Source organism: Diadema antillarum, unplaced genomic scaffold (genome assembly GCF_040938485.1).
Source record: "Diadema antillarum isolate AM-2024a unplaced genomic scaffold, OU_Dant_1.0 seq00000590_RagTag, whole genome shotgun sequence".
NCBI lineage: Eukaryota > Metazoa > Echinodermata > Echinoidea > Diadematoida > Diadematidae > Diadema > Diadema antillarum.
The window spans coordinates 118,891-352,933 of NW_027271522.1; the positions used below are offsets into that span (position 1 = coordinate 118,891).

Sequence of the window (234,043 nt, forward strand, 5' to 3'; positions counted from 1 at the left end):
ATCATCCCCTTTGATAGCCTTTTTTGGTGCATCTGTATGATTGTCAAACTGGCCAATCTGTATATACACGATAAAGCTTTTCATCAGAAATATCACTCGGCATAACGCAGAATTCCCCCACTCCCACGAATGGAATATTCCACGGTCGGGTATCTTCATGTGACACGCTGGGCTATCAGTTCTCAACAGAGACGATCATGTCGCTTTGTCACCAAATAATACTATATTTCTGTCAAAGGATCGCATTCTATTTCGCGAAGGATAAAAAGCTCATCTTAAACACAATGTTGTCAGATGGTGATCTCTGCCATCTAAGGTTTCAGAAAAAAAAATGTGTGATTCTTTAAAAATCTTCGAAAGAAATATTGAAACTTGTTGCCAGCCCAAAGTTTGGTGATTTCTGGTGATATGTATCCGTTTATATTCCGAGACTATAGTATTACCGAAAAAGAGACGAAACAACATACAGGTATGCGCATTCAATTCATAATCTTAGAACACTCCCAAATATTTGGGCTTTTTAAACTTAAAACAAATGAATTTCCTACCTGCTCTACTATCATAATCATGTTTAATGCATATAAATGAATCTAATATCCCCCTTAAATTTCCCCTTTTGAGCACTTGCCAATAAATCAAATTGAAATGAGAAACATGCTTAGCTGGAATAAGCCTGTACTGGCAGCAATATATATCACCAGTTTGGTGAAAACAGGTTGAAATTGACGATTTGTCACATATAATATTACTCTGCAGATATTCCACTTCAATTTCGATCATATAAAAAAACACCAGTGAAAAATACAGCTCTTAAAAGACTCAAATATAACTTTTTGATGACAACACACATTGAATTATACGAATCAAATTTTTAGTACGTAAATGTGGAAATGTGAAGGGGGCATTTGAATCAATTCATGCGAAATGTAGACCCTCAAAGGAAGTCTTGTCAAAATGTTTATCCGTACAGGCGTGATATAGCTCTATACCGCTTTATAAAACACAAATGTTCATTTCTCAATTTACTGATTTCGTGACATTATCTGTATATGCGATCATTTCATTGTATTCCGTATTATTTTGTGGGAAATGAAATAAATCAACTTGAAAATTGAAACTTGAAATGTTAAGGTTAATCGGGAATGTCATTTCACATCATGAACATCCACTTTCACGAGTGGAATATTCCGTACCACAACTCTGAATGTCAGAACTTCGGGAGAAGTTTTTCATTCATGAAATCTCTGTCCCTAATTCACATCACTCCGGGGTTTGTGACCGACTTTTCAATTCCCGCAGTTTCGGTGGAATGGTGTCTTCGAGACCCCATGCAGTGATCGGCTATTTGACCAAAGAGAGTCACATTTCCAGCAAAAACGCACACAAGTTTTCTTTCAACTTCCATAATCTGTGATTTGTGATTTTGTATACCACCACATATCACGAAGGCCTCTTTTCAAGGGAGTATGACAGGCTTCTCCGGTGGTATACCCAGTGGGTACCTGAGCAGTTGATATTAACCTATGGTGCACTTGAAGGACATTGCTTGAAGATAAAGGAGGAATAATGATTATAGAAAAAAAACGACGGAGATATTAATGTAAAACAAGGTTATACCCGTCGCCCCTCAACCAAATTTCTCAAAACAATTCCGGTCGTTTACTTCCTGACCACGTAAATAGTCACCCGCTGACAATGTAATAGCCTTTTTTTTTCTCCTTTGCTATCGTTTACGCAAAGATATGATTTCAAACGTCATCAATATTCCACTTTCCTTTAAGATGTCCTTGCTGAAAGTTTTTAAAAGAAACCAATACCCACGTCCAAAGTTCTTTATTTCAAAATGGAGTTATTGACAGCTTTACAATAGAACGATCGCAGCGTCCATCGTGGTTGCGCACATTTTGTACCACTCAGCAAGCAATTCAAAAAGAAAATCTGAATGTACTCCTTTCCTAAAATCATTCTGTAGCAAATGAAATTATCTAATATATTTTTGGATAAATTGACCAAAATTTAATGTTTGCCTGATTTAGATTAAATTCTTAATTCCAACAGAACGTTCTTATTGTCGGACGACAGCTTTCAAAAAGTAAGATGAAAATAGAATGGACCCTAGGTTGCATGAAATCGAGTAGATCCTGATTAGTTTTCTTCCACTGAGAATATATAAGTACAATTCCATCCATGTACGTTCGCGTTGGCTTTAATAGTTAAGATAAAATGAAACATTCAGATTGATAGAGATTTCCTTAATTTCGGACTCACGAGTGATGCTCTTTTTTTCCCCGAAGATTCGCTAATCGGAAAATGAAATGGGGTTTCTTATTCCGAAGGTTCGTTATTCCGAAACACACAAATTCCGATTACTTAATACAGATGTTTGTGGCGTTATACCGAGGATTCGTCATTCCGAAGGTTAGTTAACCCGAAACATGAAATAAGGTTCATTATCCCGAAAATGATATTAACAAAAGATAAAAAAAGTTCTTATTTACGAGCTTGCGGAATAACAAACCTTCAGAATGACGAAACTTTGGAGTTATTATTCGTCATTCCGAAGGTTAGTTAAGAAACATTGCGGAATAAAAACACGAGCCTAATTTCATCATCGGAATAATGAACTTTCGGAATAACAAACCTTCAGAATGACGAAACTTTGGAGTAACGAAATTTCTTCTACACTGTACACTTTCGAGTAAGAACCTTCTTGATATAATCATGACAAACCCTCTGAATAACAAACTGTACCCGGACGCGCAAGTCAGTCACTGTTATACCTGTCTTCATGAAACAGTGAGATAAGTCTCAACCACACTCGTATTCCAATCAGATGGATGATCACGTCACTGCCTCAAAAACTCGCAAAAATAATCATTATATTTCTCTTCACAAAAATATGAAATGAACAAAGTAATAAAAAATAAAGCCTTCTCGCCCATTAAGTAGAAATAGCTGAGCGATGATGACATCTTTTTTAAAAAGAAATGGGTCGTAATAGTTTGTTTGACATAAAACATATGACTTTTATAGCAATAATATTTCGTATACAAACCACGGGAAAGTTGCTGTAGTAGTTGTTGCAGATGGTGTATGTTTGTGTTTTCGACCACTATCACTGTAGAAAAAAACCTAAACAAACAAACATTGAATTCAACATTTAAGTCCGATTTGTATGAACCTCCAGTACACTACACTGCTTATTTGCTTTTACTCTTTGTTATGTCAACTATAACACATGCAGTGGACTTACATTTAAAGTAAAATACAGGAATGTTTTCTTATGTGTTTGGACTTTAACTTTGTTTTCACAAGCCCCTAGAAACAAGATATTAAAACATATTCCCATGTAGCAATATTTGGATATAATTTCCATGCAACATTAAACAGGGGAAATAATTCATTATTATACTACATATCATAATATCAATACATCTGTTGAGTTTTTATCTCTTAAATATAATCTATAAGAATCATTTCCACTGACACTTGGCGCGCCTTGAAATAGAAGAGTATTTTCTTGGGTATTTTTTCTTCTACCTGACTACTGATGACATCTTAACAGAAACTCCCTCCCTCCTACGTGCTCATTTTCTGTAACACATTGCTAACTTCCATCTCAAAACGAATATTAAGTTATTATTTCATTATTTCATTTTTTCTTAGAATTTAAACACCTTCCCCTCACCCCCACACACATATTATAAAATAATGATTTAGAATCATCACTTTGATAATCATTAATGTGAGTTATGGGGCATTCGATGACATCATGAGCATCACTGAACCATTGTGACGTCATTTCTATCCTTTTACTACATACCATGTAGCATTTTTTCTCCACTATCGATGTGATTTCGTGAAGAGGATGCGGTCACTAAAATTATTTGTTTATGCCATTTTTCAGAATCGGTACCTCTTTTTCTCCGAAAAACGCCCATTACCAATATTGGGCAATCGTTCATCATGTAGCGATAATAGCTCAGACTCGAGGAGCGATCACATGAACTTGTGGGATAGGTCGTAAATCGCCTTGTCGTTCACATTCCTTGTGAGTTTAAAGATCAACTACATTCAACGCACCCTTCAAGTTGACTCTAAAGTGAAAGTGAAGCAACAAACGAATGATTTTGATATGATTACTCAGTGAGGTAAGATAATTGTGTGAAGTGAGAATGTCCGTATCTCACACCTTTTCCATTGGTTTGTATGTTAGAAATTAATGTAGACGTAAAATATCCATACAGAAAAACGGGGAAAATTACGCTGCATCACTGCTGCTTCAAAATGGATTTCATACATATGAGGGAAACAATTTTTACTCTTGTAAATGCATTTCTTATTTTTGGCAAGATGAAAGAGAAAATTTAGTAATGATTTGTGTCCTCGAGAGACTCAGTGATGCGACGGTATATACTTTATTATCTATGACATGAATTTTTTTGTGAATGTGATCATTGAACGTTATCATTCTTTCACGCCACCACGTGCGGGCTTCAAAACTCCATATTTTGTACATTTTGTCTCTTATCTTTTCAGGACAATAATACCGCTATTCTATTGTTTGCTTTCACTCTCCTTCCCAAAGTTAAAAATTTGCTCACGTCTTACAGTTTCCGCCGCATACCCTATTTGCTTTATGGCAACGGGAGTGACATGTCATGAAGCTATCTCGGAGACAACGCCTTAATTTCATCGTTTCTCACAGACAGCAATGTGCAGTGGGTAGCTACGAGATGATCATGTTGTCATTATCTACTTTTCCCCTTTATGACCATACTTTGAAGCTGATTCCATGCATTTTTTGTTACTGCGCTGATTTTTCTTGTCCTGTCACTTTTTGTAGGAGATCTCTTATAACCTTCCGTCTGTGAAGATAGTTTGGGGATCACCTCATCATCACATGACGGAGAATGGGCCCAATATTAAGTGAAAGGCCGGGTTAGTGTCAAAATCTGCAGTCGAAATTGAGACCCCCCCCCCCCCTTCATATTACCCCTCCCCCTTCACCAGCACGTTCAACACACACAAAATAAACACATACACACACACACACACACACACACACACACACACAAACGGACCAGAGCTCAGTACATCCCAGGCTCATCCAATGGGCTCATCACGTCTGAGCCTCGGTAGGCCAACATCCTTGACATTCGGCAATACGACCCGCTCATCCGTGCGTCGCTGCAGATGGAGTACGTGCGCCGTTGAAGAGGTCAGAGTTCACGCCATGCGACTCTGTCTCTGTGGGGTCGAGGGTAATGCTGCATGCATGCCGCATCAAAAAAAAAAATGATGAATAGGATAATATACATAGGCATTCCATGGAAACCAGACCGTAGCGGAGGCAGTTCGCCGGAAAATCTCGGGGGCGAATAGTACTGCTCGTCATTTGAAAAGTGACTGTCATCAGATCAAGTCAATTCGCAATCGATGACAGTATCACAGACAAGTGGACTCCATGCCATGTCGTTGCTTCCTGTGTCATCACCATATTTTTATTATGTCCAATTATCATCTGTTTTACCACTTGGAATTCACAAAATTTACCAAACACTAGTTCACCATGGTTATCGTCTTCAGGAGACGTCATTTGCAGGGGAACTCTGACATCGGTGCGATTCCGGCGTTAAACGAGGAAGGAAGTAAAATGGACGCCGTTGGTGTTGGATGCAGAGAGGTGATTAGGGAAGATGGAGTGCAGAGATCGAGAAAGAACACCCTAAACTCCCTGGCGGGGGATAGGAGTCCTTCAAGGAAGATATCTGATGGATGTCTGCCTTCTTTGCCGCATTGGAGTTCACATCAGAGCGGGTTAGGACGATCTCGACGCGTGTATCTCCGCCGGGCAAGCGAGGACTTCCCGCGAGTCAGAAAGAGCTCCCTGGCCGATAATAAGCAAGTGGAGCTTCCGGGAATCGGTACGAACTGGCGACGGAAGAGTAACGGGAAAATTTGTGTGCATGACAGTGAGGCTCTTGGTACACTTACAAAAGGTAAAATTAGAGATACCGGCGAGTACAGTCCTTTCGGCGGGAACAGCAGTAGTGAAACAGGCAGTGAATCTTGGACCAGCGGGAACGGCAGTACTTCGCCACGACGGAGGATACGAGTCCCGACACCAGTGGCTTCATCGCCGTCGGGACAGGAGCAGTCTGTTCCCGAGTCTGTTGTGTGTTTTCTGCCACGGCCACCCAGCTTTCCACGAAAAGTGGCTACGCCAAGCACATCGGTTTCCTGCAACGACCAAGAGGAAGGAGACGAAGAGGTTTTCGATGGCGAAATTTGTGATCTAGAAGAAAACGAAGAACCTCTCATCCGGCCCAAAACGCCGGCCTTACGAAAATCAGTCCATTTTGAATTGACCCTGCAAAATATCCAAGAGCATTGTTTGGCCGAAGACTCCGACGATTCGGATCGGGAATACGGCGAGAGGTCAAACAGAGTTTTCACATCCACGGAGTCAACGAAGAGGCGGTGTTCTCTAGGGAATATGAACGAAAATGGCACAAGCAACCATGACGGGACTGACAGAGGAGCGGTCCCGGTCAGGCGGTCGTCGATGCCAGTAAACCTACACGAACTAAGAAAGCGAGGAGGCGTGCAATTCGTCAATGTGCGGGAATTGCCGCGGGAATGCATCCAACAGCTGCTCTCCCGACGGGAAACGCGCAACGGGGCAGAAGTGGCGAGTAACGAAAAGAGACAGAGAATGTGTTTATCTTGGCTACAGTCTTTGGAACAATCAGGGTAGCTACAACCAATAGTCATTTTGCTATTTAAAGTACGTAACTTCCACTGTCCATTGAAGAACGCGCAATATGAAACTACATGTCGTACGATTGTACATGATTGAACTGATTTTTGTTTTTCCCCTGATAACTCATTTTCGCAGATCTGCAGAGTGATTTTTGTGCTTGTGCAGAGACCATGGCTCCTGGTGAATATTTTACAGCCAGAAGAGGAGACTGTTGTGTGAAAAAGTACAGCATAATATTAGGCTAGATACAGCCAAATTCAGTTAGATACACTCCCTGTTATAAGGAACACGGCTAAAACGAAAATTTCGATATGACGAAGTGAAAATTCAGGTTCCAAAATTACCATAATTATGTTTTTATATAGTTACTTTTCGGGTGTAGCGAAATTTCGATGCAAAGAAAGAAAACTGCCGGTTCCGGGGACTTCGTTGTAACGAGAATCGCTTGTCGTAACAAAGGGATCGGCTTGAAGAGATAGTGTTTATAATAGGAAAGTATTGAAAAGATCACGAGTATAGGGGATGTCTCAAAGAGATGAACAGAATGAATGAAAGCAGTAAAGAAGATCGATAACCTTACTAAGAAAGGGGTATAAAATACCCTTCAGAAAAGAAGGATTTAAACAAAGATATATTTGAATAATAAATATTAGTATTGTAAAAGATATGTACGCCTATTTGAGAGGAATCGAACACATTTCGCTGCGACCACGAGACCCATTATATAATATTGCATCAACTGAATTTACTTCATCAAACGCGATGGGTCGGTCAATGTAAATGTCTTGCTCCATGGCACTCCTTATTTCTCTTGAAGACACATTGCTCTACACTAAACTTTTCCCTAATTGGTATGCAAGGGGAAGGGTATAACCCTCACAGAAACATGTAGAAAATTATTCTTCATGTAGTAAATGTTATCATATTGTGTAATACTTTCCTCACACCGGAATGGAGAATAATGTGTGACGCCGTGGTCACGTGAGGGCTTGCCATGATCACGAAGGGTTATGCATTGATTTAATATGCCTATACAGGAGAAAAATGATCTAGGTATGCAGCCATCATTCAAAGCCAACAGCACGATGTGTGTTCTTGATACTTTTCTGACGTCACTTGAATGTAGTCTAGTGCAACGTGTGTAAAACGTGCTGCCATTTACACATGAACAGTCCTGTGTAGCCGAATGTTCTTTTTTTTTATAGATATTGATCTATGTCGATATGACTTATGAAATACGTGTTAAGTTTGATGTTCATTCGTTAATATAATCCAGCTGCCGTGTACTTTCGCAATGTCATTCATTCATTCATTCATTCAAGCGAATGGCACACTGTGCCCGTAAGTTTATCTCGTTCTTCGCTTTTTGAACATGGAGATTTCAATCAGTATTTCCATTCAACAAACTTTTGTTGCTAATTAGGAGAGTGATATCAGCATGATCACTTTCTAACATGTACAATTATTTTCAGTACGAACTATTTAGTGTGATATTGTCGTTTGCTGAGGGTGTCGAGAATTCCTTATGAACCTATGGATTGATCTATCAATGACTAAATAATAATCATATTATTTCATTCCGTTGTTCTTGTTTTAGTGAGTATAGCACCTTTTGTTTGGCTATATATATATAGAGTACAGGGTGTCTAATTCATTAAATGAAATTATTGCAAATCTAGACAATAATACTGCAAAAGGAAAAGCGGCTGGGTCCAAGAACAAGGCTTCAATGTACGTAACATCACCGTACTCTCATTTTAGCTGTGGTCAGAGATAGACTTATACAATCTGCGAGATACAGATTAAGTAAAGGTGATACCTTTTACCCCTAAAAACTCGCTACGTGACAATCTGCAGGTACAGAATGGCGCTGCACAAATGCTGTTTGTCCCCTGGTATCAATCGCCCGGAAAAAATATTACAAAGATTTGGGGTGATGCCCCTCGAGGCGATAAAATTGACAATAACCATCACCAAAAAGCGCAAAGTGGACAATCGAAGAGCAGTTATTGCTACACACAATGGGCGCCATCCCGCAACCTTTATTATAAAGATTTGTCAAATTTTCTTTTAGTTGGGCTCAGCGATGCATGTATCTTAAAGTCTCCCCCACGTCGTTATCACGTTTTGTGATGCCACGTGATAGAGGCGGATAGTGTTTTACCCCTTGTATACCTACAGTGTGCATGTGTGTCATGTTCAAGGCTGAAATAAAATGCTGCTGGACTGATTCCTTCAAAGAAAAGATGGAATCCTATATATTCACTAATGATGCTGCTAAATCATTGTCTTTTATAGTTTGTTACTCATCTACTTCCTATAATAGGCGGGTCATGGTGTGTGTGTGTGTGTGTGTGTGTGTGTGTGTGTGTGTGTGTGTATGTGTGTATTGATACATGTATTATGTATATGCATGCATGTATATACATAATATAAACGTAGCGGAGGAGTGTATATGTTTCAATGTTGTTCTCGCAAGTCACAAAGTAGGATTACGAATAAAAGCAATAATGTGATTTTTCCAAAGATTCCGCCTCACTTCATGATGCGCTAAAAACAGGGCGCAAATTCATTGGATGAGGTAAACTGGCAAACGGGCAAATAATTTTCATTCTTTATTCATTCTATTATTTTGGGTTGGTTGGTTTTTGTTTTTTGCATTTCAAACATTAACGTATAAATATTTTAAAGAAAGTGAATACATAAATACCATCATAATGCATAATAGAATAATAATATTGAAAGTATACGAACATGCTGGAAATGGGGAGGAATGCTATAAAAGCAGTGCTTGTAGGGTGCATTTTCCCCCACATGTAAGATGACCTATAACAAATCTATGATTGATATACATATACTGTTATACATAAGAAGCGGAATTACAAAAGAAACTTCAATATGGAAACCTAATTTAATCCGAAACATACACCCTGGACAAATCCCGACACTAATTCATGAAACCAAATCTACACTGAATCATTAAAACCTCAAAATTCAAGGGAATCTGAATACTTATCAACATTATATTCATACATGTTTTTGATATGCATATAGAGTTCGTAATAGTGAGTGTATCACATGCGTGCGTGTGTTGGCGTACGGCCTATGTTTGTATGATTCATGTGTGTAAACAAAGTATGCAGTCGTATGTAACTGAATATGTTTATGTTTTTGAAATATTCACAAAGGTGGGTATCATTTGCTGACAAAAATGGCTGGTATAAAACCATTACAACAGAATACCCTCCTCCCACATACACACATACAAACACAAAAAGACAACTGTACTTTGTCTGTGTTAGGCTTTTTAAACTGTTCTAATTTTCAGATACATCTGTATTGGTAATCGAATTATGTAATGAGATGAATGTATGTAATGAATCTTCAAAGTTAGTGTACATCATATACTTCAGCAAGGTCAAATACACGTCGCACACACCTGTTGTGTAGTTCATATTGTTATTTGTATATGAACGTGCTCTTCAAGAAGGGGGTAAATAGATCACTATGTTATACATGTATATATTTTGCAAAAGAGTATCGGGGGAAAAACACCTTTAACCTGTATACAAGCGGCACAAAATGTCAAATGGTGTGTTTAATGACAGTTTAAATGCTTCGGAAGCTCGTATAAGTGCTAAGAAGACAATATTCTTCCCCCACCTTCTCTACGTTTCGATTCCGAGAAGGCGAGATTTGAGATTTTGTCTTCGTGCCTTCTCGGACCCGAAATATCGAGAAGACGAGAGCCTACAACTCGCCCTCTCTCCCTGTCTCGGACCCCAGGAAGTAGGGGGGGGGGGGGGAGGAAAAAAGAGAGATTGAGAGAGATCAAAATCTAGACCTCTCGGACTCGAGAAGTCGTGTAGACGAGGTCTTGGATCTGAACTTCTCGAGAAATTAAAGGGGCATTCCAGACGATTTTCATAATTTCACATCATGTAGTACATAAATCCACAGCTCCATGTATAGATTTGTGGAATTTATTGTGGTCCGTGAGCAGAGAAACCAATACTGTGAGAAATCTTAAACAAATTATACACTGAACAATGTCGATGACATAGGAGTCTCACATATTTCAGAAATGTAGCAGTGTAGTTCCATTACAATACCGCTTGCTAAACAAGTTCATGCACCTTTTTAGAATCTAGGCATGCTTCTTCTTTTGTTCTGCTTCCTTGAGCCCCAACTCATGCATTCTTATGGTGATGCTGCTACATCATCATCCTTGTTCATTGCAATTTGTTATAAATTTTGAAAACATTCTTATTCCTCATCCCAATCACTATAAATTCTGAACCCTGTACTCAGTATAACTAATTCATAGTTGTTCAATACAGGGCCGGCGGAGCGTTTTCAAAAGTGTGGGGGCCCACTTCCTGGTTTCATGTGCTAACAAGCAACAACAAAAAAAAAAAACAAACAAACAAAAAAAAAAACAAACAAAAAAAGTTCCCCAGCTCTCCCCTTACATTTCCGGGTTTCTTCAGCTGACAAGCAAAAAAATAAAAAATAAAAAAAAATAAAAAAAGTTCCCCAGCTCTCCCCTTCCATTTCCAGGTTTGTTTGTTTTTTTCAGCTGGCAAAAAAAAGGTCTTCAGTGGAAGAATATGACCTTACCGCGCTCACATTTCAAGATTTCCATCTATTCCTGTTTAGTGCCAGTTACGTACTTCCGGGTTAAAAAAAAAAAAAAAAAAAAACGTGTGGGGGCCCAAAGTGATGACACCTTATGTATTCCTTTGTATGATGCACAAAAAGTGTGGGGCCCCGAGCCCCCACAGCCCCCACGGTTCCGCCGGCCATGCAATAATGTTAAAGTCTGAAAAATCATCCGGAGGTCTCCTTTAACCCGTCTTCTCTCATCGGGGCACTTATTAATACGCTTCCGTCGAATGCAGAGATAGCCCTCCAGATGCCTTGAAATTAATACATTTTATTTGCTCGTGAGCGTCGCTGCACAAGAACCAAACTGAGGCTTTTTGACCTTCTCATGCACTTTGTCCTCTGAAATCACTAATCAGCACTGTCACTAATCGAATACTAGCGCCCTCTCTGCCAGCTCACGAGCAAGATGACTGGTGTACATCAACGGCGTAGCCAGGATTTCATCTTGGGGGGGGGGGGGGGGGCGGTTAGTCTGCGAGGGAGCGAAGCGACCGAGCCCGAGCGAGCGGAGCTAGCGAGGGGGGGGGGGGGGAGGGTGTGGGAGGGGGGTGTCCCCACTCCCACGGTAAGAACTTTTTGCATTTGGATGTTGTAAATGGTGCAATTTGATGCATGTTTTTGCGCGTTTTATCGACGTGAAACAGTCCCACTTGTTTATAGTGGCAGTTCATTTTGATGTAGATTATCATTGAACAATTTGCCTATAAAATGGTATATATTTTAGATTCACTTCTTGCATTAATTCTTTTCACTGAATATCATGAACGCAACTGAACCCGAGCGAGCGGAGCGAGCGAGGGGGAGGGGAGGGTGTGGGAGGGGGTGTCCCCCCTCCCACAGTAAGAACTTTTTGCATTTTGATGTTGCAAATGGTGCAATTTGATGCATGGTTTTGCGCGTTTTATCGACGTGAAACAGTCCCACTTGTTTATAGTAGCAGTTTATTTTGATGTAGATTATTATTGAACAATTTGCCTATAAAATGTTATAATTTAGATTCACTTCTTGTATCAATTCTTTTCACTGAATATTATGAACGCGACTGAATCCGAGCGAGCGGAGCGAGCGAGGGGGAGGGGAGGGTGTGGGAGGGGGTTGTCCCCCCTCCCACAGTAAGAACTTTTTGCATTTTGATGTTGCAAATGGTGCAATTTGATGCATGTTTTTGCGCGTTTTATCGACGTGAAACAGTCCCACTTGTTTAAGGTAGCAGTATATTTTAGTGTAGATTATTATTGAACAATTTGCCTATAAAATGGTATAATTTAAATACACTTCTTGCATTAATTCTGTTCACTGAATATCATGAACGTGACTGAACCCGAGCGAGCGGAGCGAGTGAGGGGGGAGGGGAGGGTGTGGGAGGGGGGTGTCCCCCTCCCACGGTAAGAACTTTTTGCATTTTGATGTTGCAAATGGTGCACTTTGATGCATGTTTTTGCGCGTTTTATCGACGTGAAACAGTCCCACTTGTTTAAGGTAGCAGTATATTTTAGTGTAGATTATTATTGAACAATTTGCCTATAAAATGGTATAATTCAAATACACTTCTTGTATCAATTCTTTTCATTGAATATCATGAACGCGACTGAACCCGAGCGAGGGGGGAGGGGAGGGTGTGGGAGGGGGGTGTCCCCCCTCCCACAGTAAGAACTTTTTGCATTTTGATGTTGCAAATGGTGCAATTTGATGCATGTTTTTGCGCGTTTTATCGACGTGAAACAGTCCCACTTGTTTAAGGTAGCAGTATATTTTAGTGTAGATTATTATTGAACAATTTGCCTATAAAATGGTATAATTTAAATACACTTCTTGCATTAATTCTGTTCACTGAATATCATGAACGTGACTGAACCCGAGCGAGCGGAGCGAGTGAGGGGGGAGGGGAGGGTGTGGGAGGGGGGGTGTCCCCCCTCCCACGGTGAGAACTTTTTGCATTTTGATGTTGCAAATGGTGCAATTTGATGCATGTTTTTGCGTGTTTTATCGACGTGAAACAGTCCCACTTGTTTAAGGTAGCAGTATATTTTAGTGTAGATTATTATTGAACAATTTGCCTATAAAATGGTATAATTCAAATACACTTCTTGTATCAATTCTTTTCATTGAATATCATGAACGCGACTGAACCCGGGGGAGGGGGAGGGGGAGGGGAGGGTGTGGGAGGGGGGTGTCCCCCCTCCCACGGTGAGAACTTTTTGCATTTTGATGTTACAAATGGTGCAATTTGATGCATGTTTTTGCGTGTTTTAACGAGTTGAAACAGTCCCACTTGTTTAAGGTTGCAGTATATTTTAGTGTAGATTATTATTGAACAATTTTCCTATAAAATGGTATAATTTAGATACACTTCTTGTATTAATTCTTTTCACTGAATATCATGAACACGACTACACCCGAGCGAGCGGAGCGGGCGAGGGGGTAGGGGAGGGTGTGGGAGGGGGTGTCCCCCTCCCACGGTGAGAACTTTTTGCATTTTGATGTTGCAAATGGTGCTATTTGATGCATGTTTTTGCGTGTTTTAACGAGTTGAAACAGTCCCACTTGTTTAAGGTTGCAGTATATTTTAGTGTAGATTATTATTGAACAATTTGCCTATGAAATAGTATAATATGAATACACTAGTCTTCTTGTATTAATTCTTACACTGAATATCATGAACGCTGTCTGTTCAGCAATCAAACAGAAGAAGCATGCACACGAGGGTGTAGATAGGGGCATATCCCCTCCCACACGAAGGTGATTTTGCGTTTTCAGACCTGAAATTCCGCGATCTGGTGCAAATTTTTGGTGCGATACTTTTTCATCGAAGTGTTAAAATCACGGAATTTAGCTCTTATTCCGAATGTGCACCATCTGTGCGTATGTATAAAGTCTAGTGAGGTAGAGCTTAGGGGAAGGGGGATTTCCCCTCCCGCTCGCGGAGCTTTTGCGTTTTTAGAATGGAAATAAAGCGATCTGGGTATAGCCACAGTCTACTTCTTTGCATGGCGGGGGGCGAGCAGGGAGAAGGCGTGGGCGAGTGTTATCTCCACCCTTCCCTTCCCATGGAGCTTTTATCTTTTTAAGGTTGAAATTGAGATATCTCGTATACGCATATTTGATGGAATCAACATTTGGGAAATCACCAAAAAAAAAAAAAAAAAAAAAAACCTGATTTGGGGGGGGGGGGGCTGAGGGAGGAAAGGGTCGATTAAAAGGGGAAATTCCCCTTATACATGAGGGAACCTTCAGTTTTCGGAATATAAGTGATACGTCTTGTGCACTCAGAATTATTCAGAATTTTTTGTAAATCTAAAAAGTGTACTTAGCTAGGGAAAGAGGCACAGAGGGGGGGGGGTTTGGGAGGGGGATACCCCCTCCGAAGCACGAGAGATTTTGCATATTTTGAATTGAAATTCAACGATCTGGTGCACACTTTGAGTGAAATGTATGTGCATGCATACAGTATACACGCATTTTTTTTTCCCGCCTCTCAAATCCCCGGTCCAAATCTTAGGGGGGGGGGGGGGGGGCGACCGCCCCCATCGCCCCCCCCCCCCTGGCTACGCCAGTGGTGTACATGCACTATGTTTTTTTTTTTTTCCAACGATGTTTTTGGTGGCCGTTCTCTGAACTCTTCTTGGCTGCCTCAAGAGAGACGTTGGAGAACACACGTATCCCAGCTATCTTCTCCATACGATGATTGATTCTCCAAGGCCGGTCGATTAACCATCCCATCTCGGGCTGTCGGGGATGAACGACCGCATCACAAGAGTCACGCACATGAAGATCAGAAAGAAAAAAAAAACCGAAACAAAATGAAATAGCGCACCATAAAAGTCACGCACATGAATCTAAACAAAAGTTGTTGGGTACCGTTCCCATATGGTGAAAACATGTCTAAGAACTTGGGCGTGGCACGCTGCAGCTCCTGACTAACTAATATCGAGTATCTTGCGGTGTGTTTTTGCCGTTGTTTTTGTATCGGTGCCTCACTAGGTAGAGGGGATGTGGAGAACACTTTATTCCCACAATTTCATGAGCTAAGCAATGAGAGATTGTAATCCCACGTAGCTTTAGAGAATTATCCTTAAAGCCAAATCTGGTCAAACTTCAGAGAATTACCTTTTCTTTCGCAGTGCCTTTCCATGTTGCCCCAAGTTTATCTTAAAATTCCCCATTTTATGTCAGAACATTGACTGAAAGAAGTATATTCTGCGTAGATATAAGACGTGATCATAATGCGTGTGTGTCCTGTGACATCTGATTCAAGAAAATTGAAAAGAAAAGTGGTGTCTGGTAAAGATGTAAATTTTTTTTTCAAAATTCGAAACTTTGATTCATTTATAATTGTGGATTGGCCAATTTTGTGAAAGTGATTCTTGACCACCTCTAAACTTTTCTCAAAACGGTCCAGGTAGCTACTATATTGGTTGGTTTATGTTTAATATGTGACGTACCCCCTGCTGCAAAGAACACAGTGTCCCACAATGTGTTCAAACTGTGTTCACATAGTCGACTATGTGAAAACTCTCGAATTTAACAGTGTGAAGATTATTTCACACTGTGGGGTGGTTTTTCACAGGGTACTTACATATAGTAATGTTCTGTTTCACACTTGGAATTGATGATTCCCAAATGCGTTCACACTGTTAAAACACTCGAATTTAACAGTGAGAAGAGATTTCACAATCTGTTCACAATGTGTTCACATTGTGTTTCACATTGTAATTCACATCTGTGAGACACTGTGTTCTTTCCAGCAGGGATATTCACCTCAATGGAAAGCTATACGGTCTTGAGATGGTGATAATATTTGGGGTAAACCAAATTCGTTATTACATTTGTTTACAAACTTGGCAGGTACTATAGGGTGTGTAATAGAATATACAAAATTGACGTCATTCAATTCAATTCAAATCCAGTTTTTCATTTCTCGACAAAACGTAATTACAAACACTTCTCTCTTCTTCTTTTTTGGAACAAAAGGATGATGTATGATAGACAACACATAGCGAGGAAAACAGAGTATACAACAAAAGCGAATCGTAGTAACGAAATATTGGAATACATTATGAAGGCGAACAATAACGTAATGTATGAAAAATGGAGAGACTCATTAAAAAGACAATGTTTATATATTGTGTAGGCCACTCTGAATAAGAAAATCAGAACAATAATAGGTTCGGAAGCTCACCAAAGAGTCAAGACTGACATACATTACAATAGGACAATATGAGACAATTGAGTCTGACATGAGAACGCGTCCACAGAAGAGACAGCCAGATGCAACAGGGACAGCGACCTGCAGAAGTACATGTATATCGAAAGGTACTGTAGATGTGCAGCGTGAATAGGCAATCAATCAATCAATCACTCAATCGATCGATCGATCAGTCAATCAATCAATAATGGTTTAATTTCAATTGCATTGCAGTCGGTGACTGAATTGCACGATGTTACAATGAAAGATGATGTTGCGGAAGTGAAGTGATATAAAACAAAACAACTGTAAAACAAACAAAGAAACTGGCAATGCTCGGCTATGAAGATTTGACTAAAATAACGCTAAGGCGAGTTAAAGATAGGGTGGTGATTAAAGAACAGTTCGAACGTTCGCAGTGACTAGAAAGTATGAAAGTTCGAGCAGCTGCTTTCCCCGTATAGCACTTGCGATGGCTTCAATACGAGCCTAGAGCCAGCACAGTGCGATCAATGGTGGGGACACAGCAGCTTTACCATTGCAGGTGAACATTTTATACCTTTTGATTTTTCATACACTGTTTCATGGATTTACAAGAGCTCACTGTTTATTTTTTTGATACATTTGTAGTATATTATAAAGATAATAATGGAGTCCTTTAATGCGCCATGTCTGTCACGCAGTGGCACTCCTGGCGCAGAAAGGCAAGACCTCCTCTCACATTACTTCATCCAGGAAAAGACCACAATTTAAAGAAAGCACACAGTTACTGGAACAAAAAGGTTTTGAGTTCTTTCTTGAACAGAGAAAAGGAGGTCTACATTCTCAGTTCCAAAGGCAATGAGTTCCAGAGAAAAGAGCCAGATTGGGTGAAAGCTCTGCTGCCCCATGAATGATAGTATGAAATGTCATCATGGCAGTGAAAAGACCGTAGCAGGGTCAAAATGAACTAGTCATGATCTCGCTACTCATCTCCCCCACACCCGACCGAAAAAAACTTTTAACAGAGTGCCTTTTTCAGCTATTTTTCGGTGCTGGTCATTTACAATTCGATTGGATTTGGGGCAAACTGAACACTGCCATCGCGTACGAAATCCAAATAAGGGACGACTGTGCCAATGAAATAGTTACGAGAGATTCTCAAACTGCTTGTCCTAACGAAGAAAAATCGCCAGAAAACTAAAGATATCCCTCAGGTTAACCTCTTGACCTCACGACGCAGTCTATCATAGTCGTCCCATTCGCTGTTCGCGTGAGCCAAGTCACGGTCTTTAATTAACTGAAAGACGTTCTTGTTGATCTTGGATCTTGGATACTCGGAAGAAAATTTCCGGAGAGCTTCTTGGTCCCGATTCCCTGTGGATTTCTTGTCTTTGCAAATCTTTTTCTTATTCCCCCCAGGAACAGTAACAGAGCAGTACACCATGAAATGATCGCTCAAGGAAACCCGAATGACGCCCGACTTGACTTTGGCATTGCCATCGGTGTAGATTAAGTCAATGGTGGTTTCACTCACGTTTTCTTTTCCCCTGCTTTCATACTTCCTACGCGCCGTTCTCGTTGGATCCTTGATCAGCTGCTTGAGATGACAGCTGTCTTCTATCTCTTTGAGAGTTCGTAGTTTTGCTTCTACAGTGGATATCTGCTTCGCGGCCGCGTCAGCATCCTGAATGTTGCAATTGAAATCTCCTAGTATAACATAGTGTGCCTTACAATGACATTTTTGTCCTTTCGAAGAACCCCCTCTGCCTTCGGTGGTACCGCCAGCTCCCTTGCCTGAGCGACATTTTGTCCCCTTGTCTTCTGGAACATCTGCAGGGGTGCCTTGCTCACGTAGTAATGGCCTGCACTGTGCTTGTTCTTTTAAATCACTAATGTCACTGTGTAACTTCTTGAGAGCCGAAATCTGGTCACGTGTTCCAGGAGGGATGTACACGTCAAGAATTCGAAGTACGGTCCGTTTTTGGCATCTTTCAGGTTGCTTTGCAGCTGCTGACGCTCTGCCTCTGCCTTTGCAGGTAGTTTGTCCACTCTGTTTGGTACTCTTTCTGTGCTTTGTCGGTTGATCAAAATCTAATTCGACACATACCACCTCCAGGCTAGTGTCATACATGTACTCGCGAGCATGAATTCCTCTCTCTTCTAACTCCCCCTTGACGTACACCATAACTCCTCCTCGAGGGCGCTGGGTATACATCGACTTTTCGGGTCCATCTCTCCTCGCGACTATCCTGTAACCAGCCACGGCAAGACTATCATTCTTGATGCTTCTCTTTAGCCACGTCTCGCTTAGCGTCATCACATCTACGTTGGTTCTGAATAGCAGCAACCGAAGTTCGTCGATTTTTGGAGATAGAGATTGGCAGTTGAGATGGCCTATAGTCATCCCGTCGCACTCCCAGAGACGTGTTAGGTCTTGTTGAATGACATCTGGAGGCTGTTGATCATAAGGAGTACATGATTTGAGTGTTTACATGAGCTTGTGTGTGGTTTTTGGATAATGACATTGAAATAGCCAGAGAATCAGAATAAGCACAACCATAGCCAAATATACTCATTACTTTTATTCAGAATTAACATTCGTCCTCAAAATATTGTTTTTGCTTTCATCTATACTTGAATTATAAGATTCGATCAAAGCATCAAATGAATCAAACGGCCCTGAATCAGCCACCACATTGGACAAGAAAGCAGCGGACGTCAAAAGTCATACAGACATACATACACCCCCTCCCCCACACACACACACACATAAAGAGTGCAAAACTCAAACATCAGAACTGTACACAATTAGAACAACCCTTGGGAAAAAAAAGTAAGGCTACTTTTACGTAGAATGGAATGCATCGTATTATCGGAGGCATCCCACGAGACCGACACCCACGAGTCATACGGTCCACGAGACCGACATCAATTATAGGTCCATGAGTCATACAACCCACGAGTTATACGGCTCAGGAGTCATACAGCCCATGAGTTCGACACTACGCACAAAAGGCTCATGAGACCGACAGTAAGCAAACAAAGCCCACGAGACCGACACTACACTTAAAAGGTCCACGAGACCGACGCTACGCATACAAGGCTCACGAGACCGACATGACGCAAAAGAGGTTCACGAGACCGCCACTAAGCAAAGAAAGCCCACGAGACCGACAGGATGAACAACGCCACCTATAGACCAATAAATTGTATAGGGTGTCCTGATAATAGCATAGGAAGATATGAGAGAGGGAAAAGAAGAGTTGCCATCTCCGGCAGGGTGTTGCCCCATCAGTTGCAGGATCTTTAATTGTGTTTGCATGGGTGTGTGTTTGTGAAAAAAAAAATGAACAAAGTACAGTAAAAGTGTGTAACAGATCTTTCCACAATAAACCTGCGAGGGTGTTGATTTAGTATTAATAAAAAATAAACAATAACGGAATCGTCTATTAAGGTAGCGTTAGGGTTCGGAAAAAAAACAGATGCATCCATGAAAACAGCTATTGTATTTCATGATAGAATGTACTGTTCGGAGGAGAATAACGCAAGCCACAAAATTGAGGTGAATCCCTGCGATATAAAACGTTTTAATCAGTAGAATTACATTATAGTTACAGAGAAAATTACAAATAGATCTTAATGCAAAACTTCAAAGCAGGAGGGTAGAATATCTAGAATAGAATAAGCAACTAGTGAATCAGGAAAGAGAAGAGGTAAAACTTATAGCTTGTCCATCTTCTAGCTAAAAACTGGGAAAACCTATCAAAAATAGCACGATGGCATTATCAAAGCTGTAAAATTAATCCATACATCGTTATTGTCCTCTTTTAGATTCATTTGTGGTTTTTTCTCTCTTTCTTGGGGGATGAAGAATACTAATTCTTCTATTTTTTTGGGGGGGGGGGGGCGGGGGCATGAAGAATACAATTCAATTTTTCTACTTGATAACAATGTCGCTCCCTGACACACTGCCCCCCTCCCCAGAAGTATTTAGAAATACATATTTGATGACGTTCATAATTATGTATGGTCACCATCTTTCAATTGATAGCGTGACGAAATTACACCCGCCAGTATGTTGTTATTTTTCCGTTCATGGAACATCCTGTACAGGTGATTGAGATATAGATGGCGCTGTTTATCCTGTCGGTCTCGTGGGCCTTCTTTGCCTACTGTCGGTCTCGTGGGCTTTCTTTGCTTAGTGTCGGTCTCGTGAGCCTTTTTAGCTTAGTGTCGGTCTCGTGGGCCTTTTTTGCCTACTGTCGGTCTCGTGGGCTTTCTTTGCTTAGTGTCGGTCTCATGAGCCTTTATTGCTTAGTGTCGGTCTCGTGGGCTATGTTTGCTTAGTGTCGGTCTCATGAGCCTTTTGTGCGTAGTGTCGAACTCATGGGCTGTATGACTCATGGACCTAATATTGATGTCGGTCTCGTGGACCGTATGACTCGTGGGTGTCGGTCTCGTGGGATGCCTCCGATGAATTGGGGTTACCTACCCTGGACAGTAGTACCAAGACGCCACTACCATGCATGGCCTCAAGTTCGGCCACGGTCTGAAGAGGCAGAAAGCGATGCACGCTGATTTGTTTGGAACTCGCTTCTAGCTTGGCGAAGATAATTCCGGTGACTCGTAGCGCATCGGCATGTCGTGAGTATTTACTAATGATATTCTCCTCCAATTCTTCACAGGTCCAGGTGCGGTCAAGTCCGCTTTCGAAGGAGCAAGTTCCTACAAACAGTATAAGTATATTATGTGTAAACTCTGAGTTTGGAAATCTGAGTTTGATCAAACTTGTCATTTATTACTTTACTTTACTTTTCGGGAACGATGCTGTTAGGTCAGAGCCTGTTCATCAATCAGGATTGTATCCTATCCTCGGCTGCTCTTGATCCTTCCAATTAATATAGCCTGGGCTAACCTCATTCAAACATGTATCTTAAAATTTAAAAAAAAAAAATCTATGGGACCTATACACATGGTAGGGAGGTTGAAAACTGCTTGAGACCAAGGACATATATACGAAGTAGTTACTACAATTTGTAGTAATCAAATACACAATTTCAATAGAATTCTGAAGTTAACAATCAAACGCACAAAGTGGTGCCATGCCAAGCAAGGTTGATAGCTCATAATTGTATTCGATTGTTCATCATACCACGTGTAAGCGATGTTCAAAAGGCCCATACCATCAAAACCAACAGACGTGTATAGATTCTATATACAACCCGAAAAGATGTAGGAGAAATTTTGCTTTGACACTATTCAACCTTTGCCCATTGAATACATTACTATTTATACTTTGTCGCTCTATCGCTTTGATACAGGATGTAATATATGAGATTACATTCAAGAATTCAGCTAGATACAACTATGCATCATCAGCACAAAACATCTTTGGGACATCGAGTTCGGAAAGGAGAAGTGTACAATGAAACAATATTCCCAATAGGTCTATAATTTGTCTAATCCTCAGGATCATTTATTGGCGTATGTAAACTGCAAAGGAACACAACCAATCTCAAATGATTCATTAATTACACATTTTTTCGGGTACTAGTATGTCTTTTCTTCATTGGATGCAGGACAGCAGGTTATCTGCCCCTGCCTCTCCCTCTCTCTTTCTGTCTGTCCTGAGCTGGGAATCCCCCCTGCCCCGTGGCGTAATCGATTTTGGTATCACCACGGGGCTAGGTGTACCCAGGGAGGTCCCACCTCCCTGGTGTACCTTACTGTAATCACTTCTCAGGGAAATGCCCGGCGCGCGACTTGCAAATAGTGCAGCAATGTCAGAACGACTTACCCAGTCTGTTTATTCACGACGTAAAGGCACTAATTAATTTTCAAATACATCGTCATGTTACTATCAGAAGCGACATAAATAAGTTATTTGTACTGCATGGGTGCCTCACGAAAGAGGGAGGGGGGGGTGCACAAACACAAGAATGATCATGACTGAAAGACTGATATTTTTTTATGAGTCAACATAGTTTCTTTATCAACTAATTGTACTCAAGTGGAAATGTTGTTGACTTACCGTATCGTTTTCTTTCCAGTTCTGCGCGCTTCTTCTCGTTCGGGTACGCGTCCCCATTGCGATATATAGGGGGGAGAAGAAAAATTCCAGATTTCACCCTCCAAAATCCACTATTCTGTGATCTCGGCATATTTTTGGTTCTGCGAGTTTTGCACAATATGCATACGTTTGCGTGTGTTGTTGTCGTATGTTGATGAATCATGACCGTACCACTGCGTTACAGGGTTTACCAGAGTTAGCAATCGGAGGGACTTCTCCCCTGTGGAGATCGTGGCTTCAGTATTTGGTTACGCCATGTTTGACAATATAATCGTTGAGGAGTGAAAAGAGGCGGGATATGCATGTAATCCTCAGACATCCGTTTTGCATCAGATGGTGTATTTTATACACTTTTTTATATGTGAACGCGTACTTGAGCCTATACTTTAATATGTACACAATCCATCCCTTTTTGATGTGTAAACCAACTGCAAACATTTGCTGAAAGTTCTGTTGAACAACAATGTTGGATCGTACGTCATTCTTGTTGTAGTGTAGACAGTTTGTGGTGGAATAAAACACTTCATCCCCTTAAATCACATGCGTCTTTGCATGATCACGTAAAAACGTGAACTGAACTGATCACGTAAAAACATGATCACGTAAAAACTGAACTGAACTGAACTGAACGTAGGCTTTGATAAATCAAGCAAAATCACACAAACAGCGCTGCAGCAGTACATCAAAATCGGAATTAGCAAAGAAAAGTGAAAGGGAGAAGAAGATGCAAACTCTAGAAGCCAATTCCCAATATGTTTAGCAACAGAAAACTTGGAGTTAAAGGGATGGTATAGTTTTGGTTGAGCTGGAGCTTCAGGTTTCCAATCTTTTTTTGTGAAGATAATGAGAAACTTCTTTAAAATATGAAAGAGCATACAAAGAATACTTCTTTACGAGGAATTCGACGTTTATTTGATGAAAATCAGTATTAAAATGGTTAAGATATCCAAAAACACAGATGTCCTAATAAGAGGTGCTATCCCTCTTTTGTAAGGTTCACTTTATTTTACTTGTTAAAATCTCATCCATTTCAAAGAGGATATTTATCAAATAAACTTTGAAATTGTATGCTTTTTAATGTTTTATAAGTGATTTCTAATTATATATAGCACAAAGTTAAAATCTGAACCCCCTAACTAAACCAAAAATATATACTATTACTCTTTAAAGGACAAGTTCACCTTCATAAACATAAGGATTGAGAGAATGCAACAATATTAGTAGAACACGTCAGTGAAAGTTTGAGGAAAATTGGACAATCGATGCAAAAGTTATGAATTTTTAAAATTTTTGTGTTGGAACCGCTGGATGAGGAGACTACTACAGCTTGTGAGTCATATGCGTACAACAGTATAAAGAAAATGTAAAAGAAAATTCAACATATTTTCACTTTTTTCGCATAATAAAAGAGCTCTTGACTTGCCTCTTTCTAAAGTCAGGGGGAATAATATTGCCCATAACATTTGTCGGTAACGAGTCAGGGGAATAAGATTGTGTACTTTTTTCAAAAGATGGAATTTTGTGAAATTCTCTTTATATTTTCCTTATATTGTTGTACGCAAGTTATTCTTACACTGCAGTAGTCTTCTCATCCAGCGGTTGCTGCACAAAAATTTTAAAAATTCATAACTTTTGAACGGATTGTCTGATTTTCCTCAAACTTTCAATGATGTGTTCTACTAATATTGCTACATTCTCTCAATCCTTATGTTTATAAAGGTGAACTTGTCCTTTAAGCACCACCGTATGACCGTGTAAAGGCCTACGACTGTGATTACCTAAATTGAAGGAATGGTATAGTATTGGTGAGCATGAGAATTTGGCTTTTAACCTTTTGTGAGAAACCAAGAAACCACTGATGAAATACTACAATACAAACCATTTTAAAAGGAATTCAAAGTTTATTTGACGAAAATCGGTTTCGGAATGGCCAAGACATCCAAAAACAAATTAAACAAAACAAAGCGATCGTATATAATAAAAGATGGGTTCCGCCTTTTTATTCTCTGTTTTGGGTGTCTCAGCCATTTCAAAACCAATTTTCATCAAATTAACTTTGAATTCCTCTTGGAAATACATGCTCTTTCATATTTCATAAGCGGTTTCTCATTCCCTCACCCAAAAGTGTTAGAAACCCGAAGTTAGGTCTCAACCAAAACTATACGATCCTTTTAATGTTTCATGTCTTCAAGAAGAAAAAAACAGAAACACTTTGTAATTTCAGCTTTAAAGTTTTTCTTTTCCGTGTTACATTTTCCTTCTGATGAACGTCATGATATTGCAGATGAAGAAATTAAGAAATAAGATGATACAATGAAATAAGATATCACAATATTACAGCTGAAGGAAACTTTTTTTTATTCAACATGTTCTTTTTTAAAATCCTTTTCACTAGTTCATATACATTTATCAAAAGCATTGATTTGACGTGAACTTAATGATGCAACATTGGAGCGAAAGAAATGCTGAAAATTGTACTGTGTTGAAACACTCCACTGAAATGATGGCATGATCAAAACGATCACTTCTTCACACTCTAATTCTTCCACTATTTCACATCGAATTACTACACGTTTATATACTGTGAAAGATAAAATATATTAATTTACAGAAGAAAGCCACTCATGCATAATCATGGAGATGAATATCGAGAACACAAAGATCCATTGTTTGCTTAACAGAAATGTTTGAAGATTCACACACGTTTAAGCATCCTGGGAAATGCGCAGCAGTACGTAGGTATTATTCAAGCATTTTCTCCACTTCGACGTAAAAAATCATGTTATCACTGTTGAACTGAACAGATCACTGCACTGACACTTTACTAGCTTAGCAAGAATTTTTTACCAAATGCTATATCTAATCCGCGTACGGTATATACTTGTTCATAAATTCACGCGACACGTACAAAGACCCTGTAAATGGAATGATATTTTCTTTCCTATGAGGACATCTATCAGTACTGTAAAAGATAGCTATAAGCCACTTCGTATCAGGGAGGTTTTCGTCTCACCTCCCTGTTCGTATACTATATAGTATATGTTATACACACTGCGCATGAGCAGAAAAAGTAATTTGTGATATCAGGCATGTTGTTTTTCAAATTCGCTGAGACAAGCATCTGTGATGTAATAATTTTCTATGACGTATAATGGAGCTTACCAGCGCGTCCATGCTGTGAGCAATAAGTGTTCACTAAAGGCTAGTATTTTACAATCTTGATAATAACAGTATCTATAATGATAATGATGATGATAATAATAATAACATTGACAATGATAACAATGATAATAATAATGATTATAATATTAATGATAATAATAATAACAACAATACTAATAATGATGATAATAACAATGATATTGATAATAATAATAATAATAATAATAATAATAATAATAATAATGATAATAATTTATTAGCACTGTATCCACAGAAGCTAGTACTTATACATATAGGGAACAATGTACAACAGACAAACAATATGAAATAAAATAAACAACTTATATGCAAATTCTAAGAGAAGGTTTGTTAATGCATTCAATGCAAAACAATGAAATGGACGCGTCCCCAAGCGTAAATTGATGAGCCATCTAGTCACCTGGTCTGCACGGGTTAATTCTTTGTTTGAATATTTGATAACATATTACGTCGGGCAAGGTTATACACAGGGCCAGCGGAACCGGGCTATGTCGCTTCGAAAACAAGCAAAGTGCCGACCCAGCTGAGAAAAACAAAAGGGACATTTCGTCCGTATATTCTAAATGCGAACTGGATTATTCGTGTATGTAAGGAGCTGCATATCGGGATTATTCGGGAATACACAATTCAGTTGTGATTAACCTCTACCAAGGTGTATCCTGTGACTTTTTAATGATGGTCGATGATTTGTACATTTCTTTTGAACTCAGGAGCGATGCTCGATTTTCCAAGTATACAAATTATCAATAACGTGATAAAACGCAATAGGCCAATTTTCTTCTCTTTCTCTTCTCCTCAGTGTCATTCATTATCCTCGCGAAAAGTAATTAATCTTATGTAATACAGATAATGTACTTATATACAACGTATACCATACATTTTCCACACTAAACTTTTTGGTTCTTGAAAGTTTAATTCCTTTAGGATCATTCCACCACATCACTTCTCGATTAATCTTTCTTCTTCATCAATCTCCTAAATCTCCATAAAAATCAACATCGTCCTCCTTAATTCATAACAATTAAAAAATCAACCTGTTCTGAACGTTGCTAGCTCGGTCTCAAGTCTCGCTATTTCACAGAAGTACCTTCTGACCATCAAGGCTAATTGATTTTCAAAGGGATTTTTTTTTTCGCCGTACATTTAAAAGACATTCCACGCACATTGGTAGTCGTAAACAGACAAAGTAAATATGACATTGCATGAATACAAAAAAGAAATCAACACACGAAATAAAAGCAGAATTAATGTCAAAATAAAACTATTTGATTACGCGATCATTTTTATGCAAATAGAATTGAATACCACTCGAAAAAAATATATAAACCTGAGATGTTTCAATTCTCCTGCAACAATAAAAGCACCATGACCATGATGACACTGTCAGACTGTAGCAAAGTATGAACAGTAAGAGAAGCAATAGGCACACAACATTGTACTCTTCCCTAAGCTCTTGAGTCACCTTCACGTTGTTTGTACTGTTGTTGTTGTTGTTGTTGTTGTTGTTGTTGTTTTCGAGCAGAGGTGAACTTTTACCCACAGTGATATGTATTTCTTCTCTATCCCGTAATAACCTAATGCGCTGTTCCACCCTTGAAGGGATGTGCACGGACATTATAACCACACGGTAATTGCATTCGAGGCGTTCTGTTTTGCACCGTACTGCGGGAGCAGACAACAATGCTCAATATGATTTATTTTCTCCCATGACAAAGTTATGTCATTCGCACGTGGACACCTAGCGGTGGCTGATTTGCTTCACAGTTGTTGTTTTTTTTTTCAGTACACATGTACTTAAAATGGCATGTCTTACTGTTTTACAGATTTGTAGGCAACCAGAGGAAGACTATTTGCATAGTTCAGGTAGTGCTGATACAGGTAACTTTCATGGTTACAGTTCGATACACTAGACATTCGCTAATCCCCAAAATGAAAGAAGGTTTGTTATTCCGAAAGTTTGTCAATCAGAAAAGGAAATAAGGCTTATTGTTCCGAAGGTTCGTTAATCCGAAAATGAAAAAAAAAAGGATCGTAATTCCGAAAGTTTGTTTTAAAAAATTAAGTAGGCCTAACGTTTGTAATTCCGAAGGTTCGTCGGTACGCTCCTGCTTTTCATTTTCAGATCAGCGAAGCTTGGGAATAATTAACCTTATTTCATCTTCGGAATTACGAACTTTGAAAACAACGAACCTTCGGAATAACACCACGAATGTACGTATTAACGAACCCTCTTTTTTCTTTTTTCCGGATTAACGAACTTTTGGAATAAAGAGTATCACGTTGTAGCCACTCTTATGGTACTCGTAGAGGTAGGATAATACAGCAAACAACCCGTTTGATTTGTCAACACACTGTGAATATGTACTGAATGTTCTTGTAATGCTAGATCTTAAAGTCAGCTTTATAGTAGGTTTGTAGGAGCTTGTGCCACATATTAACTTAAAAGTACATGTTTTAAATTCACGAATTTCATGTGACACTCACCATGTGACACTCACCATGTGTCATACAGCCCATGGGTTATACAGCCTGCGAGTTCTACAGCCTACGAATCATAGAGCCGAGTTCGACACTCAGCAAACAAAGCCTACGAGACCGACACATTAGGCCCCGTGTTGTAATGTCGAACTCATGGGCCTTATTTGCCTATAGTGTCGAACTCATGTGCTGGACTCGTGGGCTGTATGACTAATGGGCCTTTTTTCAATGTCGAACTCGTGGGCTGTATGACTCGTGGTTCTTCTTGTACACACTGACTTTGAAGACTAGACCTTTCTGCAACACACCCAACATGGGAGAAATAACATTTAGGCCTGCATGTGTAACTCTCGCTTCCAAACGAATATATGTTTTACTAAGGTCTATTGATAATGTTTTTTTACCATGACAAAAAAGGACAATTCGAGTGAGGCATGTTTCAGTAAATAATATGGAATGTAAACAACTTTGAGATGTTGTTATTGAAAGATTCGAATGACCAGGGGATGGCAAACTCCGTTATTCTTATGATTGTCCACCAAATAAGCAATGACCTACCGCGATCTCTAAGGAGATTTCTATTACAACTTGACTCTTTCCTGCTTCATAATCACTCAGGTCAACCTCTTTACCTCATGACGTAATCTATCATACTCGTCCCATTGTTTAATTGTTCGCGTGGGCCAAGTCGCGATCTTTAATCAACTGAAAGACATTTTTGTTAATCTTGGATCTTGGATACTGGGAAGAAAATTTCCGGAGAGCTTCTTGGTCCCGATTCCCGACGGGTGCCCCACCTGTACAGTTCTTCTTAGGGACAGTCAGCGAGCAATACACCATGAAATGATCACTGAGGGAGACACGAACGATGCCCGACTTGACTTTGGTATGGTCGTCGGTGTAAATCAAGTCGATGATGCTTTCAGTCACATTGTCTTCACCCCTACTTGAATATCTCCTGCGTTCCGTTCTCGTTGGATCCTTGATCAGCTGCTTTAGCTGGCAGCTCTCCTCCATCCCTTTTAGAGTGCGTAGTTTTGATTCTACCGTGGATCTTTGCGCCGCTGCTGCGTCAGCAATCTTCATGTCAAAATTGAAATCTCCGAGTACAACATAGTTTGTCTTACATCGGCACGTTTTTCCCTTGGTGGAAGCACTGCTGTCTTTGGTAGTACCGCCAGCATCTTTGCTGGCAATAGACTTTGTCCCCTTTCTCTTCACAACATCTGCGGATGCGTCTCGCTTGTTCAAGAGTCTACATTGCTCGTGGGCTTTTAGCTCGTGAATGTTACTTACTAACTTCTCGAAAGCCGTAATCTGGTCGCGTGTTCCAGGAGGGATGTAAACGTCGAGGATTCGAAGTGCTTTGCGCTGCTCACACTTATCAGTTTGCCTCGCAGCTGCGCCTGCCGCTGCTGCTGAGGCTCTGCCTTTGCCGGCGGTCTGCTTCGCAGGTTGACCAAGGTCTAATTCAACACATACCATCTCAAGGCTAGGGTCACAGTTCAGGCACTTGCATCTCTCTGCCAGCTCTGCCTTGACGTACACCATGACCCCTCCACGTGGACGGTTTTCGGAGTTGGGCTTCCCATCTCGCCGCTCGATTATTTCGTAACCAGCCACCTCGAAGTCTGCCTCCCTGTTGCCGTTCCTTAGCCACGTCTCACTTAGCGTCATTATGTCTACGTTAGTCCTGAATAGCAGCAACCGAAGTTCGTCAATTTTTGGAGGCAGAGATTGGCAGTTGAGATGGCCTATAGTAATGCCGTCGCATTCCCAGAGACGCGCAAGGTCTTGTTGAACGACATCTGGAGGCTGTTGATGAGAAGACGTAAAGGTATGTGTATTGTAAAAACTAGTACAAAACGTTTTGTGTGTTGCTAATCAAGCATTGACGCAACGGAGACTAATAAAACAGTGATGGCATCAATCGACGAGAAATAAACATTGCATATTTTTTATTCAAGTCTAATTAGTGAAAACAAAAAGTGTGTTATGCATTCATCTACAGAAGAATGACAGGGCGATTCATCTGATTGCAATATTATGTAGAGGTTCATTTTTTCACCAATCAGTCAAAAAATTAGTCTTGTGACGAGACTTTCGCCTGCAACGGATCTGCAAGCTGCATCCGATCTTGATTGCAGGAATGAGGTTCTTCCGCTAACCGACGTAGCTGGCGCCCGTTGAGAGTCCGAGACAGGCATGACAGGAAGAGCTCCGGCCGGTGTGAGGGAACGACTTTCTATATTATTAACGATACCAAAAGTATAGCATCTCTACTGCAATGAAACCACGTAACAAACTCCTGAACTTCTTGGTTCATGGCAAAGACAAGAGATCTACTGATGACCAAAATGGCTCGATTATCGAGTCCCGTGTGATGGCTGCAAGAGCTGTGACATCGGAGAGACAGCAAGAAGACTGTGGAACCAGGAAAAAAAGAACACCAACATCAGGAAGTCGACGCCAGCGAATCCTCGTACTTCACAAGAGGAAAAAAGAAAGGCAGGGCCACCGGAACTGGAAGGGGGAGGGGGTGGGGGTGCCGAGGGAGCTCGCCCCACCCCCACCCCTTTTCACAATTATATACATAGGAATACATAGTGTGTACCCCTTCGGGCCTCACCCACTTTCTTTTTCTTTTCTTTTTTTGACCCAGGAAGGGACTCCTGAAAACATTGCCGATGCATTCTCTTTTGGGGAGTGTGGATAAGGCCTGCGCTGAAGGCTTTTTTTTTTCTCCGCACTGGAAAAAGAGCTCCATCCCTGCATGTGACTCAACCAAACCCACACGGGGGGTAAGGAGGCCTTCTACTTTCGGAAGTAACAAGGGCAAACAAAAGAACAGGGACGTGGGCAATACCGTCTACGGGCATTTCACACTCTTTTTCACCATACTATAAGACTATCCCAGTCTCTCGGACGAGCGGACTCTCAACGAGCGCCAGCTACGTTGGCTAGCGAGAGAACTTCGTTCACACACAGTAAGATCTGGGGGGCATTTCCTGAAGCATTTTGTCAGACAAGTTTGTCGGACAAATTTGCTATCAGCCAATCAGATGCAAAGATTTCAGTAGCTTGTAAAAGTTTGTAAGAAAAATATCCGACCAAAACGCTTCATGAAATGCCCCCCTGATGAAGCTTGCAGGTCCTCAACAGGTTAAAGTCTCAACACATGGTACATTTTTGACTGACTGTGAAAAAAAATAAAAATGAACCTTCACATAAATGATAGGATGGCATCTACCTCAGGGTCCCTTTGGTAGGAAAGCAAATAAAACTAGTGAATTGATAAAGAACTAATGAAGAGATGAATGGTCAAGTAGATTAATCGAAGATTCCACCCAAAGTTACTATAAAAATATGTGAAATTTAAAAAAAAAATCCATGGCAGATTTCTTTGTTTATCTGTTGTTAGTTTGAATTACATGAAGGTTGGTTTTTCTCTGTGTTTTGACAGAGCGGTAATTCCCCCCCCCCCCCATCACCTCAATTTCCTATTGATGATATGCCATCGATGCCACTGGGAATCATAAAATTGGCCAAAAAAGAGAGGGCACTTTGAATGGCTAGGTTAGAATTACTCCAAAGCATGTTTGCAATACTTGTTGACCATTTTCTTTATGTCACTCGCCATTGAATCTTTATTAACTCAGCATCTGGCATCAGCTGGGCTCATTTTGAAAAGAAAATTGTAGTGATCAGCCTACTAACAAATCATCTTACTTGTTTTCCAATACACTAGATTTGCGTCTGCTGAAAACTAAGCGAATGGACACACACAAAAAAAAAAACCGAGACGCAACAAATGAATACAGTAAAAACAAACACAACAATACTCAGAATATAACACATCCCCATTCGCTTACACAAGAGACATCCCGTGAAAATGCTATTCTATTTCAAATTACAGTAAAACGCATTATGTTTAAATGGCGAAAGCATTGGTCCAGGCCTACCCTAGGTAGGAGCACCAAGACTCCACTCCCGTGCATAGTCTCCAGGTCTGCCACGGTCTGGCAGGGCGAGAAGCGGTGTACGCCGATCTTCTTGGAACTTGAGGCCAGTTTGGCGAAGAGTATCCCGGTGGATCGTAGGAGTTTTGCATGTCGCGGATATTTGGCGATGATTTTCTGCTCCAATTCGTCGCGGGTCCAGGCGCGGTCAAGTCCTTTCTCAAAGGAGCAAGTTCCTGCGAACATCATGAAAAAAAGAACTTATAGTTAAAGGGAAAGTTTGGGCGAATTTCATAATTTCACATCATGAAGTACATAAATCGACAGATCCATGTTTAGATTTGTGGAAGTAATGGTCCTTGAGCAGAGAAACCAATACTCTGAAAAACTCAAAACAAACACTGAATAAGGATGCCGACATAGCAGCTTCACCGTAAGAATGCATGAGTGGGGGGCTCACCATAAGAATGCTTGAGTAGGAGGCTCGCATCATTTTAGAAATGTAGCAATGTAACCCATTACAATACCGCTTGCTTAACTTAAGGTCACGTGTAGAATTTATGCATGCAAAGTTCTTCTTTTGTTCTGCTTACCTGAGCATCCACTTATGCATTCTCATGGTGAAGCTGCTATGCCATCATCCTGGTTCATTGTGATTTGTTATGAATAATTTTGAAAATATTTTTGTTCCTTATCCCAATCACTACAAATTCTGAAACTCTGCACCCAGTACAACCGATTTATAGTTGTTCAAATGTAAAAGTCTGAAAATCAGCCGGAATCTCCTTTAATTAAGCAGCCTCTTTCTGATAGGGATTGAAGAACAGCGATTGAACAACCTGTATGAAGAATCGACCAAAGGCAATATAGTGAGTCGTAGAAAAGAGGTTACAGAAAACCAAGGTCTTTGCGAAACTAAACGAAACCTGACAAAGAAATGATAGAGTTATGTAATCTTCATTCGACTTTGTGCGTACGCCTCATAGGCCTACAGTTATCCTGAATGCTGCAAAGGAGTTTACACAACGATCTTACTTTGTCTTTCATTATGACAAGGAGACGTATGCATTTTTTTTTTCATTCACATCCTGACAAAAATCGTGACTACAGCCTGAAAAGGGGAAGGGAGAGAAAGAAGAAGAAGAAGAAGAAGAAGAAGAAGAAAGACGACCATGATGAAGCAGTCAAGGAACTGAGCCACAATTTTGGTGAATGATGAACGTGTTCGTAGTTCGAGCTTGATAATAATAACAATCATGTATGGACGGATGAATAGCTATCACGTCCAATATGGTGTCACAAGTGTAAAAGAAATGACTTACCACTAGTAGCACTATCAATAATCTTCTGATACGTAAGTAAATATTTGATACTCATACCATATATAGGTATCCACTTACTCTAGACATGAGTTTACGACCATTTTATCAGTGTTCCCCACGCCTTTTCACAGATCAACTTCATCCCAGCAAAACACACATCTCACTTCGCTGCACCCCTCCGCACGACTGCTACACATCACACAGTGAGTATATAGCAAAATTTATAATGCGCTTTATTTCACGCTGCTCCGTAATATGTTTACTCTGCATGTTTGTTTACGTATCGATGTGTTAAATATTGTGTATATCAATCTTGATCGTTTCTTTGTTTTCATTTTCCATTTGACAAGATGGCTGGATAGCCCATAATTCAGCTGCGCCAGCTGGTCTTCCATGGGATGCAGTTGCTTATACTTATAGGGCGGATCACTTCACCTGATTATACACCCTGCTTTGCGCGATGAATGAATGAAGCGGCATCTTTTGATATAGTACGATGACCAGTGGGTTGTGACTCTCACACACACGGGGCATCCATTCCATGTCCTTTTCGGGGGACAATCCGGGGGACACTCTTCTGTGTAATCTTCTATACATGTATAATTTTCCAGACACTTCGTCGAATATTGTTACTTTGCATTGATAACGGAGGGGCGGAGGGAAGAAAAATCTTCACAAATAATATTCTGGATAGGAAGTAGGCCTACACTAATCCTTGCTGTCAGTTGTTGAGTTAATAAGGGTCTAAACAGGGTCTTTATTTATGTGCAGATACATGAGTACATACTCTCATTCATGGCATCTCAGAGTGATGGAACACTTTACAAGCAGGTAGATTTTTTAATTGATTTGAATCGAATTGAAATTATTCTCATATATTTCACCAAAAACAAAAACCCAAATACAATGCATATCACTCGACAAAAGACATCAAAATCATCAGATTACAATTGAATACATAAAAGACATAAGTATTGCCATAAAACTAAATGCAATGATATCAGGGCGAATCAAAACGGAACCAAAGCTTAGGTCCGTTACGAAATATAGAATATGATGATTTTTAGTCGACCACCACCAACACACACACACACACACACACACACGCAGAAACACAGGCCTAACCTTTCCAACCTTGGCAAGTTGGTTTATTGGATAACCTAACGAAATATGTTGAATCTTTCAATGTAATATACATGTGTTTGTATACTGATTTATGTATAGAGATACAGTATACACGCGACTCCGTATGATATTGACCAAAGTATTTTCATGTACGCAGCAACAATGGCATTGTACGTATAGTAGACGACGAGCAGGTAACGCCACCGAGTAGCCTGGTCCGCCTGCTCCAGATGCGGGGAATCCCCGGCGTTCTATACGGACAATGCTGCAAAAATTAACTACCAGAACCAAACTATATTATGTTCGCATATCACAGGTGCATGATACAAATGTAGGCCTATATGGAAATCGAAAGAGAAAGAGACGTGAAAGGTACACAGAGAAAGATATGGAGGGGGGGGGGGACTTACAAAAGGAGAAGGAACAAACACACGCACATAAAGCGTCCATTGTATGATAAAAATGGGAAAAATTTGGCAGAAATCTCAGGCAGAAATCCTAGTTTCTACCCCGTGGAGTTGTGCACCATCATTGTAAATCAACTTATTCATGCAGTGCAGATCTGGTGTCTGATTTGATTTGATTTGATTTATTCTCTGTATGGCATCATTTACATTTTTTTTGGCAGTACAATCAAACATGATATTCACTATGAATAGTTTTTACAATTTCAACAATTTCCGTTACACATAAATCTGTGACATAATTACAGTGCATGTGTTATGAATTACCATACAGAACGGTTGTCAATAATAAGCTATAAGCTTGACCCTTTGGCAACCGATGATACAATACGTTAATGCAATACGAGAAGGGGTCCAACATAATGCTCGTGGAAAAGAGGGATAATCAAAAAAGAGACAGAAAGAGTAAGATTCTGAATTGATATTGACGGAGTCGCAGCCCACCAACGAGATACAAAATAATGAACATTGTGCCGGTGACTGTGAAACTCTGATTACACCGATCAGAAATTAAGAATCGCCTCCATTGTTCTAAACTTGCCGAATCCTTTGGTTTGCAGTTTATCACGCATCTCTGGGTTCGGGTATATGTTCTCATCGCGATATGATGGAGGAAGAAGAAATATTCCAGATTTCACACTCCAAAATCCACTTTTCTGTGCTCCCGGCATATTTCGCTTTTCTTTTTTTCCCCTCGCTCTCGCTCTCGCTCCTCCACACGTGTAATCGTATATAGTCATTAAAAAATGAATTCAGTACGCCTCGTCCACTTCGTGATTGGAACGTTGAATACTGTACCAGCAAACAGTCTTGTATTGATAAAAAATAATGTTCGCAAACTACGACTATACCACTGCGGATGAGGGTGTACTAGACTTATCAATTCGGAGGGACTTCGCAGCTTCTTTTTTCCCCTTGGTTGCACTTCCGTGGGTTTCGATAGACAGAAATGCTTGCAGTTCACCGGTCGGGACATCCGTTTGTGTCACTTGCCAATCTTTCTGCTCAAGTCTGTCAGATTTTTGGCAATTAACAAAAGCTTCCGGATAGATATCAGTCGGGCATTAACAGTGTTGACATCTTTTCATCCTGTTCTGTGGATTCCGCACAACTAAATTACAGCATGGATAAGTAACTATACAATGTATAGCTTCAAAGTGGGAAGTTTCCCCAAAAGCGAATGCAGAAAGATATTAGTGACACACTGTGAACATTAGGAGGGAAAATGGAAAATACGTTTAGAAATTATGCACTATTTAAATCTTGTTTCCTGTCGGCCCTTCCCGAGATGAAATCCCTACACAATTGATATTATTACAATCCTATTTGCAACCACAGATATGATAATATGTAATTTAGTTCAATTAGATGTCAAATGTTCAGTTAAATGTCAAATCAATTCAAAGTTTATTTCATATTTCAACACACCACAAATTACCAATGTATGCAAATGAAAATGATGATACAGTGAAATCAATTGGCAAATATCATTTTTTTTAAACAAATATGTTTCCCATCAATAAAATGTAAGATAACGACATGGATTAACCCACTAAAAAGCAGTGATTGTAATGTACGGGTCTCTCAAAGAAAATACAAATAAATGGATATGGACTATTTTGCCTTCTCAAGGAATAGGATGAAAAGCGCTTTCAGTGTCCTAGAATATGGTCTCTTTTTGGTGTAAAATGTACTTACTGATTTCTTCTCACTGTTCTATACTTTCGTGCCATCACGATATTTATGACATGCTGGGTTTTTGTTTTTGTTTTTTTAATATATCGAAGCCAAATGTTGTCTTTAATGATTTTTTTATGGACAATCTATTCACAGAGTGATTGTACAGGATTTCCTATTTATCATAGAGAGGGCGGCATATGGATTGAACCAAACCTTCAGTGGTAAAAAAAGCCATTATGGGTATTTTACCAATTTGTAAAATTTTCTTCACACACAGTGTTTCACCAGTCTTGCTGCCTTTTCTTGATCCATTATCAAACTGTTTGGGGCAAGCTTCCCATGTAAGAGAAATGCAAATTTGAGCCCTTCAGTAATTATACTTAAGGATTGTCTGAATTAATCATGTTTCATGCACTCAGCTTGGTCAGGTATACTACTTTCTGCTGGTCGAGCTATTTTCTTCCTTGTTTCCAATAGCGTCACAGGTGTCTGTTAATGCGTTCACTTTGTGAGACATTTAAACCTACCGTTACAAAATAACCATTGGCGTGGATGTTAAATCTATCAACCCCTTCGTTTTGGGGCTTTGTGGGGAAAAAATATACAGCCCGTAGGGAAACAACAACAACAACTATATCACGCATTGAAAAAGATACATAATGGAAAGAAAATGTGCATGGCATCCCCACAGAGCAGACAGATATGATTTGGCAAGGATAGCAGGGAGAGTGAGACGGCCTAGTCAAAATGAAAATAACAAAAGAGTTGTACGCCAACATGAAAGAAGTGTAAGCTGAATAAAAAAAGAAAAAGAAAAAGAAAAGAATACTTTGTGTCGCTTGGGTTCGTCAAACAAAGCTCGATTAGACTTTGGACATCACCTCCAAAAGTGTGAGAATAAATAGTTTGTTGTTGTTGTAGTTTTTTTTTATTGAATTACTGAATGAGGAATGTAGCTGAAGGTCGAGTGTGTAACACGTGGCGTTGCCAATCAATATCATTTACCGTAGTGGATCAAGATTTAGGTGCTTGTGTTGATAACAAGCTTTCATGGAAATGTCATGTTGATAGGGTTTGCAAAATTATTTCACGTAATATAGGTGAAATGAAGAGGTTAAAATACTGGCTTCCTATATCTGCATTGATGATGTTATAGTCAAGTTTGATTTGATTTGATTTCATTTCATTTTTATTTCATTTCCGGCCAAAGCATATAATATGACAATTGCATATAAACAAATTAAGTACAATATAACTTTTACATTTCCAAATGAAATTCAGATACAGGTCATTTGTTTACATGTATCAATAAACATACTTTAGTTGAAGAAATACATGGACAAAATGTGACTGAATCATAACAAAGAAAAGGTCGGAAATGAAGGGGACTGCTAAAAAGCCAAGCTTGTAGAATGCAGTCCCCTCGTGACTCGTGAAAATTATAGTAATAATGCAACGAGACAATTTGACATAATCCTCGGGAAAAAGAACATAAAACGAGTACGCACACAAACGCACACACAGACAGAAACAAAGCTGCTCTCTTACATACGCGTGGAAAGAATAAACAGGAGGTCAAAGGCCAGACGGGGACAGGATATTGATATTATTGTAGGCCTATTTAATATCTGAAATTCCGGAATATCAGCTTGGGACAATACCTACCAGACATTACGAGATAAGCTGTTGTACGTATTGAGTAATGTTATTTTTGAGTAATGTAGATTATTGTAGAGTTTGTAGTTATGTTGAATAATATGTAAGATCATGTTTTGGTATAATTAGGATACATGTAAGACGCTTAGAAACTGTGTAATAAGCGCGGTAAAATGTTGCTTATTATTATTATTATTATTATTATTATTATTATTCTTATTATTATTATCATTATTATTATTATTATCATTATTATTATTATTATCGTTATTATTATTATTATTATTATTATTATTGCAAAAGAAGACCCTCAGAACTGTTTAAACCTTCACCCACAAACCCATATTGATACTTTGTTGAAATCTTGAAAATAAAGGATTTGTACGCATTTATACTTGGTCAGTTTGATTATAATCAGTAATCATTCCCCAAAATATCCCACGATTTATTTCATCGAAATTTCATCGAAATAGTCACGTTCGTAAATTCCTGGACGACAATCTCCACTTATTCGGAGCTGTGTACTGTATATCCAAAATACGTTCGTTTATCAGCTGTAGTCGTTTATAAGATATACTGGACCCAAACTCTGGAATAACCTTGACAACAGGTTAAAAGAATCTTGTAAACTTATTACATGTACTAGATATAAACTAAGATTTTTTTTAAATTATCATTTGCCTTTGGCATACAATTATGTATATATATATATATATATATATATATATATATATATATATATATATATTTTTTTTTTTTTTTTTTTAAAGAAATAACATTCATGCTTTCACCTGTTCTGACAATGGAGTGGGATATTCTATTGGACAGATCTCTTTACATTCTACTCTGCTCCGTTTGCCTCCTTCTGTTCTCTATGTTCTTGTACTTCGCTGTTTTGTAATGCCATTGTGATGTCTCCCTTGTACGATGTCGCGTCTTTTGTCAGTGTATTTATCTGCCCGTTCTCCTTTTTTTTTTTTTTGTTTACGTGTGTCTGTGTGTAAATGCATGCCCATGTGTGTAGGTATCTACCATTGTGACTTTTTTTCTTTTCACCATTCTTTTGTTGGGTACACACGACTCAGCGAGTAGTGCCTGAAGGTTGAACACGGGTTTGAACATTGTTAGATTAGTCTGAGTTTGCATTTTCTTTTTTTTTTTTTTGTACGTTGAAAAGATTACTGTTTAAAATGATGATTTAATGTTACTCGTATGTTTTTAAGTGATCCACGTATTACAAGCCTTTCTTTTTAGTGGACCATTCATTTCCATACTTACTTTTCTGTCAACTTTCAAAGGATGCGTTTGTGTTCTTCATTAATCTTCTAAATTGTACATTATCATATCTTATCATACACTCTACGATCCACATTTCGTTATGTATTTTTCTTTTTCAAATATGATAAAACAATTTGATTGTGCGATGCATGCTTTGTATTTTGTTTTTGACTCTTTGTTGTATGGAAAAATAACAACTGAATGGAATGGAATTGAATGGAATTGGATTGAATATTTTGACTACTGCGATGCGGCACTGCTGCAATTCAACCATTGGCGCCCTCTTACGGCCAGATACTGCGTAACTAAAAGTGAGTACGAGGCATTCAGTCTGTTTTGTGAGCGGAGATTTGAAGACGCAATGCTCGTGTAAGGGGCTGTCAAAGAATTACATTATGTATCATGGGATAAAGGGACCGGAGAGAACGATGCAAATCCAACAATAGAGAGGCCTTTCATTTGCAAAGTGATGGGGAGGGTGGGGGGGGGGGGGTGGGGAGGTCCCAGTAAAGTGCGATTTTGGATTATATCTCTACTTCACAAGTTGATAGTATCAAATGAGTGTATTCATCCTTTTACCGTTATACCAGGTTGTTGCTTTTTTCTGCTATATACGTCATGATTCATAGGGTTGCAGAAAATGACGAATGAGATGAAATATTCTAACTAGAATTCTGAGGGGAAGAGAAAGAAATGATGTTAAAAATATTAAGTTATATGTAACTAAAGAAGAATATGGCATACACCACTAGTGCCTACGTATCATTGAACTGTCAGGTAGTGTAAACCTAATAGGCCTTCGCTTAATACATTAATTTTTTTTTTTGGGGGGGGAGTTACTTAAACGATTTTCATGACTGGGCTTCTCGTATATAACATAAGGAGATTATTCCATAATTTGGGTGCAATAACATCGAATGAGCGTTCTCCATAGCGCGTCTTGATGCGGGGTTTTGTTTCGGTTTTTTTTTCTTCTTCTTTTTCGTTATTCTATAGAATGTTGTCAGTGTTGTTACAATTCTTTTTCTCTGCGGAAATCGTTCATTTCAAACATCGGTGCACAGAAACTGCAACTTCCGAAATTCTCGTAACATCATTAATTGAATCTCGCCTTTCTCGAGAAAACGATGACGTCATGACCTTCGCGGCGAATTGGAGATTGCAGGAAATTCCGAGTACCCGCTTGTAATCAAGCTCTGCTAGGTAAACAGGAGCTTTCAGACGTTGATAGTGCGTCAGAGATGGGGGGGGGGGGGGGGAGAAAAGAATTGCACTGACAACAGTTTTGTTCCATGTCTCTTTTTTTTTTACTTTAATTATTGTATACACAAAATGAAGCATAACCACTTTCATGAAATTTACGAACTTATGCCTGATTCTGGACCTGTTAAACGTAATAGTCTGAAAAAAAACGACCCAACAAAATATGACATATAGACACAACGGTACAGTAATGGAGTTTAAAAGATTCATTATTTCTTCTTCTTCTTTTTCAAACAGTTGGTATGAATATGGAAATTAGTGAGGGAGCACATGATGATATCACCACACAAGTTCTCATATAATCTTGTCCCACACGTAATAATTCTGCCGTAAAAGAGTTAAACATAATGTTATTCCTGACTGAATAACTTCAACATTACGATTAATCAGTCAGACCTATAGTATAATAGGAATTGAGACTGGGCGCAACTGCGCTTGAGAAAAACAAAAACAAAAACAAAACAGGAACTTTCAAAAATTTTATGCACAAACTGCATGCCGAGCTATGAGGGGAGGACCGGGGGATGACATTAACAGCTCACCATTTGCATTTTCACATTACTGCATATGGCTGTTCAAGAAAAACAAAAATATAATATATGTCTTTTTTTTATCGAAGAGGAAGCGAAAAAACTGTTGTTCTTGAAATTTGATCTTACAAGGGTCACCTAGAGCTATACAGTATATTCCTTACAATGATTGTTTCACCATGACCAGATATTCTCATTTGGTAGATTCCGCGAAACGTCCAGTCAGCGTCGCCCTTAATTTTGGCAGGAAAGGCTATCTGAGTCATCAAAGTGTGTCCACAAGTTGAAAACACAACAACACAAAAACCCCATGTGCTCTTATGCTCGAACAAGCATGATTTTTCTCGGCGTTAACATACGCAGTTGTACATATATTATATTATAGGACACATACATAAAATTATGTTTTGTACTTATAACACACACATGCGTACACACATTATACATACACGTACATAGGCCTACATAATGTTATAGGTTACATGGGCATACGTAATGGGTACATAAATTCATTTTGCTTTCTCACTGTAAAATCAAGGATTTTTTTTTTTTAATTTACGGTATTCGGGGTGAGGACATCACTTTTAGAAGCAAAAACACATATATATTCTTTTGTGTGTATTCTACGCAATATACCTGCTATGAATTTTCTCATTATTCGTGACTTTTAAGTTATAGCATGACATTTTCAAATCTATTATCTTACAAAAGTGTGTTATTTTTCCTTTAAAACTACTATTGAATAAAATTGAGTAAAATTGAGTTTGTGTATTCTTTTTTTATTTATCAGGAATATTATATTCGTGCAAAAAAAAAACACGAGTCGACACCACTTAGAACTCGAAAATCGATGATATCGTGGTGACAGTTTCAGATCTATTCCTAGACGATAAGGAGATACTGTTTTTTTTTTCAAGTATGGGTTCTTGCCAATTAACTCATGTTCAAAGTTAACATCTTAAGCTTCTACGAACCAGCCAATGAGATATGGGACTTCAGAATATGTAATACATCCATTAGGCATAAATGTGGATTTGAATATAAAACAGGTGATATAAGATTCATAATACGTACATTGGAAGGGAGATGATTACCCTGCAATTTGTGTATGTATTGTGAAATAATTCCCATGATCAAAGGAAAAGCAAACCTAGCAATAAACTTAGAAATAGTAAAGAAACTGCAACGTAATATCTCCAACATCAATCAAAACAAAGGTCAAGAAATGCGGTTGAGAAAAATCATGTCAGAAACAACGTCAGGCATCATTGGCTTCAGACCTGTAGACAATGAATGTGGTTGGTTATTGTGTATCTTATCTTAAGATGCACCTCATTACGGACGCTTGACACCTTTTCTTTTAAATGTGTATGTGTGTGTGTGTGTGTGTGTGTGTGTGTGTGTGTGTGTGTGTGTGTGGGAAGGGGGGGGGGAACTATTTCATTTTCTTTTCGTCGTAGATTCAGAAAACAGACGATTTTTTTTTTGAGTGGTGAAACCGAAGCGCAACTTGAGCTGAGAAACCCCCTTGCATAATTTTAAGACTGGAACGAAACAAATTGGTCTACATAGACATGAAACGCGAAAGTAATTGCATCTTTTGTGTATTTCATACATTTTTTTTTTCATTTTAACAGGCGTCTCTATGGAGAACTATTTTCTTAATGTCAGAAATATTCGGCCCACAAGGAGTAGCCAAAAACACGGCGAAGGGCGTCAGGAGATCAGTATTACAGCAACTCACCGCAGAGGGCAGCAGCAGCAGTCAGCCCATGGCAAACACGCTCTCGAGTTCGTCGAACTTCAACGGCCTTTCCGTCTCTTCACATACATATCTCGCAGTACAGGGCAGGCAGGCTGTACGTGTCTACTCACTACACACGGAAACCGTCGTCAGGGCAGGACAAACAGCGCGGGTCCTGTAAACGGATATAGGTTTTTAGAGTGGGTGGTATGGAATGTAATTACAGGAAATACACAACAATTATGATATCGGAAAGTTTGACGGAATCGGGGAAATGACGTTTACGCGTTTTCCTTCCCACCCCCGGCCCACTCCTCGCTAGCCTTATTTTCGAAGAAAGTGGAAACGGTCGAACCCGCATGGCTACAAACCTGTCTGGTGTCATGCTCAGCCAACTTGAGGGGGATGTAATGTGTTTATTTCTTCCCTTGCGTCTAGACAGAACGCTGGTTTGAAATTTAGTTCGTTTATTTTTGCATCTTGGTTGTTTTTGGACTTTTGCAAATCGAGCCATTTCCTTTTGGGAAGAGCAAAATGTATGCCAGTATCCCCCCTGTCCTCAATGAATACTTGTGTAAATCCAAGGAAGAAGACAAATTGCTACTCAAACATTCTAAACACCCGTGAAAGTATGTCAGTCATCGAATGGCAGCAAGATAAACAAACAGCAAGTTCTTCCGCTATCCTTATAAAACTTACAAATCATACATGTTTTGTGACCGTCTTGAACCTTGATATCGTAAGATTGCTGACAATCTTGGTGAAAGAAGACAGTCGAATTCGTCATAGGATGAACTATTTATTTTCAATTCAAATGAGCCTGCATTCCACAAAATAGATGTTCAGCTGTTTTGGGTGTCACATGCAATAAGAGAAATACGTAGCATCTATCATTTTCTTCCTGACTCCTAAAGTCTTGCGAATGCATTTCAAGTTCAGTCCATTCTGTTGATCATCTCAACAGATGAGATATGAATTGCAACAAACTTGTATGATGAGAAACCAAGCTATTTTATTTCAGGTAGTTATGTAGAAAGCTGAATATTATCATTATAATAGTAGTTAAAAAAAAGAGAAAAGTTTTCTTTTTTTGTGGAGGGGGGGGGAGGGAATGCGAGGGTAGGGTTGAGTAATCGAACCCGATAAGTGGCGGATGTTACTTGTCAACCAGTCGCATGGTGCCATTAGTGTCGTATTTTTATTGGGTATCATTTTGGAGAGTGTGAGATGGAATGTTATTGCTTCTAGAGGCCAAGTGAGATCGAGAAGAATGTCTCCCATCCGGGTCTTCAAGGGCGAAACATGAAAGGTGTACGATGTAAAGAATCGTTAGCTGTCAACAAACACCGAAAACCATAAATTCCGTCGATTTGATGTGTCCAAAACATGAGGAGAAACATGCAGGCTATAGTCATGGCGTCATTCTCTCGCATTCTACGCAGTTCGAAATTGTCTGTAATGGATAGCGTACAAGTCATGTAAGCGGAAAGGTAAAACGTATCGTTGGATAATCTGACCAAGAAGGTATTACTATTAGGCAAGCTAGTACCGCCTTGATCTGACACTGAGGTCATCTAAGTATGCTTATGTTATGATAGAAATGGTGGGAAGGGAGTCAAAGCTGTTAAATCATCTACCAAATACATGGTCGAAATTTTACGTTCTAGTGTACAAACAATGAAAGAGTAACAGAATGAGGACATCTTCACTTTATCTCTATGTGGTTGCGACCACTTACACTGCTCAGCGGAAACATGACATTGTGAAACTTAGCACTCAAACGTCTAACCTTTGTCATTTCACTGTCTGCTCCTGAGGAAACTTCTCCCGTGGGGTTCGTTTAATTCTATGCTTGTGCAATTAGTGTGTAACTGGAAGTGGATTGGAATTGCTCCTTAAGGTGATGTGCAACGGGTCTGGCCAGGAAAAGAAAAGTTGCATACAAAATGATATATGATTTTAATAACATCATTACACAGGGATAGAGTCACTTTGAAGTCTAAACGCATTCCCTGTTCAAGATAACGCATTTGAAGATATTGTAGTGTAAAGTCACATATGAAATGAAATGAAATGAAATTTATTTACCAAACAAACATCGTCAACATAGTCAAAACAGTCAATAGTTAAAGAACAGATTTGGCAAAAAAGAACTGGCAATAGCGTGCAGGCTAGTCTAGACCAGTCCTTTCAATGATATAGATTATGTAACATATTTACAACATTCACAGAAGCAATGTTACATGTACATATTTACAGGTTTTCATAGGGGATCATTTATACATTATTTGACAAGAGATACTTTCGTATAAAGATAACAGTACAAGTGTTAGTATCACCAATATTCACTCATAAATATATATCATTATTAGGTAAAAGAAATATATTCCTTGGTTTTTTTTTTCCATGGTCCTCTTATAGCATTCCCTTGCTTTGTCACGACATGATTTTCATAGCATATTGTATGATGATGATGATAATATATTTCCTGTATTTTTAACATAATGGCGTAAGTGTATGTTTATCATAATTCTTATCACAAATATTTTTGTCTTATTCAATAATATTTGTTTGAATAACTATATTCAATAAAGTCACGCACTTAGTGGCTTTTCACTGCAAACAAAACTGATGTTGGTCAAACGGATGCTACTTGGACAAAACAAATAATTAGCATCAGAAGCAGTGACTTAACTAGACACACACATCGTCTCTGTGGCTCTTTGATTTTCCTGCCTTTTATCTTCTTTCGTAAAGGCATAGTACAGTTTCGGTTGAGGTGAGTCTTCAGGTTTCCAACGTTTTTCGGTGATACTCTTTTGAGATCATTAGAAACCTCTCATGAAATATGAAAGAGCATAAGAGGAATTCAATGTTTATTCGATGAAAATTGGTTTTGAAATGACAGAGATATCCACAATTAGGCAATCCCAAATGAAAGGTGGGGCACATTGTTTATTAGGATTGCTTCGTTTTGCTTTGTTTTGGGATATCTCAGCCAATAAATCAAAACCGATTTTCATCGAATAAACTTTGAATTCCTCTTAGAATTTCATGCATGCTCTTTAACATTTCATGGGATGGTTTTTAAGTTTCTCGCAAAAGTTACAAGCTGAATCATCACCTCAACCAATACTATACCATCCCTTTAACAACAATATCCACACTGAATGAAGTGACCCTTTGACAGACTCTCTGCAGAGGACACGGATTATGTCTTCTATAAGGCCGATCGTCTGCTGACATCCCGCGTATAATAATATCGATGGCCTTCTCCGAACGCTGTGATGTAAGCGGCTTTAAAATTGTATATCTTTTCCCAATTGTCTTCCCCTTTCACATACATGTATTTTTCAATCTCTGCCGATCTCTTATACTATACTCCCTCCTGCTTGTGAAGTGATTTGTCATTGTATTGAAAAGGAGAATACCGTTGCATATTGGTTTTAGCGGCAGTCATACCATCTTATGTACAGATTAGCAGAGATTGCGCTGTGACGTAGGACAAGTATTACTGATACTATTCCAGTTGCGCAAGTAAATTTAAATTTGTTGCACTGAATAGTACATGATGAGAGAATATAGAGGTAGAAATGTGGATAGTAGCGTGGACTGTAGAAAGAAAGAGAAAAGAGAAGAAGGTGGTGGAGGGAGAAAAAGAGAGAAAGAGGGAAACTTTAATCAGAGAATTATCATTTAGTTGACGAAGACGACTGCAATTCAATTCCCTTCTGAATAAGCACAGCAATTTTACCCACTGTAGAATAGCCCTTTTGATTATAGGTCTATACATGTCATCCTTTCCTTGGTGGCTGACCTACCACATGAGAGTTGAGAAAAACGGCGTGACAAATGACGGAAAACGACAGTTACGTAATATAGAATTAGTGATGAGCGGTGTCGTCTGCACCGTTATTCGCATAAACCCTTCCCGCGCGCGCACTCTCTTCGCCCTCTCTGTCAAAAACTTTCTCGGGACACACAAAAGATGTCACCCGATGCGGATTCCTGTGACATCCCGTAGTGTTTTATAGCGAGAGAGATCTCTCCAAAATAATTAATCCATAAGGATTTGTCAGAGAGTACGTCCCAAGATTTGTGAATGTTGTTTTTGCGTTCATTTACCACTCTCGTTCGTCAGTGTGGGAGGCGACCGATTCACAAACGAACATGCACGCGCCGCAGGTCCCCTGCGTTCCTGCGAATGTCAGCTCCAACATGACTCGCCGAGACTGTGCCAGGAGTTCGAAGAACAGCATCAGACTCTAGCTGTGCGTCCAACTTCCTCTCGTGGAATCAGTCTCAGCTGGGCCCATGCATGTTATTCGTTCGAATAAGAATTGGTGTGTGCACGCATGTGTATGCAGAAGTGTGTGTGTGTGCTTGTGCTTGTGCTTGTGTGCACGTGACCGGGTTGAAAGAGTCTCGGATAACCTAAATGTGATGTACACTTCACTATTCGGCATTCATCGCTCCGCAGTCTGTCGGTGAAGGGAACAACCCTGTCTCTAGACTCTTGCTGAAAGTTGTCAAAAGTTCAACTTTTCTTTTTAATCATCTTCAACTAGAGCCAGCTGGTTTTCAATGAAGGCAAAATTTCCAGATGAAACAGTACCGTTGTGGGAGTTTTTAGAAATTGTAAACAACCAATCACAGGATTATCAGTTGTGGAAATTTGCCTCGAATTCGAATGCCATCGTGTCTTTGGTGTTTCCACATCTGACTGTGACAGATGATTAGTCAAACTATAGCTCGGATGTACACGTCAATTAGAATCTAGCGGGATTGAGACAGAATTTCTCTGGCGGAGACTCGTTTTGGGAGGTGCTCTCTCTCCGCCCTCGCACGATCCGATCGCAGACCAGGTCACCCCGATCCTGTCGCCTCGTTGAGCCCGAGACCGACTGATACGCTCTCTCGAGGTGCGTTCACTAGCTCGCGGCGGTTAGGGCTTACACTCGGATTATAATCATTTGCATCGGTCTCCTCTTCTTCATCGACACGTTATCATCGACATCTGTCGGATCGGTCATCCAACTCCCCTCGCGTATTGTGTCCTCCAATCACTTGATCTCCGGGCTCCGTCCGTCCCCATCCCCCGTGGAGAGCTAGCGGAGGGCTGCTTCTTGCTCTTCAGTGGATAATTCTGCCGATATGTTGCTTCGGTGCGTGTGGGCCGTTGTCGCCCTCATGTGTGGATCTCTCCCCCACGCCTCCCCGACGAGATATCGAACCTCCACGTCGTCAAGACAGGTCTACAGCTACGTCTATCCAAACAGGGTGATCACTGGGTAAGTCAGCTGAATGTTTACCGATTCATATTATCCAAAAACTTTGAAAAAAAAAGAAGTGATATCTCGTTTGTTAACGTCAAATTTTGCTTCGTCAACAACATCAAAAAAGTCATCGTAATGAAAGTAGGCAAGTACAGGATGACAATGTAAAGTCGGTAGGCCCATGATCTTGGGAATTAAGAAAGTGACGTTTCTTCATCATCCGGACTGAAAGAGAATGCCGAGCCGAGTTCAGCAACAAGAAAGGGGGAGGTGGAGAGGGATCATAAAATAAAGGTTCATACCAAAAGATTACCACAACGGAAGAGAGATGAGTACTACTACGCTGAGAGTGTATTTAAAGAGCAGACAAGAAAGAGTAAGGAAGTGGAAGCCCGCGCAGAGATGAAGAGGAAATGTAGGCCCTATGAAAGTGATGAACAGGCTGATGCGATGAATGAAATGAAAGCACCAACTTTGGGAACCATTTCTATTATTCATGGTATAGATGACCGGAGTACCGAAGTAAGGACTCTCATTCATTGCGGACGGCTTCCTCTTCCTATGTTACATCATGCATCAGGGAGGTGCTCACCTCCCTGGTTACATGAATGCAAATCCGCGTGTTTATCCCCTTCGATATTCGGACAGAGAACTGTTCATTTTTTATCGTGTTCTCAAACAAGAACACGCCTTGTCACCACGGCGAAGCTGTATGTGGCGACACTAAACCGTTTCCCAGACGTCTTCTCCACCCCTCCCTCCCCCAACTCGCTCTTGTGAATATACAGGGCCGGGTACACTTACGGGCTGTCTCGTGGGTCAGCCTTGCTCTAATAATTTTACGGGATGTCTCGGGCAGCGCACACGAATGGCACCCGTCCGTGTATCAAGGAGAGCGAGCGCAGACGATCCTACCATAATAGCACATAACACATTTAGAAGTTCACATCATGTCCGCACAACCAGGGCATATCTCTTGAGGGAGTTCTGGTGCCTTGAATCATGCTTGTATTCTTTGCACATCGTTAATTCTTGAACACCTCTCTGTGCGACCCTCTCGCAGACGCAGACTGTGTCTTACCACATACTAGTACCATCCCCACCCCTTTAAAATCTTCGCTTTTCCCATGCTGATGGTATGGGGGAGTTCTACGAAACGGCGAATAAGGCATAACAATTATTACGTAATATCTTGCACATACTCCCGGCGTTGACAAACGACACTGGCACTCGCGCGCGCTTTGACACGGCGGTAAAAGGGCGATCGAATAAACAGATGTCTAGGAGCATAAACTGGATGAATGTTTGCATGATCGGCCGCGTAAGGCGGATTGATGGTTTTACCACTGTGTGGAGGAGAGACACCACACCCCTGATAGCGGCGAGTCTATTATTTATGTTCGTTCCCCATCTTAGTGGAATTTCTGTGCGACATGTAATAGTTTACTAATTGGAGCGCCCAGGATTTCAATTTCAGATAATCAAGTATAGTGTTCATACTCAAAGATCACGTTGACAGATGTTGATAGATGTGTGTGTATGTATGTTTGTGTGTGTGTGTGTGTGTGTGTGTGTGTGTGTGTGTGTGTGTGTGTATGTGTGTGTGTGTGTGTGTGTGTGTTTGGGCTTTTGCCGGTTTCAGACTGAATATGTTGGGTGGTGAAGTTCACGGTTAGGTATTCCGTGCGTTGCCGGGTCCTCTTTTATTCATTTTTTTTTCATGTTGAAATTAAAAAAGCTCGTTAATGCCTCTATTTTGCCCATTTAATTGCCAGCCAGTCACACGAGACAATGTTGTGGAGTCTAGCTAGAAGTAGAATTGAGACCATTGAGGAAGAGAAAGAGAGGGAGGGAGACAAGAGGGAAAGAAAAAAAATCAATAACAACAACAACAACAATCAAACCAGTGTTCAAGTTCTATCCATATTATTACATTCTGGAACACTGTTGTGATAAAAAGGGAACAAAAATGAGCCTCGCAGAGAGGTTGCATGATAGAAATCTGTTTGATGCCCGTCTGAATGAATGATGATGATTTACGCTGGACTCAATAATGGACAATCTAGGGCAAGAAAATGGCACAATTATCCGCAACGACTGAATACGAGGTGAAGTGAACCCGTAAATTGCAGGGAACATTTTTGTACACGTGTAGGCATTGATTGATGGGGTGTTGCTACTGCAGTGTCGCTCTGAATACAGGAGTTGTCTGCGAGGAACCAACGGTGAGCGCGAACCCTGTACGTGACATAATTATCGCCTATAGTTCGTCTGCCGGGTTACTGAAAACAGAGTCGCAAAAATCGTCAATCACGCCTGAGCGAAAAGAAGAAAAAGAAGAAGAAAAAGGGAAAGACAAGCAAGAACACAAACACAAACACAATCACATGACTTTTCTGACAATATCAAAATAACACTTGCGGGACAAGATCTGCATTAAATTTATGAATGTTTGAAGTAGGGACAAAATAGCACCGAAGTTGAACCTGAAGCTCTGTGTAAACTCCTCGTGAACATCTCGAAGAAAAAGCATATTTTCTTTACAGCCTACTTACTGACATCTTGCATGGTAAACTGAACATCAACGCTAAGTTTCTCCATGGAGCACACACTTTGAATGTATAGTTTTGGTTCAGACCCAACTTCAGGTTTCTAAAATTTTTTGTTGAGATAATGAGAAACCTCTTATGAAATGTGAAAGAGGATGTAATTCCAAAATGAATTCAACATTTATTTGATGAAAATTGGTTTTTGAAATGGCTAAGATATCTAAAATGGAGGAATCCTAATAAAAGGTAGGACCACCTTTTATTACGATCGCCTTGTTTTACTTTGTTTTTGGATGTCCCAGCCAATCCAAAACCGATTTTCATCAAATAAACTTTGAATTCCTCTTAGAATAGTATGCTATGTACTATTTCACCGGGGGTTTCTAGGTATATCTTAAAGGGAAGCAGTCCTGAGATTTTCACTGTACTGATAATTAAGAAGAGTAAAAAATATAACCTTTCACCAATTTATACGCGTGGACATAAAAAATTGTCTCCGTACGCGATTTTTAAAAAATAATTCCTGCAAGCGATCGTGTAAGAGCCTGCCAAAAGGTGCAACGTCATTGATGCCCTACTCTCAAGTTGACAGCCGTGCCTCAGAAAACCAATTTAAGTGTTCAAAATGATCATATCTGATTTTTTCATAAAATGTGACAATATGTGGTTTTATTATTTCAAACAAAATATTTCAAGCTTATTCATATATACAATTAGTATAAAAATAAATAGTAAACATGTATTTATAAATAACTAGGGAGCGTACGCATGACGAGCAGAACACCGCCGGAAAGAGTTGTGCATCGATGACGTATGACTCTCCGCCAAGACTTGCTCATTAGCATATTCACCATGCAGAGTCACACTTTTTCAACCAAAATGTACGAGCTTATTTGGTGATTTGAAAGTTTGTTTTTGGTGAAAGTAGTTCATTGGAGGTACCAACAACAACATATTTTTTTAAGTTTCGTGAGGACTGCGTCCCTTTAAAAAGGTAGGCCCTAAAGCCCAATCCTCATCTCCACCAATCTAACTATACCACCTTTTTAACTCCGAGATTCTAGGCAAATGCAAGACTACCTACCATGCACCAATAGTAAAGATATTCAGAAGCAACGCTGTGGTCACTACATGCAGATCGAGAAAAGGAAATCAGACGAATGATAGGAAGGTGACCGTCACGTGATGAGTACTCCGTATGTACGGACTGATGATTTTAATGATGGCGTTATTCATGTCCACGGTAGCCTCTTCCATGTTTAGACACTACTCTCTCGGAGGACCCTAACATGCTGATTACCCCAAGATTGTCAGGTACCAATTCATTTGTGTACGATGGATACGAGAACAACAACAACAACAACTTCAACAACAACAACAACAACAACAACAACAACAACAACAATAATAATAATAGAAACATTATTATTAGTATTATTATTATTATTATTATTATTATTATTATTATTATGATTATCATTATTACTTCATTTATGTATTTATTTGGCATTTCAACATAAAATACAAATAGAAAATCATATTACATTCATGATATAAAATAATGTGGTGATTCTAGGTGCATACCGCTGGTTGCCAGGGGAGGAACACCGAGGCTCGAGGCTTTCCTCCCCGACCAGTGTGGGCAACCAGAATCAGCTATATCAATGTAAAACAATTACACACAATGTCAAATAATACATTTATACACACACGAAAAAAACAAACAACAACAAATAAATACAAATGAAAATAAGCCTAAGAAAAAAATCAATCACTTAAAATTATAATAACAAAAATGATAATGGTAGTAATCATCGTCATCTTCATTGTCGTCGTCATCATCATCATCATCACCATCGTCATCATCGTCGTCGTCGTCATCATGGTCATAATTGTCGTCGTCGTCGTTATGCACTCAAGGTAGCCTCTCCTGATACACTGCCACTATAGTTCTTCGATAGAGAATTGTCATGAACCCACGTTGGGTCAAGAGGGACAGTTTGTCCAAGCAGAGATATTGTATCGTCCAGGATTGAAAGTCAAGACAACCTTTTTGAAACAAAATGCCTTTTCCCTCTAGTCTGTATCGAGTCTTTCTTGTTTGTTTTAATCAAATTGATTTTGTAATTGTTCCACTTGCTTGGATGTCGGTTACAATGAATTACTGCAAGGAAATCGTGCTGAATTCTACCAGCTAGCGATTGTGGTGAGTCTCTCACAAATTAATCAGAACTCCGCATCATAACAACTGACGTTTCATTGTCGCAACTAGCCTTAATAATTTAAAATACCTACCTCACAAGTCCATGTTTACATGAATGGGGTGTACTGTAACATGGTATAAACTCTGTAAGGAACTACACTCCCCTGAAAGCAGCGGGGTTAACTTCTCGCAGTGGTTAAATGGTAAAGAATACGATTATCTTGTGGTAAGCGTTCGTGTTTAGTTGAATGTGGACAGGGCTTGCGCAGGATGTTGAATTTTTCCCCCTTTGCTGAGAATGAGATAAGAAATTTGTCAGAAAATTCTTCGCTCAAAGACGCAGGAATAAAGCAGAGCCTGAAGGTCAGACCATTGTGACACACAAAATGTGCTCGACAGAAGAATGGTCCTGAGCCCCCCGAAGCATGTTGAGGTGAGAGAGGAGGTTCTTGCTGCTAATGCACCCAGAATGTTAATGTGCAAACTTCAGGCCACACACGACCAACCCCTATCTGGAAATCGTTGAGATCGCTTTTATTTTCTCGGGTTTTTTTTTTCTACTATATTTTAGATATGCTACCCCTCAGCTCCTACGCCACCTCGAACATCATGCGTTAGGCTTATCCAAAGAAAGAGAGATGACATACAATGCTTTGATAACAAATAAACTGAACCCCCCCCCCACACACACTGGCACACACACCAAAAAAAGCATACAGACGAAAAATGAAAATGGCCCTCTAAGGCTATTTTTGACAAGGGGTTGTTACTAGATAAAGGCATCTGAATGTGATTGCCCAAAGGCTTCATACTACAGTAGTCTCCTTGAAAGTATTTGAAGGAAAAAAATGTCAGAAGATGAAAGGAGCGCGGGACTTCCTGGGAAAATCGGATTACGGTTGGCGTTTTTTGCTTATAGAGAAACTGAAAAGGGCCGTGATACCTACTGTTTATGTAGGGTTGAGTACTTGTTATCGATGCTAATTGATTTGCCTGAAGTGGCCAAGCTTACAATGAGCAGGCATCGGCTATGCGGAGTTTAATTTTTTTAAAATATAATAAAGTATTTCATATGAAATCAGCAAGTCGACCAATCGCCGCGATTTTCAAAACATTCCTGCATACGCATGATGGATTGCTCCGATCAATGTAAGAACTTTTTGCGCTATATACATACGGATAAAATTGTTTAGAAAGTGTCTTTTTATGCTAATAATCCATCCGCGTTTTCGATAGCCTAATCAAATTGAGCTGATTGCCTGAAAGACAACTTTTCACAATGGCTTCAGTTAAAAACAAAAACAAAAGAAAAACAAACAAACAATAAATACTTGTAGTGCCGTAAAAACAGCGCCTGTCATTTACCCCCAAACCCGTAATTATATTATGTGAATCTATAGTGAATGTAGATAGAGAGTGTAACATATCACTGAGGGAAGTTGAGAAAATTTTACATTAATATTTATTTACTAAAGCGTTTTCATATCTTAAAGTGTTGGTCAAATCAATGTGTTCTCATCGCTGGATAAGAAGACACTAAATGATTTTCATGATGTCACATTTGAACAACGATGTAAAGGAAATATCAAGAGAATTCAACATATTTTCTGTTTTTCATAACAAGAGCACTTAAGTTGCCTCTTTCAGAAGGCAGGGGAATAATGTTACCCTTAACTTCATTGTGTCAGCAACAAGTTGATAATGACATTTTGTGGAATTTTCTCTGTATTTTCTTTATATCGCCGTCTGACTGTGACACTTTGTCATCACAGATTGCTCTCCAAATCTTTATGTCCGGCAATGGCGACACCGAAACCTTGAATATAATATAATTATACATTGAACATGTCTTTGGAACGTATAGTGATATTTTCCTCAAACGTCACAGTTGCGTTCTACTAATGCTGTCGCATTCGCTCTATCCACAATTTGCTGTTAATTTCCCTTTTTACGTTGGATTATTTGCATGAAGCTGACAATCTATGAATATGACTTAAGGGATCGTATAGTTTTGGTTGAGACCTAATTTCAGGTTTTTAACATCTTTGGTGAGATAATGAGAAACATCTTATGAAATATGAAAGGGCATGTAATTCCATGAGGAATTCAACCTTTATTTGATGAAAATTGGTTTTGAAATGGCTGAGATATCCAAAACAGAGCGATTCTAATAAAGTGTGGGACCCACCTTTTATTACGATCGCTTTGTTTTACTTTGTAAGTCATTCCAAACCCGATTTTCATCAAATAAACTTTGAATTCCTCTTAAAGTGGTATGCTTTGTACTATTTCATAAGTCCAAGTGTTTTCTTGGTATCTCGTAAAAAGTTAAAAGCCCAATTCTCATCTCTACCAATACTGTACCATCCCTTCTTCCACCTCCCTGACCAGAGTATTCTGTCGTGCTCCTCTCGTTTTCTCCATTCTCCCTCGTTTCTACCAACCACCACACCCCCGCAATGCACACTGCTTGTATCCTAGGACCATGGAGCTGGTAGCTCCATGCTAGGACCATGGAGCTGCTCCATGCTAGGACTGAACCTAAGAACAAGGAGATGGTGAAAAAAAAAAAGAAGTTGTCAGTGATTCAGTTGTAGATGTAACGCGACAGTTGGATCATGATAAGCAAAGTTTTGAATGACACTGTTTCTGAACACTGTAACAACACATTTTGTTTTTGTTTTGTTTTGCTTTGTTTTTCCCCCTCTTTTTTTTCCCTCAATTTTATTGGGTTGACCACCATTCATGTCGGGTGAGGTAGGCTTTATCCCCTCTCTTGTCTGTCTGTTAGCGACAGTAATTCGTCCCTACAAAGAATGACTGCAACAAGCCAGCAGAGGCGAAAACACCCTCGTTAGTGCTGTTTCAGGGATTTATGTCCAAATCGCTTACGTGGAAGATGCTCGCAATCTTGCTGTCATGGCCGTTTTGTGGGTCCTTATACTGAAACAGGCGTTCTTTTCGAACATATCAGAATGAACGGACGAGGGAACAGTTGCTCAGCAATCCTGCCAGACGACTGCATGTTGCCATGGCGACGATAAGTGTTTTTTTTTTTCTTCGCCGAGATAACTGGCAGAGAACCAAAATCCGAAACAGTGGTTTTATGATGACGAATACTGAAATCGCTTGTGGGGTGTTTTGTTAAGACCATCAAAATGAACTCATCGTGTGTCTTTTCTCATAAATCTATTGTAGTTTGAAGACACGTAAATGACAGTTTCTTGTCGGTGCAATTGGAGCTCTTAGTTGATCCTTTTGCTGCTATTATACTGGTTATTGTTTGACATACAAAGCGATTGGTAACCACTGAGGGATGCATTCGTAGAGAGGTGGTTCAAAAAAAATTCAAACAAAATGCCGAAGTTTATACTCCCCTCCGTGTGGGAAGAGCGAAGATCTTTGAAACAGTTAAACTGTGGTTTCTTCTCGTCCTGTTATGTAGGTGTGTAAAAGATAGTAATCTCTTCATAGACCGATATTCGTGTAGCATTACTGAACAGATTCTGGTCGCTTATACCTTCATTTCATGTGCACCATGTAGGTAATGACGCGCTTGAAATCTGAGAAATGACACATCTTAATGAGGAGTCAGATGGCAGCATTTGCGACATTTACCATGACCAGACCTCCCAACCATTCTGAATTTGGAAGAAAGAATCTGAATGTTGACCATTCCCAGCTCATGTTTCAAGAGGAGTTCCCTAGTTTTCTTGATAATTTTACTATACGCTCCTATTGGAACTGCTCTGTGACTTTCATTCCTACTTTTGAGCCAAATCATCCCTATTTTTCAGTCAGAAAGGTTGGGAGGTCTTCATGACCAACAATCCGTTGACTTTTAGATGTTAACGAAATCAAAACTCTTTGGAGACAGACTAACTCAGATGATTTTTTTTTTAATTCATCATTTCTTTTTCCAGATAGAAAGGGTGAAATGCAATGTGAGGGCCTCGCGGGGACATAGGCCTATTGTCGTTTGAAACCTGTCAAGATGATCGAAGAGATCAATGCGTCACTATCAACTATTCAAGGTCGTAATGGGATACTTAGCAGACAAATTAAACTCGTTTACCCAGAGGCGATTGTAAGGCACCCTGGAAAAATTTACCGCTGTACTCGGCAACGGATGTGACATACATGTTTTTCATGTCTTAGAACTAGTCGCAGTGTGTTCATGGCGTACTCCATTCAAGTATGATTCAAGTGAATGAAATTAATCTACAGTATATCGTACTTAAAATCAGCGGACGGGATTGTAAGAATAACAACGTGATGAACCATCGCCTCCCCTAATCTCCCAGGGTCAGTATTGCTAATTGCTTCCTACTTTGGTTAAGCAAGGAGATATCACACATATGTGATTACGTCCCATAATGCTTTCCATTACATATTTGACAGACCTTACATCGGTGTAAATAATTAATATTTATGACAGCAGATACATAAAGTGCTGAATTTACTAGATCAATCTTTGGATACCCCTAGACTGAAGTTCAAGACATTCTATGTTTTCTCATGAACTCAGTCATGGGTACTCCATGTGTTGATCTGTTACCGACATTTTATAGTAATGCTGGAAATACAGTAGGCCTGCAGAATATAAATTACGCATACTAAGTATACTGAAGATATAAAGTCGGGAAATACAGTAGGCCTGCAGAATATAAATTACGCATACTAAGTATACTGATGATATAAAGTCGGGAAATATATATAGAGGGCGCTACAGTCAGATGCCTTTCTCCATTGTACTGAGCGCACTTTTTGAGCGTTTTTTTTCCCCATTAAAATTGCAAATTCGCGTCGAAAAGACACAGTGTATCATGTTAAAAATAAGAAACTGACAAAAAAGTCCCAAAGCACACACACACAAACGCACACAAGAACTCAATCCATGCAGCAACCACGTTTGCCAATAAGGATTTAAATTCCTTTCTTTTTTTCATTTTATATCACTGTAATGCTCAGTGGTTGCTCATTTCACCGTGCCAAGAATGATAAACACGTAGGCTATTGGCCACAATGTCCACGCGTGATCAAATATTGTAGAATCTATTGAAATGCTCGGAGATGCTTAGCCAGGACTTAGAGTTTTTCCCCCTGCATTGGAAAAGAAGGAGAAAAAAATATGAGCAAATTCCGTTAATACTTTATCAGTTGGATGCCTATCAACAACAGTATACACATTGCTTGCTAATGCATCAGGCCTTCTCGGTTAATTTATGCACTTTCGCTCAAATTAACTCCACGGCTAATGCGGGGCTACTTTAACTGAAAGGGACACTGACTTTATTATGTTATCAAATCCAATATTATCGTGATGAATCCATGGACATGGAGACAAATACGGAGATATAATGGAATTTAGGAAGATATAGATATATTGGTATATATACAGATCAGAGGGACACGTACAATGGTGACAGATATAGTTATGGAAATGCTGCGTGATAGGACTTGGTTGTGTGGTTAATTAAGAAAAAATAATGTGAAGATTTGTTGAGAAATTTGTTGCAAACTTGTCCCCACTGTTAATGTTGCAATCGACAAAGACGTTTGGTAATTTGATAAATGAAAACATACAAATTTAAAGAAATAAAATAAAGAAATTGATTAATGGTTGTAATACTAGCATTTTCTGGGAATAAGAAGGTGATGCAAGCCAACATTTCTGATGTTTTTTAATCCTTTCTTAGGTGTAACTTCTGGCAATTGCTTGTCGGACGTGACTGGATCAGAAGTCATGACTAATGATAAAAGAGGAACAAAGCAGGGTGCTCTCACAAGCAATGAATGACAACTCGTACGTGTTGATAAAGCGTGTCATTGGCACTGTGTTCATCAGCAGACAGAGTGCGAGTGGCCTACACAAACTCGCTTGTCATCCAGGTTCACGGGCCAAATTTTGATTCGCGCTTGGCTCGAGCAAGGCCACGAGGCATCATAATCGAAATGATATTATTACTAACGAGCGCCGCGTGAGGTAGGAGACAACGGCTGGCGCGACCTGGCTACCGGAGCGAACTACATCTCTGTACTACCAGGGAGGTGGGAACCCTGGTACTACAGTTCAATAAAAAACAAACAAACAAACAAACAAACAAACAGCAAAACAAAAACAAAAACAGAAACTTGAAAGCCTCTTCACCCCAGGCTTTGCTCTGTCTTTTTTTTTCCCTTCAAAAATGAATATTACCCTTTGCCGCTTTTACAGTTTTTAGCGTATTATGAAGAATAGGAGTTGTATGCCTTGTTGGTTCTTGAATCTATGTTGAGATTGGATTCTATTTCATGAATATTATAATGATTAAAAAAATGATCCGTTTTGTCACAGCTTCTATACCCCTTTGACAAAGTCTACAATGTCAAGGAGGTATTCACTGGACTTTAGAAGAGTTAGTTCTCCCGCTAATCTCCTCGCAGCCGGCTAGCCACGCTCATCCTGTCCGCTAGACTGCATGCTCTAAAATCTCGTTGTTAATTTCCACATAATAATACTTGCTCTTTAATTTTGGGGGCTATCGGCATGCCATATCGATGTGTGACTGATTGCGTCACCTGCCGTGTTAAATTGTGGAAGCCTCAGTCACGCCGCATTATGGCAGTCCCAACACACGCCATATCTCCCCCCCCCCCTTCCATTCTCCCTCTACGTTTTCTTGCGCCCCCTCCCTCTCCCTCCCACATACCCCTCCCCTCCCATCCCCCCCCCCCCCGATCTCCCTGATATCTCTCTGCTCGTCCTTACCACTGTCTCGTTTGCACGGTTTGGTACCCCTTGTAATGAACTCAGATGCTTTTTTTTTTGGTGGTTGTTAAAGGGATCGTACAGTTTTGGTTAAGACCTAATTTCAGGTTTCTAACATTTTTTGGTGAGATAATGAGAAACCTCTTATGAAATATGAAAGAGCATGTAATTCTATGAGGAATTCAACGTTTATTTGATGAAAATTGGTTTTGAAATGGCTGAGATATCCAAAAAAGAGTGATTTGATAAAGTGTGGGACCCACACTGTATTACTATCGCTTTGTCTTACTGTGTTTTTGGATGTTTCAGTCATTCCAAACCAGATTTTCATCAACTAAACTTTAAATTCCTCTTAAAATGGTGTGCTCTGTACTATATCATTAGTGTTTTCTTGGTATCTCACAAAAAGTTAAAATCCAAATTCTCATCTCCACCAATACTGCACTATCCCTTTAAGGGTATGAACCTCTCTCTGATCCTCTTCTATGTAACAGCATTCAATTTCCATTCATTTATTTCCATTTTCATTTCCAAAACAGTAGCAGATATATTGCAACGATGAAATAATAGTATACATTCCATTAAAATATGATAGAAATACGTCTGTTGCGGTTTACCGCAAGACCTCCATTTTTTTTTCTCTCAAGGCAATCGCAAGATTTCCCAATAATCACAGGAATGAAAAGCAGTTTTAAGAGGCAATATGAGGATCGCCAGAGCCCTTGTTGCGACTTGAAGTCTGGCACGAGTTATTCCAATTACCAAATCGAACTACAAAACGGGGGGGGGGGGGGGTGGGAAGAGGATTAAAGATATAAATATACGTATGCAAGACGGTTGAGTTTGTCTGTTATACGTATGCAAGACGGTTGAGTTTGTCTGTAAAATTGTCTAACTAATTATGTTGCATGCTGCTCTTTTAGTGGCCGGTAAGCCATGATTATTAAGTGTACATACTAGATTTGCGTGTGAGGTGAGAAACATGCTTTTCATGCCAGCTACAAGAGTAGCCCCTATGTAACGAATTGAGATCAGGCGGCGTAAGCACGTCTATTGCTCTTTGGTGGAGAGATACGTATTCCAAATACTTATATCGCTCAGTAGAATAACGCCCTTACTTCGCAATCAATGGGGGCTTGAAACCATGGAGCTATTGAACCACAATCCATTCACGAAGTACGTAAAAGTTCTGTTTCTGTTTCAAACGTCTCACACTCCCCCCCCCCCCCCCCAAAAAAAAAAAAAAAAAAAAAAAACACTAAAGAAACCTAACCCCAACAAAATGTATCTAGTATAAGTAGGCCAATATAACTACAACAGACCCGTTCAAACTAACAGACAATCCCGGGTAAACCGTTGCTATAGACCACGTTGCCAAAAGTTAATTAGAGAAAATGCAACAATGCTTAGCAACCACCTTTTACGACGGAATATGAAAGCAACAACACACAACAAAAATGTTATAGAGAGTGGCTGAAAACAAAAACAAAATATCGTGCGAGTCATCCAAATGTCTGCCCCTTGCGTGACATGAAAACAGATATGATAAGGAGATAGCATGCCTACATTATCCATAAGTATGCTCATCATATACACACACGCACACATACACGCACTCTCAACTGCGACATCAATAACAACAACAACCGAAGTAATGTAAAATTGCTTCTCACCCACCTGACGCTACCTAGCAAGTGTGTCAAGTTGTTGTTTTCTTTTTCTTTTTCCCCCTTTTTGTCACTGGCACGTGACACCTGTACTACACTCCATTAGTTCTAGTTTGTTTTGTGTTTAACCTTACGAAATTAAATCTGACAGACGGTCATTATCCACACTCCGAGCTGTTGACCCAGATAAGGCACGAATGCTGATCACACAAATTTGTTTTATTGGCAGCTCATTAACTGGGATACATAGTAAATCGCAATACACCCAATTGACATAAGTAGATAGCTGCGATAGTTGGTATCCATCACCCTAACTTGAAAGGGGAGGGTGCGTGATTAACGTCAAGGTATAGGCCTACAGTATTAACCCGTCACGAGCAAATATTCACAATTTAGATTTGTTTTATGCTACCTTCTCATTGTATAGTCTACTTTAAAGGCATAATTTACCATTTGCAGATGAAACAAAAACCTAGCTTTCGTTCTGTAGAATATTTCTAAAATGTGAGTTATATAGGGATAGAAACAACCACTATAAAAAACTTGAATCCATGATATTCAATACCAAGTATATTGAAATACACAAAATGCGAACAATAGTTATAATGAAAATGTTTCAAGACTAAACCGTCTACAGTTATGGTTTAATGAGAAAATACTGATATCTCCTAATATTTTAGGCTTCATTGTGAACATTTTACTTGGCCGCAGGATGTTTTGTGATACAACAGACCTGCACATATGCATTGGATGTGATATCTTGAACATTTTTTTTAAATTACTGCTCCCAAAGGTAAACAGGACCTTTAACAAAACGTGCTTATTTTTTTCTCTAAAGCCCTAGTTTGATTGTATGCCATCATGTTGTCGTTTTTGTTCGTTTGCAGAACACACACACACACACACACAAATGGAATTTCAAGATTTGCGTGCAAACTATACATGCTGTACATGGCAAGTTTACTCCTTACTATTATATTAGTCCTACTTCTATTGAGACTATTAGTCAGTTCAAAGTTAAACTTTGAACTGGTCCAGAATCTCTCTTTAAAGTTGTTTATTTTTCTGTATTTGTGTAAATTTAATGAATACCATCAATGCCATCTAGTCTCTCTCCAGGACGTTTACGCAATGAAAATTCATGACTGAATTCAGAATTCAGATAATGCGGACAAGCTGATGATTCCTGGAGCTAATAGTCACCCCAGGACTTGACTTGTTAAATCTACATAGGACTACAGCACGCACACTTGTCACTTTTGCATTGAGTGTGGTATTAATCACTCTACTATAAGGACGTGTTGACTCTTTACAGGCACACTTAAAGAGGGCATTTTAATATCAAGAGGGCCATTGTACAGGTACGAAACAAGCTGGATTCGTGGTTAAATGCTGGGAATTTCCCCCTATATGTGGATTCAGTGAACGCATGTGTATTTGATAAAGGAACACAGTGGCATGGAGCTGCTAGCTCCATGACATTGGTAAGGGTTGAGGAAAAGTAGACAATCCGTCCGACCAGGCACCTCCCTGGTCCGACAGATAGATTCTTATAATTTCGACTCAAGTAATGTGACTTCAACGCTGGATAAGAAGACTGCAACAGTTGTTGGTGATGCCACATTGAACTTAAAGGCCTTTAGGTTAAGGTTCGAAATCCTAGATTGTTTCTATTTTTCCTCGGTATGTATGTATGTATGTATTCAATTCAATTCAATGTTTTATTTCATTTTTCGACAAGAACATATAAACATCACTTCTTCTTCTTTTTTTTTGGTAACAGAAAATCAGGTGCGTAAAACTATGTAGGATGAAAAGAATATACAATAATATTTGTAGCACCTTGCAATAATTACACATTATAATAAAACACAAGTGATTTGAAGTAAGTAAACATTGTGGATAATTCGAAAAATGGAGGGACCCACTAAAAAATGTATGTATGTATGTATGTATGCGTGTATGCATATAAGATTATGTGATGTAAACATATATAATTCACACATAGGCCTATATGTGTGATTGAGGTTGTGCATTAACATGAAAAAATTGTGAGTATTATTCATTCTACATCAAGTTTTGTGGTTTTGACAAGGTCTTATCATCTAATGTGCCGTTACGACTAATAGCATGAAATTCAAATATAAAAAAAAAACATTTGAAAGACTTCGAGAATGCTCCTATTGCGTCTAATTTGATGTAGCTTCTACCGTTCGATTCGTTTGATTTGGCTATCTTTATTAAAATTCGCAATAATTTAGGTTGGATGATGCACTTTAACTGGTAAGACGCGCTCGCCGCGCAGATATTTGTCGACAATTCTGTCGTATAAACATGGTTTATCAGTACGTCTTTTTAACATACCAAAATGTCTGCCGGTCTCACGGCAACGCCAGAAAGACGCCGGTTTGCATTCAGGTTGACATCTTTAGTTAACAAAGAGGAGGAAATTGAACATGTTCATGATTGTCGACCTCGAAATGTCGCTTAGTGGTGGTCAAAAGGTGGGTGGAATGTTACCAACTTGCCGAAATACCAACATTCTCAGCATAAAAGTGGTCTCGAGTGTCAGGCGATGTTTGCGTGACGCGTTGACACGAGCAAGAGTTGTTGGTGGGGACGATATTTTGTGGCAGTGAATTGAAGCCGAACTACACTGAAAAAGCCCCGTTCTTTCTACGCCTCTTTTTTTTTCGATTATTTTCAATATACGCCAATAACACTGAAGAAACGCACTGCAGCGAACTACGCTCAAAAGGGAGCTAGCGCTATCCTTTTGTTTTTCGTGTTCTTCAAGAAAAGAAGAAGAGTTTTGTAAAACTGACGATGAACAAGAATACTTATTTGTCTAATAGGAACGATGATTTAGTTTGACGTCATTGTCACCCGAAAAATAACTTTGTTTGTATGATAGTTTCTTTGTTCATTTTACTCTATCCGTATTGAGTGAGCCATTTCAGAACTGATAAGCAGTGGTATTATGTTAAGGAACACGCATGATTACGTATTGTTGTGTTTAATCATCCGTCTGAATGTTAAATGGAAATCTTGTCCTTCATTTTGGTCTTTGGATTTGGATTGTGACACTTCAGAGTAGATTAATATTCTCTCGCTATCTTCCTGTACATGATCAATAATAAAGAGCCATTTCTTCTTCTTTTTTTTTTTTTAACAGATAAACTTTTTTTTTTGGGGGGGGGGTTGTCATAATATTACCTGCCTTTCCTACCGAGTTTTTGAGTGAGGATCAGAATAATGATAAAAAGACAAACAAACATTTGATCAATTTATTTCCGTCCATTGACAACCGTCGATTGTAATTTGTTTGTTTACCAGAAAACCACTACACACAGTGGCGCTCTCGTCTTTTTTGCCTACTATACTCTGTATTCGAAGTATGTGTCTGACGTGTGTGTGCGTTTTTGTGTGCTAATGCTATGTTTGTCCTTGTATTTTGTGTGTGTGTGTGTGTGTGTGTGTGTGTGTGTGTGTGTGTGTGTGTGTGTGTGTGTGTGTGTGTGCGTGCGTGTGTTGTGCGTCTTGTAGTAATTGTTATAGGTTTTTCTGGGAAGACACGGGTAGGACATCGTTATCATCAGCACACATATTCGATTATCCCACGTACTAGTAGTTATCACGACGTTGTGGATGTCATTTTGGCAGCGGTGATTTTTTTCTTTTTTTTTTGGGGGGGGGGTAAATTTTTTTAGGCAGACTATGTTGTTATAAAAAAAGTGATTGGGAGCAAAGGCACAACATACCAAGGAGGCACCTCATCATCATACGCGGAAAGACTAAAGTGCCGTGGCGTCACAGATTCATATGCCCTCCGTACATTTCCAAGACCATGTGCTTTTTCCAACTGCTCTCACTCAGTGTCAGTGATCTGTGTGCCCTTGAGGATACTGAAGGTCCCTTTGGAACGAGTCAGATAATCATTTATAATTTTTTTTTTGGCGTTAGATATAATCATGATTCAATCGCCCATCCTGTCCGTGCCTAGTAATTCAGAAGGACTTCGGTGAAAACTCGTATATTTCGTGATCGAGGGTCATTTCGTGATCGAGTGTCATTTCGCTATCGAGGGTCAGTCAGTTCATGGAGCGATTGTGTGTCTCCGACGCAACGTGACTGGTCCTCTCAACTCCCTGGGTCAGATAAAGTGATCGTTTTATGATATACACAGAGAATTGTTAGCGGTAGAGGCGCGGGTATTGTCTGATGAAGATCTGATGTATACTACAGTAACTCTGAAAATGGATGTATGGGACAGGTGACAAGAGGCAAGGGACTTGTTCTTTTTTTAACCTATTCCTCCCGCTTTTTCATTAGGAGTGCAGACAAGACGAAACTGAAGGAAGGGGGGAGGGAGGGAGATAGATAGATAGAGAGAGGGTGGGGGAGGGGAGGGGGAGGGGAGGGAGAAAACCCCCCAAACGTCACGACAGAAGGCATGTGACGCATCAGTCTGTCCATGGTCTGTCCACTGCAGATGCAAGGAAATGAAATCACCCGCGACCACGCAGAAGGCAAGGAGCGAAATGAGAACACGAACTAGATGTTGAGAATGAGAACCGACTTTCTGAGCACCAGCCACGATAAAGTAGGTTAAACAGATGGAAGCCCACAAGAGTAAAGAACAAAAGAGGCAACGAATGAGAGAGGAAAAGTGAGGGGGGGGGGTTGGAGGGGACGATTGGTCCACAATTTGAGATTTACCTCTCGCTAGGGAGAACGACTGGGGATGATGACTTGCAGACGGACGTTTCTATGGTTACCGACGACGTTGATACGCCGGTCATGGATCGCTTGACCGTGATCGGCAGGAGTGTGACCAATAATCTTGCAAAGCAAGGTGCAAGTTCGCTAACGTTTTCCGGTCCATGAAGAAAGAAAAGTGCAATCGGTCGTTACCTCAACACCGTCAGATCGACTTGTATTTCCATCACAAGTTTGGACCAACACAACTAGACCGCTTCCAAACGTACCTATTCTATGTACACTTTATACAAACCGGGCAAATTTCCCATTTCTCAATAGTACATTGAAACTAACTCCAGGTTTGCAAGTTCATTACCAGTTCCTCGAGTAAAGTGGATGCATCACAACGGCCTTTTCATATACTTTAGGCAATCAGAGCCTTCGTATAGTAAGGTAGAAATGCAACATCATTCATAGGCTGTTCATTTGGCTGTTTCAAAACAATCTATGTACCACAGTATGTGAAACTGACTTATCACCTCCTTCATAGGCCCGCACAGCCGTCATAGTATAATTGCAGAAATTGTCTCTGAGTGAGTGGTCGGACACACTCTTGGCCGAAATCCGGCTTTGTGTGATTAAAAAAAGCGTAATACACTCGCTTGTCAACGAGGTGTAATTAAAGGTGTCAACGGAAAGCTGAGTCGTGAATCTAACGTGCCGTTATCTGTCGTAGACGCGCTAATTAATCTAATAATTAGTCAGTACGAGTGACTCCAGAGACAAACAGGGGAGGCTACGTCGTTGGCATCCCGTACCGGAGGCTGAAAATGTCGGGAATAATTTTTCAGAGACAGGGAGGGAGGTGAAGCTGTAGAGATATAAAGCAGGTGCCTAGTTTGTACAACATAACGACGATTTGATTTTATGATGTGTGAGCATCAGGAAGAAATTACCACGCCCGTATGTGATGATTGCTATCTTTCTCTGTATCATGTATTTTGAGAACGTGATTCTGCAGGGGTGAAGCTCGTTATTCCGAAGGTTCGTTAATTGAAAATGAAAGAAAAAGATTCGTCCCTCCCACGGTTCGTTATTCCGAAACACATAAATATTATAGTTCCGTGTAGCATTAGATGTTCGTTAGTCCGAAAATGTAAATAGGGTTCGTTAATCCGAGCATTATTTTGTGGCGTTATTCCGAAGGTTTGTTATTCCGAAGCTTCGTTATTCCGAAGGTCCGTTTATCCGAAAATGAAATGAAATAAATTAACAAACCTTTTGGAAGACATCCCCCCTTTTTTTCCCCTTTTCTTTTTATTTTCGGACTACCAGTATTTCGAAGTATTTCGATGCCTATTTCACTTTCGGATTAACAAACCTTCGCAATAACGAACCATAACCATTCTGCAGATTGGGTATGTACAGGAGATGAGTTTGAAATCCCAATATTTCTTTTTTTTTTGATTTTTTAAGTGATACGCTCAGCTATCATTTTTCATCTTTTTTTTTTCCTTTTGCGTTCCAGGAACGATGACATGAACTGTGTGCGTCGAAAGATGTACCGGGCTACAGAAATTACGTAGTGTCAAGTGAAATACGCCATTTTAATGTGTCTGATGTTGGCCAAAGCTTCTTCGATTCTTCTACAATGCCCTTAGGGCAGTGTTGTGACTGTGATATTACAAAGCGGGAGAAATATGATGGGACCTACTTAATAGCATGCTTGTTGAGTCGTGGCCGCAATAGAAAATTGTTAAGTTTTGATGGTCTTTCGTTTGTTTGTTTGTTTGTTTGTTTGTTTTTTTTTTTCCTAATTTTGAACAAAAAAAGCACGAACTGCTCACGAGGTTAAATGCTCAAACATTCAGAGGGAATTCGCATATTATCTGTGTGTGTGTATGTGTGTATGTCTCTGCGTCTCTGTGTGTATGTATGTGGGGGGGGGGGCACCCCTGATTCCACCATGAACAAACCTGAAACTACAGTCATCAATGGATATAGTATTAACTATGCTTTTGTAAGAAGATAAAGGCTTCAAACGGAAATTTAGAATTCTTTGCATGGTGCTTGGCGGCGCAAACCGCGGCGATGGTGGGAATATGTTTCACGTGACAGCGATTGACACGCAGTTATGAATGTTACGTAATTAGCCGTCAGTCACAAGCAAGGTACCATCTCGTTCTCTTGTTGTTTTCTATCGCTTCTATTATTATCGTTACTCGATCACTTTATCCTCGACATTCTGCTCTTGGGTCCCAAATGTTATCAAACCGCGATTATCGTGGACCAATATTTGAGTCCCTATCATTACTGTCAGCTTGCCCACCGATTCTCGGACATGGTGATGACAATTAAAGGGAAGGATGGAATAATTTTGGTTGAGATGGGGATTTGGATTCTAACTTTTGCGAGATGTTTAGAAACCACTTACGAAATATGAAAGAGCATACAACTCAAAGTAAGAGAAAGTTGTTTTAATAAAATGTGGGTCCCACTTTTTTTTATGAGAACCTCTTTGCTTTTAGATATCTCAGCCATTTCTAGATCAATTTTCATCAAAAACTTTGAATCCCTCTTAGAATCGCATACTTTTTCATATTTCATAAGAGGTTTCTCATTATCTCGTAAAAAGGGGAAACCTGAAGTCCCATCTCAGCCGAAAATATACACCATCCCTTTAACTGTTCTTGTACATGATTCAGTTCAGTTCTCTCTCTCTCTCTCGATCTGAACGTTCAGACAAAATTCAATGAGATGATGGCAGCTGGTGAAAAATAAATACAATGTTCCACAATCCATGATACGCTCCCCCCCCCCCAACCGCCACGTGTGGCAGTTGGCTGTCGATATATCCCCAAACAGTTAAACGATTTTGCCTTGATCGCCTATCCCTTGTAGGAAACGTCATCATTTAGTTATCAACTGCAGTAAGCAACAAAAAAAAGTCAAACAATTAGAAAGTTTCACTAAGCTAATCTGACCCCCCCCCCCAAAAAAAAAAGAAGAAGAAGAAGAAGAAAATCAATGAATGACAAAGTTTCATAATACGTTCTAACACACATTGGTATTAGTTGCAATGGCATCATGTAAATTAGGTGAAGTGCTAATGTTAGCCCATCAGAGTTGTCCCATTGATTTGGTTTACATTATTATCATAAATATCTATTTTTAAATGAAATGAACAGTTGCAGAGCAAACCCTCCTCTTACAAGCCATGATCACTATACATCATCGCAACTGCAGCAATGATACCAATGATATAAAATATCTTTCTTTAAATGAATTTCTTGCAATTGGAGGATTTTATTGAATGTTTGCATGCAGGTCAAAAGCAGACCTCATATGAAGTGATGACGACGTCGCTGAACCTAATTTGCATATCTACTTATGGTTGTGACTGATATACTGTTACACGAATACATAGGCCGAAGACAACATTTTGCTTCAATATTTGTTTCCTTTGTATCGGTATTAGTGAAATTTTAATTGATTTGTTTATTTGATTCAACTTCAATCACTGAAATCAACTTTAACGTAGAGCTTCACGTTGAGTTGTCTTCTCCGTGTTTCCTCCGAAATGCGGCGTGAAGCATGAAATCAAATGCCTCGCTGTGCTTTTTTAATGTTGAGTTATACAAAGTAGATTAAAAGTGCTTTATTATTCATGCTTATTCATCACTTTCCAGTTCCTGTCCACCTGTATAGTTTTTTCGAGGTGATTCTTTAACCCATTATTTGAGACAAGCAGTGTGTGGAAAGCATGACAAGTAATTGCCACAAAAAAAAAATCATCAACAACAACAACGACAACAAAAGCAACAACAACAACAACAACTAGTGTGCACTTCGAAATCATATCAGTGCCAGTCTAAAGTTATGGAGGGCTCCTCAGTTTTCCTGCTCTTTGACATTTATGTGTTTCTATTAAACAGTAGCAATGAATGACTGGAAATCGCAATAGCGGTAAACAGCAATTGACCGCCTCGTATCTTGATGACAAGGTAGTGGTCAGCCGCTAGGTCAAGGAGATTACTTCGAAATGCGTCGTGTTTAGATTCCTCTGACTTGGTTCCTGCGTTGGACTCCGCATATCAATCACTATCAACATTGAATGCCTGTCAATCAATCAATCAGATATTGAGAGATCCATCACTGAGTGACACTATATACCGAAAACCTGAATACTATATCTGTAGGTCGGGTCTCGTTCTTGTTCCGTGATTGACATTATTGTCTCGATGATTGGCATTTCTAGATTAGCCTGCTCAGATTCAAGTTACTGACGACGTAATTTGCGATCAACAGCAACGGGATTGCATTCAGTATAGCTATTATGTGGCATGTGATTCTAGTCACCACTACAAACTTGTGTATCAGATCCAAGGTATTAGGCCTAGGATATACTGGCTGACTGCAATTAAGTTAAAGATAATATAAAGTTTTGGTACCTCAAAAGTTTCCCTGAGTTTCCTTGTCTTAGTTTGTGTTTCAGGTTAAAGCACCTTTCATATAACTAACACTGTGAGACTTACTCGCCCCAAAGTGCTCTCATGTCTTAGTAATGATGCAATAGTGGTTTCGTACAATACTTAGTTAGTACTTGTACATTGATTGTCGCGGTACCGCGTCGAGTCAAACTAACGGCTCGTTCGAATTTCTCAGAGCCCGCTCTGCTCTGGTAGAAAGCTTAGATCCTCACCTTCAACTCCACTACCGAATAACCCGAAGTTTTGCACGTGTTAGGATCTATGTTAATTACTACATCAAAGCTGTGGAATATTCTCCCCTTGATCATTAGGCAATTTTTACATATCAATTGTGAAATCTATTGTAGATCCACTCTGTCACTCTACACAGGCATTTTGCCAACATGAAAATACTCTGTGATGTCCAAATGATAGATCGACGCTTGCTCAAAATTCTTTACTCTTCATTAGTCTGAATTGTACCCATTAATTTTCTATTTCTGTAAACTGATGTTTTAAGTGCTCCGAGGGAGAAGAGCGTATTTTAGTATCATAGTTTGTGCCGACACTCTTGGATTAAAATGACAATTACAGGCGTCTGAGATCCAGACTACATTGAGTGACGGGGGAGGGGCATGGTCCCTGACGATGACAAAAAGACGTTCCACACTTGTCATTCAGGAGTTTGTCGAGTTCAATTTAGCAAGATGGATCCATTTATCCAGCCATGATCCTGTATACTAATGATAGCTGAAACCTGATATCTGGTAACTTTCATGTCATCGGTGCCATGCGCAGATGTAGAGGGACATGGCACCTGTTCTGAACTACAGAATCGGAATGTACCGCTCTTGTGCACGCCAGTGTTAATAGCTGTACGTACCGATCTTCCAACGAGGTTCATTACTCCTTGTCAGATTCAAGCAGGGATTTGGGAAAAATCTGCAAAGCGGGCAAGAAGAACTTTGACATGCACTTGATTGTTTTCGATAGCGGGATGAATGACTCATCCTCGGCATTCTTTGGAAACTAAAATCGTGACTCACTTTTCTTTTTGTTCTGACTTGAAACAATGTAGACCTGCTGAAAAAGGGGAAAAACACCCAAAGTGCAAGAAGCTGTTTATCATCTTGAAAGAAACCCACGGACATTTTGTATTACCCTAAAATATCCGAAGCGTAGGAGGAGAAACCCTAAAGTAAATGTGTTAAAGTCGTGAAGATGTGACGCATTCAACTTGACGTTTGCATGCCCTGTTGACCTGTAATTGTCGCCAAATTCGTACATTACTGGGAAGGCAAAAGCGAACGAAGTGTCAGGAATAGAAGAAATGGAACCAGGAAGGAGTCTTTTTTTGTGCTCTAAAACTAGTTTAGTGATACATCTTTGCTGTATGTGTTTTTTTACTGCTCTTCGATAGTTGACCTGGCATTTACATTGTGAATCAGAAGAATGTGTTCATAAAAAGAAAGATTGTTTGCAACAAACAAGCAAACAAACAAACTGCACTGTTTTCAATTGCATTCTTGCGATGTTAAAGTGCCAGTTTTCCTTTGGTTGCAGTGATTTCATCAGCGTTTGAATTACGACATTTGATGTGTATGTATGGTTTCATTGTATCACAAAACACACTATCATACCGAAATTGCGCCGTAAAACTCTCAAAATTTGAAATAATCACGATGTTCCTGGTCAATTGCAAGAGTACGATCGTCATTTGTTCGGTATTGTACAGTACTTCCTTGGTTTTGTCCGTCTATTTCGAAAAAAACGTGTGCAAGTACACATACGACAGAAAATTCCAGTCAAAGGAATGATGGGAAAAGATCCACCTCGCCTCGCTCGAGATCAAATACTCCAGAATGGAAGATCGTAAGTTACCATGAGCTTACCGTAAACAAATACAAACGAAATACCTGCGAGTTACGGTTGACGAGAAACGGGCATCGCTGGCCTACGGGCACGAAAATCATTGCAGACACATGGCATCGACTATGTAAAGATCTTTCAACGTTATAATAGTCTGACTTTCAGACATTTTTATTTGTCTGTTCAAGTGGTTTATATGACACGTTCGTCAAATAATTTTAGTCTGTAGATAGGTGCTCGACTGCGTTGAATCATCAAGTTGAGTGATCGGGATAGAATCAAAACATGGCCGTAAAACTGAAAATGCGTTTATCAATTACTTGATTGCACATGAGAGACGTCGATAACTAAGCTGAGTTGAACAGTCGCAAGCGCATCAATATCCTTTCTAAAAGCAATCATATATATTTGATATATTTGATACAATCAGATCATTTGTAGCATTTGATACAATCATATCATTGTATTTTATACATTTGAAACATTGGTGGGTGCGTAGCCATTTCTGCCAATTCAGTCATCACCATTGCTATCATCGATCATCATTACCATCTTCATTCTCTTCGTCTTCGTCTTCATCTTCAAGTATCCTCGCCAACAGCATTTATATCATCATCATCATCATCATCATCATCATCATCATCATCATCATCATCATCATCATCACGTCATCATCATCGTCATCATCACCCAACCACCACCACCACCACGAATGCCAATCTAATAACTCGTCAGTGTCCTGATTTGTATCGACCTAATTATTGTCATTATGATCGTCATTGGTGAGTTAGCGTCTTCTGAGTTCGAGAATTCGAGAGTTCGACAATCATGATCCCTATGCACTGTGGCTGAGTGTGGGTCACATAATTTGTGGCTGACTTGGTTAAACTGTCATCGCCACTTCTGTCTTGGTGTATATTACACCTCGCAAGTATTTTTGGAAGGGGAAAACATGAGAAAAATTGAATATTGGTCCACGCCACCAGTTTATCCTTTCGATCTTGCCACGCTCGTTATATTCCTGGTCCTTTCAGCGTGTTGATCGGTGCCTGACTCTCTCTCGACCTTTGCCGCCGGTGCTTTGTTAACCTCTGCTACCTATGTGCTCATTCGGATTAGATCATTTCATGCTCGGATAATCATGTTCTAGCTGTGACATCAATTGCTTAAGTTCTGTGACAACGATTGACAGTGTGGAGGGGGCGTCATAAGTGTGTGTGTGTGTGTGTGTGTGTGTGTGTGTGTGTGTGTGTGTGTGTGTGTGTGAGCGAGAGAGAGAGGGGGAGAGAAAGGGGGGAGTTGCGTAGATTACCACGAATATGATTATGTTATTGACTATTCTCGTCAACTTAACTTTCTTTGTTTGCTGCTGCGACGCGGAAAGAACACAAATTGTAATGTCCTTCTTCATGCTGATTGCTTATCATTGCATGTGTTGTAAAAATAAAAGGTCCGTTTGTGAATATGAGATGAATATATATATCTATATATTTTTATATTCATATATTTCTATGTTTATATATGTATGTATTTATATATTTATAAGTTCATTTAATACCCGTTTCTGTGCAACACATGTTGAAGTGAAATTCCATTTGATTCTCAGGTTGACTTTAATGAATAAAAAAGAGTGAAACTGATGGCAGAGATAAAATGAAACGGGACCTAGGGTAAGAAAGTTTGTGATTTTAAAGTCTCAAATGCTTTCACCTTGTAGATGTATAGTGGCACTGTTTTATTCGGTTCGTCTGATCAAGGACGTGTGTAATATCTCCTTAGTCTGATATTACTCCGCTCATTAGAGTCAATTGGTCATGGTGTGGAATCGCACTTGACTACTTGAAATCCTGCTTGTCTGCTTGTGTTTCTTGTTGTTCATGCTCGTCTTTGGTAACCTTTCTTGATTTCGGGCAAGGCAACGTCAATGTTCGATGTCAGGGGAGCCAGGTCTTAAGATCAGGCAAAATATCGTCAAGAAGATGATAACACGACTGCAGCAGAACTGGTTTTAGGCTTGGCCTTGCTAGCAAAATGAATTTCAGCTCCAAACAAGCACATGTCTATCTGGATACGATACCAACACCATGAAGAAACACAACATTTTTGTCTTTTTTTTAAAAGGAATATAAGGACTATCACAAAATAATGAGAGATAGACAAGAAACATAACTAGATGCGGAAAAAATTGATCCAGTTAGTGAAGTGAAGGAAATGTTGACTGTACGGTGGACCTATTCCGATTTTTTCTCGTTCCCTGTCACAGTGTGCGTGAAATATTTGCCTTAGGGATGGATGGAGAGAAATCGTGCAGGAATTTTGGTCAGCTCACAGTTCTCTTTCTCTTCCACTGTTGCATATACATATACAGTGCGTATCAAAAAAAGGTAATCCAACTTTGGAGGGCTACCATTTCTTAATTGTCAGCTATGGAGAGCACAATATTAGTTGTGAGGAAAGAGGAACTCTTCCTCTTTCCATTTGTACCTAATTATGTTGACAAATGTCATGCATGACTGAGCACATGAACTTTAAAGACAACAATGACAAATTGTCATTTTTCCAAGTTTGAGTGTCACATGAAGGAACAATGAATGTCTCATTGAAGGGATGAGATCTGTCACTGAAAGTGTCCAAATTAATAGGCCAGCCTGAACGAATGCACGTTTGTGTTGAAGTCTGTATTCAGGGTTTCTCCTAACATTTTATAGTCAATATTAAACCTGCAACATGGCCACCTGTCCGATAACTTGGTTACTCCCACAAGGCCAACCCACACACTCCATTTTCTCTGCTCATATTCAACACATAGCGACAAACCATGTTCTGAAAATGAAGGGAGAAAATGAATAATGGGTTAACCTCTGTGGGAGTGACCAAGTTATCAACAATATTGCCATGTTGAAGGGTATGGACCATAAAAGGTTAGAAGAAATCATAGACACAAACCTGCAGTCGTGCAAGCTGGCCTATTTATTTGGTCACTTTAATTGACAGTTCTCATCCATCCAGTGAGACATTCATTGTTCCTTCATGTGACACTCAAACTTGGAAAAAAGGCAATTTGTCATTGTTGTCTTTAAAGTTCATGTGCTCAGTCATGCATGACAGCTGTCAACATAATTAGGTACCAATGGAAAGAGGAAGAGTTCTTCTTTTCTGACAACCAACATTGAGCTCTCCATAGCTGACAATTAAGAAATGGTAGCTCTCCAAAGTTGAATTACCTTTGTTTTGATACGCACTGTATAGGGCTCGACACTAACTTTTTGTTTTTATATCTTTGAATTTGAAATTTTGGTGACCCGAAAAATAAATGTAGTGGCCCGAAATAAAAGAATGTAAAACAATTAATTTCAAATTTTACCTGCCCGATCGACCACCAAAAGATAGCCTTTTTGAAAATGTTGTGGCCCGACATCAATTTTTAGTGGCATTGGGCCACTAGGCCACTGGGCCACCACTAATGTCGAGTGTGTGTGTTTGTGTGTTTGGAGGTGTTGGTCTGTGTGTGAGGGCGTGTGACTGTGTGTTTGAATCCCAATATTATGTTCTCTATTTCATTTCTGTCAGTCTCTCGAACTCCTTGTCCCTGTACCCCTCCCTCTCCCCCATCTCTTCCCCTCCCCCTCTCTTCCTCCTCCCCCTCCCTTTCTGTCATGTGTGTCTCTCTCCAGCTCAGAGTCATTATCCCAGTGTCTAACTAAATGTGTCAAGTGTGTTTTTTTTTCTATCTAAATTGAAATAGCTAACGAGATATTTCCCGGAACTATCGGAAATTTTCCCAACGTGAAATTCTGCTGTACCGTCTTTGGGACAGCCGGGTTCGCAATGACGTTACGAAATGTCATTGCCAATCGTGACGCATGAAAAAAAAAAAAGTTTACGCTTTACGTGATGATGTGGTGTTGGTCAGAAGAAAGTAAATGTCGATAGGGAAACACAGAAGATATTGAATTCACGACAAGAGAAAAGAAAATTAAAGGCAGTATTTACCATTTGCAGATGAAACAAAAACACAGCTTTAGTGCTTCAAAATGCTTCTAAATTGTAAGTCGGGGATAGAAGGTAAAATTTGAATTAGTGTAATCAATTAAGTATTGTTAAATGTACAAAATGTAAACCAACAAGTATAATAAAAATGTTTCTAGACTAAACCGTCTACAGTTATGGTTTAATAATGAGAAAAATAGTGATATCTTCTTACATTTTAGGCTTCACTGCAAAATTGTTCTATGGTAGGATGTTTTGTGATGCAACTGACCTACACATATGCATGAAATGCGATATCTTGAACGTTTTTTAAATCACTGCTCCCAAAGGTAAACTGTACCTTTAAAATGGCAGTCTCACTTCAGACCAATTCAAGTCAAAACGTATTTATTCAACCTGCAATTATCCAAGCCGTAGTTGTATTTTCCTAATTTGCTCTTTGAGTACTCCTCAATTCCTGTGTATCATGTCATATTGTAAAACTGGTAGGGGATTGTTTGTATCAAAGCGCCATGAGCGTCGAAAGGCGAATCGGTGCGCTTTAACGACCAGCCACCTGTGACGACGATGATGATGGTGATTATTATAATTTGAATAAATGAATAAATAGATAAATAAGTAACTAAATAGATAATAGTAATTATAATAATAATAATAATAATGATAATAATACATTGTAATAATAATAACAATAACAACAGCAATAATGGTTTTTATTACAATCATCATTTTTAACATTATCATCACTAGCATTTTATTATTATTATTTTATGATTTCATTATTAATATAAATAATTATGGGTGGACGTCCCATCATGGTAATAGCGACGGATTTGCATATTCTTTTCATATTTCAGAATGTATATATGTAATGGACAAGTGTGTGTGTGTGTGTGTGTGTGTGTGTGTGTGTGTGTGTGTGTGTGTGTGTGTGTGTGTGTGTGTGTGTGTGTGTGTGTGTGTGTGTGATAACAGTGTCTGTGATGAGTAACTCCTGTCAGAAGCCCGTCTGCAGCGAAGCAGAAACTCTCCCCTCAAGGGCAAGCTGCTATTCCGGCCTCGTTCAACCGTCTCCTCCCCACCACACCAGCAGGTGTCTTCCGATGCGCATGACCTCATGTGGCTAGACCCACTCTCAGGATCAAAACAAGTCGGTGTATATCAATCCAATCATATTTATTATATTTTAAGGTGTCAATTTATCATACATACTCATTATGAATATGCTTAATTAGACTTTATTTAATTTTCTATCAAAACATGTAATGACAGTATAGGAAGGGCTCAGATAATACACTGTAATTCAATACTTTGACAACACAATTATATATAACACACAGACATACACACACACGCGCGCACACACACTCAGAAGTATATTGATATGTATAATAATATCATACTAGGCTACATAGAACATCCATGATATTGAATACTGAAATACATACCATGCGCGGCAAATGCATATCATAGGCCTACTGGGTATATTTACCTACCAAACGATAGGCCTATGTGATCAATTTCAAGTTTGTCTGAAGTTCATGTATAGGGCTTGAACAACGATGTTACATACATTTGACTTATCCTGTATTCCTACAGTACACACACGAAATACGAGTCATGGGAGGACATACGTAACAAACGGATGAACAGGATAGACGTATTAATGTAGAAAGACACAGAAGACGGAATTATCTGTCGAACTGTAAAACCGTTCTCTAGCAGCTGCAGTTTTAAGTTATTCTTACAGAATGTCCATGTATCAGAACGCCAGTGAATCATGTTAATGTTGTGCCCATTGTTTTACCTCGTCTTCCTCCCGGTATAAATGTCTGAGGTCCCTCCAAGGCTAGTGGACAGGGAGGGGGGACTGAAGGGTGGAAATAAGTTCAGGATGCATGTGCATCACGCTTCCTTCAATGCGATTTGTGCCAAGGCACCGCGGAAAGGCCGGTTAACTGTGGCCATCACAGTTATTACTTTCTATCATGCGATCCAGTCCGGTGCCGGTAATAATTACTAGGGCGTGACACCGAACAGTGAGTGCTCATTATGCTCTTGTCAGACACATCGGATCAAAAAAATTGGCATGTATATGAGTGAGGACACTCGATACACGCACACCTGCAGTCCAAACATGGAGAGTCACACCAACTCGTCTTCTTTCACGGAATGTCATTTTGTCCACTCATGATGCCAGTATCGTAGCACTAAGGAAGTACATGTACTAGCACCAGTACTTACTTGGTAGCACCACAGTAGCGCAGAAAATGAAAGTTTAACGGAGCACACCTGCACAGTAGTTCAAAACTGGCCCTTGTATTTTGTACACTCAATATGCTGTCTTCAAAAGTCTTACTGACTGGTATGATATCATACACCTTCAATCAATACTTACTTGGACTTTGTGATTTAACTGAAAAGAGACTAAACGGGATGGTTTGGACATCATCTGTAGGCCTACACATTTTCGTTCTTTTCTGGACGTTGTCATGGCGACAGGTGTAATCGCCACATTCGTGTATCCGCCGTTGTCACGGGTGCTGTTCGTTATTCCGAAGGTTCGTTAATCCGAAACACACAATTTCCCTATACCTAGAGATTCGTTAATCCGAACATTTGTGGCGTTATTCCGAAGGTTCGTTATTCCAAAGGTTCGTTTATCCGAAAAATGAAATAGGGTTCGTCATTCCGAAGGTTCGTTTATCCAAAAATGAAATAGGGTTCTTTATTCCGAAGGTTCGCTTATCCGAAAATGAAACAGGGTTCGTTGTTCCGAAGGTTCGTTGATCCGAAATGAAATAGGGTCCGTAACGAACCTTCGGAATAACGAGCTTTGTGTCATTTTCGGATTAACAAACCTTCGGAATAACGAACCTTATTTCATTTTCGGATTAATGAACCTTGGGAATAACAAACCTTATTACATTTTCGGATTAACGAACCATCGGAATAACAAACCATCGGAATAACGAACCTTCGGAATAACGAACCTTCGGACTAAAGAACCTTCGGAATAACGAGCCTTTGGAATAACGAACTGTAACCGTTGTCACGTGGGGTGAAACGGCAGTGGCAGAAACTTGAACCAGGGAGGTCGCTTGAACACCCTATGCAGTAGTCACGTATCACAGCACTCTTTGGCATGATGGCATTTTTGAAATGAGTGCGTTTGTTACATTTTCCTCTCCTTTACGTCTTGGCTTTTGTGAAAGTATTCAAACACCAGTGTAATTTAAATAACGATACTGCGTTTCAAATTCCTTTCCCGTATAAGCGACCTAGAATTCAGTGTCAGACTGCGAGAAAAGGAATATCCAGCTCGTTTATACCAGTGAAGTAAGCCACGAAAATTGACAAGTTGGACTGATGATGATGATGATGATGATGATAATGATGATGATGATGAGTCATATTATTTATTATCGTTATCTTCATTATTGTCATTTTTTTAAATTACATTTATACTTTTATCGAGTCGTGAATTAATCGCATCGTTTTCTTTGTCCTAAGTGTGGGAAAAGGATATGGATTATGATCAAGTTGATATATCAAACTGTCCACTTGAAGCGATAAAATCGTGTAAACTTTAACAAATCCTATTCTGACTGTATGATGTCTTCATTATTATTTTTCTCGAGGGAAACAAAGTGTAGAATGCAATGAATCTATCTGTCTGTCTGTCTATCTGTCTGTCTGTCTGTCTGTCTGTCTGTCTGTCTGTCTGTCTCCTGGCATAGTCCCAAAAGTATCAAAGACATGGTGGATTCTGTGCGGCAAACCCTCTCCACTCTTCCACGAAAATTCATTAGTATACTATTAGTAGATGGCAGTGGGAGACGTGTACAACGTGCCAAGTTATAAATGAAGGGACTGCAGGTCTGGCTACTGAAAGGGAAACGTCAACTCTTTACCTACATTACACAGGTTTCCCCTTGTTACTTTGTTTCGTTGTATTTGTAACACAATGCAAGTGTGAATGAATGGTTTACCCATTGTGGTTAAGCCATGTGACCACGCATTCACAGTTTTCCAGTCTTTCCGCTAATTTTCTTATCGCAGTCCTTAGAAGGGAGAGGAAGGGTTAGGGGAGAACAGAAGTCTATAACATGAGTTTGACAATCGAAGCCTTCAGCCGACTCATCGTCATACTTCCTGAAAGGTATCAGTGGTTATCAAACAAGTTATATGATGAAGAATAAAAAGGACTCCTTCCTGTCAAAGAAACAAAAATCGTGTAGTAAGAAGATCACAGGGCAGTGGAAAGGACATGACGTTTGTGTTTGAGATTTACTGCTGGCTGTATCTACTTCCTAATAGGTGTTCAGACAAGTTCCCGTGATCAGGTTATAGTCGAAGAGTATATTATATCAAACGTAATTCTTGCCACCTAGATTGAATAAAGAGTCCCGTCTTATTTCCTGGGGCTGTGATGACTGCAATAAGGAGCTCGGAGCCTCTTGATGGTATCACAGCAGTAATGCATTTCCCAAACTGATCTTATTCTGATTCAAAAGATGAAGTGGGTAATGGCACACAGTAGAGAGCTCGTTAACAGAACAGTCCCGTATGCGTTTTGTAGACAGGCGCGGGTTGTCTTGAAAACACAGAGCATGAGCTGTGCTGAATTGCTTCAGAATTAAAGCGTAAACTCGAGAATCATGCCCTAAATCAATCTTGATCACTCCGCTGAGCAAAGCTACTTATTTCAGCGTCAGGCTAACTCGTGGAGACTTGTGGCACGCAATGTTATTGCCGAGTTAAGAGTTGATGAAGCTTTTGGCTTGTTGTCAAAAGAAAAGGAAAAGGAGAGAAAAGAATTGATAATGCACCTATGAATTTGCAAAAAAAAAAAAAGGTTCGTGACTGTTTTATCCGCAATTGACAACGTCGAAAAATAACTATTGTATACAGCACGTAAGTAATCAAAAACGGAAATAACCATAAAGATATGATCAGCAACGCAGCCGAGAGAAATAAAAACAAAGTTCGAGAGAAAGCGTGGAAGAATGCGTTCAAAAAGAGCTGATTGATCTTGAAATCCAAACTCAATTACACACATCTGCCAAAAATATTCAGCTGGCAGACCGAAATTTAGCCTTGAATTATCAAGAAGGGCATGTCCAATAATCTGCGAGTCATGACGTCACAATAGACGAAACATCACAGTTGCGTGCGATCTTTGCGCATCGACATTTCGCATTTCGGTCCGGTGTCAACCACTTGCGAGGCTTGTTGTACACAGGGAGGTGAGACTTCACCTCCCTGTTGTACATCAGGGAGGTGGAAATCCCACCTCCCTGCTCTGTAGAAAGGGTTGCACTTCTAGAGTTAGTTTTGCAAGTTGTAGAATTGTATAGATGATTTCGATGATGCTTGGCTGTCGCAATATAGTGATTGCGCTGGTGCTGTATGTTGCAAATGTTGTAGCGTGCTGATCGTAATACAGCCCAGATTTGTTAGCGAGTGCGCAGAGAATGTCTAAACGATCCCTTTCCCTCGAGTACGAAGATGATTACAACACTCTTTCAAAAACTCTCTCTCTCATTCGGATGGATGTGATAACATGCTCATCTGCTTTTTATTTCGACTTGATACATGTATTCGTCGGTTGTGACAGATAGCCGGGAGTTACGTCAGAAGCTCACTTTAGATAGCTGTGTCTTCTTTTAAGCCCTGTAATATCTAGACCATGCACCGTGCGTATTTCCTTTTATTTCTGTTCATACCTCAGGTCTGTCTAACCTGTTCTGTGATTTCCAGGTTAGCGCAAGTCACTCGAAGTGAACCACTAGGGAACCAGTATCTGCAACTAATTTTTAAACTCTTTTTCGCTGACCTACGTCATGCGTTTCCCCCCTGCTAATTGTGAGAACCTATAGAGAGTTCAACTTGTGAACATTTTTGGGTTAGCAGCTCTATAACACACACGTTTTTATGCAGAGTTCAAGGCTAAAGTGTATAGTCGAGGAAAGTGTTAGAAAAGAAAAGACGTTCTGTGTTCAGTAAAAACATAAAAATAAATCAGTTGTCAAGTTCTTTAAAGTTTGAGAATATGACATTCTGTTGTGGAAAAAGTTACGTAAGAAAAACAAGCCGCCGTAACGAGAAGCAGTTTACTTGTAATCATGTCTATGCTCGACACATTCTTTCTTCATTTATATCAGTTTTGATAATTATTAAGAGATTCTAGCCCTAAGCATCACTTTGTAATGCTTTATGATATTAATTACGTCATTGAAAGATCAAAGACAAGAGGATTTTGAACGTTACATATAGCCATCACTTTAATTTCTCATCGTGATGTAAAAGAGTGCAAACGAAGAGATTGCAAGTCTTCATGGAACAAACTAGATGCAGCCATTGCGGAAGGCCCTTCCGCTGCATAGAACCCTATACAGTCATGTAGGCTACTGCTTTTCTTAGCCGGTGTCTCACCGATTCCGTGCCTCAAAGTTAAATTGCAGCCAGCTTACTACTCTGTTGCGATACTGTCACGAACGAATTTCGTAAATTGGGTAATTGACTGTCAAATTACATGTGTGGTCTGTAGGGAAAAAAAAAAACAAGAATAGAAAGATGAAGTCTCTCTTCCGCTTTGTATCTCCTTTTTATTAGGGGCTGTGAAACGAAACAAGAGCGTTACGAGCCAATTGCAGAATATTACAATATCGTGCATTTCTGTTTTGACAGGGTATTAGCCGCCCGTGATTCATGTGACTGTTACGCTTCGTTTGAAGCCGCAAAAGATTTATCCGCCAGAGGTTAAGGACGCCGACTTGGTGCTCATGGTCCCATTATGGGGCAGCCTTCGTGCTGGTGTGCCTCCATTACCGCGGCGACGATGAAATGGCCGGATAGATGCGGAGGGCGGAAAGAGATCTAGATTAAGCACAAAACGACTTCGCTAACTGTCAGTCCCTATTTTCAAAATGTGCACGTGACAGTAAGCGAGCTGTCAGTGACGTACTAGCCCAATAATTTACCTATTATCGAGCTTTTAAAGTTCAGAAAAAGAGGCCTGAATGTATAGTGCGTGTTTGTGTGTGTGTGTGTGTATTAATTCATTTATTTAGGCCTACTATATGTCATAACACTCAAAAGTATTCTTCAAAGCGCACGTATAACTTCAAAATCATTCTAAACGAAGACAGCGTATGACTTTATTAATCTTTCTTTCCGTTTCAAATTTTCTGTTGCAAAACATTTTTATCAGCAAAAAGTCCTGCTTAGAGTTGTGGAGCGCATTATACCGAAATTTTGTGAACCAAAATACTGCCCTCCTTTTTGGGTCGTAGAAATCATTATTATTTGTTGCATAAAGCGAAAGCTTCACCTTGCATCTGACCTTATCCAGTGATAACGTGTCAGTTGGAAGTGTTCAGAGTTCAGCCTATTCATCGCTTAGTTTAATTTCATTGATGTTTCGTTGGTGACCCTCAGATCCTGATCAAAATATATTCTTTGTAATAGATAACAAAGTATAAACGAAACAAGTTTCTTGCTACATGCGATTGTAATGTATATACGCCGACGCGATTCAACTTGGCCTAAAAACTGCAGCTCAGGCCAAATTACATACATTTTCCATCTAGATACAGTACCTGTTTACCAACACTTTTGTTTTAAAGAGAAATGAACAATTTTTTATTTCTCTTTAAGATAGCTATGACACCTTTGTGGTATTCATTACGCTTCGTTTTCGTTATAATCATTTTACTTGGGTCAGATGCGAGGTGACATGAAGATGACTAAAAAATGCTCAAGGGCGCAATTATTTCACTATAATTCAGAGCTTAGAGAATGTTCAAAGAAGACTCCGTTCCACAATAAAGTATAACTTTCTATTCTTTGGCATCCGATGTGGCGTGTGCCGTGCATTTCTGCCTAATGCCAGTGTTTGCGTGCATTGTATCATGACCAGCAATGCCGTTTGAACGTTATCTTCAGTAACCACAGAGCTAAATCAAAATAATCAAAGCATTTGAATTGTCACTCTAATCAGAAATTAGTGAAATAACGAATTTGACAGAAGTTGCGAAATATGAACATCCGTCTCACATAAGATATGTCTTTAGCGCGCATTAATTGGCGGTAGTTCAAAGAAACGTGCATGCACCATATCACTTTTTATTAATGCACACTTTTTGATGTGATTAATCTCACCGTGTGTGTAAACTATTAATTTCGTTCATCCCTTTTCAGTCTCCATCTCGACCTATGCTTTTTCCATCTTGTTCTTCTCTTCTTCATCCTTCCTTTCTTCATCTTTCTCTCCTCCTCCACGCTCTCATCCATGTCCTTTCCATCCTTAAATCCGTTTCGCTTGATTTTCCTCTCGGTGATTATCCTGTCCAATGTCTGATGTCATTTCTGTATATAGGGCATGCCATATACGGCTCGGAAAATGATGCCTTTTGATATTTCATTGTCATATTAGAGATTTGTAGGAAATACACAGTGACAAAACGAAAAACAAAACACACAAGAGAGAGAATGTGTGTGTGTGTGTGTGCGTGTGTGTTTATATATGTTTGTGTATGTTTTTGTTTTTGTGTGAGAGAGAGAGAGAGGAGGTGGGGGAGCACAGAACCCCACCTCAGAACCAAATGAATGAATTAATAGAATAAAGAATGGTTGTGCCGCGTGGTTTCTCTTTTTTTTTAATCTGCGGTCACGCTGCTAGTTGACATTTACAGCCTCCGTAAGAAGTGAATAAGATGAAGAAGCTCACTTCTCAAGAGATCGTTATAGTTCCTGTATGCGCAAGGGTTCGCAGTACTTCATTGATGGATTCTCAAGCACCAGAACTTTTTGAGATGGCACATACTACAGGAGGACTCTTGAAGTCGCCTTGATCCGGATTATGCTATGGATGATAACGAAGAAAACGAAAAATGACCTTGCATGAAGGAAAAATATTATGCCCCTGTTAAGTGCACTTACACTCTTGCGCGCGCGCACACACACACACACACACACACACACACACACACACATTGTCACTGTGATGTGATGTGATTGATTGATTGATTGATTGTTTTATTTGGTACAATGCGAATGTGGAAATGCGCCTTCCACCAGCGTTACATACAAAAGATACAAACAGATAAGAATTGTTCGTTGAACAACATATACGTCACAGATTACGAATAACATGAAACATAAATGTTTTGCAATACTTGTTGTAGAAAAATAAAAATAATAACCATTATATTCATAACACATATTACATACATCTCATTCAATTCATTCATTTGAATAAATTATATAATGATGTGATGTGATGCGATGCAATGGGGGGGGGGGGGGGAGAAACACGAACCTCAATGTACAATAAGTTCGATTAATTAAAGAATTCGACGAGGACTCACTTCTTCTTCTTCTTCTTCTCCTTCTTCTTCTTCTTCTTCTTTTTCAAGCCTAGTACAGACCGCCATTGGCGTATTATCATACTTGAGCTTGTTAAGTGCCCAGATGAAAAGTGCATGTAAAAAGATCATGTAAAAAAGAGCGTGTAAAAAATGCTATGTGCTGCTTAAAAAGACAATGCTAGTATATTACAGTGAACACGATAACAACAAATCTAGTATCAGTTTATATGTAAACCTAATAATATTCATTGAAGTAAACATGATCCCCTCTTATATCGCGTTAATGTAGATCACTGATAGACGTGCTCGATTGTTTGGTATACAAAATGTATGTCAAGGTGCGCTCTCTATACCCATCGTTAAACCATGGAGCTACAACACATTGTAGTCCCATGTGTTGTACTTGACGGGAGTATGACCTGAATGTGAGATGTGTTGGTCCGGTGAAGACGAGACCTCGCTAGGAATCGTTTAGTTTTGGTCGAGACCTAACTTCAGGTTTCTACATTTTTTGGTGCGATAATGATAAAGCTTTTATGAAATATAAAAGAGCATGTAATTCCACGAGGAATTCAACATTTATTTGTTGAAAATTGGTTTTGAAATGGTTGAGATATCCAAAACAGAGTGTCCATAATAAAAAAAGTGATACCCACCTTATATTACGCTTTGTTTTGTTATGTTTTTGGATGTCTCAGCCATTTCAAAACCAATTTTCAACAAATAAACTTGACTTCCTCTGAGAATTATGTGTTGAAATTGAAGTTGAAAGCTGAATCATAACCTCAACCGATACTATACCATCCCTTTAAAGGAACTCCACCACTGTTCAAGCTATACGTAAATCAATACATGACGTCACAACCTCATCGAATTTACCACATGTGACAATCATTTACATCACCGTTTCGTGAAAACGAGTGAAAATTCAGAGTCCCGTGACGCTTTCATTTCATGCCCGATTTATACGAAACTTCTAAATTTACAAACTATTCTAAAGTTTACACGATGTGTTAAAGCCACTTTAAACCGGGAATTAAACTTAACCTGGAAGGTAGCGCGCCGCCTTGGAACATTATTGTGGAAACTAAGGGCTTGTTTCGTGAAGAGTTGCGATTGATCTTACGCTCGATTTATTGAGTGTAACTCGTTGAATCGAACGTCATTTCAATATTGAGCATAGGTGCTGTTTCACAAAGACTCTTACGCTTGATTTCAAGAAAAAACAAACAAACGTAACTTTCAGTAGATTGAGCGTTACTTGCGATCAATCGCAAAGTTGTTTATGAAACGCAATGTGCTATCTGTTCTTCCACCTCCCTGGTGCTATTGATTGCAACTTACACTCAATCTTTATGAAACAGGCACTAGAGTTGATATAGCAACCCATAGTCGAATTCACTCTTCCCACTTATCTCTATAGGAAGTATCAAAGAAAGCAGTGACTCTTCCTCATGAGTTTCTATTTTTTTTTTAAATAATTTGATATGTAGGCCATTTTTTTTTCCTGCAGGCGAATCGTCATATTGAGGAAGCTTTCTGCTGTTATCTTTTCTGCATGGTTTTTCTACTGTTTCTTGTCTATATAGCGGTACCGTGCTTCTGCCACGCCACCTTTGAAGTCAGTGTTGAATTCGCGTCTCACACGGCATGGTCCTGGTAGGTCTCACAAGGCCGCGTCAGGCAAAACTTCTACTCACTGGCAGATCATCTACAGACGATAGTTTTGTTGAATTTAACCGAGGTTCATTATTATATAATGGGACCGCCCCGAAAATTTGCGATTAGAAAATAGAGATCTCTTCAAATAGCTTAATGTTCTTTTCTGTTTTATGTTTTAACATCTCCTACAAAATTTTATAGTCGCTTTTAAGTATTATAACTGTTAATGACAGTAATTCTGGAGTTGATGTATTGGAGCATATCATGTATTGGAACATACTGCATGAGCTACGATTAAACACCAACTGTTTTCTTGATGGGAGACTAACCTCCGCTCAAGTTACCCTCAGTACTCACTGTGTTATTTTTTTTTTTTTTTTGGTACTAATAGGCCTAAATGTGGTCATCTAGTTTTGTTGTTTTTTAAAAAAATCATATTATCTTCTGTATGAGACAACAGTAAGTCCCTGGTGCAAGGCAGATTCGTTAACTTTATTGTGCGTGGCTGAATCCTTGTCTTCGACATTACAGTAGTTAATTAAGCGTTTCACCTTGACGAATCTTTATTCAATTTGACGAGGAGATTCCCTTGGTTTGAAAACGGGAACGCGTCAATGTTCCACGCCAGCCAGGCAGCAAGAGGAGCCGAGAAGCCCTTGCAAGCTTTCTTTTTTTTCTTTTTTTGTTGTTGAATGATATAAGATTCAAATGAGGATGTGCTGAGATATTGCTGACAGTTTGATTTGGCGCCATTTGGAAATCAGTCGAAAACGCCGCAGGCTGAGGTTTCGAATGAATGACAAAATGAAAACAGACGTAAACAGAACAACAAAAAGAAGAAAATGAAACGGCACCTGCAATATGACCACAACCATTAGATTTGTTATAAATTGCACTATTAGTCGATTTTTTTTTGGTTAATTTGATTTTTACCAGTGTCCCCGTTATTAATGCCCGCGAAAGTATTGAAACCTTGCACTTATAGTTGGAGTGATCAAGTTGTATGGTCGAGGTATCATGGGCCTTATGTTGTCAGTTTAGATGGTTTACTGTGATACTGTATTCACATTCTATGCATACCATTCTAACATCGACCACAAGACCTGCCTGATGCTTGCCCAGCGTAGCAACGGCTAATTCAAGCGATCTTGATTTTGAATCAAGTGCGGGCTAATGAAATGACTTGCAGAAAAGCTATACACTGTATATTGTAAATTTTGGGAAAATCACGTATGAAATATCCAGCACTACTAAGGGTCTTGTCAATAATGGTTATAATGATAATGATAATGATAATGATAATGATAATGATAATGATAATGATAATGATAATGATAACGATGACAACACTGTCTTTGTAATATTCTATTTGTATTACATGTTGAAATCATTAAGATAATAATAATGACAATAATGATAGTTACACCAATAGTCAAGGTAATGCTTGTAATGATAATAAGATCATAAACGATACCACTCACAAGTAATTTAGACATACAGGCACATGATCAAATGTTTTCACGAATGATATTTACCTAACAATGACTTTGAAATTCATGCCAAGTATGTAGTTACTATCATTTTTAATTTTATTTTTTTTGTCATGACGAAAGTAACAACAGTGAAAGTGTTCATATTTCCGATTTCTGCATGTCTATACGTCTTCATAATGTCGGAGGTGTCCACAAGAGAGCCCCACATCCCAAACACCAATAAATAGTAAACAAAACAAGGAAATTCCGTGAGCGTTCGTCCTGGGAGTACGACAGAACGTGCTTGCGCGTACCTTTTTACATCTTTATCTAAAACCAGGGAGGTTGGAAATATATATCTATGTCGTATGAATAACACGTCGGCAGCGATGGAAATCTTCAATATTGCTATTGTCGTGACACTCAGATCCGCATGTTTCAATTAACCCCGAGCCCCTGACTTTCGCCGCTTGCGACAGTAATCCCGGTTCATGTTTACTGCCATGTTTGGAAACACATTAGCATCGATCCGGGCCGATTTATGGCCGGGGAAATCGAGGCTACCGTGACGCGCTAATTGTCAACACGAGGCGGGGTTCCAGCGTAAATGTTTGCGTTCGTCGAGGGGTCAGTGACACAGGGCAATGATGATGGCTTGGAAATGTGGCGGGCAGGGCGGAGGCGCCGCTTTTGAAAATCGCGGCAGTGAGAGAACTGAACGTGCAGGAATGAAGTCGTCGTTTGTCTCTGCCCAATTGTCTGTCTGCGCCTGTCTGTCTGTCTGACTGTCTTTCTGTCTGTGTGCTTGTCTCTGTTTGTTAGTCTCTTATTGTCTATGTTTGTTTGTCTTTTTCTCTTTCTCTTTAGGGCCTGCTACTCTTTTTCCTTGATTTTTTTTTCTCCTAGAGATTTGCTCTTTACTAGCTTGTTTTCTCTTTTGCCATAAAAAATAGCACCCAATCGAGGTTAACTCGTAATCGACGTATGAAAGACGTGTACTAAGATTAAAAATCATAATGGTTCACAATACAGTATCAATAGACGAATGACAACGAATGGAGAAGAGCGTAAAGTATCATACTGACTGCAGAAAGTACTTTCCCGTACGTAACAAGCTCATCAATGGTATCCGATATTCCTGACAGGAATTTCACACGCTTTCAAAGGATCGACAGCAGGATTGTAGGCACGCGGGAACTCTATAGATCTTGATAAGAACAGTTTATGATACTAGTATCTTCACCCCACTCAACAGCTTTGATGACAGAGTGATGTCAACTGTATGAAAACAATATAGATATGTGTGCATGCTTGAGCGTCCATGGGGACAAATGGCCCAAACTGTGCACTTTCAGTTCTAAGATGTTTTCCCGAAGGCGAATCTCGGGATGTCCGCCGCAGTTGAGAACTACTTAGTTCGACACTAATTAATCATTGCGACGCGCCTTTATTACCAAATCTCTCTGTTAATGAATACCAGTATGGAAAGGATACACTGGCTGTCTTTACCTTACAAAGGATTAGAACATTATATCTACGTTTTTTTTTTATTTATCATAAATTTTCTGGCATAGTTTGCTGCATGATTTTTTTCCCTGTGCCAATCATAGAATCGTCAAGCATAATTGATCGAAGAGAATTTCAACAAAATCAAATGTTGTTGTAGTCTGTGTTCTTTCAAAATCACTCAACTATCCATCCAGGATATCTAAAAGGTTCCATTTTTAATATTGCGGTGGGTTTGCATATGTGTTTGTGTTAATATTCTATTTTGATCGCACCTGCAGATCAAACACGTTCGCTAGTCGTATTTTGTTTTGTTTTGTTTTCGTTTGTTGCTATTTTTTAAAGCGAGGAAACAGGCTTTGTTTTGAGGGACGTCGGGTATACTACGTTGTTCGTTTTTGGCTGAATCACGAGAAAATTGATAAGCTTGAAGAATATGAAAAAGAAGGAATTCCTTTTAACTAATATACATTTTTTTTTCAAACGGCAGATGAATTATTATAATTGAGACTATCATGCTTGCTATGGATTCTACCCAGATTTATAGGCATGGTAGGAAGAGCTATATCCGCAACGAAAATAAAACAGAACGAAATACCAAGCTTTTTCTTTAAACGTTTCCGATCCGAGAGTGCCTAAGTCCAACCCCCTCGGTGCCACACTCGCGTTATCGTCTGCCCCACCGCGTGCCGTTGTCATGACAACATGGAAGAATCATGACAGCAAGTTCTTCGTGACTCCAGTGGCGCGCTCCTTCGCTCCACGTGAAAACTTAAAATTCTCTTCCGTCCGCGCCTGCTCCTCCCCCGCCTACAAAAAAAGGAAATATGAATTGGTACCCCGCACGAATTTGGATGTAGCTTAGAAGTGATAGCTTCCGGATTCAGCCTGTCCTCTGCAGGACTATTATTATATATGATGATGTTTCCCAGGTGACGTCGACCCCCAACCGCGTTATTTGTGGACAATCACATATAGGTACACGATTACATGGGAACCACTCAACAAAACGACTCTCCAAGTATTCATAGAGAGACGCAATATGAAAGCAATTACATTACTTCGCTCAGTCGAGATGGCAAAAGAGTATCGTTGAGTGATAATAGCACGTTTTCTTCTTCTTTTTTTTTAAATAGTTTATAAAGCGTAATGACCACATCATTTTGAAAATGGCTTTACTGAATAGAGTAAAAATCTATTAAACGAATAGAATGATAGAGCTTTAATCGAAATCAGTCCTAAGAATAAGACAGTTGTGGATTGTCACGTTTTACATGTATCCACGAATTAATCAGGGTTAGTCGCAAGCACATACACAAGTTGCAATGGTGACGACGTCATCTCCTAACAAGTGTCCCGTTGAGCTCTGCACAGATCGTCACCGTAAATTTCCCACTTTTTTAAAAATAAGAAATAAATGAGAGAGAGAGAAAAAAAGAAACGATCTTCCAAGAATGTTATTTTAATCGTATCTTTCTGTAAAACAATCGAGAGAGGCTGGAGGTGATGACATTTGCGACATTACTTAATTGCACATTGGAATTCACTCAAGTCGTAACGGCGTCAACGCTGCCTCCAATGTACGTGAATGTCGGATGTTAAAAGAATTACTTCGTGATCTACGCAGTGTGATGCAACCTATAGTTTCGTCACTAGTGGTTCTCCTTCAAATGCGTAATCAATTTTGAAATATCCTAGATCTCATACATAAAAAAAATAATATATTGATAACTTCTTGTCTTCATCCCTTGGACAACTTCGTCAACTGGCTTATCGGCATTATCACAACTATCGTTACTTCGATCGCCCTTCTAACTTCGCGTATACATATAGAATCATCCACACCTTTTCCGCTGAAGTTCTCAGATGTTGAACATGCACATGTGAAACTGTTACTTGTGTTCTATAAATATAGCAAATTGTCACATACAATATCCTTCGACGTAAACAATTCCAATTTTTTGTTTCTTTTGTTTATTGTGTTGATTTTTTTTTCTTCAGGAGCCCGACATGATGTTTGAATTACATACAGGATGCAAAGTGATATTTAACCGTGAGGGAAGGTAACATCGGAAAACAGATATCCTGTTTAGGGGTTATTTATGACATTCTGTTGTCCCCTGAAAATAGATGTACGATTAAGACATCAAACTTCTACGCCATTTCGTATCATCATGTCCTGTCGAGTTCTCTCCGTGAGAGTCCAATATATTCACGGAAACACAGGTGGACTTGAAAATGACAGATGCTGGAAAGGATGAAATAGTCTTGGGACAAAAGGGGACAGGTCCCTTGCTGATTATTTTTTATGCGTAATGCGGGACCAGTGGCATCAGGAATGGTAAATAAGACGCCAAATTTGTGGCAATGAGAAGTCGAGTGCACACATGGCTTTTCGCTGAGAGCAATAAGTCACTACAAGAGTATACGCTGTGATCAAAGACAGTTTGTTAGTGATACGCATGCATTTCTCTACTTCTGCTATATTTCACAACGAACAAACAAGCAAAAAGAGAGGGATGAAGACCATAAAGCGGGGATTATGGAGGCAGGAAAGCTAAAAGTAGAGGATTAAACGGTGGGAATCATTTTTGAGAGGGATTACTATAGAGTCCAAGAGATGGGAGACAAAACACAGGGGAGGGTGTCTGATATGTTTATGATTACTGTCTTTGTGGCAGAAGATGTTTGTATGCGTGTGGTGCGTCATCAGGCAAAGTACAAGTAGAGAAAAGGAAATTCCTTCAATGATTGCATAATGAATAGAAGGAATGGATGCGAATTGAAGTGCATATTATCATTAATAAGTTGATCCAGGGAGGTGGAAGAGAGACCTTCCACCTCCCTGGTTGATCATTGCAAAGAGGAAAAGATATCGAGAAAGACAGCGATACAAAGGCGAAAAGTATTAGAAGGAGTTAGTTCGGATTAGAAGCAAGTTCCCATCCGAATAAATCCCTGTCTTTCATTCCTTTCAATACGAACTTCTGCTAGAGGTGCCCATTCTATATTCATGGATTATTTTCCATCACATCAGCAGCTGTCACGACGCCCATTACAGGAGGGTTTTAAAGACCACATGATTTGTGCCGATCGCTGGAGCATTGCACCTGTATCCAGCCATCATCTTCAGGGTATGACAGGACTGACTGCCTCTCACCTCGCGCGCGCCATGAAATGAAACGGCAGACGGTGAAAAATCTTCTTGTTATCGCGATATTGTATTCCCTTCGGAGCTGCCATTGACATACAAGAAGGAGGCTGTCCATTTTTATTTTTCTTAACGAGAAAGGCCCCCTCTGGAGTGATATATGAACCATGATGATGAGGAGATTCGACGACTGTGATAAGAAGAAAAAAATAATAATGTAATTAATTTTCAAGCGCGTGATAAAATGTCAAGGTTTCAGCGAGGTTGGATCCTATGCACTGCCAATGAAAACGCCTCCATGTGGTATTCTTCATCTCCTTTTGTTGGGCAAAGTGTCTCATCGCTTTCCTTCAGCAAAGGTCCGTATACCTGCACTCCTTTACTTCACAAGAGAAAAGCGTTCGTTCTGCTGGATGATGCCGTGTGGAGCAGCTGCGGCCCCCTCTACAGTGTACAGCGTTGTATTTTCCTGTCTTCTTGTTGTTGTTTTGTTGGTTTTACGCCACAGCTCTCGACAAAGAATGAGATTCCACATCATTTCTCTTTATCGCGCTTTGCCAATTTTATACGAGATCATCACATGAAGACAGTGATGCCGTCACAACAATCATCCCCAATAACCAGACCGAACAAGTGCTCCGGGGATGATGATGACTTCTACAACATGGCTTAAACATTATCTTCTTCTTCTTTTTTTCAGTTATACCTGAATGATTGATGAAAAGACCAGAATCCCATTTTTTTTAAAGTTGTTGAAGATGTTCTCCCTGTTGCAAGGAGGCGAAACAAAAGAAGTTCTGAAGATGATGTCATACTGCTGGAGATCACGTCCATGATGAAAGTCCGTGTTATGTATCCTATATGACTGCAACGGTATATTGAGAGACATACCAAGGAGGTACATGTAGTAGACGAGCTCGCCTATAGTATGTCTCCAGACTTGAAACCAGAACAACTAGTAGACGTCCAGAAAACCTGAAGGCCATACTTTTAATATTGAGAATGATTATACAATAGGGAACAATATCTCGTACCAAGTCGTGTAAAGTGATGGATATAATGCATTTATACTTGTTGCAGCCGTACGAGAATACACTTGCATTCTCATTGATTTTATGATGTAATAGTTATCTCGGTCATAGCTACAAAAAAGGAGACAAAACTGAGATAGGAACAAATATTGTGGCACTAGATCAAAAGAAAATGATGAAGCGGGGGAAGAATAAAGGGCTTTTTACACTTGTGTTTCTTAACCCCGGACTTTCTCTGACCCAGGACTATCGTTAGTCCCGTACCAATTTTTTCAGCTTTTTACACTCGCCAATTAGTCCCGTACTATCTCTTGTCCGGGGCTAAGGAGAAAACTGACCTTTTTACACTCGTATTTCTTAGCCCCGGACTTTCCAAACCACATGAATATTCATAATTACGCTGTGTACTGTACACGTACACGCACGCACCGGCAGCGCTTGATTACCTCGTTTCTGATTGGTCAGTGAGGGTCGGACTTCGTCTCCGTCGCTTAGTCCAGGATTATTTTTTCGTTCTGTTTACACTCACTTGCTTGGCACCGCAATTGCGGTGCTAACCCCTGCTATTTTGCAGGGCCAGATAGTACCGTACTATCGGTGGGGCTAGCCCACTTTGGCAAAAACGAGTGTAAACAGAAAGTGGGCTAAGGATAGTCCCGTACCAACGGTGGGGCTAAGGCCCCCCCCCCCTAAAGGGCTTTTTACACTTGTGTTTCTTAACCCCGGACTTTCTCTGACCCAGGACTATTGTTAGTCCCGTACCAATTTTTTCAGCTTTTTACACTCGCCAATTAGTCCCGTACTATCTCTTGTCCGGGGCTAAGGAGAAAACTGACCTTTTTACACTCGTATTTCTTAGCCCCGGACTTTCCAAACCACATGAATATTCATAATTACGCTGTGTACTGTACACGTACACGCACGCACCGGCAGCACTTGATCACCTCGCTTCTGATTGGTCAGTGAGGGTCGGACTTCGTCTCCGTCGCTTAGCCCAGGATTATTTTTTCGTTCTGTTTACACTCACTTGCTTGGCACCGCAATTGCGGTGCTAGCACCGCAATTGTGGTGCTAACCCCTGCTATTTTGCAGGGCCAGATAGTACCGTACTATCGGTGGGGCTAGCCCACTTTGGCAAAAACGAGTGTAAACAGAAAGTGGGCTAAGGATAGTCCCGTACCAACGGTGGGGCTAAGGCCCCCCCTTAGCCCCACCGTTGGTCCGGGGCTAAGCAAAAATTTACAAGTGTAAAAAGCCCTTTAGCCCCACCGTTGGTCCGGGGCTAAGCAAAAATTTACAAGTGTAAAAAGCCAAAGGTCTTGTCACTCTGTAGCGACTGACGTATCACCCCGAAAAAAAAAATAGTAGTGAAATAGCATGTGCCAATAAAACCTGATGGTGGATGAGGGTGCCAGACATAAAGTAGCATACAAGTGGCGCAGTATGATATGTTATAACAAGCTAGGGAGCCATTGGAATAGTTTCTGATGTTAATATTCCAACCCTACAACCCCGCATCGTCAATCCCGCCACGACTACGCCCCCGAGTGGATCCAAGGATCTCGCATGGCTTTGGGATGCAAGCACCCACGTGCGAATTTCATTCACAAAATATGTCTGGGCCGGAAGTAAAGGGTCTTAGCGGGTTGACTTGATTTTGATCGCCGACCCCGGTTTAGCGAAAGATTATTGCTTCCAGTTTGTCAAATCAATCTGATGCCATAGAGAAACAGCGAAAACATGGTTTTCCGTTGCTCCCTTTCGATTCATAATATCTTTTTTTTTTAAGTTTTCTGGTGTATCATTACTACTGTTTTGGTTTTTTGCTGTTGTTGGTTTTTTTTATAATGGAAGATGTAAAAAGGCCATGATCTCACCACCGCTCAGTCACACATTTTTTTCCTGCGCACTTGTGTTTTTCAGGAAATCTCCTCGTAATTTCTGTCAAACCTTCCTAACTTCCCTTTTATCCTTTTGCTTGAAAGAGGACTGTTATTGCCCTTAAAGAACGATTCAGCTCCAAGCTCAAGTTGGATTTACTTAATGCAGTTGTCATGATACTGACAGCAATGTCATTAAAATCGGACTCGAGTTAAGAAAGATGTGTAGTTTTAAAGTTTGTCATGTTTTCACCGAAAGAGGCTAGTTTTGGTATACTTGACTTAGCACTTGAGGATTTGTTTACATTTGACGAAATGTTGACATCGACACCTCTGCCAATTTAAGCATGTAGGTGCAAGTATTAGTTATTATTATTATTATTATTATTATTATTATTATTATTATTATTATTATTATTATCACCATCATCATCATCATCATTGTTATTATCATTATCATTATTATTATTATTATTATTATTATTATTATTATTATTATTATTATTATTATTATCATCATCATCATCATTATCGTCATCATCATTATCATTATTGTTATCATTTTGTCTCCATGAGAATGAGTGAAAACATATCGGTTACTCTTGGGTTCTAAATATTCTGTATTGCCCAAACTACCGGATGTCCGGTATAGATATGCCATGATTGTGATTTTAGTTACCAGTATTCATTCCGATGTCCCAAAGAGCTCCCTTATACGTGTCGATGTCATGGACCTCTGTATTTCATTGACGTCCATGGTATTTGACATCATCAAGGAGAACGCAATTACTCGATCCAATGGAACTGATTAGAACTAAGTGGCGGAAATTTGCCCTGACAGTAATTTGCCCTTTAAACAGAATGTGTTAGGAGAAAGAAAATCGCTGTAAAAAAAAGAGAAGAGAAGAACATGAAGCTACAACCACATGTTGTATAGCTCCATGATAAGGATACCCCCCCCCCTTTCCTCCTGCAGTTACTAAGTACTGGATCAATGGTATCTGGTAATAACTTCAAGGAAGTGAGAAGCAACTATCAAGGCTATAAAATGGGCGTGTGGGTAATACTGTCGTCCTCTATGTCTGTCTCTTGACATCAAGTTGAGACCAAAGACGAGCGAATTGTGTGGGTGAGGTGGGGTGTCATGAACCAGACAAGAAACTCTACCAGAAAGAAACAACACTTTGCCTTGAAAGACGAGAATGTAACGACAAGTAAAGGGAATGTTTCCTGCTCAGTGCTATTAAATGACAGATATTTAGGAGCATCAGCAAAAGGAAAAAATAATAATCGACATTTCGTCTATATGGTTGGTTATACAGGGGTATGAGATGGGTGTGTAGATGTGGATCCAATAAGCAAAATTGAAGACTGTATTCCTCATGGTCAGAGATTACACTTTGTTTTTGCTTTTTTTTTTAAATAGCAAAATGAGATAACAGGTGTTGTGCACAGTCAATGCTCTCCTTCTAAAACAAGCAAAGAAAGAAAATGTCATGGATTCCATCAGTTTCCTTCTTTTAATGGGGCAATATATATCAGGTTCTTCTTCCCTCTTGTTCTTTTTTAATCATCACAGTAAGAGGATCAAAACATTGTACTTTTAAATTAAGTAACTTCCTTAGTCCACAAGAACAGATATACATGATCTTTAATTGTGTACCGTCACGAGAAGAATATATAGTATCATATTTTTCTCCTTCTGCCATCTTCTTGCGTGGGAGAGGGTAATTTCCGACAAGGTGGGGCAGTCGTCATGGTGAAGAGTGTCTTGAGCTAGGTTAATCTTTTTTTATTCTCAATCTCTTGTCCTCACTCGCCGTCATTCTGAAGGGAAGCGCAGTCGAGCTCTTCTCGCAATGTCAGGACGAAGATGAATGAAAAAAAATTCGAGCTTATTCTCCTCAACCTTGTATCAATCCGTCTAATCATGGACTAATACATGTATGTATAAAAGGGCTGGATTGATTTGTCCGTTTCCCATTTCACTCAGGAGGAAAACTGGAACAGAGAAGGTGTATAAAAATGGAGAGGAATCTCACAAATGAGTATTTAAAGTGATTAGTATAAATTTATTATTGGCAGCGGAATATGCAACGACAGAGAGCAAGAGTGAAAATGACAAGAAAGTTACAGGAGAAGAGATGTCCAAGTATAGTTCTATATCACTACGTTTTGAATGACGAATCATTATGCTACAATACATACCAGAATATAATCAAATGAACAAACACGGTATGTTTCGATTTTCATTGCAGTACTTTGATGGGGTAGGGTGCCGATGTTTGACTCTTTGAAATTAGATTCTCGACTTTTTTTTCTGTCATACGCGTTCTTGGAAAAGCATGTCAGGGACGAAGCTGTTGCAAAACGTAAACGAAACCTCGTACAAGCGTCATTTTCGATAGTCGATACATACTTCGAGATATTTTGGAATGTTGTGGGGTGAAATCAGGAAAAAAGAAGGCCTGCACGTAGGAGTGCCATCGTTTGCTTTGTGAACATGGTGAACAAGTCAGGGCCAGTGATTTAGTACAGTAATATTGGAGTCACGTCGAACACAGACTGACGGACGTGTGTGAGTTGGTGACTTTAATAGGAGCAAACACAGTTTGTATATTATACCGTGGGTCAGAAACTCACAGGAAGAGAACCCACAAGGAGAGAAAAAGAAATAATTGCCCAATTTATGTCAACTTTGGACCGGGTGTTTTAGAGGAATTTCTATGGACATTCAAGTTCAATAAAATCATATAAATATGCATCAAGTGATGTCTTCAAGAAATAGCATCCTTCGAGTTGCAGTATCATTCTTTCAAAACAGGGAAGGACTTCTTCTAGGGGTGCATGCTCGCACGATTTCACTCATGCTGTATATGGTTTTTTCTGTTTTCTTGATCTTCTGTTCATCGATTTCATTCAACATGACCTGTTCTCTACTTTCTTTAAAAATCCCAGTAAGCTGTCTTCCAGCCGATCGATTACCAAGCCGTTAGATTTCGCCTGGAAGGGTGGATGTAATGTGCATCCTCCCATAACCTTTATCCCAGTGGAAGTGTGCCATGTAGTATAGTGTAATGGGAATTAACCGCATTGGGAGACATCGAATTACCCTTTTCTGTGGAGCTCCAAATACTTTTTGCGGACTGGTAGGATCCATGGTTACACCATGGAGGTTTTGTACCTCCATGGTTACACTTAAGCGTTTGTGCTTGAGGACCACTGTGTGGTCTGTGACGATGAAGTTATACCGTATGCACGGACTGGACTTCATGAAAAATTCACGTCAGTGATAGTCTATACGATAGTTGACACCTGCTATTGATGTGCCTGAATAATCATAATAGGCCCTTTATTGACATGAATTAGATTTACACTATTGAAAGCTCTGATTCTTGTATGGTGATCAGATTGATACATGTACTACTTACTTGATAGTGCTGTCGGTATAGGGGCTCATCCTGTTGAAATCCAAACCGCGTATTAACCAGGATAATAATTGGATATTAAAACATTGATAAATTCTCAATGATATCATATGTATTTCTAATGACAGGGAGAGAGGATGGTGGGTTAGTCACCCTGACTGATTTCGCATCAAACAACCAACAACAACAAACAAACTTGATTAAGACTGTAGTGATGAAGGTTATGAATAAAAAGTTACCTTCATCTATGAATCAGCAGTGTATCACTGGGAACAGATGGGATAGGATAGCTACAACAACAACAACAACAAGAAAGCAAGCTATCATTGAATAATGACTCAATGATTTATAAGTTCACTGACTCATTTTCCTTTTATTTGACCTCTAACTTCTTTTTTTATTTTGTCCCTACAACTATGGATGAGAATGTCTCCTATTTTCAATGAACGCCATCTTCAGGGCGCTTTTGATGGGTTATAATAGAAAGGGCTGCAAAAGGGAGAACTTACACCTTTAAAGAGGGTTCATCAATTACATTTCCATTCCCATAATATCCTGTCAAACAGCAAAAAGATGGTAGCGGAACAAATGATGAAAAGGATACCCAAGAATAAAAACTGAATTTCCGCTTGGAGGAAGCTCTTTGGTCGTGACAAAGTAGGATTATTATCAATATCCTTGTCGGAGAAGAACAAAAAAGATTGAAAAGTAATAAAACAAAAGAGCAAAAGATATGCGTAGTGAGTTGACGTTTCGTTGCCTTGGCAACGTCTGGAATTGTCTACCAGTTATGTTTTTGTTTACATGAAAGCGAAGAGCTGCCTGCTGGAAAAAAAAAGAAATATGATATGCTTTGCTCAAAGAATTTGCACTGCGGAAATAACGAAGGAACGGTTTTACCGGTAATACGTGTGATCAGCGGATGTAATATCACTTTCCCCGTCGGATTTTTTCCCTTGTGTGTGCTTCGGTAAGGTTTACTGTTTTACTTTATTTTATTTTATTGTTTTGCTATTAACATGTTTTAGAGAACTCAAGGTGGTTCATTTATTGTATCTTAGTATGGAGTGAACTCTTGGGTAAAAGATTATTCGATTGCACCAAGTTGATTTACGATGTACCTCCCTGAGATGTCGAAGCAAACGTCACCTCTATTTTCCTTCTATGCACTGTAGTCACAATTTCGATGTTTATTTATATTTAAAGCGTCAACATTCTATATCCAGTTATACTCAGAGAAAAGAAGGGAAATCGTTATATTTAATGGAAGTCTTACGAACCGTGAAGTTTGTTTGTTTATACGAAGAATGAGTTATCAGGAGGTTATACGAATAATGAGTTATTTTAATGTGTTGTAGGCCTATATACCAAATTGAATCATTAGGAACAATGCCTTATGAAATACACCAATATGTCAGCTATTGCAGGTCGTAATGTGAAAAAACCCCCCACCAAAATGACAATGCAAATGCGACCTACGGAAATATTTATGAGTGTTATGAGAAACAATGCCTGACGAAATACACCGATCGTCAGCCATTTCAGGTCGTAAGGTTCCCAAATACAACAAACATTTATTCAAACAAGCCAACCAATTCACAAGCGATGTAAGGAAATATTTTTGTCTATTGCCTTCGTATCGACTCCTGTACGGTGGAATTGAGTGAAACTGACCTAATCCCGTCTTGCACGTCCGGTCGAGGAGAGAAAGTTAATGCAATCACAAATAGGTTATTACATCTACTTTTGGCCTTTCTTATATCGAATTTCACGAAAGCAGATTTTAAATCGTCCTAGAAATAACTCAAACTCAACCTATTTACGCCGAGCGCAAAATATCGATGTTTAGCGATATCAGCTTGACAGAGATTGATGCGTTGTGAACTTTACTCTAAAATCCATTTTCTATTTTCTGATGTTGTCTTGGTTTTATCACCCAAAATCCCAATCGCAACATTCCATCGCGTTGGCCTCAAGCTCGAGCAAAATGTTCCCGCCAAATCCTCAAAGGACATACATGCCTGTCGCCATGGATACGGGAATCTATTGTTGGAGCACGAAATCTGACGTTTCCTTATTTCTTAAGGACGGTTGTTTTTCACTTCACCGATACAGTGGGAGCAAAAGGGCGACTTTAACTGTCAAAAAAGTAGATACCAAGCAAACTGCATAGTATGTCCGATATAGAAATGTAATGTTTCAGAGGCAGGGACATAGAGGAAGGGACACACCAGTCCCATCTTATTTCTTTTTCAAGTGATGGCGCTGGCCCAAACCAGAAATGGTTTTACGGAGCATAGCACCATCAGTCGATGTATCGACCTGAGAAATGAAGACAGGATGTAAGAAAATTGTTTAACACAACTTGAAGACGTCGCAAGGACTGAGAATGTAGGAGAGACAATTCGACAACCATCATCCCCCCCCCCCCCCAGCTGTACATTGGGAGGCAATTTCATCTTTGATCAGCTATCTGTTACCATTCTCTAGAGAACATACGCGGAGAATCTAGTGAAAAATTCGGCAATTAGAGGAAGTTACCCAAGAGGGCGTTTATCATTTTCCTGACAAGACTGATCAATGGAATGTATCAATAATCTCTCGTTGCAGATCTGCCCCACTGATCTCTATAGGGAATATATTATCTATATAGAGATTAGTGATCTGCTCCCGGCACCGAATATGTCATTATCCGGGTTCTTGGCTGCGTCACAAGCTTGCCTAGTCTCTGCTTCCACCCTAACTTGCGTTAGACTTCATGGAATGTGAGCACTAATGAGACCCGAATATACATGCAGATTAAGTGAATACAGCAATATTAGTAGAACACATCAGTGAAAGTTTGAGGAAAATCGCAAAATCCGTTGAAAAGTTACGATTTTTTTTTTTTTTTTTGAAATTCCGGTGCCGCCATCGCTGGACGAGAAGTCTACATCATTTTTATGACGATACGTATGAAAAACGATGTAAAGAAAATGCGAAGAAAATTCAACATAATTTAACTTTTATAGCATTATGAAAGAGCTCTTGACTTACCCTTGACATGTGTCAGTAACAAGATGAGGAATGTGTACTTAAAAAAAACAAACGTTGGTGTCAGTAATAAGACGAGGGAATATGTCCTTTTCATAAAAAGCTTTTGTGGTGTCAGTAGTGGGACGAGGGAATGTGTCCTTTTCATAAACATTTAAATTGTGTGGAATTCGCTGTATATTTTCGTTATATTGATTTCCATACATGACGTGACAAAATGTTGCAATCTTATCATCCAGCGATATCGGCACCGAAGCTTTAAAATTTCATACCTTTTCAACGGATTGTCGGATTTGTCTTAAACTTTCACTGATGCATTCTACTAACATTACGGAATTCAATCATTTGGGTTTCATTCCTCTTTAATGTCTTGTTCAAGCAGACACCGCATTCGGCCCAACTGAGGACAACGCTTCTTCTACTCCCAGAAACCTATCAGTCTCTTTGATCGATGCCGAAGAAGTGTAGTCTGGATATTGGCAGCTCCAAAGATACCCAGCCGAGAGTAAATAATGAATTAATCGAGGGATGAGAAACTGACCCCGATTCTGGAATCCTTTCGCGATTCGTTGGAAGTGCCTCGTTTCCATCTAAATCCCAACGCGCACAAAGTCATTTCTATATTATACGGGTTCAAGAAACAGAAACATGGAGATATACTGTATACAACGGAATGATACTCTTCTTCACAACATGTAGGCCGAGCAACCATGATAGGACTAGTATTGGAGACAATTTCCGTTTAGCTGCTCGTCGTTCTTCTTCCAACAGTCCTACGTATTGTCCCGAGAATGTCGATCAATACGCGATTTTCCTGATACAGACCGCAAGAAGATGAAAATAAGATTGAAATCCCAGAAGATAATTATAAGGATTTACTTCACATGCTTCAAGTGCGATATCTTCTTTCAGTTGTAGCATGGAGCAACCCATGGCTGTAGCCATACTGAAGTTGTATTTATGTGGTTGCGTACTTGTATGCGTGTGCATGAGTTGGTGTGTCCGTTATTGATGGGTTAATACATTTTCTAGATTTTTTTGTGTGTTTGTAAATAATATCTCACCCTACTCAAGAAGATTTCCCAACACATGCCATGATAGGTAGTTTTTTATGTTTTAATAGTTTGATTAACTTTGAAGTACGTCTGAAGATCCCCGAACACGCACAAGTGAGTCACTTCTCGAACATAAGTGGCAAAATGATACATGAGCAGTGCAGAACATTGCTCTCACCAGGCAGGGAAGTGGGAAAGAGATATCCACCTCCCTGCTTTTACCAGTTTACTGTGAAAGCAATCAGACAATAAGTTATTATAAAAGGTCAGTAATAGAAATCCCTTGAAATGTCGATAGTGAATTCTGTGATCAAATCTGACGTATTTGGAAACGTCTCGGCTTCTGACCTTGCACACTGACGTACGTATAAAATGTCTAACACAGGGTTTTCATTATTTCTTTTTTTTTCTTTTTTTTTTGTTGCCTTTTTCTTTCGAATCATCAGTTCTGATGTTCCATATCAGGAACGGAGCTAGCCTTTTGTCAAGGCCCTCTCGCTGTATCATGGCTAAAACGGGCGAGCGAAGCGAGCCCAGCCGAGCAACTCAACTGAGCTCGCTTCGTTCGCCCCCGTTCGCTTAACACCATGCAGCAAGAAGGCCTTGGCAAAAGGCTAAGAACGGACCCAGCGGTAGTACTGTATGGGGATAAGATCTTCTTAAACGGCTTTTTGTCACTACCAACGATCATGAGGCGAATGTGCAGCTGTCATACAGTTTGTATTTATACCTCCACCTGCGGGAGTAGTAAAAATCGATACCTCTTTAAGGACATACCTCACAACTTTAACGAAAAGATGCCTTTATTTCACTTACATGTTTGTAAGTGGATGACAACCGTACTCGTGAAAGGAAGCCGGACTTTCACCCATGTTGTTTCCATCGGCGAAGTGATGGCGTCATGGTCTAATGTTCCGGCGGAGTGTAATTCGAAAAATGCTCGTCTCAGGAAGTGGGGGAACCCTTTCGAGCGTGCCAACGTCCCTGCAAATTAATCGTCTGGAACTGGATCGAGGAAGAAGGACCAAAAGTTGGGTTTTTTTCCATTTACAGGCCGGAGAATGACTCAGTGATATGGATCTGTAAAATTTGCTGTGGCATTAATTGTCAACGGGAACTGAATGAGTTTACACAAAGTTCACCAGATGGTGGCAAGACATCTTTGAGCATCTTTAGAGGGTTGGAAAAAATGTAAAAGGGCATAGGCTTGTTCACGCCATTTTCAATTTAGTAGATATGCCTCTGCCTGTCTCGATATAATCATTACAGCTATAGTTTTGCATGAATTACACAAGGTAATGTGTTTGTTATGTGCCGGTTAAGTAGGACATTTCTTTACGTCATACTAAATTCCTGTCTACTTGTGTTGTGCACCGCCAGTGAGATGTAAAAAGACTGCCAAATTTTGTGTTGTACCAAAGAGGGTTGGGCTGGGGGAAAAAAGTTAGAAAGGTACAGAGGGGTAGGCCTATATGGAGGAGAGAAATACAAAAAAAAAAGAAAAAAAAGAGGGAGGGGGTTCGGGTTGAGATGTACAGAGATACTTCTACAGAGAAGAAGGGAGAGATTTTAAATCTTGTTGTGTTTACTCTACGAGGCGTGTCTACAAAAAGTCATGCCATCCACCTTTTCTGGCATGCCTTCAACTCTCCCTCCTCCCACGGCTCGGTATGACATATATATGCGAGATGCATAATTAACCATCATTTTTTTTTTCAACATCGGCTGGCACAGGAGGAGGCGAACTGAACATCCCTTCTTTACAATCTCCACTCTTAGAAATGTTCGTCTTCTCGTTCAAGATTTCGTTTATGAATGTGCAACCTGCGGAAATGCAAGAGTGAGGACTTTTTTGTGTCTCTTTTCCAGTCAAAGGATATCTCAATTAGCATTGGCTCTCGTACTCAACACGAATCCTGGACGGGGTCTACGGAGTAAGGCTGCCACGATAGAAGAAAATGGGGGAAAACCCCCCACAGTGAGTCCGGGAAAAGAGAGATAGACAAGTAGATAGATAGACAGACTGACAGACAAACAGACAAAGAGCGGTGGAAGGTTCCTGGCATTTCATGAAAAAAAAATGTTAAAGAGACAGAGAAAAGAACCAGATATGAGTGAAACAAACATACAAAGAAACACAGCATAATAGGGATAATGAAACATCCAAAACATAAGTTTACAGGTGCTATCATCATTAGTGGAAAAGACGCTTGACTCTAATAACGGAGGTTACTTGCCCCCACGATGTTCCCTCTCGACTCCGATGTGAAAATGTGTATGTGGCAATGTACTGGGTACTAAAGATGGCAGGGCCCTTTATACGAAGAACAGTGCTAACACTGAAGATGCTACCCTGGGGTAAATAAGACCATAATTATTATTATTAATTAAGATTACAGTCGACTCCAGTTATTACGAAGTCCTCTGGACCTGCAATTTTCTTTCATTATATCGAAATTTCGTTAAAACCGAACAAATACGCGATACAAAAATAGAACAGATAATGTTGGGGAATTAATTTTTACTTCGCTATAACCGGAATTCCGTTATAAACGTGTCCGTTATAACAGGAGTGCACTGTATTATTACTCCTTCAAACGTTCAGGCTGATTCTACTTTTGGTGCTATATACCCTGCTGCTACCACATGCTACGTATTATAAGAGATGAGATTGATATCTATCTCCAAAAATGTACCTTTTATTCTTCTGCATTTTACTGTTATTTCAACTTAATAAGCACTATTACACTGTTGCCATAATCTCCGCTGTCCCGCCCGCCAATGGAGAAAAGTTATTTTTCCTTTTGAAACCATTTTTGAAGACATTTTACAAAAATTGTACGCTGTGAATGTATATATCAAAAATATGAGTATTTTATTTTGTCATGTTCAGTGATATAAAGTACGTATATCCCTTTTCACTATCGACTGTCGAAATATAGGTTGATTGGATCGGATTTCATCGCATGCCGTAATCCTTCGTTACCATTGGCTATTTACAGCCAAACAGTAGCTGCGACGGCATGAACAATTTCCGAAATGTCGACTAATGCGCAGTATCTTTCATGTAAACAGTACCAGTATACAATAGGGCGCATGCATAATTTGAGGTGTTCGAGATTTAATGTGTATATGATATTAATGATCAACACAGTGTGGCTCCATTTGTATCGAAATAAATTGGCGCGAACTCGAAGCTGCAAGCTCAATGGCTGTGATTTGTTGAAGTGACAAAGCTGGTGTAGTCGTTACAAGGCATCTTGAAGATCGGCTCTTTGGTCTTCGTTTCGCGTCTCACTGCGACGATTCCTCCAACTTATTTTGCCTGTTTTGATTCGTGCTTTCAGCAAGTTTTGGCGAGACTCTTTATCGTTAGAGCTAACGCCCTGCAAGACCAAAACGAACACCGCCCGGAGGAAATCAGCAACTCGTATTTTCCCACACCTTTAACTTTCCAAAGAACATGACGCAAGGCAAAATAAATAGAGGGAAAACCGAGACATGAATGCTTGTCGTTGACTTTTGACAAACTCGCTTTACCCCCGATTCCATTCAAGCATCATGAGAAATTCTGCCCCGCAGACACAGACAAGAATTACTGGTGATATGTTACAAGAGCGTTTGTTGGCTTTAAACCCCCTCGGAGCCAGCTAACAGCAGTGGAAGAAGAGGGAGCTATGTAAGGATATAAAGTGCAGCTGGAACCATGAGTGAACATTTGCACCTCAACTGAAGTTTAGCGCAGCGAAATTGTTATCATTTCAGAGGAGCTTTAGGATGGGGGATATTCATGTATGTGTGTGTGTGTGTGTGTGTGTGTGTGTGTGTGTGTGTGTGTGTGTATGTGTGTGTTTGTGTGTGTATTGTCTACGTTGTAAGTCTTAAAATCGCTACCATGAGTAGGGTCTACTGGAATGTCCTGGGTAATCACGAGAAGAAGCGTTATTTCGCATCAATGTTTTATTATTGTAGCTATAAGTATACACGTTCTGAAGTGACATTTTAGATTAACGGTATAGGTATCGTCACTGACAAGTGATTCAGACTTCCTGGTCAGTGCCGGTTTTGCGTATCCGATATCGCTCGAGATCGAGTTCTTAAACATCGAATATGTTTTTTAATCATCATTACTGATAAGTTATGCAGTATTCGAGAAGGCGTGTCCAATCAGAACGAGACAATCGTATTCAATTTCAATGCCATACAGGTCAACCTTGACTTCCATCAAGTGTAGAAAAGAAAATACCTGCATTCCTCCAATCTCTTACCTTGTGTTTGAGATTTAGAATTAAAAAAAGATCTCAGCAGAACTTTTTCTAGTGGATTGACGGACACTGGCGCTCCTGTCAATCTAAAGTGACGGACAGAAATGCTTACCCTCAGTGCTAGGAAATATCTACGCCCATGTTCAGATTTGTTCTTGGATGGTGGTAAGAGCTGGTAGGCATGTTTAAGGGTTTAAAGGGGCATCTCACTAAGATCAGGCAAATACAAGAAAGTAATGGAACTTCAAAATTATGACATGTGTAAGTGGAAAAAGGGCTCTTGGCGTGTCTGATGGTCAAATTGACGATTGAAAAAGAAACCAGAAATGTACTTGTGTTGTTAATGATTATTATTATGTGAGCTCGAAGTGTATCAAGACCTGAACGTTTCTCACGCCCGCTACCCGATCAAATCTTCACTCCCAAAGCTCTCTGCAAATCAATAAGGCCATGCAAGTCCAAATATTAACTCCAGATTCATGCAGTTTCAGCTCCTCTGTCAAATGTGTGTGGGACTTTGAGAAAGCATTCGACGCAGGCGTGCTCGTAGGCGGTTTCTAGCAAATCAGTAATCATTGTAAGAAAAATGTTGTGTACCGAAGACAATTTCTGGGTGAAAGGCGCGGTCCATTTTTTTTTTCAGGGACACGAGGTGATTTTCAGTGTCACGGCAATAATGCTGCGCCGGACCTTTTGGCCCTGTCGTTTCCTATCATACTGTTGGGAAGAAGTTCATGATTTTGCCAGAAGCCGAATCCCGACATGCTGCACACACGTCATTTTGAGGTCTGAATGAGGGGTGAATGACTGACGTGGCAGATGGCAGTGACGCCCCAAACGATCATCCAATAAATACCTCAATTCGCAATAGTTATTTGTTCGAGAGATTAGGCCCCGGTGCAAGAGGTTAGTTGGTGTTGTCAAAAGAAGTAAGGTAATTCGAACATCAGTAACAATGACGAATCGTCTTGTTATCCCATCATAACTGTCACCGTCGGAATGCGTATGTAACATTCTAGATGTTGAATGAAAGTGAGTTAAAATCATCCTAACGCAGAATGGAGACGCCTTAATTTCAAGAAGTATAAAAGGCAGAGATATGTTATCATAGAGTTACAATGTTGCTCCATGCATTATTTTACAGAAGAAGGGGGGGGAACGAAGGAAAGAAAAAGAAAAGGGGGCGGATGCAGGATGGGGTACAAAAAGAAATAGGCCCATATTTGATGCATGCTGATTATAGCATCTGTCTTCGAAATGTGGGACTAACCTGATAACGGAGACTTTTCATCGCCTAATTGAAAGAGACATTCTGTTGCTCCACAAGCAATATTTATATCATTTTGGACTCTTGTCACTCATGACATCATATCAGTTTCTCGGACTCGATTTCAAGGGCAGGGATGGGGTGGGGGCTGACCATCTCGTCAACAGTCATTGCAATAAATCACCCTGCACGAAGAGGTCAAAGGTAAGGATCCTATAAAAAGGGACATCTCGAACTTATTTTTTTTCTCTCTCTCTCTTTCGGCTCCTCCTGCCCGTCTCAACTTTTTTGGGATTGCTGGAAATGTTCTATAACTTCTAACTCGCGCTCTTTCAAGTGTACGGCAAGGGTCGTCTGTCTCCTCGAGAACTGTCTCGTTTGTTCTTCAAGGCGCTCTGGTCTTGCATGGAGCTACTGGGTCTCCTTTTATACCATAATTAGAAATGATTTATGTTTGTATGCCGATAGTTGAACTCAATAAAACATATAAATGAAAAAAAAAAAACTATGGAGAAATGTTCTCTGTATTCAATTTACTTTGGCAAGGAAAGGAAATAAGACTTTATTACAACAGTGAAAGTTTCATCATAATCGGAGCTAAAGAGTGAAAGTCATGGAAACGTTTTCAGTTTTGTGCCGGAACACTGATATCAGTCACAATGACACATGGAAATTCGATAAGACGATGATGCCATGATATAGACAGCTCAAGCTCTCAATTGGTCTGTAGGCCTACACAAATCTTCACTGATAGAGTGATATGTCCTTTAAAGGACAAGTTCACCTTCGTATACATAAGGATTGAGAGAATGCAGCAATATTGGTAGAACACATCAGTGAAAGTTTGAGGGAAATTGGACAATCCGTTCAAAAGTTATGAATATTTTAAGTATCTGCACAGTCGCCGCTGGAAGAGAAGACTACTACAGTGTATGATGTCACATGCGTACAACTATATAAGGAAAATAAAAAGAGAATTTCACAAAACTTTACTTTTTGAATAAAGTGCACATTTCTTCGACTTGCTACTGACGTATGTAAAGGGTAATATTATTCCCCCTGCCTTCTGAAAGAGAGAAGTCAAGTGTTATTTTGTTATGCGAGAAAAATGGAAATATGTTGAATTTTCCTTATTCTTTCTTTATATCGTTGTACTCATGTGACATCACAAGCTATAGTAGTCTTTTCATCCAGCCGTGACTGAGCAGAAACTTCAAAAATTCATAACTTTAGAACGGATTGTCTGATTTTGCTCAAACTCTCACTGATGTGTTCTACTAATATTGCTGCATTCACTCAACCCACATGTCTATGAAGGTGAACTTGTCCTTTAAGCACAAAGGAACAAATCGCCTAGGGAACTAATGAAGGAGGCTTTAAAACTTTTAAAGACATTACTGTTATGTAAAGCAAAACAAAACAAGACAAAAAACAAACACACACAAAAGCAAACAAATAAAGCCGAACAAAGAGAAATAACAAAGTGATCAACCTTTTCCCAACGTTCCTCTCTGGGAATGAATGTGAAATGAAGCAAACATGTTTTGTCGAGAGTATAGAGATGTGATAACGGTTGGGAATTCATTTTCCCGAATGACGACTCCTGCAAGAAGTTTCAATTGTCAAAGAAGACGTATGGCAATTGACGGAAAAGCCAGGCCAAATCAAACAAAAGTCGTAAACATTCGGAACCTCTTGGAGACCCATATCAAGAGGCCGGATTTGGGTAAAACTCTTTCCCTACTCCCCTCTCACTGCTTATCGTGCTGTGGAGTCCCTGTTATCGTACGAACATGCGAGAAGAACATTGATTTCAATGAACCTAAACCTTAATACGCCTCAATACACAGCAAGATTCAAGTGGACACTAACAATAACAGCAATAACAACAAAAAGAACTGCATTCTTTCCAGCTCCGAATTCTTACTTTGAATTATTATTTTTATTATTTCAACATAGGCCTACATGCTAACACACTGACTCAAAAAGAGCGAGGGGTGGGCAAATAACGCATATTCTAGGATTGCATTTCTGAAGGATTTAAACCATAAATATCTTTTGCAGGATGGTCAACAAAGGTGATAAGAGAGTTGAATTTCCTATATCTAATCTAGTATATAGGCCTACTGCATTGATTTTGATTTTGAGGGAGTTTTGCTATTCATGCATAAGATACTTTATTAGTTTTCATCCTAATGCTATCGCCCCGAATCGTGTTTGAGTCATTACGATGTCCTATTGACGGAGGGCAATATCTCTCAAGGTCAAAGCTGAGAGGTTTTTGAACATTGGCTCAAATTTTCTTTTTTCTAGCCAGCCAAAGATATTATGATTTGGTAGGAAGGGTTGAGATGATAATACAATTATTCGCAAGAAGGGGGAATTATTACTACCCGTGACATATGTCAGTATCAAGTTGATGGAATGTGTAAACTACCCAGCCATGCACGACAAGTAGTACCCCCTTTGTGTTACACCAGGATACCAGGGATGTGGAATTGTGCTCTCTCACCTCCCTGGTTATACCGTATAGGCCTAGTACTCCATGGTTATACCAAAGAAGTATTTCGCCAGAAGCCTTGTAGCTCCTTGGTTATGCCATGAAGGTACTAAATACAAGTAACTCCATGGTTATACCAGGAAGATAATAGGGCCTACCTCCTTGGCTACACATTGTTATAATAATCCATGTCTTCATGCACGCGAACCAGCGCACTAACGAACGAACGCGTGTACCCCTTATCTAAATTGTCATATACATGTCAGTGGAGAAGATCATTTGTTATCAATTACCCAAGCACGGCTCACATTTTTTTTAAATCTACGTATCTCTGAGTGATATATGCTGGTCGCGTGAGGACAGCAGCGGAACTAGAAATCCAGATCTGGCGTGGTATATAAAACTATCAAAAGAGGATGCCCAAGCGAGGTCTTGAATATCATTTGCACCCTGCCTCCCCGAGAGGAAAGGGCATGTGATCAAGAGGGGCGAAATGAAAACTGCATTTTTTTTTTGTAGGAACACACAAATAAAAAGAGCTGCTAAAATTGACGAATCAGATGACCGATTTTTTTTTCGTACGAACGCAAAAGCGTCTTTAACCATGTCCTTCAAATACATTTGCGTATAGCAATAAAGAAACGTAAATTGTGTAGCCATGAGCAATATGGAAAGCGGAAGAATTATAGCTAATGTTATCGTCATTATTTGCGACACACATTGTCATTACGATTATCTAGGGGGTATTTAGGTAGCCCATTTTTTTTTACCCTTAATCCTGCTTGGGAGGGGAATTATGTGCTTACTTCCTGCTGGCCGCTTCTCCATGGCGCTTTGGGAGAATCTACTAGTATCCCATGAAACATGTCGACTTTTTAGTCCCATCGGATATCCAGGCACTATTGTTGCCTTTATGGCCCCAGCATCGCTGCGAAAATAAGAGAGGCGAAATCGAAGAAGGCCGAAGTAAGAAATCTCTCGTCGGACGGGTCGCCCGTTTTCTCAGGGGTTCGGGAATTATGTCACAAATGTGAACTTTTAAAGGATACCATCTTTTAATGTCAAATAGCTTTGACGTCCAAACGAAAGGACGCACGCCAGAAAATGTGGCCCCAAAAATTTGCGCAGAAGGAAATGAAGAAGGAGAAGAAAAAGAAGAACTGTTTTTCTTTGTTCCTGAAAGGTACCTCCAGAAATGTATCCTCGATAAAGGTTGACGTAAGAAGTATTTGTTTTGAAAAGATGCAGAGTATATTTTCAACAAATTTAGCGCAATTCTCGGGTGCCATTACCTTATCAAGTCATATCCCCAAGACGTCATAGATGGATTTGTCTACAGAAGCCGTATCTGACGACACTCGAAAGGTCACAAAGTCCCGCTCACATGCCCGAGTTCGCTCAAATTGTCACCTTTTTGTCCCCCTTATATATCATTGTTTTTCGAGAAAAAAAAACAGAACATGCCTTTAAACATCACACACTCGTCAAATGTTCGCAGTGCATGACCTCGTATTCTACCTTCAAGTCTGAGCTTTGGATTACCTAATATCAACACCTTCGGAGACTGAGCGTAAACTTGGAGGAGAAGAAAAAAATAAATCAAGACGACGCTGCATAGACTCTAAAACCAGTATGTTATCAGCATGAAATCTAATGCAACCGATGACAGTCGATAGTTTGACGTCTGATGTAAGGGTGTCAACTTCAAACAAAGCGTTGGAAAAATACAAGAATTGTATCCAATAACATAGGCCTACAGTCCGCCATGAAGCGGTATGTGAGTGCGTGCGCATGTATGTTCGCTGCTGCTGATGTGGTACCGTAGATGGAGACCTTCGAGAAACTTGCGACCGACGTCCCTTGCGGCCAGACGGCAATGCTCTCGCTTGGAAACGTGGAAACTCGCAAGGGAATTCACTTCTGCAAAGCACGGCGTGTAGGACATGAAGTGACGACACACGTACAAACCCTTACCCAGACCACTTTTCCATGGGCGTCACAACGAGAATTCTCCATTCATTTTGTGTATAGAACCTGATAGGTTACCGAATGCAAAGGAATACCCTAGTTCATGACGTTATTCGTCCGATATCATTAAAAATACCACGTTTCTTTCAAATGCACTTCAGGGACTATGGATGTGTCTGTGAGCCTACTATCGTCCTTTAATCACCTGTGCAAGCTATACCTGGCATGCTACAACCAGGGTCACCTCCCTGCTACAACCTGTGAAACTTGTTATGTGTCACGTCGCTATGTCTCCGCTTGAAGACTGTATAAAGTTGATTAATACTGGCTTTAAAGTATTTTGACTAATCCTGTCTCTAGAAAAATGAGCACAACCTTATGGTATGTTTGAAATCAAGCGTTTTGATCTGTATTCTGCCTAACCTTCATAGACAAAGTAGAACGGAGAGCAAGGTATGCGCGGAGACTCTCGTGACGGTAAACTGTATAAGGAATAGAAGCAACGAGAACTTACGAGCTGCGATACTCCAACACGCAGTAATAAATCTCTCGTCAAAACAATATTTTCAACTGCAATAGGTTCCAACGGAAACATAGGAAAGAATAAAACGTGTGATGTACGAATAAATAACTTTGCAAAAGTCTTTGCTTTCACCGTTTCAGAAGAAAAAAAAATCGCACATTCAGGCGTTGCTTCTTGCCTCTTCGACATGACAGGGTTACCTTTGACTCACAAAATATCTTGAATACCAACATGTATTATCCGCTCTGAAAGTTAGTGCACCATGCGCTAATTTCTTGTCGCCATGGTAACACGGCAATAAATTGTCATGACTATCCTTTATAGACTTGAGAGAGAAATATGATAAATTTGACGACACATATATACACGTGATTCTGCAAGATATAGGTTTCAGGTGTTCGGTGTCAAAGTGTAACTTTGACACCAAATCGAAAGTAGACCAAAAAAATAAAAAAATAAAAAAATCCAACCCAAAACATAACAAAACAAATTAAACAAACCAGACAACAACTCCAAAATAACGACACACAGAGAGAAAAAGAGAATAGTTAACCGTTGCTTTATGAGAAAGACATCTGAGTGCCGTAGCTGAGATATCTCATTGGCGTTCAAATTTCAAGAATATTTCGGCGAAGGAAGATTCACCAAATTTAATGGCTACCATTTTTTTTTGAGCAGAAAAGTGGAAAGAAAAAGAAAATAGAATTAAATGAATGCCATAGGCCTACTTAGTACACATTAATTTGAAATCACCATGTGAATTGGTTATCCAAGAGTATTAAACATACCAAAGCAAAACCAGCTATGCTTTCTCTGTCGAAAAAAAGAAGAAGACCAAAAAAAAAAAAAAAGAAGAAGAAGAAGAAGAAGAAGGAGGAGGAGGAGGGGGAGAAGAAGAAGAGGAAGAAAAAAACAAACAAACAGCCAATGGCTTTGATACCGATGGGCATGAAAAGCAAACCAGGGATAGTATCTTTTTAAGGGGATGATATTGTTTTAGTTGAGATGGGGGAATTCAGATTTTAACTTTTTGCGCGATGATTAGAAACCAATTTTGAAAAATGAAAGAGCATAAATTTCGAAGAGGAATTCAAAGTGTATTTGACAAAAATCGGTTTTCAAATAGCAGAGATATCCAAAAACGGTAAGAGAAAGTGAACCTAAAAAAAGGTGGGTCCGACCCTTTGTTAGAACATCTTTGTTTTTGGATATCTCAGCCATTTCAAACCAATTTTCATTAAGTAGTAAACTTTATATTTCTCTTAGAATTGTATGCTCTTTCATATTTCATAAAACGTTTCTCATTATCTCACAAAAAAAGTTGGAAACCCGAGGCCCAGTCTCAACCAAAACTATTATCGTCCCTTTAACACTAATCCAGCGTAATAACGTCGGCTGAGGGTAATCCTCGACGCACGATGTATAAAGACCGACATGATGTCAAATGTGATGAGACCGGTCGGGTGGTGCGTTGTACCGTCTGGTCTGGTGTGATGTATTCTTCCGGAACACATTCCGCGGTAGACCGCATACTTGAACCAAGATTTGGATTTGAGTCATGACCCACCGCGCACCGCGCCGCGCCGTACATCCCACGTTCAGAAGTACATCATCATCTCTCAACACGATTGCACTCATGTGTTTGTGATAGCCATTTTTAGTTTCGTTGTCACTTGTCATGTTAGTTGGTCTCCGATTCGGCTGATCTGTAAAACAGGACAAAACAAAGCAACGACAACAACAACCAAAGAGAGAAAGAAGGAGAGAATGTTCCGTATAATACTCTGTATGCGATTTAACAACGTTATCTGTCATGCAACGGGACCGAGAATTAATAACTGGACTGTGGAGCTACAATTGTAGCTCCTAAGCTGGATCCAGTAGATATTGGGCAGAGGAGCAGAAATTTCGCCCAAACACCGCCCTGGCTGGAGAAAGATGAACTACAGAGAAGATGTAATCTGTCCTCAAGTGTCATATGAAATTTTACATTTAACGAATACAATGTCGTTGCCCTAGATCAACCGGGGAGGTGCTCACCCCCCTGGATTGACTAACTTGTCTTTAAAGGGATGGTATAGTTTTGGCTGAGATGGAGAATTCAGGTCTGAACTTTTTCCAAGATAATCAAAAACCACTTATGAAATATTAAAGAGCATACAATTCTTACAGGAATTCAAAGTTAATTTGATGAAAATCAGCTTTGAAAAAGAAAATGGCTGAGATATCAAAAAGCAAAGTAAGATAAAGTGATCCTAATATAGGTGGGTCCCACTTTCTATTAGGACCTCTTTGTTTTTAGATATATCAGCCATTCCAAAACCAATTATCATCAAATAAGTTTTGACTTCCTCTGAGAACTATATGCTCTTTGATATTTCATAATAAGTGGATTCTAATTATCTCGCGAAAAGTTTAAAGCTGAATCCTCACCTCAACCAATGCTACCATCCCTTTAAAGCTAATACTGTATCGGTTTGTATGGGAACACGAAATCTGACCTTCAAATGACACATAAACCTCTAGACTTCCTCACTAGCATCTTGTCGCCTCCCAGGTCCTCACACTCGTCGTTGTTTTCTTATCGCCCAGCGCGTCATCTCCGATCACGGATCGCTTGTCGTGTCGAGCCACGGGACGCTAAAGACAACAATCATCAATCGCTCGCTGTCAGGCGAGATGAGCGAGGATTGCTTGGACGTCGACACGAGCAAGGCTCGTCTGGGGTCACGTGGGCTTTCCTCGACTAGATCTCTTCAGCTGGTAGAGCCCCCTCCCCTCATCATCTCCCCCAACAAGCACATCACTATAGAAGGGCGGATTCTTCTCCCTGATTTAAATAGCAGGGAGGGGGAAGAGAGATTATAATGTGTCCATTATTCAGTTCATGTATACTAAGCTAGTTCGTAGCTCCACTGTCAATGACTATGCGCATGAGCAGAAAAGGTCATTATTTTGTGATAACAAGCATGTTGGTTTTAAATTCACTGAGATGAGCATCTGTGATGTAATAATTACTCATGACGTAATCATTATGATATATTGTTGGTTGCCAGCACGTCAACCTTACGGCAACAGTAAAGTGTTCTAGTATTTAGCATTATCGAAAGAAAAGGTTTGTTCATTCATTCAATTCGCAAAACAATAAAACGGATGCTTCCCCAAGTAACTTGACGGGCCATTCCAGTCAGTCACCTGGTCTGCTCGAATACATTCTTTGTTTGAACATGAATTCCATAGAGAAAAGAAAGGTCACTTGTCCAAATGTGCACATGAGCTAATTACAGAGTGACTTTTAGGTTATAGCAGATGATTATTACATTTATGTTTCACAGCGCATATCATGCAACGTAAATTTTTATATCTGGCGTTCCTTCAATCTCGAAAGCTCTATGTAACATAGAGAGCACACTTGGTAGCAGCCTCCGGTTCGACATTTAGAGATCGTTATCCTTTGACATTAGCTCAAACAATGAAAATATCTTTTGGTCAATTAACAAAATAAAGTTTGTTATATAGACGGGATGATTATATTTGATAAAGTAATAACTTGTTAAACAATTACACTTGTCATGCGTGTGGTCTTACTTGACAAATTTGTAATGTATGGGTCGTATGTGACAAAGTATTTTAGTCATGACAAAATATTAATTTGTCGTGGAAAGGGGTCTTATTTGACAAATTTTGTAATTTGTTGTGCAAGGAAATTGATTTGATTGATTTGTGGTGCACAACATTAATTTGTCAAGCATAAAAATCAATTTGTCATTCAAAGAACTGATGTGCATTACAATCTCTGCAATACAAATTTGAGTGAAATTACGCATTTGTCATGCATCAACAATGAGTTATAGTGGGGTTACTTTGGAAATACATGAAGGCTTAGAGTGCAAAAATCAATTCATAAAGAAATCAGAAATGATATCAGCAAATCCTTTATTATGAGGTGAGCCGATTTGAAAACAGAGCAGAACAGTACAGTATCCATCTATTACAACATTAATGTATTTTGTGCTGAAGAAGCATGTAATGAAAATGATACATGCGCCTATTTTCTTTTTGTCGTTTGTGGTAAGCGGTACGGAAGGATGTCAATCGAAACCACTATGGAGGAGAATTTGGAGCAGGGAAGACTGGGATTGAAGACATTATTTAGACATTACTCGAATGCAATTTACTCCTTGTCCTACGGGAGCACCCACGCAAGGAATTACGAAACAAATCGGTCAGAAGGAATGTCTCATGTTTGAGAAGTAAAACAAAATGAACAAACTTTGGAAACCAAGTGCAAAATTGTCGCGTATGAAAGCTGTCTAAATCGAATTTGAAGTTCAGGTAATCGGCTCGCAGGTAGAAAGGTTGAGGCGGTAATAATCGCTGATTACCCGCGGGATTCATAAAAAGGGCACTTTTTATCGCATTAGGGTTTCACCTCCAGACTTCATAAAAACCCGTCAGGGTTATTTTAGACCTGATCCACGCTTATTTTGGACTCCATAGACTGCGTTCATTCTGGGTAGCGATTAGGATCATTTAAAGTAAACTGCTGGTTGCGCATTAAAGTTAACGAATGGTTCTTCCAATTTGGCCCTTAACAACAATGTCTATAAGGGCACCGACTCAAACATTTCCTTTCGGGATCGAAAAGAACATGTGCAGTCGTAAATTCGTATATGATCATAAAATGAAATGAAGTTGTTTCAATTTATTGATCTTTTTTTTTTTCGCGTTACATTGACTGAATGATCATTCCGTAGTGGCCAAAAGAGACATTCGATAGTCCCTGTTATTAGCTATTGGCTGGAACACCCCTCATCATGGTATGTAATGATCAGAATCATCCTTGCCGTATAGAACAGTTTTGATTTCCGGTGATATTCTTCGTACACTTCAGTAGATACAATGTATTTGCTTCATGATCAACTCATTGCCGTCATCTTGGAATTGGGCATGCCATGTTTGATGAAAATGACAATTTACCATACCTCGGACAATTTCGGAGGCTCATACCATCATTTTCTCTTTGTCGTTTCCGTATGATGTAATTATTTCAACGCTGTCCGGAGCTAATTTGCGCATTTTGGTTCTCTTGAAGATTATTTTGCTCAGAACGGACTTTCTCGAAGGGATTTATCACAAACTGGATATGAATTACCACTATCTTGTGACATTTTCCTGTTTTCTTGATAATCACTTTCCACCCACTCCATAAAGGTCAATGACCGCTTCAAAGCAACTTACAAGAGTAGTTTCATTATACAGGTCTCACCTCCCTGACTGGAAATACAAGTAGAAGAAACGGTATACTACGAATATGTCTCCCTTGTCAGTATTATACCAACGCTCCACCCCACGTACAATGACGTACAGTCCTAGCAGTGAAGTGGGAAGAGACTCCTGGTCCTAGCATGGAGCTACAAGGTACCACGATCTCTTCCTTCATCTTGATCACAAATATTTCTTCTACCGGACACGGGTATGGGTTTTATGAGGACTGATGATGATGGGAGAAAGCGAATGGTGCATTTTCTCCTTCCGTCTTCATGTACCAAAACAACGATGACGACATAATTATCATTAACACTTTCCTCTCTCATTTCTTCTGTGCTACCAAACTACAAGTACTTTGTGCACACAAAATCAATTTCTCTTCGTCGCGCGGCGCGCGTGGGCGTGTTTCTGACGTGACCTTATGTTATGTATTCCGTCGATTGACATCGATTTGAATTCGTCTCTGGAATCGTAGGGATGTTCCTTTGTGTCGACATGCGGGTCTACAGACAGAATTTTCGACCTGTCTCATTCGTTGACGGAAAGTCAATTCACTTGATTTTGATCTGGAGCTGTCGAAGTGAGTTAATACTTCCAGTGCATGCACCGCCATGGAAGTCGCTCTCATAATGATATCGGTGTATACCTGGGACGAGATTTCAGAGAAATATTTTCCTCATCCTCCATCTTTTTCATTCCCGGAAATCGCAATTTTCTCAGAAATGTGATCTTACTCCATTCTTTAACCAATTAAGTCCCGGTTGAATATTTTCATCATCATATCATTGACATCGCTCATTTTCACTACCCATATACCGAAGAGAGATGATACGGAATTTTTTGAATTCATCACATCTGCGCGAAAACAAACAGAAATTAAAGTACAATTAGTGATGACGATGATCCACAGCATTTGTATAGCGCCATATCTTTTGTAGAAACATTCAAAGACGCCTCCATGAGAGTTAGCAATTGAATGCTTGGTGAAAACTGTGAGTTTTGAGGGAGGCTTTGAAGTGCTCCAGTTTGCCAATTTCACGGAGAAGAGATTGCCGCTTTTGATCTAGAACTTGATGGGTACAGATAACTGACAGTGTCAGGCGTGATTGCGATTTACACGATATTTGCGGTAGGAAATCTTTACAGTTTCATTACGGTTTCTCAGGGCTTTACCTGACATTTCATTTAGCTGGTTGGTTTCAATGTGGTTGAAGCATCATAGCTATATAAGCTATATGGCATCATATCAGTCAATGTTGCGTGTAGAATTTCGGTGGAGGCGGTCCATCTGTTCTCTCGTTATTCTTCATGTTTCATCATCAAGGAAGCTCCCAATCCTCATGTAAGATCATCGTTGTCTTGTTGCCTTCACCCAGGGAGGTGTGACGAAACCACGTTGCTTCATCTCCCTTGTAGCCTTTGATCTTTGAGATTAAACTGGCTTGTTCATCCTTCATTGTCTTTTTTTTTGTTTCTGTTGATATTTTCTTTTCTAAAATACGAGTCAGATACGTCATCTCTATACTATTGCACGCTACCCTCCCCCCACCCCCCCCCAAAAAAAAATGTCTGGATGGCGAGGGGCAGGGTAGCGTATTTCTACTGAATATGATTTCATTTGACCCTGTAATCTCTCTTAACAACACCAAGCATTAACATCCTTAATGATATGTGTACAGATCTTATGACGACGGTAATTCTCCAGCGGTGTAGCACACTGGAAATGCATCAATGCAGAATACTCTTCAAGAATGCAAGATAGAAATGACGGTGTTTTCCGCGTGACGACATTTTACAGTAAAATGTCAGCAAACGGGTTCAAACAATTCAGTTTGTATAATACCATGTGTTTTTACAATAATAACAATGATAACAAGTCCCCAAGCCCATTTGAAGCCGCAGTATTCACCCTCATATGGAGACCATAGAGCATCACTAGTGTCGCAACTTTCGTGAGGGCATCCCTTGAATAATTGGGGGAAACGCGGAAACGCCAACACAAGGAACGCTTGTGTTGGTTGTCAAACATTTCCTCTTAAACATCTTGAGATGATAGGAGAAGGGAGTAGAACAATATGCCGCGTTCACCGCGTAAAAGCACGTCTTGAATGAATTGTCTTCTCATGATAAAAAGTGATACTGATTGGCATTGTTTTGAAATAAATTTGAACAGATACACTCCATTGAACCTACGTTGAAAATATTAGAGGGGATTCTTAATGTAGCTCCCCCCCCCCCTCTGTTTTTCTTCTTATACATACACACACATCATCATCATCATCACCATCATCACAGATGCACACGTCACCTCATCGCTTCTCTTACTTTTCTCTCTCTTTCTTCTCTTTGTCAAATATACATTGCGTTCATTCCGCCTCCAGTTTTACCCCATGATATGCGCAGACGAATGTTGCCTCAACTCTTCTTCATTTGCACCGGGTGGTATGCGCTCTGGTGCCGCCAAGCCTCCTCGTGATACGATCGAGATCCCTCACATTGATACGACGTGTAATTACAAGATCGACACCAAATTGAACTTCATTCACAGCGAGCTCGTGTGTATATCTGCAGTCACAGCCTGACCCGTCGAAAACCCGACCCTGGAGGTTTGGCATGCGCGTTTGTCATCGCCCGTCGCGTGTCCGCCAGCATTTCCAAAAAATCATGACAGTCGTGATTAAGTTAATAGTGCGATGCCTTTTAAGGCAGAGTATGTAACGTCTTAACAACTACAACAACAAACTTGTCAGTCGCAATATCGAGCGGATACGAAGGAGCGGAAACAGAAATGATATGCATGCTATTTCTACTGCTTCCTCCGCAAGGAGCGAGTACAGGAACTAGCCTAGTTTGCGAGAAGGAGGAGAACATAATTGGAATCCGCTGGCGCTACCAGCTAGCCGCTGAGTGACATGAAGCTTGATAGATAGTAACTCGGTTTTAGAATACTGAAATCTTTGAATGTGCCGTAATGTGAGAGGGTGAAAGGGAAGAGAGAGGGAGATAGGACCCGGATTGGAGGACCGAATATCCGCACCCTCCTCTTGGTTCGACTTCGACCAGGCGGCAAGAACGGAAGTTCGAAGGGGACAGCGAGGAAGAACGATCCCATATCAAAACTTGATGTTCTCTGACAAGATCTCCTCGGCAATATGTGGCGCTTCGCAATTTTATCATGGACTTTTGATGGTAGGAGATTGTACAAGACACAAAGAAGTTGACTCAATTTTGACTTAGTCTGCAGATTTTTGAATTGGGTAAAAGAGAGACCAGGAGGAAATATCATGTTTGACTATTAAATCGTAAATGTGTAACACAGTCAGATAAAAAACAACCATATAGGCCCCACTGCTTAAAGGGGTGATATAGTTTTGATTGAGATGGGGCTTCAGGTTTCCAACTTTTTGTGAGATACGAAAAACCACTTATCAGATATGAAAGAGCATAACAATTCTTAGAGGAATTCAAGGTTTATTTGGTGAACATATTTTGTATTGATATAGCTGAGATATCAACAGAAAAGCAATGCTGATAAAAGGTGGGACCCACCTTGTATTAAGATCGCTTTGTTTTACTCTGTTTTTGGATGTCTCAGCCAAGGGCGATGAGTTAGCTCAGTCGGTAGCCCGTCTGTCACAATCCAAAGGACCCCGGTTCGATTCCCGGGTCTCAGCAATGTTGTGTTATTAATCGTACCGTCCCGTCTAGTAAGACACCAGAGGCAAAAAAAAAGCTATGTCCCTTGGATAGGACATAAAATGGAGGTCCCGTGTGTGAGAGAGTCACAACCCATGCACGTAAAAGATCCCGCTTCATTTATTCATCGCAAAGAGCAGGGTGTTTAACCCGGTGAAGGAATGGTCCCGCCTTACATCCATCTGGACCCCATGGAAGACCAGCTATTGCAGCTGAATATGGGCTATCCATCAGCCATCTTCTCAAATGGGAATGAGACAAACAAACAAACCAATTTCAAAACCGATTTTCATTTAATAAACTGTGGATTCCTCTAGAATTGTATGCTCTTTAACATTTCATTAAGTGGTTTCTAAGTATCTCGCAAAAAGTTAAAAAAGTTTTTATTAGCCTTTTCAGCTATTATATCCAAAATGAGGAGATTGATGTAAGTTTTGTACAACGGCAAATAGGAGCTCTGTAAGGCCATTTAGGTGTGACCGATGGAATTTTCAAAAAATAGTTGTTCATGAAAGACATGTGAAACTTTCAAATTCAGTAACATATCATTTCTAATCAAATTTGAACAAACCTGCTTTGCGTTTGTTTGCTTTTATTGTATGTATTTTAGCTGACTTAACGTTTCAGCGTTCACTTCATATTTCTTTTTTTTTTTTTACTCATTTTTGTTTTACAGAACCTTCTTTTGATTCGCAATTGATTAAAAAAAAACTTGCAATGGAACGGGCAATGGAAACTGCAACGCGTCTCAATTTAATTTCAGAACACTTGCAATCGAGCCGAGGTTTGAAAGACGCCATTGTTGTTCCCAAAGCCGTTTCCAGTGATTTTGTTGTCGACAAACGACGGTAGGGTGAATTGCCTGAAAAATCCCTCAATTTAAAACGAGTGGCAAAACGTTTTAAACTAAATCTGAATATTGACTATTAATTTGTTAACGTGTAAACAAACTGGATGCAACTGAGGAGAGAAATCAGTAATCCCACTTTAAGTAAATGAATGTAGAGAAAGTAGAGCTCCCTTTGTGTTCAGACATTAATCAGTGCATAACATCATAAATTCTACCAAAGGACAAACTCATTTGCTTCATCCATAAAACCTTGCGATTTGATGAGCAAATCCGGTGAGGCTTTACGTTGAATGGGAAGTAAACTACAACATTTTAGGAAAATTACGATCAATTTTGAATGCATGAGTGCCAGTCATGGTGTCGGGGAATTCCGGCATAAAAGGGCGTGTCCTTCGCCTACATCCGATGTTCCTCCTTTTTGTTTGCGCTCCATAATAGTAAAGAAGATGGATGAATCGGCGACATCGCTGAACAAAATGGCTCCTGCGGGACATACAAAGCATTGGTCGTTAGGCGGATTATGATCTTTTCGTTTTGCCGTTTTACAAAATAACGCGATAGATGGGCATTGGGAAGAGAAAAATGATGCCATCTCAATTGAACTAAACTGAAATGAACTCTTTCAATTCAATGTCTTCAATCTTTCTCCTTTTTTTTATCCTGTCCTCTTCATACATCTTGAATACTTGTATATAGTACTGTCCCCTTCCTTAAGTCCCATTATGTCATTATGTAGGCCTATAATGTTCCGTGAACCATGCATTTCTATACAGTTATCTTTATCATAGTTTATCTCACCAAAGTTCTTTGTTGTTGCTGTTGTTGTTTTTTGAGGTAGAGAGAGACATCGTGAACCACCCCTGCCTCTGGAGGGAAAATACGTATAAAGGAAACGAATAAGCCAAAGCATATCATGAATCGTCGAAAATGTACTCACGTGACTCAGTAGGATCGCCAGGGCTCTAATTGAGATCACGTGCCACATTAATGTCCCTATGTCCCATAAGTCTGCTATTCAACGGCAAATCGCTCCGCGCGTAAACATGAACCTTTGATGACAGAACCAGCTTGAATGAATTATGCGCGCGGGACCGGTCAACCTCTTGAAGAAAGCGATATGTCTGTGCGTGTAGTGATCGCACGTTTCATGGGTATCGGGCACTCACATGATCACACGTAATTCATGTAAAAAGCGTGATACGATAGAGAAATTTGCATTAAAGGGACTGTACAGTACTGGTTGAGGTGGGGATTCATGTTTTGAACATTCCTAAGTGAGATAATGAGAAACCTCATATGAAATATGAAAGAGCATGTAATTTTAAGAAGGATTCGTTTATTTGATGAAAATTGGTTTTCAAATGGCTGAGATATCCAAAAAAGGTGATAATAATAAAAGGCGACAGGCCACGCTTTTATTAGGATCTCTTTGTTTCACCTTGTTTTTGGATATCTCAGCCATTTCAAAACCGATTTTCATCAAATAAACTTTTGATACCCCTTAGAATTGCATGCTCTTTGACATCTCATATTGGTTTCTGCATATCTCGCAAAATGTTAAAGGTTAAATTTTCACCTCGACCAGAACTGTACACACCCTTTAAGTATTTACCCTTACCATGCGTTTATCAACTCTGCCATGCAGTTCCCGCCTCCATGGCTTCCGATTTCTAAGCTCCTCATGGGCAGTATTCTATAGATTGATTTTTTTTTTTTTTTTTTGGGGGGGGGGGGGATGAGGGGGTATGGCATATTACTCATGTGGAAATTGTACACGGTTCTTTTTTTTGGGGGGGGGGAGGGGATAGGAAAATCATAAGAATCGAGCTGCATCAAATCACGCATTATTATAAAAGAGAACAGGAAAGAAGATAGAAAAGAGAAGAAAATGCTAAACAAAACAGAAATCGCGTTTGTCATATGTGTATATCCGATAGATGACTAAGAGCCTGAGTATAGCAATAGGAATGATGTAAGCCTACACTGCAAGGAATTGCTATAGCTAACATCTGTCACTCACTATTTTCTGATTAACAAATAAAAAAGGGAGAGCGAAAAGAGAGTAGTACGTGTACACCTCATGAGATAATACATAAATGAATAAATTACTGTAAAAATATGAATGAACAAATAAAAGATTGATTATAAAGTACTCAACAAATTGATGAATATCTGACCATCCTTTTGCTGTATATAAAATTTCGCGGAAAATTTGATAATAATTGATGAGAGAGAGGGTCGAAGAGGAAGCACGAAGTTAGTGGTCACGTGATAAAAAAGATGAATTGGTATGTGGATCTGTTGGGATAGTGACGAAATAATGTGACCATAAGAAAAACTAAAAACAAAAACATGAAACGATTCTTGACAGTACCAAGTGTTGACGTCCGCAATGACACACATGATTTCTACGCGGAGAAGTCGGAAACATGAAGCATGTCCGAAATTTTGATTTCTTGTCTTCTTTCTTTCTGTCATTCCAGACCCAATGTGTGCAAATCAAGCTGCTGTCCTGGTTGGAACTTCAACCCTCAGACGGGAAGGTGTTCAATAGGTAAGATTGTTGATAGTCTGATCCTCTGTCTGATGAGTGTTCCTGCACGGTGATCTAGATCTTGACTCGAAATCAGTAATAACCTTTATCACACAAACAAACATGCAAACGAACATACAGGGAAAGGCACTGATTACTATATCCGAGATGCAAACGGCACCCCCACACACTCCCACATAATTTGTAATACGTCCAAATTTTGAGAGAAAAAAAGCACAATACGTTTTGATACAAAAACGACACGAAATCATTCCAACACGAAATTATTTCAGATGCCTCGGGGCTCCTTGTTTTCGTGAGCAGTGGACAAATTGCATCCAAGCTGACAAGTCCGTTTATCTCACGAAAAATATGAAAGAATTTGAAAAAGAAAATGTTAGGATTAGGGTATCGGGTGGAGAAGGGGATCTGTTAGGAAAGTCGACGACTAGCGATAATTTTTCATCGTGATTTACGAAGTAGGTTCATCGTCACGCCATAAATCAAAATGTATGACACAAAACCTAAATCGGAACGTGTTGTCAGATCTTGCATTCTTGCCTTCTATAGGACCCGAGAAGTCTAGAAAAACGAGATCTCTCAACTCGCCTTCTCGCCTTCTCGGACCCGAACAACCGAGAAGTCGAGATTTCACAACTCGCCTTCTCGGACCTGAGCAGTCGAGAAGTCGAGATCTCAGAACTCTCCTTCTCGCCTACTCGGACCCGAACAGCCGAGAAGTCGAGATTTCACAACTCGCCTCCTCGCCTTCAAGAACCCAAGCAGCCGAGAGAGCGAGCTCTCACAACTCGCCTTCTCGCCTTCTCGGACCCGAACATCCGAGAAAACGAGATCTCACAACTCGCTTTCTCGGACCCAAGCAGCCGAGAAAACGAGGTCTCACAACTCGCCTTCTTGGACCCAAGCAGCCGAGGAGGCGAGATCTCACAACTCGCCTACTCGGACCCGAGCAGCCGAGGAGACGAGATCTCGGATGTCGCTTTCTCGCCGTCATGCCTTCTCGCCTTCTCTACATAGAAGTTTGAGAATCATTTCGTCCTCTCAGTTGCGCCTGTAAGCTTCCGTACCAATTACTGCAGACACTGCAGGTACTTCACAGAATATCACATACACACACACACACACAAACTTAAAGAAATCAAAAGAGAAAAGAAAGGGTAAATTGTATGACGAGCTCATTCGATTCCCTGTAACCGTGACCAGGATTACGTAAGCAAATTTCGGGGAGATTCCTCTCTATCATCGTCAAGCATTTGTCAGTCTGGATACTGTCTTCGAGGATGAGTATATATAATGATCTCGTTTCCTATTAAATAGCGCAGGTGCCACGGTCACCCTGTGGCTTACCTGGCATTGACTGGGCCGCCTTTCTCCTCGCGGTCATCTGCAGACGTCCCTTCGTCGACAGACGAACTCGCAGTCGTTGATAGATGATAATGACTGTACAATTTACTATTGTAAGAATGACAGAAAAAGCGAAATCCCTGAACAGTGTACCGTCAAGGCCAACCAGTTCTTTTCTTTTTGTCCGAAGTTTCATATTTATACTAGGATCTACGAGTTGACACTGTTACTCCCTAAACACTGAATCAGCTATAGTCGTCCTCACCACGGACATGGACTATTCACTAAGATATTACGCTGATTGATGTAGGCCTGCATGGAAAAAGATAAAAGTTTGGCATTTTCCAGATGGTTTGACGTTAGAAGGTCTGTGTCGCTGAATTTCGTTATCATAAGAGATTATTTATGTTGATTTTTTTTTCTCTAAGTTGAGATGGCAAAAATGTGAAAATATGTAGGTATGGAGATGGATAGTTATCTCTGTATCTCATATTAAAAAGGAAAGAAATCCTGTTAAGTGTATGGAATATGAAATATCAGGCCTACATTATTGACGTCATTTAACCATACAGGTCGTACATACACGCATACAGATGCACATAGATAAAGCAGTAGCAGAACATTTCGATTTGATACGAGCATGATATGCAACAGTGACGCCGTTCTCAATTTGGTTGGCTGTCACCCTCATTATCCATTATTTGGGATAACTTTTAGCATAAAGATAGAAAGCATCGGGTTTTCCTGTACTCTTATTAAACGAGATGTTCACAAGAACCTGCACCTGAAAGCTCTTACAGTGCATTTGTTTTTCGAACACTCTCTAATAATATTAATGTTTTCGAATTGGTTTTGCTTTCGGTGAGGGCGATGAAGGTAAACGATCGAAAAGACACTGTATGGGCGCTTTTAACCTGTTCATACCGTGTCTCCCCATTCATGAATTGCAGTTCGTATTACCATGTTTGTGGATCCATGGTATTCCCAAGCCATCTGTCCCTCCCCTCCTCCATCCCCCCCTCCCCCCCCCCCCCCCCCCTGTGCTCGGAGACAAAATTTTGATGCAGCAGTCCCCTACGGCGGGGGATGATGACTCTTGTCAAATGGGATGATTTAGCAAAAGTTCAATTAATTGTATGGAGGGAGGTCAATCGCTAAATGGAGAGGGGTCACTTCCGGAGCTGTGCATGAAGACGGAAAGACATTCAAAACTATTGTCGAATAGTGCATTACCCGTTAAAGTGATAAAGTCGCAAACAATGAAATCCAGGGAACTCTAATAAAATACGTGATCTTGCTGAAAAGTGAGAAATGTTGTAATTTGAGATAAAAATGATTTTGTTATTTCAGCTATCCCTCCTATCCGAAATATGAAGTCTCAGGTGGAAGTATTTTATAATTCGAAATTTCGCAGTTTTAATGAAGCACGTTATTTAGTTGTCTGAGTGTCCATTTTTTATACAACGCTGAAATGCATTTATTTTCAAAGCTGATTTTCTCAAAACTGTGTTAACCCAGTTTTTACCAATTCATTAGTATTTTGACATTAAAAATGCAAATCGTATAATGTCATTGACAAGCTATGAGTTTGGGGACTTTATCATTCTTCCGTCTTCACGACTCACAATCACGTTGAAGCCAACTCTTCGTTCTAATATTGAAGCGTAGCAGTTCTGACATCAAACCTGCTGTACTGATTATCGGAGATGGTTTAGAAACAGCAGCAGCAGCAGCAACAACAACAACAACAGCAGCAATAAGGCGATTGCTCGTTGACATTATTCTCCTTCTGGCCATATATAGACATTTAGAAGACATTAGAAAGAAATGATGACGTTAAGGTTGAAGATACTACAATCATATCAGTGATTAAAATAACAAACAGCTCTAACTTGATTCAATTGTATCGTTAGAAATAAATAAATAAATAAATAAATAAATAAATGAATAGATACAGGCCCTAAATATATATATATATATATATATATATATATATATATATATATATATGTAAACATTGTAGTTGTTCCGCGTATTGGCAGTACTAGAAATAACAATAATAAAGTCACAACAGAGGAATGCAGGGAATGCATTAATAGCCAATCTTGATTTAATGAATAATCCGAATTTTCGAGGATCATTCCTCATTTTCGAGGATCCTTCCGTCATCCCTGATGAAGAGGAAGGATCCTCGAAAATTCGGATTATTCATTAAATCAAGATTGGCTATTAATGCATTCCCTGCATTCCTCTGTTGTGACTTTATTATTGTTATATATATATATATATATATATATATATATATATATATATGTACGTAAGTAGAGTGTGAACTGCAATCAATATGGCTGATAGTGCTCAACTATAGAGCCCATGTAGTACAATATACAGCAGGATGGAAGGCGTTGCTCTATTAGTGACTTAGCTGGACAGTCTGTTTCGGCCGAATGTATGTTGTATGTATGTATGTATTTATTTATTTATTTATTTATGCCAATGTTAGCGTATATATGTGTGTATGTGTATGTTCATAATGTATTTATATATATCGGTATCAAGATCCAGATGTTTCTTGCAATGTTCACGAAGAACTTTATAAGGGGAGGATCATTTGTCATGTTATGCCATATGATTACTGCGGAGGAGTAATACGGATCGATGGTGATCACAAGCCATGCAACCTTGCGTATCATATACAAGTGGGTGACGATCTGATACATATCCGCCCCCTATACGACTGGCACTGATCAGCTTATTTTTAAAGGGATTGTGTAGTTTTGTTTGAGACGGGGGATGCAGACTTTCAACTTTTTGCGAGATAATTAGAAACCACTTATGAAATATTGAAGAGCATACAATTCTAAGAGCAATGCAAAGTTTCTTTGATGAAAATCGGTTTTGAAATGGCTGAGATATCCAAAAACAAAGTAAAACACAAAGTCGTCGTATAATGGTGGGTCCCAACTTCTATTATAGGACCTCTTTGTTTTGGGGATATCTCAGCCATTTCAAAATAAATTTTCATCCAAGAAGATTTGAATTGCTCTTAGAATTATATGCTCTTACATATTTCATACGAGGTTTCTCATTATCTAAAAAAACACACACGCACACACACAAAAAAACAACAACGTTGGAAACCTGAGGCCCCATCTCAACCGAAACTGTACCATCCCATTAAAACTGCTACACTCGTTTCTCTTCTTCATCGCCTGAGCTCACTTCGCCCGTCTCACACCGATGTTTGTTATTCGTTATAGATCCGGCATGGGCGTTCTGCAATAAACATTCATTAGTTTTATACCAAGGAAAATTGACACGGTAGATCCATATCTAAGTATAAGTGCAAGGGAGCATTCGTGTCACATGTATCATTAGAGAAGAGAGAGCGAAAAAACCGATTGGTCTGACATGGAAGATGTCTGGACCACAGTATAAAAATATCCACCAGATGGTATTTATTACACCCACTTAAGCTTAAGAGGCGATTTCCCGGCGCATTTGCAGACGAATTTTGAAGAAAGAATTATCAACCATGAAATAATTATTGGAAAAAAAATACTAATGCTGTCAGAAGAGCAGATAATGTTCTTAGAGTGGGAGGACACTTCTGAGAAGAAGGAGGAGGAAGGAATAATCTACAGACAAAATAATGACAAACGTACATTAACTAGGCTTAGACTGAGCGTTGGTAATCAGAACAAGGATGCAGAATAAAATTTCAAGATAATGAGAGGGAAAAAAACAAAAAAACATAAGCATTGAAAGCTACCAAGAGGTGGTTATAGCAATCAGAGTCGAGGATGATGATATACAAAGAATATTATGGGGGGGAGGGTGGTTGAGATATAAAGGGGGAAAACGCATTCGGAATGGCAAATTGGAAGTCGAACACAACGAACCAGGAAAATTATTCAACAAGGTTGAAGATGAAGGGATGAAGGGCGATGGCAAAGAAGAGAAAGGGAATGAAAATGATGAGATGAAGACAAGAGGGGGCAGGGAAGACGCACTAAATGATTCATTGTGATAGTGACATGAAACGACGAAGATGACGATAGATTGGAAGGAATAACATTTAGATGTGGCTAATGGTATGTTAAATTGAAATTGATTCCATTTGTCTTTTTTTTTTGTGCAAGATGATTTAAACGAACCGCGAACAGTTGCACAATCAAAAATATAATGATCAAAAAAGTTTGGAATTTTGAGTTTCATCATGGTTTCATGAAGCAATATAATCATAAATCGCAATGAATGGATGGGTGATCCACGATACAATTCCGCCAAAATGCATTAGCGTTCTAGGGATTAATTCATTTTAAGTGAATCAGGAACTATTCCATTTCACCATCATTTCATTTCGTTTATTTTCATTTTCAACAAAGCATATATGTGTACAAAATATATCATGCAAAAAAACGATATTTATATTCTGCAATATCGACATATGATATGAGCACTATAAACACAAAACTATAACCCCATTCCCTTTACAGAGTATCCTGCAACATCGTTACAACTGTAACAGCATGTTCTTGTGAATAATTTCGTCTTGAGTTTTGTCACAAAACGAAAAAAAAAAAAGGAGTTAAAGGGGAAATTCAGTCCAAACATAAGTTAGTCTAATAAAAAAGAGTAAAATCGTACGAGTTCAACGGTAAAAAATTGACTGAAATCGGATGAAAAATAAGGAAGTTATGACATGTTGAAGTTTTGCTAATTTCTGCAAAACAGTTCTTGTACAGTGGATATGAATATGCAAATGAGTGAGCTGACCATGTCATAACCTCACAATTTTCCATTGATCTTGTACAAAAAGAAATGACAAAAATTCAATGCTTCTGTCATTGAAGTCTGAAACATGACGTTATTCCTGATTGAATAACTTCAGAATAGTGATTAGTTAGATATACAAGGATTTGAGCCTTGGGCATAATTGCGTTTGAATGAAAAAATTGAAATTTCAAAATTTTATGTACAAACTATATGGTAAGTAGTGAGGGAATGGCACGCTCACTTTGCCATTTGCATATTCATCTTGACTGTTCAAGAACTGTTTTCCCCAAATATAGCGAAACTTTGAAATGTCATAACGTCCTTATTTTTCATCCGACTTCGATCACAGTTATACCATTGAACTCGTAATATTTTACTCTTTCTTATCAGACTAACTTATATCTGGACTGGATTTCCCCTTTAAGATTTGTGTGCAACAAACGCGAGATTTGTAATGCCATGACATCACCAACTCGTCTAATTTGCATGAAATGTGTCATTGTGATCGATATCATTACATAATCGGGGGGGGGGGAATAGAATGAGAGACCTACGGTTTTCAGATCTTTCTTGTTTTTCTGTTCATTTTCAGTGAAGCTCTCACTGTTTTTGTCCCTTAATTTACTCTATTTCGAGTAAATTTTAACATAGTTTACGATGAATTTTCATTTCATGTCAGACCTGTCCACCCGATGGACCGAGCAGGAGGCAAGTAGGTTTGTCCTCCCACATCTCGCCCGCCAGACTCTCCCAGATAATACACTCCGCTGCTGGTATTTAGCGCTGTCATCGGGGGCCAGTCAACGACCCGTGCTGACAGTAACCCAGTTAGCCCCCCAACCGATCGCAATCAATTGGAAACAATTTGTGCGCCCCTCCCCACTGCTCCGTCAATACCCTTGCCCATTTGGCTTGTCCCATTTCCTGCCCGCGTCGGGTGCCGCAACGCACATCGAACTTGAACTCCCACGTCACGCACGCGCGCTGTAACCTCGTCCGTCGAAATTCGTCTTTGATTCGATTTTCATATAAGAGCGAACTGTCCCCTCCATTAACTGTCTGTTCATGGAAGTTTGATTTAACTTGCTAATGCGAAATGAAAAAAGAGATAAACAGAAGAAGTTTGATGAAGAAAGGAAAAATAATTGATCACCATAATTGATATTAGTCACAACGATTTATTAAGGCACAAAATAAAATCACTTCATCTGGATTTACAGTTTTAATTCTTATAACGGTTTCATGTCCGATCCTTTACGCTTCATCAGCTCGGCCAATTCAGAACTTACATCAACTAATCACAACGTAATTCATTGTCGCGCAAGGTAACAGACGTGATGAAGTCATCTCCTCACAAGTTTCCAACTGACGCGTAAAACGAGATGATAGCCATCTCATCAACAAATCTAGAAATGTAATGACATGTTCTTAAAACACTGTCGACAAATCTAACAAAGGACAAATTGCAAATGCTGACTTATCGACCACAGACATGACTTTATTTATTTCTCTGTTTTATATTTCATGCACAAACTATTTGGAGTCTTGTAAAAAATAGGTATGGTCTCTTATGTAATCTGTTCATATGGCTGCGATGAAAGTATTTCATAACTAATGCTTTATTCTTTGATAAAACTGTTTAGTGTTAATGTGTTTGTTTGATTTTGCATTATCTATTAAGGTTGACTTAAAATGGAGTGAACTTGTTTACGAAACGGAATCCCTGTGTAGAGAATATCCTAATCCTATCTGTTTCGACAGACCTCTTTTTTTTTCTTTAAAAAGAGCACGAAATTTTCTTTGATACATGGTAATGTTAGAAATGCGATGATAATTTTTCTCTTCTAACCTATAGATAATCAGAAATCCCCGCCGCGCCAGGGCAGACGATGGTAGTGTTAATTACCCCCAATTTGTGTCAAAGAGGCCTAGCAGGTGTCGTTGTCCAATGAAGTGTGTCTGCCATAGTTATGAGTCATTAGTTCGCATTAATTGCCGGCTAAACTCTGTACCTACCAGGGCCAAGTTATTGTGGATATAGTCAATGGCATTGTGGTTTGTTGGGCCGGAAAGGGTTAACCTGCTCAGCTCAGATCCTGAAATTTGATTAAGAACCGGTCGCACAATGTTGTCGGGGGGGGGGGGGGGGTTTCGCCCGGTTTGTCCTTTCTCGAATGATTTGAAGTTAAAACTCTTGATTCCACCTGCTTCTTGTAATCATTTATGAAAAATAATTGAAAGAGACTCTCCATGGTACCAGAGAGCACATGTCCCATGCGCTTTTTAAAGGGATGGTATAGTTTTGGCTGAGATTGGGATTCAGATCTTTACTTTTTTCAGATATAATCAGAAACCACTTATAAAGAGCATACAATTCTAAGATGAATTCAAAGTTTATTTGATGAAAATCGGCTTTGGAATGGCTGAGATATTAAAAAAATCAACAAAGTTTCAAGTGATTTCTAATTATCTCGGAAAAAGTTAAAACCTAAATCCCGACATCAACCAAAACTATATTACCACTTCAAGAACCACCATGAACAACTTTCCGAACAGTCTCCCTGCGACTTTACTCGGCCTTTGGTTCGGGAAGACATAACATGAAAACTGTGTGTAGTCTGTATTCAGCTCAATTCTTTTTTACGCTATCATCATTATTTCAGTTTCAATTTCAATTTCAATTTCAATTTCAATTTCAATTTATTCATTTCAATTACCGTTCAATCTACCGCTGCATGGTCCAATGAACTTCCGTTTGCTTTCGTAATGAACAATTTTGAACAATCTGGAACAACAACTTCTCTCACGCCAAATTTTCCTGACACTGACAATCTGCAGGCTGAAGATAATCCATCAAAACATATACCACCATAATGATATCAGTGTGATTATAATTTGAATAACCAGTGTCTTTATGATATCGAATTGGGTTACAGTTACATGAAAGATTGCCAACTTGATTATCGACTAATTGTGTACAGTCTCCCAAAAGGCTTAAACATGTTCATACTATTTTTCGTCAATGTTTTCCACTTTCATTCGTTGGACGAGAAGACCATGAGTGTGTATGAGTCAGCTGAAAAGTTTGATTACTGCAAACATTCCAGTATCAAAGTAGGCTGGCTTCGTTGCTTGATATTTATATCATTCCAATGTTTGTTCGGGATCCTTTCTTTACAGCTCTGTGTAATCCAACATGCCGAAACAACGGGCGGTGCATACGACCCAATCAGTGCTCATGTCTGGCAGGGTACTTCGGCTCTCGCTGCCAATACGAGGCCTCGTACGTCAGGTCGAGCACGGGGTCGAGACCGGGAAGTGTCTCGTCGTCGTCTGGACGGTCGACGGGTACAGTGATCCTGAGACCGAGTTCGAGCCAACCTGTGGGATCGAGCCGAACAATCACGAGTGCGTCCATCTCGAGACCGATACAGAGCGGGAGAACGACCATCATCAGACCAGGCTCCTCACGAACAACTAGTTCCAGACTTACATTTCGAGAGTAAGGCCAGGATCTGCCAGCACAGGTTCCAGGACTTACTCTCTGACGTACACCACTGGAAGAGGTGAGAAAAAAAAGATCCGTATAAAGCTACACCAGTCTAGTAGAGCTGTTATGTTCTTTGTATTCAAATTCTCATAATCCTCATGGTTGTCCGAATGATGCACCTACTCAAAACATGAATACTAGTACTCTTTGTCACATTTCTTTCATTTATTTTTCTTTTTATACATCGGATATGATAGTAATAGTTGGCATTTGTTGAGAAGTAGCACAAACTCTGCCATGGGCGAGATTTTATCATAGAGTTGTGTAGCTTCATTATTTTATCATCAGCTGTAGCAGTAGTAATGTCATTCATTTATTTAATCAAAGTTCGTATACGTCACATTTAAGTAATTCGTCATACAATCTTAAACAAACTCCGAAACTACATTTAGATGAACTGCCATAACAAACAAAAAATGAAATAAAGCAAATTAGCAGTTTCATGTCGAAATTGCTTGTATATTCTTCGATGAGTTCGTTATCTTCAAGATTCTTGACAATAGATGCAAATTAAGTCGTGAAAATAATATATTGAAATTGAAAATAAAATCACAAGAAGCAGTAATAATCGCCTGACGGAGGGACTGAGGAGGGCATGATTGTTTGCGTTCTTATTTTGCTTAATCTGTAAAAACGTACTAGAATCACTGACGAAAATCAAGGAAAACTCTTAACAGAGAAATCAACGTCTTTCAACAAGAGGTGTGTCGGACGTTGGAAGTATGCGCACGAGATGTACATGAATGCGTAGTTAGCTGGATGAATGAATTGGGTGGATAGTTTGTTGGTTGAAAGATATAGAGAGATAGCTAGATACATGTAGATAGGTAGATACAATAGATAAATAGATGGTTTAATTTGATGTGGGGATTAAGGTTAGCTTAGGGTTATGTTTGTGGTTAGAAACTATGTTTGACTTTTGCCTGCAGATATTTCAGTTGTCGCAGGAAGCAAATGTCATGGACACAAATAGACAGATTTACACCATGATGAATGGATAGAAAGATAGGTAAATATATAGATGGACAGTACACATGTATATACACAGTAGTTGATAGAGAAAGAGATGAATGCGAGATAAGACGACCAGGATAGAGGGATAAACCGGACGTATAGTCGCATGGGTAAGTAGGAACGCGCTGGTTGCGATTGGTGTCGTTCCACCCGATCACGTTCGGTTTCCGTTAAGGAACGACCCCCTGGGAGCGGAACGGGGACCCGGAATCGGATGAAGAGAACAATCAGAGACCATGTCATAAATAGCACAAGTCATATTTCACTGACTCACTCTGGGAATATGCCGATTGAATGCGATTTCCGTTATGGGAGTAGTGAGGTAAGACAATCTATGTTTCGTTATTGTTGTTATTACTCCCCCCCCCCCCCTCCCCCCTCTCCGTCTCTTGCTTGGCTGGAGACGTTCGAAAAAGGACGAGTCGGTTCTGTTCAGATGGACCCGCGTTGATTAATAGCTTTCTTTACGAGAGATGTTGTACCGAAATGTTGGGGACTTCCATCGTACCCGATTTCCAGGTCACGTTCAGGTTTGTCAGTCACTTGAACAAAGTTGATGAAGCTTGCATGCGAGAGCAAAAGAGTCGCCAGTTTCTCCGGGACAGGTGGCCGCATGCTGATGTGTTGTTCGTCTGCCAAGTGAGTGGGACGGCTACGGGACGACAAGAAGACAACCCCGCGGGTTGGGCTGCATCAATCAACGTGTGTTCATGTCGTGACTATTGCTTGGAGTACATGAGATGCCTCAATTGCGGTACTCTTCGACGAGGTCGCGTATACGGGATACGAGAGGATATAAAACTGAGAGGATAAAAAGAATGACAGAAGTCGAAAAAAAGGAGAATATCTCTTTTTTTTTCTGGAAAGAATTAGCTTTTGATATAAATATCAACGCGCCTGTCTATTTCCATAAGCGAAAACGTCGTTTTGACGGAGTAAAGATATCAAATAGAAAAAAAAAGCAGCAGGCCAGCAAGGATATATGGCCGAAAAACATACGCAAGTCATCCAGAGTGTTCGTGTTCTGCCAAGTTTTTGAGGCACTGACTTAAAGTGTTTATCACGAACTTTGTCGGGAATAATAGGAACGGCATGCAGGCCAAAGGCGCATACATTCCAGAATTCTCAAGAACTCTTCCCTGGAGAAAAATTGCCTGTCCTTTACAGGAAGAAATTATTCCTCATCTTTCCTTGACCATCATTAATGATTTGAGAAGGTTAAAAGGACAGTAGGCCCTACTTCTTATTTTTAGAATAATTTCTAGTGATGCAACGGCGGTAACTGAAAATTAACTTGCGCTGTGTAGCAAGGACGAGTAACAATCACTTCAGAGCTCTCACATTTTAATTATATTATTATTGAAAAAAAAATCTGACATAGCAAATCCTATGTTCTTTTGATGCTGCAGCTGTTCGAATGTATAAAAAGCCATCACAACACGTGAACTCACAAAGCATTTTTTTTCTTTTGTAACATTCTAGATTGCAGATATCAAATATGGAAACCATGAAAATGTAATATGAAATATTGATATTGGTAGTTAGGGGTTTCCTGTTAGCGAGGATATATTTTACACGTAGTATAAAATGTATTTTATGTGTATGAATAACTGTAACATATAGATGTCCTGTTTTCCAGCCCTTCCGGTAGATCTTGTTCTTATACAGTATAGATATCCTAAGTTCTCCCCCAAGTATACTGGTATAGTTATATGGGATCGTTTGTTGCTCTAAGGAAACGCGTCTTGGTCTATCCAAAGTTTAAGATGTTGCCTTTGCCATCAATTCGGACATCATTGTTATTGGAGCATTCTTCCACGATTCCCGGACATTTCGTAGGCACCGGATCTGTCAGCTTCCAACCACCTGTTTCACGGAGGGTCGCTATGTGTCTGACTCTCTCGATCCATTTTGGTTTCGTCGCTCTAACCTTTCGAACCGAAACGATCGCTTTCTATTTTGGAAGTAAGCCCGAGTCGGATTGAGGGTGGCTTTTCGGAGATTTCGGAGACTTTTAGCGAAACCGTAATTGATGATATCCGAGAAGGAAGGGGTCTCTTTTTTGTCTCATGCGAAAAGATCCGGAGGTTCCTGCAGAGGCCCCCATTGTGCTCCATAGCACACTCTTTGGATAAATAGCTTTGTGCAAAACATGATAGAACCGGGAGAAGGGGGGAAGTGCAACAGGTGAACATTGGTGTATACTTGGTGCCCTAATTTGTGAAGAATCAATAATATAAGATGATTGATTCGCTTCATTATTGTTTACTCAGATGTGGTAGCCAAGCCAGCGTTAAGCCGGGCTGATTTCTTTCTGATCCGGACTGGAATGTTACCAAGCAAGCAGTTGGTAACGTTTACGAAGAACTGCTTTCATAATACACTGTACCTTCCAAACGCGGTACGACACCAGCCCCACACGGCATGGAATGTGTGAATACTCACCTAGTACCTCCTTGTGAGGAGGATGGGCCAGAGGCGGGATTGCATTATAGTGAATACATTACAGTTACTTCCGTGAATAATTCTTCCCGTACAGACACGTGTTAAACTTAAGGTTTATCATAAAGAAAACAAAAACGATTAAAATATACGAAAGAATTAATGCCCTTTATATGTTTTATATCTAGGTAAAGCCAACTTGATCACTGCATCTGCCGTCTCGAAATCCACGAAGGGTTTTACTGTTCAAATTCCGCTCAGCTGTTCCTATAGTGGAGGAAGAGCACGGATTCACCATTCTGATATTGCACGCTCTTTGTGAATCTAGGCCGCCCGAAATAGAGTCCCCTTTATTTTGGAAGAAAACCTTTCTAGCCTCCGAGTGAGATGCGAAACCTTGTAGAGCAGTTGGATTGCGAAGAGGTGATCTGCAATGTAACAGAGACAAACGACTTCGGATCAAATCATGAGAATAATAAAGACACAGTCATCACAGTTTTTGAGCAGCACGTCTATATAGTGTCGCAACACGTTTTGTTTTGCAGCGGAATCACACTATAAACGTCAAGAAGGTTACGAAGTATCCAATCCAACTTTCGCTATTTGCGTGATGAAAGACTTTTTTTCTCTCAAATTTGTTAGACAATACGTAATTTGTGTTGTCGTCCCGCTCGCTCTCTTCCCGACTCCATAATATATCAATCGAAATGATATTGTACATAATTTTGGAATGCTCCTCGACAGCTACATCTACAGTCAAGACTTGAGAGAAGTTTGTATTTAGATATAAAAGATGATGCACCATTACGATTACACTTTATTAAGGTATATTTCACCTCGCGTAAAGGACGAGTTAGAGCAATACAAAAGGAAAGTAGTCATGCGATGGGTGCGAAATGTGTCCACGACAGCGTGAGGTGGGTTCATGATGAACTAGCGGCAGATGGTAGGGTCAATCTATGTATTCATGAAAACCTCCTGCTTCGTTTAGTGGGGGGGGGGGGAGGGGGGGGGGAAACGAATAGGGACGGGGCAGAGAAGGAGAGGATGAAAATGAAACAGAGAGAGAGAGAGAGAGGGTGAGATGTTGCAGTGGTCTGAATTAAAACATTAAAGCGATTACCAGTATATATGGTGATTGATGAGGGTATAGGTGCATTTGAATTATTTTTTCTGAAGCATAGCGATAGAAAGAAAATACAAAGAAAGTCCAACATATTTTCACTTTCTAGCATACTGAGGTAGCACTTAACATATCTCTTTCATAAAGTAGGGGAAATTACATTACTCAACATAATTGTGTCAGTAACAAATCGAGGGAATGTGTGCTTTGCATTAAAGAATCAAATATTGTGAAATGTTCTATATTTCATATCGTAGTACGTTATGTGATGTCACGAACTGTAGTTTTCTCATCCAGAGGTGGCTGAACCGAAACTCATAACTTTTGAACGGATTGTCCTAGTTTCCTCAAACTTCGCTGATGTGTTCTGCTGACATTACTGCATTCACTCAATTCACATTTTTGCATAGGTTTCATATTTGCTTCAAAGTAGTTGATGGTGTCTTTTTCCAATTACCAATTTCGCAGTCACACATCCATGACTCATGAATCCAAAATGACTACGCTTATTGGGGAAAAAAATGCGGAAAAATTTGCCAGATATTGCGAGTAAACAACCACATTTGCCGCCCGAGGCGCTTCATTGAGTTTCACTAGGAGGAAGACCGGACCAAAAATGCAGGAGGCTGTATCAATAAACATAATATCCATGAAGCGTTGCCAATTACATACCACAGACATTTTTCAGCTCATTTCTGCCCTTGTGTAAGCGCTTTTCTAAAAAATTCCTCGAAACGAGAAAAGTATCACATAAATTGCACACACTTCAATCACTTTCACTGCTTCGGTGTCTCTCTGTTCCGCTGTCATAATACGCAGCTTTTCTTCCTGTTTTTTAGTCTTGATGTTTGAGCATAATAACAATGGAGTAGAGGAAAGGAGAAGGAGAAAACAAAGAACAAGAAGATGAGGGAAGTGGCGGAGAAGGATGAGGAAACGGAGAAAAGGAAGAAGGGGAAGACATAGTAGAAGGGGGGAAAGAAGGTAGAACTATTTGTCATTATTATTACCTAGTCGTGCAGACAAAGGCCAGCTCTTCGAGCAAGATTTTCTCAGGATGACAGGAAGAAAAAAAAAATCAGGAAAATATTTCCATTGCAAATTCATTAACGCTTCGAGACTGATATGATCTAACAATGTTGCTTTCTTGTTTTGTATTGAAAAAAAAAAATCAAATTTTAATATGTGTGCGAGCCAGTGGAAGGCTTGCCTGCATGTGCTAACGCAGTGATGATGGCAACTTGTTTCAACCAAGGAGTTGTTTCAACTGTGCACATAGTTATGTACATTATGCGCTATTTTTGGTTTTCCTGCCTTTAAACTCTGTACAGATGGTGGTCATAGAGGGAGGCAGAGAAAGGGGGGGGGGGGGGGAGAGACATGGGAGGGATGCAAAGGGGGAAGGGAGAAGGGAGAACGCCAGGGAGGAGGCACCGCCCGACAAGTCGGAATCTTCCAAGATGTATCTCGCCGATCCCAAGGGCTATAAACACGCCATCTATACTAGTATACGAAACCGGATGCAGTGCGCCACGTTGAGTGAAATGCGGAACGTATTTTCGGCCTCCTTATATCGCTTTATTCATTTCGAAATGGAAATGACTGGAAGTTACTTGCCAGAGCAGCCTTTCGTTCGATATAGAGACGACGTCCTCCCCCCCCCCGTTTTTTTTTTTCTAACCTGCACGCGCTTTGGGTGGCACAATAATATCATTCACACAGGAAGCTGTGCTGTTAAAAGAAGCTGCTTGCCTGCCCAAGGGGTCTTTTGACACAGATTGAAACATTTCTATTTCTTGGCCACAGTTTATCTCGTTGTGCTCATTTTAAGCAGATTGTGATATATGAATAGTACTGACATTACCTGTTCAGAAATTTACTTTCCAGTATCTCTTTGCAACCCACAAGTGTTCACATGGTAAATTAGACTTCATCAAATTAAAAAAAAAAAAGGAAAGACAAATCGCTTTGTGAAACACCTAATTTGTCATCTACTGAAATGACGGAGAAAGTAGAATGACTGTCTTTCCTCGACAGAAACCATTTTGTGACTTGTAATGGTAATTTCAAAAGAGCTGTTACTAGTGATAGTTCCCTCCCGCTGTCGTGCGACTAGCTACGCACGCCGCGATTGGCCATTAGTATAGCTGATCGTGGAATTTTTCATTATGTCTATCACACTTTAGGCCGCTATTGAAATCATGCCCTGATCGTGGAGTACTATAATCGTGTTGATCGTATCGGATCTCATCAGATCTTGAGATCAGTCGTGGCAATCGCGTTGGACAATTTTTGAACCGTCGAAGACTTTAATGCGATCATTTTCCTGTACTATTATCATTCCATTCGTTTCGATGAAACATGAAATATTAGATTTAATCATTACCTCTGTTCATTTGTATTTCCAAGTGCTCAAATGATACTCAGTAAAGGAACTACGTTGTTACGTTGTATATTTTTTGGGTATTATTTCAATGGTAGTGAATAAATAATATTGAAAAAGAAAATTGCGGCACCAACGACAGATCAGTATTCTATCACGAAGATTTACAGACCAATCATCGTCTCATTAGGAGCGAATTTATCATCACGCTCCCCATAGTCCCGTTGGCAGGATGAATCCGAATTAGGTCAATGCCGAAGTGTCCCGCATTTCGATCCTTTACCCACCCGAAATACCCACTTGTCGGGGGGCAAATTAGCGCCTCTCAAGATACGGTATTCGCCAATTCTGGCATCTCCCGCATCCTCCGCCTGGATCCTGTCTTTCCCCCTTCTTCCGTTCCTTCGGTCACGCAGTCCCCATTGGGATCAATTTTAGCATATATATATTCCCAGTTGAATTTTCGTTTACAAATGGTATCCTAGGCCAAGTGCATTGGCAACACTTAAAAGGAAATCCTGCAACATTTAAGATTTAGTCTGAAAAGAAAGAGTAGAATGTTTAAGGCACAACATTGAAAATATGACCGAAATCGGACAAAAATTAAAGAGGTTTTACAATAAAAGATTTTCCGAAATTTTTATGAAACAGTTCTTGAGCAATCAATATGAATTATTCTGCGAATAGTGAGTGTTGCCTCACAAACTTGCGATATAGATTGCATATAAAGTCTTTTCTTTTTACGAAAACAATTATGCCCACTCTCAAATCCTAACATATCTGATTGATCATTACTTTGAAGTTATTCAGCCGGAAATGGCATTATTTTTTTTTACACTGATATAGCAGAAGAATGGAATTTTCGTCATATTTTTTTTCACACGATCAATGAAAAATTATGAGGTGATGACATCATCAGCTCACTCATTTGCATAGTCATATCAATTGTTCGAGAACTGCTTTTTACAAATTGTCGAATCTTCAAAATTCCACAACTTCCTTACTTAATTTTAAACCAATTTCGATCGAAAATTGTACTTTTTCTTTTAGACTAACTGGTCCGGAATTTCAATTAAACAGTCATATCAGTGAATAATGTTCTCTGTGTGTGTCCGTGATTTGACGTTTTAATTACAAATCAAATCATTTGAAATCTCTTTCTTCCGAGGGTACGCTGCACTCGATTTTGCACATTATGCTTGTTTCTAGTTCCAAACTGAATATCAATAGTTTTGGGGACAGATTTTAGGATCGCATGCTACCACTTGCACTACAATTTCCAAACCACTTTAATAATAATTGTAATCGGATATCAGTTCTAGTTTCATCTGTACGGAATGAATCGTAAAAAGCCACGAAAGTTCATAGAAACTTCAAGAGCAACAACGACAAAGTTACGTTTCTTGTCAAGTACTTAAAAAAGATATAGAAACTGCATGAGAGATATATAATCTTCCAGCGGGACGCTTACATTGAAAGGGGAAATCCAGTTTAAATATAAGTTAGTCTAATAAAAAAAAAGTTAAATTTTACGAGTACAACGGTAAAAATTTGACTGAAATCGGATGAAAAATAAGGAAGCTATGATATTTTAAAGTTTTGTTAATTTCTGCAAAACAGTTCTTGTACAGTGGATATGAATATGCAAATGAGTGAGCTAACCATGTCATACCCTCACAATTTTTCATTGATCGTATACAAAAAAACAAAATGACGAAAAATCAATGTTTCTGTCATTGAAGTTTGAAACATGATGTTATTTCTGGTAAAGTAACATCAGAATAGTGATCAGTTAGATATACCAGGATTAGAGCCTCGGGCATAACTATGTTTGAATGAAAAACTGGAAATTTCAAAATTTTATGTACAAACTATATGGCAAGTTGTGAGGAACAGACATACTCACTTTGCCATTTGCATATTCATATTGACTTGTCAAGAACTGTTTCCTGAAAAATCAGCAAAACTTCAAAATGTCATAACTTCCTTACTTTTCACCCGATTTCGGTCAAAATTTACCGTTGAACTTGTAATATTGTACTCTTTCTTGTCAGACTAACTTATATTTGGACTGGATTTCCCCTTTAAGCTCTCGGTGGCAAAACTTTTCGAAGTTGCTACGTGGTAACATGGATTGGCAAGCTTTTTAGGAGATCTTTGTCCAAGTGCGACGAAGCTGTCAGATCATCAACGCTCTCAGATGGGATACAGAGATATGATTGACGGAACTGGAACGTGCTTCCGACTGCCCGAAAGGCAGGCATCTCTCTTCGAATCATTGTTTTGAGAAATGATCATCCGCTGTCCCTCCTCCCAAAAACAGGTGCACTGACACAAGCACCTTCGGAACACACACCTCGCATGCACACAACACACACACACACACACACACACACACACACACACACACGCACTCTTTATATCAAGTCATATTTATTCACTTCCATTCAAATAGTACACACACAGACAAACACACACATGGACACACACGCAGACACAATACACACACACACACGCATGCACGCACACACCCCGTACCAGCTAAGTGCTAATCTTACAATTATGATCTGACCTTCTGCGTGAAAAAGGGTTTGACCACTCCACTTTCAAGATGATGAGCATATTTTTCCCAGGGGAGGGGGTGGGAAGGTGGCTGCGTACACCACGCCCCTCATTTCCGTCACCTGCTGACCACGCGGCCGTTCACGCAGTATCTTGCAGCGTCAGGGCATGGACCCAAATGAAGCTCCTTGATGGACCCTAGGGTCCATGGTCAGGGGAGCCTATCATATTTGAGATAACGCTTTTATCTTTCTCACCAGTGCAATCAATCTTGATTGATTGAGTGATTGATGTTATAACCCAGACTTTCGTCCCTTAACCACCCCCCCCCCCCCAATAGACACCTTGTATTTTTATATACACCAATTTAGTAAGATCGTGGATGATACACTAACCAACCTTGACTCTTTTATGTCATGCGAATTGGTGGGGGGGGGGGGGGGAGGGGGACTTGTGGATGGGAATGGACCAACCACATAACGGTCAAAATGATCGAATTCTTTTTCTCTGCTGTTCCTTAAACATAACGAGAACCAGATCTTTTCGACTAACTTTATCTTGTTGATAGTCAATCTCTTATATTGACAATACAAAGAACATGACCAGGTCGGTGTCTTTTGGTTGTTGTTGCTGGGGTGTTTTTTTTTTTTTCTGCTGTGAAGTGGCAGGAATTGAACAATCATTTTTATGGAATTTTTTCCTTCTCCAAAATGTTCACGTCATGTCGTGATGCAGGTAGCTATTATAAATTTTAGTTTGCTAGAGAGTGTTAAGGCCCCCTCGCTCTCACACGACGGTGACTGTGAATTTAACTGATCTTTTTGTTGTTTCAGCATAGATTCACGCAACCCACGTTGATATACTACAGGAAACAAACAGGCATGTGCTGTAGATTCAAGAATTTTCCCTTCCCTTTCCGGAATGAAGAGAAATAATGATATTGATTTACATCTATATAAGATATGAAACACGTAGCATCTTTGTTTATTTTCACGACGTTTGAGGTTTTATCATAATTTTTAAGGCACGTCACCAGAAGGAAGTAGTTTTGACAAATATGGCACGTTACCCTTATCAAGTCGCAGACATTACAGCTGACAAAATAAAAAGTTCTAAATGAAAATGGGAAGTCGTATATTTCTTTGAAGATCGATTGTTTGATAGATAACTTCCTTCTTTTCGAATCCCGGAGCCCAAGAATTGGATAAAACTTCATGAAGCATGTCAGTGTGGTCTTTTAAATTAATGTAAATCGAATGCCAAAAAGACTTGCACGCGTGACTGAATCTAAACGTCAAAAACATCCAATTTTCTTTCAACTGCGTTTATCTGATGTATGACCGGCTCAATCACCCAGGTGTGACATCTAAAGATGTCACACCTGGGTGACTGCTAATTGGCGCCTAAACATCAGTCGCTGATTACACATCGTTATTAGAAAGATGACAGCCCGTCGTCGAAACTGCCACAGGTAAATACAACAATTATTGTATGTGTTTCAAGAACTCAGTATTTTTATCATCAACCCGTCTAATGAACTTATTTCGTTTTGATCTTTATGATGCTTGGGAGAATCGTTACACATGATCTCCTCACCTTGACTTCGCTTGAAATTTCATAACTTTATTTATTAATGTTTGATTATTCACATATTTTCCATTCTTATATAATTGTTCAATTTTACTTTTCGAAAGTCGTATTAAACTTAGGGTTGCCTTTTCACTCAGGGAATTTTGGATGAAAAAAAAAAAACCCACAAAAAATGAGGTATTTACTAGCCGGTATAATTGGAGAAAACGGCAGAAAAATGAAATTACAGTGCACGTGCACATCTATCTAAGACATACTTGGATGCAATGTATATAACCACGAGCGTATTTTTTGAACCTCTCAGAGGTTTTAGTTTTCATTTTATTTTAATGGTAGTTGGAAACTGCATTCCTTAAACTAGAAGGATTAGGGTCATTGCTTTATCAAGGTCATGCCCCAATTGCTAGATATTTAATGCGTTGATTATTAATATTTCAATTTTATCCTTCATCCATGAATAATAACTAACAATGATACAAAATAGCAACTTTCTGAAGCAAAGTGATGGTCTTCCTCTGTCAATCTTTCTCCACCCCATCTCCGCCCCCCCCCCTTTCTCTCATTTGAAGAGGGCATGGGGATTGCATTCGAGTAACTAAACACTTTACTCCTTTTGTGTTCTTTCAAAAAGTGTCAGTGTAGTTTCGAAATGACATTTACAGCATGTTTTCGTGATAAAAGTTCCAATGCAGACAGACTAGGAATGAAAGAACTTTCCTTCAAGTATCCCACACCTTATGGGAAAACATGAAAATAGATTTTGTTTTTGTTTTTGTTTTCTTTTGACGACATGCACCCAGTTGATGAGAATGATAGTTTATCGATTTTAGCTCGTCATGTCCAGTTCAGTATCAAATTATGTTTCGCTGCTTCCTTTTTTCCTGGAAGTGTCATTGACTGTTTGTGGTCTCTGTGGTTTGCTCTTCTTAATTTCCAATAGAAGTTGCAGCCAATCAAAGGTCAACGCCCCCTGTACTCAGTCTGTCTCTTCAAGATGGCGCAATCGCTCGTCAAGCTGGGGTATCTTTCATCTACCGGAGGTTACGAGGTTTTCTGTTCTTTTTTATTTATTTCAGTCGAAGTGCAGGGCTCTGGCAGTTTATCCTTGAGTTGCGGCCGGGGTGATTGAGTGTATTAATCTCTGACATTACAGATTTCTCCAATCATTTAGGGGGAAATACCACATGTTGCATCCCGGGTTCCCCGGCGACCAAACTGACAGACACATGATTGGGGCGCCGCAGATACGACTCGCTGGAAAATCGAGTGAAAAGAAGAGGTCGAAACGAGAGTATGATGTCGTTATTCAAAAATTAACCTCATGTACACATTCTAAAGGTCACAATAGTCCATAGTCCGATTACAAACGACAAGAAAACCAGATTTGATCAAGATGGATAGGCCTATACATCATCTGGAATATCCAAGCTCACGTGCGAAATGGGGTCTTGCTCTCTATCTAGTTTATTATTTGCAGAATGAAATGCCACCCACTCTTGGTACTTTTGAAGAGCTCAGCATTATGAGAGGCTTGCCCCAAAGGTACAAGCAAACTATCTGTAGGGGTGGTGGGGGAGGTGGATATGGATAACTATTTTAATGAGATACAGATGCACTTTTTCGACATCATTCGTATGTGCAATCCAAACGAGAGAAATGTAAATGTTTCTGTGTACTGCGAATATTGTGTCTATTGTTTGTTTATATCTGTGTGGAGAAGGGGGAGCTTAGGGGAGGGGGCTATTTCTCAATTCATTTGTCATTTTTCCCCTACCAATCACCGGTATTTTGACACAATGGGCGAGAAACTATTCATCTATGAAGAAATACAATGTATTGCGACTGTAGCAATATCTCTTTTGTCCATCTGCTCTTTCATTTTGGCAGTCTTCCTGTCCTTTCTTATTATGGCAGAAAATTGCTTCGAGACAAAGTTGATGTCTTTGTGGCTCAAGTTCAGTGCACTCTATCTCCTATCTGTATCCCACATCAGTATTCAGCGTATTTCGCCCTTGTAGTGGACAATACCAAGTTCTATGTTCCCAGGAAGCTGGAGTGGTGCTTTCTTCAACTTGCTCACCGCATCCCATTCTGTGTCTAGTCCTACTCTCAGTTCTCCCCAAATTTCATCACATTTATTTTGATCAGAGACTCGGTGTATTGTGGTTTCGGTTTCAACGAAAAGTCAAGTGTTGTCGCCTGTTTGACTGGTCCTGAAGACTGCAGACTAGGGAATGACGAGCTATTCTGGGAAATAATATAGTACTCGTGCCAAGGTTACCATGGTTACATGGATTATTTCCTTCGATCCAAGACAGCGACATGGTCATGTCCTTCCAACGAGTCCAACATTTCTGGCATAAGGTGAATGCTGCTTGCCAAATGTATGGTATCGAATTTGCTAATTATGTCGTATGGACCTTGAACAGTAGTTAAGAGATGATGGGATGATTACAATATGCTTTACCTCTTTGATAAAGGTGGCATGAACTTTAAAGGTGGAAATATTAAACCAGTTTCTCGAATGAGTCAAGAGTTTAAACCATGCAAATCTCGCGAGATACCTCACTTCGCGTCTCTCTCACCACCACGTCGGTCGATGGTTACTGTTGTAATACTTCCAATAAAGAAGGTCATTAGGTCATTAGGGTAATTGGAACCGTACATCGCGAGACGGACCGGAGTCATTAGCTGGAATTAGTAATCTTGACTTCTCTGGTATCTATCTCAAGGATGACGCACGCTCCCTCTCCTTCCGCTTGCCCACGAGAGAAGGGTGACTCGGGAGAAGAGCAGGCACTGTTGGCACATGAAGTCTTCTTACCTGGGGTCACGCGTCCAGCAGGTGCAGATGTTTTCCGCGTCTTCAGACAGACCGTCTCAGCAATGTTCTACTCTAGACAGGCGGCCTGTGCGCGATGCTATCTTGATGACGAGGCCTCCGCTATTCCGGCGTACCCTGATCGAGACAAAACGATCTTGTCGACGTTCGAGGACGTTCAGTCGCTAGAACGCTTTAGGTTACAGACACATTCATACTAAATGATTTCTTCTATGTGTGTTTCATACAGAAGCCAGGATAGGGATAAGCAAGAAATATTTCTAATAATAACTCCCGTGCAAGAAGCGGTAAGAGAGTATCAAATGACGGTGAAATGAAGGATGTACGAATCGCCCGAGTGGAAAGTGAAATTAACTGTCACTTCTCACTGGTCTCAGTCACATTTACGAACGTCACGCATTACTCAAAGCTGTTGAGAGGTGTTTTTTTCTTTTGCTTTCTCCTTATCCTCTTTACTTAGTTGAACTATTTTATTTACTTGGCTGCTTAAGAAAACAAGGAATACTTTTTAGCGGTCAATCACAGGACTAACGCTTTTTAAAGTCCTCTCCTAAGATTCAAACAATAAAGGCAAATTGCCTTACCCAGGGCAACAACCGCTGCGTCCAGGGGAATCGAACCAGGGACCTTGTGATTGATAACCCGTGGTTTTATCCACTGGGCATCAGCAGCTGCTCATGTCTGTTATATACAGTCATTATCTAACACTCATTGATGTGACTCTGCCATTCGCTTTGGAATATGAGAGGATTTACCTTAATCAATTTACCGTAAATCTCGCTCAGATATTTTGCATGAGACGATATTTTCCCCTCAAAACCAAATTGCTAGAACTGTTCGATTAGAAACCAATAATTCTATTGGTATTTTACATTAGTGCACCGTGTTTGATTCTGTTGCATCCGCTCGCAGTCTCCTTCAAAAACTAATACGGAGTCGTGAAACTATCATTCGTATAGATCGCTAATTTGCAGCCCAGGGGTTGGACAGTAATTTGCCCTCCTCATGCTCTCACTCGGTCCTTTCGTCCATCCCCAAACAGCATGGAATCAGAATTTAGAGCCCGTGTCGTCTGTTGACCAAGGCCATATTTATGAAAATCCACCTTCCCAGGGAAGCAGCTCATGAGGATTATTGTGGCATCAAATGACGTCATTCATAGATCAGTACTAATGGTCGACAAAGTAAGGGGGATTTCGTAGCAAATCCCCACATATATATACTCTGGATATTATAATGCACGGACTGAAAAATCATAAAGGCTGAAATTGGTATTTTTAAATGCCCCAAAGACCTTGTTATTTCACGTATGTGTCAATCACAAGGTTGTGCACGTGGGACAGGGCCTTGACGTGATGGTATCTGTGTCTGGCTTTGACGTGTGTGTCATGTTGGTTCATGTGGAACGTGTCCTCCAGTGATGGGCAGATGTACTCTTCAAACACAAATACTCTGAATCAAGCATTTATTGGTGTACGGTGCAGCCCGTAAAGAGTGATTAGTTTGCTTCTCCTAATATTAAAGACAGTGAGCTAATTCATCGTGACACAGATTGGAAGGGGTCTACAAACCTATCCAGCTTCGTGTCTCCCAAACACTCCCCTCCCCCTCCCTCCCCAGCAAGGGACCTGGTCTTTGCCGGAGATCGATCACGTTGATTGATACCACTTTCCTTTGTGACGTCGACTCTAAATCCACTTCGATGCCCAAGGACCTGCGTACTGTACGAGCGTGCCGTGTGCAAACTATGAAGAGATCTTATTGGTCGGAAGTATCTTGGGGAGATTCGATGTACATGATAACGATTTGGGACGTCGAGGACCGTTTGCCGAAAGGAATTATAGGTTTATCAAGCATTATTATCCATACAGAGGATTTTTAGAGCCCAAATACAAGTGTTATTTTGTCGACGCACCTCATAACCTCCAACCCACTTAAAAAGTTTGTTGAACTCGACCAATATTTTTTTTTTTTTGCCGAGGCGACCAATATTTAAAATATTGGACGGCAAGAGGGGGATTCCCCACAGTTTTTTTATAAACTGCACCGTGATTGGCTGAGATATATACGAGATGACCTGAAATATGAAGTAAAAACGTCTGTGATTGGTCAATCACGAATTAACTAAAATATCGTTTTTTTTTCTAAAATTCTGTGTTTATACAAACAAATTTCATATATCAATTAGTTGAAATTGTTTTGCATACAATTTTTTAAAATATCACTTTCATACCAGGAAATTAGATTTAGGTTTGATGAAAACAAAGGCGACGATTGATCAGCTCAGCGCTAGTACTGCTAGATAGCCCGCACGCGATATACAAATACATATAGCCAGCCACCGCCGCTTGCATTTGCGTGCATGTTACGTTATGTGTATACTAAGTACAGTAGGCCATAGGACTACAGTACGAGTAATTCGATCTTTCACGATCTACGGAAGATGTGGCGTGAATTGTGTCTCAGATCTCGGATACAAGAACATCTAATTCTGGTGTAAATTAGCTAGATCTCGGCCTAACAGTAACATGACTGCTACCATGGATACACAGATCACTGTTTTATCAGGGAATGAAGTAGATTAACTAACACTGAAGAGTGTACCATACCCCATGTCAGGATCAAGTACAGTAGCTAAGTAGGAGACCATACAGCACTCTGAAACAGAAAGGGTAAGTGAAAATATTGTTTGCTAAAATCCTCTGTAGGATAATAATGATAATATTAGATGTCCTATTTTCGATTAATACAAGGAAATATAGGACTCGCTAAGCAAAATATTGGACTCGTCTTCGACTCGTCCAATATTTGTGCAAAGCTCGTCCAATATTTCCTTGTATTAATCTCAAGGCCATCCAATATTATATAAATATTTCCCAATGTGACAAGCAAATTAAGAACATAGTGGAAATATCAGGCAACAACAGTGTCAGGGGAATGGGGTTGGGGAACGAATTTTTACCTCCCTAAACGTTTCTGTAGGTGTATTATAAAGTTAGAATGCCTGAGGCTTGGCTTGACAACAGAATCCAAACCATCAGCTCAACCCACATACTTAAATCGATATAGATTGAGCACGCTGGCATAACATGGGTATTTTAGAGCACTTTACGAAACACGCGGGCGTATTTTCCTGAAATAACTTTGTGGCGAGACGATTTCGAACTTTGTGGGCAGTAGATAATCATGAGCGATCAACGATAGACCCGATTGTCGACTTCAGCCAAGTCATAATGGTATGCTTTCATTAACCAGAGACCGTCCGATCAGCATAACGGCTTGTGTTCCCAACAAATCTGGGAGGTAATTTGGTCGATTTTTTCTCAAAGTGCAGAAATACGTTTAATGAGAGGAAAGCTCTCACCTCCGTGGTTTACGTTGAGAAGGAGATTTGAAAAGTAATGAGGTGATACACAATACATCCAAAAAGTAGGGTAGATGTGATGTTCACCCTGATATACATATAGAGAGGATGGTTTGAAGGCAAAACCATTAATATCCAAGCGCTCGGAACATATACCTGGAATTGTGGAGTGATGGGAAAATTATTCTCCCGTCTGAGCTTCTAGTTGTTTCTATAATTCGCGGGCGGAATTTAAGACCTTAATATTTGTCATTGATAAAGTCTGCGAGGGAATCGACAAAATTATTTTGCTGACAGCTGCGTATCCTAAGTGGGAGACCTGATAAATCACAGTATTGAACGGGATTAAAAAAAAAAGAATAAGAAAAAAACAAGAAAAAACTTTCTACCCTCCAAAGAAGTATTCGTCTCTATCTTCCAATCTATATGGTTTGTGTGTGTGTGTTTTTTTTTTTCAACTCAGCTAACAAACACCATAGCTCGTCTACCCTTTCATGTGAAGATTTCGTAAAGATATCTATGCTTGGTTCGCGCCGTCAGCCCCATATCTCTGTTTGGCCAGACGACATCAAGTGCATACTAAGAATCCACAAGACTCATCATGCTCATTGAAAGCCGACTGTACAGTAATTCGTAAATATCTAAATATATTTCTCATCAAAACGAAAACACAGAAAAGTGAGTGATTCGTAAAACCAGCCAGGCGTAATGCGCACTTTGTTAGATCAGTGTTTAAAACACAAGGATCACTCCTTTGTTTACCCTCTGCCTACTGGAGACTGATGAGCCATGCATTGATTGTTAGGACAATTCCGGTACTTACGGCAGGCAACATGTTAAGATTCCGCATGACGTTCTACAGGAACTCGAGGTCGTTTGCGAGTTTACTAATACATCGATCGCGTGTTGTATTCCAGGAGCTTTGTTGTGACCATGGCTACGTAGGTGACCTCGATGTTTTAGATTAGGATTCTTTGTACCAAAATAAGTGACGTAAGAATACTGATCTAATAAGCATGGCGTGTTAGTGTTAATCTTCGCTCTTTTTAATAGCATGCCATCACCAAAATACAATAGACATAGATTTGACCTAGATATTCAATGTTGTTTTGTCTTTTTTATTTTCTTGATTCCAGCATCGTTCTCCAACGTGTGCTTGTAGGCTGAAGTTAGCTGCGATGATTCTGTTTTGCCTCGTTTTGTTTTACTCTTTTTGAGATCGTGGAACTAATTCAAGTGATTGTTGTTCTGGCGACCACGTGTAGCAGCCGCACGAGGCATCAGCACTCCCTCAGTTCTGATGACCTCAAAAAAAAAAATGCCGAATTAGCTTTGTATCTGGCATGATGCACAGGATCCTTTGAATTTACGTTTTCCGGGTTTAGACTTGGATAGAAGAATCTGATGAATGCTGCCACCCTTTTATTCCATTCATGTTACATCAGATGATCGTGTATTGTTAAGTAGGAGTTAAAATTGACGGTATACGTAAAGGGAACGAGCAATGCAAATGCATGATTTGACACATTGTCATAAAGATATTAAATTCAATTCAATTTATTTTCATACTTCTCAATGAAGGAATGTCGACTGCTCAGTGTTATGACCCCCCCCCCCCCCCCGCCTTGTCATTATTTTGATTTAGTGTACAATATACAACCTGGTACAAATTACAGCCATGACACATCCAGAAAATAGTGTGCTTATCTGTTTATACATTCGGTGCTGGACTTGTTGTCGTTGTTGGTGTTGTTGTTGGTGTTGTTGTCGTAATCGTCGTCGTTGTTGTTGTTGCCGTTGTTTTTGTTGTTTTCCGTTGCCCCTACCATACAATAATGAGGCAAAATTGCTGCCTGCGATACCGATGAAATGTGGCAAACAGTGGTCTCAGAAGAGTTCATCTGAGCTGGGCCTTCCAGAAAGTAGTCACGTGTTAATCACGAGGCTGACTCCCATGTATGTTAGACATTTCCTTCTCCTCCTGCCAAGATGGCTGTCACATTCTCTCCTCGTCACCCTGCCACGCCCAGTGAACTACTTTCGTCTTCGTACAGGTCTACCACCCGTAATCAATTTCCCGTTGAGACACGGGATTGATATAAAGACATTTTGAAAAGCTAGCAAAATGTTCTGTGTATATATGATGTGTGGTGCCCACGTAAACTAATCTGTTTCGCTTCAGTCCTATTTTTTCCCTGCTCAATCTCTCCGCAGAGGCGGAGCATGGATTTTGCAGCCCTTACTTGTTCTTTTCTCTACGAAGTCCCCCCCCCCCCAAAAAAAAAAAAAATGAATTGATAATGTGTCCAGCTTGCTGATGGGCTAGATTTGTTGAGGAATTCGCTCTGTCACGCGAAAATCCTCATTGTAAAAATGGCATCTTGACATTAATGACATTAATCGTCCTTTCAAATTATTGTTGGGCCACTGTGCTTACGTCCGTGGACATGTTTCTCTTTTTTTCCCCCAGCAATGTGTCTCTCGGCGCAGGCGTATAAATGTGTAGGCATACCTGTCCATACCAAGGAGGTTTTATACAGTACTCTTCACCCTCCTTGTCTATACTAGAGTAATGATCATGGCAGGACCCTCGGGGAGGCAAAAAAAAAAAATGTTCACACTGGATACCCTGCATGATTAGGATCGTTATCATTATCTGAATATCATCATCATCATCATCATCATCATTATCATCATTATCATCATACTAAAACATTTTCTTAATTTTCTCATCAGTATCATTTTTTTCTTCTAATTATGCAATACCAACTTTCATCTCATACCCCATTCAGGTAACGTAGTGACCGGTCACCAAACCTACCCGTCATCGTCGGGCACGTTCACTTCTGCGCTCTCGGGCAACAGGCCAGTGGGTTTCCCCAACTCTCAAGCCCTGGCACGACACACCATACGCGGGCCCTGCTTTCGGCGCATCAGCTCCAATAACTGCTACGCCCCCCTCAGTGACGACACGACCCTCCATGACGACTGCTGCGCCACGGTGGGCCAAGGGTGGGGCAATGGATGCTACGCCTGCCCACAAGTGCTCGGTAAGCAATGTCCAAGCATGGACCCTACCACTAAGGTCCATTGTCCAAGCAAGGTATCAAATACCGCTAGTTCTACTAGTAGACTAAACGAAACGTAATAATTCCAAATCTAAATTGTAGATTCAAACTTACAGACCAGTGAAAGTGCCAAAACGTAAGACTCCTAAAGAAGTTAAAATTTTAAGAGTTTGGTCACATGTACAACCAAAGCTGTAAATGTTTTTAAGGTGTTTTTGTCAATAGCAGCTTGAACAACTTCTTCCAAAAGATCCCCTGCTTAAAGCAGCAAACAGAGAATATCGTTGTCTTCGTCATTGATTTTTTTTAAAGGAAACATAATCATACTACGTGATACCATCACGCTAGTAATGCGTGCTGATGATGATATAAATTCGTTTGTATGCATCCACCCTAAAGGGTGCTAGAGGCATTCTGTTTTGGGGTTGTCCTTCCGTCCGAGCATTCCATTGTCGCGATCTCATGGGAAAAAAAATAAAAACAGTCACTGGATTATTTATCGATTCTAGCATCTTAGGCCCAAAAATGCTACTTGAGGTGTATAAAATGCGCTGTTCGATGGTAAGAAGGGTAAAAACGAAAGCAACTTTTCCCCAAGTTTTTTTTTGTTTGTTTGTTTGCTTGCTTGCTTGTTTCCAGAGAGAGGTTAAGGTCATGAACGGTCACTGCACTCCCCCCCCCCCCCCGAAAAAAAGGAAAAGAAAGAGAGGTAATGTTCAATCATTACTTCAGCAAAAAAATGTCCAGTGATAAGGTAAGTTGGTGGAGAGCGTTTACAAATGAATTGATGTGTTATTTATCTTTTTTTCTTCAGTGAAATGTGACGCTTTTTCCTCCCAAGCCTACCTATTTTTCTTTCTACTGTAGCTTTCAGGAATGTCTTATACTTCTTGACATTGTAACTTGGATAGGTAGCTTGCCACAACCACACACACTAAAGAAAGGGTATAAAGAAGATATCGACTAATTTCCGCAAACAAAGTTTGAAAAAAAAAAGTCCGTGATACGAAAGACTCCTAAAGACAATCAGGTCGTAGCCCCTCATGGAATTGTATGAATGCAGCTGTCCTTTCGTGTCCGCTATTGGCGCGCAATTTGATATGACAGGCAACGGGTCAGCTTGTTTTTGTATTGTGTCTACCCATTTCCTGAACTGTCACTGATCGCCATTACTATATCATGCGACATTCGCGACATGACACGTATGGTTCGTCTGCAAGACCAGATTGGTAGAGGGCGCAACAGGCACGTATGTGAGTGCATGTTACTTGTCACATCACTCGTAATGCACCTCTAACTTTACGGAATAATTGTGTTTATCATACGTGATCGCTCGTGGAATGTACCCTTTAAAAATGGGGAAAAAAACACCACTATTTTTTAACATAATCATGACAGGGATTTGTGCTCAGAGAGTAAATTACATATGTTATGTTGCGCTAATGAGACTTACGTGCGCTTTTGATTAGTCTGGAATTGCCCGCTTGTGCAGGTGATTGATTGTTTGTCATCGGTATGTTTGTCGAGACCTTGTGATTTATATACTGTCTACGTTTTTCACCGGTCGTCTGCGCTCGCAGTTTCGGTAGCCATCCGCGTTTATTTAATCGTGACAATTACAAGCCATTGGTTGTTTTTATCACCGATGGCCGTAACAGAATGTTTACAATGAACGTCACATCGATTTAGAACGTACAATGACGCTGAACGACTTGTGCAAACTGTAATCGCCGTTAAAGCAACCAGGAGCAACGCCGTCTGTAGCCGACTGTATTGACGTTTGTCGTCCCGGCGAAAGGGGAATTCAAAGCATTATGCTTTATATTCTTTGCTTGCTGTAGCTGTCCTCTCTGAACCCTTGAACAGAATGTCCTAGATTTGACTCCTACATCACGTAGACCTACGTCCAACATGTTTATGTCGATGACACATATTCTACGTTAAGACTGGTCCTCTTTTGAAACATTATTCAAGGAGAACTCGGGAAAAATATTATGGGCGAGGACTGTTACAGTTCGTCTTTCTCAAAACAACACTATTAATTTCGTCAAGACTTGTCACGAATTTTAAGCTTCACAGATAGTGATCGCATGTACTGGGTAGAAAAAAACAAGAAAAATTGTAGAAAAGATGATAGCAGAATAAGATATGAGAACTATAAAGGAGGTAGACAGCTTCTAGAATTACGCATCATAAAAATAACACCAGACCACACACTAGAGAGAAAAAACGATTCTGGCTTCACCGCAGCACGCACAATGTGCAATAAGGTGTAAATTTTACGACTTCTTTTTCCGAATTGATCCCAGCCTGAACATGTTTGAGGTGATTCCTCCTGGGGGAATGTGTAGAGTCGAGAGAAAGCATCCTTGAATGTGCGAACTTAAGTAATGCTTCTTGCAATGTATTATACTCATGACAACATTAACGTTCATGGCGCTCTGTTGTTTTTCATAATCAATCTTCAATTGAGTTCACTTCACATTTTGCCTTTTGTATGTTTTGTTTCCAATATCACAAATTCTATTACAATTACAAAAAGGCGATGTGATGCAAAAATATTAATATTTTCTTGATTTAGAATTATTCAATTTTTTCTTGCAATGTGACAGTGATGGTGTCAGAATTTACTCAAACTTTACGGACAGTAGGAGCCTACAAAAAGACAATAACAACAACAGAGAAATGTACAAATTGGGAGCATTGACATCAAGCTATTATATGGGAACATTAGCTGAAACTCTTATCTGCACAAATTACTGATTGTCATTTACCAGTTTAGGTAGTACCATGTTAGGTAGTTAACTTAAACATCATCGTATATTGTGTCTCCACACGTGAACACATATTATCTTCGCTGCCATTTACACCCAGTTTTATCTGAAGCGTCAATTAGAGATGTATAAATTTATGAAAAGTCCTAACTATACACAGCTCTGTCGCTGTACTAAGTCGCATGGCGTCTGGTCGGACTAGGAAAATCCGTATAATGAGGCTAGCACCGCATGATTTGTGTCATCATGCATAAAATCGATCAGTAACATGCTTAAATGTAATCAAATACACTAAACAGGCATGAAGAGACAAGATCAGTCATCTGTTTTGAAACTCCAGAGTATAATTTTACGAAAGAAGTGTGTTTTAAGTGAGGTCACTTGCCATTTGGATGATCATGCTCTTTCGTTCTTATATTAGTTTCGGTATAGCTACAGAATTGCCCAATTTGCTAAATTACGTGCACTTATACAAGCAGCCGAGACATAATGCATATAATGTTGGGCAATGCTATAAGATTTTCGTTTGTTTGTTTGTTTGTTTTATTGTTTCTTTGTCTGTTTTGGGTTTTTTTGAGCTTTCCTGTTACAGAATGAATTAATCATATTACTAGCCGTCTACGTCAGCCAACGCCTTCGCACGGTCATGTTAATTTATATCTTATTTCGTATGATAGGGATTTAAAATGAGACACAAATAGTATGAGTAAATTTGAAAATGCCCTCATCTTACATATCTTCACAGTTCATGAAACAAATGAAACATCTTGCGGAGTGTCATTCACTCTTCCGTATAGAAGGCTATCGCGCAATTTCAACATTTCATGGATGCTGCGTTTGAACCTTGTGGCAGTAAGAGAACATGATGATAGTTTGCCAGAGAAGGAAAAAATTAAATTCGCTGACTTAGCGTTTTGTATCGTATAACCATCTTATGAGCAGTTAACAGCATGTGCACGGAAGGTGTCACATTATAGTTTGGGGTTTGCTCTTTATCACGCCCTATCTCTTCTCTGTTTTGAGAGATAGTGTGTGTGTGAGAGGGGGAGGGGTGGGGTTGAAGGTAAGGGATGCAGGTAAGATGTTGGAGGCTCTTTGAAGGCGTTTTAGATAACCGCATTAGTCGAACTTCACCAGGTGGCTGGCTAACATTACAAATACACCTCAGCGAAAGGGAACAAGTTGCAGGTGTGAGCGAGTTTCCCCCGAACCGCACATTATAGAGTGTACTATAGCAGAAAAGTGTGCTGGTGCTAATGCTCTCCGATCCAGCCATGTGACAGCCCTTGTATCAGCCACTTTGGAGGTCCCGTCATGTTTACAAACACCGCTGCTTAATCCGCGAAAAAAGGGCTGTGAAATTAAGGATTATGTTTCGCCGGTTCCACCGCTGACAGCTATTTTATTCTTCTGTCGGTGAACGCCCGAAGGTCTCCGAAAAAAAAGAAGAAATGAAAGAGAGAAAGGTAGAAAATGCCGAGACTTATTTTCATCGCGAAATTTCTTGAAACCGGCCTGCAATAAAAACGTACAGTGCCTGGCGATGACGGTTTCCTCCTTGAACGCTTCCTATGAGCTTGGCAAAGTGCCTGCTCCTGGCCTAGAAAGAAAGGTGTTTTTCCATATTGTTCCAAAAAAACACAGTACAGGACATCGGTGTTTTCACGACAACGACTAAGCACATACTCTTCACGTTTGGCTGTCAATCACATGGGGCTTTGAAGAGTGTTGGCTGAATTCTGGGAGGCACGGTATATATAGCTCGCTTTATTTTGTTCCGAAGGGCATAGCAAGTAATCGAGGACCTTAAAGGAATATCGCTCGCGTGAACTTCAATGCTTGACGTTAATACGTTGCAGCATATTTCAAACTGGTCAATGCATGGCGCACTTTATTATAGTATACGTAACGTGAAGAATGAACAAGGAATACTAAAGGGATACATTTAGACGTAACTAAAGGCTGCTCGAGGGTGTAAACAAGAACCCAAAAAGGTGTCACAAAGTATTTCCTAATCTTCTGTTGTCAACTGGATGCGATCTGACACCCACAGATTGATTTAAGTGGTGCTGTAAGAAGCGCAGATCTGGCGAGTCTAATCTTAATAGGATCTATTGTTTGTCCGTTTGCAAGTAATCATAACATATTATGCTGTTGTTGCCAACTTTGTGATGCGTTCATGCTATATATATTTTCTTACTCGGAAAATGTAGGTTGTCGACAAATAATACGGAAAATCAGAATTCTTTGAATACCCATTAAAAATGCGAATATACCAGGACATTATTTTTGCTGAAATTTGTGAAAATCCCTCTCTTTGGCATCTGTAATGATGTCGAATGACTAGAGAAAGGTTACGTCGTGTGAGAGTGGACCTAATAGATTCTAATCCGTCCCTTAATGGGTCATCCTCTCGAACATAACGTCCACCTTAAAATTGTAAAACGTCATTTTTCAACCCCACATGCCATTAATGTCAACTGATGTAGGTCCTACTACGTGAAGACGGGTTCGTCAGGAGTAGATATGAAAAGAACATCACAAGATTTACAACATCGTATTCCATGCCTCTTTGTCGCCACAGTATGTCATGTGATAATGTGTCACGTGGTACGGAGTGAAAGTGGCTGTCATTGATGAAAAAAGAAAAGAAAAATGACGACTTTGTATAGTGGAGAGACCCCATGCAGTTGTCGTATCTTCCACCACCCCCTCCATTTTATTCATTTTCTTCTTTTTTTTTCTTCTGAAAACCATACTTAAATCTCACAAGATACGAGGTCAGTTTAGGTGATTAGTTTTTACGTTGACGGCTACGATATGCCATTTTCGTCTTTTTCTATATTTTCTGGGGCACTGCACTTGTGGTTTTTCAGAAGTTAAACCTTCGCGTGTTAGCGGAAAACCCTGAAGTTTTCGTATATGTGCCATCCATATCGCCTGTGGTGATGAACTGAGGTCGGTCACATGAGCAACCCAAACAGGTACGATATTCTGTAAAAAGTTTATTATGATTATTATGAACAGCGTCTCGTGCAAGTCGCAAGTCGGTATTGATTCCCTAATTACGTCCAATGTTGCCCGAAGAGATAACTCCGCATTCATAGTTGTGTTCTTTTTTTTCCTCTCTCCCTCTCTCTCTCTCTTTCAGGAAGAGAACTGGAATGTCCACGTGGATTTAAGAAGTCTCCGGATTCGGGAAAATGCATAGGTATGGCTCGATACTAAAATTCATCATAATCATACCAGTACTGTTTCTGTGATGTTGGTGAAATTGGAAGGAAACAACGTTCTTGTGTTGATTCGAAACAAGAAAGCCGGGAAGTGGATGAGTAGATCGTATACTATGAAGCAGAACTTGTAACGTTGACGATTATCATGTGTGTAGAATGAACCAACTGACGCACTATCAAAGTATTGATGGTATAGAATGTCTTCAGTGAAGCCGTGTGGATATCACGAACTGGATCGCAACGTCCTTTTCGTGACTTTGGCGGTGGTTTTGTTTGTGTAGGAAAGTAATTCAGAATACTTCATTACAAGATGATTGAGAGTCCTGTAATTGAAATCAAGAAGAATTGAAGAGGGTATCCAGAGTCTCTTTACCAAACATTTCGTGAGTTCGATGTAAAAGACGAACACTTTAATTGATATGAAACCCAATCTCACTATTTTGGTGTCGTTTTATGTGGTTGCACGATAATAATGTTTTATTCTCGATAATCATTCTCTCGTTACTACATTATTGTCTCATTTTCATTATGTTCTCTCCATTTTCCTTCCTTTTTTGGGAAGATGTTGACGAGTGCGAGGCTTTTGAAAACATCTGCATGCACGGACGCTGCCTGAATTCTCACGGAAGCTACCGGTGCCGCTGCGACGAGGGGTACATGTCTGACTCGTCCGGAACACAATGCGTCGGTAAGTCGACGTGCAGTTCCACCCTTATCAAAATTGGCTGTTCATATCAAGAATGAAATCAGGCGAACGAGATTTATTATAGGGCATGATTCAAAATCGGACCAATAAAGAAAATAATGATACTTTTTCACATATTTCTACGAAACTAGTGGCAGCCACGTGAGCAGATTGGAGGAAATGTTAATGTCATCACCTTTGATCTCTCCATAAATCCTCACTATTATCTTATGACAGAAACCACTGGGAGAGTTGCGAGTTGATGACGTCATCGTCTCTTCAAATTTACGCGTGTGGATGTAACTGATGAAAACATATGAAACACTAGAATGCCACAACAAGCTTATTTTGTTCGATTTTGATTACACCTAGACCATTTATTCATCCTCTGATTTCATTTTTCTGGCTTAACTAGCTCGTGGTGTAGTTGAAGTTAGGCAGACGTTGAAGTTAGGCAGACGATGGATACATGATCCATAATGACAATCTATCATAATTCATATTATGCCCATGCTCTCGCAGCACTCAAAGTAGACAACCTATCCTTGACGGCTTGTTTTGTCTTGGTTTGTATTGTTTCTTTTTATTTTGATTTGATGTTTTTGTTGAAGAGTACAAGATTCATATTTACGCCATCGGGTTGCCAGCAATTGTAATTTGACAAAACATTGCGTTTATTGATCAACCAGTAGCATGGTCTCTCCTCACACTCCATTGACTAAATTACCATTGCACCCATCCGTCTCGGCAGAATTCGGAACTCGATCGTGGTATTTTCCGGAAAATGGTTTAAACTGAATGAGCATTTCACCCATTGAATAATTCGAGAGTTTATCTGGTTGACTCGAGACTCCATGTAAACGTCAAAAGGACATGTATAGCACTTTCAAGGGGGAGGGGAGCTGCATATACTGTAGTGGCTATGAGGTAAGAGGGTTTGGGTTAAGTACCGATGGTATGAAGAGTAAACACTGATGAAGTGAGCTCTTCAAAATAGCTAGACTATCTCAAAAGCCGATGTCCTTTGAGCGTCTTCTAAAACCCACCCGTTGTCCATCTCTTGAAATTCTAGATTACAATCAACCATCTCAATGGAAGTGTGTGTTTCAGGGTCTTGTGTATGGACGGGAATCGGGTGCTTACATGTATCAAGTCAAGAGAAGGGCTGCAAATCATAGTGCATTAAAGATATGGGACAGAGATATCTCACACCTCAGCGATATGGGTGTGTATATTCAAATCTCAAGAGCCCAGACCACCATGTAAAGGGCGGGGAAATGTGTGTGGTCCGACGCCTTCATCTCGGTCTGCTGGACAAATCTAAGGACATCCAATCACGTTCTAATGCCTGACAACCTATTGAAGACGACTTCTCCTCCCCGAAGAAAGAGGAAGAGGAAGAGGATGAGGGGGGGGGGGGAGGAGGAGGAGGAGGAGGAGGAGTGGGAGGGGGGAGAAGGAGGAGGAGGAGGAGGATGAGTTCGGGGAGGAGGAGGAGGAGGTACCAGTTAAGAGGAAGAGGAGGAGGATAAAGAAGAGTTGGGGAGGAGGAGGATGAAGAAGAGTTAGGGAGAAGAAGGTGGAGAAGGAGGAGGAAGTGGCGGGGGTGGAGGAGGAAGAGGTGGAGGATGATGAAGAAGAAGAGGGGAGAAAGAGGACGTGGAGGAGGAGTTGGAGGAGAATGAGAATGAGATGGAGGAGACTAATGCTAGAGGAGTTGAGAGAGGAGGAATGTGAAAGCCTACAAGAAAATTAAGCAACATTTATTAGCCTATATCGTTCAGGCAGAGCTAAATGATGATCGCATTTTTTTTTTGTTGCCCGGGGGGTGAAACACTTCATTTAATTCATAGTTTGTTATCCCACGACGTCTGGTTGACTGCCTTTATGTAGGATGTGGTCCTATCTGCAAAGCAGTGTCATGTAATCACGAACAGAAGCGAGTCTTTGGCGTTTTTGGTGTCTTCAATTGAGACGCATCTTTGACGACACGCTTGCACGAAAAGAAAGTCGTCGAGAGAACACGAGCATCACTTGCCTGGCAAGATGAATATAAAGTTATCCCATTATAAAGTTGTCCCATACAGTTCTTACTGTTGACAGATTATTGGAGTCCTCGCTGATTCTCGAGTTTGCGAGTAAATGTCTCCCGAAACTACTGGTCTTAAGTGGTGGCACATGGGAAAATGTCTAAGGTGAAACTTGCCGCCCATTTCATTGATCAAATATGTAGAATATGATATGGCATAAAGTGCAGGCAAGGAGAAAATAGATATAAAGAGAAATAAAGAGAGGAAAACGACAATAAGCATCAGTGAAAAGAGAAGCATAGAGGAGAAACAAAGACGGAGTTTAGAAGAGGAAGGACAGGAGAATATGACGATGATGGCGATAAAGAGAAGATGATGTTAAAATGGGAGGAACAAGGAAGAGAAAAAAAAAGACGGCAGAAGATTAGCGACAGAAAGACGAAGTGGAGTATGGGGTAAATGTTGATGCTGGCGTGCTGTGTCTGCACACATAGAACAGCCATTCTTCAGCGTCCCAGTAACGCTTCTGAAAGTAACCGTTTGTTGATCAAAATGAGAGAGAAAGAGGTGTCTGTTAGATCTGCGAGAGAAGAAGGGGTGCTCTGGGATGCAAAATTTCGCTCATGTTGATTCCCCCCCCCCCCATTTTTCCCCCGCTAGGGATCTTCACGTCTGCCCTACTTGTTTCTTTGTTTAAACAGTGTTTGAAGTGGAAATCCGGGGCGCTCTCTCTGACACGAGAATTCCGATACATCAAAAATGATGGAGAGGTCAAAGTTCAACATGACTTCCAAGTACAGTCCATTACTGCACTTAAATTACACTCTTTCACAAATAACCCCATATAATTTCATTTACGCATGCCTGCTCGACTCTTATACGACCAAAAAAAAAAAAAAAAAGAATTCCTCTTTTAACCTTTAGCCATGTCATCATGTCATCACGAACTATCTGAAAACCGGATTTGTTGAGTTTTACGTCGAATCGTAAAAGTCTGTTTATTTCTATAGGTTAAATCCGTAATGGGTTCGTGAAGAACACACCGCAAGGACAAACAAAGATTTCTGTACGGTTCGGTCAAGAAAAGGGCGGGGAAAATTCTCAAGATTCTCAAAACGGGAGATTCACAATTTTGAGGGGGGGGGGGTTGAAGTGATACATTGGAGGAGAGGACCCGTGATTGAGCAAAATCAGGGAAAGGCGCAACCAATTGCAGGAATTCTGTCCATGTAGAGGGCGCTCCATACTTTCAGCATGGCTCTCGCCAAATCTCGCAAGACATGGACCATTGCTTGGCCGCCTTTCTCCTCCGGGTTATCTCGTATGTTTTGTCAATCAATCCTGTGTAATAGTGGTAGTTTTCCGCCATTAACCATTCGTACCTCACACGACCAGAGTATGATGAGTAACGAAATCCCTAAATACAAGAATAGGTGTGTTTATTATCATCCATTGTAAACGAAGCAGATGGCATTAATAAGAATCGGTCAACGAAGAAATTATTAGCAGTGATCCACCAGAGAGCAGAACTTGATTTTGTTTGCGTCAGAGCACTCCTCCAAAGGAAGGTGTCAATGTATGTGTCTGTTGCAGTCACTGTCATAATTTGCAAATTGCAGGAACAGATTTTTACAGATGGAATATTCACCCGACTGAAGTTTTGATCATGTAGTAGCGAAATGACGACAGATCCACTGATCAGAATACCACACTCCGAACTGGGTCATGAGGTGACATCTACCCAAGGTTATTAGAAGACACTCTCTGAAGTACTCGAAGAAAGTAGCAGCAGTGTCGCTGAACTTTGTAGATAGTCATTCTTTCAGAAAGAGAGGTCTTTGAAACCAAATTTTGCCGCGTGGCACCAACTGACGTCGAGAGGTGAGCATTCTAAATATCGTATAGGATTTGCGGAGAATATGTACAGTAAAGAGAGCTACATACCTTTATAATCAGGGTTGCTACATATTCTCGCTCTCGTCACCCTGATTTCTCTGCTTATGGTGACTTACAGGAAACGAATAGCAAGGTGCCGCTTTGAATGATAACACGCCCAGAGCAAAATCATAATTATGTCCTTGCGACGGTGAAGTGGCTACCCTCCTATACAAACACTCTGCAGTGTTGTCGTCTTACAGCAATATCGAAGAGGTTGATGTGTGTGCGGCCTCTTCCCAAAAGCGTCTATCAATAAGTACTTTGGCCGCAATCTCCGAGGTGTGTTCTCCTTCCCGTCTGTTTGTTATTCAAACACCTCGGATGGGATTGTCCCGCTTGTGTCCCCTTCGCATTTTCTTATTCCACCAGAGTTGTCGTCGTCACCCCACCCCCTACACGCGAGCTTGACCTCCCATGCCGACCCGTATCAGTGTCTGTCATCCTCGGTATCCACTGTCATCCACGGTATGTCCACCATGCGCCTCATTCCTTGCCGACATCCTCGCACCCCTGTCTGATCCCCGCCGGTTACCCACGCTTTGTTTGATTTGACTCATCGATGGATGTACACATAGACATGCAGAAGCCTTAAAACGTGCGACTACAGGGCGACTTGTTGAAATTCACCATGACACCATTTTGTAGGACGAGAAGGCATGGAGGCAGCTACGTGTAGTTGGAAATCGTCTTGGCGCCTCGTTTAGACAGAGAAAGCACCATGGCGCCTTTGCGACTTTTAAAAAGTCGCCCTCTCGCCTTCTGAAGCCCCCTTGCGGGTTATCACGAGTTACTTCGTCGACCAAGAAGGTTCTTCTGGTTCTATACGAGGCGCCTTTGCAAGTTATAGTATGTCGCATTCTTTCCATATTTTTCAGGGCAATTTCGAAATAAAAATCACCTTCACCTACAGATTGGTTTAGAGTTTTTGAAATTATTTGTATGATACATTCTTATCGTCTTGAGAATTTAGGTCATTGACCTTCACTACACCTCTGTTGTTCTACCATCGCACGTCTTTTTATAATGTAATTGTCATACATTTCCTCGAAATACACTTCACATGTATAGCCACTGCGATATTCACCATATCATGATATATATTATGTTTAAAGAAGAGAAATGCTCCACTTGACACGGGAGTAGTCAAATTGCTCCCGACTTTTATAATGAAGTTATCTTCAGCAAACAGTCATGTAAAAATGATACCAGAGCAATGTTTTATGTCATTAATTATGCGCAAGCAATGTACTTGACTAGTGTGACAAATTCATTATCAAATGACGCAACGCAAATTGTACACAAGACAGACATTGGTATTTTGCCAAATTCAGTGCATAATGGGAGAGCTATAGGGTAACGCACCCCGAAGACAGAGTATCATATGCACAACTGGGTAGTGGCCAATATCACAAATACCCCTGTCCTTGTATTGTTTCATATCAGCAAAGTTTCAAAGGAAACGGTGAAAAGATCGGAAACCATCAATTTTCGACGGGAGTGACCCTGAGAGGGGCAAGTTTTAATGATACACTGTAACGAGGATTAGTTTCTTAGCACCCACAATGTTTCGCGAAGTGATGATACAAGTTGCATTACAGCTACTATACGCACTCCTGCTAATTCTCTCGCCCCTTTAGTTTTTAATGTAAAACAATATTAAGTACATTTTCCAAAACAAATATGCAGCGTTGATTTACCCGCATAATTGTTATCATGTGTCACCTGACAGTTAGCAAAGTCAGTGTGGAGTTGAACGATGACCGGGGGGGGGGGGGGGGGGAGGACACTTCATATTGAGTAATCCGGAAGTGGAAGGACGAGTATGTGAAGCGGATTAAGACGAGGGAGAAGGTTAGAGGCGACAGATGAGGAGTGAGTGTTGATGGTGGTGGTGGTGGCGGTTGTGGTAGTGGTATACAGGAGGGGAATCACAAGGAGGAGGAAGAGGACGAGGAGGAGGACGAGGAGGACGAGGAGGAGAGAGAGATGGCCGAGGTGGAGGGATCGGGATGAGAATGCTGGTGTACAGTGGGAAAGGAAGGATAAGAGGGCGGTGGGTTGAAGGACGATGGAAAGATGAAGGATGTTGCGAGTAGGTAAAGGAATGGAAGCGAAATGATGGCATGATGATGAACATGATGATAAAGAGGAGGAGGAGGAGGAGGAGGAGAAGGAGGAGGAGGAAATACAGAAGGAAAAGGATTGGAATTCGTAGATATAGAATGGGAAGAAGGAAGTGGAGTAGAAGAAAGAAACAAGACCACGTCGAGAAGGAGGGGATTGGACGGAGAGGGCGGAGGAGAAGAAGCTACATGCACATGGCTAGTAGCGTGTCGGTGTTAATATAGGCAAACCCGATATATGCATCTGATTTCGAAGCTTCCAGACATGATGTAGGTTAATAGGCAATAACAGAGATCAAGTCTGTCACCGAGTGAAATCAGATTGCATTTTTGTTTTTCCTTGGGACACATGACGCGCCGTGAAATGGGTGTTCAATGCCAGGACGTAGACGTATAGTGCAGGTTCCTGTTATCGGCCACAATATCCACTGAACAACCTGTCTGCTTTCTGAATGCCTGAATGAGCATAGTGATAATATTTTTGACTATGACTTCATTTAAACTTACAACCCAAATACGCACTGCTCAATTTTAAAAGTATTTCAAGAAGGGAGAATGCTCAAAACAAAATGAGTTATAGTTTTGCGTCAATGTCAGCAACAATTCAAAATACTTGTCTATAGAGCAATGTTCCCAGAAAATGAGAAAGCTCAGCTGCAACTTAATATCTTTATCAACTATTGATACTCGAAGGAAAAAAGAAACCGTTATGTCGCCATTGAGTTATATTAATTCATATTTCACTTACAAGTACTAAGCACAATGTCATGCAATGTCATCAACTGCCCTCTGCCAAGTCAAGAAGTTGATTACACCCCGGGGATAGTGGAACGTGCGGCACGGATGACCTCGAATAACTTCGTGTTATCTATCACTTCCAATTTAAGGCAAGTCTTACAGAACACACTACCTTAGTCTGAAGTGTCTTCGCGGCAACCTGCAAGTTGTGAGTGATGTGATTTTGAAATTATCAAACAGTGTGATGCACTATTATTTTTGTCGGACAATGAGATTGCTGACGCAGACACCACCTCCATCTCGGAGAATGTCGGCATGGAGGATTAGAACAGTAATGCGCAGGTGTTAGTCAAAAAAACAGACAGGGTAACAAAAACAAAACAACAAAATGCTTTCGGCTTGTCGCCCGACCATGGGAGGAAGTGTGCCCAGTAATGCCCGGGGATTCCACGCAAAATATGATCTTCCCACGAGAAGTGTTATCCAGCTCGAATTCACAGTTCCGGTTTCTTTTCATATATTACTGTTTCTTTCTACTTATTTTTTTTTTCTTTTTCACGTCAGGATACATTTAGAGGCGAGTGTCTGGCATGTTGTCTCAGCGACCCTGAGAGGAGTTTCATATTTTAGTTTTGCGTCCAATCTTGTACATTTATTTATCAATCTGGTTGCTTGTTTCGCTTTGTCTATCGCTCTCACATTTCTCAAACCTTCCCTCAAGCAATATGCATGTACATACAAAAAAAAAAAATCAGAGGCAAAGGCAGGGGGAAAAAAAGAAAGAGAGAGAGAGAGGGGGGGAGGGGATGTGCATTTCTTTCGGTCTGAATGATTTTTGACTTGTATTGGCATTATTGATTACTATGTATTCTCTCTTTTTTTTCTCAAGAAAAAAATCACATTGACTGTCCGCAGACACCAAATCCTGTAAGAGACACGCTGGCACTCCGGAGAGCCATAAACTTAGAAACAGATTTGTGTCCTTAGATGTTAAGCGATCCCCATTGACAACTCAATATTTTAGTATCGCTGAAAATGTGTACGGAAAGAAACACTTTTTGACTGCATTTCTTTTTCTTCTGTTAATGACACATCAATGTAGCCTAATTTGCGCCGAGCTCACGTTTTGGGCACTCACTTCCTCCGCAGACGATTTTCCCCTCCCAGGCAGGCAGACAGCAGCGCGCATTGCCATTGACTTGTCGCCGCTGGAGAATAGGCTGTAATCACACTATAACCCGAGTTTCTTGCTGCCACAAAGCCCGCGCTTTAAATCTCGTCAATAAAACTATCAGTCTGCACACGAGGAAAAAGGAAAATGTTACGATATTGTCCAAACTGATGCGCTGTAAACGGAGGGTATTCCCCGAGTGCCGATCTCGCTGATTATGAATGACACTGTTGTCTTGTTTACGTCAATGGATTACGTATTATGACCCTCGTATCACCAAGGAGTTATAATGGTTACCTCCTTGGGATCACCAATATGAATGATTTTGTTGCTTCGTCTTATGACCCTGCGTTGCACCAATATCATCGGTCTTGGAAGCACAGTTGGATGGCAGATTAGGGTCCTTACACGGAGATCATGGGGTGTAGCCCATATCTTGTCATACAAACTTCATTTCTGTGGTTTAACGCAAATTTATTTTGATGTAGTTTTTACTATTAATGTTAGTGTTTCGTAAGGGAGAAAAAAAAATAAACCCAAGATTTGAATTTGTGTTTGACGATGCAAGGGGGTAATGATTCTGAATGAAGAACCCTCTCGCAGAACGTCGCTTTTTGCAGAGTTCATAGTCATAAAAAAAACCTAAAATAGCATAAAAATGCTTCATAAGACAAAATTAATGAACTCTGCAGAAAGCACCAATGTTATCATTGTACAATAATCGTAGGACAAACATGTAAACTCACAGTGCAAAGTCAGATTGAAGGTACCCTAGCAGAGGGAACACCTCACATAATTTTTTTTAAGTAATCGGAAATACAGGAGACCATCTCCGAGCGGAATTTGACTAGGAAGATGGCCCCTGGTAAAGTTATAAGACAAAATCATCCATCACAAAGCACATTGTTGTCACTCACCGAGTAAAGAACAGTACTTTATGAGGGAGTGCGGTGAGGTAAGGTAAGCGTTCTGCTGTGATGATGTTGATCTGCAAACTACGTAGGCTATTCTTGTGTCGACCACCGATATCTGTATTACACATGTGCCACCCAAGATGATGTATCAATACAACATAACAGCGACAGAAACAAACGTAGAGAATTCTCATGTTAGTGTCAAACGTGCCATCAATTTGAACCAGATGATATTTGCCAGCAACAATATCTAGTCGAATAAGTAATGAGGAGATTATGATAGCTACGAAAGGGCTTTTTACACTTGTAAATTTTTGCTTAGTCCCGTACCAACGGTGGGGCTAAGGGGGGGGGGGGGGGGCTTATCCTTAGCTATCCTTAGCCCACTTAGCCCACTTTCTGTTTACAGTCGTTTTTGCTAAAGTGGGCTAGCCCCACCGATAGTCCGGTACTATCTGGCCCTGCAAAATAGCAGGGTTAGCACCGCAATTGCGGTGCCAAGCAAGTGAGTGTAAACAGAACGAAAAAATAATCCGGGGCTAAGCGACGGAGACGAAGTCCGACCCCCACTGACCAATCAGAAACGAGGTAATCAAGTGCTGCCGGTGCGTGCGTGTACGTGTACAGTGCACAGCGTAATCATGAATATTCATGTGATTTTGAAAGTCCGGGGCTAAGAAATACGAGTGTAAAAAAGGTCGGTTTTCTCCTTAGCCCCGGACAAGAGATAGTACGGGACTAATTGGCCAGTGTAAAAAGCTGAAAAAATTGGTACGGGACTAACGATAGTCCTGGGTCAGAGAAAGTCCGGGGTTAAGAAACACAAGTGTAAAAAGGGCTGAAGTGGCGTAATACTGCCGCCAATTCTAGTAGAATGCTTTACAGTGGACTCCCGTTATAACGAAGGCCTCGGGACCGGCAGTTTTCTTTCGTAATATCGAAATTTCGTTATTACCAAACGAATAAGTAGTAATAATACAGAGAGTGAATAATGTTGCGGGATGAATTTTTACGTCGTTGTAACCGGAATTTCGTTATAACCGTGTTCGTTATAACGGGAGTGCACTGTATATAAAACTGAAGGTATGATTATCGTCTTATGTGTTAGTGTGTTTGGTGTTGTTACTGTATTAAGTGCCCTCCAGGGCAAAAACTGATGATGACCCCATGTGAAAGAGAGAGAGAGAGAGAGAGAAAGGGGGGGGGGAACAAAATGTATGAAAGCACGATGTGCTCTGAATGTCAGAAAGATGGGATCACTTTGCACAGACTCCACTTTTCGTTCTCGTATGAACAGCACATACATCAGCCCAGTTTAGCGATGCTTGAAGATTTGGCAGACCTTGAACGAGAGTTTAGCTAATTTCCATCAAAAAGTCTGCAGAATTTGAGGGGAAGGGAATATGAACTGACAGTTCGCGACGACAGTTTGCTATTACAGCATAACTGTTTTTATTACCAAACATATTACAATCACTATGTTACTGACCTACACTGTATCTTACCCCCATCCCCCATGAATTATAGGCCTGTCTGTCTGATATTATGCTAAACTTGGCTACAAATTTGTGCCAACGGTTTCCTCGTGAACCCCCCCCCCCCCGCCCCCCCCCCAAAAAAAAAAGACGAAGAAGAAGAAGAAAATAATAGATAAAATGTGGTCTATCGCAGTGGACATATCACATGCAATAATTTGTGTTGTATGAATGCCAACGCAATTCACGGTGCCAAGGCAATGATGGAAAAAAAAAATAAACAGCCTTACCCATGGCATTAGCAAATCCTCCAAATTTTGAAGGACCGTCTACTCATAAATGACAGTAGACATCAAGTGTACGTTCGTCAAACCAATTCGTCGTGCGGTTGCTTAAAGGCCATGGCTTGTGGAAATAATGATGATAAACTTGAACGCAATGTAAGGCATTGTATGCAACTGCGACAAATATTTGCAACTGGGTGATGATTACTACGCATAATGTACCGGCTGTTGCATATTTTGACTTGGACGTGTCCATGCAACTACTCAATGAATAGAAGATATTCGACGCTATAAAACATTATAAAACTATAAAACAGCAACGCCTGTTGGCGTCGGTCGAGGTAGTCAATGAACTTGCAAAGACATTTCATGGCGCCAATCTACAGATACAATGAGTACCAATAAAATTCGATTCACGGGGATGTATTCTTCCTCTGCTTGTACTTTAAAAACATACTTCATTTACTTTTATTTTTTTTCATTTAACGCTATTTTTGCCATCTGAGGGTATAGGTTCATCATGCAAGCCACACCGATTACGCAGTTTTGAGCTCCTGAGTTATATAAGTAAAGCAGAAAAAAAATGAAATACACGTGTATTCAGGTATTGAAAAAGTCTATCAAAGAGATAGACCGTATGGTCTATTGTTCATTCGTTTATTAATTAATTTATTCATTCATTCGTTCGTTCATTCATTCATTCATTCATTCGTTCATTCATTCATTCATTCATTCATTCATTCATTCATGCATGCATTCATTCATTCATTGAATGAATGACATAAATGAATGAACACAAAACCCTATCTCTTTTTGTTGCGTTTTGTGTTCATGTCAACCGCTGAGTCCATTGCTCTTGTTCATTGTTCTCTGTCATCTCTATGATATTTCAGTAATTGTCCTTATTTGAGCTGAAAAATTAAAAAGGAACATGTTTTATCAATTAATTTCTCTAGAACTGGCATAGGGCATTTTGACCAAAAACGTGAGTTTCAAAATGGTAGTTGCTAGTCGAAGGTTCTTGTACAGCCGTATGGTAGTATAATAGGATGTGAAAGATTGCATGTGAAAAAACGTTGTGCCCACTATACACTATCCTGCTGTACAGAAAATTTGACGACATTCGGGCTGAACTTTGAGGAATTTGTGAAAATATCATACTAATGACAAATGTGAAATCACGCTCTTTGGCGAGATGTGTTCCAGCCGCTGACAATCAAAAGAATTTGGGGATTTCGTCTCCCCTCCTCTGCGCCAACGAAACGTACCAATTCGTCAAAAGCGACAGATTATCAGACACCGTAATGGCAGTTATTAATCATGTGAAAAATGTGTCATATTAACTGGCTTTAGATGTCCCGTGAGGTATGATTGTATGCTATTTTTTCTTTCTCCCTGAATTTCGATGTTCTGCATTGTTATCCACGCGCACGTAACACTTCGCTGGCCTAGCAGAGATGAATTTTGAAAACATCATTGAGAGCATGTATAGATAACAGCAAGAAATCGACTCGATTTTGACTCAAAATGCTGACCGTTTTCAGAGGAAAGAAACCCAGGAAATTATGGCGCTTTGACGTGATAGTCACATACAGTCACAAATGGCAATTTAGATGAGATTCACTATTGTCCCATTGGTTGTCCACATAGATGAGTAGGCACATAGGGCCTAAATCATAATTCGTCGTTGGTGATAGCGCAACTCTGTCCTCCGTAACTTTGTGCAGGGAAGTGCACCTCCTTGCTATGTGATATCATCATTCCTAAATTGGTACCACCTCCCTCCTCCCCCGCCAAACTCCGACGGGAATAATCTCCGGATGGTACCCTAGGAAAAGCGTGGGTTTTGTCGTGCTTTTTTTCCGTCAATTTCTTTTTCGACTTTTTTTTTCCGATGAGCCAAAAATATTTCGCGGCCCCTGTATCTATGCCAGTTCCAAATTCTTACAACACCAAATGAGAACGCAATGGGAACGTGAACTTCTGTATTTGGTGATGTATAAGAGACACGCGTAGGCAGCATTAAACAGAGTTGCCATCATACTACAGGCAACAGTTTTAATTCATTTCCTTTCTTCTCCCTTTCGAGAGCGACCTCCATTATGCTTTTCGAATGATAGATACTAGCTCTGGGGGAGAAACAACAAATTGATATGGAAGTTTAATAGTGCGACTGTTTCAGTGCGCTATTTCAGGTAAACAAGGCAGAGTGATGCAGGACGCGGTCGGGAAATTCGGTGCCATTTGCACCTTTGCCATCAATCACTAGTTGGGCAAACACCACTTAGACAAATTAGGAACACATCTGAAGTATGTTTTGAAGAGTTTCCTCGCGAGTATAAACAACCACACCTGACGGCATTAGAAATCAGTTTGACCAGGCGACGATAATCAACCAAATGGAGAACATTCCTCGCTCGCAAGCCGACATCGAATTCGGGGGAAATAGAAGTCAGGAAAAGTGGGGGGGGGGGGGGGGACAGGATTGCCCAATATGAGGACATTCACCTACTTACGGAAGTTCACAGCAGGACGGCACTTTAGCCGCCCTGTTTTTATACGAGTGGGACTGTGGCTTACGAGTCACTCCGTTTGTGCACCCTGCGGACGAGGTCTTGCCCCCTCGATTTGCCTGTCGTGTGGCGGTGGATGACGTATCGACATTGAAGGGCGTAAAATCGGCGTAGCGATGGAGGAGGAGGGTGCGAAAAGAGAGATCGACCTGTACTGAGTGAATCAGTCCCCCGATGACTTCCCGTGATGTCATTGTTGACGAAGTGTTCAGCAAAACGATGATTGACAGCCATCAATTTTCAGCGATCAGGTGACCGATCAGGTGGCCGATTGATCCCCGCGTGTTGTCCTGAGCTGACTGACACAGAAATCTAACTGACACAAACGGAAAGCAGCATGCAGAGGACATGGCCAGTATGTGGCCTTCCACATTTTGATGGGGGAAAATAGAGGTCACTTTCGAGATAGTCATAGACTGAATAAACTTTATCTCATAGTGAATGAACTTTACCTCATTATGCTTCTCCGACAAGTAATTGACCGTTAAGATTAAACTATCAGCACTTCCGTTTCCTGTGCGTCGCAATGAACTTTGAATCGGCCACAAATTGTTTATGGGCTGAAATATATTTCAGAGATATGACGTTGAATTCGACGAAAATGATAGTCATGTGTCTTAGGTCGAGGGTGACACGATACTCCAGCGACAATTACTCCTGTCTTATTTTCTCTAACGACTTAGGATTAAAAGGTATACTTTGAATTTGTATTACCTTTTGCTGGATGGAAATAAAGTGCAATTGAATTGAATATAATTAAAAAAACCATCAGAAAACATGATTCCAATTTTCTTGACACACCCGTGCGTAGATGTGACACACCCACGTCTGGAGTTACAACCTTCTTGCCGCAAAGACCCCATTTCAGTGCATGACCTCTGCTCCCCCACCGCCGAATCTTTTTTTTTTCACGAGAATTTTAGGACCTGATAATGAGACACATGAGATGGCAATGTCTTTGTACGATCACTCTCCACCCGTCTGCCGATATTGTGCGTCCAGCGGTGGCACGCACTGAATGTATTGACTCCCCGATGTGCGCCAATTACTGCATGTGGCGTATACACTGCACATACGAAGTGTTGATGGTCAAGCGTGCTCGTATCTATAAAAGCCAAAACTCGTCACAAGTGTATTAATGATGCAGTTCAACAGGTCCTTGCAGACAACAATAGGACTGTAATGAGGTGGTGAGCGCAGGTCTGATATCGAGTACACCCAAGGGCGCGATTTCATTTTCCAGCGGGACTCATCTCAGCTAGAGGAAGGCCTGGCAAAATACATCATCGGATTAGATATGGAGAAGAAAAAAACAACAACAACTTCTATGGATGTATATGAGATACAAAATAAGTATGTCTTAAGAGAGGCGCAGTTAGATTGGAAGGGCTATTTCGTGGTCAAAATGATATCTGCAGATAGAACAACGTTAAAAGATAAAAAGTGGAGGAAGTTTTATGAAAATGACATAATTGCGATAAGAAAATTCTTGGAAATGTTAAGATTCACGTGGTGTTAAAGTTATATTATCGCGATAGCGCATCATAATGCAGTTTCGACGAGGCGATTATGTCACTGCCTCACAACTTTTCCAGTATACCCTGAAGACAATTTGTGGCAAATTTCCGATATCATGGAATATCCTCATATATCTAGTTACTCTCGTCCAATGATATATTGACTGCAGTGTTGTAATAACTTTGCAAGAAAGACCGAATGGAAACAGGTTGCAGTTACTAGATTATCGACAAATCTTTATGTTTGTCAAAATAATATTCTTGCGCACACAACAAAAAGATGAATATCAGACGATGACATCAGGACATCATGACATCATATAATTTGCATATGGATTACTGTGATTGCTCAACATAGATTTCTTTCGCGAAAATAATGTTAGCCTTTAAAATCCCGTATCGTCCTGATTTCATGAAAGAAAAACCTCTGGAAAGCCTCGTGGTTGCCATCCATAACTCGTATAAGTATAGGAAAGTACGCATACTATTTGAGGACACAGGTAATGTCGTTCGTTATTTTGTAGCGATGGAATTAAAGAGATTAATGTCTTCCCTCACATTTTATGTGTAAGAGATTTTTCCTCATGGTTAAACACTTTCTCCGCGAATTTTTACAAGTCTCTTATTCCGGTAAACGAGCTTAATAAAGTGTCACGGTATTTGTTTTTTTTTTTCCTCATGTATAATGCTTTCTCCATATACTTTGTTTTTTCCTCTTTCCCTTTTTCATGACAGTCTCGGTGAAGCAAATCTGCTACACCCGAGTCATTAATGGCCAGTGCTACCCGGGAAGTGTTTCTCGCATGCCGACAACACAGATGCAGTGCTGCTGTAGTCTTGGAGTGGCTTGGGGCGCCAGTTGCGAGCGATGTCCCCAATCAGGTTCTGGTAAGACCTTGGCGAGGTCCTCGTAATGATAAACAATAGGCCTATCACGATATTCTTTTTCTTTCTTTGTTTAAGACATTTGAAAATGAAAAAGGACGGTACAGTCTTCCCTGCCAAATCGATAATCGCCATGCATGTCACAAGGTGTGATGCAATAACATTTCTGTTTTAAATTTGTACATGAAAGTTGTGCAAAACACAAAGAAAGAAAAACAAAAATCCTATACAGTCGCAGTTTCTAATGTGCTTTTTATAGCTGTTAGGCATGTGTTCTTGAAAAAGACTTCTTGAATAAAGAGAAGATAATTCTTTGGACCTCCCTTTTTGTCTGCATACAATCGATAGAAATCCAGTCGTAGTGGAATGAGTGATGACGAATCTAATGTTATTAATTTTCACTTGTTCTTTCTCTCCTTCCGTGTTCCCTCTTATTCGCAGCGGAGTTCCGTGCCATGTGTCCGCAAGGTACGGGCTACCATTATAAGCCTTCCAACGGATACAATCACGGTAGGACGAAGCCCCTGTGGTTAATTGCACTCTTCGCTCGCCTTCACGCTCCCTTCTCTTCCTTAAAAGAAAAAAAAAATACTTATCATTTTATTTTCCCACAAAAAGGCAGTCATCAGAACGAAGCAAAAAAGCGTCAGAATTATTTATCTCTATACCTTTACCTTCATCTTCATCTCTATCAGCAAGTTCAAACTTCGATTAACCTCTAATTGCATCCATCTCACTAAAAATGCCAACAAGCCAGAACACAGACGAAGAGCCATGGTCAACAAAAAGGACAATATTTCTAATCCACATCATTCATTTGCGACAAAATTTATAATGCTTTCCCTTTTTAATACCATTTTGTATTTTTACTGTATTCCTTTAACGCGAAAAAAAAGTTTTGTAATTGGCATTGTATTTATGGTCACTTAAAATTGATTGAAAGTTGCATTTGCGTCATATCGATCTCAATAATACAAAAAGGAAATGTGATACAATAATTAATAAAAGCACTTCAACTAAAGGACTTCAGAAAAAAATGAACAACCACCCAAGGTAATAAGCCTGTATTGTGTGGTGGTCTTAGGGGGGATTTCGTTTTGCTGCGACGTGCGTATATTTAGAAAGACTTAATCTTTACGGCTTAATTATTTGCCCGCCATTATATTTCGAGGAGTAGCCAGTAGTTTTGACCAAAACGATATTTTTACCGGTTTCTCCGGCGTGACCCTGTGCTGTCCCTGGACTAAACGTGAAAGGGGTATTACCGTGATTAGTTTCCGTTGTGAATTCACTTTGTGTCTATATTATGTGGATTACCTCATAATATTATCAACCTGTTCCTGTGTAGGCAAACCTCTGCAGGTGATTCCTGTTATGACGTCAAAGCTAAGAGAGAGAGAGAGGGAGGGAGTGTCTGTGTCGTGTATGTGTGTCTGCGTGTGTGTGTGTGTGTGTGTGTGTGTGTGAGGATGAGAAAGAGAGAATGGGAGATCTCAACTTTATTGACTGTTAATGAATTACCTTTATTTGTATGATCCAAAGCGAAATCAGTGATTCATTTATCTTGTAGAGTCGTTTTCGCTGGCTTTTGGATTTTGGATGACCGTGAGTTGATTTGTTAATGACGCTGTTAAAACTTGCCTTGAATCATTCCCCCGGCAATGCCACTACCACCACCACCACCAACCACCACTACCACGTATCCCACCCTGCACCCCGTGTAGTACACTCCTCGCGTGGTAGGAGACCATTATCGCATTGTGAGTTGTGAACCTAAGAACCAATTTGGGTGCTGTGCAGTCACGTTCGAAGTTAAAGGGTTTGCTGTGATAATCACGTTGCCTTCTTTAAACTTGAAGCATTAATTTATGTTCCGTGCCAATTCGTCTGTTGGCTTGTGTGCATGTCATTTATCATTAACCCATGGTGTTTATGTTTTAACAGGATATATGGATATTTTGGCTGAGCATGAATCTGTCGATGTATGCTAATTGTAATTTTATTTAGGCATTACATATATATCTTCAATTTCTTTTACATCGGTACTCCTCTTTTTTTATATACACTGATTATATAAAGCAATTACACATGTGAAATTGGGAAAGTGGTTAGTTCGTAGTTGAATTAATATAGTGAGTGAAAATGAGCCAAGAAAGATCTATAACCAAACGAAAAGACACGAAATACCCCCCCCCCCTCCACAAAAAAAAAATAATAATTTCAAATAGATGATCAATGGAACGAACATGTAGAGTTCACACGTTCAAAATGTTTGTTAAACATCCATAATTTGCTATCTATTACTGCTACTTTTCCCTGAGTTCATTCACATCATTAAATCTTCATTTGAAAGAGCTTTGTGTAAAGTGTATATTAAGCTACCATATTTACGCTGCTTGCATGCTCATGAGTCCGATTAAGCTCAAATGCGAGATTTTCTCCCTCGCCATGATTTCTGAATGAATAAAACCTTCGCCACCAATACCAACCACCCCTTCTCCTAATGAAAACACAAATATTTCATATCATTAATCCCGCGTTTCAATCATATGATTTTTTTCATTATTGTTTCTTTTCAAAGATCAGTTGTAACATCTGCTTTCTGCGCTTGTATACTCAAGCAATGCATGCCTGGAATATCAAACTTCTATTACGTTGCCTTTTTATACGCATGAAGAGTAAACCGAAGCTGCATACGTATTGGCACTGCTGACCATGAATGTGTCAGTAGACAAACCACTACACATTATACTCTTTGTCTGTATATCGTAAAGTAAGCGATGTTCTTAACATTCATTCATTAGCCATGATATTGCACTGGGAAAGTTATTCGTGGATATGCCATGTTTTGAGCTCACCCCGTTCACTTAAACTCTTTTGTTTGTGATTGTGATGTGCTTTGTCTCAGTCCCCCAATTTGTTTTGCAACCTATACCAAGTGTTTTCTCCACACAGTTTCATAAAACAATTCTTGAACAGTCAATATGAATATGCAAATGAGTAAGTTGAAAATGTCATTGCCTCACAACTTGTCATTTAGTTTGCACACAATATCTTGAAATTTCATTTGTTGTTGTTGTTGTTGTTGTTGTTGTTGTTGTTGTTGTTCAAACGCAATTATGCTCCAATCTCGGATCGTAATATCTGACTAATCATTGGTTTGAAGTTATTCAGTCAGGAATAACGTTAGCTTTCACATTTTTTAGCCATATTTTGTTCTCAGTTTTATGTATACGATTAATTTGAAATTTACGAGTAATGACATCAGCAGTTCGAAAACTGTTTTGCAAATATCAGCGAAACCTCACACTTTCAGAACTTCCCTAATTCTTATCTGATTTTGACCAAATTTTCACTGTTGTGCATACAAAATTTTACTCTTTCTTTTCAGACTAATCTTTAGTTGGTTTTGGGATCCTTTTTTTTTTTAAAGTCGTATTAAAAAAGAAGTGATACACTTATCATAATCCTATGGTTTGGCTCTGGTGTGCCAGATACCTTGATGATTATTCTTTCCTCCTTACGCAGAGGTACTTAGATACTTAGAGGTTTGGCCACAAATCCTTAGAGAGTTACTCCCAGCTTCCCCTTTGTCAACAAGCCAAGTGATGACTTACTGCATTTTTTGAAGTGTTAACGACCTGGCAGGTCAATATTTCACCGTCTAGTCAGAGCAGACCTTGGATGGCTTAGAAATATCTTCTTTTACATTAGGAAAAAAGTATATATCAAGCTTTATCCCTTGGTCTTTTTTGTTCATTTCTTATAGTATTGAAGATAATGGATTTTAACTTTTCTCCATAGCTCTTCTTTGCTAATTTCTTTCTTCAGTATGTAGCGTCCTGTATTATGTATTACTAAGTATTATGTATTATGTCCTATGTAGTATATCGCTTTCAGTCCAAATGTTAAAAATGTGTGACACCTGAATCTGTTTTCTTTAACCTCATATTTCTTCTTGCTATCTTTTAATTTCAATGTTGTAATGATTAAACTACCCTATTTTACGGTAGAGCTGTACAGACATTTAATTCCCTGACCGTTTAGATGAAATAGTGAATTGTACTGCAAATGACTGTGCAAGTGATTCAAATTAGTGTTCATGAGTGTAGTTTGAATATAGTATGCATGCTACCACTACATCAGTTGGCCAAGACCAATACTGTATGTCGTTGTTTTTTGTCCCCTCCCCCCCCCCCCACACACACACATGCATATTTCATGGCAACGATAAATGTGATATGCACTGTCAGATCTTCACACTGCATCTTGAATAATATTGTTTGCAAGATTCACCCAGGTGATAAACTGTTTGGCACATGAAACTGTCTGATTGCTGCGAAATAAACCCAAAGTTGAGGTACTTTGGGTTTTTTTTTTCTATTTTCCCTCCAATCCCCGTCCATCCCCAAATAGTAATGTAATACTTCCGTGGTAAAGGTTGTCCTGTCGACAATTTATGATTGACATTGTGTTGTTACCACTGCATGTTCCGTTGCGATTCCCATTCAGTCAGTTCTACGGTGAACCCCGGCAACCCGCGAATCACCCATCTGGATCCGTGTGAAACCAACCCCAGACTCTGCCTTCATGGGGAGTGCATCAGTACTGGCAATGGCAACTACCGGTGTGAGTGTGGTAGGGGCTTTCGACTCAGCTCGCAGGGAAGCCAGTGCATTGGTGAGTACCCCCTTCCGAGAACCCCTGCCCCAATCCCTTGACCACCATCCCAAACCCCTTACCCCCACCCCATCTTATCCCTCTTCTCAATCTTCTTCATCTCACCACAATCCACCCATTGAAACTCCCACCTTTACCCTCATCCCAACCTCCTCAGACCCAACATAGCAACCTTATCATTTGCATATTAAGTTTAAACATTCACACGGAGATGTTTCACCACAGATTATAAGGGGAACATATAAAGAGATATAAGTAAGAGAACTTAGCTTTATTCCTGCATATCATGTATTACCGTGTCGATGGTAGGTCTATATAGAATGTATAAGGCGTCAAATCCATGCATCTACTAATTAAAAATGCCCAAGGCACTACTTATGCAAAATATGAATTACATGCACAGAAGTAAAGGATAATATGTACACTACAGTACATATTACTGTATAATTTATATGCTACAAGCACATAGAATATATATCTTATATGTGTTCATAATGATCTGAGCTTCGATTTGAAATCCAGTTTGAACAGGAGGAAATTGATGTTGAACCCAGAACCTGGCATAACTTCCATTCCATTCTATTTAAGTGTTATAAAATGCTTGTCCCGCAGTACAGTTTCGGTTGAGATGGGGCGTCAGGTTTTTTTCAACATTTTTTGATGATGAATTTTTGAGATAATTAGAAACCTCTTATGAAATATGAAAGAGCATACAATTCTAAGAAGAATTCAAAGTTTACATGATAAAAATTGGCTTTGAAATGGCTGAGATATCCAAAACAAAGTGATCCTAATAAAAGGTGGGACCAATACTATACCATCCCTTTAAGAAAAGACTAAATTCACGAGATGTTTGGCCTAATGAATCATAATCAGTCTTGGGGGAAAAATAACAATTACACAGCTGTCCTTTGTTGAGAACATACTGTCTGTCTCTTTCACCCTCGTAGATGTCAATGAATGTCGCGAGTCCAGGAACATTTGCGGCGGAGGACGCTGCCTCAACAGCTATGGAAGTTATCATTGCATGTGTGCCCAGGGCCTTGTTAGGAGGGGTGCAACGTGTGAAGGTAAGCTACATTGCTATGACTATGTGCAAATAACCATCGTGCATGTAGGCAGTCACCCCTATCATTTGCTTCATGTTGAAACATTCACACAGAGATGTTTCACCACGCTTAAGATCATTAGGAAAACATAAATATAAAGAGTAAAAAGTAAAAGAACTTTCCTTTATTCATGCATATTACCTATTTCACAAATCACACTCTGAACACACAACATAAAAGCACCAAAAAAAAAAAAGAGAGAAAAAGAGAGAGAGAGCAAAAGACAGCTCGTCAAAGAGCAGAAACATAATTTTAGTAACCATGAAAGGAGAAACATCCCACCCCAATCAACCCAAGGGCATTTGAACCTGATTTCCAGTAATATCTTGACACAACATAATACAAAATACTTTGACCGTCAAGTTTGTGAGCAATATTGTGTGAAATGTCGGTGAGGAACAGTTATCAACAGTTATAGGGATATGTTGGTGGTCTTTTTTTTTAATTGCAAAAAAAAAATACATACATATATCATCCCCTTTATGCATTACAATGTACATACATTAACTCATTGCTTGCTGGAACTGAGTCCATGAGAGATATAGTAACTTGGGGTATCAAAATGATTTGATTATTAATTTATCTAAGCATGAAAGAAATCAGGAATTGATCAAGATTTGCCATAGGCACCTCCGCTTCGCAGACACTTACACCTATGTCAGTCACGTAGCTTTATACAATCTTGTGCTGTTTATCATCAATTGTGGCTTACTTTATTGTGGTAGAGCAAAAAAGTAAAAATGAAATTAAAAGAATTGATAAATGCACACTTAGTTTGCTGTGCTGTGAGGCAAGGGGACAAAATTGTGCCACATTGTAAGATATAACTTGAAGGCAGGGGAGTGAACATGTAAAATGCTCCATCAGAAGGGACTGCAGTACTATTGAAGGAGGTTGTAAGATCCTTGTCGAATCAAGCAATGTCCCCAAAAGGGCATCTCAAGCTCTTAGGATTTGTTTGCATAAAAAGTGTACTGTGTAAGAAATATTCAAAATAACATTCTTTTTGGTGAATTTAACATAGGTTCACTATCATGTGATCGTGTTTATCCAATCATGGAATCGTTCTTCACTCATCCATATGATGTGAAAAGTTAGTGCATGTCTACTAGTCATGACAGATTGAAAAAAAAAAAAACCACAGAAAATGACGAACTGAATCCAAACGAGTGAGTACTGTGCCAAGCATCAAAGCCAAAAACAATACTGAAATTGCCACAAAACTGTAGGCCATTATAGGTATATAGGAGAGAATGCCCCCTTTTTAATAGATTATCTGCTTATAGAAGGCCAAGGACATTTCCAAGCTACAAATTAAAAAAGAGAGAGACTAAAATCTAATCAAATTGTCCCCTGGTAGTAAGATTCACCTGCTATTGCGTATTGTTTTTGAGTACTTCAAATCAGTAAATACATCTATAATTTGCCTGCGTATAATGACATTGCGGACAGACTGACCTAGGAAGTGGTCAATCCCCATGAGCTTCAGCGTGTTAGCTGCGTCAACATGTCAGCCAATCGCAACAATTGCCACCCCACACCCTTTTGTTACGTCAGGAGAGGGCGTCTCTCTCTCTCCTGTCATTTTTGCGTGCGTAGAGATGGAAGTGAGGAATGGATAGCTTTTGACAACAGCTCAGCCATGCTTTTTTTTTTGGGGGGGGGGGGGAGGGATGGGTGAGGGGTTGCTGAGTCTTCTGCGATACTCATTGATTTATGGCTTAAGAATGAGCACTTGTGCTGTTCAAATACCAACTATACTGTCTGCAGATGAATTGAGGCGAAAATTATGCAGCCATGTGACAAAAAGGGAGATGGTGCCTTGAAAAGAAGAAGAAAAATGTAATGGAGAGATCTTCTGGTACAATGGCAGTCATACAGAAAGGTCTTATATCACTGAATGAAGTGCTGAATGAGGAAATGCCAAAGTGTCGTGCCCCCTCCCCTCCCCCCATCCACCCCCATATGCAATTTCAATTTAATGTCATTTACCACTTCATTGAAAAGTAATCTGTATCAGTAATGCTTTAAAGGGATGGTATAGTTTTGGTTGAGACCTAACTGCAGGTTTTTAAAAATTTTCATGAGATAATGAGAAACCCCTTATGAAATGTGAAAGAGCATAAAATTCTAAAACGAATTCAAAGTTTATTTGATGAAAATTGGTTTTGAAATGGCTGAGATATCCAAAACAAAGCAATCCTAATAAAAAATGGGACCCACCTTTTACTAAGATCTCTCTTTTTTTAACTTTGTTTTTAGATATCTCAGCCATTTCAAAGCCTATGTTCATCAAATAAACTAATCAATTTCTTTTGAATTTGTATGCTCGTAAACATTTCATAAAGACAAAGTGGTCTCTAAGTATCTCACAAAAAGTTGAAAGCTAAATCCTCATCTCAACCAATACTATCCATCCCTTTAAAGATGTGGGCACACGGAGGGATAGATGTGCTGTGACATAATTCTTCCAAGTAATTTGTAAAATAATATAGGCAATTATGGTGAGAAGAAGACTTGATCAATGATATGACCTGATTTAGGCAAGGTATCAGAAATCCTGTAAAGTGCCACCAAGCTTACACAAGTGAGTTCCAATGTAAAACTTTGTGTTTGCCAACTTCTCAAGGCACTCGTTTTATCTTCATTCTTATTTCCATTTTAACATGCGGGCATAGTGACTTTTTTGGTGAAAATGTGAACATTATGAAAAAAAAAACTACATGGGGGGGGGGGTAGGTGTTTAGCATGATATCATAAAGAGAGTTAAGACTACATCATAAAAAATAATATATAGCGTACTTTTATAATAGTGGATACAGTATGATGTTGTGGAAAATAAAAGACCTAAATTTCTCTTCAGCAGTAAAAGAGAAAAAGGCAGGTTTAAAGAAGAAATAAAAAGTAACGAAGGCCACTTCTTTATGTCGGGGTGAATAGAATGTCTACTTTAATGTGCGTCCATCGTACTTTTGTGCTCTGTACTTTACATTGTACAATCAATCTCTTGTGACTGCTGTTTGATATCGGCATTAGCTGAGCTACACTGGAGGGCTGGCGAGCATTCTTCTGGAGCGTGCAAACAGACGTATGTTTTGAAGGCAGCGGTGTGTGTCGAGCTTGTCTCAGTGGAGGGTGGGCTCTACATGAGGCGAGCCAAGTTGAAAAGTTCCTAAATGGGTCTACCTCTCTCTCTTTCTCTGGGTCTCTTTATCTGGTCTGCTGGGTAGGCCTAATGGGTATGGGGCTGCTACGAGTGGATTGCCTCTCCCCCTAAATCCCCCCTCCCCCCACCCCCATGCATGAATGGCTAGTTACCCCGCAACAGACTGTAGAGCCTTCAGTCTGTTCACACTTAGATACGATTCCTAGAGGGCTGTAATGGAAATCTGCAGTCTTTGGAAAATTTGCACGTTTCAGGTAAGGTGTATAAATGGAGAAAGGTTAATGGCAGTACATTGAATTCAGTTGTTTACTGGATTTTGCTATGTGCAGATGTTTGCTAGGAGACCGTGTTGTTGTGACATTCTTGTGTGATGACATTTCTCCGTTATCAGGTAACCCCTCCCCATTTCAATATTAAACTAACCATATAATGGTTAAGGTTGCCATTTGAATGTGAAATATAGGGTCTATAATTTTCCTAACTCTTTGCCTCATCATGTATGATATAATAGCACTTTGAAAATGAAAGTGACCTTTTTAATTGTATTATGGAGGTTTTAGTTTTACATATCTCAAACAATAAGATCTGACCAAATATTGAAGCATACAAAGTCAAATGAATAAATATAGTGATAGATTTACTCCAGCAATATATGAACACAAAAGTGTTACTCTGTTACTTGAAGGAGCGATGCAAAGTTATTGAAGCCGGGCAATATTGCTATTCAAAGGGGGAAAAGTTATTGGAGATTGAAGAGTTCTATTTGTAGCTTTTCTATTCACCACACCAAAACATCATGAGGGAAATTGAGCGGAAATGGAATTTTGCAACAGTTCAAATGTGATATATCTTTTATGCCATCAAATAATTTGGTGCAGAAGTTGAAAACAATGCAAGGAAGCACTACACAACAATGCCTACTGTCTGTGATTATATATATTGTGTAACATCATGTCATTCACAAACTAAGTATTTTGTGCTGAACCAGATTTTTTTTTCTATTTGAGTGGCATTGTGCCTTGTGATCATTCTTTAAGGGGGATGTTTGGGGTAATAATTGACCTGAAAATACAGATTCATATAATTAGCCATTATTAACATTTCACTGTCTTTCTTTTTTCTCAATACACAAATTCTAACGAGAACATGATGTGGAATTGTACTTTAAGATCACAAATAAAGCATTCCTCAAATTCCTGAAGAGAGAGTTGAAACCATTGTTTCACAATTTCATATTGAATTACACTTCTTGAGAAAAGGGGCAAAGTATATAAGCTCATTTCCCTCCACCGTACTGACAATGAGATAACTTTAAAAACAACACACAGGAGTCTGGTTTTATTTGTCCAGCAATTAGTAGCATTCCTGTTTGTGAGGCGGGAGATGGCGATGGATGTCGCAGCTAATTTGACATGTTGAGAGCCTAATTTTCTGTCCCCATTTTTCTTTTTTTAGGGGAACATCATTTTCAGATTCTGATTCAGATATCAGCTAAGGAATAACATGTTTTCGTCTCCTGAGTATAAACTGATGGCGGGGGGGGGGGGGGGGGGGGGAGGAGGGAGGAGGGGATGGATGGGGAGGGGAAGAGACATTCCCTCAATGACATCACAATAATGTGATTGTAGCCGGCCTGATTCTGAGACAAAAGCGCCGAATCCAATTCTCCCTCCTCCCTGTCTCCTCAAGAAGATGTGGAATTGATTTGAAACGAAAGTGAAAGTTGTCACCGGGAGACAATTCATGAAGTCTGCTCTCAGCATGAAATGTGGAAAATTAGGTCCTCCTCCCAAGCCACTTGACTTTCTGAAGTCAACCCCAATGTCCCTGATCTCCAAAGGAGTAGGACAAAGCCAGCCCTGCAAGTTTGTTTTGAAGCGTCAGCTTCATAGACCCACATGGCAAAATATATTCTGTGAACTATAGTCAAAAGAGATGCCAAAACTTTGAGACACTTTCGCACTACATCAGGAGATAGGTCTGATATCTGGGAAATGTTTTTCTTTCAGTGTGGCATCGTGACAAACCGTGACTCATCTCCACAAGGAAAAACAAAGGTTGATAATATGATAAGTGAGAACAATGATGTGTGTGCTGTGTCCATTTTATGAACTTTCCCCCATTTTTTGAACTTTCAGTAGCAAATCTTCATATTATTATTCTGTGATGCAAGGCATCCAAACAGCATCATACAGATAACAATATATTCATATTTGATGGCGATCAGAATGATCAGATTTTTGTAAAGGATTGACTTAACGTGACAAGCCAGCTCATTCAAAACTTCAGACGAACTGCTTCGGAGTCTTTTCTGCTTCCGTTTGAGTGTGAGCCATGTGAAATTGTTTTATGTTTTTGGTTTTGTCCAATTTTTCTCATAAATCTGCCCCAGTATTTCCACTTTGCCAAAATGTTATGACAGTCACAAGCATTACTAGAGGAACTTATCACTCCTCTGTTGCAGTCACGTAGAAGCTGATACGGTGACTTGTGACCTCAGAATAGACTTTGGGTATCATGTAATCATTGTACATGGTAGGAGTGTATATAAAAGTGTGTGTTTGAATAGAACAAAGGTAGATAATTCAATGCACTGCAAATGATTTTCAGCAAATTGGAATACACAGTGACAATATACATACATTTTTGGCTCAGATGCAAAAGTAATGTTTCACGTCCACTAAAAAACCAGATGACAGTGCCTTAATGTGTTTGTTGTTGTGTCACTTGTGTGTATGCGTGTGTTTGTGTGTGTGTGGGGGGGGGGATGGGGCTGGCATAGGATTTGCACCTTCTTTGAAGTTATGCTCTCTAAAAGCCTTGGGCCTATCTGAATGATGTGAAGACTTCCAAAAATACCTAATCCATTTGACTCTCAGTGTAGTATATAATTCAAGGTGATGTATAAAGACAATCTCAATCTTCCACAATGTTCTACAGTTACATAGACAGGGAATTGATGTTTATTTGTTTTTTCATGTTTCTCCTTTCCTTTCTCACAAATCTTGTCATCAAAGATTATAGCTGAACTTTTCATTAAGCAAGCTGAGAGTGCAAGAGGAGATTTGGTGTCATTTATTGAGAGGAGTGAAAATAGTTCGGTGCTATTTTATTCTTAGGTCTGCATAGTTTTGTTCTTGTTGGTAACTCATTTTAATGTTTTCTTTTATCCAAATCATCTCCCCTGTGTAGATGTGTAATCATGGCAGTAATAGCTCTTCATTTTTCCTTAGAATTCTGCACTCCTAAGTTGGATATAATCATCGTTCATTCTTTCGCAACTCGACTGGCAAGTCACCTTTGTCAGTCAAGCGAAGCAAATACCAGTATTGGTTTTTATTCAGCATATTATTATTGTTGTCTTCCTCACATTCGTTTTGCTGCAATGACACTTTTTTGACATTTTATCAAATGAGTTATCCTCTTTTCAACCTGAACTGTCCTTGAAAGTGTGACAGCTTGTAAGCTTGTGGCAAACAAGCATTTCTGAGAAACTAGGACATTTACCGGGTAACATTCTCACCACTCTACACGCAGACAGACAGACACACATGCACACACAATTTTGTCTTTGCCAAACAAAATGATCAGATGGCATCCACCGCGAACTGAAAGTATGGATCATTATAGATGCCTCTTACTATTAGAAGGATGATAACTGTTTTGAATTTGTGTCTGTCTCGTTTAACCACCTGCCGTCAGACGTGAACGAGTGTACCAGCCGGAACTTCAATCCCTGTGGAGAATATGCCTGTCTCAACACACGAGGGAGCTATCACTGTTCGAGGACTGACTGTGCCAACGGCTACCGATATGACATTAGTTTCCAGAGATGCATAGGTAATCATCCATGTACCTCTAAATGACACCTTTTTGGCTATGATTTCTTTGTCGGCATAATGTTAAAGTTTCAAATCAAAGTATTTCATGTGAGACAACCTAAAACTGGAATTGATCCATACAGTAAATTGATGAGTAGGCCTAATACTACATCTTTGGTTATTAACCCTATTCCCACCGGGGGGGGGGGGGGGGGCATTTTGGCCCCCTCGAGTTTCGCGTGATTATTCCGCAACGCGTGATGCTCTCGCCGCGACATTTTATGACTTTTTTCTTTTAAGTATCGCACAACTTTTGAGACCAAATTTGTCGCTCCCGGGCATACTGTTTTGAAGCCACGCCCCTTTGAAAAAAATTCGTTGCTCAAAAAAAAAAAAAAAATTGCTCAAAAACATGATTTTGTGTACTAATCCAATGTAAATTGTGTTTTTGCAATTAATTCATATAAAAATAAATATTTCTACTTTCAATGGCTGATAATGATTTATTTTAGCCTGATTATGCTTTAAAAAGTTTCTGCGACAAATTTTGTCGAAAAAAACAAACAAAAACAAAAAGTAAAACACAAAGAAATACATAAGAAATTCAATGAACAATAAAATACATAAGAAATGATTATGAAGCCGAATTTTTGCTTCAATATTTAGTTGAGGATATTGAAAAGAATATGTTCACCAAAAATTAGAAGTCTTGGAGCTTTATTTGTTTATTTATAGGCAAAATTTTTTTGCATAAATTAGCATAAATTAATTGATATAAAATACATAAATTAAAATTTGAAAAATCTAACTATACAGTCTTGTAGATTACATTGGCCTTTACCTTAGTTCAAATTTTCACGAGGATCGCGTGATCCACGACCGAGATCTGACCGAGATGGTTTGCCCCCCCCCCCCCCCCATGGTTTCAAGTCCCTCAAAAACCCCGCTGGGATTAGGGATAAGAAACATCTAGAAGACATAATTTAAGTCAATTTGATGATATGTATGTGTTTCCTGTTTTACTTGTCTAATTCAATTTCTTTTTTTGACTGTTCTGTAATAAGCTGTTCACTTCAATCTTGGCACTTTCATTCAAACTGATTTTTTTTTTCTTGATACTACCTTCTCTCTCATGGCGGCAAGAATATGTAAGGTGTAAGTGGTACACAATGTTTGGTGTAATGCTAAAAAAAAATGATATGAGTACAGTGCTGTAAAGTACATACTTTGATGGGGTCAGCTGAATAAATATCATGTACACTTTGCATGTCAGTGCCTGTTAAATCAGAACCAATTAACATTAATATGTTGAAACATACTTTACTCCCATCCTACTCTGCCCCTTCCCATTTTAGACGTTGATGAGTGCGAATCGCAGAACGCATGTGAACACGGACGTTGCATCAATACAGAGGGCTCTTTCCGCTGTGTCTGTCCCAGGGGGTTTACATCACACCCATCGGAGGTGGGCTGCATTGGTGAGTTAGAACACCCCTCAAAGCAAAAGATGCAGGTTGTTTCTGGAACCACCAACCTAAAGCAAATACAAATGTTGCTCCAGCAACAAGTGAAATGCACATTTGCTTTATGTTACCATATTTTTTTCTTCTATAGTGCATACTGGTTGTGTTGCTTTTTCAGTGAATAGCCTTAGTTCCTGATGGCATTTGGTCTACGAGCCATAAGTGAGGAAATGACATCCCCATGTCACCATGTAGTGGATGTGACATGCTATTGTTTTCTTTTTATTGTTGCACAATAAACTGTTTTCAATATTTATATTTGTGGTGGATGCGTTTTTCCTTTCACCTTACTTTATATTCTTTAACCCATTCTGTGCCAATAAGTCAAATGTGCACAATTTAATGTCACACACAAAACTTATGGACAGGAAATAAATGTAGCAAGCAGATGGTTTAAAACAAGATTAATTTTTTTTTTTTTTGGATAAAGAATGAAAGAACACAGAAGACATTTATCGTTGCAGTGTGTCATACGTAGATAGCAAACGCTTGACAGCTTCCACTGCTCTCATGAGTACTAGGATCATGACCGTTCATATTGTTTTATGAAACATACTATTCTAAATCGCCGGCCAACTCCAAACGTCAGCTGGATTTTGCATACCTGACGACGTTGTATTTGAATAGAACAGTCACCTGTAAAGCTCCTCCTATACTACCTTCAGAAAGCATAGACATCCCCTGTAGTAGATTCCCTCATTTATAGTTTGTTTCCTTCTGAATGTATGATTTCAAGTGTATGGAAAACCACATGTGCGATCCAGACCTACATGAATGTGAAATCAAATCATTTCCAGGCACACCGTGAAAGTGCTTTTTAAGAATCTTTGCTGAAGTTGGCATCATGTGTCCTAAAAGGCTGTGTCATTTGATGTTCTGTCATGATGTGAGGATGATGATTGCTTCTACTATCCCTCTTTGTGAACCCCTTGAAAAACAAGGATCAGACTGTGAGTGACCAGCCAGAAATGCAAGGCCAACCTAGTGAACCCCAGAAAAACTCTTCAGCCTGAAAAAAGTTTTGACCCCCCCCCCTCCCCCTTCATGTGTTTCCCCCATGAGGCGATTCTGGCTTTTTAACCATTCTCCTTCCCCCCTCTCCACTTTTTTTCCATACGTAGCTCTTCCAGAAACAATAGCTGTATAAGGACACCTATTTCCTTTCCATGATAGATTGATGTCTTCATTTGCTGACTAACATTTTCCTTGGCAAGCCAAAACTTTTTTTATTGCCTTTTTTTTTTCCAGTTGGCCCCAGAGGACTTTTGGTTTTTCAGTCCCCCATGTTTCTCACAGATGTGGTCTTTGGTTTCCCCTTCAATCTAAGGCGAGGCAGGCCATGAATTCCCGGTGCTATGTAACTTTAAAGTTATGGATTTTGTCTTGTCTTGTTTAATAAAACGAGCAGTACTTGCTCATGCAAACAGCCACCGCACCAAAGCCATTTTGTCCGAGTGGTTTCACTATAGTGCATGTTTTATAACCCTCAGTTGCTCCAAAGGTGCACTTTGTAAGAGTCGTTGCTCCCACTTTGTGACTAAGCAGGGGGGAGCTGCCGCATCTTAAGGGAGGAATTTCAGCCTTGTAATGATTATGCGTTTATATCCAAATGTTTGCCATGCTGCTGTTAAAGGATCATGCATGGAAAGGAATTTTCATGGAGACCTTTTACAAAATTGTGAATATAGATATTTTATATGGAACCTCTCGTACAAAAAGGTATGGCTCTCTGGTCACAAATGGCAAACCATTCCAGAGGGTGCGTGATATATCCTAGGCCAGTGTAATTGAGAGATTATTTCAAAAGCTAATTGCAAAGAATTACATACGCTTGTGGGATGACATGTCTGTCAAATTAAATTTTCTGATGTGTACAACTCAGATGATGTGCATTTCATAAAAAGATGTAATTGAAGTATATTCATTCATGCAGACGTATATAATGTTATATAACATTATATATTATATAAATTTATATATACATAAGCTTATAAACCATAATAAGTTATGATATTTGTTTTGGACTTAAATCTCATGAGCAAACTACTGTAAAAGCTGTTATTTTTGCGAAGGTTTAATTTTCGCAAATTTAATAACATACAAAACTATCACCATGCACAGTAAAAGCGGCAGAGTTAACGATAGCATCGGTGTCAAATAGCGAAAATGTCTGTGACCTCATTTGCGAAAATATCAGTACGCGAAAATAACAGCTTCCACAGTATCATTGGACTGACAACATTGTTTGGTCCCTTGCAAAGAACTTGGCAGTAAAGATAAGATGCCTTGCCAAAGGGCACAACTGCTGCATTGCAGGCAACAGGCTCGAACCAGAGACGTTAAGGTTATCCACAATTACTCCTTAGATGTTAACCTCCTCAGTCACTTATCAGCTTTATTGGCAAACTGCATGTCTCTATTTAATGAGAAAATAGAAATGTGTAATGGCATTTTTGTGACCTGAAAAGTTTGCTACATCATCCAGAGCACCAATTAAGTTTAGTTTTACACATCCTTTGCTCTTTGTTTTGTTCTTGATTTATTTTTGACGACTGTGTGTGTGTGTGTGGGTGTTGATGTTGATGATGGCTTCAAGAGATGTGCCCCCAGCATTTTTAAATTGACCGCGTGTTGCTTGTCCCTATATATATATATATATATATATATATATATATATATATATATATATATATATATATTCATTTTTGCTGGAAATAAATGTCATTGAGCTTGAACTTGATTTTTTGCAGATGTGGATGAATGTGGTCAGGCACGGGAAACACCCCTTTGTGGACTTGATGCCATCTGCGTCAACGAAGTCGGATCCTACCAGTGCATCTGCCAGGGCGGGTTGGTCTACGACAGTGGGACCCAGGCTTGCCTCGCTGCCTCGCAGGGGGAACCAGAGATTGGTGAGTACACTCATGTAACTCTCCCCACCCCCACCAATCCTCTTACAGCCACTTTTCCATTTTTTATATGATTTGATGGGTTTAATGGTGAGAGACTGGTTTACCTGTATGATCCATTTTCATCTTCCCAAGTTTCTCCTTCCCAAGACCTGTCTGACTTGCAAAATAAAAAATAATCTTCTTATTTTGTCCAGCTAGAGGAAAAAAAGATATGTTACTTGAAGAAGCAAATAATATATACCCTAATCATTACAGTTTGCACCAAGCTGCTCTTGATGAACATACTTCTATTTATGCATACATTTAACATATGAGTTTTTAGTTTGGCTTTGTGTAATGAACTCATGGATATGTGGAACACAAATCATGAAATGTGTAACATTTCTACAGAAAACCTTTTTATTATGCTGTTAAAGATAAATGCATGTTAACAGGGGTAGCTGCACTATTAACTATTGTGCCAATAGAAACCATGTTGCAGATATTAGTGTGTTTTCTTTATACCTTTAAGGAGTCACCATAGCTTTATGTTTCAGTGGATTTTTTTTCAGTGCTTTGGTAGGAGTATGTTTGATGGGATGTACTCCAGAGAAATTAGAGAGGAAAACCAGCATGAGATGTGGTTAGACGTGTAATGCTCGGTATCTGTAAACCAGATACCCCAGTGAGGTGCACAGAATTAATGGCTCAAATGAAGTCTAGTGGGACAGAGGTTTAAACACGTCACCATGAATACCATGAGTCAAATTCTCAGAGTGTCTCAATTTCAGCCTATATGTCTACCCATCTATCTACCTACATATGAAGAGTTTGTTTGCAAAAACCGATAAGTCCATTTTTGAAGATTTTGAAGTACGATCTCTGTCATAAAGTACAAAATAATACCTTTTAAATGATATATTGGTCACTACATAATAAAGGTACATTTTTGAAGTTATGTTCAAAAGAAGCAAAAATTTTCTTGTTATTTTCTTTATTTTCCTTGACCTTTAATCGCAAATATCTCCATTTGGCAAATTTAATATGGACTTATTGGTTTTTGCGAACAAACTCTTCATATCTATCTATCATCTATCTATCTATCTATCTATATCTATCTGTTTGCCTATCTTTCTACGTACCTATCTATCTCTCTATTTATCTACTCAGTATCTATCTATCTTTCTATCATCTATCCATCTGTATATCTATCTATATATCTGTCTGTCTGTCTGTCTGTCTATCTATCTACCTGTCTATCTACCCACCTATCAATTAATAAAGTTTGTATTCATGCGTGCATGTGTGTATGCATGTGTGTATGTATGTATGTATGTTTAATCTATACCTTTGACCTTTGACCTTATTCTTAGTTTTCACTTTTGTTCACTTTGATAGATCAGTGTGGTTGTTCTTGCATTTTTGTGAGAAGGGGTAAACTTTCTTTTTCTTGGAAGATGCTGAATCACACAAAATCTCTCATTTCTGCAGAAGAGTTTGAAAGTAGAATTTGCACGAAATGAGGATTTCCAAAAATGCAACTCACACAATGTGGCAGAAGGTACAAAAAGCACAACACCCAGATATGAAGAATGTCCGACCATGGACCCTACCGCCCATGGTCAAACAGTTAGGGAACTCATGATATATACAGCTTTACAAGCTTAAGTGTAAGTTTTAAGGTATTAGCATCACCATGGAAACAAGAGGATTGTGCCAGTCATGCTTGTTTTTGTGTTTTTCTTTTCTCTAAATGTCCAGTGGAGGCAGACAGGAAGGAGTGCTATGGCAGTATCGCTGACCCCCTGAACCTCTGCTCTGACCTTCTGGGATCCAATGTCACCAAACAGGAATGCTGCTGCACCGTCGGGGCGGGATGGGGCGACGACTGCGACCTGATGATCTGTCCCCAGTCTGGCACGGGTGAGTTTCTTCTGACTCACCTGTTTGTTTTATTCCCCTCATCCTCCTCCCCCCCCCCCCCCCCTCCTCGACCTTCCTCTCTTTATTGATTTTTTTCTACTTCAAACTCTAGGCATATGTGCATTTTGTAAGAATGTTGATAAGTCATGGTCTTTTGTCTTGATGATTAACAATGTACTGCTCAAAGCGTTATACTTGACAATCAAAGCCATCCCTCCATCAGTTACAAGATACAAAATAATTTTAGGGTGTCAAATCTCATTACCATAAGACTCAGCAAAGAAATTTGCATTTCATTCAATTTTGGCAGCCTTGGGAAGGTCAGAATGAGAGGCTTTTACATATGACAGCGAGGGGAGAAGAATAAATGTAATTCAAATTTGGAAGTAATGATAAGACAAGTGTAATTCACGACACATTGGTTTTGGAGAGTTTCATCCTTTGAATTGCAAATAGTAATGATATTCAATCTGTAACCTTGTGCACATGTTATGCTTCCATTTGTCTACATTATATTTCTATAAGTGTGTAACATTGAATGAGATATCTCAGTACATCTTTGATATATTGCAATGTTTGTAATTAATCTATTTAATGATGCAATAAACACTAATTATGGACAATAATAATCATGTAATTTTCTATAATGAGGCTTCTCTTCCTCACTTCAGACTCTCTTTTCAATAGTTTTATCAATTAAATCAAACTGAAGAAAGAAACATGTAGGTCATTAGCTGGTAAATGTATTAGCTTGTATCCTTAGGAGCTCTCACCATGTTACCAGAATTATACTTTTGGTTGTAACCTTATTCTACACATATACATTGTGTTATCTAAATTCATGCTGTGGACTTGTGCAAAAAGGGATGGGGATTTGTCGAGGGTTGGAGTACAAAATTCCTTTGAAACTCTACATTCTGTGATATGATGATGGGCTGCAACATGGATGTATGTCACAGTTCTATCAAATGGCAGAGTAATCCTGTCAGCCATGCCCCTGATGACATGGCAGGAATGGAGAGGTAAGATTTTGACCAGATGGGCCAGCATCACCACCAACACTTAACTACTGTGTCTTCCTCTTACTATCCTCAAAACAGCTGTCATACATGAGCACCAAGTTTCATATGAAGTATGACATGGCAGCAGTCAGTGATGTACACCAATATTTTGCTCTCCATTATTATGTTCATGTGTCTGTCTGTCTGTCTGTTTCTCTGTCTGAATGACCGTGTGTGTGTTTTTCCTCCTGGATTGCTCTCCCACCTCGCTACAGCTGCTTACAATGAGACGTGTCCCGTTGGCAGGGGAAAGCATGTGATCACACAGCGAAACCCGTCTGACTCCTCCCTCCTCCCTGCCTACCCGGAGGCTGCTGTGCATGCGTCCACTGGACAGGAGGCTCATATCTCAGGTAGGTGACCTGGCACAGAGCCTTCTGACTATGATGTCTGTGCCTTTTTTTTTTCTTATTTCTTATTCAATAGTTTCTTTCCATCAAAAAAAAAAAAATACATGATACATTTCCTCAGAGGGATGGTACAGTTTCGGTTGAGATGGGGCTTCAGTTTTCTTGATGATGATGATTTTTTTTTTTAGATAATGAGAAAGCTCTTATAAAACATGACAGAGTATTAAATTTTAAAAAGAATTCAAAATTCATTTGATGAATTTGATGAAAATTGGTTTTGAAATGGCTGTGATATCCAAAACAAAGCAATCCTAATAAAAGTTGGGTTCCACCTTTTATTAGGATTACTTTGTTTTCTTTGTTTTTGAATGTCGCAGCCATGTCAGACCTTATTTTCATCAAATAAGCTTTGAATTCCTCTTAGAATTGCTTGTAAAGTCTTGTAAAGTGCTTTCTTAGTAACTAACAAGGTAAAAAGCTGAATCCTCACCTCAACGAATACTATACCATCCCTTTAAATTTTTGTGGGGGAGGGGATGTGCTTGTCTCTTTCTTTTTTAATTTTAATTTCAATTTCAATCTATTTCAACAATTTCTCAAATGGTATAATACAAATGGAAATACCATGATAATGATAATAGCAAGATTTGTTGTGAAATTAAGTATTCTAAAAAAAAATCGGATTGTAGAAACTTTCAATGAATGATATAGATACCAGATACAGTATATTGCTGCATTTTCTCCTTCTTATCCTATCACAAAACAACTAAGAAAATGTCCCGGGGGGAGGGGAGATTCACAAATTGATGACCTGGTTTGTGTTACCGAAAAAGAAAATATATCTCAATGCTTTCTTAGGGTAAGATTATTTGTTTGAATTACGATATTTAGCTTGAATTGATTTAGATGATTTTGCAGAACATTCCACACATCTCAGAGGGTACTCAAACTAAATGTGCCGTGAAGCAAGTAAATGTGATAATATGTAAGATATTAGGCAGGGGTGTGCAAGCAAAACAGGTTGCTAAAGTGACCAGTATGCATTCATTGTTATATTTCCATCCATGTGAAGAGCTTCTTTTTTTTTCTATTTAGAGTTTTGCTATTTTTGTTGCTTCAACAAAAAGCAAACAGTTTGTAGGCCTGTATTTGAAATATGGAAATCCTACAATCACATGGTCTCAGATGATGAACTGAGAAATTGTGCACATGTTTTTTTTCTTTCTTTTCAGTGATATGATTATGATAGAGAAAAGTACCATCAATTGCTGTTATTCTATTTAAATATTTCATTTTAATATTCCCTTATATAATATAGACTCCATTAATCAATTACTTTCAATTAAAAAAAAAAAAATCTTTTTTTCTTTTCTTTTTCAGCTAGAGTTGTGAATGAAACAGTGTTCACTACTCTGAGGTCTTGTCAAAACCTGATTGGGCCTTTAATTCATTTGCATTTTGTTTTGGTGTTACATTAAAGTGAAAAGAATGTATTTTTGTTGTTGCTGCTTTTCCCTAAAGGGAGCTGGGGAGGGGTGATTGGGTATGGGAGAAGGAGAATTAAAGAACAAGTGAGTTGCATGTTCAACCACTTGACAACAACAACAACAACAATAAAGTATGTGTGGGTGTACCACCTTTGACTTGATATGGTTTGACAGTCCAGTTTTGAAATGTCTAAACACCAGAAGACATATGTGCGGCATATCTTCCCATTTTTTCATCCTTGCCCAAGAAATTATTGTGACAGCTGCGTGAGGCAATGATGAAGTAAGAGTCGTGTTATTGTTTCCATGGAATTTAGTGATGATATAGCATCCTGGTTTCCACCGAGAGACCCCACTACAGAGAGAAAGAGAGATAGGCACGTAATTCTGTGTTTATACGGGGGTAAATATTATTCTGCAGCCAGAAAATTTTGGGGCTGCCACCTCAAGTGCAGTCACACAGGAATAAAATAAACACACAGTAAGATGGCATCAAAAGTAGATCAGCACAATGAATTTTGTGGTGTGGATCCTTACACACTTCACATTTGTCAATGCCATTGCAGTGTGGCAATTCGATGATGTGTCAGAATTCTTTTCTGCCATAAATTTGCTCAACATTTGAAACTCGGCCTTTGTGAAATTTTGTTCAGCAATTTTGGCTTTAAGGTACTCCTTATTAGTCTTAATTGAAAAATCGTCATCTGTCATAAACACCTTTGAATTGTTGCTAAAAATGTACCTTCAACTAAAGTTAAATACCTATCATTTTTTGAACAATGAAAAAAGAATGCTTTTAGATCTACACTATATTTCTTTGGAGATATATATGTGCCTTTTACGTGCCGTCATGTTTTGCTGTGTTCACCCTGTTTTATTGCAGCTTACAAGATTTCTCATCAGCACTTGGACTGCCATAGCACTGTTTTTTTTTTCTGACAACTTAAAAAATCTGACACGGCCAGCATCCACAGCAATCATGTCCTGTCACGTTTGCCTGTCTCGTCCCACCGCGCTGTCTCACGTCCCCTGTTTTGTCCACGGTGGCCTGAAACGAGACTGTCATGACCAATGGGAACATGGTGTACACGCGTGCAGTATTAGGCCCAGTGAATAGGACCATTCACATACTCTTCAGTCTTTATACCCCCCTCCCCACCCCCAGTTTGAGCTTAGCAGTGCACATGGTAGCAGTAGTCATGCCCCTTTAGAAATGGCATGTGATTCTCTTCGCCTAAACAGTTCTTCCAAGGGGATGTACAGGCATTAATGGCATAAAATCGTCTATAAAGAGCATTAATTACTACCTTTCCTGTTGGATTTGGATGAAACCAAGCCCACCTGAAACAAAAACCAAACTTCTGTGCCCAATCTTGTCGAAAATCCACAGGTATCAACGAATGTGAGATCTTCCCCGGAATCTGCGGCGCCGCAACATGTACTGACCAGGAGATCCTGTATGACTGTGAATGCCCAGAGGGTCACCAGTTTGACCAAGAAGAGAAGACATGCATAGGTCAGTGTCCAGGTCACCATGAGTCATGTGTTTACAGGCCTCATAGTCCTCCCTTAATCATTCCCTTTTGGACCTGCCACCTTTTGGCACATTGCATGACAATACAATGTCTGTAGTAATCTGTCAGAAATGAGTCATTTTACCCAGCTGTGGGAAGTGTTTATTCCTGGATGTCAGCCCATCATTTTGAAAGACTTGAGAAGTATTATTAAACTTTCTCTGTTTTCACGGTTATGCGATGGCAAAAATATGTGTTAAACAAGTAAATGTTTATAACAGAGTTCAAAACTAATAAACTCTCATTTTTGTTATCTGAAAGGAATGGAGGGTAAATTGTGTTCAGGAATACCAGAATTTCTTTTTAAATGCTTTTTGGTGTCTCTTATCTCATGTAATTTCTGTGAGTTAAGTGTGTGTGTGTGTTTTGTTGTTGTTTCTAATTTGCAAACCCACAATGGGAAATTATAAGCTCAGCGATCATAGGGAAATTTAACTTATTTCACTCAAACACAGAACTCCATTATGATCAGTGCTCATTCACAGCACAACATTTAGATAACTTTGAATGGTGATCAAAAAAAAAATTCCCACAGAAGAAGGATGAAACCATGACTGATTATTATTATTATCATTATTTATTTGGCAATTCAACATAAAATACAAGCGGACATAGAATACAAACAGAAAATCATATTACATAAGACAGATATAAAGATTGTGGTGATTAGGTGATAAAGTGAAAGAATCTTGCAAAATAAAAACTTCAACATCTTTATATGAGTAGGTAAATTGATGAATGCATGCATAAATTGATGGATACAAAATTGTACAATTATCTGAATGAATGAAATAGTAGGTCATTAGATGCAGATATTCAGAACATAGCAAACTAGGATATGGAAAATTGTTTTCATGAGAACATACCAGTCATATCAGCCCAGATAAATAAGATATCGAAATGTCATTGTCATCCAACTTCCAGTCTGTTCTCACCTTCTCCTACAGCAAGAAAGCACTGAAAAAATGGATAATAATTAGGATTTTGAATAATGTATGAAGAAAAGAGAGTGAGAGGAACAATAACAGAAACATTTGAACATATAAACATACAATGACATATCAGAGACATGCAGAATAGGAAATGTGGGGACTCAGTATTCGTCTTTTTTCATTTTCATATGAATAACCTTTTGAAGATAATGCTAAGATGAAATGGCTGTGTAGAAAAAGAGATTTAGAAAGCTGTGAAATTATGAATTTGTCTAAGAATTTTGCATCACTTCTATATGAAGGCACATCGGCTATAGTCAGGATATATCAAGAGACATGGAGTGGAGATCACAACATATGATTCTACATCAAATGTCCTATGTAAAAAGAAAAGAAGAAACAAAAACAGTTGTATGAAATTTGTTTTTGACTGATATTAATTCAGGCAGCATGCCAGATTCAGTGCAGGTTTAGGAGACTGAGGTGTTGAAATAGTGTTTGTGCAGTACGTGTCCTTCCATTTACATCTATTTTATGACTTCTGTAAGTCGGGACTAGTGATGTGTACGAGAGTGTTTACAGTATCACGATGTTCCAATTATGTCTGTATTTCCTGCCCGCTCAGCGGTATATACCAAACATAACCATCACAATTGACTGGAACTGACATTTATTATCTCTGAATGTGTGATGGCTTCCTGAGATTTGCTAAATTTGTCATTGTTTTTTGTTTTTTTTTACCAGACGGTGATAATTTTGTTGTGGGGTAACGACAAAGAATCAGACATAGACATTCTAGGTCACCATTTCTCCATTTTTTTTTTTTGCCACCATAGTTGTAGTTTGATCGATTTTGTTTTTCCTTCATAGAATCAATTTGATTGTTAATTGGTAATTATAGCAAAATTGGGCAAATGACACTGAAACACAGCTGGGTCCATGGTGGAATTAGTTACAGTGAGACAATCATTTGTAAATGAGGGTCCGTCATTACACAGAATTTGCTGTCCTACAAGCCTTGGCTGCCATTTTGTCTATGTGTCTGTCTGTATCCATTTCCCCCTGCTGTCTCTCTAAGCCAGGAAATTCCCCTTTATGGGGATGGATATGTGCTTGATTTGCAAAATGCATTCTCTAGTCTCTTCTTGTACTCCTCTTTTTTTCTATTTTGTTTTTGTTGCTGTTTTTAAGCTTCCTGTAGGCAATCTCTCTTCATTCCTGTCTCTCTCCCTCTTTTTCCCCATTTTCCCTCGATGTTATTTCTACTTTTCTCTTTTCTATCAATCCTTGCCACAGTGGTGAGCAAATTTGGCAGTATGAGTTCCCCCATGAAGGATTTTTAGTGTTTGGTGGTGATTTTTTTTTTGGTAAGCCTGAAATTTGACTTTATTTCCCCAGTTTGTGTTGTGCTTATCCTTTGTAAGGGATTTTTTTTTCTTTTCTCACTTGAGCATTCTAATCAAAGTACCACATGTTGTCAAGCAATTGGCCTACTTGTTTTGAGCATTTTCATACGTGTGTACAATGTCTCCTTCATCAGTTTCTCTTTCCTCATGGATGATCTTAACTGTCCAAATTTTTCTTTCCATTCATCAACTTCCACTTACCCAATTTATGATTGTATCAGGGTCTCTGTCTCTATATAGCTAATTTACTCTTGGTAGCCTCTGAAATGACAAAAGTGCTGTGGTATTCTCAATCCTTTCTTGACTTGATCAAGGTGATTCAAGTTTATTACATGTATCTTATTTCATGCCAAATTCTTTTTTAGCAGATAGTACAAGCCCACAGTGTCCTTCTCTATTTCTTGGACAGACATCCCATCGATTGTCCGCAAAGAAACTGATCAAATACCACTACATTTATAAACAGCTTTGCCATGCTGAAAATGTTGTATGAATATTACACATCCAAACTGGGGAAGTAACTATCCTTCTAGCATGTGAAAGCAAAGATTTAAAACCTGTCCTCAGCAGCAGCTTGGTGCATGAGTCGGTATAAAGCTCTTGAGCAGTCATAAATTCACAACTGATATTTCTCTTTATTTTCAGTCATAGACCACTGTGCCACACCCGGTGTTTGCGGGAATGGCTCGTGTGCCAGCACCAACGCTGGGCCAGAATGCACTTGTCCAGAAGGTTATGGATTCAGTGATTCCCTGAGGACTTGTGCAGGTATGCCTGTGGTCATTAATACATTCATTTCATATCAATTAAATCTTGATGTGCCACGTTCACACAGTTGCCAAAATTGACATATTTTGCTAGAACATGCCGAATAGTTCCTCACACAAATTAAATGATAAATCTCAATATGCCATTGTACATCAAAAGAGTAATAGCCATAGCTTTGTCCAAGAATTTACAGCACAGCAAAGCTCGCAATTTTCAATTTTCTATACAATTAGGCCTACTGTACTGTATTTCTACCATAATGCTTCTATAAGAAGTTACATGGTTTAAAAAAAGGAATGTTATCTGAAATGCCAAATAAACTTATAATAATAATGATAATGATAATAATAATAATAATGATGATAATAATGATGATAATAATGATAATAATAACATTAATCATAATAATAATAATAATAATAATAATAATAATAATAATAATAATAATAATAATAATGACAATAATAACATTAATAATAATAATGATAATATTAATAATGGTAATAATAATAATGATAATAATAATGATAAAAGTGCTCATGCGGTGCAGTCTCAGAATGATTTGGCACACAAGAGGTTTTACACCATGATGCATGATGACACAAAAAGAGTTTAAAATTTTGCTTCTATGAGGTGTGCTGATATGAAGATGAAAATCAAAGCATCATTCTTAATATCGATTTTTGAGGAAGAATGCACCATTAATGGAATTTTCAATTTGCAGAGAGATTACAGAAAGACACAGACAGAGGAGTAAATCAGGAGAGGAGATAATAAGAGAGGGAGAGAGAGAAGGAATGATAGAAAGAAAGAAAGAGAGAAGGAGAGAAAAAAAAGAATACTGATAAACAATATTAACAATGAGGCAAGTCAAGTTCATGTAACCACATTGTCTTCCAGTCCAGGATTATTGTGTGGTGTATCAGGGAGTATGCGGCAATGGAACTTGTGAGAGCCTGACCAGTGGCTTCCAATGCTCCTGTCCACCAGGCTACCGTTATGACCAGGACCTGTCTATATGCGCAGGTACAGCAGATGTAAAACTATGTTCTGGTCTCTTTTTTCTTTCTGTGTTTATTCATTTCTTTATTGTTTGTATGTTCATTTATTCTTTTTGTGTCTGTGACTGTTGTTAGTTTGTTTGTTTACTCATTTATTCATTCATTCAAATCAATTTTTTCTGAGCTTGGTTGAGTTAAATGATCTTTATGTATATAAAATGCAGCAGGCACTCTGTGTGTTTTTCACAAGGTTAGAATGCAAGTACTTCACCTCACTACTAAACATCTTGCAACACTTGCATCCTCCCTGTTTCAGCATGTATGTAGCAGACTAGGATGTAGTATGTCAAAGTTAAATTCCACACCATGCTAAAATTTACTTCAACAAATGGAATAAAATTCAGACAAACAAAATGCTAGTAGTTTCATCAAACTTGGACATATGTGATAAGGGCTGTATCTTTTGAAGGTTCCTCATGTTTTATATAAATGAGTGACTTTGCTTTGAAAAGCTACATCAATGCAAATTAGTTGAAGCGTTGGTGACATGACATGATAATGTGGTGCATGCCGAATTCTGGCATTCTTCCATCTGTTCCATCACCTCCGATATTTCAAGTGAGTTCTCTCTCGATTGGATGTTGTACTTCACAGTCGAAAACTTCTGCGTGGTCCTGGATGGCATCTGTGGCAATGGGACATGTGTTCCAACAGAGGATGGTTACGACTGCACATGCCCCGTGGGTTTCCAGTTTGATAATGATGCCGGAAACTGCCTTGGTAAATAATGACAGGAGAAACAGTAAATGTTATCGTAGTAGTATTTAGTGATAGATAGAAAAATAATTATGTAATCTAACTCAGCATTAGATTTGTACATCTGCATGATGTGACTTCCTTTTGTAAGTTTCTAATCAGTTTGACAATGCACAAAACAATTCCGCAGATTATAGTACTTTACCTATGATCAAACTTTGCCCCTCCCCCTCCGATACATAGGAAAGGAATCAAGTGAAAATGTTTACACAAAAGGTCTTTGAAAGAAGTGAATGATAACACTGAGATAATCCCTTGTCAATACTAAATAGTCACATATGTTTGTCTCAGTAGGATGATGAAATTGAATGTTAGAACAAAATTTGCATCGTGATGAATTCTATGTTTTTCCCCAAAACTGAGATGAGACCCCTGACATTATTATGCATGTTTGCCGCAGCATTCTCTTATCATATGAGACTAATTTGGAAGAAAAACTATTGTGTGATTCAGAAGTGTACATACATTTTAATTGGTGTCTATTCATATACATACTTATATTTCCATTCATGTATCTACCTAATCCATTCACATTTATGTCTATGCATCTGTTTTCTAGCATAAGATGTTTATACTCATTTTTTTTGTCACATTTCTATCTATACTTATGTGATTCTATGTCATCCCTCCTGCCATGCACCTCTTGCAATGTGTAGTTTCTGGATCTTTTTTTTCTTTAATAAATTTTGCTTTTGGCAGACTTTGACCTGTGCAGCACCTTAGGTCATCTCTGTGGAAACGGAATTTGTGTTGATGCTGGAAGAACCATAAAGTGTGTGTGCTCCGTTGGATACGAATTCAGAATGAGGCAGTGTCTAGGTGAGAGAAATATACCAAGAAAAAAAAAGAAGAGATTCAAGATTCAAGATTCAAATTTATTTTCACTTCCATCAAATAAACAAGAAATTATACACAATGTATATGCAAAGGATATTTGTAATAATTGCAGAATGTGATTTAACAAAATACATATGAAAATGAGTAACAAATTAAAAAAAACCCACAATTATATCTTTTTTGATATATACATAAAGCATATAATACAAGTTAACTAAGGATGGGGATGGAAATAGAGGGTCCCACTAAGAAGCAAAGCCTGTACGATATGGGACCCTCCGAAAATACACAAGACAACAAATAAATAAATATATATATATATATATATATATATATATATATATATATATATATATATATATATAAATATATATATATATATATATATATATATATATATATATATATATATATTTGTGAATCTTTGAATAACACAAAGAAATGGACAGTGCATCATGTTTATTTCTTTCTACACTGATTTTACAGAACATCCTCTATCGTCCCATGTTCATTGAAATTAATTTTTCAGTTCCTGCTGTTTTGTTGAGGAATTGATTACAAGGAAAGAATCTTTCTGTTTCTGTCCACCCATTTCTGTCCATCTTTTCAAAAGTATTTTGCCTATCATTTGTGAATGTGCATCCCTTGATTGTTACAGATGCAGGTATGTGATATTATAGGGCTAATTAAGCCTATGCACAACTGATGATTACCAGTTCCCCCTCCCTCTCCCTCAAAAAAAAAAAAAAAAAAAAAAAAATATATATATATATATATATATAATAATGTTGTGCTTTGTCAACCTTTCAAAATATCAAAATAACCTTCCAGTTTTCATTCATATCTACAATAAAATCAAATATAGTGAACAGTGATGTTTTTGTGATACAATCTCTTTTCAGGCATCCCACTGTCAGCAATGCTTTTAAATGGTTTTAAAGATCTCGTCTTCTTGTTATTTATCCCATTTGGTGCAACCTCAAGATCTGGATGAGTGCTATTCCAGTGAGAATCCGTGCGGCTCTGAGGCCAGGTGCGAAAATATGGTCGGATCTTATCGCTGCGTGTGCCGTGATGGATTCGACTTTGATCGTGAGGAGAAAACCTGTAGAGGTGAGGCATCTGTTTAACATTTGACCTATGTTCATCCATAGGTTTCTTTTTTTTGTCACCAATTCTTTTAAAATGACTGATCCCAAATGAATGCTATTATAAAGTGAGGGAATTTGCAAAAATACTGTATCATTTTGATAGATGCAGTAGTTATACACATAACATTATTTTTTTCTTTTTTAGGGGAGAGAGGTTCAAAGATGTAGCTTGTCATTAAAATTAAGTACAGACAAATTCAGAAAACCTTTTCATTTTATCAAGCTGAGAGTCAAAATATTGAACTCTATATTTCAGTGTATTTGCCATTGATATAAATGACGGTATTTACAATAAAAGATTTGCCAGAAATACAGAATAAAGTGTTTGAAAGGCATAGGAAGTAAAAAAAAAAAGACTAATACCTTGTGCAAAATGATACATTTCAGTATGGATATGCATAGAAAAATTGTCTCTCCAAAAGAGGTATAGGCCTAACGTCATGCTCTTCATGGAACGGTTAATTTGCATCATCATTTTAACCTTTTTTTCAGACATCAATGAATGTAGGATGTCACCTGGGATTTGTGGAAATGCAACATGCACAAACACAGCGGGCAGCTACCGGTGCTCATGCTCGTATGGATTTATGTTTGATGAGGCTCTCTCCCTGTGCATAGGTAAGATTTCTGATTGAACTCAGTATGGTTCGAAAGTGTCAATTCAATTCAATTCAAGTCTATTTCCACAAATTCAGTTAAAATACATACAGAGAGACAATCAATCAAAATATACATTTATATACAAGACAAAATTATTTAAAGTAAGTACATAGTCATAATTAAAAAATGTGTGATGAAGATTGACGTAACAATTTGAGTATTAACCCTAACTAGGCTGGGGGGGTGGGGGTGGGGGGGGGGTCTCCGAGGCCCCCCCTCGACGTTCCGTGTGATATATCACTAACGCGAAAAGCTATCGCCGTGACGTTTCATGACTTCTTTTCTTTCAAGTCTCCCGCATCTTTTGACACCAAATTTGCGATGCCCGGGCGCACGGTTCCGAAGTTGCGCATAAATATGTATGTGCGTGTCAGACCAAAAATTGCCCAAAAACGTGAATTTGTGTACAATTTCAAAGCAAACTGTGCTAGTTTCAGGCAAATTTCATAAAAACATGATTATTTAGGGGTTTTGTTGATTAAAATCAATTAATAACATATTTTCTTGTTCGGAACAATGTCGTGGACAAGTTTCATCAAAAAAACAATGAAATACATAAAGTCGAAAAAACAAAAAAATACATAAGAAATTAAAAAAACAATAAAATACTTAAGAAATTTTTTCTGATGGCACAATTTTTTGTCCTTATATTTGCTCAAGACACTAAAAAAAATATTTACACAAGAAATGTGCCCATTTTGAGCTTTATTTAGTGTTTTATACCAAATTGTCTGATTTCATGCATCATGATGCATAAGTTAGCATAATTTAGCATAAATGATAATTTTTTTTTTTTAAATCTAACTTCGTGGCACTTTAGATTCCATCATAGGCAGTGTGTGTGCCAATTTTCGTCACTATCGCGCGGTCAGTGGCTGAGATATCTATGATCTACCTAAGTAGCCCGGCCTAGTTAGGGTTAAATAGTGTTGGAAATCAGCAGTAGGCCATTGGCCTTTTGAGGATGATCCCATTAATAAATTTACAATGTTGAAGCTGTACGTCATTATATCATAGATCGCAAATCACATTAAAAAAAAAAAAAACGGGCACAGATTTGCAATGAATAAGGACAAGGAAAAGAACATCCAAAAGAAAGGGGCCCAGACATACCAAACGCAACTATTCCACTGGAATGTTTAATACATGTATCATGTGTGTTTACAAATGTATTATGGAGAAGTGAATAGAGATATTCTGGTACGTTTCAGGTTCTGCTATGGGTTCTTTATTGTGGGTAGAGAAAGAGAAATGAAGAATGAAAAATAAATGTTCAATAATTAGATAGAAATGGTTGTATGACTATTAACAAATAACTAAATCTATGAGTTTAAGTGTTATGTTCTAATTTGCAATTTTAATGACTTCTGACAACAATTATGATTGGCTTCTTTAATAGAAAAAAGGAACTATTCAGACTCTTATATTGATATTTAGAACTATTCACTGATGAATCACCAATGTAGATATCAATCAAATATCTTTCTGTGCATGTCTAAATTCACTGAGTTCCATCAATTTAATGTGATTTTCTCTATTTGTGCATGTAACAAGTCAAGTTGCAGTCATAGACTAAGTGGATCTAAGAAGAAACAAGAGCTGACTAGATTTCAACGGGATTGACTGTAATGAAGTAGCATTTTTATACGTGCATGTGAATTGCACTTTTCAGATTCCAATGAGTGCGCAGAATATCGCGGAATCTGCAGCAATGGGACCTGTATGAACACAGAGGGTAGCTACAGGTGCATCTGTCCAGCAGGTTACGAATACGTCAGCGGCAACGGCAAAGGATGTCTCGGTGAGCAATTGTCGATTGGGAGAGTACCAGTATATGTGATTTAGAATTGACATCAGTGACTGAGAAATTGTAGGTTTTATTTTTTTATCACATCTGTTTGTTATCATTCTACTTCTTTTCCCTTTTCTCCTTTATCATCTTTGTTTTATGTCATTTTAGGCTGATTACATAAAGTATGCCATGGATTTACTGGAAGTAATGTCCAACTAATGAGATAAGAAATTTACCTACTAAATAAGGACCATCATCCTAGAATTGTTTTTAGCGTATATAGAAATAAAATGTCAATGGTGCTAATCGAGTTAATGAGTCTTGACTGATATGAAACATCAAATATAGGCCTACAACTGGTACGAATGTACCAAATGTACCAAATGTACAAATATACAAATGGTACCCCAGACTTGATATTGGGGGCATGAATGGGACTGCTAGATTTGTTACCCACAGCTCTGATAGTCTGAGTAAATCACTTTGTTCTTACCCACATGCTGCCTATGTTGAATTGTCTGTGCCATGTGACAGACATAAATGAGTGTGAGGCCGACCCTTCTCCGTGCGGGGATGGAGCATGCTTCAACAGAGAAGGAAGCTACCAGTGCGGCTGCGCCTCGGGGTATACCTTTGATGAAGAGCTGAGAGTTTGCATCGGTAAGACTGGCTAATCTGACAAAGATGTGAACACCTCTTCCTGACATTTTTCTTTAAAATCTCTCTCTCTCTCTCTCTCTCTCATTTTCTCCTGTATGAATTTAGTACTATCCTGAATGTCTCTTCCTAATTAAGTCTCTTTATGGTTTTCATTCGGTATAAATTAAACAAGGTAAAAGCTTGGAAATGTGGAGGGCATTTTAAAGGGGATGGCTAGTAACTGATCAGTGGGAATCAGTGGGAATGCTGGAGGATGATTGTTCCAATCCTTGTGGGATTCATTTAAGAGTACATTATACAAACATGTATATCTATTGTTCTGTGAAAATTATTTGCTTCAGAATGGTCTCATATTCAAGTAATGTGCAGTTTAATGTTTCCAGGTTAGCGTCCCTGGTCAGTTACGATGGATTAATCTGCACATTACTTGAATATGAGACCGTTCTGAAGCAAATAATTTTCACACAATAATAATAATAATAATAATAATTGCATTTATATGGCGCTTCATACTGACGTTTCTAAGCGCACTTTGCTACTCATACAAATAGGCTAGAAAACACAATAACATTAACAAAATTAACGTTAACAGTAACAAAAGAAGAAAGAAAAGAAAAGAAAAGAAAAATACATGTGATACAATGGTAGAAACACAACAGTAGAAATATAATGTACTCTTAAATGAATCCCACAAGGATTGGAACAATCATCTCCCGGCATTCCCACTGATTCCCACTGATCAGTTACTAGCCATCCTCTTTAATAGGACCTTGTAAAATAGCTTGATTTCAAACTCGGGTGTTTTCACACCCTCTGAGCAAGTAGTACTCCACTATGTTCTTCATCTGTGTACACAAAAAGTTTCTGAAGATATTTATTATGTAGGCCTACATGCTTTTTTATACCTGTTGAAGACTGATCGATTAAAAAGTTCATGGACATAACAGTGTAATTGCCCTTTGATGCAGAATTTTGATTTGAAAGTATGCATGAAATATGAATCTATTTTATTTGAGAATAAGATATTTTCCACACCCAGACTTATTGCAAAATATGACAGGCTTTATATTATACACTAACTAAAAATCTAAAGGAATGCATTATGTCAGTAGGATATATGTTCACTCCCCTTTGACGACTTCTTTGTCACACATACTTTTTAGATTCAAAGAATTCTAATGACTTTTTGTTGTTGTTGTTGTTGTTGTTTTTTCTATTACTTAGATGTGAATGAGTGCCAAATAATGCAAGATGTTTGCGGCAATGGCCAGTGTGAGAACAGCGAGGGCTCTTTCCGCTGCATCTGCCCTCAGGGATCACAGTTTGACGAAACAAGAAGACAGTGCATCAGTAAGATTGGCTGTGCTGTTGTTCTATGATTGGTTCTCATGGTATAGATGTGTTTGCATGTAGGAAAGAGAACTACTGAACATAATGAGCAGATAGGATCTAAAGGATCTTGTCACGTCAAGTAAATTTACCATGAGAAAGACGCGCTATACATCCGTTGTATTACAGGTACTATTATCATATGGCAGACAAACAAAACACTGATAAGCAACACATTGGGACATGATCAGTCACCAACTCTGGAATAATAAATTAGCTTTGTCAACTTGCCAATAATTTTCGTGTTTATTCTCTTGTCATGACATAATCATTCATTTGCAGATTGATTTTTGTATTTGTATTCCTCTTACCAGATCTCTTCTCAAATTTATCACTCTGAAAATCAGACATTAATCTTCTATAAAAAAACATAAACAGACTTGAATTTATGTCATTATTATATAACTCAATGACACACTGTGTGCAGCTGCTTTAATTGCTTTGTATGTGTAATTTGTGAAATACATTGTGTGCAAGATTGTATGCAAGCACTTTTTAATGCATTATAAAATGAATAGGTGTTTTTTTTTCCTGCATGGATGGCATTAAATCTTGAACATTGTGCAATGAAGAAAAGATATCTGGATGTCATCAGGAGTATCATTTTGATAGCTTCAAATAATGGTAAATGATACCATGATGAGAATGATTAATATTGTTATCACTCAGTTCCAAATAATAGAGAGGAGTAGCCCACTACAATCTTAACCCATTGAGGATGGACTGATTTTGCTACAACACATATTTCCCATAGATGCTTGCCCAAGTATACTCGGGACTCATCCTCAACGGGTTAAGTGATTGACTGATGTATTTCTCAAATTCTACTTAACACAAAACTGGATTGTTTGAATATGCAAAACACCATCATGGGAATTAGGAAATATTGAATTTTTGTGAAAAGACCTGTTAGAGGATGTACAATTGTACCTCCCATTGATTTCTCCAATTCTGGATCACTACTAACAGCACAACCACCAAGCACCACCAACTTGGAGGGTCACACCACGTCCCGCAATCCGCCGGATGAAAACACCTGCCTGTCCAGGCCAGACATGTGCGGAAATGGCACGTGTACCGTGGCACCTCAGGGCGGTGCCATCTGCACCTGTGAAAATGGTTTCCAGTTCAACCCGATCCTCAGGGCTTGTGTCGGTAAGGTTTTTTTTGGGAGCATTTATCATCACCCTCATACTCTTATTGTAGGCGTTTGCATTGTCATCATAACTTTAATAACCTTGCAAAGAGTTATTTTCTGTTGTGTATAGATGGCATGCAATCATTTTTCTTCTCTCTCTCTCTCTCTCTTCCTGCAATGAATTGCCAGATATGGACGAGTGCCTCCGTGATCCCGAAATCTGCGGTTCTGCAACCTGCCAGAACAGAATAGGAGGGTATTCCTGCGTCTGTCCGGAGGGATACATGTACAAGAAGAAGAAGAGGAAGTGTGCAGGTGAGATGCAGCAATGCCCTTGTGACTTACCAAATGTTGGTGTTGTTCCAATGGGATTGATGATGATAATGATAATAATAATTGTCGATTGCCATGTTGACTATGGCAATTAATGGCAGAGTTGATCCATGATGAACCTGATCACGGTTCAGGTGATGAAATTGATGATTGATAACAAGGAGATATGATATGGATTTAATGCTTTGTTGCACAGAGTGATTATGAATGTTTTATTGACTGACACACTTTGCAATGACAAATGATATGCGAGAATTTTACATGGATATACGCATCACCCTTCATTGACATTGAGTTTTTATAATAGATATTCTTCTAATTGATAGGAATATTAACCTCCTCCTAATGTTGTTATTTTAGTGCATTTATTGCATTTTTATCATTTTTTATCATGTGACTTTTCCTCTCTGAATTCACAATTGTGTTCTCTTTTTTGTGCACTTTGATGTTTTTGTAACCCAGTCTATCAATATAACTGTGTTTGTTTGAACAATTTCTATATTATGACTCTTTGTTCGAATGTGACGCAGTAAAAGGCACATATTACCTTTTCTAATGTGTTGTGTGTCTTGATTACGATTTCTCAGCATTTTCGATATAGTATGCACCTGTGCTGTTTCACTTGTTGTCTTTCCTCTATGAGCCATGATGCACTGTTTTCTTTTTATTCTGTCCAGTTGTGATTCCCTGCCACAGAACCATTAATGCCGTAAAAAAACAAGCAGAAATTGTAAAGATGAGCCACGTGAATGTCAAAAACAAAGCCAACATCAAACCATTGAAATAAAGCTGATGATCCATTTCCATAACAAATTAGTTCCAACCACACCATTTGATCTTCAGTGTACTTTTTTCTCCATGGCTGAGATCATTGGATCAATGAAGGAAAGCAACATGTAAGGAGAAAATATTTGAAAGAACATATTGAGAAAAAAAGAGAGAAAGTGAAGAAAATTAACCTTTTCTTTGTATTTCAAGTATTATTTGAATTTCTGATGTGAAAGATAGCCCTTCCCTTTTGCATTCTTCCCAAATAGCACAGAACACGATATATTCTACCAGAATGACAAGACTATTGTAAATCTATAACATTTATGTGATATTAGAAGGTTGTTAGCCGTTAAAATTCAAATAATGCACGAAACGCTCACCGTAACGTATTCTGTGTACTAGGCACAGCTGCATACATTAATCCTCCTGTGGTTGTAATAATTATACTTATACTTCGAACAAAAGATGTGCATATTAAAGCTGTCAGCTAGAAATGAAGAATTCACTAGCTTCTCTTACTTTGTTGTCGATAGCAAATAACAACACACCACTAACATGAACTACACGTGCAACTATAACAAAGTGCATCACACAAGTCTGTAAAACTAGACTAGTAGTTCAGATTTTAAATTTTTTCGTAGTACGAAAAAAATATTCAAATCTTAATGGTCAATTTACTAAACAAATAAAGACCCTCTTGAGTTCAAAATTTACAGGAGGTTTCCAAATAATGTTTTCTTCAATACCTAAGTGTTCTCACCAATTTTTCAAAAATTTGCATGTAAAAGGGATTGGCTGTCTGTAATGCACGCATGCATATATTTGTAAAATTTTTGAAAAGAACATGGAATACAATGGTCTCACTCTGATTTTAAATGAATTTCAACTAATGTTGACTTTGTTTTCTTTGTGTTTCGAACTCTGAATATTCTAAAAATCATAAGTTTTTTAATGATTCTTAGTTGGCAGGCAGTCGCAAACTGAATCCTGTGGAATGTTATTTCAGTCCAGTGATCTGGCTCCTTGCTCGCTGGTGTTTTAAGATATGCATTTCATTTTTATTTGCCTTTATTTAGATCTGAATGAGTGTAGAAGATATCCCACTTTGTGTAATAATGGTCGTTGTGTCAACAAAAAGGGCAGCTTTGCTTGCATTTGTCCTCCCGGAGAACAGTTTAGCTATAATAGCAGGCGATGTATCGGTAAGAAATTTTCAGCGTAAGTGTAATTTCATGGCGTTGTGACAAGCTCTTGTTCATAAATCTTGCCATTTCTTGTGGATTGTATTTGACTGAATCTGATCTGTGTACCTTTGTTAAATTGTTTCTTTGGGATCATTTGTGTTTGTGAGAGAAATGCTTCATGCGAGTTTGTATTTCATGCTACAGTCTGGCATCCTCGCTTTCTCACATTTCAGTTGGTGTGAAATCAAGTTGTTGGAATTGAAGATGTCCCGACATGACAGAACTCAAAATGTATCTCTAAAAACAATCTTAAATACTCTTAAATTTTGTAAGCTCGATACTAGATGGTGGAGGTGTGCTGTATGGACAATATGTGAACCAGAGCTTGTCACATTGCGAAAGATGGCATTCTCATCAGCTTGTGTGCTATGCAGTGGATGTGTGTATGACTTGAATTGCCCCTGGTGTTTTCTTCTTAGTTGAAAATATATTTTGGAGGCATTGTATCCTGTCATCAAAATTACATTCCTAATGTCTCTTCTCCAACTGTTTACTCCTCTACATTTTCCTATATCTTCATCCTAATTTGTGCATGTGTATTCATTTTCTGAAATCTTCAGGAGATATGTTATGGATGTATTTAAACTAGTTTTGCTTTATGATGTTTCCCAAAAGTAAGCCAAGAACCATTTTCCTCTCTCATGTGATATAATCTCTCCTTGCTTTCGTTGCTTATTAAAGCAAAAGCAAAAGCAAATAAAAAATGCCATAGAGAAAGCAGTAGTAAGGCAATGCATCAATGTGTCCCGACTGTGCTCTGTAAAATTAAAAAGTGCAGATTAGCAACTGAGCTTATCAAAGTTTATTGCACAAGTATTTGCAATTAATATCGGTTGATTTGCCTTTTCGCAATGATTTATATTGGATATATTTTCTCGTCATGTTGACACTGTAATTTTAATCACTTACATGAACTGTTTGGCCCTTTTTTCCTTTTTGTTATTTCTTAAAATTGTAATTTCATTACGGCACATGACATTTTCATGGTTTATTGTTCAGAAAGAAATTTCTAATATCTGTATGATTTTGCTTGATTTTTCAAAAGTATTGAATGTGATTTGGTAGAATTAACAGATTTTTTAAAAATCAAATTAAATGTATTTATTCATTTATTACTTTTTTTTGGGGGGGGGAGGGTTGGGGGGAGATGGGGGAAGGGAACAGTGAATGATTTTGCGTGAAGTTGGTGAACAGTGATGGTAGATAGCTTTTATGTTATTGTAAGTCATTGACAACTCGAATACAAAGTTATTGGACTCTCAATGTTTCCATAAGGGATGTCTGCTATCTGATAACAAATTTCTTTGTTTATCTCCCGTGGTATGCATATTCCTAGATATTAACACAAAATACAAATATGCTTAGCATTTCTGCATTTCTGAAGGTAAAATTTAGCATGTCACCAAGTTCCAATGAAAATGTGTTGGTGCACAAAGAAGTATCATTCACAGGCCAATTTCTGCGTTGGATAGATTTATGCCATCACTTCTCTACTACCATTTGCATGCATACAGGTATTAACACCATGGATGCCTGCGCACGAAATCCGGGAATTTGTGGGAACGGCACTTGCATCTCCCGGGGACACAGCATCGTCTGTGAATGTCCCGAAGGATTTGACTATGAACCCTCCTCCAAGCTTTGCAAAGGTGAGTTGTATGCCTGATAGGCTCAAAATATGGTTGCAAGTTGTCTGCGCGAACATTGATTTCTGGAGAAGAAAGTGGTGTCAATTTCAGTTCCTTTTTACAAAGGATGTCTCTATAGTCTCAGTAGGGAGGTCCAATATGTGTCTGATAGATCTATTGATTCTCTGAACATAACTGAGATTTCTTCTGTTCAAGCAGTTTGTAAAAGTTAATATACTTTGTAGTTGGTACAGCATTTTCTCTTTAATTTTCTCAAGCACTAAATTGTGTAGCATTCTGAACGATCAAATGCATTGTCATTATATCATTATTTTAGTGATAATAGATGATAATTAGTACCAGAATTGATAGTAATTATTAGATAATATATCAATAAAGAGCAGAACCCATTTACATATATTCACCTATGCTACAATAACTCTTGTGATAAGCTTAAACAATAGTGAACACTTAAATGAAGAGATATCCTAATTTGAATAATGTCGCATTTGGGGATTTTGTGATTTCTGATGGCAAGTAATTTCACAGTATGGGAGCTGCAAAGGCAAATGCTTTTTCTCCTAATGTTATTTGTGTTTTATATGTTGGGATTTGTAGAAGAATCTTTGGAACTGTGCAAGTTTTGTTTGTGAGATATGAGAAGTAATAATTCTGTAATATAGCCAAAGGCTTGACCAATATGTGTCTTGTACAAGATCAGCAAGATCCTAAATTATATACATGTTGGTAAATTGAAAGTCAGCGCAGATCTCTTGTTATTATTATTATTTTTATTATATTATTATTATCATCATTATTATTATCATCATCATTGTTATTATTATTATTATTATTATTATCATTATTATTATTATTATTATTATTATTATTATTATTATTGTTGTTGTTATTATTATTATTATTATTATTATTTTTATTATTATTATTATTATTATTATTATTTTTATTATTATTATTATTATTATAATTATTATTATTATTATTATTATTATTATTATTATTATAATTAGCATTATTTGTATTATCTTACCATGATTGTTATCCTCTCTGAGAAAGCTACATTGTTTTGTCCACCTCTGTTGCCCTCAGCCATCAATGAATGCGACATCCCAGGCAAGTGTGGGTTGGGTGCCATGTGTGAGAACACAGCATCCGGCTTCCGCTGTCTCTGCTCTCCTGGCTTCATCTACAGCTACCAGGACAGGATATGCAATGGTAGGTGTGGAGTAGAGGCTGGTGTGTAGTCACACCTGCGTGCTACTGATTGGCCAGTAGTTGTTGATTTATGCCTTCAACCCCTCCTCCTCCTCCTCCTCCTCCTCCTCCTCCTCCTCCTCCTCCTCCTCCTCCTCCTCCTCCTCCTCCTCCTCCTCCTTAGACTTATTTATGTAAAGCTAAGAAGAAAGGAAAAGAATACATATTAAAGGTGTTTTTTTCTTAGGGTTCTTGATTGCATTTATATAGTCTTGATATCACGTATATGAAAGACTAGAACTAGTACTAAAAATGTAGCGAGAATCAAGACATTTTTCCTGATCTCTGCAAATACATCCTATGCAAATACCATGTTATGTAACACTACATGATAAAAGATCAAGCCGCTGGTTTGCCATTGCAGAAATTCCAAGACCTCCTCTACAGACAACCACCGGAAATCGCCCGCAACCCCAGCAGCCCGTTGATCCAATCGTTCCCGTAGATCAAATCATTCCCGCAGATCCAGCCGTTCCGGTAGATGCGGGTCCCAACGAGTGCGACGCTTTTCCAAGCCCTTGCACCAATGCGGTTTGTGTCGACACAGCTGAGGGATTTATCTGCCAGTGTGTTGCAGGGTATCGTCAAGTTGACTCCGTGACATGTGAAGGTACGTGCCGACAGGACAAAGAATCTATACTTATTTTATATGTTTCTATACATTTTTTTTTTGTATTTATGTTAGTATGTTTCTGTTGGAAATGGAAAAATATATGAATGAGAGCAAAATATTTACAGGCATCATCACAATGAGATGACCAATAAATTGATGGAGGCAAAGCCTAGAGTGAATTCAGCACTATATCAAAGATACCACTTAATCGTGATCTAAGTGTCAATGTAAATCTGAAAAGCTGAGGTATATCAATCTTTTTACTGAACACCCCCTATGAAACTTTCCCAATAGAAGAAACTGTCTTTATAGCCTGTGTAGTAAAGTTTTATATTAATCGTATCAATATCTGACAAATTCTGCCTCACAAGCAATGCAGCTGAAATTAGTGAAGCACTTTCAACATTTAAAATCTTAATCCTGCTTGAATCTTTCTTGCAGCCACATTTAAACCGTGTTTTCCCAGTTAAATTTGCTCGAACAGGTTGTGAATTTACTCTTTGTCCTCTGTAAGTCATAGGCAATGTTGCAGGGTCAGGTATCTTACAACATTTCACCTATATGCAAATGTTTCGATCGCCTGTGGCTTAGGTCTGAACTTACAACATAGTAATTACTGGTATATTGTTCAATCTGTAAATCTTTGTGAGAATCTGGAAATTTTTTACACAACATCTGTGCATGTGTTACTTAGTGGGTAATTCATATTTGAGTAGCATATATCACATTTTCATGGATGGGCAGATATGTATTCTACTATTTTGGCTAGTAATCAATTGGTAAACTTAAATCTAAATTATGGGCGTAGTTTCATTTCTTTTTTTCTTTTTTTTTGGTCGCCGCTGTAGCGAAAAATGGTGTAGGAAACTCATTGCACATTTGCATTAGAATTGAGAATATCTTAAGAAGTAAATTTCATTGATGTCTATGTTCCCCATCCATACTGTACATCATGTTAAAAGCAACAATGCTGGGGACACCAAACTTACAAAACAAAATGAGACAATGACGCACCTCTGAAGCACATTGTGGTATATGCTCATAGTCAACATAATTTCTTGTATCTTCTAATCTTTGCATCTGTTGCACAGATATCAATGAATGTGAGGGAACTGACGGACATCATATGTGCATGTTTGGGAACTGTATAAACGAGCCAGGCACTTTCAGATGCGAGTGCCCCGCCCCTCTCATTTTGGACAGTACGCAACGCAGGTGCATTGGTGAGTTTTTATGTTTTCTGATCAAAGATTTTACGTTTTTTGGTATGCACAAGTGAATGGCAAGTCTCACTCAACTGGCATTATACCACATCAATAGGTTTTAAATAGGCTACATCATGAAGTGAAAGTGTTAGATTATATTTCTTTATCATTTTTGTGCTTTGGTGGAGCATGCATTGTTCAATTTTGACTTTGACTTCAATTCCATGAAATGTTGCACTAAGATATGTGAGGATTATATCAAATCAAAGGATTGATCAGTACCGATTCATACTCGTGTGTTGGCATGTTATTGCAGAATTAATCGGGCCCATTAATTACGGCGGCGGTGCAAACCCCCCTCAGGAGGAACTGTTGGACACCTGTTGGGGTCAGTCTGGCACCAATGAGGATATCTGCACCAACATGGTGATGGAGTCTATTACTTACCAGGAGTGCTGCTGCACAAGAGGGGTCAGCTGGGGCACCAGTGAGTGCAATGCCTGCCCCCATGCCAACAGTGGTGAGTCACAAGCCTAATCAACTTTACAGTTTAAAAAAAAAATCTACACATTTTGTTTGTTGGTTTTCTGTCTTGTTTCAGTCACTCAGAGCATTTACACTTGCTGAAAACCAGTGTCACTTTACTTGACCTTAAAGAGAATCCACCCTAAAAATGAATAAACTTCAAAAGAAAGAGAAAAACATTCCCTACAGAATGATACAAAATAACAAAAATCTGATAAGAAATAAGGAAGATATGACATTGTGAAATTTCACATTTTTTCGGAAAACATTTCTTGACCAGTCCTTATGAATATTCAGAATCTCATATTTCAGCTGTATGAATATAAAACTTGCCTTAAAACCACCCAAAATAAAGAACAAATGTTGACTTTGATACATCTTGATATGAGAACGTGCTTTTACTTGTATTAGCTAAAAATAAAATTCTATCCAAATTTCATATATAACATACATGAAAAATTGTGAGGGTATGACATCTTCAACTCGCTCATTTGAATATTTATAAGGAGTGATCAAGAAATGTTTTCCAAAGAAAATGTGAAATTTCAAAATGTCATATCTTCCTTATTTCTTTTAGTGTATCGTTCTGTAGGGAATATTTTTCTCTTTCTTTTGAAGTTTGTTTATATTTGGGGTGGATTTCTTCTTTAATTAGCTTAAACTTCTTCTTTCTGTGTGATTTTGTCTTTTGCAAGTAGTTCACATTCCCTATTCTTTGTGGTGGGGTGTGTACAATCCCTAAACAGGTGCAAGACCACACCTTAAGTCTCATATGCATGCAGGTCTCGAAATTTAGACAGTCATATGTCCAAAAACAGGAATCACTTTCATACCAGTGAGCGATGAGTGAGTGTCCACATCAGCAAACACACAGTCAATCAACCCCCCCCCCCAACACACACACAAACAAAACAGTGAAACACCTGAGGAATTCTAGAGACCAAAGTCTAGAAATTATGTGAAATCATGAATGCATGAAAGCTAAAAGAGATGTTTACTCACTTTATATGGAAGAGAAATGGTATTATGATTGTTTTAAATTTTGAAATTTTTAAATAAGCTCCTTCTCGTCTACTTTATAATTATTGTAATAAGGAGCAATTTCTACTGTAATGTGAAGAAGGTAACAATAAAAACTCAATTTGTCTGTCATACTAGCTGTCAGAGAACATGTGGAACTCCTCATAAATGTTCTCACCTGAACAATATTAAGCCAACTCAAATTTTGAGATTATGATGAGTCCTTTTAACTATTGAAATCTTCCTCTGATGGTTTTGCCTTATTGATGTCTCTGTGTACATCCTATCACTCCTTCTCTCTTTCTCTTTTTCTTCCTTGCTCTCTCCATCTCTCTTCTGCTCTCTTCTTTCTTGGCATGGATGTTGACAGAGGAGTACCGAATGCTCTGTGTTCCAGTATCAACATTTGGCAGCATCAACCAAGATGGGGTTAACCTCCAAGTAGCAGACCAACCAGGTGAGCTTCGGTTTGAAAGAAAACATTTATTTTTTTTTTGTTCAAAATATGTATTCTACATCAATATAATAACCACCTGGGGCTCATTTGATAAAAGATGTTAGGATAGCAAATTTTGCTGGAGTGGCAACTTTCTATAGCAACAGCCAATCAGGAAGCTGGATTCCTTTCATCACCTTGACAATTGCTATTCCAGCAACTGTCATATCAACTCTTTTAAGAAATGGGGCCCTAGTGTCTCACTACTCTTACATCACCCTGAAGCATCATGTGTGTTTGAGGTCAAAGTTTCCTGTCATATCGAGTGGGAGTGGCATCATAAATTGCACATCATAAATTGCCAGTGAAAGGGTATTCAGTTTTAAATGACATACGACAAGGATGGTGAAAATTAACTTTGATTGGTTATGAGAAAGGGAGGATGATAGTTTTTAAAGTGTGAAACAAAATGTGTATCTGCAGACCACATGTTATGATTTTATGTTGTGTAAGTTATCACTGCATGATGTCAGCCATCCCTAAAGTTGCCTGAGTATAGCAGCAACAAGTTTTCATTTTTGTTTGTAAAATTCAGTCTGCTCAGACTACTAAATTTATTTATTCATGTTTCTTTTACAAAATACAGGGTAGGCACATTTAGTTTGCTAACTGCTTTACAATGGCGCCCTGTTTATACACAAAATAAAATGACAAATACATTTGGAGTAACATGATTCACAATTACAGAACGATGACACAAACAAACAAAAGAAATAAACTTAACTACACTTCTGTTACATACTGTATACTGCATATATCAAAGGTAGGGCCTTAACAATTTGGAAAAGGGGGAGTAACCATTAAAAAAAAGTCTAGTGGGTGTGACAGTGAAAAAGAAAAATAGGTATTGTTGAATTCATGGGAGAAAAAAAATTAAAGCATGGGAATAAATGTTCAACAATTTATTTGAATATATTCAGAGACGAAGACAGTTGTACAGCAATGGGGAGTTTGTTGAAAAGAGAGCTACCGGTGCACAAAAAGGAACGTTTCTTATGTTCAGTTTTCAGGTAATTGATAGAGTGCTATTCTTAGAATATCGTGTTTTGTAGTAATTGGCCTAATAAGAAGTAATCAAAGGGTTTAGATAGGTAGAAACCAGATTATGAAGGATTTTGAAGGTGAGTATGCAATATTATAGCGTGATTCTTTCTTCAATAGAGAGCCTGTTTAATGTGGTAAATATTAATCACATATAGTAGGAATGCACAAATGGCCAGTTACCAATATTTTCTTGCTCCCCCCCCCCCCCCCCATCTCATTCATTCACCCAATTTTTATTTCTGTCATGCTCCTTTCTTCTTTGTTAGATTATATTTCTTTATTATTTTTGTGCTTTTTTGGAGCATGCATTGTTCAATTTTGACTTTGACTTTCCTCTCTTCTTTTGATACAGTACCAGGCATTCCGAGGTCATAGTAAGAAGCCCCGATGGAGTTCAACTTCTCTGAGATCATACTTTGGACATAACGTGCATAACGCAATCTATATGGCCCTGTGGATTGTGACGACGAGTGAGCCTGAGATATTCCTAACCGATGCAACTAATTAAAGGTCTATCGTGACCAAAGTGATAATTATATTGTCCATCCTCTCCCTATCCTTATTTTTCCTTTTCTTTTCTGGCCCTGGAGTTGTTAATATTGTATTGGTGTATACATAGTTCTCTGTATTTTTGTGTATTTATGGACATAGGTGGGCAAATTTAGATGCAAGTAATTCTTCCTCTTTTGTGGCACGTTGCAACTTCTAGTAATATTTACCATGATTCCAAAAAACTCCTTCCTACACAATCTAAAAAAAAACAATGTTTGCTTTTACCAAGACTTGTTTCTAGCTTGCACTGTGAGTATGACAGCTACCAAACTTGATGCTTTGACAGAAATTAATGAGTAATTATGCTTCAAAATGTGAACAACTACTATAGATGATATTGACTGATGTGCTGAAACTAATAGTTGAACATCTTCACTTTTTGTCGGAGAAACACCCTGTGCTCAGCCCTTGTTCTTACAAAAGTGGCACTGAGTGTGGCAATTGTCCATGTTGATGACAAATTTGAGGAAATTATTAGGGAACTTGTCTTTCATGAGTAAAATGTCCTGTCCTTCATATTAGAATTAATCCCTAAATTCATCCATTCTGAGCCAAGAATAAATGAACCAAATTTCCCATGACTTTTTCTGAAGGAGCTGAGAGGGGCATGTAGCATTGCTGAAGACAATAAAAAGCATACGCTGAAGATGAACTTGTCTGTGACATGAAATGGTTTGATGAAATATGCATCGTCACAATTTTACTGGAATAAAATTTTTATCGGGTGCATGAACAACCACACTCCTCAGTCTCTTCAGGTTGTAAGTTGGGCAGCTGCTCTGAAGGTGTGGACTGAGTGATTATTGAAAGGAATACTGGGCTTTCTGAGAATGTGGAGCAATTGCCAATACCTTGTTATGTAGTCTCACTGGTCTGTATCCTAAAGAGTTCCAAAGCTGGTCAGACCAGTAAAAATCAAGGCTGAATATAACTACATAGAAAAAAGAAGCATGACAGCAAGCAGTCTGTCACTGTATAGCAAAATAATGCATTTTTAGTAGAGGATTTTCCCAGTTCATTGGGTGTTATATTTCAATGAATTCATTTGATCATATCATGAGACATTACAATATTTCTGAAAATCCAAAGTTTTGCCATGAACTGTACACAACAACCTACCATTCCAGATGAAAAATTAGATGTTTTTCTTTTCGTGATTTCAATACATTACAAAATTTCCTATTTCATCCCATATTACGACAATCTCAGTCGAAACAAAAGGCATGATTATGAGAGGTTGCCACTGTTGGCAATTATATCTCCCGTTTGATGTTTGGTTCTATCGGCACTTGTAGGTTTGTTGAGTTTTCTTCACATACATTTCAGTGGCGACAGTATTTAAGTTTGGACGTGGCAACACACTTGGTATATGGCAGCAAAGTCCCTGAATAATGGTCACTAGTGGTTAAAGGGATGGTCCTGTTCCTGTTTATGTGGCGTATCAGAATTTTATTTGCTAGTATTTGCAGAATACTTGATGAAATTGTGTTGAGGAAGGATAGTATCAACATCCACGATGGTTCGTTTCACATTACAGGGTAAAATAGATGAGAAAATTACGAATTTAGTACATAGTAATTTGCTGCAAGAAGGCAAAATCTTTCCAACATCTATCAGGATGACCGTTACATACAGAGCGCCACCTGCCGTTTCCATTGCAATACGATACTGTCTCTGCGTTTTGCGAGCCAAACTCCAGCCACCTTCCACGCCTTCCATTCCACCAAGCGACAGGCCCTCCTGACCCCTTGACCGAAACACATCTATTTTTAGGCTTTCCTATCACTCTGCGAGCTCCCCAAGGACTCTCGGCAGAATCTTTCTCCCCTTCTCCCAACTCTCGCCGTACAGGCCTACACACACCAGAGAAACACACACAATACCCAATGCCCAGCCACTTGCTTCATTTGGTGTACGGTGGAACCATGGAGGTAGAAATCTACCTCCATGGTGGAACACACACCGGTATCGTAACCCCATTGAACGTGTTGGGTCGCCGATACCAGTATCCCTACCTACCTGGTTAGGGAAATAATCCGAATGTCTAGTAATGTACAGCTCCATCCATTGAATACTATGTATCCAAGGTTGTGCCATTGGGTACTAAACTTTGTGAGTCCGAAGAAAGTACTGTAATTGAATGATTATGGCACCGACTGTAGATATTTCACGTATGTCTGTATTTGAGAACCACCGGCATCAACGATTTTATCATCTCGAACATGAAAGTTTGAAGACTAGACACACGTGTACTAGCTACTACACACAAACAGAAAAAAGATCCTAGATGGATTTCGATTGAATTTTTGATGTTCAAACCGCCAGCTCAGAGATATGTTAGTGACTGTCTTGACACAGGCTTGATCAGCGCATGTGAGGCACTTATGAATAATCGCGACTAGCCACCCTCACAATTCCCAAAAGTAGGAAAAAAACTCGATCGGTAACTTCCGATTTTGTGTGTGTGTGTGTGTGTCAACAGACATTTCAGAAAGTATCCAAACAGATAGACGACGCCAATATTTGAAACGCTACACCTATTGCAGGCTGCAGCTTCACACACATGAAACAAAAGAAGTTTGCATCAAGATTTCAACCTCCAAATGACCCAAAATACATTAGTATAGACACTACATTTTTTATAGAAATTAATTGTGAAGTTACAGCCCCCCCCCCCCCCCCCCCAAAAAAAAAAAAAAATGCTGGGGTGAAATTCAGGCAATCTATCGTCCGGTCATTTATTATCATTTCTTAATCAAAATTTACCGCATACAGTCACTTCCCGTTACAACTGCCGAAAAAAAGCTAACGAGCAGAGATTTGTTTACGTGAATGACCCATATTACGGGCAGGTATCACGGAGTACTTCCTTGGTATCACAACGTTTTGTACGTGAAGTATTTATAGAATATAATAGAGACAATACTTTGTTTCTTATCATCAAACGATGATTATAGATTTAGTGTTAATTTACTGTTACGGAACTATTGTGGCAAAGTCTGTATTGTCAATCGCGTCATGAATAATATGACTTACCTGCTTGACAAATGGTTCATTCTGCTTTATTCTGCTTAGCGCGTGTAAACAAAATAAGTAAACACGTACCGAACGCGATGTGATGAATCATTTGAATCAAAAATATTTTAATCAGAATTATTTTAAGTAAGACCCCCTGGCAGTGACTTGATTACATATTTATGTTGTATATACTTCATGGAAACTTCTAGTTAGAATGCTATATATACTTGTACTATCAATTGTCGGGTTTTTGTCACCGATGGGATCGTATGTTTTGTTCAGTATAATTATAGTGGTCGAGATTTCACTGATTTCACTGTGCATAGCATACAAACTGACTTGCCCATGCCATGGATCGAGCTACAATAGAGCTCCACCGGCGATATTGACAGAATGGAGTTATAATGCTTATTATGGTTCACAATAGGCGTTTTCACATCAGCCCGATAAAAATGCAAGCTCGAGATATTTTTTAATTTCCCAAGTCAGAAAATAGCGCGCTATTTCGAAACATCGGGCTGATGTGAAAGCGCCTATTGAGTCTTACTGAGCGTTATAAATTGTTATAAACAATGTATACGTTGGAGGCGATGTGATAGAACCATACACAAGTTTCGGTACGGAGGAATCAACAATGTTTTAATCAAATAATCTTTAGTAAGACCCCCTGAAAGACATTTTATTTAGGTTTATTAATTATTCTTTATGGAAATGTCGTGTTACAATTTCAAATCAATGATAGCTTTTGTTTACCAATCGTATAATTCGAGGCCGAGATTTTTGTTTACGTGAATGACCCATATTACTGGCAGGTATCGTACGTAGTACCTCCTTGGTATCACAACGTATACGTGAAGTATTTACAGAATATGATAAAGACAACACTTGGTTTCCTATCATCAAACGATGATTATAGATTTTGTGTTAATTTACTGTTACGGAACTATTGTGGCAAAGTCCAAAATCTTCGAGTGATCCCTGCGGTCACTCCAAAATGAGTGAAAATGAACATGTTCACTCGAAATTCACTCCAATTTCACTCCAAATTCACTCTTTTTTTGTATTCACTCCTTCGAGAGTGAATATTTTCACTCGATCTTTTTTTTAGAGAGTTATGTTTGATAATAATGTGAGTTATGCGACATGCATTTGTAATTGTCAATTGAAAATCAACGACACTGCAATTAACGGTAGGCCTGTAGGACTTGAGTTTCTGAAATTCAAAGTTTTTTCTTAATCATGTCTTTTCAAAGATGGAAATAAAGAAATTAATACATTGAATTGAATTAGAGAAGGAAAATATATACCATTTATGGGCTGGTTCCTTGATTTGGACTGCCAAATCGGTATGTTTAGCAACCAAGGGTCATCTCTATAGGTATGTTAATATTTCAATCTCACTGCTGCTTCTGAACTGCATGAAATTCATGTCCGAAATCATGCGACAAAATAGTAATAATACACGTTTGCATGAATGAAATCACTTTTTTTTTAATAGCTGTGTCTGATACACATACAGTCACTTCCCCGTTACAACTGCCGGAAAAAAAAATAAGAGCGGGGATTTGTTTACGTGAATGATCCATTTTTTTTTTACGGGCAGGTATCGTAAGTATGTAGTATCACAACGTTTTATACGTGAAGTATTCATGGAATATAATAAAGACAACACTTGGTTTCTTATCATCAAACGATGATTATAGATTTTGTGTTAATTTACCGTTACGGAACTATTGTGGCAAAGTCTGTATTGTCAATCACGTCATGAATAATATGACTTACCTGCTTGACAAATGGTTCATTCTGCTTTATTCTGCTTAGCGCGTGTAAACAAAATAAGTAAACACGTACCGAACGCGATGTGATGAATCATTGAATCAAAAATATTTTACTCAGAATTGTTTTTGGTAAGACCCCCTGGCAGTGACTTGATTACATATTTATGTTGTATTATACTTCATGGAAACTTCTAGTGATATAGAATGTTATATATAATATCAATTGTCAGGTTTTTGTCAGCGATGGGATCGTATGTTTTGTTCAGTATAATTATAGTGGCCGAAATTTCACTGATTTCACTGTGCATAGCATACAAACTGACTTGCCCATGTTTAGTGGATCGAGCTACAATAGAGCTCCGATGTATACCTATAATACAAGTAAATTCGACAGGATCATGCTGGAACATTCAACTCCCTAGCAGTTATCATGATGTACATCTCTCAAACACCCCACAGTGAAATTCGACTGCAAAACTCGAAATATATTGACAGAATAGAGTCATGGTTCATATTACACAAATCTTACTGAGCGTTTGTTATAAACAACGTATACATTGGAGGCGATGTGATGATCCATAAAAGTTTGGGTACGGAGAAATCAGCAATGTTTTAATCAAACAATTTTTAGTAAGGCACCCTGAAAGACATTTTATTTGATTCTATATTTAGGTTTACATTATTCTAAATGGAAATGTCGTGTTACAATTTCAAATCAATGACAGCTTTTTATGATACCTATATACTCACGTATGAAACAAGGTGTCTTGGCTCATCTGCAGGTTGAAATCTTGGCTGTACATGGAAGGGTGCTGTTCGTTATTCCGAAGGTTCTTTATTCCGAAGGTTCGTTATTCCGAAGGTTCCTTAATCCGAAACACACAAATTCCCTATACCTAGAGGTTGGTTAATCTGAAAATGAAAAAGGGTTCGTTAATCCGAACATTTTTGTAGCGTTATTCAGAAGGTTCGCTATTCCGAAGATTTTGTTAATCCGAAAATGAAATTCGGAATAACGAACCTTCGGAATAATGAAACTTCGGACTGAAGAGCCTCGGAATAACGAGCCTTCGGAATAACGAACCTTCGGAATTACGAGCTGTAACCGTATGGAAGACGATGCCGTCAAGCAAAAACTCTTGTCAATCTATCTCCACAAGCAAAATCTATAACATGCAGTGACCATCATATCACAAACTGTACAGTGTTTCAGTGTTCATAGATGTGTTTACATGTGTATTTGTTGTAAATTTTGAACACCGCTTGTATTCGCGTGTCTTTTCCCATTCTTCAGAATAGAACTGGAAATTTGAGTAATTTCGAGACAGTTTTACGTATATATATATATATATATATATATATGTGTGTGTGTGTGTGTGTGTGTGTGTGTGTGTGTGAGTGTGACGGAAGGAAAACTTGCAGTATAGACGTTGCAGTGATGTTCAGTCTTGCCTTTATTCCCCAAGCTTTCGGCTGTTTCACCAGCCTTTTTCAAGGGCTTGATGAGACATAAACATAAAAGCAAAATAGCAACCAATTTGCATGCATTTGAACAGAAATAGAAATAGTAATAACAAGAGGCCAATATATATATATATATATATATACAGAAATGTAATAAGTAAAAGAATTAGTAGAAGAAGAACGCCGTAAAAAAAATAAATCATAGATCTTGAAGATCTTAAAAACGGAGCATAGCTCTCAAATACTGAAAGGCAAGGTCACACTCTTGAACTGATGAAGAGTGTGACCTTGCCTTTCAGTATTTGAGAGCTATGCTCCGTTTTTAAGATCTTCAAGGTCTATGATTTTTTTTTACGGCGTTTTTCTTCTACTAATTCTTTTACTTTATATATATATATCTGTATATATAATAAATACTTGTATACATGTACCTACGTAAACCACACCACATAATTTTTTTTTTTCAATCACAATTCTGACAGTGCTAAACAATGTATCTTGTTTGATGCGGAAAGGTAAGTAGTATAAGAAACAAGCCTTATAATAAATAATGATAAATCTGTTGATCTTTTATATACAATAACATTGTAATATTTAAAAAAATGCGTGTATTATGGTAAATAATTTTCACATAGTATAAAAATATAACGATAGGCCTACAGACTGCAGCAATTCTCTTTAAATTAAATAGCAAGACTCTTTTGGGCTATTTTGGAGGGGAAAACTATAAAGTATCAACATGGAGACAATTCGCAAACCATAATACAGATGAGACATTGGTGTGAACTATAGATACATGTATCATTTTATAGAAATTGTATACATCACATCCAACTCATTTCGGGCATACACAGATACATAGATGTAAAAGACAGTGTACCAAAATTTTGTGTAGGAATAAGATGTCAATATATTCCTGAAAATCCGGAGATCAGGAGGTCGTAGGTTTGAATTCTTCTCGATTATGTACATCCATGATTTATTTTGTCAAAGATACTTCAAAAACACTGATCAGATTTCTAATGCTTATAAACGTCGATGTATAAAAGGCAATTTTTCAATCGGATGCAGTAAGACGAGGGCTGAAAATGTGCGGCAGCACACCTCCCCGACCATGGATTACATTCAAATCTTTTCCGACAATTCTGATGTAAAAACTGAAACAAAACAACACGGTAAGCCTGAAACTAAGGTCAGAAAGAGAGAGAG

The 234,043-nt window shown here is 39.3% G+C and overlaps 2 protein-coding genes across 2 annotated transcripts; one reads left to right on the forward strand and one right to left on the reverse strand.

Annotated features, from left to right (window-relative positions):
• Positions 1-17,359: 17,359 nt before the first annotated feature.
• Positions 17,360-22,762, reverse strand: LOC139735654 (uncharacterized). The gene is made up of 3 exons (XM_071646404.1): positions 22,633-22,762; positions 21,094-21,326; positions 17,360-19,056 (listed from the first exon to the last, which is right to left on the reverse strand). Exons 1-3 carry the CDS (start codon positions 22,760-22,762, stop codon positions 17,812-17,814), a joined length of 1,608 nt encoding a protein of 535 aa, XP_071502505.1. The 3' UTR covers positions 17,360-17,811.
• A 25,096-nt stretch (positions 22,763-47,858) lies between these two features.
• Positions 47,859-223,474, forward strand: LOC139735655 (uncharacterized). The gene is made up of 33 exons (XM_071646406.1): positions 47,859-48,662; positions 127,262-127,332; positions 136,636-137,021; positions 157,118-157,375; positions 163,319-163,378; positions 163,963-164,088; positions 179,584-179,736; positions 180,175-180,201; positions 184,246-184,413; positions 185,364-185,483; positions 192,391-192,528; positions 193,865-193,987; positions 196,783-196,944; positions 198,685-198,846; positions 200,123-200,260; positions 203,135-203,260; positions 206,302-206,424; positions 207,325-207,450; positions 208,080-208,205; positions 208,941-209,060; positions 210,063-210,191; positions 210,722-210,847; positions 212,562-212,690; positions 213,216-213,341; positions 214,566-214,691; positions 215,700-215,885; positions 216,058-216,183; positions 218,049-218,174; positions 219,731-219,865; positions 220,955-221,080; positions 221,484-221,729; positions 222,824-222,955; positions 223,254-223,474. Exons 6-33 carry the CDS (start codon positions 163,998-164,000, stop codon positions 223,472-223,474), a joined length of 3,837 nt encoding a protein of 1,278 aa, XP_071502507.1. The 5' UTR covers positions 47,859-48,662; positions 127,262-127,332; positions 136,636-137,021; positions 157,118-157,375; positions 163,319-163,378; positions 163,963-163,997.
• Positions 223,475-234,043: the final 10,569 nt, after the last annotated feature.

Bases quoted from the DNA above. Each gene is read 5' to 3' on its own strand.
- LOC139735654 (XM_071646404.1), bottom strand. From the start codon at position 22,762: ATGCCGAGATCACAGAATAGTGGATTTTGGAGGGTGAAATCTGGAATT. The intron at 21,327-22,632 runs GTAAGTCAACAA...TACTGTTTGTAG, and splicing joins ACTGGAAAGAAAACGATACG to GAACTTGCTCCTTCGAAAGC. The intron at 19,057-21,093 runs GTAGGTAACCCC...TATGATCAACAG, and splicing joins TCTTGGTACTACTGTCCAGG to CCTCCAGATGTCATTCAACA.
- LOC139735655 (XM_071646406.1), top strand. From the start codon at position 163,998: ATGCACGGACGCTGCCTGAATTCTCACGGAAGCTACCGGTGCCGCTGC. The intron at 200,261-203,134 runs GTAGGTGACCTG...GAAAATCCACAG, and splicing joins ACAGGAGGCTCATATCTCAG to GTATCAACGAATGTGAGATC. The intron at 213,342-214,565 runs GTAAGACTGGCT...TCTATTACTTAG, and splicing joins AGAGCTGAGAGTTTGCATCG to ATGTGAATGAGTGCCAAATA.